This window comes from Neofelis nebulosa, chromosome 5 (genome assembly GCF_028018385.1).
Source record: "Neofelis nebulosa isolate mNeoNeb1 chromosome 5, mNeoNeb1.pri, whole genome shotgun sequence".
Taxonomy (NCBI): domain Eukaryota; kingdom Metazoa; phylum Chordata; class Mammalia; order Carnivora; family Felidae; genus Neofelis; species Neofelis nebulosa.
This window is the reverse complement of record NC_080786.1, coordinates 87,320,325-87,579,705: the sequence shown is the minus strand read 5'-3', so window position 1 is coordinate 87,579,705 and position 259,381 is coordinate 87,320,325. Positions and strand designations below refer to the sequence as shown.

At 41.8% G+C, this 259,381-nt stretch overlaps 6 protein-coding genes, 2 long non-coding RNA genes and 1 pseudogene across 23 annotated transcripts; 4 read left to right on the top strand and 5 right to left on the bottom strand.

Moving 5' to 3' along the window:
• Positions 1–27,595: 27,595 nt before the first annotated feature.
• Positions 27,596–51,458, bottom strand: ZDHHC19 (zinc finger DHHC-type palmitoyltransferase 19). 9 transcript variants are annotated; one of them, XM_058731003.1, is made up of 8 exons: positions 51,221–51,458; positions 50,747–50,868; positions 50,101–50,240; positions 49,126–49,298; positions 48,617–48,722; positions 41,835–41,920; positions 41,287–41,486; positions 27,596–39,490 (listed from the first exon to the last, which is right to left on the bottom strand). In XM_058731003.1, exons 1-8 carry the CDS (start codon positions 51,364–51,366, stop codon positions 39,471–39,473), a joined length of 993 nt encoding a protein of 330 aa, XP_058586986.1. In that variant the 5' UTR covers positions 51,367–51,458; the 3' UTR covers positions 27,596–39,470. The 9 variants fall into 9 exon arrangements, with proteins under 9 accessions (XP_058586986.1, XP_058586980.1, XP_058586983.1 ...); XM_058730997.1 differs by lacking the exon at positions 27,596–39,490 and adding an exon at positions 40,416–40,637; XM_058731000.1 differs by lacking the exon at positions 27,596–39,490 and adding an exon at positions 40,416–40,627.
• On the top strand, positions 51,337–53,658 carry LOC131512404 (uncharacterized). Of its 3 annotated transcripts, XR_009262122.1 has the most exons (4): positions 51,337–51,653; positions 51,856–51,974; positions 52,730–52,889; positions 53,176–53,658. It is a non-coding gene; the product is annotated as an uncharacterized LOC131512404 (long non-coding RNA). The 3 variants fall into 3 exon arrangements; XR_009262120.1 differs by lacking the exon at positions 53,176–53,658 and having other exon boundaries at positions 52,730–52,977; XR_009262121.1 differs by lacking the exon at positions 53,176–53,658 and having other exon boundaries at positions 51,337–51,699; positions 52,730–52,977.
• A 7,705-nt stretch (positions 53,659–61,363) lies between these two features.
• Positions 61,364–82,214, top strand: SLC51A (solute carrier family 51 subunit alpha). The gene is made up of 9 exons (XM_058730989.1): positions 61,364–61,639; positions 62,241–62,335; positions 75,801–75,955; positions 76,888–76,961; positions 77,387–77,545; positions 78,098–78,209; positions 78,502–78,648; positions 81,204–81,309; positions 81,846–82,214. The coding sequence occupies exons 1-9, from the start codon at positions 61,602–61,604 to the stop codon at positions 82,052–82,054; spliced, it is 1,095 nt and encodes a 364-aa protein (XP_058586972.1). The 5' UTR covers positions 61,364–61,601; the 3' UTR covers positions 82,055–82,214.
• A 1,104-nt stretch (positions 82,215–83,318) lies between these two features.
• Positions 83,319–134,646, bottom strand: PCYT1A (phosphate cytidylyltransferase 1A, choline). 5 transcript variants are annotated; one of them, XM_058730985.1, is made up of 10 exons: positions 130,645–130,786; positions 120,815–120,942; positions 113,556–113,682; positions 100,291–100,390; positions 94,615–94,731; positions 93,421–93,572; positions 91,298–91,376; positions 90,197–90,339; positions 88,329–88,517; positions 83,319–87,458 (listed from the first exon to the last, which is right to left on the bottom strand). In XM_058730985.1, exons 3-10 carry the CDS (start codon positions 113,670–113,672, stop codon positions 87,252–87,254), a joined length of 1,104 nt encoding a protein of 367 aa, XP_058586968.1. In that variant the 5' UTR covers positions 113,673–113,682; positions 120,815–120,942; positions 130,645–130,786; the 3' UTR covers positions 83,319–87,251. The 5 variants fall into 5 exon arrangements, with proteins under 5 accessions (XP_058586968.1, XP_058586969.1, XP_058586967.1 ...); XM_058730986.1 differs by lacking the exons at positions 120,815–120,942; positions 130,645–130,786 and adding an exon at positions 134,626–134,646; XM_058730984.1 differs by lacking the exon at positions 120,815–120,942 and having other exon boundaries at positions 130,645–130,801.
• Positions 132,771–152,499, bottom strand: DYNLT2B (dynein light chain Tctex-type 2B). The gene is made up of 5 exons (XM_058730990.1): positions 152,218–152,499; positions 149,219–149,352; positions 144,579–144,648; positions 134,626–134,689; positions 132,771–132,924 (listed from the first exon to the last, which is right to left on the bottom strand). Exons 1-5 carry the CDS (start codon positions 152,334–152,336, stop codon positions 132,877–132,879), a joined length of 435 nt encoding a protein of 144 aa, XP_058586973.1. The 5' UTR covers positions 152,337–152,499; the 3' UTR covers positions 132,771–132,876.
• Positions 140,948–148,141, top strand: LOC131512400 (large ribosomal subunit protein eL21-like; annotated as a pseudogene).
• A 4,005-nt stretch (positions 152,500–156,504) lies between the features above and the next one.
• TM4SF19 (transmembrane 4 L six family member 19) lies at positions 156,505–168,254 on the bottom strand. Its single transcript, XM_058730983.1, has 5 exons — positions 168,027–168,254; positions 160,257–160,458; positions 159,640–159,717; positions 157,451–157,620; positions 156,505–157,195 (listed from the first exon to the last, which is right to left on the bottom strand). Exons 2-5 carry the CDS (start codon positions 160,455–160,457, stop codon positions 157,015–157,017), a joined length of 630 nt encoding a protein of 209 aa, XP_058586966.1. The 5' UTR covers position 160,458; positions 168,027–168,254; the 3' UTR covers positions 156,505–157,014.
• A 7,765-nt stretch (positions 168,255–176,019) lies between these two features.
• Positions 176,020–236,435, bottom strand: UBXN7 (UBX domain protein 7). Of its 2 annotated transcripts, XM_058730981.1 has the most exons (11): positions 236,310–236,435; positions 216,116–216,263; positions 211,847–211,914; positions 203,486–203,551; positions 199,618–199,730; positions 193,370–193,516; positions 192,030–192,120; positions 191,018–191,145; positions 184,217–184,610; positions 183,993–184,072; positions 176,020–182,654 (listed from the first exon to the last, which is right to left on the bottom strand). In XM_058730981.1, the coding sequence occupies exons 1-11, from the start codon at positions 236,380–236,382 to the stop codon at positions 182,493–182,495; spliced, it is 1,470 nt and encodes a 489-aa protein (XP_058586964.1). In that variant the 5' UTR covers positions 236,383–236,435; the 3' UTR covers positions 176,020–182,492. The 2 variants fall into 2 exon arrangements, with proteins under 2 accessions (XP_058586964.1, XP_058586965.1); XM_058730982.1 differs by lacking the exons at positions 211,847–211,914; positions 216,116–216,263; positions 236,310–236,435 and adding an exon at positions 208,654–210,241.
• On the top strand, positions 236,431–237,034 carry LOC131512394 (uncharacterized). Its single transcript, XR_009262119.1, has 2 exons — positions 236,431–236,706; positions 236,792–237,034. It is a non-coding gene; the product is annotated as an uncharacterized LOC131512394 (long non-coding RNA).
• Positions 237,035–259,381: the final 22,347 nt, after the last annotated feature.

Here is a 259,381-nt window from a genome sequence, read left to right as displayed (position 1 = left end):
TAAAGGAAATTTTAAAGGAAAAGTAAACACCTATGATCTCAGCATTCTAAGCCTAAAATTGTTATTTTCTTTCTGCCTAGTTCTTCCTGTTTGGCTAAATGCACACATACCTGATATCGCCTCACTTCTGGTGATCTATGTCATATTTTGCAGGTCACTTAACATTTTTAAAATAAATGCTCCTTCATTATCCTACTGTAGTCTTCAAACACAGAATTTTTAATGGCAGCCCGATCTTCCATCAGGTTGATGAAGCTATATTTAGTTTTTCATTTTCTTTTCTTTCTTTTTGTTTAACTTTATTTTTAAGTAATCTCTACACCCAGAGTGGGGCTCGGACTCACAACCCTGAGATCTCCCCTGAGATCAAGAGTCATAAGTGCCACTGACCGAGCCAGCCAGGTGGCCCTAGTTATTCATTTTCTTAATGCTGGATCTTTAGTTTGCTTCTTCTTTTTTTTTTTTTAATTTAAAAATTTTTTTTTTTTTTTTTTTTTTTAGAGAGAGAGACAGAGTGTGAGTGGGCGAGTGGCAGAGAGAGAGGGAGACACAGAATCTGAAGCAACTCCAGGCTCTCAGCTGTCAGCACAGAGCTTGATGCAGGGCTTGAACCCACAAACTGTGAGATCATGACCTAAGCCGAAGTTGGAAGCTTAACTGACTGAGCCACCCAGGTGCCCTTAGTTTGCTTCTTTTTGCTGTTAAAAATAAATAGATATTTGTTTATAGATTTTTTTTTTTTTTTTTTTTTTTTTTTTTTAGAGAGAGAGCTAGTGGGGGAGAGGGGCAGCAGGACAGGGAGAGAGAGAATCTTAAGCAGGCTTCATGGTCAGCACAGAGCCCGACGTGGGGCTCGATTCCACCACCCTGAGATCATGACCCAAGCTGAATTCAAGAGTCAGAAGCTCAACCAACTGAGCCACTCAGGCGCCCGTGTTTATAGCCTTTTAATGCTTTATGGCTATATTGCTCCCCAGTGAAACAATTTACACTTTGTTAGCAGTATGTAAGCATGTTCTCACCAACTCTGCAGAGAGCTTTTGTGGTTGGGTTAATACGACTGAATCTTGTTAGCTTAATCTGGTATGGCGTGGTATTTATTTACTATTGGAGTTCCCCTTGAATGAAATTTAGTTCATATTTTTTGCTCATAATCAGTCTTGATTAGCTATTTATGAACCTAATCTTTTTCTTATTTGCTGCAAACTTTTTCTCCAGTCTGTAATCTTTTCTCTTTTAAAATTACGTTTTTAATAAAATTATAAAAGCAATACACGCTCATGGTAGAAAATCTGAGAAACAGTATTAAAATAAATGTCATCACTTAGTTCATTTATTTATTTTTGAGAGAGAGAGAGAGAGAGAGAGAGTGCACATGCAGGAGGAGCAGACAGAAAAGGGAAAGAAAGAGGGAAAGAGAGATCGTGTACACAGGAGGACCAGAGAGAAATGGAGAGAGAGAGGGAGAGAGAGAGAATCCCAAACAGGCTCCACACTGTTAGTGCAGAGCCTGACATGGGGCTAGAACCCACGAACCAAAGCCCTCCACATAATTCTAATGAGCAGGTTTAGGGACCACCCCATTGGTGTCTTTCATTCCTCATTACATACCCAGAACGTACCACGTTGCCTGGTAAATTGTACGTGCTTAATAAATACATAACAAAGGCACTGAAGAACAAGTGTTTTAAAGTCTTTGTACACGTGCACAGAAGTCAGCGCCACCTGTTTGGATTTTCACAACCACTTTGTGAGGCAGGCAACACAGTGGATTGTCCCTGTTTCTCAGAGACTGAGAGGTGAAGGGACTTCCCCAAGGTCACAGATGGAGGGACCAGAGACTTAGGGTGAGGGGCACATTTTAGGGAGAGGAGAAAGGAAGTCCGATCCTGGGGAGCAGAGGCAAGGGGGGAAAAGAGGAAAAAAAAAGAAGAGAAGGGACCAGCAAAGAAGCAGCAGGGGAAGGTTAGAGGAGCCCCGAAGATATAGAAATGGAACAAGACATCAAAAACATAACGAAACAAAACAAAAAACAGAAAAGCAAGACTCTGATGCAGGGACAGATGGAGACCAGACAGGATTATGAAGAGGTGGGGCCAGAGCCATTTTCTCATGGGGGGTGAGTGGAGGACAGGGGGGCTGGAGGTTGGGGGGAATCAGAGGGAGACAGAGTAGGTCTAGAGAAAAGAGCTCGGAGGATATGAGGCCACAGAACCTGTTTCTGGGGAACAGGCATGTGCCACTGGTCCCTGAGTGTGATGTTTCCCTTCAGGTCAAAGCGCTTGGTCCCAATGTCACCATGGAAAACACATCCTTCTGATGACTGTGGCCTCTGCCCCCTGGCCTCCTCCTCTAGGACTGTGTGTTTAGGCAGCTGCACTGCATTTTTAGAACAATTTTTAACTTGTAGGCCGTACCTGTGGAACCAGAATGTCTGGTCAAGACCAGTTACATAACACCCTCAGCCCTTCTGGTGCCAAGGGCAGCAGCAGCCAGACCTGGCCCCACACAGGTGTGGGCTAGGCCTAGTCAGAGGGGGCAGGGGGTAAAAGGAAAGGGGTCCCCTTCCCACCTGGAGGACTGAGCCCCCACTTCTGGAGCCAGAAAACTACGTGAGACAGGACCTAGTCTGAGTCTTCTATCCAGGACCCCTAAGAATGTAGTTTTGTACTGGTCTAAGGCTTCCTGAAGGATTCAGACTAAACCTAAGAAAGAATTTTGCCATTGGGATTGGCAAAATATGAACATGTTACACAGAAGTTTCTTCAGTACCTATTTAAAGGATTATCTGTAATGAAGAGTCAAGCCCAGAGCAGAGGGGTAAACTCTGTGACTTCTGGAAGACTGTCCCACCGATAGTTCATGGTGTTCTGGGTAGATCCCAGGCCAGGACACCCCGGTGTCAATACCTAAGTATGCTCAACTGAGAACAAGGCCAAACTTCAAAAAAAGGTTTGAAGAATAAAGATGAGGAGCTAAGTTCACGGCGGCCCTACAGCTCCCCAGGGCAGGCCTGAGCAGAGGGAAGAAGGGGATGCAGTCAGCCATCAGGATGGCTGGAATGCATCTTATCCACAGAACCCAGAGAGGTGGGTGGGAGATAGAATCCCAGAAGCCAGCACAGACTATGCAAAGCAGCTGGCTCAGCCTCCTCATTTTATAGACAGAAGACTGAGAAGTGACTCACTTGCCCACAGTCACGTAGAGAAGGGGAAGATGATGAGGCTGATAGATCAGTGACAGCTAGTTCAAGGCCTGAAGGTCTTTCACGAACTTCAGGAGGACGAAGGTGAGCCTAACTCTGACGGCTGCTGGAGTGGGCTTGAGGGAGGATTTGAGAAGCCCCTGTATGCCAAGCCCTGGGTCTGGAGCCGAGCTTTAGCTACAGCCTACAGATAGGGAGGCCTCTAAGAAGTATGGAGGAAGAATGGCTAACAGGACTCAGACGTGGACCTCCCAGGGTCAAACAAGGGACCCAAAGGAGTGGCGGATGTCTCCACCCCCACCATTCTTCCCAGGCTCGAAAGGTTACTGCCCAACCCTGCCAACCCCCCAGGAGCAAAGCCCAGCCTGCTCACCACTTGCCTAGCCATTAAATAGGCATCCATGGAGCCCACTTTGGGCTGTGTAGCCCCTCCCTCCCTTCCATTCATATGGCTCACAGGCTGGATCCCTTGCCACGGACACCGTAAAAGCCTCCTTGGTCACGTTCACCTCGCTCCAAGTCACCCCCACATTCACCTGGACACCCACCACAGCCCCCTCACTGGTCCTCTGCCTCCTACTTTTGCTCCTGCTGTCCTCCTCCACTTAGCCAGCAGCCAGGGATTGCTAAAACACAATCTAGACATCTCACTCCCCTAAAAGCTAGGCGTGGCTCCCCAGAGCCTTCAAGATAAAGCACCGTCTCCTTAGGAGAGAACACAAGTCCTTCAGGAGCGGGTCTTTCCCATCCCAGCCTTGCATCTTACCCTCTGCCCTAGGCTCTGCTGTGTTGCTTCCAGAACCCACCAAAACTATTCACACATCTGGCTTTTGCACGTACTTGGCCTGGGAGACTCTTATACCTTCTGGTGCACCTCGGATATCTCCCACTCATCTTTCAAGTCTCCATCCAAAGCTACTGCTTCTGGGAAGCCCTCCCTGATCTCCTCAGGCAAAGGCTGGCATTTCTTCTCTTGAGCTCCAGCACAGCCCACACTTGCCTCTCCCAGTATTCACCACATTATGTGCTAATTACCCCTTTGCCTATTGTGGTAGGCAGCCTCTAGTTGGATGGCTCCCATGATCCCTGCCTCTTGGTATCTCTCCTGCGTCACGCCCTCCCCTTGAGTGTGGGCTGGGCTCAGTAACTTCCTTCCAACAACAAGAATAGGGCAGAAGTGAAGGGATATTACTTCTGAGATTGGTTACAAAAAGACTGTGGCTTCTGACCTGGCTGCCGCCCCCCCTCCCCCAACCCAGAGCCCTCACTCTGGAGGAAGCAAATTGTCACTTGGAGTAGTTCCATGGAGGGGCCCGTGTGGCAGGGAACAGAGGTCCCTAGCCAATAGTCAGTAAGGACTTGAGGTGAGTCCACTGCCGTGTGAATGAGCCAGAAGCAGATTCTTCCTCAGTCAGGTCTCTGAGGTGACTGCAGTGCCTGTTGATACTTGGTTGGCTTTGTTGAGTTAGAGGCATCTGGCTAAGCTGTCCCCAGGTTCCTGACCCATAGAAACTGACATAACAAATGGTTGTTGTTTTAAGCTTCTAACTTTTGGGGAAATTTGATAACCAATAAACATCTTCTCCACTGGCCTTAGATCTCCTTGGGGACTGACTTATTCATCTCTGGATCTGCTAGGGCAACTCACTGGGGACAATGAAAAGAACCTACAAGTTTTGAGGATGCCAAAAAAAATTACTTAAAAAATAAATTAAATAAAAGTTACATAAGAACGGTTCCTGAATCAGAATGACATCAGCCTTCTCAACAGCAACTCTGGAAGTTAGAACACAACGGAACCAGATCTTCAAAATTCTAAGGAAAATGATATCCAATCCACAGCAATCAAGTGTGAGTGTGAAACATTTTCAGAAGAGATCTCAAAAATTTACCTTCTGCGCACCCATCCACTGTCTCAGGAAGCTACTCAAGGGTGTGCTCTGCCCAAACAACAGTGTAAACCAAGAAAGAAGAAGGAATGGGATTCAGGAGCTGAGAGCCAATAAAGCGAGGGGGAGGGACTGTCTAGCTGATGGTGAAGGAAGAGCCCCAGACAACAGCAGTGGCAAAGGCCTGGAGGGTGACTAGTCCAGACCACAGCAGATCAGAAGGCAGATGAAGGGATGGGTCTGTTCTGGAAGCAGCAACTGAGAGAACAGCTAACGTAATGAGCATATTGCCTAGAGATTTACACACAAATGGGGGGATGATTGAGGTTGGATTAATAAGGGACATAAGGAACACTAAGCAAATGAAAAACGTAAGGTAATTATTAACTCCAGCAAAAACAAAATGTTGTACAGGAAAAAGTCATTATAGTATACTACATAAGCTGTGACTAGAGTTTACAAGGCCAAAAATATAAACAGTGAATGCTGATCTAAAGAAAATTACATCATAACTCATTTAGGAGGAAGGGGGGGATGGGAAGTGTGTTGTGCGATGGGGGCAGGGAGAGCAAAATGAACTACGTCCTAATCTTCGATAGTGATAAGTAGATAGACAAGGAATTAGCTGAAAAAGTTGAAAGTGGCTCTGAGGAGTTGGAAATGGGGTCTAAGTTGCAAGAGACAGCTGTTTTTTCTTTTTTTGTTTTTTTAAATGTTTATTTTTGAGACAGAGACAGAAAGTATGAGCGGGGGAGGGGCAGAGAGGAGAGAGAGAGAGAGAAAGGATAGAGGATCCAAAACAGGCTCTGTGCTGAAAGCAAAAAGCTCGACACGAGACTCGAACTCAGGAGACGAGATCATGACCTGAGCCGAAGTTGACGCTTAACTGACTGAGCCACCCAGTCGCCCCAAGACAACTGTTTTTCATAACAAGTCTTACGGAACTATTTAACTCGTTAAACTACATGTAAGTATAATGCTTTTAAAAGGTAAACCTAAAAGTCTACCACAATTTCTACATACAGACGATTTTCAATAAGTCTCAATCTTTACTATTCCCTCTATATGATGTCTTCATCAGCCCACTACACTTGCAGGTAGGTATGTATTAGGACACTTGACCACAAATGACAAAGCCTCAACTCAAACTGGTGAACAGCTATTGTGTCCTGTCACAAATGGGCTTTAGTCTTGGCTGGATCCAGTGTTCACACGGCATCAGCAGAGATCTTTCTGTCTCCATTTCTTGGCTCTTATTTCCATGTTGACTTCATTCTCAAGCAGGCTCTTCTCATACCTTGGCAAGCTCGTCTCCAGCACCTCCAGGTTTCTAACCTACCAGCTTTGTGATCCTAACGGATGGAGACGGTCTCTGCCTGGTAGGTGCAAAAAACCACCTGGGATAGACACTCATTGATCTACTTGGGTCACATGCCCATCCCTGGACAGACTGCTACAGCCAAAGAGATAGAGCACTGGGATTGGCTAAGCCTGAGTCACATATCTGTGCCTAGACCCATGGACAAAGTGCGGGTGAAATGGTCTCACAAAGGTTATCTGGATGCTGTTACTAGAAAAAGAGAGGCTAGGAGCGCCTGGGTGGCGCAGTCGGTTAAGCGTCCGACTTCAGCCAGGTCACGATCTCGCGGTCCATGAGTTCGAGCCCCGCGTCGGGCTCTGGGCTGATGGCTCGGAGCCTGGAGCCCGTTTCCGATTCTGTGTCTCCCTCTCTCTCTGCCCCTCCCCCGTTCATGCTCTGTCTCTCTCTGTCCCAAAAATTAAAAAAAAAAAAAAAAAAAAAAACGTTGAAAAAAAAAGAAAAAGAGAGGCTAGATGCTGCAAAACCAACAGTTGTGCTCTCGCCTGAAGACAGACACTGCTGCTTGCCTTCATCAGCAGAGGAGCTGCTGGTTAGGAACCTCCTAGAACACTACATAACTGGCCCATTCCCTCTGCTTCACATAAGCTGTTAAATTTTTAAGATATGTCCCGCATTCTCACATCTTCTTGTGTCTAGGGAAACAACCTAGGTCCTCTGATTTTCCTTGCTTGACAGTTTCTTTTTTTTTGTTTGTCTGTTTATTTTTGAGAGAGAGTGAGAGAGCAAGACAGGGAAGGGCAGAGAGAGAAGGACGCCCAGAATCCCAAGCAGGTTCCAGACTCCAAGCTGTCAGCACAGAGCCCAACATGGGACTTGAACACATGAACCTCGAGATCATGACCTGAGCTGAAGTTGGAGGCTTAACCGATTGATCCACCCAGGTGCCCCTGCGTGACGGTTTCTAGACTCCTCACCTTCCCAGCTCTCTTTCCCCGGATGCTGAGTAGTGTCAAAAAACTAAAATGTGGTACCCAGAGTTGAATGAAGCTCCAGATGTGGCCTGACCAGCCCAAATGCCCATGGGTTGCTTGTCTCATTTCTCCTGGTCAGTGGAGCACCTGAAGGTGCATTGGCTTTTTTTTAGTGACTGCAGTGCATTGTTCGCTCACATTCAGCTTCCACCAACACCTTTCTTTATATAAGCTGTCATTAAGCCAGGAGTTCCTCATTCTGCATTCATGCAGTTGGTTCTTTGAACCTAAATAAAGGAATTTGCCTTTGCTAAATTTCAACTTATAAAATTTGTCCCATTATTGCAGCTGGTTGAGGTGTTTTGAATATGGATCCTGTCTTCAGTATAAGCATCTTTCCAGGTTTTGCATAATCCACCTATTTGATTGGTAGACATACTCTTTATTTTCATCCAAGAGGATAATAAGATAAATTTGGGTCAAGGATAAAGCCCTCTGTCCTACTGCCCAAGTCCACATGCTATCCTGTGATGATGCAATCAGCTATGGAGCAACCAAGTTGTTTTAGCTTCCCAGGGTTTCCAGAACCATTACCACAAACTGGTGGCTTAAAACAACAGACATTCATTCTCTCACAGTTCTGGAGGCTAGAGGTCCTAAGGTGAGGTGTCAGGAGGGCCACGTTCCCTCCAAGGACTCTAGAGAAGAACCCTTCCTCGCCTCTTCTTAGCCTTTCTTGGTGGTCAGCAATCCTTGACATCCCTTGGCTTTAGCCGCATCTCTCCATCTTCACATGGCATTCTTCCCTCTGTGTGTGTTTTCTATGTGTTTCTATGTCCAGATTTCCCTCTTCTTAAACGGATACCAGTCATTGGACTTAGCCGGCACCCTGATCCAGTATGAGTTCATCCTAACTAGATTATATCTGCAAAGATTCTATTTCCAAATGAGGTCACATTCACAGGTACCAGGGGTGAGGACTTCCAACATATCTTTTTAGGGGACACAATTCAACCTAATATACAACTGGCATCAGATTTCATCTCCCTTATCTCTTTCTTGACCTCTAAGCTCTGTAGAGCATCTCTATCAGAAGCTTTGCTGCAATCCAGACAGCCATGGGGTTCCATGTACCCTAACCACATAAATCAGTCAACTTGATCTACTAACACAGTCTAGAGTGCTGGTTGCCACCTGGAGCTGTATGTGGCTGCCCTGTCCCTTTCTACTTTTCAGAGATTCTGATAGACTCTCCCCCTGGGGGAGGCCAGAATCTCCTGAGGGTGGTGGGGACAGGATAGTTAGAGGAGGGAAGCCATAGAGGGGCATGGTTAAGAGTTTGGACTTTGGAATGAGACAGACCTACGACTTTGGGCTAGCTTACTCAATCTCTCTTGCATCCCATTTTCTTCACCTGTAAAATGTGAGTGATAAAACTTACCATAATGACATCCCAGGACAGAAGTGGCTATTGCCATTGTTGCTGCTGCTGCTGCTCCTGTGAGCTGCTTGGGAATCTGGGTGAATGTAGATCTGAATCCAGATCTTCAGTGTCCCCCGAGGCATGTTCCTTAATGCAGCTAAACCCTTTTCAGGCTTCTGCATCTGTAAAATTGAGAAACCTGACTCTCAGGCTGCTGTGAACTCTGTGTATACCCAGCATAGAGCCTGGGGCACAAAGCAGCTTAAATGTTTGCTTCTTCTCCTTCCCTTCTTCTCCTATAAACAAGGAAAGTAATGTTAGTCTGGCATGACCTATTCTCAGGAAACTCAGGGTGGCTCCTTTATAATCGCTCTGTTTTCTCTGTCTTCGGAGAGACACCCTGGATTTACTTTTGAGCCTGATTTTATGAAGACTCTAAATTGTTTTTAAAAACAAATGCTAACTATATATTTCTCCAGCAGGCCACTTAGTTCGTTAGGAAGCCCTCTTGAGTCACTATGTTTATTTTTATGCCCATTTTACCCAGGCAGTAAGTGAAGGTAAGGGTTAATAATGGCCCCATTGCCATGTAGTAACAAGGGATGATAGGAATGGAGAAGGGCTTTGATCCACACTTTCAAACTCCAAGTCTTATGCTTTGCCTTTACACACAAAAAATTAGATTTTTAAAAATAAGCCTGGGGCACCTAGGTGGCTCAACTGGTTAAGCATCTGACTTCAGCTCAGGTCACGATCTCACAATTTGCGAGTTCGAGCCCTGCATCGCGCTCTGTGCTGACAGCTCAGAGCCTGGAGCCTGGAGCCTGCTTTGGATTCTGTGTCTCCCTCTCATTCTGGCCCTCTCCTGCTCATGCTCTCTTTCTCTCTCAAAAATAATAAAATAAAAAATGCATAAATAAAAATAAGCTCAATTACATATGTAAATTAATTTCCTAAAAAAAAAATCAGAACAGGGACTTAGCTGGTTAAGTGTTCAACTCTTGGTTTCAGCTTAGGTCATGATCTCACGTTTCCTGAGTTCGAGGCCCATGTCAGGCTCTGTGCTGGCAGCGTGGAGCCTGCTTGGGATTCTCTTTCTTTCCATCTCTCCCTGCCCCTCCCCTGCTAGCATGCTCTCTCTGTCTCTCTCAAAAATAAATAAATAAACTTAAAAAAAAAATCAGAACATTACTGACATACATTCTTTGTCCATCACTTTCCATTAGAACTTGTTCTTGTCTCCACATCCCCAGGAGTAACTATTATTTATGAGTTTGATATGTATGCCCCAGAGCTTTAAAAAATATAGACATTTCCATTCCTTTATATATAAGTCTACACAAAATACACCGTATTGTGTTTGAGGGAGTATTTTCACAGAGATGGCATCATGTATGGTTTAGCATCTTGCATTTTTTACTCCACATTTTGAGAGATCTTCTGTTGAAACGCATAAATCCGGTCTGTTCCTTCCGTCCGCAGTATTCCATTCAAATGTGCCATGCTTGATCGACCCTTCCGCTGTTGGTAGCCCCATGCCCTTGCCCCATTTCCCAGTGCTTCTGAGGGCTGGAAGCTTTGTGGACTAGGCCCTGAGCCATTTTCAGAAAGCCTCCTGGGCTCACAGACTTACTCAGCTGGGGAGTTCACTTTGAAAGCAGAGGCCACCGGCTGACCTTAACTGTCTGGGTTCAAGATCAAGGGCTTCCCCCAGGCCACCTGCCGCAGAAGCAGGAAGGCCCGGCAGAGCCCCAGGGGCTTGCTGCAACTTCAGTCCCTCCCTGCTGGGCCAGCCCTCCACAATGCTGCTGGCCAACAGGACCTGCTAACAGTGTAAGATAAAAAGAGAAGTACAATAAACACGGTAACTGATAACTCTAACTCGGCTGTTACTGAGTAAATGGCAACAGTAAAACAATAAAAACAAACTAAGTGATTATAGTGCAAATACAAAAACAAAGAGAGATTAGACCCTTTTTGATGAGGCCTTGATCTAAATTAGGACTCACCAAGAACAGGGCCTGAGGTTGGTGCCAGGGAGCACCTCTCCTTGGGAGTACTTCCTCTCTCCTGCAAGAATTCATCCTTCCTCATGGAATCGAGTCTGGGGTCCTCCTGAGCTGTAGTCCTTGTTTAGGGCCCATCGTGGCGAACTCCCAGCCCAAACTTCTTCTGGTTTGGTAGCGACACATTTGGATCACCCGGGAAGATTTAAAACAAACAAACAAATAAGCAAACAATTTCCCAGTAGTTGGGGGTAAATCAATTCGTGGGTGGGGAGCTATGAATTAATACTACATTAATTTGTAGTTTTTGCTTATTTCCATGGTGTAAATACTGCCCCCATGGCCCATTTAAGTTGCTCAACTGCTTTACCAACTGGCTTGCAAATTCATTCATTCATTGTTCAAGATAGTGGCATCAATTTAGAACCCTTTGTAGCTTTTCTGCTTTCCAAGAATTTCCAGTATACACCATGATCACGGAAAGATCAACCAAACAAACTTCAAGAAGTTATTTATGGCCAAATAATCTATAAAGCAACTCTCTGAAATCTCTTTCAGAAAGTTTATAGCAGAAAATATTCAATGTGGGCTGCGGGCATGTTTTACTGTGTTTGACATGATACACAGGGGCTTCCATGAGGAAGTATTTCCAGGGCCTACCAAGAGCACAGGAGAGAAGGCAGTCCTCACTATGGGGAGGCAGACAAAAGAAGCAGCCACTGGCCACAGAAACCCTCCTCTGCACAACCTTAGAGTTCACAGGGAAGGAAGCTTCCAAGATTCTGAGAGGTAAAGCAACTTGCTCAAGGTCAAATGGCCAGGTCCCAATTCAGGACTTCTGAACCCAGAATTAGGCCCCTTTCCAAAACATACTAGGGCACTCTTCATGGAGTCTGAGACCTCGACTCAGGTCTGGAAGCTTTAAAGTTAGGGTATTCCCTCCCTTTGCCCGTTTCTTGACCCTGAACCACGCGCTGCAGGGGCTGACCTGGCAGATCCCAAGTTGATCCCACCTGAGCCATGAGTGCCCAAGGTGGGGAGGGGCCTGTAAGCCCACAGCCACCTGACACCCAGGAGAAAGCCTTAATTACCCATCTCTCAGCCACACCCGTGCAAGGCTTCCCAGGACAGGAGAGGTGCCTATGGGGCAGGAGTAAGGGAAACCAGGAGAGCATTCAGACCTTCTGCAAAGGTGAGGAGGCGAGCTAGTGTGGTTCCTAGGGCAGGCCCACACACAGGGAGCTGTTTCCTGCAGCCCAAGTCATATAACCCAGTAGAGGTGGGCAGGCAGTCATTCCTACAAAGATGAGGGTATTCCCCCACCACTTGCAGTGAGCTATGCCCCCAGGAGCTCCTTGGATCACCCTTTCAGTGGCAAAGCTACCGTTTCCCCACTTCCTGCACTGGGGAGGGTTGAGGACTCTCTTGTGGTCAGGGTCTGCTTAGCTAGAAGTGCGGCATAGTCTCAGTAAGAGTGAACTTAGGCGGAGAACAGTTGATTCCCTCGAGTATCATTTACTCTGGCCAGCTCTGGGCTTGCTGGAGTGGGGGTGGGGCTGGGGAGGTATCCCCAAATAGCCCTCAGGGTGGCTTGGGAGTCCTGGCCTCCAAGGTCAGCATTGCAACTGAGAATCCTGGAGAGGCCCTGCTCTATACCCTCCTTGGCATGTTTCCCTGGTCAGACCAGCTGGGCATAGCTGGGAGGAGGAAAGGGCAGGCTCCCTGTGCGCTGGTGAGGGTATCTGCTCCCTGTGGCAACCTCTCCTGTCTCTAAAATTATATGTGGATTAAAAACACTCCATCTGGCAAGAGCAGATGGAATCGGGCAGAAGCATAGTCAGGACACTGGATTTCAGATCTGTGGCTCTGTGTGTATCAGGAAGAAAAATATAAAAGACAAAAAGGCCAGGAGAGAGGTATATGATAAGGTGTGTGTGTGTATGTGGTGTTAATGTGCCACATGATGTGCGGAGGGGACACTGACTCAGTGTGGGTGCAAGGAAGCTGATTTTGTGAGGAGGAGCGGATTCATCAAAGGAAATGGGAAATTCAAGTCAGAGCAGATGAGGGAACTGGAAAGCAGAGCAAATTGGGAGCGGTCAAAGAAAGACAGCAATGCCCTCCAGTCTCCCAGAGCACAAAACATTCTAACAAAAGTCTGAATAAGGAGAGGAGAGGTCCAGCTACACCAGTTCCTCGAGGGCCTAAGGGCATCCCTCCTGCCCTGAGACACAGCTCGAAAGAGTGAGAGCAGAAGGCAGTGCCAGTCAAGGATATGGCTGCAAGCAGCAGAAAACCTGATGTGCAGGCGCTAGAACAAATAGGGGTTCTTTGTGTCCCATAATAAAATATCTGAAAGTGGGTGGGTATGGTGCTCAATAGTGTCGGGGCTGGCATCTCTGTGGTTCTCTTGGCTTTTCCTGTGGAAATATGGTGACTGTGGTTTCAAATATCAGGATCCTTTTCAAAATAGGAAGAAAGACAAGGGAACGGAGCCAGGCAACTTCCACTTGAGTCTCATTGCCCAGAACTGGTCACATGGTCACCCCCAGTCGCGAGGTAGGCTGGGGAAGCAGAGCGCAGGGTTGTCATGGCTTAGCCCTGCGGGCCACTCTGTTGCCCAGGCAAAATCGGGGTTCTGTTAGCAGGGAAGTAGGGGAAATGGACATTGGGAAGGCAACCAAGCCCAGAAGGGACACCCTGAATGGCAAACATTTTCGGTAGGGACTGAGTTAATATTCCAAAGTTGAGCTGAAGAACGCTTTGAGACCGGCAGTCCAAGACCCTTGGTAACAATCCCTTCAATCATCACTCATTGTCTCATTTAACCTTCACAGCAACCACATGAGTTAAATGCTCTTATTTCTCCCATACTGCAGGAGAGGAAGGAGAGTTTCATACATTGCACATCACACTTGGCAGGAATACACATCTGAGTCAAGATTTCACAGGCTCTAATATTCCTCAGCTTTTTTTTGATCCTAAACTATTTGCTCCTTATAGGAAGCTGTCCCACCCTACTTCACTAAGTTACTGATCTCTGACCCTTCCCCAGGATCCAAACACCAGTAAAGAGGTTTTCGAAGTCAGACAGACCTGCATGCAGATTTTTTTTAAATTTTTTTTTTTAACATTTATTTTTGAGACAGAGAGAGACAGAGCATGAATGGGGGAGGGTCAGAGAGAGGGAGACACAGAATCCGAAACAGGCTCCAGGCTCTGAGCTGTCAGCACAGAGCCCGACGCGGGGCTCGAACTCACGGACCGTGAGATCATGACCTGAGCCAAAGTCAGCCGCTTAACCGACTGAACCACCCAGGCGCCCCTGCATGCAGATTTTGATTCTTCTACTTGTCAGCGTGTGGCCTTGGGCAAGCTACTGCACATTCTGGGCCTCCTAAACCTTGAGAAGTGGCAGGATTAAATAGATGGTGGGTTAGGGCACCCAGCACAATGCCTAGAGACGGCAGGTGTTTGATAGCATCGGTGCTCTGCCAGAGATACAGCAACGTGGAAGTTCAGCCATGGACCACCTCTGGTTTTGCATAAACCAAGGTCACGTTGTTTCCCACACACTTTCCTGACAAAATCTAACTCTTTGTAATCAGGGGTCTTCTATTTTGTTTTCCTTTGCCACTAAAAAGCTGACTCGGCTTCAAGTCCTCAGTCGTTACTTCAGCTAACACTTACCAAGCATCCCCCAAGTGCCAGGCACTCTGCTACTTGGGGGCCGGGTCCTTGCCCACTGGGAGTTTACGGTCTGTGTGCAGAATGCCACATGCAGGCAAGTAACTCCAAAACAAGGCAGGCGTAGGGAGACATGTGCTATGATCATTCAAGATGCCGGGACTTGAGAGGTGGCAGGGGCTATCTGGGCGTGGTGTGGTCTTGTCATTCCTTCCCTAGGGAGCAGTTCTCCAGGGCTGCGGTGGAAGTGGTTCCACCAGCACCAGCTATGTAACTTGCAGGGCACCTTGTAAAAACAATTTCAACAACAGCAGAGCCTTAAACCAAATGTGGGGCCCTTTTGAGCACAGGGCCCTTTGTGACCGTGCAGGCCACATGCCCATGCAGTCGGCCCTCAGTGCCACCATTCCATGACCCCCACGCTGGTCAGTCAGATCCTGCAGAGACAGCAGCTGCTGCCTCTGGGAAAGGTGGGCAAGGGCAGATCTTGTGGGAGACAGGCCACTGGGCCTCCTCCAAGCTACTGACTGTGCGTCACAGCTCCTCACTTCTGCTTGAGACTCATTCCTGTCTGATGAGAGTCAGACTATGGGGGTGACGAGGGGTTTCCACAAGCTGGAATGGACAGCAATTTCCCCAGCGTGAGAAAGAGCTGCCCTGCGATGGTCTCAGGGTGGTTGACAATGTCCCGTCCCTCGCTATGTCTTCTGCCTCCCCCACAAACACCAGCAGAAGTTTCAGGGGCTAGGAAAAGGGATGTGAGCCACTGACACTAATAATCGCAGATTAAGGAAGCTCCAGGAACACTCTATTCCCAGAGACAGATGCCATGGACAGAAACTGAAATAGGACATATAATAAACTAGGCTATATATACAAGTATTTATTTGATGCCAACATAAAAGTGATATATCAAGTGACATCTTGGACTGGTTGGGCCCTCCGGAGGTCGAGAGCCTCCAGCTATTTCAAGGCAAATACAGAAAGTTCTGTGATGTGGAGCATCGCTGGGGCGTCAACCACCTGGGAGGCCATGTCACAGGTCTGAAGACGCACAGAGCTGACACTGCTGCCTCCTTGTACTGCTCTGCTGCCCACTTATGACTTATTTTGACCTTCCTCAGGGTCCAAGAACAGATCCTTGTCAACACCCCAGTTTGGTTGAGGACCTCTATTTCTGTGCCCTGCCTTTGGGACAAGCTCTGACTGAGGGCAACCCAGCTCCACTCCTTCGGCTTCAGCCCCAGACACCAGGCCAGAAAGACATAGGCTAGGCGTGGGATTCTCCTGGCAGCAATGCCAGAAGCAAGGAAACCATAAGTGTGCTGTGGTTAACCCTGGCTTGCAGGTCAGGCCTGAATTTGCCCCTTTAAAGCCCTCGGTTACAGAAAGGGTTAGAAACCCTCCTCTAGGGGCACCAGGGTGGCTCAGTTGGTTAAGTGCCCAACTTCGGCTTGGGTCATGGTCTCATGGTTTATGGGTTCAAGCCCATGAGTTTAGGATATGCAGCCAGGTCCCTCCAGTGGCATCCTCATTGATGGGTCGCAGCCAAGATAGGTCTCCTGGCTGGTTCATAAGCCCCAGGGAAACTGAGGCTTTGTAATGAACCTCTGTGTATCCCATCTGTGCTGAGCCCAGGTATCAGCATCTGGCACTCAGAGGGTGCAGGCAGAATTTCAGCTTGGCTTGCCCTCTTTAAAAATGACAATTTTTCGGGGCACCTGGGTGGCTCAGTTGGTTAAGCGTCCGACTTTGGCTCAGGTCATGATCTTGCAGTTTATGAGTTTGAACCCTGCTTCTGGCTCTGAGCTGTCAGCACTGGAGCCTGCTTTGGATTCTGTGTCTCCCTCTCTCTCTCTGCCCTCCCCTGCTCGTGCGCTCTCTCTCTCTCTCTCTCTCTCTCTAAAAATAAAGGAATGAGTTAAAAAATATTTTAATGTCGATTTTTAGCTACCATCAAAAAACTGGAAAATAACATTGGCCAGGATGGGGAGATAAATTGGAATCCTTGCGCACAGTTGATGGAATGTAAAACGGTGCTGCTGCTATGAAACACAGCATGGTGGTTCCTCAAAACGTTAAAACCTCCATATGATCCAACGAGTCCACTTTTGGGTGTGTATCCCAAAGAACTGAAACTAATGTCTTGAAGAGATATGTGTATATCCATGATCACAGCAGTAATATCCACAACAGCCAAAAGGTGGAAGCAACTCAAGTGTCCATCTACAGACAAATGGATAGTATATGCATCCGAATGTAGCATACACATACAACAGAATATTATTCAGCCTTAAAAAGGAAGGAAATTATGATACGTGCTACAACAAGGATGAACCTGGAAGACGTTATGCTAAGTGAAATAAGCCAGTCACAAAAAGGCAAATACTGTATGAATCCATTTCTGTGAGGTACTTGGAGTAGTCAAATTCATAGAGTAGAATGGTCGTTGTCAGAGGCAGGAATGGAGTGTTCTTGTTCAAAGCGTTTGTTTTGCAAGATGAAAGAGTTCTAGAGCTTGGTTTCACAACAAAGTGACTGTACTTAACGCTACAGAACTGAACAAATGATCATAAAAGTTGGATGGAGCCACAAAAGACTTCGAATAGCCAAAGAAATCTTGAAAAAGAAAATCAAAACTGGAGGCATCACAATTCCAGATTTCAAGTTATATTACAAAGTGGTAGTAATTAAAACAGTATGGGACTAGCGTAAAAATGGACACGTAGATCAATAAAATGGAACAGAAAACTCAAAAATGAACCCACAATTATACGGTCAATTAATCTTCAACAAAAGAGGAATGAATACACAATGGGAAAAAGACAGTCTCGTCAACAAATGGTGTTAGAAAAACTGGACAGTACATGCAAAAGAATGAAACTGGAACATTTTCCTTCAGCATACATAAAAATAAACTCAAAATGGATTAAAGACCTAAATATGTGACCTAAAACCATAAAAATACTTGAAAACAGCACAAGCAGTAATTTTCCCAATTTGAGTTGTAGCAACATTTTTCTAGATATGTCTCCTGAGGCAAGGGAAATAAAAGCAAAAAATAAGCTATTGGAACCACATCAAAATTAAAAGTTTCTGCACAGCAAAGGAAACAATCAACAAAACCAAAAGGCAACCTGCAGAATGGGAGAAGATATTTGCAAATGACATTTCCGATACAGAATTAGTATCCAAAATATATAAAGAACTGATACAACTCAACACCCAAAAAATAAACGACCCAATTTAAAAATGGGCAGAAGACATGAACAAACATTTCTCCAAAGAAGACACATAGAAAACAGACACATGAAAAGATGCTCAACATCACTCATCATCAGGGAAATGCAAATCAAAACTATCTATGAGATATCACCTCACACCTGTCAGAATGGCTAAAATCAAAAACACAAGAAACAACAAGTGTTGGTGAGAATTTGGAGAAAAAGGAACCCTTGTGTACTGTTGGTGGGAGTGCAAATTGGTGCAGCCACTGTGGAAAACCATATGGAGGTTCCTCAAAAAATTAAAATTAGAACTACCTTACAACCCAGGAATAGCACTACTGGGTATTTACCCCCCAAATAGGAAAACACTAATTCAAAGGGATACATGCATCCCTACGAGTACTGCAGCCTTATTGACAAATAACCAAGACATGGAAGCAGCCCAAGTGTCCATCAATTGAAGAATGGATAAAGAAGATGTGGCATATATATACAATGGAGTAGTATCCAGCCATAAAAATGTATGGAACTTGCCATTTGCAGCACCATGGATGGAGCTAATGTGCATTATGCTAAGCAAAATAAATCAGAGAAAGACAAGTACCATATGATTTCCCTCATAATGTGGAATTTAAAAAACAAAACAAATGAGCAAAGGGAATAAAAGAGAAAGAGTGAGACAAACCAAGAAACAGACTCTTAACTATAGAGAACAAACTGATGGTGACCAGAGGGGAGGTGGGTGGGAGGATGGAGGAAATAGGGGGTGGGGATTAAAGAGTGCACTTATCATGATGAAGTAAAAGAAAATAAAAATAACAACAGCAAAAAGCACTATTGAACTGTATGCTTAGAAGTGGTTAAAATGGTAAATTTTATATTGTGTGTAGTTTACTACTATTAAAAGCATTTTGCCACTATTGAAAAATAAAAATCTTAACATTTTGTTGTTTTTCTGCATATAAAAGAAATACTTATTAAAATTCTTGAACTAACAGAAAAGCCTAAAGAAGCAAAGATGTGATATATCTCATATATTACGTGAAAAAAATCTCAGAATGAAATAAAAGTTACCATTAACCTCACTACTCAGAGACAACTGCTGTTATTAACATGATATACTTCCTTCTGTATTTTTTTAAAATTAAAAAAAAATTTTTTTTAACATTTATTTATTTTTGAGACAGAGAGAGACAGAGCATGAACGGGGGAGGGCCAGAGAGAGAGGTAGACACAGAATCCGAAGCAGGCTCCAGGCCCTGAGCTGTCAGCACAGAGCCTGACGCGGGGCCTGAACTCACGGACCGCGAGATCATGACCTGAGCCGAAGTAGGACGCTTTAACAGACTGAGCCACCCAGGCGCCCCTAAAATTTTTTAAATGTTTATTTATTTTTGAGACAGAGAGACAGAGAAAGACAGAGTACAAGCAGGGTAGGGGCAGAGAGAGAGAGAGAGAAAGAGAGAGAGAGAGAGAGACAGAATCTGAAACAGGCTCCAGGCTCTGAGCTGTCAGCAGAGCCCGACATGGGACTCAAACTCATGAATCACGAGATCATGACCTGAGCCGAAGTTGGACACTTAACCAACTGAGCCATCCAGGCACCCCTACTTCCTTCTGTATTTTGAACATATATACATGTGTAAACATCTATCCATCCATCTGTAATTTATATCATTCAATAGGTACAATTATAGGGGCACCATGTGGCTCAGTCGAGCAAGTGTCTGACTTTAGCTCAGGTCATGATTTCATGGTTCATGAGTTTGAGCCCTGCATCGGGCTCTATACTCAGAGCCTAGAGCCTGCTTCGGATTCTGTGTCTCCCTCTCTCTCTGCCCCTCCCCCACTTATCTCTCTCTCTCTCTCTCTCTCTCTCTCTCTCTCTCTCTCTCTCAAAGATAAATAAACATTTAAAAAATTAAATAGGTACAATTATATATGCTATGTTTTCACTTAATGTATTATAAGTATTTCCCCAAATCTCCCATAACATGATTTTTAATGGCTTCCTGATATTTAATCATATGGACATAACAAAATTTGTTCAACTAGTGTTCTACTTCTGAACATTCAGGTTGTTTGAACTTCAGTATTTTAAACAATACTGTGATAAACATCCTTATGTATATACTGTTGTCCACATTCCAAGTCATTTTCTTTAAAGAAAAAATATTTTTAATGTTTATTTATATTTGAGAGAGAGAGACAGTGCGTGAGCAGGGGACAGGCAGAGAGAGCGAGACGGAGACAGAATCCGAAGCAGGCTCCAGGCTCTGACCTGTCAGCACAGAGCCCGATGTGGGACTCAAACTCACGAACCATGTGATCATAACCTGAACTGAAGTCGGATGCTCAACCTACTGAGCCACCCAGGTGCCCCCCTCCCCATCCCCAGTCATTTTCTTAGAATCATTTCCCAGAGGTGAAGTTCTTGAGAAACAGACGGAGTGTGTTGGGGCAGATGGCGCACACTCACCAGGCCTCCTCTGATAACCCTGTTTTGGCTGATGGGGCCAGGACTCACCCAGTGCTCACACTGTCCCTTCCAAGGCTCCTAAGACCCCAGGCTTTCTCTCCTATCACTCCTGCTAGATTTGACTTGTGCGGGTGCTGGAGAACTAGATGCTCTGGGATTTAGGCAAAGTGAAACAGGGCTCCTCTGTCTCAGTGGGTTAACTTTGTAGGTTCAACCACCATCTTACAAAAAGTCCAGAATCTATTGTGGAAAGGGACTTAGAGATGGCCTCATTCAACCCTGTCATTTTATAGAGCAGAAAAATTAGGCACACAAGGAGGATAATATTCCCTTTCCATGATGGATAAACTGAGCTAAAACTGAACTTGGTCTATCACCCCAGGGAGGTTTAGGATCACAGCAGAGAGTAAATTCTCCAGCTCACTACATCAAGTGCCAGGTTCCAGAATAGCTGTGGGGTCAGCTGGGGCCATCTTCTGACAGCCTGAATGACAACTGTCTTATGACTGTTCAGGCGGAGCCGATAAAACTCTCTCCAGGACAGTGGCTCAGACTCTTATACAGTAAACTCAGAAAACCAGGTCTCACATTTATAATGCAGGCGCCCTTCTGTGGCAGGCTTGTGGGTGCGTGGTCTGCACCTGGACAAAGAGAGGCAGACAGGACCCAGACTTGCCCTGTGTGAGAAATGGAACAGGAAAGCACAGGGAAAGGATGCCACTTTGACTGAGCACCTGCTGTGTGCCAGGCCTGTGCTGGGCACCCACTTCATTGCCCCAGTCCTCAATACCACCCTCGGAGGTAGGCATTAGCTCCTTTTTGCAGATGAGTCTCAGAAAAGGTAAGGAACTTGACCAAAGATCAAACTAATAGCAAATGCAGTCAGGATTCCAGCCCAGGTTGACCAATCAACAGCTGTGGTCTTTTGTTTTGTTTTTTTAATGGGCTCATTTATTTATTTGTTTTTAATTTTTTTTCTTAAATTAAAACTTTCTATGGAAGTACAGTTGACACACAATGTTACTTTTGTTTCAGGCACACAACATAGTCTTTTTTTATACAATTAAATTTATTGGTAAAGATCATCTTTATAATTTTTTTAATTTTTTATTTTTTTAAATTTACATCCAAATTAGCATATAGTGCAACAATGATTTCAGGAGTAGATTCCTTAGTGCCCCTTACCCATTTAGCCCATCCCCCTCCCACAAGCCCTCCAGTAACCCTCGGTTTGTTCTCCATATTTATGAGTCTCTTCTGTTTTGTCCCCCTCCCTGTTTTTATATAATTTTTGTTTCCCTTCCCTTATGTTCATCTGTTTTGTCTCTTAAAGTCCTCATATGAGTGAAGTCATATGATTTTTGTCTTTCTCTGACTGACTAATTTCACTTAGCATAATACCCTCCAGTTCCATCCGCATAGTTGCAAATGGCAAGATTTCATTCTTTTTGATTGCTGAGTATATATATACCTCCATCGTATATATATAGCACATCTTCTTTATCCATTCATCCATCGATGGACATTTGGGCTCTTTCCATACTTTGGCTATTGTTGCTAGTGCTGCTCTAAACATGAGGGGGGGCGGGCATGTGTCCCTTCGAAACAGCACTCCTGTATCCCGTGGATAAATGCTTAGTAGTGCAATTGCTGGGTCGCAGGGTAGTTCTATTTTTAGTTTTTTGAGGAACCTCCATACTGTTTTCCAGAGTGGCTGCACCAGCTTGCATTCCCAACAACAGAGTCTTTTGACAGCCCTATAGGTTATGCTATGCTCATCACAAGTATAGCTACCATCTGTCACCATACAACACTATTGCAATACCACTGGGTATACTCCCTATGCTGTATGTTTCATCCTCATGATACCTTCGTTCCATAACATCTGCAGTGTTCTTACCACAACACTCATTACTCATGAGGGCCCTGAACACACTTCAGCACGTAATAATAAAAGAGAGACACATGAGGGCACCTGGGTGGCTCAGTTGGTTAAGTGTCCAACTCTCGATCTTGACTCAGGTCATGATCTCACGGTTCATGGGTTTGAGCGCCACATGGGGATCTGCACTGACAGTGCAGAGCCTGCGTGGGATTCTCTCTCATCCTCTCTCAAAATAAATAAATAAACTTAAGAAGAGAAAGAGAGACACACGCACAGTTATGCGCACGTTGGGAAACTGGTTTCATATCACAGTAAAAGGACAAATGAAAGGGAAGGTCAGTCAAGTGTGTTAAGAGGCAGCAGTGTGGTCTCCACTAGCTCCAAGCTCTGTGAATCACAGAATTCTGGTAGGAGTTGAGGGACCAACACGAAGGCCAGCATCCAAGGAGCCTAATGATAACCACAAGAAAAAGGCAGCCACGGTGGGGAAGGACGAAGCATGGTGCTGGGGGGGGGGGGGGGGGGGGAGGGCGGGGACCTCAGTGCCACTCGTGGCTGAGCCAGGCCCGCTGTGTCAGCCTGGGGGAGCCACTTCACCTCTCTGAACACCTCAGTTCTTCATGTGTAAGCTGGGGAAATTTCCCTCAAGCTCCTCCAGACAACACCCCATTTCAGTCCTTCCTTCTACAGCAAAATTCCTCCAAAGTGTTGTCTACACTTATCTCCAAGTCCTTTTTTTCTGATTCTATTTAAAAAATTGCACTTATTATGAATTACTTCTTAAATAAAAAACCCAACATGTATCATATGTTACAAAGAATATTCAAACAAACCTATGCACCTGCTGGTCAGCTTAAGAAATGGGGAATACCAAGGCATCTGAAGCCCCAACATCTTTCTCTACTCCACCCCAGAGTAAGCACTATTCCAAACTTAGCATATGTTATTCCCTTCCTCTCCATTAAATTTAAAAAAAAAATTTTTTTTTTTTTTTTGAGAGAGAAACACAGCTCAAGCTGAGGAGGGGCAGAGAAAGAGGGAGATACAGAAATTGAAGCAGGCTCAAGGCTCCAAGCTGTCAGCACAGAGCCCAACACAGGGCTCAAACTCATGAACCACGAGATCATGACCTGAGCTGAAGTCAGAAGCTTAACCGACTGAGCCACCCAGGTGCCCCTCCTCTCCATTAAACTTGTAAGTATTTATGTGTCCCTAAACTTTATATTATTATAATGCATTATATCTTAATAAACATTTATATATTATTAAACATTATATGTATCCTGCTGCTTTTTTATTTGTTGTGGATTGAATTGTGTCTCCCCCCTGCCCAAAAAGAACTATTGTGAGCCCTACCCCAGAATGTGACCTTTTTTGGAGACAAGGGCTTCATAGAGGTAATCAAGTTAAAGTGAGGTCATTAGGGTGGGCCTTACTCCAACATGACTGTTGTCCTTATAAACAGGGGACTTTGGGACACAGAGACACATGCACACAGGGAGAATGCCCAGGAAGACTGGAGTTCTGCCACCACAAGCCAAGGAACGACCAGAAACTAGGAGAGCGCCTTGGGTCACCTCCTCCCCTGGTGTCTTCAGAGCCAGTGTGGGCCTGTCAGCACCTTGATCTTGGACTTCTAGCCTCCAGAACTGTGAGAGAATATGTTTCCGTTGTTTAAACCGCCCGGTCTGTGGTACTTTATTATGGCAGCCCCAGGAAATGAATACATCATTCAATACGATATTCTTGAAATGCACTTGTTAATGAATGAGTCTGAGGGCTCTTCCTTTCCTCTCCATGTTCTGTTATATGACATACCACAATGTACCCATTTACTTTGAAAAGCTATATGGCTTGCTTACAGGTTTTGTGACATTGCAAACGGTGGCTGCCGGAACCTCCTGCACGGTGTGCCCTACGGGGAAGTGCCACTTGGGTCTTGACTGAGTAGCAGCAATCAGAGTGGTAACATACACCGCAAGATAATCCTGGCTGCTAAATCCTATCCCAGTCCAGTGGGTGTAAAATGGTATTTCCTAGTGCCTTCAATTTGCATTCTCCCAATTCCTAATCAAGTTAAGCATCTTGTTATGTTTACTGACAATGTTTTCTCTTGCAAAACACCTGGTTGCATTTGTCTTTTTTTCTTATTTATTTCTAGGAGTTCTTCAGGTATTCTGGACTCTAATTCTGCACTAATTATGCATTGCAAGTATCTTGTCTTATTTGGCACCTTTGTGCTTTATTTATGGTGTCTTCTGAGGAACAGAAGACTTTCGTTGTTTTCTTTTTAAAGAGGCTATTTTTAAGGACACTTTCAGGTTCACAACAAAAGTACAGATGAAAAGTACAGGGAGTTTTACACATTTACAGACCCTGCCACTGACCCCCCAACAGCCCCTACTAGAGTGATACATGTGTTACAATCGATTAACCTACATTGACACATCATTATCAGCTTTTCATTTTAGTGAAGTAGAATGTAGTCAACTTTTTCTTAACAGTTAGTGCTTTCAAGAAATTCTTTGTACCCCAAGGTCATAGAGGTATTCTCCTACACTCGCTGCTTAAGGCTCTATCTGCTGCCTGTCACGTCCATCGTGGACCTGGGGTTGATTCCTGAGAGTGCTGTGGGGCAGAGAGATCTGTAATGGGCAGGAGCACCCCGCCCGCTTTCTCACAGTGTTGCTGTGAAGGTCAGAACAGAAAATGTGCGTGAGAGGGCTCTGAGGGCTGCTGCCCTTGATTTGCTAAAGAATTGGTGGCACGTTAGGCTGCTGCCGTCCTCCTTACGAGGCTGGAGGATTCGTGTGGTCTTTGCAAGAGAGCAAGTTCCAGTAAAACAGCTGGGGTTGGTCTCCCCTCCACCCACACTCCACACTGCATCTGCCACCTCACGTTAGCAAATGAGGTTGCAAATATGGCCTGAGTCATAGAGAAAAGATTAAATTACACTCAGGAAATCCTGCTCACCAATGTGCTGGAGTAATGAGATTCAGAAAGATGTCTGTCAATAGCAGCAAAAAGCAAGTGTGGGTGCCTTGCAGGGAGACTGCTGCACCTCCCCGACCAGTGGGCACCTCCAGCCCGGCTCCTGCTCCATCTGGAGAGGCAACGATAGCTATAGATAGGTCTGTGATTAGAGACCCTTGCAGTCCTCCTAGAAGAGGCTGCAGAACCCGAGGAGGGGTGAGGCCAACTCCAGAGATGAAAGATTCAGGAGGAGGCAGATCCATGTGATGGAGGGCTGGTGGAGGTAGAGGGCTGAGAGCTGGAGGGAGGAGAGGAACAGGCCCACCAGGGAGCTGGCCATGCCAGAGAGCAGAGGCCTGGCTGCTGGAGGAAGCTGACAAAATCAAGCACACCCTCTGGCCTGCAGAAGGTGGCATTGTTCGTGCTCCCTGAAGCACACCATGACAGAGCCGGAGCTGAGGCAGGGCCCTGGCCAGGTGCCGGCTACGTGGGCCTGTGACACTGGCCGGAAATCCCTAGTTCCAGGATGTCAGCACTGGGCTAGGGCTGGGAGGAGGGAGGGATATGAAGTAAGTGGTGACACTTACTAGACTGTACACTTTAAATATGTCCAGTTTAGTCGGCTGTGTCTCCAGAAAGCTGTTACAAATGACAAAACAGCACGGTGGTCATTTTTATTACACATGCATATTGACAGGCAGAAGAAAGACTGGAAGGCTGTTCTCCAAAATGTTAACAATGGTTACAGTTCTGGGTTGTGGGAATTAACAGGGAACTTCCATTTTCTTCTCTGTGTTTTCCTACACTTCACAAATTTTCCAACAGAGACATGTTTCAGTTTTGTGGTCAGCAGAAAAAAGTGTTTACTTCAAAATAAGAGCAATCTCTAGGTTGCAGGGATCTGGAGAAGACTGGCAGCAGGGGGGCCACAGGCTGGGTCTGTGGCCGGTGCTCGGTGCCAGGAGCCAGCATAACTGAAGCAACCAGCCTCAGGGTGAAAAGCCAGCACTGGAGTGGGCTCTGGGGTCACACCTCAGCGCTGCCATTTGCTTGCTGAGTGGCCTAGAGCTAGGTGCTGGGCCATCTGGTGCCTGGGTTTCCCCAGCTGTGATATGGAGATGACTACAGAAGTTTCTGAAGGTGGCTGAGGGATTCAAGTGGCCCGTACAGGTGGCCCTAAGCAGGCTTCCCACAGTGCAGCAGAGACTGGGCGATGGCAGCTGCCATTCTCCGCCCCCCCCTCACCCTCCCCCCCCACCCCCATATTAGCCTCAAGGTATCAAAAAGAATAAAAGGGACTTAAAAGCTTTTCTTCCTTCCTTCCTTCCTTCCTTCCTTCCTTCCTTCCTTCCTTTCTCTTCCTTCCTTCCTTTCTTTTCTTTCTCTTTCTCTCTCTTTCTTTATCCCTCCCTTTCTTTTGTTCTTTTCTTTCTTTCTTCCTTTCTTTCTCCCTCCCTCTCTCATCTTTCTTTCTTTCTTTCTCTTCCTTCCTTCCTCCCTTTCTTTCTTTCTTTCTTTCTTTCTTTCTTCTTTCCTTTTCTTTCTTCTTTCTTTCTCTTTCTTTCTTTCTTTCTCTCTCTTTCTCCCTCCCTCTCTCTTTTTCTTTCTTTCTTTCTTTCTTTTTCTTTCTTTCCTTCTTTCTTTCTTTTCTTTCTTTCTCTCTCTTTCTCCCTCCCTCCCTCACTCTCTCTTTCTTTCTTTCAGATAAAAATAAAGAGAGTTGAATAATCTCTGAAACCAAAAGCTAGTTCTGGAATGGAAGGTTTTTGAGGTTTCTCTTAACTGGTACCAGAAATCTTTATCTCTCAACCAACTGTAACCACCACTGTGCCCTCCTCCCACCCACCAACAAATGTGCCGCTCTGGCTCCACTTCTCCCTCCCCTGACCCTCTCTTGTGAATAACCGGTCACTCCTCCTGGAGCTGCACTTCCAGGACACCTTACCCTGCCCTTCTTTTATTTGTTATTTGTTATTTGTTCTCTCCCCCCAAATACCCCTGGAGTAACCTGTGTCCTCCCCGCCCTCCAGGCCCAGGCCAATCTTTGGCTTGACATCCTTTTTAGGGGTCTGGAAGCTATCCTCAACTGCTTTGGCCTGGTACACTGGGCAGTTTACCGTGCTTCCCTGAGCCTCAGTTTCCTCATCTGTCTATTGGGGCTGATTACTCCTGCGCCGCCCCTAGCTCATGGGGGAACGTGCTCTGTAATGTATGCATTAAGCTTTGCACAACACAGGTGTGCCCACAGCCTCCTAGGAAGAGGAAGCCTTCCCTGACACTCTGCCCTCCACCCGAAGGTGGTTCCAGCCCCTGGGAACAGTCATGCATTTCCTTGAGACCACCTTTCTATGGTCAGTCAGCTTCAAGTCTTACTGAAGGCGGCTTACAGCTGACTGGTCAGTTTTCCCAAGCAAGCACCCTCTCCTGCCTCTCAGGGGCTCCAAGGGCCTCGAGGCCAAGGCCATCTCATTCATCTTTCACCCCCTCCCCATTCCTTTTCACCCAACAGATCCGTTCCTCGCACAGCAGTAGGCTGTCATGGGTGCTCATTACCGGTTTGTTTTATTTGAACCTGAGTTTACATCTCTGGCAACTACAGCCACGACACATGGCCATTAAACTTTATGGTGACAACAGAACAAAGGCAGAGGGACAGGTCAGCAACATGTCACTCTGAGGGTGAGAGCACATCCTAGGAGTTTTTTAAGAGGCACCAGGGCAAAAAATCTGTGATGGCTGTCCAGGTAGGAAGGTCCCCGACCTGAGTCACAGTGTGTGTTGGGGGGGGGGTGGGGGCTGTAGTAAGGACAGTGTCCAGTGTCTGGGTGGATGGGAACGGATGCATTTGCAGAGTTTATAGCTGTCCTTTGACTCAAACTCTTCTCACCTACTATCATATCAAGCTTTAGAAGCCTGTTGGAGGCCAACTCTAGGCCAGACCAGTGGTTAAAAGGCCCTCAGGGTGTCTTACTTTGTTCCTCCTCCACATTCTGGGTTCTGGATTCTTGTGGTGCTCAGCCAGGCAGGTATCTGCCTGCCTTTTTGTCTCTGCCTGGTTCTCCTTCTGGTCGTCTCCCCTCCCTAGTCCCCAATCAGCCTCGCTATCTGTGCTGCCACAGGCATGAGGTCAGCCAGTCTGATGCAACCGTTTCTGGTGCGGGGACAAGCCCCTGCCTGGCACAGCTCACCAACACAGGGGCGAGCTCTGAACTGTCAGCCCTGAGCTCCGCCACCCCGGCTCAGTGTCCTGTGCAGGAGCCCTCCCTCCAGGCCACGCAACCCCACTGAAGACTGGTCATGGCCATTGTTTTAACCCCTCCACTCCCTCACTGAGTGAGCTGGGGCAACTCGCCTCACCTCTCTGCACCTGTTTCTGCTTCTGGAAAGGGAGACAATGACACATACTCTCAGGACTGTTGTGAGAATTAAATGGAAAACAGCATTTCCCAAACTTTGGTCACTCAATGTCCCGTCACAGGTTTTTCCATACCTGCACATCACCTGCTTTACTTTTTTACTTGGTGTTTCTCATCAAGTCAGCTTCAAATCGTCTCACTTTGTAAAAAATATGCTTTGCTAAAGAACACAGGGCCCATGCAATAGATTAATATATGCAGCCTCTTCTGTTCCTTTTAAATGATGCATTTTAAAAACTCCTGTCGCGGAGCGCCTGGGTGGCTCAGTCGGTTAAGCGTCTGACTTCAGCTCAGGTCACGATCTCACGGTCTGTGAGTTCCAGCCCCGCGTCAGGCTCTGGGCTGATGGCTTAGAGCCTGGAGCCTGCTTCCAATTCTGTGTCTCCCTCTCTCTCTGTCCCTCCCCCATTCATGCTCTGTCTCTCCCTGTCTCAAAAATAAATAAACGTTAAAAAAAAATTTTTTTTTAATAAATAAATAAAAATAAATAAAAACTGTCTCCAAATTCTTCCCTTCTTGGTAGGCCAGGCCTCTTTTGAGCCAGCTACAGGCTTTTCCAATAGTCATCACAATAAATACTTAACTATCAAATCCAAAGTCCTCTGGGGAAGGGACATGAAAGCTGTTGTAACATGATTTGGAAGACCCTGAGGTAAGAGATGGGCAGCTTGAACCCACCCCTCCCCGGGTAGGTGTGTAGCAGCTGTGGGTGTGGGGACTTCTGCCTTGAGGAGTCACTGGCCCTCTTGGAGGACAAGGACCAAGACCCCCACTGCCCTGCTAGGAGAGAGGGACACAGAGGACAAGGAGCCCTAGGGCCCAACTGTGAACTGAGAGGCCAGCTCATCTGGGCATCCCGGCCACACTGTCAGAGCACATACCTCCTGCCAGTTGGTGCCTGAAAACCCAGGGCTGGGGACCGAAGGCAGACACCCGCAGAAGGGAGAGGACATATATGCCCTTCATTACAGGTCAGGTCTCTACAGCTATGTGGGCAGGCACAGCCCGACTCCGTGACTCCCGAGCTCGGTGTGGCCTAGTCTCACCGGGACTTAAGAGTTTGGGGACTGGAGCTTTAGCTCTTTAAAAACAAGTCAATTAAGCGGTGCCATGGGGCTTGCATGTAACAATCTCTTAATTGTGCTTTGCGCCTTCAGCATAGAAGGTGCTTTCACACTCTCTGCTTGGTACTTCACTGCCAACCTACAAGGTAGTCAGAGCAAGTCCAGGGCTGTGGCCCCAGTTCATAGATGAAAACACTGGGGTTCAGAGAGGCTAAGACACGAGCCCCCAGGGCAGTGTGCAGTGGTAAACAGCGTGGGATATTTATCAAGCACTCATTATGTGCTGGCATGTTCCCATACCTTACCTCATGTAATACTTAAAACAGTCCTATGACGTATGGACTATTAGCCAAATAAGCAAGGTTAGGAATCCCACCCAAGATGCAGCAGATTTGAATTTGTTACGAATTACAGGCAGCCCCCAATTTCCAACTAGATTATATTCCAAGATGTGGTCTAAAGACACTTGGCCACTGAAACAGGGTTATCATGGTATTCAGGTACTCAGGCTAATCCAAGGAGGGCCAATTAACCCAGAATACTCCACATTCCTGGATATGTGCAATGAATATTCAAAAACTATTACTATAATGCCAGCAGTCAACATGAAACAGTGAAAGCATTTGATAAGACAGTACTTTTTACTTATCTCAAAGCCTGCCTAAAATCTGAGGCCCAGATAGAAGAAAGGACATAATTTACCCTGCCCTCCTATTTTAGAATTTAAAGAAGAAAAACCAGTGGTATGGGGGCGGGGGAGCAGGCTGGGGAAAAAAGACAGTTGACCAAATAAGGTCAAATAAGAAAGTTGTGAAAGCAAGAAGCAGGTCCCTGAGGCCAGCTCAACACGAGGGGGACAGCAGGATGGCTGGGGACCTTAACTTCTCTCCCATTCAGGAGCTTGTTTTCATCACAGAAAGATGCCAGAAGGTACTGGATCCGCTGACTGCTGGGGAGTCTGGGAGACTCAGAGCCCGGAGAACAAAGAGAGGAAAAGCAATGCTGTCAATGGGATTTTCTAGGGAAGACAATTGGGTTTCCAGTGGGTCTAATCAGAAATGGATTCACCCCCTGCCACCACATACCGAATTCTGGCAGGGGGTCAGGAGTCAGGGTCTGATGGCAGCTGGAGACTCTCCACTACCCTTGGAAGAGCAGCCTGGGACTCTGGCTGCTTTTTGCTCTGATGCCGGGACAGCAGCTCACAGCTGTGTGACTGGACCCACGGTTTTACCTCTCACCTCCTCCTCCATGAGACAAAGGTGACACTCAAACCTCCCATCCAGGGCCACTGTGGAGAATGAGTGAGTCAGACAGTGTCTTGCACACTGGGGACACATAAATGATACGTTACCCCCTGGTCTGGCTGGTGCCCTCACTTCCTGACTGAGGCTTCAGGGCCATCAAGGCTATGAAGGCAGCAGCTTTGTCACAGTCCCCTCTGTGCCAAGTTCAGATGGCCAGAACTGAAGGGCTGGGAGGTGAGTGGAGGGTGGGAAGGCTTTCATGGTTCAAACTAGGTGTGAACAGATGAGAGACATGATTCTAACTTGAGATCAGAGCCTGACAGCATAGCAGGCTGTGGGCCACTACCTCCCCTTTGTGGAGCCCTCCAGGAGAGGGGCCTGCAGTGGCCACAGAGCAGAGCAGCCCCAGCCAAGCCAGCGAAAGTGCCCATAACCCCCCTGTTCTCAGGTAACATCGGCACTGGAAGGAGTCACAGATCTTTTGGTTCCATATCATCATTCCACAGATAAGGGAACAGGTCCAGAGAGGGGAAGGGCTTTTTGCAGTCACACAAACCCACAGAGGAAGTGCTGGGCCTAGAAATCAGGTGTCCAAACACCCAGGCTGACAGTCAGAATCCCCCCTCCCCCCACCTCCAGCTAGGAAGCACTTGCTCATCCACCATAAGCATCTGATGAGCTTGCTTCCAGTCTTTTAAAAATACATATATAGGGGCACATGGGTGGCTCAGTTGGTTGAGCGTCTGACTCTTGATTTGGGCTCAGGACATGATCTCATGGTTCTTGGGTTCGAGCCCCGCATCGGGCTCTGTGCTGACAGCTCAGAGCCCGGAGCCTACTTGGGATTCTGTGTCTCCCTCTCTCTCTCAAAATTAAACATTAAAAAAAAAAATGTGTTTTAATGTTAAAAAATAAAAAAACAAAAACAGAAATACATACATAAGATTGAAAATTAACGATATGCCATCCATGAACACATTATTTTTTAAATCCAATTTCATTACCTCCTGGATACATTGTAGTTATTGAGTATTTGTTGAATGAATGAACTTTTAGCCCCACTATCCCAGTTCAGGCCCCTCCCTAGATGACATCACTAAGCTCTTGATTGGTTTCTCCTCTGCAAGTTCCTCCACCCAGTGCCCTCCCTCCCTATCCTTACCAGGGCTTACCATGTGGTCCCTACCACAGCAGGGACCCTGGGGACCAAGAGGGCAAATGAGGCTGCCCAGAGGTTTCCTCCCACCCTGCTCCTCGTTGGTCAAGGCCCCTCTTTTGGGACACCCTTGGATTAGGCTTGGGAACAGGCTGGGACACCCAGACACCCTCTCCCACGGATCCAGGCCCTGGCACCCTGCTCAGCTGCTTCCTCATGCTACCCAAGCGCTCCTTTCACTCAATGGCTGGTTTTGTCTTTGCTTTCACTCCTTTCCCCACTGTGCTAGGATACGGAAGGACCCCTGAGCCTCCGGTAGGACTCCAAGGAAATCATTCAATCAGAAAATTAAGGCCAATTCAATGGGGAGAATCCTTCCACAATGTATAGAGATAGCGAATTATCATGTTGTACACTTTACGTACCTTATGATTTTATCTGTCGATTATAACCTGGTAAAGCTGGAAAAAAAGAAAAAACCTAAGGCCAGAGCCTGGGGCACTGGCAGGGCCCAGCACTGCTGAAGGCAAGGGCATGAGTTCTGCAAGAGTTCTGCAACAGGACAGAGCCTGGAAGTTTTCCTGGTAGGTGGTGAGAGGGAGAGTCATAGGGCAGGAGTTAGGAGGAGAAGCAAGTACGTCTGATCCCTGAGGTCAAGGATGAAAAGAGAGTTTTCAGGAAAGAGGGTATAATCAACAGTGCCAAAGCAGCTGAGGATGGAGGAAAGTCACATCCACTTCCTGAGCTGGATGTGCACAGACCCTCCCTGGGACCAAGTTTGGGGTCAGGATGTGCCAGGAGGCCCACTGGCTGGATCGGGTACTGAGGAGACCTCCTGGTGAAGCTGGATAGATGAGCTAGGTGGGTGTGGACCCACCCCCAAACCCCAGGGACACGTCCCGAGACCCTACTGAGCAGAAACAGGGTGGGACGGAAACTAAACAAATTGTGCCTTTAAAGTCACCTGAAATTTATGTCTCAGCAATGTTTGATTTTTGGCTTCTCTTTCCTGCAGCAGGATATTTAAAGAAAACAAATCTTTAAAAGCTTCAACTCCAAAGCAGAGAGCCCTCTGTGTGCCTACTTCTGGTCTCTGCTTTAGGAACAAACCTCCTTTACTCTTTGGTCTGAATTGTGTCCAAGGCAGAGTGAGCCTCTCGGCCAAGATGGGCGCAGCCCAAGTCTCTGCTGCAGGTTCAGAGTGAGCCTGGCCCAGCCAGACCTTGAGACCTTCCAGAGGCTTCCACTCCAGGGCACCCTGAAGCCAGGGATCCAGAGGAACTGACAAGGTGGTAGTACCAGTTGGGAGCAGAGAGGGTCACATCTCTGCCCCAAACCTAAGGCCGGCCAGCTATCCCCCTAGGGACAGATACTTGGTGGGGAAGAGAGGGAGCTGAGAAGTCACCCAAGGAAGGTGACCAGTCTTTGTCTGGGATTTAAAAAGAGGTGGCCTGGGGCGCCTGGGTGGCTCAGCTGGTTAAGCGTCCAACTTCGGCTCAGGTCACGATCTCACGGTTGGTGGGCTCGAGGCCCATGTCGGGCTCTGTGCTGACAGCTCAGAGCCTGGAGCCTGCTTGGGATTCTGTGTCTCCCTCTCTCTCTTTGCCCCTCCCCTTCTCATGCTCTCTCTCTCTCTCTCTCTCTCTCTCTCAAAACTGAATAAACGTTAAAAAAAATTAAAACAAAAAAGAAAAGAGGTGGCCCATTCTTGGCTTTGACCATTTCCAAATGATCCAAATCCAGAGCCGGAAAAGAAGGCCCAAGAAGGGGAAATGGAGACAAAGACTTGAAACCAAGTATGGCCCTCCTACTGCTCCTTTCACAGCAACCCCACACCTACTCAGCTGTGGCCTGTGCAAAGAAGTGAATGTCAGTGTCTTCCCATGGTACACTGCGTGACCCCACAGCGCTGAGGAAGCTCTGCACGACCTTTAGTGTCCCTTTCACAGATGTAGGAACAGTGGCTCTGAGATGATAGGGGCTTTCCCGGGCCACACGACCAGAAGCAGCAAGGGCTCCTTTCCAACACAGCTCTCCTGATGCCCAGTCTGTGCCCTGTCCACACAGTCCCACCGTCCTGGCCAGGAAAAGGGCAGATAGGGCAGTCTTTCCATTTCTGTCAGTGGCTGAGGAACAGACAGATTTCTAGTGAGCACTGGGCAAAGGACTTTTCCAGCACAGATGGCCAAGGGTCCTGCCCAGGGATTAGTACCCTTGCTTGGTGACCTAATGCATCGCCTGCTACCAGGGGACAGATGAGGTTCAGGTAAAGGACCCTAATGGGTCATTCAATAAGCCCTGACAAAGTCCTGTCCACTTCAGGGCTTGTCCCCAGACTAGGGGCCCTCCTTCCTGGTCACTGAGTCATGGACTTCCAGCAGGTCAGGGTAAGAGTAGTCCCAGGGAGCCTCTAGAAAATTCTGTCCTTGCAGACAGGGAGATGGAGGCCAAGGCCTGCCCAGGATCCCATCCACAAAAGTAACAGCAGCACCTTCCCCACAAGTCATTATGAGGATTAAATGAGATAATGCAAAGAACGCAAAGCACTCACCCCACAGTTAGCACTCAGATACTATTTTTGTCGTCATCGTGATTTTGCCTACCAGACCCAAGCTACTAGGCCTCCAGGAGAAGAAAGAGTGCCTCCCGGTTTACAGTCCAGGCCTCTGACCCACCTGGTTGCTCACGGTGGAGTGATGGAAAGACTCAGAAGCAGGAGTTCTGGAACCCAGTCTCGCCTGGCCTCTACTTAGGTGTGTGACCTGGGGGAGGCCCTACTGAACCTCCCCCACTAGTGCCTTGGTTTTCTTCTCACTGAGAAGGAAACTAGATATTCAGGAGGGACCCTTCCAGCTTGGGAATCTCCAATTTCAGCAGCAAAACTGCCCTGACCAGAAAGCTGTGAAAGCGTGTGCCTGGCTGGGAGGAGGAAGCCCCGTTGGAGACAGACAAAGGCGCCCTGTGCAGGCCCTGCCTCTGGCCTGGCCCAGAGCTCTGTGGGTTTCCACACCCAAGCCCAGGGCCTTCCAAGAATCACAGTTAAAAGGTATTACTTGAAAGTTGCCAGACAGTTAACTTTGAGTTCCTGGAAGCTGTAGTCCAGGAACAGCTGGGGGTTGGGAATGGTGAAGCGAGGCTGGGTGGGGGAGGTGAGAAGTGGGGAGCAAAGACTGAGGTGAGGGAAGGACTGGCCACAGGGAGAGGGGAGAGCAGGCAGGAGCTCCAAGCACAGCTCAAACACAGGGTTCAGATGACCACAGCTTTGACCTCCTTCAGCCTAGGACACTATCTGGCCCCAAAATAGAAGCAACAGTGTGTTTTCTTAACAGGAAACTCTGTCACCACGCGGGAGGGCAGAGCCTTTGGGTGGTCATCCTGCTGTTCTCTTGAAGACTCTCAGGCCACCCCTCCATTCTCCTTTGGCCCAGAGACACTGACATTGGTTGCTTTTCTCTAAAACATGACCACAAAATCTCCCCTCTGAAGCAGCACCCTTCACCTTTGCAGCCTGGCCATTAGGGAACCCACAGCAAACCGGGCAGAGGCAGGCTGCTGTTGCCATGGTGACCAGCATCCTGAGGCCACAGGAGATCACCAAGTCCCGACTCTGGGCAACGCCTCTATCACACGGAGGCCATGATCACCACCATCAATCAAGCACCTCCAGGGTGCCAGTGCTGAGCCCAGCTCTTTGCACGCCCTGCATGATGTACCCTCGGAACAGCGCTACGAGGGGCAACAGTGTATCTCCTTTCACAACAGGGGAAGCCGGCAGTCTGGCTGCCGAGCCCAGGTCTCAACCACAACAGCAGTCTGCCCTGATCCACGGTTTCAGTTACTCACACAGGGTCATCTGTGGTCTCGAATCAGACAAGCCTCCTTCTGAGATGTCGTCAAAAGGCCCACACTAGCCTAACACTGTGTCAAGATGCTGATGCCGTTGTCCTCACTACAGCTCGACTGGTAGGCATCTAATCATCTCACATCACCACCACAATGGTGAGTACAGTCCAGCAAGAGCTTTTGAGAGAAAGACCACATTCACATAATTTTTATTATAGTGTTTTGTTATCATCGTTCCAGCTTACTTTCAGTTGTTGTTGTGAATCTTATTGTGCCTATTGTATAAATGAAACTTTATTATCTGATACATAGGGCTCAGTAGTACCCCAGTCTCAGGCATCCATTGGGGGTCTTGGAGCATACCCCCGTGGATAAGGGGGACTACTGTAACAAACTGAAATAAAATATAACTGCTGGAGCACCTGGGTGGTTCAATCGGTCGAGCGTCCGACTTCAGGTCAGGTCATGTTCTCGAAGTCCACGAATTCGAGCCCCGCATCGGGCTCTGTGCTGACAGCTCAGAGCCTGGAGCCTGCTTTGGATTCCGTGTCTCCCTCTCTCTCTGCCCCTCCCCAACTTGCACTCTGTCTCTCTCTCTCTCAAAAATAAGTAAACATTAAAAAAATTAAAAATACATATATAACTGCCTATAGAAGTACAGTGCAATGGTGAAGGCTAAAAGGGATGTGGCTGTGCCTCTTAGAAGTGTGACCCTGGGGAAGAGGCCTATTTGCTTAGTGCTGATTCCCTCATCTCTAAAACGTGACAACTTCAGAGGGTTGTGAGGATTAAAAAAGCGCATACGAACCCCTGTCCCTGGGCAGGCCCCAGCGGTGCTCAGTGAAGCTTTCGTCACCCGTTACAGGGCCTGCCAAACCTTCAGCCCTGCACACTCCACACACAGGAACTAAAGAGTAGGATGTGGGCACTGGGGGAGCATCACCTGGGTACGAGGCACTGGGCCAGGGGCCCAGGAGGGTCATTCGACCAGGGGCCTGGGCTCTGCGACACAGTAGGATTCTGGGCCCTGATCCCTCACTGCGGCAAACCTCCTCTGCCCCATCAGTCCCTACCCCACCCTCAGCCACCAGCAGTGCCCTCCTGGGTGGGGCAGGCAGGGCAGGGCAGGGCTGGGCATGATTATCACTCCCAGCTCAGGGCTGGAGACAGAGTTAAGCCAGGCCTTCTTATCGGCTCCCCAAGCACTATGCTGAAAGGCACTGCCTGGCTCTGAAGCTTGGGGGCTGGAAGGTGGGGCCCTGTAGTGGCTGCCCAAGTCCTTGCTCCTCTAGAATGGTCCCCGGAGCAAGAATGGAAGAGGCAGCCTGGCAAACAGAACTCCACCTGGCTTGGATACCGTGTCATCTTAGGCAATCCCTTCCCTCTCTAATCTCCATCTGTGAAACTGGGGGTGGAGGGGCAGCTGGAGAAGGTGACCCCTGAGTCCCTCGCAGCTTGAAAGAGTTGGGATCCTGTGACCACCTGTGAGGTAGCCATGCTGATTGTCCTATTTACAACAAGGCACCTGAGGCCGAGCAGAGGGAAGAGACTCATTCCCATAGCATACTAATCGGTGGCAGAGCTGAAGGACACCCAAGCCAGTGCTCTTCCCACACCACATGCCCTGACCTTCTAGCAGGCCCATGGAGGAAAAGTCTAGAAATGACAAAAGCACAGCCACTTCTGGGCTCCCCATCCCAGGTCCAAACCCCTCCACGAGGTTCCAGGTATGGGCTGGGGACCTCAGAAGAGCTCCAGGCCCGTGGATACCTGGCAGCCCTACGGAGTGAGAGGTCACTCCTTGGCTTCTGTCCAGGGAAGGCAAGGATGGCAGGGCTTTCTGGGTGTGGGGAGAGCTGGCCCCATAACTGGACTCGGATAATACCCCTGCTCTTATCAGTGGGCCAAGGGCTCCAAGGGGTATATCTGAGAATCAAGGGCAGGTTCAGCAGAAGTGGGGAGGGAGCACAGAGGCAAGGTGAGTGCAGCTCAGCTGAAGCTTTTAGTCTGGAAGGAAAGAATTTCTGAGGGTGGGTCTAAGGCTTAGGGGATGGGTGTGGGCGGAGTCACAGGAAGGGGCAAGCTAGGTCCACTTACCCTTTGAGGAGCAGAGGAACCTGATCCAAAGGGCTTTCTAAAGAAATCCTAAAAACCTCAGTTTGGGATGGACGAGAGAGACCCAAAATCTATGCCCCAGAGCAGAGGAGTCATGGCTGCCTTTGAGAACCTAAGAAAAGTTATGCCCTTGCCTAATGGGGAAACTGAGGCCCAGGCTTTTGGGGAGATGACTCACACCTAGCTTAAGACTTGGAAAGCTCTGGGGCGCCTGGGTGGCTCAGTTGGTTAAGCATCCAACTTCAGCTCAGGTCATGATCTTACAGCCTATGAATTCGGGCCCCGCATCTGGCTCTGGGCTGACAGCTCAGAGCCTGAAGCCTGCTTCAGATTCTGTGTCCCTCTCTCTCTCTGTCCCTCCCCAACTCATGCTCTGTCTCTCTCTGTCTCTCTCTAAAATAAATATTAAAAAAATTCTTATAAAGACTTGGAAAGCCCTGTTGGAGAGGGGGTGAGTCCCCTGTACAGCTGGGGGCAGTGACCCAGGAGGTTCAGTCCTAATGACCAGTCGCCAGGCTCTGAACCAGGCAGAGCAGCAGAGAAACAGGCCATGTGGCAGAGCAGGACTAGGCCTTCCAGACCCTGGGGCCTGGCTTTCTCAGGCCCCGGCAGAGCTGGGGCTCCAGGCAGGCACCACCTGGGTACTCAGCCAGTTCCCTGAACATCCAGGCCTTGGCTCAGGATTCCTGGGCTCTCTTCTTCTCTGGCCCAGGCTCAGAGGACTCCCATCTGGGAGCAGGCCTGCAACTCTCCTCACTGCTGGGCAGCCAGGGCTGAGCTGTGCCCTCTGAAACCACCCAGACAGGTGATGAACACATACACCACATACACCCCTGGGGTTGGGGGCTCAAAAGGTCTCATGCCCTCTTCCCCTCCCCAGGCACCCCTGGACTACAGGCTTCCCAGACAGATACGACTGCTTCACCTTTATTTGTAAATGCTGGCCCTAAGACTTTTAAATGTGGCCACCGAAGCCATTTGCAACAAGGCCAAAACTAGGCTGCCTTTCTGTATGCCAGTGAGTACCCTGCACCCCTCCCAGAACCCAAGGTTAACTCTGAGTTAAGCAGGGGTGAGAGCTGAGAAAAGGCTTGAACACCGAGAGCGCTTGGCATGGAGAGTCCATGAGACCAGGGCAAAGGGGGCAAGAAAGAGCTGTAGTCCTTGGGGTTGAGCAAGACTGTTCAGGGGCCCAGAGAGCCAGAGCCAGAGCCAGAGCCAGGGGTAAAGCTGGGGCTGGACAGGGAAGGGCCCAAAGCCGCCATGGACATTCCAGGGAGGAGGAAGAAGGAAGGGCAGCAGTGAGAGGCACTCAGCATATAGAGAACTAAAGTTACGTCCTGCATTGTGGGTCACCCACCTCTCCAGGCTGGGCTGGCACCCCCAAAGGATGAGCCCCTGCCACCCCCACAATACACATACAGGCACACAAACCTCCATGGGACCCTGAGGTGTTCACCTGGTCCTCTGCTGACATGCCTTCCTCTCACCTTCACCACATCCTGAGCTCGCCTGGCAACGAGGGTGGCAGGAAGCAGCGTGGTTAGTGCCCATCATCACCTCCTAATGTAGCAGTTCTGAACCTTCAGGGTGGCAGGAGCACATGGGGCACTTGACAAAAATTCAGATTCAGATTCCTGCCCTCCCTTCTCCTCAAGATTCTGAATCAGTGGTCTGAGGACCCAGGTAATTCTGAGAGGGTGGTCCTTGGAGAAATGCTGGGTGGTCTGCTAGGTGTTCGGTGGAGAAAACAACCGTAAATATAACTGCTGCATTCATCGTGTGCCTACTGTGCACCTGACGTTTGGCATGAACCACCTTATTCTGTCCTTTGACACCCTTCCGGGAAAGGTGCCATCATTTCTATTCCCAAGGTCACACACTGCCACTAGAGAAACCGCAATTTGAGGTAGTTCCCTCTCTCCCCACCCCCTTCCTGTCCCCCAGGGGCCTGCAGACTCACAGGGTCTGGGACCCACCCCAGGGACAGGACCAGAACCAGCATGTGACTCCCCAACAGGAAGGAGTGACCAAGGTGACACCAGTTAGTAAGAAAGATGTAGAATTGTACTGTAATGGAGAATACCCCCACCCCTCCACTTCCCAGGGATGAGGCCGCAAAAGGGCCCACTCCCAGCCTGAGGGCCGCCAAGTCACCAGGGAGGCTCCAGTGTGGCAAGGCTGGACCTGGCTGGCTTAGCCAATTCCCAGGCGGCGGGCGCCCCCTGCAGCCAGACAGGGGAGTGGCAGGCAGAGGCCTGGACGTTCCCAGGGCTGACCTCCCTGGGACAGCTAGGTTTTCTCTGGCATCGTCTCCGGGCCTCACTGTGGTCCTTATGGTTGCCCCATTTTAAGGATGAGAGAAGTGTTGAGTGTCTTGCCCAAAATCGCAGAGCCAGCCAATATGGGACCCTGGCTCCTCCCTCCCGGAGTCTTTGTCCCAGCCCCCCAGAGCCCCCCTCACCTCCAAGCTCCCTCGCCCGTAGGACAGACAGAACCTTTGTAGGAGGCAGGCAGTGGGTATTTAATAGGCTTTGGTGGAGGATCTCGACACTCCCACCAGGGAAGTGGGCAAGGGTGGGGCACAGACAGGCCTCCACACAGGGCTCAGGAGATGAGGTTCAGATGCAGGGGCTCCTGGCATCGCCGGGTGTGAAGGGGCGAGAGGTGGGCAGAGCCTCGTCTGGGGCACTCCTGCAGCAGGGGAAAAAACACTGGGCCTGTGTGGAGCTAAACACAGAGTGGAGGGATGGGGGTTCTCCCCAAGCCCCTGCCCCACAGCTCATGACCCTCCAGTTGGGGAGCAAGAAACTGTCCAAGCCACCAGCCCCACAGGGAGAGCAAAGGGAGTGGGTTGGTCCCACAGAATGTCACTGCAGGGGCCCTGGGGGAGGAGGAGGCTGTGGATTACACACCCCCACTTCATTCCTAATGGTCCACTTCCAGGCATTTCATATGTTGGGCTTCAGAGTAAAAGTTGCCTTTAAATAAAGGGCTCCAATCTCAGAATTATGAACCACTGGCCTAGTCTCAGTCACTAATAGCTGAGGAAACAGACACCCAGAAAGGGTAAGTGGCCTCAGGCCAACCAGCAAGTGGTCTTTTCTCTTTATGTCTCCAGGGACCCCTGCTGTATTCTGAGGACTGTGACTTTACTTCCAGCACTCCTCAGGTCTATGATCCCCCTCCCTCAAGCTCTGAGTGCTCCAGTCTCAGGGCCAGCCAAACATGGGGTGAGGGGGTTCCCCCCCGACACTTGTAATATCCACAGAATCCCTCTCCCAACACACACAAGTACACTCTCTCTCTCTCTTTCTCTCTCTCTCTCTCTCTCTCTCTCTCTCTCTCTCTCTCTCTCTCTCTCTCTCTCTCTTCTTACCTCCTGGAAAACTAGAGCCTCTCCCTGAGGGACCCTTCCCTGGTTTGTGGAGACTCAGAGGTTGGGGCTGGGGGCCAGAGCCAGGGTCTGAGAGGGCTGGGGGACGGAGCACCGAGGGGCACACTGGGAAGTGCAGGTTCTGCATGGGCACCCAGTCAGACCCCGCCACTCTCTGCAGCCAGACAGCTTCAGCCATGTACCTGGGGAGCAATAAGCCAGATGGAAGGGGTCATGGCCCTCTTGGCCTGCTCCCCCTCAGCTTGGGGAGCACACAGCCCAAGGCTTGGCCCTGCAGAGAGCTGCGGCCAGTCTCATTCAGGCTCTAGTGCCCCTCTACCACATTTCTTAGGGTAAGAATCCACAAAGGCAAGGAAGTGAGGGTTCCAGAGGCTCTCACAATGCCCTGAAGGAAACCCCGAAAGAAGAACAGTGAGTATAAAGGCCTGGGAGCTGGGGCTAAGAGGTCAGGGGTGACGACCCGGCTTTATCCCAACTCCCCCTCCCCCCCACCACACCCCATCACTGGGTCCTCTGATCTGCAAACTCACTTGGGTCCCAGCGGTGCACAAATTGTTAAATACCAGTTGCTGGCACAGCCATGGTCGAAGGGGTTGTATCCCTGCAGGTATTGGCACTGGAGGGAGGTGAGGGCCAAAAGAGGAACTCAGGTTCAGCATGACCGGGCAGCCTACCCTCTGATGGTCCTCCCTGAACCATCAGCTCAACACAGGCCCATGGCAAGACTCCAAGGGCAGAGAAGCAGGGCCAGTGAGCCAAGGCCTCCCCTGACCCACCTCTGAGTAGCTCTCCCCAGGCAACCCCTGACCCTGCCCCCACCTCTCCTGCCTTCTCAGGGATCCTCCCCCATCACCCGCACTCTCTTTTGCAGTATCCTCTCCTTCTCTGTTTCCTTTGGCCACACCACATCCTCCTGCTACCTCCTTCTAGATACACTTTCAGATCTTTTTGTGGCTAAACTGGTCCAAATACAGTTCCATACCTGCCCCCCCCCCAATTTCCCTACCTTCCCAGTTCTCATTTTTTCCAAACTTGTGCTTTCACTGAATTTCACTATCTAGAAGGCCAATTGCATGGGGCCCAACCATATTTCCCTAGCAAAATAACTTGGCCCTGGAAATCTGGACTGAAGTTCCTGAGCACCCATGCAGTGAAGGTCAAGCCCAAAGGTGAAGTCCTCCTGTGAATACTCTTAATCAAGTTCTTCCCCTCCCCTCCCTCCCATCAGCCCCGCCCTCCTCCCCCTCCCCAGCACAAGCAGATTCTCACCCTGACATCAAGAGCCTTAGCTACAAAATGTCTGTAATGATCAAAAGTGGCCCAAGGGCACCTCTGCCCACCACAGGGAGCTCCCCTGTGTCCCATGCCCCTGTCACAAAGATTTTGACCTTCAACACTATTCTCCATCACAAGGTCTCAGGACTCCATGCAGGGCAGCTGACGCCTAGGGGAGAAAAAGTCAAGATGGCTCCACAATGTCCCATTGTTGACAAAAAGTGACATCGACCATCAAGACACTGAGTTCTAACGTTTAAAGCATTAAGGGAAACTGCCATTCTATTTGAAATTGTAATTAAATGGTTAGAAGAGTTTGATTATATTTACAATTAGAATTTTAAATTTAGAGAAATAAATTTTGATTGATTAGATGTATATGAAGTATACAAAAACAACTGTCCAACACTTAAAGGCATGATAATTGTCTGATGAACTCATTAGAACTCACTAGTAAACGACAGCACCTTCCTCTCCCCACATGAGAGCTTCTCGGATGTGAATGGAATCCAACAGCTCCAATTCTGTGTCTCAAATGCTCCCACACTCCACAGGACAAAAATCAAAGCGGGCATCTTCTCTTCCCAACTCCTCCTTCCCAGGCTCTCTGTTGCCTCTGCTCTCTGCCCTTTTTCCCCAGGGATCAGGGCATCAGGCATTTTTCTCTTTCTCTCCCTCCTTCTCTCCCCAGGCATTATCAATTCCTTTGTGTAAAGACTCACTCATTCGCTCGGAAATATCTGGGGGCCTCAACAATGTCCTAGGCACAGCACTGGGGGCTGAGGACACAACCACCACCACCAAAGCCTGCCTTAACTTTCAGGCAGCTGGGGAGTGGGCAGGGCAGTGCACAGAAGAGCAGGCAGCCGGGGCCAAGACTCCAAGGTGCAGCAGCCCTGGAAAGCAGACAGTGGGGCCCTGAGTGGCCACGGCAGGGGCATTCAGCTTCCCTGATACTGTGTGCAGCCTGGAAAGATTAAGTCTTAGGGCTGCCTACTGGCCCCTTGGAGAGCACAGCGCCAATGTGACAGTGAGGAGAGGCCGGGCTGGAAGCTGGCTGAGGAAGGCAAAGAATGATACCGGCGAGCATAGCCAGCTCGTTCAAGAAATATGGCCCTTGGGGCGCCTGGGTGGCGCAGTCGGTTAAGCGTCCGACTTCAGCCAGGTCACGATCTCGCGTTCCGTGAGTTCGAGCCCCGCGTCAGGCTCTGGGCTGATGGCTCGGAGCCTGGAGCCTGTTTCTGATTCTGTGTCTCCCTCTCTCTCTGCCCCTCCCCCGTTCATGCTCTGTCTCTCTCTGTCCCAAAAATAAATAAAAAACGTTGAAAAAAAAAAAATTAAAAAAAAAAAAAAAGAAATATGGCCCTGCTGGAGGGGAGAAGGCAACAGGTGGAGAAGAGGCTTGTGTTGTTAGGAGTGTTCTCTTTGTTCCTAAGATGGGAGAGACGCGAACACGTGTAAATGATGATAGGAAGGAACGGTAATAAGAGCAACAACAGTATATAGGGCTTCTGCTCATACTGGCTGCTGCTCTCCGTGTCTTACACGTATTAAGCCGTGCGGCCCCGTTTCACAGATGGGGAAACCAAAGCACCAGGTAGCTAAGTAACAAATCCAGTATCTCCCTGCTGATATGAAGCTGCGGTTGGAATTTATGTAGACTGGCTCCAGTGCCCTTGGTATCAACCACTGGGGTAAGTGGCCCCAAAAGACGTGGTTCGGGGATGGAGGTAGGAAGGGAATGAAGTTGAAGTGTGTAAAGAATGACTGAAATGGGGGGCGTCTGGGTGGCTCAGTTGGTTAAGTGTCCAACTTCGGCTCAGGTCATGGTCTCATGGTTTGTGGGTTCCAGACCCACATCGGGCTCTGTGCTGACAGCTCGGAGCCTGGAGCCTGCCCTGGATTCTGTGTCTCCCTCTATCTCTGACCCTCCCCCACTCACGCTCTGTCTCCATCCCTAACAAATAAACATTAAAAAAGAAAAAAAAAAGAAGGCCTGAAACAGGTTCTGCTGGTGAGGGGACAGAGCCCTGAAAGAATGAGTCACACTCATCACAGAGTGCAGCAAATCACAGAGTGCAAACCCCATTTAGATTTCTGAAGACTGGAGATCACAGACTGGGAGAGCCCCATTCTGAGCAGTGGAGCAAGGGCAGGCCAAGGGCCTGACGTGGGGCTAGAAGAACCACGGGATGTGGGAAGGGGAATGCTACCCAAGGGAGGCTGAAATGATGGACTGAGGCTGGAGACAGAAGACACGCAGATGACAGAAGGTAATGAGTAAGGGATAATGGGTACTGAGCAAGAGGAGCCACCGGTGGGCTGGAGTGGTTGAGTAGTGACTGTAAGGACAGCAAGTGGTGGGCAAATAGGGTTCCTCTGTCCTGTCAGCTGTCTCAGTATCTCCAGCTCTCCCTCATCAATGTAGGCAACTACAATCTTCCTAAAACAACCTTCAGTTGGGGTGCCTGGCTGGCTCAGTCTGGGTAAAGCATGTGGCTTTTGATTTCAACAGCTCCTAATCTCAGGGTATTGAGTGCAAGCCCCACATTGGTCATAGAGCTGACTTAAAAATAATAATAACAACAATCTTTAGCCAAGTCATCGTCCTGCTAAAGGAATCCCACGGCAAGGATGTTCACTTTAATCACTTCTAGTCAACATTGCACTGGAGATCCAAGACGGTCAGTACAGTAAGAAAAGAAAAAGAAATAAAGCCATACATGTTAGGAAGGAAGAAATGAAACTGTCCTTATTCCCAGATGACATGATTTTCTCTGTAGAATCAACAAAAAAACTATTAGAATAAGTGAGTCTAGCAAAATTGCAAGATTCAAGACCGATAAGCAAAAAATCCATTGTATTTCCTTATAATAATAATCGAACAGAAATGAAATTTAAAAACACATTTATGGGGAGTCTGGGTGGCTGAGTCAGTTGAACATCTGACTCTTGATTTCAGCTCAGGTTATGATCCCAGGGATCATTGTGGGATTGAGCCCTGCATCAGGATCCATGCTGAGCAGGGAGCCTCCTTAAGACTCTGTCTGTCTGTCTGTCTGTCTCTCTCTCTCTCTTTCTCTCCCCCTCTGCCACTCTCTCCCTCTTTAAAAATAAAAAAAATAAAGGAAGCAAAAATAAAATAAAAACAGGGAGGGGGACAAAACACAAGAGACTCTTAAATATAGAGAACAAACAGAGGGCTACTGGAGGGGTTGTGGGAAGGGGATGGGCTAAATGGGTAAGGGGCATTAAGGAATCTGCTCCTGAAATTATTGTTGCACTATATGCCAACTAACTTGGACGTAAATTCAAAAATAAACTATTTAATTAATTTAAAAAATATTTAAAAATTAAAAAATAAAATAAAATAAATAAAAGTAGCACATTTATAATAACACGAAAAGCAAAATACTTAGAAAAGATCAGGGAGCCTGGGTGGCTCAGTCAGTTAAGTGGCTGACTTCAGCTCAGGTCATGATCTCACAGTCATGAGTTCAAGCCCCGCGTCGGGCTCTGTGCTGACAGCTCAGAGCCTGGAGCCTGCTTCGGATTCTATGTCTCCCTCTCTCTCTGTCCCTCCCTGCTTGCCCTCTGTCTCTCTCTCAAAAATAAATAGACATTAAAAAAAAATACTTAGAAAAGATTTAACACAATGTATGCAAGATCTATATACTGAAAACTACAAAACACTAATGAAAGAAATTGAAGAAGTACATGGAAAGAGGTTTGTGGCTTCAAAAGCTTAATGTTGGTAAAACGTCAATTTTCCAAATTGACCTATAGGTTCAATGTAATCCACATAAAAATCTCAGCAAACGTTTTTGTGGAAATTAAGCTGATTCTAAAAGTTATGTGGAAAATCAAAGGAACTAGGATAACCAAAAAAACTCCCCAAAAGAACAAAGTTGGAGAACTTACATTGTGCAATTTCAAGACGTAATGTAAACCTACTAATCCAGACAGTGTGGTATTGGCAAAAGAACAGAGTCCAGAAATACACCCACAACTACATAGTTAACTGATTCTTGACACATGTGCAAAGGTAACTCAATGCAAGAGGACAGTCTTTTCAACAAATGGTGCTGGAACAGCCCATTTGCAAAAATAATACATATTGACCCTACCTTGCATCATATACAAAATTTAATGCAAAATGAGTCATAGTCCTAAATATAAAATCCAAAACTTATAAAACTTCCAGAAGAAAATATAAGAAAATCTTTGTGACCTTGAGTTAGGCAAAATTTTCTTAATTACAACACCAAAAACACGGTCTATAAAAGGGAAAAACCAATAGTGTACCTCAGCAGAATTTAAAACTTCTGATCTTTGGAAGGCACTGTTAAAAAAAATTGAGATGACATACAGACTGGGAGAAAATATTTGCAAAACACATATCTGAATCCAGAGTACATAAAGAAGTCTTAGGACTCAATAATTTCACAAAGAAAAAAATGGGGGGGGGGGGGCGGCGCCTGGGTGGCTCAGTCGGTTAAGCATAGGACTTCCAACTCAGGTCATGATCTCACTGTTCGTGGGTTCAAGTCCTGCATTGGGCTCTGTGCTGACAGCTCAGAGCCTGCAGCCTGTTTCAGATCCTGTGTCTCCTTTGCTCTCTGCCCCTCCCCCACTTGCACTCTGTGTCTCTCTCTCTCTCTCTCTCAAAAATAAATAAACATTGAAAAATATTAAAAACGAAAAAACTGACAATACCAAATGTTAGTGAAGATGTAGAGCAACTGAAATTCTCACACATTGTGGAAATGCACAGTGGGAATGCAGCCATTTGGGGAAACAATTTGACGGCCTCATAAAGTTAAATGTACAGTTACCATATGACCCAGCAATACCACGCCTAAGCATTTACCCAAAAAGAAATGAAAATGTATGTTCACGTGCCTGTACACCAATGTTTATAATCGCCGAAAACCGGAAACAACCCGAATACGCTTCCATCAGCAAATGTATAAACAAGTGGTGGTATATCCACAAGTTGCAATACTGCGTGGCAATAAAAAGGAAGAAACTACTGATATGGGCAGCAACACAGATGCATTTCAAATGCAGTATGCTAAGTGGAAGAAGGAGACTCAAAAGGCTATGATTCCATTTATATGAGCCACTGGAAGAGGGAAAACTATAGGGATAGAAAGCAGAACAGTGGCTGCGAGAGGCTGTGGACAGGGAAACTGGCTACAGAAGGCCGTGAGGGAGTTTTCTGTGGGGTGATGGAGCCGTTGTAACTCTTGATTATGGTGGTGGTTACAGGACAGGACTGCACGTCAAAACTCATATAACTGTGCACCGAAACAAGGTGAAGTCTAACGTTAAAAAAAAAAAAAAAAAATCCTATCGTGGCTGCCAGGTTTCCACTGGAACAAGACCAAATTTTCTACCTGACTTTCTGAGCCCTTTCATTCCGGCCAATCCCGAGCAGTCCACTTGATTTCCCATGCCATCTTCTGCTCCAATTACCACCGTTTCCTCGCCATCCTACCCACATTCCACAGACTGGCAGGCTTCCCTGCCTTTCTGCAGGCTGCGCCCCTCACATTTGCTCTCTCCGTTTTCTGACGGTCCCAAACCACTAAGCGGCACGCCCCACGCCACACAGCGGTCCTCCCAGAACTCAAGTTCCTCTCTGAGTCTGCGCTACTCAAAGTGGGAGAGGCCCTTTCTCGTAGCGTTCACCGGCGTCCGGCGGGTGTTATTCTGATTTCAGTTACCCTATCAACACAAGCGCAGGATGAAGCCTTACTCATCTCTCCGCCCAACGCTCAAAATTAAGCACACATGGCCTAGCACACAGTAGGCCCTCGATGCAGTGCACCCAGGAAGGAGAGTGACCACCGAACTCTAGGAGCAGGTGGATTTGAGATGCGTCTAGGTCCAGAAGGGCTAATGAGGCGCCTTCGAGGCGGGTCAGGCCGTCAGGCACCAGGGCGGTGCACAAAGCGGAAAGGGCAGAGGTCCCGGAGGCGCAAAGTGACCACCCACAGCCCGGTATCCCCGCGTCCCGCTCGGCCTCGCGTACCTTACCCTCGCAGGAGCGCTGGGCCGCGCTCACCGACATGGCCTGGATCAGCAGCAGCAGGAAGAGTGGCACCAGGAAGCCGGCGGCGGGTACGCTCACCAGGATGCTGCGCACCAGCTAAGGAGCAGAGCCTCCGGACCTTCCTCCCTGGCCCCGCCCCTCGTCCGACTCCGCCCCAACAGCCCCGCCCCCAACCGGGACCTTCCATCCGCTCCCCGCGCTCCGCCCGGTACACCTCACCCCACTACCCTCCCCAGGCCCCGTGCCACCTTTAGCATTCCCCATCATGACCCTGGTAGATTCTCAACTCTTACCCGTCCCTTCTAGCCCCGCCCATCTCCCTGGCCCTGCCCACCCCCACCTAGTCCCTGGGGGTTCTCCCCGTACACCATTGGGGGGCGGAAGGAGGACGACCCCGCCTCCCCCCCACCCCACCCCCGCTAATCCTGCCCCTCATCCCCACCCCGCGCTCTCCGCAGTGCTCCCTACGTGGGTCCCACGGCGGATACGCCATGGCCTTGTCCATGGAGAAGGGCAGGTGGGTTGTGCGCACCAGGAAGATCAGGCAGGTCACCAGCAGGGCACCCGAGTAGAGGCACAAGGACAGGACGAGCAGCATGAAGAAGCGGAAGTTACGGTGACCGATGCAGTTATTAACCCATTTGCAGTGGTGGTCAAAGTCCTGGGCAAGAGGGAGGGGGCAGGCTTGGAGCACCCCTAATCAGAGGTTTTACCCCCTTTCCCAAAGGCCGCCTACCCTTGGCCCCTCAAACTGGCTCCCATCCCTAGGGAGAAACCCAGCCACAAAGTCCTTAATGCTGGCATTTCTATGGTTAGAGCACTGTTAAGTCTCCATGGCTCACAAGGTCATATATCAAGAGGCCTTTAGAGACAAGGCCTTCCTGGTCTTCTGTGGGACACATCCTGGTTTAACTTTGGGCAGGACACAGAATATTTCTGGGACTCTGTTTTCTCATCCATTGAATAAGGATAATAATACCCTTGCTCAGGCAGCCTCCCTGGATTGTAAGGACCAGATAAGACAGCACATTTGTAAACCTGTGTAGCCTGTGCACATGAGACAGCTCAGCACTCGGACCCCAGGAGACCCTCTGACCTGGACATGCGAAGAAGACAGGTGAAGCTTCCCTGGCCAGGCCTACAGCCAGCCTGAGGGCCTTGGGCACCTAGTGTCAGCAAGCCTGGGGGAAGACACGAGTGTCTTTCTCCCCCTGGCCTGACCAGGTCCAGCATAGGTGTGGATGCCTCTGCGTGTCAGCACCTGCACAGGCAAGGGCCAACCTCCCAGGACGGATGACAGGTAGTGACCTGCATGAGTGACCAAGAGTGGCTGGGAGTTACTGCCACCCTTGGCCTTTAGCGATCCCAGAAGTGGTTTCACACCTGCCACAGGAGCTGGTGTGGGTGGGCCTCCTGGGCAGGGGCAGCGTGGGGGCAGGTGGGCAGTCAAGAAGGGCACTCACTTCCACACAGACGTTGCACCAGGGACAGTGGTAGGTCCGGGGTGGGCGGTGGAAGCAGCACTTTTGGCACCATTGCAGACGGAAGGCCCTCTGGTTCACCCACACCACATGCACCATCATGGGGCCCTGTTCATTGGAGCCTGTCACAGGAAGAGGATTGGGCAGCAGTAAGAGGGCCTTCCATCAGTCTGCTGCTCAGGGGGTAGGGAGGCCAGCTCCCTATCATTACTGGGCTCCAGGAAGTGTGGGGAAGAGATGGGCAGGGGCATCCCTAGTCCCCACTGAGCAATCTGCCCAAGCACAGAGAGACTGGCATTCAAAGGGAAGGTAAGTTTCCAGGCAGAAGTGTTCTGTGAGGACTCAGCCCTTTGAAACTGTGACTGATGCTTTAAGGAGTTTGTGCAGTGGGAAGGACGAAGGGAGAACTGAGTGGTTTCAAAGGGCTGGCTTCTCCCCCTACCCAAAGCAACTGGAAAACTCCAGAAATCTGGTTTTCCACATCTCCATGGCTTAGATGATGAAGTGCCAGAGGCAGGGCCTAGGAAAATGATGATGTGCATTGAAAGGGTCCTGAGGCCCGAGGAGGGGAGATGGAAGGAGCCCTTCAGGAGAGGTTACATCCTTCTCCCAGGGACCAATGCCTCACCTTGATGCAAGATGCCCGGGTCTGAGAAATTGAGTGAAACGAGACTGAAGAAGGTGAGGACACAGAGGAGGCCTGTGACAAGAGGAAAGGCCCACTCCCCATTCTGGGCCAGCCACCTGCAACTGAGACCAGAGCAGGGCTCAGCCCTGATCTGGGGGTGGGGAGGTGAAGTTCTCCCTGAACCTGGTCCACTTGGTCAGAACCCACATACCTTGAAGCCTGCTCTAAATATCCAGGCTGGTGACAGATCCATAGAGACTCCACCAAATGTCACCCAGTGTTACGGGCCACCTGCAGCTCCCAGAGGCACCAAGCACTATATACCCGTGCTTTTGCACATTCGATTCCTTCTGCCTAGAGTATCCTCCCTTCTCTCGCCCCTCTTCCACACTTCCCCTTCCTCTGCACTGTCATTATCTGTCTTCCTTTCTGTCTCTGTAGGAAACCTGTGGCTTGTGTGGGAGGGAGACTCACGGGAACGCAAAGAAAAGGCCACTGAAAACTACCAGCAGCACCACATTGAAGGCAGCAAACAGGCTTGGGAGGATCCAGGGAAGCGGGGCCTGAGGCAGGGGATGGGGCTCCTTCATGAGGGGCATGGCGTCCTTCAAGACTGGCATGGCTGGACCTCCTGCACCCCCAGGGGAGATCAGAGTCACCAGGCTCCCTCGCCCCAGCTGGCTCCAGGAGCCCCATGGCCACAGCAGCCTCGGAAGCCACAGCCCAGGGTGGAAGGAAAGAAGCTCCAATGTGACATCATAGAGGTTGAGGAGAATGGAGGCTAGGGGCTCTTCAGCAGAACTGTCTGCAGCCAGTGACCAGAACTTCCAACAGCAACCCCATCCCCATCCCCCCCCACACACACACACACACTTGTGCCAGGGACTGAGCGGTCCTGCCCTATGAGGTTGGCTTTGAGACTACATGAGATTAGAGAGACACATGGGGAGAAGGTGGGCGATTCTAGTCATCTTTTCAGGCTCAGTGCTAATCGAAGCAAACAGTCCTTGTTGTTCACTCTATTTTTTTCCCCTCTTTTATTATTACAAAATTCCACTTTGGGGAGTGGAGGGGCAGCTAGATAATTTTCTAACTTCCCTCATTTCCAGGGCTGGCTTCATGACACAAGTCTGGTCAATGAGACAAAGGGGATGTCTGCTGAGGATTCTCAGAAAAGATTTGCCTTGTCCTCTTCTTCTGGTCTTGAACCTAGATGTGCTGGCTGAAGGTACCACCTTGGACCCATTAGGCAGTATGTCAACAGGCTACAAAGAATGACATTGTTGAGTCACTGCCCCAGACTTAAACTGCCTCCCTCTGAGCTGCTTATTATATGAGAAGATAGCTGGATTTTCTGTTACGTGCGGCTGACATTGGTCATTTGTTTTGCCATTAAGCATCTGAACCCCTCTGTTTTTGGAGGATTCCCTGCACTGTACCTTATCATGAAGGGCAAAGACTGGTCCCCACACCAGTTGGAGCTAAAACTGCCAGATAATCGCATTCAAAGCCTCTCCTGCAGCTAGCGCATAGCCCTGTGACCCAGCCACCACCAATTAGCCTCAGAACTGCTACCACCAACCGAGTGTGGGAGTCTTCTGAGATACAGGAGCTGCACATATTTTCAGAGCTCCCGCGTGTAGAAGTGTGATGGCCATTTTGACTGTCACCTTAATTTCAACAGTGATTGCGCTGTTCTTCAACATGGATAAAATATGTAATTCTAAGAGTCCTACTTTGTTTTGTTTTGTTTTTTTCTTAATGTTTATTTTGAGAGAAAGAGCGAGCGCACTGGCGTGCTAGACAGAGAGAGTGGGGGAGGGGCAGAGAGCGAGAGAATCCCAAGCAGGCTGCATGCTCAGCATGGACGCTTAACCATTTAACCGGCTGAGCCACTCAGGTGCCTCTTGATGTTGCTATTTGCTGAAGCTGGGGCCCAAATTCAGAAGAATAAAATTGACTTTGTGTCTTTTTGACTGGTAGGTGACACCAAAGACCTGCTCTGCCCCCGCATGACCTGTGACATGGCACTACCACACGTAGAAGGACGTTAACGCACAGATATAATTAACATGCTCCGTATTTTCTTATGTGTTCAACAATATTGTAAGAGCTGCCCTATTTATTGGGCCCACATTGTGGGGTAAGCTGATAAATAAAAAAGAGGATTAAATCTAATACCCGTATAGGTACAAGGTTATCAATATGAATAAATTTTTCAGTACTTTGGATACTCTTGCAGAGTGGGTAAAAATACATTTGAATTCCAGGGCAAAGCCCAATACAGACTGTCAACAAATTGGCTTCTAAGAATATTTTATTCCTTAGTTTAAAACACGTATGTCAATTGGCAGCAATTTTGGCACACACTTTAGGTAACAGATTCGTCAGTGTTTTTTGCTGTCCATTAATTCATTTTTCCTCCTCAGGTTAATTACCAGTCAAGTCTTTATGGAATAATTATGGGGACCCATCACTTATATACCTCACCCCAGTAGAGATTCCATTCTCCTCCATTCTGATAACGTTAGCTCCTGGAACAAGTTAATGTGCCTTGTCATCAACATATGGTTTCTCTGCTCCTTTCCGTTTTGTGTGAAGCTGCAGACCAGAGATGGGGTCTTCTGGAAGAAACATCGAAGGACATAAAGGGATACAGGGAATAGACACACGATTACAGACTTCCGTAGAATAAGCTGATGTGACCACGGAGCAGACACCTCACTGTCGATCAATCCCTGGATTCCATCCTCCAAAAACCTCCTTCTCCCCCAGTGCTGTTCATCCCAGTCATCAGGACCATCATTCACCCTGTTGTTCAGATCAAACCCATGGAGTCGCCTGACTCCTGTCCTTATCTCATCCAATCCACCAGCTCTGCCATCAAAATAGAATCTCTCAAGTCCAAGCCATCACCCTCTCTTGCCTGGATATTCCGATAACCTTGTAACTGCCTCGTGCCTCTTCTGTCCTTGGCCTTTAATGGACTCTGTTCCAAATAGCAGCCAGTGCTCCTTTTAGAACTTAGCTCATGGCCTCTGGTTGGAACCTTCCAACTGCTTCATAGGTCACTCAGAGGAAAATCCAAAGTCCTTACCGTGGCCTTCAAGGCCCTCCCTGACCTGGCTCCTCTAACTTTCTGTCCTCATTTCCTAACACTCAGCCCCTTGCTCACTCTACATCAGCCAGGCACACTAGCCTCCTTGCTGTTCCTTAAACACACCCGGCATTCTCCAGTCCTGGGTCCTTTGCACTTGCTCTCCCGTTTCCCTGGAATTCTTTGCCACAAACGTGGTAAGTGACGATCTCGCTTCCTCTGTTCTTTTGCTCAAGTGGTGACCCTGCCTGCATCTCCGGCTGTTTCCTCAGTGTACACCCCTCACAGGTGCACTTTGGGTCAACAAATATGAATATTTAAAACACCTTTGGCATAGTTTGCAAGATACTTGCCAGAAGGTTTGTGCATGTTCACACTGCTGTTATGAGCATAAGCATATAATACTAACACTATAATTAAATATCAACATAAAATAATTTCTCAGCTTTTATAGATGACAAATGTTACCTTGATCATTTCATTTATATCTCCTTAAGCTGCTTATGAAGTTAAGTATTCTTATACACCCAGAGGTCATCTTATTGTAGTCGTCTTGTGAATTGCCCTTTTCCATCTTTTGCTTTATCTCAGTGTAGAAATGTTGGGCTATTTTTCTCTTTTTTCATGGGTGATAAATGTACATAACATAAAATTGATCATTTTAACCACTTTCTAGTGTCCAGTTAAGTACATTCACAATGTTGTACAGCCTTCACCATCACCCATTTCAGGCTTCTTCCATCATCCCGAACAGAAACTCTGTACCCACTACGCAGTGACTCCTCAATCGCCCCTGCCCTATCCGGTAACCACTGCTCTGCTTTCTGTCTCTGTATTTGACTATTGTTGGTCCCTCATATAAGTGGAATCACACAATACCTGTCCTCTTATGTCTGGCTTTTTCCACTCAGCATCGTGTCCTCAAGGTTCATCATTGGCCTTTAGCCGTCCTGAAAGTTGGTATGTTGCAGCAGGTGTCAGAATTCCCTTCCTTTTCCAGGCTGAATAATATTTCATTGTATGTATTTGCCACATTTGGTTTGTCTTGTTCACCTGTTGATGGCATTTAGGTTGTTTCAACCTCTGAGCTGTTGTGAATAACGCTGCTATGAACGTGGGTGTGCAAATATCTACTCAAGTCCCTGTTTCCCATCCTTTTGAGTACATATCCAGAAGCAGAATTTCTGGATCATATGTAGTCGTATGTTTCATATTTTGAGGGGCTGCCAGAGGATTTTCCACAGCAGCTGTACCATTTTACATTCTCACCAACAATGCACAAGGTTCCAATTTCTCCACGTCCTTGCTAACATTTTTTTGTTTTTTGTTTTTTTTAATAATATCCATCCTAACAGGTGTTCATTTTGTCTTTGGTGGAAGCATTGGCTTTTTCTTCCTGATTTACAGGAGCTCTTTCACATAAAAAAAAATTTGACTGTATTTATTGCAAATATATTCCCAGTTTGTTGTTTGCCTTTTAATTGTGTGTGTAATTTTTCACATAAAGTTTTTGTGGTTTCTCTCTCTCTCTTTTTTTTTAGGTAGGCTTCATGCCTAGCGTGGAGCCCAATGCAGGGCTTGAACTCACGACCCTGAGATCAAGACCTGAGCTGAGATCAAGAGTCTGACTGAGCCACCCACGTACCCCTTGTGTTGTTTTTATGTAATCAAATTTTTTATTTCCTTAGCATTATTTTACCTTACTTTTCCCCTCTCCTGTCTGATGAATATTTAGCTGTATTTCTTGTGTTCTCTTCCATTTAATTCTTTAATCTGAAACTAATGTAAGGATAAAATAGAAGGTAAAGGCCTGAAGTGTATTTTTCTCGTATCATTATAATCGATTATTCCAGCAGTAGTTTTGAGTAAGCTTTCTTTTCTCTCTTACATCAGATTCTAAATTTTTCATATATACTATGATCTGTGGGCAGCACTGGGAGGTGCCTTCCAGACACCAGCAGCTGGGGAGCTGCTAGAAGACAGACTCAGCTTTGGGGAGTGCCTCCCCTAGAGAAAGTGACCTCACCCAAGGTTCCGCCTCCTTCCATAGCAGTTTGCATCCAAGGAGTGAGCAATATACAGTATAAAGGCCCACACACTTTTCTCAGTGCACAACTACTCTCCGTGTACAACCATTCTGAAGGGCCATCCAGCCCCTGTGTGACCTATACCTTGGCTAAGGATATTGTTGGGCTCTTAGCACAGGCTGACTTCTCCTCTGCTCAGTCCTGTTTCCTTTCCTTTGTTTTTACAGGCATTGATCCTAAAATTATTCCCTAATGAACATCGTGCATGCTAATCTCTAAAGTCCATATGCAAATTTTTTGTTTTATCTATTTATTGAATTTAGCACCATATATTTTGATGTTTGTAGTTTTAGAATCCAGGGTTTGGGGTTTTTTTTTTTTTGCATTTTTTTAAAATTTATTTATTTTGAGAGAGAGAGTTTGAACAGGGGAGGGACAGAGAAGGAGGGAGAGAGAGAATCCCAAGCAGGTGCCCAGCATGGAGCCTGACGCAGGGCTCAAGCTCAGGAACCCTGAGATCATGACCTGAGCTGAAACCAAGAGTCAGTCGCTTAACCAACTGAGTCACCCAGGCGCCCCTGCTTCTTGCATACTTAGTTGTCATTATCTGAATCCCTAAATTTATGATGCTATGTAGTAAACAAAAAATAAATGCAAAAGTATTAAATGATGAATAAGAAATGAGGCCTCCCTCAAACATCACCTTTCGTTAAAACTAGCATCTTCTGGGGTGCCTGCGTGGCTCAGATGGTTAAGCGTCCAGCTCTTGACTTCAGCTCAGGTTGTGATCTCACAGTTCATGGATTCTAACCCCATGTCGGGCTCTATACTGGCAGTGCAGAGCCTGCTTGGGATTCTCTCTCTCCCTTTCTCTCTGCCCCTTCCTTTGCTTTGTCTCTCTCTCAAAATAAACAAATAAACTTAAAAAACTAGCATCTTCCTTTTCCATTTCAACTGTAATGCAAAACAATGCAAGTACAATGACAATTTACTACCAAGTAACACTTAAAATCTTGCAAAAAAAAAAAAGCAGAGTTTTATACTGATATAAGTGATATTGGAACATCATTTAAATCACCCAAAAGGTCATCAATCAATAAGGAGCTAATCTAAAATAGCTAAAAGTTCAGAAAGGGAAAATCAACAAGGTTGACAGCCTAGTAGGCTCTTCAAAAAAAAGAATGGCTGATAGCTTCACTAGTAAATTCTATATGACATTAAAAAATGAACACCAATCCTCCTCAAACTCTTCCAAGAAACAGAAGAGAAAGGAACACCTTCCTACCTCATTCTGTGATGTCAATATTACCATGACACCAAAGCCAACTGAAGACATCACAAAAAATCCCCTACGGACTAATATCCTTTATCAATATGGATGCAAAAATCTTTGGTGAAATACTAGCAAACTGAATCCAGAAGCATATTAAAAGATTATACACCATGACCAACTGGGATTTATTCCAGGAACCCAAGAGCGGTCCAACACACATAAATCAGCGTACTACACCACATTAACAGAACGAAGGAAAAAATATATATGGTCATCTTAATGAAGAAAAGGCATTTGGCAAAATCCAATACCATTCCATGATTAAAACACTCCACAGCCTAGGAATAGAAAGGATGTTTCTCAAATAAAGGGCATTTATGAAAAACCCACAGCTAACATTATACTTAATGATGAAAGACTGAAAGCTTTCCTTATAAGATCAGGAGCAAGACAGGGATGCTTGTTTTTGCCACTTTTATTTAACATTGTACTGGAATTTGTAGTTAGAGCAACTAGGGAAGGAAGGAAGGTGTGGAGGGAGGGAGAGAGGGAGGGAAAGAAGAAAGAAATAGAAAGAAAGAAAGAAAGAAAGAAAGAAAGAAAGAAAGAAAGAAAGAAAGAAAGAAAGAAAGAAAGAAGAAAGAAAGGGCATCTGCACTGCAAATCTCCAAAATCTCTATTTGCAAACACAATTTTGTATATAGGAAACCTTAAAGAACACACACACACACGCACGCACACACATACACAATATCAGAGCTAATAAATGAGTTCAGGAAAGTAGCAGCATTATTCATAGCCAAAAAATGGAAATAACGCAAATGCCCATTCACTGATGAATGGGTAAACTAAATAAGGTATGTCCACCCAATGGAATATTATTCAACCATAAGAAGGAGCAGAGCACTGGTACCTGCTGCAACATGGATGAACCTTGAAAACATGTCCCATGAAAAAAGTCAGGCACAAAACACCAAATTGTATGGTTATATCTTTTATTTTTAGAGAGACAGAGCATGAGTGGGAGAAAGGGGCAGAGAGAAGAGAGAGAGAGAGAGAGAGAGAGAGAGAGAGTCTCAAGCAGGCTCCATGCTCAGTGTCCGACATGGGGTTCGATCCCACGACCCTGGAATTATGACTCAAGCCAAAATCAAGAGTCAGACGCTCAACCAACTGAGCCACCCAGGAGCCCCCATATGATTCTATTTAGTAGAATCATTTGCCAGAATTGCCTATTTGCCAGAATAGGCAAATCCATAGAGAGAGGAAGTAGATTAGTGGTTGCCAGGGGATGGGAAGAAGGAAGAATTGGGAAGTAGGAGGTTTCTTTTTGGGCTGATGGAAATTTTCTGCAATTAGAGTAAAGGTGATAGTTGCACAACATTATAAATACACTAAAAAACCACTGAATTAGGGGCACCTGGGTGGCTCAGTTGGTTAAGCATCTGACTTCGGCTCAGGTCATGATCTCGTGTTCGTGAGTTCAAGCCTCAAGTCAGGCTCTGTGCTGAACACTTGCTCAGAGCCTGGAGCCTGCTTCAGATTCTGTGTTTCCGTCTCTCTGCCCCTCCCCTGCTCACACTCTGTCTCTCTCTTTCTCTCAAAAATAAATAAATGTTGGGGCGCCTGGGTGGCGCAGTCGGTTAAGCGTCCGACTTCAGCCAGGTCACGATCTCGCGGTCCGTGAGTTCGAGCCCCGCGTCAGGCTCTGGGCTGATGGCTCGGAGCCTGGAGCCTGCTTCCGATTCTGTGTCTCCCTCTCTCTCTGCCCCTCCCCCGTTCATGCTCTGTCTCTCTCTGTCCCCAAAATAAATTAAAAAAAAAGTTGAAAAAAAAATTTAAAAAAAAAAAATAAAAAAAAAAAAATAAATAAATGTTAAAAATTCTTTTAAAAAACACTGAATTTTATACTTTATAATGACTAAACTGGTGAATTTTATGTTATGTGAATTTTACCTCAAGAAATTTTTTTTTAAAAAGAGACAATGGCCTTTAAATATCAAATGATTGAGGACCCCTGAGGAAAACTGATTAAATTTATGGGGTTTTTATACTATGATTTTTCAAAAATGATCCTTACACCAAGAGAACCAACATTGAAGTGATAGGTGTGTCCCATCATATAATCATGCAATTTTGTGAGACTATTTAAGCAAAAAAAAAAAAAAAAAAAAAAGAAGAAGAATGAGTCATTCTTCTTTGGGTCTAAAATTCAGGGTGTGACAGCCAGCGGTCCGAAATTAGCAAGGGAAGAACGTGACTGGCAGGTCCAGCTCTCCTCTTGCCATATCTTAGCTAGGGGTGGGCTGGCCTTGAGTCAGGACGTCATTGCCCTGGACTATCTGTGGGTCACACTGCATAGACAGCCACCTAGGGATTCTGGGTGGGGCAGAAGTACCCACTCAGAGTGAAAGCCCTCCCTCTCACCAACACCCTGCCATTCCTCCCTCCCTCGTCATCAGACCTAAGAATTAACCAGTCTCCCCTGAGCCTCCCAGTCCCTGCTGCTTAGCTGCATAAACGCGGTGTCAGTCTTGGCTGCCATCCCTTCCTGACCCCCTCTGGTTCTTCGTCCCCCTCCCCCTGACTCCCCCTCCCACCATTCTGTCCTGAAGGAATTTCAGAGAACATCTTCAACACCCTGCTATCTGCTCTAAGGAAGTCTAAAGTTCAGGGCTTTGGGCAATTAAGCTCAAGGCCTCTCACCAGGCTAGAGAGGAATGACCCAGGGAGCATTCCTGTGGCAACTGCTGAGGAAGCTGAGTCAGCCCTGTCTCTTGGCTTTGTCAGGGTGGAACCAAGGCAAGTGACCCTCTCCAGGTCAATGCCTTTGTTTTCCTTGCTGTGCCCTTGCCTCCACCTCAGAAGGCAACCGAGTCCCTGAGACTACACTGTCCTGTCCCAAGAGTTGTACTTTAGGAGGAGAGCGAAAGAGGGAGAGAACTGCGCTTGACCCTTGGGGGATATTTTTAGGTGTGTGGGGACAGGAGTGGGTGTCCTCTTCACACCACATCACTGACTGCTTCCTCTGATTGTATCTCCTCCCCATCCCAGAATCAACTCTCTTGACCCTCTCATGGGCCCTTTTCTTACCTGAACCTCAACAGAGCTCCTAGTCTAGGTCCCTTCTGCCTCTCTCTACACTCCCATTGCTCTCCATCCAACCTGATGTCATAACTTCTCTGAGCCTCCGTTTCTTCACCTGTAAAATGTGAGTAAAGACAGTACTTACTTTACAAGACTGGTTGCAAAGTTGCAGTGAGATAAGGAACATACTGCATTTTCTACAGCGCCTGGTGCACCCCAAATTCTCAGTAAACGTTTGCTGCTGCTGTTGTTGTGCTTTTATTATTTCGTCAGTCATGTAAGCGGTTCTTTTTTTTTTTTTTAATGTTTATTTATTTTTGAGGGACAGCAAGCAGGGGAGGGGCAGAGAGAGAGACACACACACACAAGCTCCAGGCTCAGAGCTGTCAGCACAGAGCCCGACGCGGGGCTCGAACTCACAAACCATGAGATCATGACCTGAGCTGAAGTCAGACGCTTAACCACTGAGCCACCCAGGCTCCCCAGTCGTGTAAGCAGCTCTAAAGAGCACTTAGGATGTATTAGACCCTATTCCGGGAACCTAAGGGTACTATGCTTGGATTCAAATACTTTTAAATCTACTTGGAGAGGGAAGAGAACATAGTTCTCTAATCAACACAATAGTTCAGAAAACATATCATTTGGCACAGCTTTTCAGAATCTATAAAATTTCTCAGAAATCTAACTCAGCAACTCTGCCTCTGTACCTTTGCTGCATCTTGGGCTGCTGTTTGGCCGAATACACCCATCATCAACATGAGCTGGGCTGAGCTTTGGGAAACCCACATGGGCCTCGCCTGGCTTTTCCAGCTCGTCCTTCCTTCTGCCTGCCGGGCCAACAGTGCCAGCACAGCACAGTCCCGGAATTGGCCTTGACTCTCCCATCTCTAGGGGACCAGAGACTGAGTTCCAGACAGGTCCTGGGAGAAAGGGGGCTGCTGACCAGTAGTATTGTAGGGAGGATACAGAACTTTACTCCTATCATCACCCTAGAAGACTCCTTAGAGGAGGTGTAGGATGAGGGTTGGTAGCAGCAAAGGGTGGCTAAAGGGATCTGTGGGAGGGAGGAAGGACCACACCTAGAGAGAGGGAGGAGTCAGGAAGGGGGGGGGGGGAACTTAGCCAGTCAAAAGGATCAAATTCCTCCAGGGTGAACTCTGAGATAGGTTCTAGGGATTTGTGGCACAGAAAGCCCGAGTAAAGGGAGTCAGAGACGAAGACTCTGTCACTCCACCTACACGTGGCCCAGGTCCTCTGAGAGAGTCCAGCAGGCAGCAGAACCAGCGGGAGCCGCCTCCTTCAGGGCCCCCACCTTCCTGCCCCTTCTTGCTCCTCAGTGCCTGCTGGAAAGCCAGACAGGGGGAGAAGACGATGGAGCCAGACAGGACTCAGATAAAACTTGACCCCAGGTGAGTGAGGGTAGCAGGCCCAGAGCCAGGAGCCAATTGCTAAGCCGTGGAGGCCCCTATCTCATTGGACTGTCCCTCCCTCCCTCTTAGGTCCTTTGGCTCCCAGGACACAGAATGAGGCAGACTAATAATGGTTTGGCTGTCCCCAAGGTCCTGTGGGTTTGGGCCAGTGTGTGATCTTTCAGAGCCTTGGTTTTGTCCCTCAACTGGGAAGAGAAAAGTCTCAGAGGTAGGGGCTGTGAAGGGCATGCACAGAGCCCCATCCAGCTGTGGACTCACCCTTGGTGCTAAGGGTCCACTCTTTCTGTGAGGCTCTGCTCTTTCTCTATTGTCAGCCACTGGACTGCTGCCCCAGTGGAAGTGGAGAGAGTGAACTGTGGGCTCTTTGGGCACCTAGGCCAATCCTGCCCCTGGCCTAGGCGGCACCTGCCTTACACACTAGCCTGGGCCAATTTCCTCTAAGAATCAGGCGCCAAGGAGAAATGTACAAGCAGCCCAAACTCAGGAGTGTTTGCGGGAGTGTCCAATAACTGATGTTCCTTCTGGTCCCTCCCCGCCTCCCCAGTCCTCATATTCTGAATGTAGGTTGGTGTCTCTACAGGTACACGGCAGATCTTCTGGAGGTGCTGAAAACTAATTTCAGCATCCCCTCTGCCTGCTTCTCTCTCGCTCCCACTGCTGCCCAACTTCTGAGAGGTAAGTCAAGGCCCCTCCCCAGAGAGAACCGAAAGGAGGACATGAGCACCCCGGCAGGAAGCTGGGACAGCTGAGGGAAGCTGAAGACAGGTGGTCCTGAGCCGGCCAGCCTGGAGAGTATCTACATATCATGGTTAAGGCCTTGGGGAAGAACAACCCCTTAAGGAGCCAATAGGCCAAAAGAAGGGCATGACCACCTAGCCAGGGAGACACAGCTGCATGTTGGGCCTCCCACAAACCCCAACCTTAAAGCTCATTCAAGTTGGGGACGCTGGCTTGGAGCCTTTTTCAAATCCCGGAGCCATCCAGGGAATCGAGATGGTGCCTAAATGATGCAAGACCCAACAAATCCCCTAGGGGACTGTATAAGAGCCGCTTTGGGAAAGGGTCTGCATCATTCTAGAGGGGTGGTTATTATGAATAATGTTCTTAACACTTAGGGGAACCTGTACAAATACTCTGACAGTGTTGGACAACTAGATCTTATACTGAATCGCTTTTGAACGTGAAAAGCCATTTATTTCCTGGCCACCTAAAATATGACAACCAGATGACCCCAGCACCGTTATAGCAAATGTGGCTCCCGTCCATATTTTATTTTGTCTTCCTACGGCATGATTAACCACCTCTCAGACTTTCATGAATAGGAGTCTGTGTCTCTATGGAATCCTTACTGTTTTTTCCCCAGCCTCCTTCTTGATGTCGTCACCTCAGTGCACAGACTTTCCAAACAACAGGATGTGGTCAGTGTGGATTAGAAGGCAGACACGGGCATGTGCTTGGACAAAGCTCAGCCTTGTTTCAGAGCAAATGACAACTGCCGGGGTGTCCAGAGAGGCTTTGCAGCTGCTGTGGGGTTTGTGCCAGTATGTAGCTGCCGCGTCCGGCTCCAGGAACCTCTTGTTCAGAGTGCGGCTCTTCCCTTAGATGAGCAGTTGTCAAACAGAGGCAATTTTGTCCCCCAGGGAACTTCTGGCAATGTCTAGAGACAGTTCATTTGCCACAGCTAGAGGGTGCTATTGGCACCTGGTGGGGAGAGGCCAAGGATGCTGCCCTGAATACAAAGGAAAGCCCCCCACAACAAGGAGTTGTCTTGGCCAAAGTGTCAATAGCGCTGAGGTTGAGAAACCCTGCCTCACACAGTAAAAATCGATCTCACATGGCTTTGCCGCGGAATGTGCGAATGGGAGCACCAAGGATGTTCAAAGTAGGGAGACCATACTGGGTCCGGTAGTCTTGCGAGTTGCCTGTTTGCCGGGGGAGGGCGTGGAATGTCGGAACGGGTAAGCAAACTGGAGAGTGGAGAGCAGGCAGTGGGCACTGCGGAGGTGGTGGTGGAGGCAGAATGAGCAGGCAGATTCTCCACACACTGAGGAGCTTGATCTGGCAGGATTGCAGGTCGCTGGTGAGGAGGCAGAGGACAACTGAGAGGGCTGGACAGGTGAGGTGGGGCCTGATGAGCGGCAGGCAGAGAAGTTGTACTTTATCCTGTGGAGAGAAGGAGCTGGTGAGGGCTCTAGACTGGGAGGGGCTAGAGAGTGCTTCAAGGTAATTAATCAGTAATCAGGATGGACTTCAGGGAAGAAGAACCTTGAGAAGCAGGGGCGTAAATTGGAGGTTATTGCCCCAGCCCAGCATGAGGAACGAGAGTCTGAGCCAGAACGGTGTCAGGGAAAGGAAGGGGAGTTTGGAAGACAAAGGTTATCTAAAGAAAGAGCAGGCAATCTGGTCAGTACCGATACAAGGTGAGCGAAGGAAAAAGAGACCGTGATGGAAGCGAAGGAAAAAAAGACCTGGGGAGCTGGGCAGGGTGATGACATGACACTAAGAGTCAGGAAGCCAGGAAGAGGCACCCACTGAGGATGTGGCAAGAACCCTTCCTCCTCTGTTAGTAAACCGTTGCTCCTTAAATTCAATGTCATTTAAGAAAAAGCTATTTTGGAAGAACTGTGGAACCTTTCAGTAATCTGTTTTTTTTTAATGTTTATTCATTTATTTTTGAGAGAGAGAGAGAGAACACAAGCAGGGGAGGAGGCGGGGGACACGGAATCTGAAGCAGGCTCCAGGCTCCGAGCTGTCAGCACAGAGCCTGATGGGGGGCACAAACTCATGAGCTGTTAGATCATGACCTGAGACGAAGTTGGACGCTTAACCGAATGAGCCACCCAGGTGCCCCCAATAATCTGTTTTTGAAATGCCTGTGATATGATTGCAATTGTAATCCCTACAGGACTTTTTTTTTTTTTAATGGGCTGATCCAAACATTTATGTGAAAGAGTGAAGGGCCAAGAAAAGCCAAGACAATTTTGAAAAAATGCAAGGAGCGTACCTGCCCTCCCAGGGATTAAGGCTTACAAGAAGACTAAGCCATGAGGCAGTAAGTGCAAGGGTCCAAACAAGTGGAAAATGGAACAGAACAGAATGCCCAGAAAGAGAGCCCACTGGGGAATGTGCTCTATGACAGGACATTACACACCTCAGCGGACAGAATGGACTCTTCAAGAAGTCACCTGGACTATGTATCTGTCCCTATTGCAATATAGCTCCAAAGTATCTTCAATCCACACAGCTTAAATACCTAAATGTAAAATGCAAACTCTTTTACAAAAGAAAATACAGAAAGGTATCTTTATGATTGGAAGTAGAGAATTTCTTAAATAAAACACAAAAAAGCACAAATGATCATGGAGATTGGCTACATAAACAAACAAACAAACTTCTATATAATTATAAACACTATAAACAATGCTAAAAGCCAAACCATAGACTGGGAGAAGATATTTTCAAGCCCTAACCAACAAGGGATAAGTAGTCAGTATAAGAAAAATTACCCAATAAAAGTTGTGTAAAATATGTGAACAGATAGTTCATAGCAGAAGAAACACTAATGACCAATAAATATACAAAAAGATATTCTATTTTGTTAGGATTTAAGGAGCCCTGAATTAAACAATGGCACGTCATTTGACTACAATGAATTTGAGGTAACAGTGAGCACTCGTGGGCCGCTGGTGGGAGTATAATGGGGACAACCACTGTGGAGACTGATTAGCTCTCTACAGCACTGAAGATGCTCATCTCCTCCAGCCCAGAAATTCTGATTTTAGGTGTATGCATAAAGGAACTGTCCTAGGGGCACCTGCATAGCTCAGTCTGTTGAGCATCCCACTCTTGATTTCAGCTCAGGTCATGATCCCAGGGTCTTGGGATCAAGCCCTGCGTTGGGCTCTGCCTTGAGTATGGAGCCTGTTTGGAATTCTATCTCCCTTTGCCCCTCTCCCTGGCTCACTCTCTCTCTCTCTCTCTCAAAATAAATAAATAAATAAATAAATAAATAAATAAATAAATAAAATAAGGGAACTCTCCTATATGTGCTAAGGAGACATGTCCAAGAGTACATATTGAAGCATTTGTTTATCATATGAGAATAATATCATGAAAATAATGTTGTGTGGAAAAAAGCATTTTGCAGGATGATGCCATTTATATAGATTTTTTATTAATTAATTAATTAATTAATTTATTTATTTATTTATTTGTTAAGTGGGTTTCACATCCAGTGTGGAGCCCAACACAGAGCTTGAACTCACAACTCTGAGATCAAGACCTGAGCTGAGATCAAGAGTGGGAAGCTTAACCAACTGAACCACGCAGGCACCGCCATACAGATTTTTTTAAATACAAAGCAATATAGTATGTTGAATATGCACATATGTTGTGAAAAACTAAAAGGTAAATGAAAAAGATATACACTAATTTCAGAACAGTAGTTAGCTCTGAGAGGTGAGGTGCAGAAGGGAAAATGATCCAGGGGGTGTGTACAGGGGCCTTCAGATACATCTGTAATGTTTTTTTTTTTTTCTAAAAATAACTTTTGAGGCAAAATTGGCAATATTGTAACACTCTTTAAAATGCGTTATGGGTATATTCATGTTTGCTCTATTCTCTTTATTTTTGAAATTTTTATAATTTAATAAATTATTTTAATTTATAAAAAATCATTTTTGACAGGCTGTGATGAGATGTTCGTTTTAAAAGTATAAAATTTTATTATACTATAAAATTATACTATTGTAGTAATATAATATGTATGCACTTTAACCAGGGTGTTTTTTAAAGCTACTTTTTATTGAACAAATACTACATGCCAGGTGCTGTGCTAAGAGGTTAATGAGAGAATGAATAACCTGTCCAAGGTCAAGAGCAAGTAGTAAGTGGAATTTTTCTCTGAACTCTGATTCCAGAGACTGTGTTCTTAACTTCCATGAAAACAAAATGCAAAAATGAAAATAACTTTTGGTTAGGAACTAGCTGGAATTATGGATCATACTCTTCCAAAATTTTAATGTCCTTATATTGTTTTCATTATTAAAAAAAAAAAAAGTAATCTTCACTATTTCAGAGACAGTGGGACATTTGCTAGTTGCTAAAGGTATAATTGTATTCAAAATGGCCAGTTAGACAAGCATTTCCCACAGTGTGTCCCTTGGAGTACTAATCTCAAGTAGTGCTTCATGAACACAGAATCTACAAAAATAAGTTTTGTAAAATCTGTATTCTATAACCTCCAGTAGGAAATTAACAGTGTAAATCAGATTAAAAAGTTGAGTGCGGGAAGAAACAGGTTTAATTTTGTTTAAGGCATTTCCACAAATCCTTTGGCCATAGAACACTTTTGTCCCATAATATCTGTTAAGATGCGAAAAAATAAGATCGGGGACGATCTTCAAAGAAGATATATGAGTTTCATGGAGAGCAGGAGCTCTCTTTCTTAGCTTTTGTGCTGCGGCAGTGGATACAAGAGCCTGCAGATGGCACACAAGTATGAGAAAGAATATAAAGTGCCAAAGCCAGCAGTTAGAAGAGATTGCAAAAGCATTTGGGTACTGAACAGTCAGAATATGCCCCCAACAGGGGCGCCTGGGTGGCGCAGTCGGTTAAGCGTCCGACTTCAGCCAGGTCACGATCTCGCGGTCCGTGAGTTCGAAGCCCCGCGTCAGGCTCTGGGCTGATGGCTCGGAGCCTGGAGCCTGTTTCCGATTCTGCGTCTCCCTCTCTCTCCGCCCCTCCCCCGTTCATGCTCTGTCTCTCTCTGTCCCAAAAATTAAAAAAAAAAAAAAAAGAATATGCCCCCAACCCACCTTCATAAACTGAAACAACTTTTTAGGGTTGCATTGGATCATTTATAGCACTCCACATTCCTTTCCATAGTCATGTGAACACACACCAAGAGTCAATGTGGGCCTAGCCAGAAACCCCTGGATTGAAATCCCAGCCCCATAACTTCCAGGTTGTGTGACCATGGCCAAGGTGCTTAACTCTCTAAGCCTGGTTTCCTGGAAAAGGCTATAAAATGGGGATGATCCATAGGAATTCTCATGGGGTTATTTCTTTCATTCAACAAATAGCCACAGTTGCTGTTCCAGGCACTTAGAGATGGAACAGAGAACAAACAAGCTTGACAAAGTCCCTGCCTTCTTGGAGTTTACACAGTTGGGGGAGGGGCGCAGGAGAAGTCAGCAGAAAATAGGCAAGTAAATAAATATGTAAATAACTTCACCGTGAGAGGCAGATGGGGACAATAGCACACTCAGAGAAGGCTGGCTGAGAAGGGGCATTTGAGCGGAGAGCTCATGGAGGAGAAGCCAGCCACTGGCAATACAGGGAGAAAAGCTGAATGGGCAGAAACCAAGTGCTACCAAGTTCTGGAGGTGGGCACAGCTTCTATGGCTATTGGGAGGCTGAAGGAGGGGTAGGGAAATCCCAAACCTCAATAAACAGAGAAGAGTTGAGCTGATGTTTGAGATTGGAAAACACAGGGTGTGGGAGAGGATGAGGGATCAGTGCCCGAGACCTAGGGACAGAGGTCAGGAAGGGGACCGTGGTTCTGGGCGTCAAGGTGGGGCAGATTTTCAAGGAGGAGGGAGCAGTCAAGACAGTTAAGACTGGGAAAATTAAAAAAAAAAAAAAAAAAAGTGATGGGGGGGCGGGCGGTGCATCAGGGTGGCTCAAGTGGTTAAGGGCTGACTTCGGCTCAGGTCATGGTCTCATTTATGACCATGGTTCGTGACCAGATTCCTGAGTTTGAGCTCTGCTTCAGGGTCTGTGCTGACAGTTCAGAGCCTGGAGCCTGCTTTGGAATTTGTGTCTCCCCTTCTCTCTGCACCTCCCTAGTTTATTATCTGTCTCTGTCTCTGTCTGTCTCTCAAAAATAAATAAACAAAAAAAAGAAAAGAAGAAGAAGAAGAAGAAGAAGAAGAAGAAGAAGAAGAAGAAGAAGAAGAAGAAGGAGACAGTGAAGACTGGGAAGGGCTTTGGCCTTGAATGGCTTTTGAAAGGGCTCTCCCCGAGCTGGTGAGGACAAGGTCAAGGAGGGGTGGGGAAGTCAGGCCCTGAGCGACCTCCAGAAGTGACTTACCTTTCCAACAACGGACCTGAGTTTTTAGAAATCTACTGAATTAATTTTGGTATCTGCCTATCTGGACTTTATCTTTTGTGAGTATTTTTTTTTTAACATAAATATTTCTGTTGTAAAAAATAATTCAGATTCAGTAAATCTGAAAATCCAGAAAAGTAGAAGGAGGAAGAGCCATCTATACTCCCGCCACTCAAGAGACAGGCACTGCAAATACCTTGGTGTTAGTTCCCCCCTCTTTTTTTTTAATGTTTTATTTATTTTTGTGAAAGAGATAGAGAGATCACAAGTGGGGGAAGGAAAGAGAGAGAGGGAGACACAGAATTCAAAGCAGTCTCCAGGCTCTGTTGGAGCTGTCAGCACGGAGCCCCACATGGGGCTGGAGGAACAGTGAGGTCATGACCTGAGCCAAGGTTGGCCGCTTAACCAGCTGCACCACCCAGGCCCCCCCAGTGTTAGTTCCTTTTTCCATGCTTTTATTTAGCATTAGTTGAAATCATGCCATACCTCCAATCTTATGTCCTGTTTTTAGAAGCATGACATCATATGAGTTTTTTCACATTATTACATATTTGACAAAATGTGCCCTTCTTTTTTTTTTTTTTTTTTTTTTTAATTTTTTTTTCAACGTTTATTTATTTTTGGGACAGAGAGAGACAGAGCATGAACGGGGGAGGGACAGAGAGAGAGGGAGACACAGAATCGGAAGCAGGCTCCAGGCTCTGAGCCATCAGCCCAGAGCCTGACGCGGGGCTCGAACTCACAGACCATGAGATCGTGACCTGGCTGAAGTCGGACGCTTAACCGACTGCGCCACCCAGGCGCCCCCAAAATGTGCCCTTTTAAAAAAACATAGTTTTGTTATAAAATAGAGATTTGTTATTGAATAATTGAAAACGATAGAGAAGAAGGGAAAATTCACCTATTCTTGTCACCCAAAGACAGCATAGCATATTTAATATTTTCTTTTAATATTTCTAGGCATTTTTCTGTGAAATGATTTTTTAATGTTTTTATTTTATCAATGTAGTATGTGAACATGGTTAAAATTTCTAATAATACACAAGCGCTACTAATGCAAATCAATCAGTCCTCTGCTCTATCCATTCTCATTTCTAGTCTTCCTCCTTTTTTAGCTAATGGTTCTTCTGATAGTTACCTTCCGATCACCCATATGTGCACACCATTGTTTCCCGGAGGATCAATTTTGGGCATCATCTGTGGCTGCCTCTACGATACATAAGGCTTTAGCACACACAGCACGGACCTTCTCCCATTCTCTCCATACAATTATGTTAATATTTTTGGTTGGTTATCTTTATAGATTTACTATCCATTTAGTTTATTTCTTATTCTGCCAACCAGGGCAGTATTTCTTGATTTTCCATTTTGTGAGATAAAGATATTAGTGCCCCACTCTTTCTTCCAACTCTTTTCTACCTTTCTCTCCCCAAACATGGTTATAATTTTACTGGGCTAATTTTGCAATCTTCTTTGCTGACATAAAATTTTTTTAGGTATAAGTTACATATAGTAAAGGATAATGATCTCAAGTATGTAATATGATGCATTTTTACTTATGTGTAAATCTGTGAAACCAGCATCTCGGTCAAGAAAATGGAATCTTCCAGCATCCAGTAGGGTCTTTCGTGCTCCCTCCTTAGTTCATATGCCTTCTAATACCACTATTCTTTTTTTTTTTTAATTTTTTAAAAATGTTTTTATCTTTGAGAGAGAGAGACAGAGCACTAGTTGGGGAGGGGCAGAGAGAGAGGGAGACACAGAATCCAAAGCAGGCTCAGGGTCTGAGCTGTCAGCACAGAGCCCAATGCAGGGTTAGAACTCAGGAACGGCGAGATCATGACCTGAGCTGAAGTTGGACACAACCGACTGAGCCACCCAGGCGCCCGCCTGAGACCACTATTCTAAACTCTACCTCCTCTATGGATCATTTTTCCCTATTCCTCAATTTATATAAACAGACAGTTTACCAAACAGTATGTACTCTTGTGTCTGGCTTCCTTCCCTCACCATTATGTTTTTAAGATTGATCCATTCTGGGGGCGCCTGGGTGGCTCAGTCGTTTGGGCGGCAGACTTCGGCTCAGGTCATGATCTCACGGTCTGTGAGTTCGAGCCCCGCGTCGGGCTCTGTGCTGACAGCTCGGAGCCTGGAGCCTGGAGCCTGTTTCGGATTCTGTGTCTCCCTCTCTCTGACCCTCCCCCATTCATGCTCTGTCTCTCTCTATCTCAAAAATAAATAAACGTTAAAAAAAAAAATAAGATTGATCCATTCTGTTGCCTGTATCAGTAGTTTATTCTTTTTAATTGCTGTGTGATATTCTATTATGGGAATGTATCACAATTTGCAATTGACCTTTGAACAACATGAGTTTGAACTGCATGGGTGCACTTAACACAAGGATTTTTTTTTTCAGTTTATTTATTTTGAGAGAGAGAGAGATAGAAAGCCAGGGAGGGGTAAAGAGGGAGGGAGGGAGAGAAAGAGAGAGAGAGAATCCCAAGCAGGCCCTGCACTGTCAGCACAGAGCCCGATGTGGGGCTCAAACTTAAGAACCATGAGATCATGACCTGAGCCGAAACGAAGAGTAGGATGCTTAACCAACTGAGCCACCCGGGCGCCCTTATGAGGATTTTTTTCAATAAATATATGTATAGTAGTGCATATATATTTTTTCTTCCTTATGATTTTCTTCATAACATTTTCTTTTCTCTAGGTTACTTTATTGTAAGAATACAGAATATAATACACATAACATACAAAATAAGTGTTAATTAACTATGTTATCAGTAAGGCTTCTGGTCAACTGTAGGCTATTAGTAGTTAAGTTTTGGGGAAGACAAAAATTATACGCAGATTTTCAACTGTGCATTGTTCAAGGATCAACTGTATTTATTTGTATTCTTGTTGAATCAATATGAGCTATTTCCAGTTTGGGCCATTATGAATAATGCTGCTCTGAGCATTCTTCTGGTGATTTTAAGCACTCATTTCTATTGAATAGGTGTCCAGAAGTGGAATTTCTGTATCATAGGGTAGGTTTAGCTTAAAGGCATACTACCAACTGCTTTCCAAAGTCATTGTGCCACTCCCAGCTGAAATATATGAGAGTTCCATTTTTTCCTTATCCTCATCAGCACTTGGAATCATGAGTCCTTTTAATTTTAGCCCTGTTGGTGGGTATATAATGGCATCTCGCATTTGTATTACCCTGATGACTGTTGACATTTAGCGCCTTTTATGCTTCTCAAACGTTGAGGTATTTTTTAAAAAAAATTTTTTTTTTCCAACGTTTTTTATTTATTTTTGGGACAGAGAGAGACAGAGCATGAACGGGGGAGGGGCAGAGAGAGAGGGAGACACAGAATCGGAAACAGGCTCCAGGCTCCGAGCCATCAGCCCAGAGCCTGACGCGGGGCTCGAACTCACGGACCGTGAGATCGTGACCTGGCTGAAGTCGGACGCTTAACCGACTGCGCCACCCAGGCGCCCCCGTTGAGGTATTTTTTTTTCGTGAAGTAACTGTTTAGGTCTTTTTTTTTTTCTTCATTTAAAAACATTGTGTTGTCTTGTTCTTACTGATAGGAATTCTTTATATATTACAGATACAAGTCTTTTGTTGGATATCTGTATTGCAAGTACCTTCTCTCAGTCTGAGATTGTCTTTTCATTCTCTTAATGGTTTCTTTCGACAAATGAAAATTTTTAATTTTAAGAAAGTCCAATTTATCGATTTTTAAACTTATGGGTAGTGCTTTTGGGTCCTATTTTAAAAGATCTTTGCCTAGCTCAAAGTCATGAAGATATACGTCTCTGTTTTCCTCTAAAAAATTTATTGTTTTAACTATCACATTTAGGTGTTTTTGTATGATATGAGGGAGCAGCCAATGTTCTTTTTTATCCCCCAAAGGATATCCAGATAACCCAGAACTCTTTCTCAAAAAAAAAACCACTCTTTTCCCCATGAATTGTAGTGGAAATTTTGTCGTAAATCAGATAACCATATATGTGGGGTCTGTTAATGCATTTTTTTTGTTTTTTTGAGTGTTAGTAAGTTATTACTCTTCTCAAGAATTATTACATATTCTTTACAAAGATTTTTTTTATGGCACAAATTTTTCAGATCTCGATAATTAATATTCATTTAGGTACTTTATTTAATAATTCCAATATTGTTGGGCACTTGAGTTGTTTATAACTTGGGGCTATTAGTCAATATATTATAAACATTATCTTTTAATGGAACAAAAATAATATATCACAGTTATTTTGCTCTTATCTGACGACTAAGCAGATTGACTATTTTCCCACATGTCCTGAACTGTGTTAATATCTTTTTCCATTTATTTGCAAGTGTCCTGTTTTTGTTATCAGTTCTCTTTATCTAATAAAGATCTTAAACTTGAGTACACATTTATTAAAAAGCTTTTTCCCTCAGTCCGTTTGCTGTCTATTTCTTTTAAACACTTAGAAAGTAGTTTACACACTTTATATTAAATTTGACCATCATTCTCTTTGTGATTTCTCAGATTACTCCTAAGCTTAAGAAGGTTTTTCCTCTCCAAAATCTTCATGAAAATACAATTCTCTCTCTTTTTTTTCTCTCAATTTTTCCAGTTTGATTTTTTTTCTTTCTTTCTTTTTTTTTTTAACTTACATCCAAATTAGTTAGCATATAGTGCAACAATGATTTCAGGAGTAGATTTCTTAGTGCCCCTTACCCATTTAGCCCATCTCCCCTCCCACTACCCCTCCAGTAACCCTCAGTTTATTCTCCATATTTAAGAGTCTCTTATGTTTTGTCCCCCTCCCTGTTTTTATACTATTTTTGTTTCCCTTCCCTTATGTTCATCTGTTTTGTCTCTTAAAGTCCTTATATGAGTGAAGTTATATGATTTTTGTCTTTCTCTGACTCATTTCGCTTAGCATAATACCCTTCAGTTCCACCCACGTCGTTGCAAATGGCAAGATTTCATTCTTTTTGATTGCCGAGTAATACTCCATTGTATATATATAGCACATCTTCTTCATCCATTCATCCATCGATGGACATTTGGGCTCTTTCCATACTTTGGCTATTGTTGATATTGCTGCTATAAATATGGGGGTGCATGTGTCCCTTCGAAACAGCACACCTGTATCCCATGGATAAATGCCTAGTAGTGCAATTGCTGGGTCGTAGGGTATTTCCATTTTTAGTTTTTTGAGGAACCTCCATACTGTTTTCCAGAGTGGTTGCACCAGCTTGCATTCCCAATCCTGTTTGATTTTTAAAGACATCCCTTTAATCTATCTAGAATTATCATGATATATGACAGACTTAATGGGTATCTCCATGAGTGTTTGAAGTACTCATTTTTGTTGTAAAGGGTAAAATCATATTTAAAAATCCTCTGATGTTTATATTTTAAAAGTTTTGAAGAGGAGAAGGTAAAGTCTTTTTAGTAAAGGACTGCAACGAGTTTTTTAATGTCCAAACCTTGCAGGGCCTTCTGGAACAGTATCCAGAGAGATAACTGAGGAAGAGGCAGCAGAGCTAAACAGTAACAGCAAAGTCAAGCCAGTAGTTGAGTCACTTAGTATCCTGACTAAGCTGAGGTGGGTGGAGGAAGGGCTGGGTAGGAGGACAGAAAAATAGCAAAACCCTGTCTTTTATGGCCTGTGATAGAAAAAGTTTACTACTGACTTTACAAGTCCAGCTTGGGAGCTAGAGTCTAAGGGCCACCTCCCCCATGCAGGTCCTCTGGATTGGCCATTCGACCTAACTGTGGTCAGAGGTGAAGGGCCTCTTCTGGATAAAGCAACAGAGAGAAAAATGTGTGCTCTAAAATAAGAGCAACCAGGATCAGCGTGGTCTTTTTTGACAGATTCATCCTTGTCCTGGTTGCTCCTTGTGGTGGCACCAGGCATGGCTGATCCAGATGACGACTCAAGCTTTTACTGTGGTGTGGCCTCCTTCTTCCCTGCTTTGGTTTCATCTCTCTGAGCTGACCTCAGTCATCAAAACGTAGGGTGGACCAGCCAATGTCTTCCTCCTACTTTACTCCCAATGCACTGGGACAACAGACTGGGCTCTGGCAGTCTTCTTTCCCCCTTCTTCCTCTCAAGACAGGTGGTGGGAAAGAGGGTCAACCAACTAGGGAAGAGACTTAAGATAAATGAGGGTCAAGGCTTAGTCACCAAAACACAGAACCCTTTTTTTAAAACTAATTGTTGCACAGATGAATCACGTAGTCAGAAGCACGTATCGTGCTGATAATGGTTTTTTCTGTTAGCAAAAGTGAAGCCGGAGGAGTTTCACCAGTGTTTGTAAAAATGTTATCCTCTGACCATTACCAGGTGAGCTTGTTGAAAATGCAGATTTCTGGGTCCATCCCAGATCTATTAAAGCAGCATCTCTGAGGGTGGGACCCAGACATCTAATTTTTAACAACGCCTCAAATGACTGCAAGAAACATTAAAGAGAGCTACTGGACCACATTGAAGACTAATTATGAGGCCAACACGAGCCAAATGTCCTTGGAGTCTTTACTTGTATCCGTTTCTCTTTTGTTAAATTCCCATCCTAACGTCCCAGTTTCGTGACATAATTTTGAAATCAAATTTAAACGGCTCTAAAGTATATACCATTCATTACATTCTGCTTTAATTATAATGTTAATTGGTCCATGTTTGCTAACATGACACCGTTTACTGGAAGTAGTAAAGTTGAATAGGCCCTGCCAACCTCCTAATTCAAAATTTTTGCTCGTTATGTAAAAACTTGTTTGGTGTCTATATCCTGGTTGAGGTAAGCCTTACCATACCTAGAATCATCTGGTCTGGTCTCCCATCCATTCAGAAGAATGACTACTTTTTAGCTACATGCTCAGGTCTAAGAAAATGCCATTCTTCTGCATAGGCGGAAGCCTAGACCAGATAATTCCAGATATGGTAAAGCAATTTAGATCCAAGTGAGAAAGCCCACACCTTCTGCCCCTCATCCCTGGTCTTTAGTTAACAAGAGTCTGCCTTCTCTTTCTACTTTAGCCTTGGGCCCTGCAGAAATTGCCCTCACAGTCATTATGACTCTGCTTGCCCTGGGCTCGGTCACCATCTTCGTGGAGGATGCTGTCTACCTGTACAAGAACACCCGTTGCCCCATCAAGAGGAGGACTTTGCTCTGGAGCAGCTCTGCACCCACGGTGAGGGCCTTGTAGCTGCCCTTTGGGAGGGACTAAACAAGAGACAGGAACCGTTCTGGGAATTCCTCTAAACTCAGCATTTCAAGCCAGCAAAGGGTTGCCTGCCTCTACCCACTTAGGATGGGGGTTTGTAATGCGATCTCCATTTGCAGTCAGGACACCCCGCCTGGGGGGTCAACAGGCAGTGGGACACAGCTTGAATTCTTGAGTTCTTTGAATTCTCAGAGACAGCTAGAGAAACTGCTCACCCCACCAGCAGCCCCACTCACTACCTCCCCACCACAGTATCATTGTTAAAAGCAAGCTTCCTTCCTACACAGGCAAGCAGTGGTTCCTCAGACGGGAGGGAGGCAAAGAATTTTCTTTCCCATGGGGACAACTCAACTCTATCCTTGCATTATAGACCTTTATAACCCACTCTGATAGCCATTGTGTAGGTCTCTGACTTGTTCCTAGGCCATAAGATTAGACTTCCGTTTCCTTGTGGTAAGGTCTGTGTGTGTGTCTGGAGCGGAGAATGGAGCCCTTGAGGTCCTTTTCTAGCAGATGACACCTGCCTGGGCCATCTCAAGTCATCAGGGATGCTCTAGTAACATGTGGCATTGAACAGGAAGGGCTGGATCTTGATCCAGTTCCTCCCAAGGATGAACTCGCCTACTCCTACTCCGGGGAGATGGGATGAGATAGTCTTCAAAATGACATTTTGACTTACAGTGACCAGCTGTCTCTAACCCTAGATACAGAAGGAACTGACTACTAAATTAAAAAGAAAAATTAGTTGATTTGATTGTTCTTCCAGATGGCCACTTTTAAGTAATGCTGCCTCATGTGTTCGGGTTTTGCTTCCTTGAGCTTTTGCCACAAAAATTTGAGAGGGTGAGCACAAAGACTCCCTTCTTGCCCCAACCAGCTTCTTGCTTGTCTTCAAGCAGGTTGTGTCTGTGTTCTGCTGTTTTGGTCTCTGGATCCCTCGTTCCCTCATGCTTGTAGAAATGGCCATAACTTCGTGAGTGTCCTGCCCCACCCCCAGCTCTGAGGTGGGTACCCTTCTGCTCCCCACTCACCCAGGACTCCAGAGTCTGCATCTTCTTTTATCCCCTATCCCTTCCATAAATCCCTGCAAATCAATTGATCATGAGTCTAGCCTCTTTCAACTTGTGCTAATCCGGGTCTCTTGAACTTCTGGTTCTCTTCATCTTCAGTCACCATTTTGTTCACATAGGCTCAAATTCCCCTCTTCCTCAGCCCCTGGACCCTGTCCTCTTCCTCTTGCTGGCTCACACATTCCAAATGCCTGGTCCCTACTGGACCCTCTCAGTGAGCCCCACCTCTCCTTCACCCTTTGCAGTGTATATGTCTTTGGCAACAAAGAGGTATCCCTTTACCTGGCCACCTCCCCCTCTGTGAAGCTCACCTCTACTCCCACTCCAGGTTTTACTCAGTATGCTTTTACCTGCTGATGCTGGTCATGGTGGAAGGCTTTGGTGGGAAGGAGGCAGTAATAAGGACACTGAAGGACACTCCGATGATGGTCCACACTGGCCCCTGCTGCTGCTGCTGCCCCTGCTGCCCCCCACTCATGCTCACCAGGTAAGGTGGGAGGGAGAGGGCAGAACTGAGGAACAGGTTAGCCTCTCTCTCCACTCTCACAAGAGTCTCTGTGGCTCCCTCAGCCTGGCTTCAAGCCTCTTGGAATCAGGTTTGTATGGGACAGAGCCAGTGGCAAAATGGCGGGCATCCCGCAGCCAGCACCCACACATTAGGCACCTACCCAGGGGTGAGGGGAGCAGAGGAAGGAGAACTCCAATTTCCATCACTTAGGCTCACTGCTGCCTACACACTTTACCACACTGGACTTTGGGCTACTTGTCTCTTATGCCCATTTTGGTTAAATAGGTTGGGGTCAACTTTCTGATAGTCCTTGCTCAAAGGGCAGCATTCTGGTCAGATGAGTGGGAGGCAAGAAGAAGGTTCCCAATGCTCTCGACATTCTGGCTTCTTCCTACGTCCCCATCCATTTAGCCATTTTGGTGTCTATTATGACAGACAGGCTTCAGCCCAGGATCCCAGTGAGGGAGCTGGAAGGTCTTCTTGAGGTGGACACTTTATGGGTTCATGTTCCCAACCCTCTTCTTCCTTTAGGAAGAAGCTTCAGCTGCTGATGTTGGGCCCATTCCAGTATGCCTTCTTCAAGATAACACTGAGCCTGGCGGGCCTGTTTCTCATCCCTGATGGCATCTATGACCCAGCAGATGTAAGCCAGGAGTAAGGGGCAGCAAACTCTAAGACTCAGTTCCTCTGAGCTCTAAAAGGAATAGTTGGAGCCAACATCCTGATCCAGGGCTCCACAGACAGGGTAGTCCCAGCAACAGTGTAGCCATAGAAAAGGTAGAGGCTTGGACTCTGGTGGGGAGAGGAGAGTGGAATAGGCCAAGGCTTTGGGGCTTTTTATTTATTTTTTATTACCTTTCCCACCATGGAAGAGGAGAAATAGAAGGAGAAAAGGACTTGCCTTCCTCACTGACTACTTTCTGATCTGCCACCAGATTTCTGAGGAGAGCATAGCTCTGTGGATCAACACTCTCCTCGGTGTGTCCACCCTGCTGGCCCTCTGGTCCCTGGCCATCCTTTTCCGTCAAGCCAAGCTGCACTTGGGCGAGCAGAATATAGGAGGCAAATTTGTTCTGTTCCAGGTAACTAGAATTGGGGTTAGGAGGTGAGACTAATAAAGGCAAAGAGCGGGTCCGGGAATCTTGTTAAGCCTAGGTTTCCGGTGAGACCTGGAAAAGGATCCCTGCCCCTTCACAGTTTTTGCTTTTCCTGTGCTGTAATAGTTTCCTAGCGCTGCCCTAACAAAATATCACAAACTGAGTGGCTTAAAACAACAGAAATGTATTGTCTCATAGTTCTGGATGCTAGAAGTCCAAAATCAAGGTGTCAGCCAGGCCACGTTCCCTCTGAAATCTACAAGGGAGAATGCTTCCTTGACGCCTCCTAACTTCTGGTGCTTTGCCAGCAATCCCCGGCTTGCAGCTGCATCACTGATTTTGCCTCCGTTATGACATGGCATGTGTCAGGGTCTTGTGTCTCTTTTCCTCTTCTTCGAAAGACAACAGTATATTGGAATAAGGACCCACCCTACTCCAGCACGTCCTCATCTTAACTGATTGCATCTAACTACACCAGAACAATGATGCTCTTTCCAAATAAGATCATATTCTGAGGCCCTGGGGGTTAGGACTTCAACATATCATTTTAGGGGACCCATTTCAACTTGTAACAGATGTATTACCAACCTTGAATTCTTCTACTTTTTCTTTTCTTTTCTACCCAATACTTCCTAAAACTCTGTATCCCACCACCACCATTAGCTTCAGCATTATCATAGTTATGAACTACCTACACCACATGCTAGGCACTTTTCATACATTACATTTGAATTTGCACAACAATCTTTGGAGTCATTATTATTTCTATTTTACAAAGGAGGAAACTGCGACCCAGAGATATTATTGGGCTTCCTCCAAGGCACATATGTATGGGGCTAAAATTTAAACTTAGATCTGACTCCCAAATCTACCCTCCTTCTCATTACATTGTCTCTTCACCTTCACACCTCTTCTGAAAATTCTCTGCAAAGCACATTTGTTCACTTTTTACACTTTCTATTCTCTTAAGCCCAGATAACTTCCACCAAATACAATGACTTTAAATTTTTTTAATTATTATTTTTTTTTTTTGAGAGAGAGACAGAGTACAAGCGGGGGAGGGGGCAGAGAGAGAGGGAGACACAGAATCTGTAGCAGGCTCAGGCTCTGAGCTGTCAGCACAGAGCCAGATGAGGGGCTCAAACTCACAAACTGTGAGATCATGACCTGAGCCAAAGTCGGACATTTAACTGACTGAGCCACCCAGGCACCCATAAATACAATGACTTTTAATCCAATCTTGTTTTCCTTCTCTCCCCATTCTTTCTGTCTCCTTGCTAGGCCCTTCTTCTACTCCCAAGGCATAGTGACTGCTTTGTAGTCAACAGAGTGATTTCACATAAATTCTCATTTGATCTAAGCGGATGCCTCCAAAATGTGAATTTCCAGGCACATAAGAGGTAGAATTGAAGGAGAGGCCAGCAGAGCCTGAAATGGAGTCAGGGACTGAAAGGGCAGAAAGGATCTGGGCCCCAGAAGCACTTAGGGTCATGCCACAGGGTCAAGGCCCTATGATTGCTGAGCCTGCCTGTGATTATTGTGGGACATGCTGAGTCTGTCTTTAAAAGGATGACGTTTCAGAAAAGTGCAGTCAGGGGGCGCCTGGGTGGCGCAGTCGGTTAAGCGTCCGACTTCAGCCAGGTCACGATCTCGCGGTCCGTGAGTTCGAGCCCCGCGTCAGGCTCTGGGCTGATGGCTCGGAGCCTGGAGCCTGTTTCCGATTCTGTGTCTCCCTCTCTCTCTGCCCCTCCCCCGTTCATGCTCTGTCTCTCTCTGTCCCAAAAATAAATTAAAAACGTTGAAAAAAAAAATTTAAAAAAAAAAAAAAAAAAAAAAAGAAAAGTGCAGTCAGGGAGGGCAAGTACTAAGGCAAATGGTGTTGCTGGAGCCTCTGGACAGAGATTTTCTTTTTCTTTTTCTTTTTTCTCTTATTGTATTAAAATATACATAACATACAATTTGGCATTTTAACCATTTTTAAGTGTACAGTTCAGTGGCATTAATTACGTTCACATTGTGGTGCAATCATTATTAGCACCATCCATTTCCAGAACTTTTTCATCTTCCACAAACTCTGTACCCGCTGAACGTTAATTCCCCATTTCCCGTGCTGCCCAGCCCCAGGCATGGCAGATTTTTCAAAGGGCACCTTCATGGCTAATTGTCCATCATTCTAGGAGCGGGGATCTCAGATACTTGAGCCAGATGGAAATAGTCTCCTCTAACCATCCATCCTTTTCATCCATCCAGTGCTTGTTAGTATCCGTGGCTGAAATGGGGAAATAAACACGAACCCCCAATCAGTTCTTGTTTCTTGTCTCAAACGTTCATAAAATATTGGATAGAAGACAAGATTGTAATTTGCCTAAAGATCAAAACGCCACAAAATTTTACTTGGGTGAGTTTCAACCCTCTGCAACTGCACAGATCTAAAGGTCAGCCGAGCGTGCAGTGGAAGAGCAAGCACAGCGGTGGGCCAGCTGGCAGCAGTGCGACCGCCGCCGGGCCCAGCCTGCCCTTGTCTCTCCTCTGGTCCACAGGTGCTCCTCATCCTGACCGCCCTGCAGCCATCCATCTTCTCAGTCTTGGCCAACAGCGGGCAGATTGCTTGTTCACCTCCCTTTTCCTCTAAAGTCAGGTCTCAAGGTGAGCACACAGGGATTCCTCTCCCATTCCGGGATGGGGGAGAAGGGAGGGCCAGGGAAGAGCGGACCTTAGAACAGAGGTTGGGCCATCCTGGTTTCTATGCAGAATACTCAGAAATGGATCTCCCAGAAATCCTAGTGAGGCTTTCAGGAGAGAGTGACTTCTCTGACCACACAGAGGAGAGCTATAATCCCAAAGCTTGAGGCCAGCCCCGGTGGCCGACCCAGGAAGCCATGCGCTCAATTGTTAGCTCCTGGGAGAGGAATGGCTGTGGTTTGGAAGCAGAAGGTCATACTGATAAAACACACACAAAAAAGGGTTTAATGTTAGCCTCAGACTGCAGTAGGTAGAGAGCCAAGTTCTGGTTCTGGCTCTACCATTCATCTGGTACGTTATTTACGACAACTTAATATCTCTAGGCTGGGTTTGAGGATAAACTGGAGAAAGTGTTGCTGAACTCATATGCCAGGGCTGCTAGTGGCATACCACCTGTACCATTTAGCATAACCTACATTATATTTCACTCTACACTGCAGTGATGAATTGCCACCTTCTCATACTGGAGACTTTTGTAATGACTGTGCTGACACGCATGTACTACCGAAGGAAAGATAACAAGGTTGGATATGAGCCTTTCCCTTCCCCAGACCTGGATTTGACTTCAAAGCCTGAGGTGGACGGTTTGGACAATGAGCCTGTACATATTAAACGGGCACAAGATTTCCTCACTATCCCTCAACCTTGACCAAATGGGGATGGATTCCATCATCAGCACAAGCTGGCAGATTACATTTGACTATAGGAATGAAGGAGAATTATGGACTAGGATGCAATTATTTTGGATCTTGCCTGGAGAAGGTATTTTAGGTTTTATAATAAACAGGATAGAGTTTAAAACTCTGTAACTGGGTACATTGCCTCTGTGGGTGACACTATTAGCTCTTGAAGCTTGTATATTGAAAGGTCACTCCGAGTTTTCCTAAAGCCAGTGAAAAGGAGGAAAGTATATGGTAGTTTGCCTAGTATAAGAACAGGAGTAGAACTGAACCAGGCACCCCTATGTTTATTGCAGCATTATTTACAATAGCCAAGACTTGGAAGCAACGTAAATGTCTATCAATAGATGAACAGATAAGGAAAGTATGGTGTGTGCATGTGTCTGTGTGTGTGTATATATATATATATACACACACACATATACACACACATATATACACACACATATATATACACACACACACACACATATATATATGTGGAATATTACATGGCCATAAAAAAGGATGAGATCATGCCATTTGAGACAACATGGATGGGTCTACAGGGTATTATGCTAAGTGAAATAAATCAGACTGAAAAAGATAAATACCATACAATTCCACTCATAAATGGAATAAAATAAATAAATAAACGAAAAGCAGAATTGGAACTATAAATACAAACAACAAATTGATGGTTGTCAGAGCGGAGGGGGTGGGAGGTTGGACAAAATGGGTAAAGGGGACTGGGAGATACAGGCCTCCAGTTGTGGAATGAGTAAGTCACAGGAATAAAAAGCAGAGCATAAGGAATATATAGTTAATGATATTGTGAACACAGTATAACGTATAAACTTGTCAAATCACTAAGTTGTACGCCTAAAGTTAATGTAACATTGTGTGTCAACTAAAAAGAAAAAAAAGAACTCAACCAGGCAAAATAGTACAAACCCAGTGTCCAATAAACCAGGCTTCTGAAGAAGAGATGGAAGCCTGATGGATTCTGAATGACAGATGTGTCATTAGGGCACTGAGGACATTAGACCTCATAGATCTGGACCAGCCTCCCTTTGTGGGACAATAGCTTCTGTGCAAAGCTGAAAAAGGATTTTCCTAATAATATGGTCATGGGACAACTTTGAGGAGACAAATCAGGATGCAAAGGCAAAGAAATTGAGAGCATAGGCAAAAGCCCCAAATATACAACACGTTACACACATGTATACCAGATCAAAAACACAGGAAATGGAATATTAGGTAAAACCACTTTGCCTTTATTTGGCTAAATGACAAAGGCCAAAATAACTCTGAACAAATTAGTAACACTCACATAGGAAAACAATATACTGAACACCAATTGAGGAAACGTCCTGTGGGTTGCTGGCACTGGGGATGAGGCTAACATTCATGCCAAGGCCAGCATTTCTTCCCAACATGCCTTTTTCTTTTCAGCATCCTCAATACAGGACAACCCAACTGATCGAGTCTCTGTGTTTAAAACAGTCGGTGCCCCCTAAGAAGGGTGGGAAAACCCTCTTTAAACCTAAAGGGACACAACCTGAGTCATCCCAGTGTTAAACCTAGCACTTTTGTTCTCTACCCCAATCTGAGTTTTATTAACATAAAACTTTGGCAGACAGAAAATCTTTCATTCTTTTAAAGAAAAATTAACATTTAATAATATAATCCCAAGGACATGTTCTACTTATTTGGAAAAATAGAAGCTAGGGACCACTCTTTATCTCATGACAATCTATTCTATGAGAGAAAACAAGAACAATCATTGTATGACTTTGCAAAATACAACCTTTAAAAATACTTATATTGGTAAGCTTAAAAAAAATACCATTAGTTAAAAACATTATTAAGGGAGTATTTTTTCCTACCTGTATTAGTTCAACTTCTGGTGAAAGTGTGTGATGACAGAAAAGGTAGAAGCTATGGCTTTTAGGGAATTAAAGAGAAGCAGCAAAATATAATTGATTTGGAAAGATTTTTGACATGACATCTAGAACAGAGTCAAAAAGGCAATCGGCTCCAGAAAAACAGAAGCTACCCACAAACCAAGATACTCTGGCGAAGCAAAAGCACTGTGAAGAACCACTGTAGAGGGACCATCCAGAAGCTGCTTGACCAGCTGTGTGGTCACAAGTAAAAGAAGAATCTAACTCAGGTGCCGGGTTATCGGCAATCACAAAAAGTCAAAAGTTCTCTTGACCTCCTTCATGTTTTTTCTCATTTAGGATCTTCAGCCTCCTCATATCCCTACCCTTCTTACCTAACTGAGCCTCAGCAAAATAATGGTCTTTGGCTCTAGCTATCAGAAACAGCCACAGTAGTACGAACAATCCATTTCTGTTCCTCGAAAGTTTCAATCTCTGTTCCTCAGTGCTCCTGAGTCTAGTGTAGGAAAAGAGCAAACTTTCTGCCCAGCCATCTCAAGATAACTGCTGGAAGCACCTCCTCGGCACCAACTCCTGAGCATCTGTCTCCATTCTTCGGTCTTACGCACTGCGCTCTGAAGCCAACCAACTTTTAAGGCTCTCCCATCTCTGCTACATTTGGCCTATTGCTTTGTGTGTGGGATTCAGGGAAACAGCTAATTAGAAACTAATATTACCAGTTAATATTAAAATTAATATTCAAAGATTTACAGATCACAGGCATGGTCATGGTAGGCAAACTAACTTCATTGAATTAGGCACAATCAAATAATGCATCATCCCAACAGCTTCCTCCCTCCACCCATCCTTGTCCAGCACTTAGGATCACATTTATCCCAAAGAAGCAAATATGCCACACCATAAAAGATTTTGCTTAAAGTCACAATTATTTGAAGATGCACTGGTGTTAGGAGACTGAGACTGTAGTCTTGTCAAAAGGGGCGAGAGGGCTTTCCAAGAACACGTGCATATGCTGGCCCTGGTAGTCTCACAGAGCTTCCCAGCACAGCTGTTATATTCCAAGAGCAGGGAATGTGAAAAAGAGCCCACTGACAGAGCAGAGGAAGAGGTCCCAGGCAGTATGCTTGAGAGGACTGACTGCAGGGAGGAAAACCACATTCTGAGCATCTTCCTTGCCAAATACATTTGGCTAACGTGTACTTTGAGGGAACACATAGGTGAGCCTCAGTAATGACTTCGTCACGTTTCTATACCAGGGAGAATAGTAGGCAAAATTCCCAAAGAAGGAAGACTGAAGCAGAAAAGTTAAAATATGTGATCCTATGAAGCTGGCTAATGCAGGAAAACAGTAACTTGAACTGTTTCAAAAGAAGGATTCTAAGCCAAAGCTCAAGTAAACCAGATTTGATAGCACAAATAGCACTTCATGAGAAGAGTCAGAAATGCAGTTTTCATAGGCCGTCACGACAACAAGAGATTTCCCTCTCTTTGTGTCTCTACTCTGCCTCTCTGCGTGATCAGAATTTTAGGAACCAAGGTAGTCCTGCTGTGCAGGCAGGCAGTGATTCTAGCCTCTGATCCTCAGGCAGAAGAGCAGATTTTATCACAAAGTATTTAGAGAGGAGACTATGAGATGCTCACAGCCCTAGCACAGGGGCAAGGAAAGATAAAATGTGGTTTTCTAACACTGAAAACATCAAAATTCCACCCCCACAAGGGGTATTTATGAGTGACAGGGTGGGGCCTGGACATAAGCAGTTTTCCCCTGAACCCAGCTACAGGACTATTGAAGATGACAGTCTGCTAGGTCATGTAGCTGTAGAATGCTAGAGGTTTCAAATGAGCTCACACTCAACTGCAAGTGTTAAGCTTCAGCATCTCTGATGGGAAATATAAGTGGTGAATCCCCGTGGGCAACCTAACAGGGGAAATGGCACCATAACCAGCAGGCACACGTGGAGAAGAGAGAGAACCTACCATACTCTTGTAATGTGAACCCATGCTTTGTGGCCTGCTGGAGGGGCAGGGAGGGAAGTCCCCACCAGCTGCAACTCTCAGAGGAAAAGGAACACTACCTGGAGCACTAGTTCCAGTCAAGAACTTTAAGAAAAAAACAAACAAACAAACAAACAAACAAAAAAAAAAACCCACAACTTTCTTAAGAGGGGCAGGGTTCAAGATAAGGCTTCAGAAAGGGGGGTGTTTCCTTACGTTTCTGTGTTTAAATTCTGTGCAAAATTTCTCCAAATATTCAGTATGGCTTTGAGCAACATGGATTAACAGATCATGTTCAAACTGCAGACATTTACAAAGTACCCTTTGCAAAAAGCTAGGTAATAAGCATTGAAATAGGAGTATCAGGGCCAGGGACTTACTCCTGTCTGGGAAAATTAACCTGAATCGACCCCGTATAGGATTGAGTAGTGCCCCACTCCCCTCCTCAATCACAATAAACCTGAAAGCGTTCCTTCCTTCAAAGGTAGACTGCAGGAATGAGATTGATAAGAGCTCCCAAATAACTGGGCAACAGAATCTTCTGGGAAGATGAACACAGCAGGAAAACCGCAGACGATGCCATGTGGTCTGGTTCCATCCCCATCAGTGTCTTCCATGGACCCCATTGGGTCCAATACGAAACTCCTCAGGGAGTAAGAAAAGTTAGGCTCAGATCTCCTTCTTCTCAAGCCACATTGACACATGTGCCAGCAGTACATTTAGGTGATTTGTGGCCGAGCTTACTCAGCTTTTAGCTTTTTTTTTAAGGACGCCAAAATTATGCTATTTGCCCCTCCCCATGAAATCACTCATAAGCAGGTCATTGCTTGAAGGACTTGGCAAGCCACTTTGCCTCAGAGCAGAAGGCAACACTATAGTGTATCAGGAAGAAAAGGCCTCTGGGTAATACACCACTTCCTTGTGCCCACTCCTCAGGGCAAAAAATCAGTTTTACTTATAACATTTGAAAGACTGATTTTTAAAAAATTACTAAAAATGACAATTTCCTGTCAAGATCACATGAACATAAACAGTAAAGCAAAGTCTGTAAAGAGGGAATATGGATGCAGAACAGGCTTCTAAGGTGTACTCAGCCTCCTTCTTGGTGTGAATGGGTGACGCCTCTTGGAGGATGGGCTGATCCCATCCTAGGTCCTCCTGCCCCAACTTTCTTTCTTTTGTAGCTGTCCTTAGGTTTAGTGTTGGGATCACAATTTGGAATTCAACCGAGAGCTTCCGAAGGTTATGGGACAGAGGGAAGGGAGAGGAAAGGAGGGATGAAAACTTAGTCTTCTTCGTCCTCACTGATGTCATAGGTTGCAGCCTTGTGCCTGGAGAGGTTTGCTGGGGAGGACGGCGGGGAAGTCTTGCCAGAGAAGGGCCATCGGAAAGACGGGGAGGGGGAGCGTTCCCGAGTGGGGCTGCTGCTGGGACTCTGCTTTGGACTGATGGCCTGCAGCATCCGGCCTTTCCCCTCTTTCAGCATATGTTTCTGGGGAGACCAAAAGGTAAAATTAGAAGAAACCTATGGATCCTACTAAATCACCACCGGAGGATCTGCGACTTCAAATTATCACAAGTGCCCTGTGCAAAATCATAAGTAATTGAATAAGCTAGGGGAGGGACACAGCTATAAGTTTAAGTAATTTCCTCCCTAAAGTAGTCCATGCTATGCAACTTATCTAAGGGTTCCCACATGCTATCACTCAATCCTTGACTTCTATGTCAAAGGAATTCTTAAATGGCTACTTGGTCTGCATTCCAGGCTCCAGGCAAAAACAAAGGAACTAACTCAGACAAAAGCGTACCTATTCTAGTTGTAGAGCTCTCTGAAAAGGAAATTCTATATTCTCCCTGAATAATCTATTCTGGTATCAAACAGTCTCACAGTTAGATCCTTCCTGATATCCGAGGGCTTACTTGCTAAATTGCTACACTTCACCTTCTATTTGGCTTGAAAAGACCTTGCTACTCCTCAAGGGCAGAATTCTCACCTCACCCAGCAATTCTGCAGCAGCTGTTTGTAGGGGAGGCAGCTTTCTTTTTACTATTCTTTGTCCTTTCCTTTCCTTTTATTGAAAACTATAGTGTAGAAGTAAGCTGGGCAAGGTTACTTACTTATCACCAGATTTGGACAAAGAGTTGGCAAAATTATTTAGGAGAATATATAACTTCTTTCTATGAACATTTTAAAGAACTTTTTGGGGATAGTCAAAAGATAGTTCTGCCCAATACAAGGGACAAATTAGGTAACTACTTAATGTTGATATCTCTTTCTATAATTCTGTAATTCTTTCCACAGCATGAGAATTCCCTATATTTTCCTAAAATTCCCTAAACTGTCCATCAGGAAAGAACATACCAGTGCTCCTTCTGGACCAAACATTTCCAGGAAACTTCCAATGAATTCTCGGGATTTCTCCTCCCATTTCTGAATGAGGTCAATGCTTTTTTCTTCAACCTTCTGAACAAATTCTTTTGACTTCTCCTCCACATCTTTCACTTTCTTCTTTACTTTGTCAACCCGCTCCTGTAAGTGGTATTTCTTCTCCTAAGTAAAGAAATAATTGTTTTGAGAAATAATACTCACTCTGACCTCCATTCCAAAGGGAAAGAAGAAAATGGTCTGGCACTCTACTGACACTATTTCCAGCCATGAGAACTTCACTTCGCTCTAATGTATCCCATAGTTCTCTATCATAGTAACATAAAATATACTCTGGATGGTCATCTTATACAAAAATGTGATAACTCAAACATTGTGGAAGCCTAGACTAAACTAAATATATAGAGTGGGCTCAGTAACAGACAGACACATAGCCAAATGCATCCGATTTTTTAGGACAAAACATAAACTTGGAACATAAACATGCCCAACATAACCCAAACCCTATTCTAGATGAAGATGTAAAGGGAGCCACAAGATTCTGCACAATACCACCAAGAATTATTGGTTGCAGTAGTGCATCTTTTACTTAGTTTACTGTGCTAGATGTTTTCCCCTCTATCATTGGCTTATTCTATGATTTTAGAAGAGCTATTTATTTTAGTTTTTGGTATCTGGAGGTCTGTTTACTCAGTTGCAAAAGGAAGAGGATACTCTTTGGTCCTACAAGCTTCCCTAAAGAGAAGGGAAAATGGTATGAACCCTCTAGGGATGGGGGGTATGTTTTGCCAAATGAAAAGTATTTTCATAATTTCCAGATCACGAAGGGGAAAGGGAATATACTTAGGATTTTTAAACAACTGAACATAGAGATTCTGAAGTAGGTGGTTAGCAACAGCTAGGGCTTATCCGCATAGATAAATCATATTTAGATGAAACCATTTCACCTATTGATAATTCACAGAATTAGAAACAGGTAAGAGAGCACAGTAAGCTACTTGTGTCGAAGATAGAGTTAGCAGCTTCCTTCTTTTAAAACCAACTTTATTAAGATACAATTTCCAAATAAAATGTATAGCCATTTGTTTCTTAAAGGCAATATTAAGCTAAGATAAACTTTGCTTTCATAAACCAAATTTTAAAACCTAGGTCCACATGTCCTGAGAAACTGCATGCAAAATGTTGTGTGTCACTATCCACAGAGGGAATAGCTTTCATTAGATTTTCCAAAGACCAACCAAAATAATAATAATAATAATAATAATAATAATAATAATAATAATAAATAAAAGGTTAAGAACTACTGTTTTAAATATAATTGATATAGAGGGTATCAGGGTGGCTCAGTTGGTTAAGCATCCAACTTTTGGTTTCAGCTCAGGACATGATCTCACAGTTCCATGGGGTCAAGCCCTCCATCGGGCTCTTCACCAATGGTGCCGAGCCTGTTTGGGATTCTCCCTCTCTCTCTGCCCCTCCCCCATTTGCACGCTCTCTCTCTCTCTCTCTCTCTCTCTCTCAAAATAAAACTTAAAAAAAATAAAATGTAAATAAACATAATTGATATAAATACTGTACTAGGTAAGTTACATATTTTTATTTATTTATTTAGCTGTACATCTTTATATCAATGTGTTGATAGTAAGCTATAAAGGCAGAAAATGCCTCTGTTTTATTCTCTTTGTAAATAGCTTAGCATAGTGTTATCAGCAAAGAGGCAATCACTGAATTTTGGAGGTGATAATTATAACAGACTGAAAAGAAGCAACTTCAGCTTAGATGAAGTGGGAGGCAAATGTGTGTCCTATCAGGCCATGGAATTCTGGGATGAGGTTGGAACTCACATTGATAAAGCTGACATTGAGCTCCTTTGCCGTGTAGCCCCTCTGTAGGTTCCGTCTGGCATACACATCATAGTCCCGGACAATTCGGGTGATGATGTCTGATGTTGAGATACCTTCTGTCCTCTGTGTTGGAGCAAACATGCCTAATCCAAGAACACATACAAACACTGTGACATTCTGGTTAACTTAGACAGTAGGACTAGATGAAAACTGGGAGCAACACCGTTTTCCTCAAAAAGCAGAATCTGCTATTATTAAGTGAAATCTGGAGATACTGACAGATAGGAGGACTGAATTAAAGGCTAGGGGCAAGGAAAGCAGGAGCTATATGGTCCTAATATTAAGAAAAATATGGGGTGGGCACCTGGGTGGCTCAGTCAGTTAAGCATCTGACTTCAGCTCAGGTCATGATCTCACACAGTTCATGAGTTTGCATGAGCCCCACTTCAAGTGAGCTCGAGTCCCACTTTGGGTGAGTACAAGTCCTGCTTCGGGTGAGCCCCACTTCTCTCTCTTTGCCCCTTGTTCACTTGTGTCCTCTCTCTTTCTCTCTCTCTCTCAACAACAACAACAAATGTATGTGTGTGTGTGTGTGTGTGTGTGTGTGTGTATACACACACACACATATAGCTGAAATTAAAAGAGATATCAAAAGTAGATGTTTAGGGGCGCCTGGGTGGCGCAGTCGGTTAAGCGTCCGACTTCAGCCAGGTCACGATCTCACGGTCTGTGAGTTCGAGCCCCGCGTCAGGCTCTGGGCTGATGGCTCAGAGCCTGGAGCCTGTTTCCGATTCTGTGTCTCCCTCTCTCTCTGTCCCTCCCCCGTTCATGCTCTGTCTCTCTCTGTCCCAAAAAATAAAATAAACGTTGAAAAAAAAAAAAATTTAAAAAAAAAAAAAAACAAAAGTAGATGTTTAGACTGAGAATTGATGGATGTCAGAACTATGCTCACCTTAACCTTTTATCTGAAATGAAGTGTGACCGGAAAGTAGATGTTGAATTTCTAAGTATATACATTTTCCTCTGTAAAGTAGATGTTGTTGAATCTCTGTCACTGCCCCTGAAACTCCATAAAGTGAGGATATACATCAGCTTACTCACCTGCTTCCTTAATGTGCTTATAAACATCATCACTCCCAGCAGAAGAATAAGGAATGTCATCATGGGCTACGAAATCAATCTGAAATAAGGAAACTTCATTTAAAACCCAGGATAACTGCCATCAGAAAGAACCAGTAAATACTCTTTCAATAAATACTCTCCCAGACCCAGATAAAGGACAAGGAGAGGCCAGGCCTCGAATGGACTTTTTTTTCTTTATCTCTCTTTGCTTTGCTTCATACATTCCGTGATTCATTCATAAGCCACCCAAACTAATTATTTATCAATCATAAACATGAAGTTGGCCAGTTTCTGTTTTTAACTATTTCTCCTGGTATACTGGAAGTGCTACCCTCACACTGCATACCAGTCATCATACTATAGTAAATAGGACTGGAGAATTTGCTGGTGTGTTAGCTAGTGAGTGGAGCCAAGGAAAGAAGAAAGGAAATCTCCCCATCCTCCCAGGTCTATAAGGGTTGGTCAAATAAGGGTTTCTAAAAATATGCAAAAGAGGTTACTTCGTTGTTAGCTGGTTTCTCTCTCAGTCCATGAGATGAGTGGGAATATAAAAATAGCAGGCAAGAGCCCTTTTACTAGAACAGATACATCTATACTCCTGAGAAATGTAAAACTCAAAGCCATAAAAGACCTTTCGGTCTTAGGCTCTATCACTTTACTACTGTCAATACCTCTTGCAACAATGAGAAGAGAACAATGCCACTGGGATCAATAATCTTTCAGACAGACATGCTAACCTTACTTAGTCATTCCTGAGCAGGCCAAATGGCATTTACTAATATAACTGCTAACACAACCACACCCAGTTCCAGAAGCCACTGTAGTATGAACCATGCCCAGGACTGTGTCAGAGACTCTCGGCTAACATCTTGGTTACTTACGGACAATTTATCAGGGGTCATTAGGCAGCATAGTGAAAATAAGAATAGTGGGCAAGTAAGACGGCTGGTTGAGGATACACTGCTAACAAGGAGAAAAGAGAAGTTAAAAGTTCCTCTACCCTCTTCTGCCTGGGCCTGCCTGGCTGTGTTGCTGAGAATAATCTTGTTCATCACCTTTGGTACATCAGCTGCCAAGTATAGATATAGAAAAGCTAGAGAATTATAAAAGGTCTGTCACAATCCTAGTTTTAACAAACATCACTCTTGCTGACAACTGACAATATTCCTCAAGCTTGAGGGCCTCCGACCTGATCTGATAGACCCTTCTCATCTTTTATACTCACCTTTTATAGGAAACCTGTTTCTCTAATGTGTGAGAATTAAAAGAAGGTAAGGGGTTTTATAATACTAACTCAATGAGTAAAAGTGAGAAACCCCCCTGGTTTCTGATCTCACACAACATCTAGCCCAAAATCAAAGCCCTGAAACTAGATTAAGTCAATACAAAAGAAGTCTATGTTTATCTGTCTTATTTCCTGGAACTCCTGAGAACATGGCTGAAGCTCTGTATATTCTAAAGGACTGGTATATTAGGAGGACGGACACATCCATAGTGAGGGGGGATAAATATCACTTAACTGAAGAGTTCAGTTTCTAGCCCTGCTACTGTGTATCCTAGACCAGGTTATTTGGTCTTTCTGGCTCTGTTCTCAGATATAAAGTAGAAACCATAGGGGCACCTGGGTGGCTCAGTTGGTTAAGTATCCAACTTTGGCCAGGTCATGATCTCATGGTTCATGAGTTCGAGCCCCACATCAGGCTCTGTGCTGACAGCTCAGAGCCTGGAGCCTGCTTCTGATTCTGTGTCTCCCTCTCTTTCTGCCCCTCCCCCACTCACGTTTTCTCTCTGTCTCTCTGTCTCTCTCTCTCACTCAAAAAATGAATAAACATTAAAAAAATTTAAAGTAGAAACCATAACTACCCAGTAAGACTGTGGGGAACAAATGAAATATAATGGATGTAAAAGTGCTTTTAAGCCACCAAACCCCATATAAATGTTAGGGATGACTAGTAGTAAAATCACTGTCATCTCTTCCATGTGAAATTTACACAGAACGTATAAGTAAAATAAGGCTAGTGGAAAACTAGCCTGAGTCTTGGAAGTCTTGAGAGTCAAGGGAATTCCAGGAGGGGAATGGGGACATGTACTCAGTCTCTTACCCGGTGTTCCGCGAGGAACTCTGGCGTGAGGGTCCAGGGGGCATTCCTCACCACCTCATCCACATAGCGGCAGTGCTGCACGGCATCATAGCGCTCATTTTCATTCATCACTGTGAAGCCTTTGAAGTTGTGTGTGAGCTCATCACTGCAAACTGAGTTCACCACATCATAAAGTTGTAAGTCAAAGTCCCCTTTGCTTAACCATTCCTCAGCCACCCACCTCTCCCATGGACTAGGAGTAACCGATCTAGGTTACTAGGACTGTAACCGATCTCCCCACATGGAGAAGTATTTTCTGGATATAGCTCATTCTGGGTAGCAATGCTTTTCCTAATCCAAGATATACCTTCAGGAGCAATACACACTAAACAGTATGTTCACACTTTGGAGAAGACTTCGAAATTAACCTGCTGTGAATTTCTACAGCAATTAAGTTTTTAAAAATATTTTCTTAGGACACCTGGGTAACTCAGTCAGTTAAGTGTCTGACTTCAGCTCACGTCATGATCGGGTCTGTGGGTTCAAGCCCTATGTCGGGCTCTGTGCTGACAGCTTAGAGCCTGGAGCCTGCTTTGGATTCTGTGTCTCCCTCTCTCTTTGTCCCTTCCCTGCTTGCACTCTGACTCTCTCTCTCAAAAGTGAATATACATTAAAACAAATTTTAAAAATGTTTCCTTATTACATTTCTGTAAGACTGTACTGGATCACATAACATTTGCTTAACAGACTTTCATACTTCAGTTGATTCAAAATGACAAACTGGAATCTAGTAAATACTGTTCTTAAGTAGGCAATAGGGGTCACTGTTGCTCCCCAAACTGTAGAAACTCAAATGAAAACAGTGAGATAAAAACTAGACATCTCTGGGATACCTGGCTGGCCCAATTGGAAGAGCATGTGACTCTTCATCTCAGGGTCGTGAATTTGAGCCCCATGTTGGGTACAGAGATTACTTAATAAAACTTTAAAAAAAAAAACAAAACAAAACTGGACATCTCAGGTCAAAGAGCTTGTAGTTTCTTTCACCAGGTCTGTATACTTCATGTACTTCATATACTTCATGTTTTAGAGAGGCTGCTCTACATCCCTCATTTTAAAACCAAAATAAGAGCCAGGGCTCAGGTTATGAAAGGAGAAAAATGCTACTATAATTTTTTTCTGGAAATCACCTAAAGTTATCAGATATTTTCTTACCTCCTACAATAAGGTATGTATTAGGGAAAAGGTTCTTTGCTTGCATAAGAGCCCGGGCATGACCACAGTGAAATAAGTCAAATATTCCATCTGCATAAACTCTCACAGGCCGGTCACCTAAATCCAAAGGAAAGAATTTATCAAAAACACATCGATTCAATATCTCATATTTGACAAGTGGAAATGGCACTGTGTTTCCACCCTTGCATGCCTTTCTCTTGTTTTCTGAATATTCACCCTAATTTAGGGGTAGACTGGGGTTGTGAGGAATAACATCAGACTTCCTTGGCTACAAAGACGCTTTTGACATCACATCCATTGACTCTGTTACCCTGATTTCACCAAACTGCTCATGTAACTGGATATCATGATTGCTTTTTCTTAAAGTTATTTTAGAAGTAAATGGGAAGAGTTACATAACATATGTGTCCTAAATTTTAAAATCCTCACCTTCAGCTTATGTTTAAATTTCAGTCATGTTTAGAGTATAGCTAAGGTATACTCTGGCTGCTTGCTCTCTCATTTTCAGGCTGCCTTGATTACTAATAACTAAGCTTTGCTATGAAAATAAACTTCCCTCTGATTGCCCAGTGAGTAAAGAGTGATCCAAAGAGGTGAGACTGAGAAAAAGGGAAGGTTAAGTACCAGTTATCGATTTACTGCTTCTCAGTCCCAAATTCACCTTCAGCACCTGCTCTGTGATAACAGATAGGATTCCTTCAAGTATTTCTCCTTGACAGTGAGCATGTTATACTTTCTCAGTAGAGGGTGATATACTAAGTATTTGAAAGTCAAATATAAATATTATAGGACTTTATATTAGAGCTTTTCCTCTTCTTTCCATTGGTGAAAATGATAGAGAACAGATTGCCAATTTATTTTCAGTGGTGGTGGACTATGAAGGAAAAGCCAGGAAATGATCTCTTTGAGTACAAGACTAATTCCAAAGCCTAACAAACACACTGAGAATGGAATTGACATAATGGTTCATCATACTTCAAATAATAAATCTAGTAAGTCCTAGTAATATATTCCTATATGTAAATAAAAGAAGAGTTATTTCACTGCAGCAGCAGCAAATAACAGTAGGAGCAGCTACATCGTCTGGGAAAGAAGGGCCAAAGTCTCATCAGATATACCATACTGAAGGTAGGCGTAAGATACAACACCCTTGTCTTGAGAACAACAAATCAAGGGGGAGAAAATTGGTTCCCAGGAGGTTTATGGACTTTTCTTTCCAGATAGGTTTATCCATAAATAAGTAGCCTTTTTAAAAAGATCATTTATTTATTTTGAGAGAGAGAGAATGCACACAATCAGGGGAGGGTCAGAAGGAGAAGGGAAGAGAGAATCCCACATAGGCTCAACACTCAGTGCAGAGTCTGACACAGGGTTCAACCTCATGACCATGAGATCATGACCTGAGCCAAAATCAAGAGCTGGCTGCTTAACTGACTAAGCCACCCAGGTGGCTTTAAACTTTAAACAAGTAGTTTTTAAACTAAGAAATAATAGAGAGTGCCTGGGTGGCTCAGTCAGTTAAGCATCAGACTTCAGCTCAGGTCATGATCTCACAGTTTGTGTATTTGAGTCCTACTTTGGGCTCTGCGTGGACAGCTTGGAGCCTGGAGCCTGCTTTGGATTCTGTGTTTCCCTCTCTCTCCCTGCCCTTCCCCCCTCCTCAAAAATAAATAAACATTTAAACTGAGAAATCATATACTGGTGTTAGAAATATAAACTGGTACAGCTTTTAAGAAGGGTAATTAGATAATATCTGTCAAAAGACACAGAAATGCTTATACCCTTTACCCCAGCTATTCCAATTCTAGTAATTTATTTCATACATATATTTGTAAATATGCATGGTATTCATTGCAGCATAGTTTGTAATAGTAAAAGTTTGGAAACAACTTAAATTTCAACGGAAGACTGAACATACTACGATACACCTACTAAGGGTGGAAGGGAGAGATACTGGGTGGCTGTGAGATACTAATAGGAAGACTTTTCACTCTATACCCTTAATGTATTTTGTAAATGTTAGGCTATGGAAATGTATTGGTTTTGTAATACAGGAAATAAAATTTTTAAATAAAATAGATACACCAATACAATGAAAAACAACATAATGGATTTAAGAGTCAAAAAGCTTATAGCTCAAACTTAACGACCAGCCTCCTTCCTCTATAATCTTAACCTCTTTAACACTCAGTTTCCTCATCTATAAAACAAAGCAAAACACCACAAAACCTGAGGAGCATAATCTTTCTTCTACATCTTAGAAATCCATCTTTCCTAAACAAGTCCAGAGTGGCTATGATCTCATTTTTTTTGATCCTAAAAGACAAAGGATAGAACACAAAGATTAAGAATACTTTGTTATTGTTTCTTCGACATTAGCATACAGCAAGGGCAAAGTGAGATGAGGGGGATTTAGCGCCATAAACACATTTCCAGGATGGTGGAAGTAGTACCAAATACTGTTGATCAACGGGCTGTTTGTCAGGGTTAATCATCCCATATAAGGCCAAGTCACCACCAAACCCCTTCTCGGACCAACTCCAGATGTGCTCCTTGCTCTCTTCAGTGTTTTCTCAGCCACCCAGCCTCTCAATTCCCTATGACTTACCCCCAAGTCTTTGGCAAACCTGGGCGGGTATAGTAAGCAAACGGCCAGAAAGATCACTGTTAATGAGAAAATCTGAGGACTAAGTACAAGTTACCCATTCTTTTCCCAAGTGGCTACTGGCCAGGATAACCAAACCATCTGATTTACATCTGTTGTTTCAGCATATTAATAAGAGCGACTCCCTTTCACTTTCAAAATGGTCCTGGTTTTTAATATAAATTATAGTCTTTGCACTAAATAAATATATGTTCTCCTTACGTAGAACAAACGTGGCTTTCAATTTATTGTGTCTTTTAATATATTCTCTCAAATACCTATCCCCAAAACATTTTGTTTCTAACAGATTCTGTTGCCCTTCCAACTTTGACTTCTTTTCCTTTCTCCTAGAAAACACATTGCTGATTTTTTTCTTTCATCTTCCTAAAGGAATAACCTTCTCTCAAGCTATATTTGTTTTTTTCTCTGGGTAGTGAGTTTTCTCCTAGATTATTACCAACTCCTTTCTTTTTTTTTTTTTTTTTTTTTTTTTAATTTTTTTTTTTTTTCAACGTTTTTTATTTATTTTGGGGACAGAGAGAGACAGAGCATGAACGGGGGAGGGGCAGAGAGAGAGGGAGACACAGAATCGGAAACAGGCTCCAGGCTCCGAGCCATCGGCCCAGAGCCTGACGCGGGGCTCGAACTCACGGACCGCGAGATCGTGACCTGGCTGAAGTCGGCCGCTTAACCGACTGCGCCACCCAGGCGCCCCTACCAACTCCTTTCTTAAGGGAGTCCTTAACCTCCCTAATGAAAACATGGTGGAGGGAAGGATGCCCCCCCTGGCTTACTCCTTGTCCAATACTAGCATGAATAGTCCCTTGGTTATTTAACATAAAACTGAACAGGCAGAATCAGATATAGGAGAAATACTGGAGATCAATCTAGACCAGCAAACTTTATAAGCAAATGTGTGACTATCTGTTCCACCTAAAATGCAATCAGTTTGCCGATGGCCTTCTATTATTTATAACTAATGTCTACAAAGAGCAGCACCACTCCAGGGTAAAAAGAACATGAAGATGGAAAAACTTGGGTTTTAGTTTCAATTCTATCACTAATTATTGGTTTTACTACAGGGGACCTTTCACTTCTTAGTTTCTATGGACTTTAATTTCTTCATGTATATAATGAGATGATAAAGTAGATGATCTCAAAAATGACTTATAAAATTCTATGAATTAATTCTAAAATTGTTAAAAATTAGTGCATGTGAATTATAAGCTTCAAATACACATACATTTTATTGACCACAAATGATTTGTGGGTAGACTAACAACAAGCTGCGTAATGTGAGGTACTACATTCTGAATGTGTGTTATTAGAGAGCACATGAAAAGTTCTTGCCTTCAACATGCTCTACTATCACATCTGAACATGATCCTTGAACTGTCTGATGGCATTTGGAACTCTGATCTGACACCACTATGCCTTGTTACACATACCCTGTTTTTCCTTGTTGTCATTTTACCCTGCCCCATCAACCTGCTTGTTACTCAAGGGGAACCAAGCCTAAAATGCTACATCATGAGTCAGAAGGGCTGTGATCAACGTGAGACATATACAAACACTTTTGAAAAAAAAAAAAAGCATTATCTGGAATTCTGAGGACTCAAAAACTATGTTTCATATAGCCATGATTTAGCTAAGGAGTACTGGGCTCCCTGGCCTGAAACTGTCCAGCATCTATATCTATTCATATTTTGCTACTCCTCCATTACAACAGAGAACAAATATACTAACACTATTAAGAAGTAACCACAAATATCTTCTACATATTGGAAATGTATACATTTGTGGCTGTAACTGCCTCTTATTCCTTAGTGTTTACCTGGGTTTGAGTCTAGGCCCACATTTACAGAGTAGACAGAACACTTACCATAGTAATGGAAAGAACCAAAAAAGGATTGAAAAAAAGAATTGGAGAATTTACAGATAAGTAAGGACAGCTGCCTATATTTGTATTTCTAACAAATACCCAAGGAAGCTTCTCTTTAAAATAATCCCTAAAACTGGGCCACCTGAGTGGCTCAGCTGGTTAAGCATCTGACTTCAGCTCAGGTCATGATCTCACAGTTCCTGAGTTTGAGTCCCACATTGGGTGAGATCAAGCCCCACCTCAGGTGAGCACGAGCCCCACTTGGGGTAAGCATGAGCCCCGTTTCAAGTGAGCCCCGCTTCTCACTCTCTCTCTCTCGCTCTCTCTGCCCCTTGTGGGATTCTCTCTCTCTCCCTCTATTGCCCCTTGCTCACTTGCACCCTCTCTCTCTCAAAAATAAACAAACAAATAAATGAAATAACTCAAATTAAAAACAAAAATCTCTAAAACCACTTGTCCAAAACAGGAAGAGTATCTAGAACACATATTAATAGCTTATGTAGTCAAAAATTGCTACTTAATGATGTAAACTAAGCATACAAATAAAGAGTATAGGGTTTAAAAATAATACAGTGAGTTTTTAAAAAAACCTAAAAGATTGTATCAGTAAAGATAAAGTTAAGTGATAAGCATCTCCCCACTTAGGATATTTTATCCTCTAACATTCAGCGGTGTCTAGCAAGGGTATTAACTTATAGAAAGGGAGATCTAGGGGACAATTCTGAAGGCTATTAAAAATGTGACAGCCTGACATAGTATTCAGACCTCTGTAAAAACAGACAAGGTTATAATCCAGCTCAGGCTAATATCCTATTGTCTCTGTTCTACTATACCTCATAGTTGTGACAACAGCCCAGGAAGCAAGTATGTACCACTATATCTCACAGCTGTAACAACATCCTAGGAAACAAGCTTAAAATGATAAGAAAAAATGAAATCTTATGGAATGCAGTTATACTCCCAAATAAAACAGCTGGGAGATAGGAGGAAACCCTCCCCCAACTACCCTTTTTATACCCAGTTTATAGGTAAATTGAGGAAAGAATATAGAAAGTAGGTGCATATTTGATAAATACAACTGAATGCTAAAAACAGAGTAAAACAACAAAATAATTAAGCATTTACTTACAAGGAGTTCCTCTGCTGGCTTCTTCCATAGTTACCCTGACATAGGGCTTACTAAAGTCTACTTCAATTTCATCAGAAAAAGGAGCTGGCTGCTGTAAGCCCTTAAGATAAGGAAAGTGAAGGAAAAGAAAGTTAAATTCAATGGTATAGACTGAAATACTCAAAAAATGGCAGCTTTAAAGAACAATCAGTTATTCAATATGCTGGTGATTAAATTCCTCCTAAAACCTCATAACATACAAAAGAAAAAAAGGCATTCCAAAATGACAGGTGAAAGTTACAACCTTTTACCAAAGAGGTAAATTGCTAAATCATGATATGAAAGATAAATATCTTGGGGCGCTTGGGTGGCTCAGTTGGTTAGTGTCCAACTTTGGCTCAGGTCACGATCTCACTGCTCGAGAGTTCAAGCCCCTCATGGGGCATTAGCTTGGAGCCTAGAGCCTGCTTCAGATTCTGTCTCCATCTCTCTGCCCCTCCCCTGCTCTCTCTCTCTCTCTCTTAAATATAAAAAATAAAACATAAAAAAAAATTTAAAAAAAAAGAAAGATAAATATCTTGCTGGTGATTTCAGGATAATATTGAGCGAGGTGGTTGGGAACCTAAGCATAGTCCCAACTAACTGGGTCCAGAATGATGGCTCCTCCATCACATGGCAGAACACCCAACTCTATTCTATGTGATGAAATTGCCAAGCTTCTATTGTGCATTTTTCTATCACTTCAACTAAGGGACTGCGAAGGCAAACAGCTCCTGAATGCTTTATTAAGTATGATTATCTCTGTATAATGCTTTACATTGTAAATATTTTTTTAAATTTTTTTAATGTTAATTTTTGAGAGAGAGAGAGAGAGAGTGCGTGAGCAGGGGAGGGGCAGAGAGAGAGGGAGACACAGAATCTGAAGCAGGCTCCAAGCTCTGAGTTGTCAACACAGAGCCCGATGCGGGGCTCAAACCCACAGACCGCAAGATCATGACCTGAGCTGAAGTTGGATGCTTAATCGACTGAGCCACCCAGGCTCCCCAACTTTAAATATGTTCTAATGCTCATAACAGCCCTGTGAGGCAAGTAGTACAACAGTCAGTATCCTCAATTTACAGATGAGGAAAACAAGGTTCAAATAAGTTATATCAGTTATATGCAATTACTCAGAGGCAAAGCTAAAATAAGAATGCAGGAATTCTCTTTCCTCTACAGAGTTAACTTAACTCTACTACTTAAAAGTTTTTGTTAAATTGTTTCATAAGTATTTTATTCTATTTGATGCTATTATGAAGGGAATTGTTTTTCTTCACTGTATTTTTGGATTGTTCCTTACTGGTATATAAAAATGCAAGTTGATTTATATGTGCAAATGTGTGTCTGTGTGTGTAATTTCAGATGATTTTTGTATATTGATCTAATGTCTTGTGAATTTGCTAAACTCAATTATTAGTTCTAGCACTTTGGTAGATTCCTTAGGATTTTCTACATTTGAGATCATGTAATCTATGACTCAAGACAGTTTTACTTACTCCTTTCCAATTTGGATGCCTTTAATTTCCTTTTATTATCCCTTGTTGCCTTAGTTAGAATCTCTAGCACAATGCTGAATAGAAGTAACAAGGACAAAGATCTTTGCCTTTTTTCCAATCTTAGGGGTGAAGTATCCAATCTTTCACCATTAAATATTATGTTAACCCTAGATGTTTTGTAGATGCCTTTATCAGCTGAGGAACCGCCCTTATTTTTGCAATTTGTTTACAGCTTTTATAATAGGTGTTGGGTTTTGTCATATGCTTTTTCTGTATTACTGAAACATGCATATTCTGTTTTTGTCTTTTGTTACTTATAGTGTATTAGATTAATTGATTTTAGGATGCTAAACCAACCTTGCATTCCTGAGTGAAATCACTCTTGGTCATGTTATATAAATCTTTTTAAATATTCCTGGATTTAATTTGTTAATATATTGTTACAGATTTTTGCATCTAAGCTTGTGAGAAATTTTGAACGATAGTTATCTTTTCTTGTGCTTTTTTTGCCTGGCTTTGATGTTTGGCTTCGCAAAAGAGGATAGAAAGTATTTTCTTTTCCTCTATTTTCTGAAACCATTTATTCAGAATAGAAAGCTATTACTTCCTTAAATGTTTGAAAGAATTCACCAATGAAGCATCTGGGTCTGGACTTATCATTGTGGGAAGATTTTTAAAGACTACTTTTTTTATTTTTATTTTTTAACTTGGGATACGTCATTCAGATTCTCTATTTAATTTTGGGTCAGTTTTGGCAATTTGTCTCTTTCTAGCAATGTCTGTTACATTTAAATTGTCAACTTTTTTTGGCATTTAATTTTTCATTACATTCCCTTATAATTCTTTTAATTTCTGTGGGTTATAGTGATGTTCACTTAGAATTTTAAATTCTAAACAAATCGCATCATGATTGGTCTGAATCCAGGGACTGGGAAAACATCACTTTGATTTGTTTTCAGATAAGGACAGATTTTTAAGATTAGATTTTAAAATTAAAACATACTTCTTTTTAAAAATCCCTTATATGGGGCACCAGGGTGGTTCAGTCAGTTAAGTGTCCAACTTAGGCTCAGGTCATAATCTCACAGTTTGTGAGTTCAAGACCCATGCCGGGCTCTATGCTGACAGCTCAGAGCCTGGAGCCTGCTTCAGATTCTGTGTCTCCCTCTCTCTCTGTCTCTCCCCTGCTCATACTCTGTCTCTGTCTCTCTCTCTCTTTCAAAAATAAACATTAAAAATTTTAATATAAAAAAATAAAATCACTTATATAAGCTTAGTTAAGATATGCTAAAGCTATAATAAAGATAAGTGAAAACACCCATTTTTAGGAGACGTGTGCATATGAATGTTATCCTTTTTAAGAACTTTTTTTTTTTTTTTAGTTTAGTGTTTTATTTTGAGAGAGACAGAGAGAGCAGGGAAGGGTCAGAGAGAGAGAAGGAGAGATTTAGAATCCCAAACAGGCTCATGCTGAGCCACGCAGATGCCCCTTTAAGAACATTTTATAAAAGAGATAAGAATAAAAAAAAAAAAGAGAGATAAGAATAGACCAAAGACACAAATATACAGTTTTCTGTAGTTAAGAGAGATTTCTCTACAGATTAGATAAGACAATTTATCTTCTAAAAGTCAGTATTCAAATGAGTTGCTTAACAGTAGTGTGTTTCTAAAAGCATATGCTATTCACAAAATAATATACTCTATGATTCCATCTATATAAAGGTAAAAAAAAAAAACAGGCAAAGCTAAATCTATGATGAATAGAAGCCAGAGGAAAAAGAGGAAATTGGGGAAAGTGGATACTGATGAGCAGGGACATGAGAGTCTTCTGGGAAGACAGGTATACATATGTAAAAATTTATTGAGCTGTACACTTAAGATTTGTGCACTCTATTGTATGTAAGTTATATCTCTAGAAACAAATGATATTTGGCCATAAAAAGGAATGCAGTACTGATACATGCTACAATATGGATCTTGAAATCTTGAAAACGTAATGCTATATGAAAGAAGGCAGTCACAAAAGACCACTTATTGTATGATTCCATTTATATGTAATATCTAGAATAGGAAAACTTATACACAGAAAGTAAATTAGTGGTTATACTGGGCTTGGAGGGTTAGGGAGAAATGGAGAGTGACTGATAATGGGTACCAGGTTTCTCTCTGGGGTGATGAAAATGTTCTAAAATAGATATGATAATGGATGCACAACTCTGAATAGTCTAAAAACCACTGGATTGCACATTTTAAATGGGCATGTGAATTATAATGGTATGTGAATTACATCTCAATAAAGTTTATGTATATATTTATACATAAAAACAGGTAAAAATACATCAAACAAATAGAAAAAATTATGTTTATTAACAATAGTACATGTAGATAAAAGATGAGCTTTATTGTGTCTCTGAAAGTTATTATCAATGGTGTACAGAAGCTGGTTGTTAAAAATTCAGGAATTATGTGGGCCATTTATTAAATCATTGGTAGTCTGAACTTATTAGCCACAGAAATCAGCAAGTGCTACATATCAGAGGGTTTTTCCCCCCGTAAGCCAGTTTACTAGAACACCACTGGTTATTTGCATACTTAGAAAGAGATCAGTTCTGAGGTTATTACAGGGAGAAGAAAATGGACTTACAGATTTTCCCATAAATGTTGCAGTGGGAGTAGAAAGGGTGGCAGATTTTGTGAAGGAAGAATAGGTAGGACATGGTAAAAAGAAAAAATACTGTCACTTGAGAAAAACAGGCATTTTAGAGTTGTAGAACTGAAGAAAATTAGATTGTACTACTAGTGGCAGGAATGGAGAAGTTTTTAAAAAAGGAGTTGAGATCAAAGAAAATGAGAAGTGAGAGAAGTCTTTGAGCATGGTGATTCAAATGATCATTAGAGACCTTTTAGAATATTAATGAAAGTGAGGACACCATTGCCTTTAAGAAAATTAGAAGAAGGGTGCACCTGGGTGGCTCAGTTGGTTGTCAGACTTCCGCTCAGGTCATGATCTCACAGCTTGTGAGTTGGAGCCCCACATCGGGCTCTGTGTTGACAGCTCAGAGCCTGGAGCCTGTTCCAAGTTCTGTGTCTCCCTCTCTCTCTGCCCCTCCCCTGCTCGTACTCTGTCTCTCTCTCTCTCAAAAATAAATAACAAATATTTTTAAAATTTTTAATAAAATTAACATTAAAAAATGAAAAAAAAAGAAAATTAGAAGAAAAGGAAATAGATTAGTAATAATTTCTCACTAGATATGTGTACCCATAAACGGAAATGAGAAAAACTGCAAGGTATCTAAAGGAGACAGAAAGATAGGTGGCAGGTTTGGGGGGGGGGGGGGTTGTTGTTGTTTTTATTTGTTTGTTTTTTAAAATTTTTTTTTTTTTTTTTTAATGTTTTTTATTTATTTTTGGGACAGACAGAGACAGAGCATGAACGGGGGAGGGGCAGAGAGAGAGGGAGACACAGAATCGGAAACAGGCTCCAGGCTCCGAGCCATCAGCCCAGAGCCCGACGCGGGGCTCGAACTCACGGACCGCGAGATCGTGACCTGGCTGAAGTCGGACGCTTAACCGACTGCGCCACCCAGGCGCCCCTTTATTTGTTTGTTTTTAAGTTAAGGAGATCTGGGCATGTCCAAGACAGAGGAAAAGGATTCAAAGAGATGGAAAATACTGGAGAAGGAATAAAATAGATAATAGGAAGAAAGAGTCTAGAGAAATGGCAGGGAATGGTTTCAAAGGACAGGATGGGGGAAGGTATTAGCCCTAGAAATAAGAATGATCACACTTTTCTAAAAGCAGAAGAAAGGGAAGGTGATAAAAGGCCAATGTTAGATGTAAAGGAGGAAAGATGTACAAATTTATAACCGATGCCCTCAATTTTCTCAGTATAGTAAGAAGGACATGAAATTACCATTAAAAACAGAGAGGTATGGGGGCGCCTGGATGGCTCAGTCGGTTAAGCAGCCGACTTTGGCTCAGGTCATGATCTCGCGGTCCGTGAGTTCGAGCCCCGCGTCGGGCTCTGTGCCGACAGCTCAGAGCCTGGAGCCTGTTTCAGATTCTGTGTCTCCCTCGCTCTCACCCTCCCCCGTTCATGCTCTGTCTCTCTCTGTCTCAAAAATAAATAAACGTTAAAAAAAACCCAAAAAAACAGAGAGGTTGGAATGAGACTGAAAGCTTGAGGAAAGCAGAAAATATGTGGACTAGCTGCTGTGGGAAATATACCAGAGCATCAGCAAATACTGGGCACTACATTAAGTCCAGATCAAGCTAACAACATTAATCTATAGAAGGCCAAGTTAACAGTCCAGGAAGAGAAACAAAGAATTATCAGAAACTGAAAGATCTAGGGTTAGGCCATGATGAATTGCAGGGAGGCAGAAGGGGGCAGTGAAGAGTTAAGGAGGCAAAGGGATCTAGACATTTCTCCAAAGAAGGTATAGTAATTGCCAAAAAAAAAAAAAAAAAAAAAAAAAACACATGGAAAGATGCTCAACAACATTGGTCATCATGGAAATGCAAATCAAAACCACAATGATACTACTTCACACCCACCAGGATGGCTATGAGCAAAAAAGACAGGCGGTAACAGTGATGGCAAGAATGTGGAGAAACGAACCTACATACACTGCTGCCGTGAATGTAAATTGGTGCTCAACTCTGGAAAACCGTTCTTTAAAATGTTAAACATATAATACCATATGATCCAGAAATTATACTCATGGGTATGTAACCAAGAGAATGAAAACACAGATTCTTAAAATTTATTATTATTTTTTAAGTAGGCTTTACACCCAACGTGGGACTTGAACTCACAACCTCAAGATCGAGCATCTCATGCGCTACTGACTAAGCCAGCCAGGTGCCCCTGGAGACACATTTTTTTTTTTTTAAACCTGTACACAAATAATATTAATAACAGCATTATTCACAATAGCCAAAAAGTGTAAACAATCCAAATGTCCATCAATTCATGAATGGATAAACAAAACAGTATGTCCACATGCAATATTATTCACCTATAAAAAGGAATGCAGTATTAATACATGTTACCACCTGGCTGGACCTTGAAAATAGTATGTTAAATATAAGAAGCCAGCTACAAAAGGCTATTGGGAGGATTCCATTTATATGAAACGTCCAAAATATACAAACGCCTGGAGATAGAAAGTAGGGTTGCTAGGGGTAGGTTGGGGGGATGGGGAGTGATTGTAATAGATATGGGGTTTCTTTTTGTGGTGATGAAAACGTTCTGGAATTAGATAGTGGTGATGGTTGCATAACACTGTGAATATACTAAAAACCCCCGAATTGTACACTTTAAAATGGTTTAAATGCTGGGGTGCCTGGGTGGTTCAGTTGGTTAAGCATCCAACTTTGGCTCAGGTCATGATCTCCGGTTCATGAGTTTGAGCCCCGCGTGGGGCCCTGTGCTGACAGCTCAGAGCCTGGAGCCCGGATTCTGTGTCTCCCTCTCTCTCTCTGTCCCTACCCTGCTCGTGCTGTCTCTCTCTGTCTCAAAAATAAATAAACATTAAAAAAAAATTTAAATGCTTTAAATGATAAATTTTATGTTATATGAATTTTATCTTAATTTAAAAAGATACATTAAAGTATCCTATCTTTTACAACTATTTCTTCAATCTTTTCTGATTACTGTGTACATTCCAAGGCAAAAGGCAAATACAGCTATCCCTCCTGGCTAGGGTTTCAATTCCTCCTAAGTATAGAAAGTGAAACCAAAGGTTCTTTGACTACAAGAGATCAGCAAAATCTTTATCTCTCTAGATGTCTCCAGCTAGAATGAATAGTATTTTTAAAAACATCTTTCTAAAAAAGCATCTAGAAGATGCTTTATAAAAGTAGGACTAAGTATTTCCACCTATATTCTCCTAAAACATACCTCCTTCATTTTAACCTCAAGGGAATGCTACAGAATAGTATTATTTTCAAGTCGTTTGACTATCTGGTTGTGAAGCATAAATGAAAAAGCATGGATTTAGAACTTAAAAAAACTTAGATCTAAATCCCAGCTCTATCACTTAATAGCTGTGATATCACAGCTTTCATCTTCCATAAAATAGAAGATAATACTGGCCCCACAAGGTTACTTGAGAGTTAAATAAAATAGCATACGCAAAGTCACTAGCACAACTTTTTACATATAGTGGCACTCAACAAATTAGGTCATCATCAACAACATGAGTTCATTTTCTTTTTTTAATTTTTTTTTTTTAACGTTTATTTATTTTTGAGACAGAGAGAGACAGAGCATGAACAGGGGAGGGTCAGAGAGAGAGAGACACAGAATCTGAAACAGGCTCCAGGCTCTGAGCTGTCGGCACAGAGCCCGACGCGGGGCTCAAACTCACGGACCACGAGATCATGACCTGAGCCGAAGTCAGCCGCTTAATCGACTGAGCCACCCAGGCGCCCCCATGAGTTCATTTTCAATTCCATTTTATGGAACACAGGATTTCATTACATCAACAAAATTAACTAAATTGTATTAATCTAAGAGGTTAGCTTCTAGATGCTATATGAAGTTTCTAATTCTATACAAATTATAACTAATACTATTATAACTAAAAATTCTGACTATTAATGATCATCTCCCAAATTATGAATGGTCTTCTAAATGCAATATTGCTTTCATAAAAACTTTTCCTGATTATGTTCACATATATCGACGCACTATTCCTCAAAATTCCAGTCAAAGAGATGACATTCTGGTGTCCTTAAAATAGGGAAATGGAGGGGAGCCTGGGTGGCTCTGCTGGTTGGGCGTCCAACTCCTGATTTTGGCTCAGGTCACGATCTCACAATTCGTGGGTTCGAGCCCTGCATCGGGCTCTGCACTGACAATGTGGAGCCTGCTTGGGATTCTCTCTCTCCCTCTCTCTGTCCCTCCCACACTCATGCTTGCCCTCTCTTTCTCTCTCTCTCAAAACAAACAAATGAACTTAAAAATTAAAAAAAAAAATAGGGAAATGGAGATAACTCAGATTAAGACCATAATTTGATACTGGCTTCCCAGGATTCTACTTCTAAGGACTCTTAAATATTTTTCAGCAAAAGCTTTCAGAATGACACAGAGAAACATTTCCCTTTTACTCAAACATGCGGCACAAATGATAACAAGTGTTCCTGAGATCCAAATTATTTCCATAATACTAGACGAAAGGCTATGGAGTCAAGAGGAATACCATATGGTGTGATAAAGAAGGGATAAAGAACAGAGCTGAGAGATTCCACTCCCTGGGGATAGGAAAGGAAGGAAGGAAGGAAGGAAGGAAGGAAGGAGGAAGGAAAGAAGGAAAGGAAAAGGAGGAAAAGAAGAAAGGAAGGGAGAAGGAGAAAAGGGGAGAGGGAGAGGGAGAGAGGGAGGGAGAGAAGAAGGAAAGGAGGAAGTGAAAAAGAAAAGTAACAATTTTCTCAGACTCTTATTGCCATTTCAATGAATGGAAACAATGAGCTCATCTATCTAACTACTATTTGGATGTTTCCTAGACCTTTTAAATTGAACTTGTATTAAATTAAACTTATCATCTTTCTGCTAAACCAGATCTTCTTTCTGTATTTATTTAAGAAGCATCCCATATACACAATCTACCTAAGACTCAAATCTAGAAGTCATCTTTAACACCCTCATCCTTTACATCCTGATTTCCAAGAATTATCTATTTTACCTCTTAAAAACTTAAAATTTTAGTTTAAGTCCTCATTATCTTCAACCTGGATCATTACAACAATCTCGCAACTAGTTCTCTGGTTTCTATCACTGTTTCAGCTCATCTTTTCCAAAGCAATCAGGATGATCTAAATTACAAATCTGATCACATTGCCCACAGGGTAAAGTTCAACTCTTTAGCACAGCACACAAGATCCTTCATTAATCAGGTTGTCGCTTGCCTTATCTATTGCAGATTATTTTCTGAACTTTAAACTCTAATATTACTCATGGTTTGCTAAACATACTATTATATCACACTTGAACTTGTATTCTATCTCTTGTCCATTTCTTGAATTCCTATTTATTCTTCAAAGTTCAGCTCAGAAATAATCTCCTCAGTGAAGCTTTTCCAAAACCACTGTTCCCACCTCTAGGTCAAAGTTAATCTGTTGTTCATCTAGGCAGCCATTGTATTTCTAACTTCCTTCTATTTGGCCCTTTTCATTCTATATCTTAATAACGTATCTATTTCCCCTATTTGTCTGTGAGCTTCTTAAGAGCAAGGTCATCTTTTCATCTTTGCATCTCCAGTGTATAGTAACTGGCACACAGGTGTTCTCAATATATGAGGTTGTGATATCTATCTCCATTAGCAGAACTGTTGCCAATCTGTGACTTAACCATACATGTGCTAAATACAGATAAAGGCTAAATGTCTTATTCTTCATAAATATTTTTGTGATTCTTTTTGATTGTATCTTTAGAAACATCTGTATCAGTAAATTCTTTTTTTTTTTTTAATTTAAATTCAAGTTAGTTAACATACAGTGTAGTATTGGTATCAGGAGTAGAACCCAGTGATTCATCACTTACATATAACATCCAGTGCGCATCCTAACAAGTGCCCTCCTTAATGCCCATCACTCATTTAACTGCCCCCCCAACCCACCTCCCTTCCAGCAACCCTCAGTTTGTTCTCTGTATTTACGAGTCAGTAAATTCTTTATACTTACAAACAAACTAGCCATAAAGTTATCGCTTCATTTTTCCCCAATTCTTTTCTCTCTTCTTTCTAATTCATCCTGACCCACCAATGTAGCTACCTAATACTAAATGATCCTTTCAATTTCTCTCCACCCTTGCAAGGAAAAAAATTCTTCTGAGCTCTGAGCTATAGAGTTCCCCATTAGGCTCACATCTCTCAAAGGGAAGGTCCTATTTACTTTTATACTCTTAGCACCTAGTGGCTATGCTGGACATTGTGTGTGATAAAATCTTGTTTGCTCAACCCAAATGTCAACTAATGTGTGGACACATAAAATGTGGTATCCACATTTTAGATACACAAAATATTCTAAAATTAGTTGTGGTGATGGTTGCACAATTCTAAATATACCCAAAATCATTGAATTGTGCAGTTTAAATGGGTGAGTTATATGATCTCAATAGAGACTCCTGTTATAAAAACAGGAAAAAAATATTGCTTGCTTTCACTACAAAGTTGAAAAGGGATCAGAGATAGAAAGTACAAGTGTACAATGACAGACAAGTTTATTTAGCGGACACTCCTCACTAGGGCTGGTACAGCCTGTTGAGTGAATGAATCTTTGACCATTAGCCCATGCTAAAGAGCCAGTGTGTTAACTAGAGAGGAATGTGGAGTAAGTAGCAAGTCACTCAATTGATCTGTGACATGAATATACGAAGCAAAGCAATTTAAAGCACTGAAATTCCTCAATTCTAAGGACCGAGAAATTTAAGTCTTCTCAGAGCCCATTCCACCATTCCACTTGCCTTCTTTGCTCTATTCTTAGCTCTTGTGACTGGCGAAGAGTATCAACTACATGGTTATACCTTGTCCCTCCTCCAAGACTGATTGCTGAATTGGTGCTTACCATCATCCTCTTAACCTGAATTCTCTAAGAAACATTCAGAAATTAACAATGTTCTCCTGTTTTGTTGACTGCTGAGTCATTTTCTGAGTATACCTGGTATGGTGTACAGAATAATGGCTTCCTAAAGCCATGTCTACATGTTATTCTCTGGAACCTGTGACTATGTTACCTTACATGGCAAAAAGGGCTTTGCAGATATGATTAAATTAAAGGATTTTGAGAAAGGGTGATTATCCTGGATTATCCAAATATGTTCAATGTAATTACAAGGGCCTTTTAAAAATTTTTTTTATGTTTATTTAATTTGGAGAGACAGAAGGAGGGGCAAAGGGAGAGGAAAACAGAAAATCTGAGACATTCTCTACACTGACAGATGAGAGCCCAATGTGGGGCTCAAACTCACAAACCACGAGATCATGACCTGAGCCACAGTCAGACACTCAACCGACTGAGCCACCCAGGTACCCTATCATAAGTGTCTTTATAAGTGAAAAAGCAGGTAGGATAGTCAGAATCAAAAGACATGTGATGAGGGGCACTGGCTGGCTCAGTTAAGTGTCTGACTCTTGATTTCAGATCAGGTCATGATCTCATGGTTCGTGAGATCAAGCCCCATCAAGGCCTTGTTGGGCTCAGCACTGATAGCACAGAGCCTGTTTGGCATTCTCTTTTTCCCTCTCTCTCTCTGCCCCTCCCTGGCTTGTGCTCAGGCTCGCTAGGTTTCTCTCTCTCTCTCAAAATAAATAAATAAAACTTAAAAAAAAAGAAGAAGAAGAAATGTGATGACAGAAGCAGCAGAGTGATGTGACTGCTGGCTGGCACCATGAGCAAAGCAATGGGGGCAGCCCCTCAAAGCTGGAAAAGACAAGAAAACAGATTCTCCCCTACAACCTCCAGTCCTATCAACACTTTGATATTAGTCCTCCAAAATCCATTTAAGACTTCTAACCTCCGGAACTATAAGACAATATATCTGTATTGTTTTAGGCCGCTAAATATGTGGCAATTCGTTAAGCAGCAATAGGAAAGGAATACACTTGCCCCTACCAATATCATCAATATCAGGCCTAAAGCATAAGCCTCCTATTGGTGGAGTCCAGCTGGTTTTATTGATCAAGATAGAGTACTGGTTTAGAACAAATGTTATTTGTGTCAGAGTAAAAATGCTTTTCCCTTTGCACTACATGAAGTTCCAGAACTAACCAGTGGAAATTGCAGTTTGATCAATGGCTAACAGTCAATATAGGTAAAGAAAACACAGAAATATATAATCCTTTCACTGGAATTTTAAAACATGGATTTCATAATAATATTACATACCAATAATAACTTCAATTGTACATGTGTTCATTGACATGTTTTTTAGGGGAAGCTTTAAGAAGGGTACCAAACTGGGGCGCCTGGGTGGCGCAGTTGGTTAAGCGTCCGACTTCAGCCAGGTCACGATCTCGCGGTCTGTGAGTTCGAGCCCCGCGTCAGGCTCTGGGCTGATGGCTCGGAGCCTGGAGCCTGTTTCCGATTCTGTGTCTCCCTCTCTCTCTGCCCCTCCCCTGTTCATGCTCTGTCTCTCTCTGTCCCAAAAATAAATTAAAAAACGTTGAAAAAAAAAATTTAAAAAAAAAAAAAAAAAAGAAGGGTACCAAACTGAGACAGGATGAGCAGTTTGGAATGGGGTGTTTCATTGACAGCTTGGCAGTGGTTAGGAAATACAAGATAATGTCCCAGGGATAAAGGAATATAAGGTAGGCAGTAACAGAAAAAGGCTCTCATCTAAGATATAACCAGTAATAGAGTGAAGGCATGATATGGCAGAAAAAAAGTAAGACACAGAAAACTAAACACTAAGAGATGATACTAAGATCAGATGACTGCCTAGAGCTCAAATTTCTCTATTTCATTCACTTTAATTTAATCTTTAGGTTAATAAACTAACTTAACAACTTCCAAATTTTCCTAACATTCTTTTTCCAGTTCCAATGTAAAGCTTTTGCAAGTTAGCTGTGAACTTCAATTTGATAAGAAAGTAGAACATTTCCAACAACTGTGAAAATACTATTCACACTTACTATTCATTCTTTCCATTATTTAAGAAGATTTGTCATACTGATATCACTAATTTTATATCAGTGTTTACCATCCCCTTGCCAGGTTAAGTGTTCAAAAAAGATATCTCTTCCTTACAATTGCACAGCGTGGCATTTTTGAAGAAATTCCATCTTCTTCTGTTGCCCCATTGGGTCCAGGTACCTCTTTCCTCCTCTTTCTTGTGTTGACTTTGGCTGAACTCTGAGCATCCATCTTCTTTTAACTGGTCATAGAAAGTGAAAAAGAATTTTTTTCTCATTGAAGTGGAGAAAAAGTCTGTCACAAGTATTTCAGAGATGTTAACACAGATAACTGAACAAAAGATCAATTCCATAGCACAGATCTCACAAGATGAGTCAATTGCATCTGGCAAAAAACAACAAAGCTTCACAAAACACATGCTCTAGTAGAAACACTGAAATGCCTCTCTGTGAAACAATGGCCACAATTAATCACCTGACCTTGGAAATTATTACCCTGACCAATGCAGCCTGTATACCAACTGCTAATTTCATATCCTGTCTAAATGTAAAAGATTGAAATAACTTTGTTGAGAAAGTCAGTTACATAGAATTTACCACCCTCCCCTAATAACATCCCTGATACACCTGGAGATATGACAGACACAAGGAAAAGTGAAAGGTATGTCTTTGGGGCAGATGGAAAAAAAAAGAGCCTTTTTTAAAAAGAGACAGCCATCACCAATTCCTGGTTTAACAAAACATGTATTTCTTAACTCCTAATGCTCTGTAGATTTCAGAGACCACTCCATCAGGGTTATCTATGAAAATTGTAAAGTAAATATATTGTATCTTTTAAATGTCCTTCCTTTTCCTGGTCTAATACCCATTTCCCCTTCCTCTTTCAGAGTTAGCACCTTAAGCTATTCAAAGCGCCAACTATTAAAACCTCACCCTGGCTTCTCCCCTCCCCCAGTGAAAACTTATAAATTACTCTCTCACTTAGCAGAAAGCTTCTAGCAACTAGCTACCACAGAACAGCTCTGAATATTTGATGTTTATGTTTAGATGTTGGCTTGTGCTACCTCTCCAACACCCTGCAAGGATATCTGCATTTTTCTTGGGTAACATAATTTGCACAAATTAATTGATAATGATAATGATAATTGATAATGATAATTTCTGGCATCAGCCAGAAATTGGGGATAGAGGAACTTTAATGGTTAACTGTCATTTCTGCCCAAGATATGTACATTGAAAGGTGGAAAAAATATCCTCAGAGCAGAGATAAAAAACAAAACAAAAAAAAATGCCAGGGGCACTGGGTGGCTCAGTTTGAGCATCCAACTTGGGCTCAGGTCATGATCTCGCAGTTCATGAGTTCGAGCCCCGTATTAGGCTCGCTGTTGTCAGCCTGTCAGTGCAGAGCCCGCTTTGGATCCTCTGTCCTCCTCTCTCTACCCCTCTCCCACTTGCACTCTCCCCAAAATAAAATACTATTTTAAAAAAATGCCAGACAGAATGAGGACATTCTACTCCACCTTTCTGTCTCTAATTAGCCCTCCTGAATAAGATGTTCATCTAAACAACTGCAGTTGAGCCTTATTTTCTTTCCTCCAGCTAAATTCCAAGTGGCAATATGACAAGATCTAAGAGAAATCTGACCTAATTCTTAAAGAGTGAAGGTGACACCCATGAGTCATGGCTAAGTATTAGGCTGACATGAAAAATGTCAGAGTCCAAAGTGAAAGATGAACACCACCCAGAAACTTCCTTTCATCACGAATGCAAATTAAAATGGAATGAAGGTGCTATACATTTAACAAGTTTTCCGGTGATGATCAGAGCTTTTCTTCATTATTGTTATCATATGTTTGAAACTATCCAGAGATTGTATTACTACTCCTATCTCACTGGTCTGAGGCCTACTAAAAACACCTAATCAGTGCAATTAGTGACCATTTCTAATTTACACACAACAGGACTTTTGCTTAAGTATCTGTTAACTTCTTCTCAGGGTAAGTAGACAAAATCCATCATGAAAAATGTAATGAGCAATCTGGTGTCAGGCAGCTGAAGGTCAGGCAGTCACTAATAGTGGGAACTTACTGTGTACAAGATACATACTTTTTGAAGTAAACTATTTTCTCAAGAAGACTTTAATTCAGCTGAAGAAACCACATGTTCATGATATAAAAGTGCTCTTTAGGATTCTAAAACCACTGGGGGAAATTTGCTAAAGAACAGGATATTTAGACAGTTTCAAAGTATCTCCATGTATTTTGAAGCAATTCTCATAAATTACTTATTAATTACAAAGGGAAAAGAGTTAACTTTATAACGAAAAAATTTCTTAGCCAAGTGATCCAAGTTAACTAACATCACCAATAATGTCTCCATCACCTGCCCCAAATGCGTAGCCTGTATGGATTTATAAGGAACAAGCAAACAAACCTCAATTAAAAGACATTGTAGGGGTGCCTGGGTGGCTCAATTGGGTTAAGTGCCAGACTTTGGCTCAGACCAGATCTCACAGTTTGAGCCCGCATCGGGCTCCCGGCAGTCAGCACACAGCCTGCTTCAGATCCTCTGTCCCCTTTCTCTCTGCCCCTCCCCAGCACGTGCTTTCGCACACATTCTCTCTTTCTCAAAAAAAAAAAAAAATAAGATTCTACAGGGTGCCTGGGTGGCTTAATTGGTTGAACATAGACTCTTGATTTTGGCTCAGGCCATGAGCCTCCCATTGGGCTCCACGCTGAGCATGGATATAAATAAATAAATAAATAAATAAATAAATAAATAAATAAATAAAGCCTGTTACTCTTCAAAAAATGTAAACCATGAAAAACAATGAAGGGCGCCTGGGTGGCTCAGTCGTTGATTTTCGCTCAGGTCATGATCTCATGGTTCATGACTTCAAGTGCTACGTTGGTCCACACTGATGATGTGGAGCCTGCTTGTGATTCTTTCTCTCTATGCCCCTCCCCAGTTCAAGCACGCTCTCTCTCTTTCAAAATAAATAATAAATTCACACACACACACACACACACACACACACACACACACACACTGAAAGGCTGAGGGATTGTTCCAAAGAAATGACAACGAAATTTCATTTCTAGACTGCAGGAGAAATTGTTATAAAGGGTAGTCATTAGGACAATCAGTAAAATCTGAATATGGACTGTGTACCAAATCATAATACACATCAACGTTAAAATAAACTTCCTGGGGCGCCTGGGTAGCTCAGTCGGCTAAGTGTCCAACTTCAGCTCAGGTCATGATCTCAGAGTTCGTGAGTTTAGGCCCCATATTGGGCTCTCTGCTGTCAGCATAGAACTCACTTCATCTCCTGTCTCTCTCTCTGTCCCTCTCCGGCTCACACACTCTCTCTCTCTGTCTCAAAAATAAATAAACATTGAAAAAAATAAACTTCCTGATAACTACACTATGTTATGTAAAAGACTATCCTTGTTTTAAGGAGATAAATGCTGAAGTACCTTGAGGTAAAAGGGTCATGATCTCTGCAACTTACCCTCAGCAGCAGCAATAGCAGTATAGAAAGGAGGTGAAAGAAGGGAGGGAGGGAGGAGGGAACAAAGGAAGGGGATGGAGGAGAAGAAAGGGAAGGAGTGGGGGAGGAGAAAGAAGAAGAAAATTGTGTACACTATGTTATATATAAAAAAAGGTAAAGCAAATATGGCAAAATGTTATCAATGTATGCAACTAGATGGGGTATAAAGGAGTTAATTTTAATATTCTTGCAACTTTTCTATAGGCTTTACACTTTTCAAATAAAAAGTTTAATTTTTAAAATGTTCTGTAACAATTTTCCACATAGATAGGCTCTCATATAAGATTGTCTTTCAGATTCTCTAGAAACATATTCCTTCTCCTTCCTAATTCTTTGATTTAGTATACATGATACAAATATTCCAAGAAGTATATGTTCTCGTAATCTAAACATCTTGCAAGGAAGTAAGATCATAACAGCAACAATCATAATAATGACTATCTTTTTTTGAATATTTACTATGTGCCAAGCACTGTGCTAGGCACTTAATACACATTATTCTCATTTAACCCATACAACCTGAGATGCAGGTATTATTAGCCCCAACTTACAAATGAGAAAACTAAAGATCAAGGAAGTTAAGCAACATAACCAACAGATCACACAGCCGGCCAATGGGAGAGCCAGGATTTAAATCCAGGCTTGCCTAATTCCCAAGTCTTCACCACTATATTGGGCTATCTCCTAGAATCCAAGGTTTTTACTTCCTTCCTTCCTTCCTTCCTTCCTTCCTTCCTTCCTTCCTTCCTTCCTTCCTTCCTTCCTTCCTTCCTCATTTATTTATTATGTTTGTTTTTGGGAGAGAGAGAGTGAGCAGGGGAGGGGCAGAGAGAGAGGAAGACAGAGAATCCAAAGCAGGCTCCGCACTGAGAGCACACATCGGATGCCGGACTCAAACTCATGTCAGATCATGATCTGAGCTGAAGTCCAATGCTTAACCAACTGAGCCACCCGGTGCCCCAGAAATCCAAGACTTTTAAAAAGAAGCTGTCTCATCATCAATACTGTTGCTTCCTTCTATCAAGAACATTCTCCTTACGGCATGGGTCCCTTAAGTTCTTACTGATGTAAATCAGCCTTAACTGCACAGAATAAAAGGTCACAGTTACTTAAAAGGTAAACAAGGCCCCAGGACCAATCAAACATAACTGACATGGCTATTGGCCTGATTCAGAGGCAGTCCAATTTGTCAGCTGTACAGATATGTAGATCTTCCCTATTAGATAGTTTTGCTATGATTTTTCTAAGCTTTCAACTTAAGCAATAAAGAATTCTTGGGGCACCTGGGTGGCTCAGTTGGTTAAGCTCCCTCCCCACTTTTGATTTCGGCTGGGGTCAATGTTCCAGAGTCATGAGATCGAGCTCCATGTCCAACACCAAGCTGAGCATAGAGCCTGCTTAAGATTCTCATTCCCTCTCTCTCTCTCCCCCACACTCACTTGAGTTCAGTCTCTCAAAAATAAAAAAATAAAAAAATTCTTTAATCTCTGTTCTTCCCTCTTCTGACATTACAAATAGGTGGCACTTTCCATTCATGATATAAAAGAATTTTAAGGGTGCCATAATAAATCAAGGGAATAAATGTCATGTCATATTTTCACAATTATTTTCCATAACTTACAGTTAAAATTCTTTAGTGTTTAACAGAAAAATACTTAACAGGTCCAAAAACATGTTTATAGGAATTTCTCAGAAGTCTGCTCTGTGTGTGGGGGTGGGGTGGGGAGTAAAAGGAGGGGAGGGGGGTAATATGTGCTACAATATTTTTACAGCTTTATTGAAGTATAATTGACACACAACAAACTGTATTTAAAGTATATAATTTAATGAGTTTTAACATATCTATACATCTGTGAATCATCAAAATTAAGATAAGCAACATAACTATCACTCTCAGGTTTCTTCATGCCACTCACTTTATAATCTATCCCTCCCTCCCTGACTTCAACTTTGCTTTGCTTTTTTGTTTGTTTTATATTGTGGCAAAATACACATAACATAAAATTTGCTTTGCTTTTGAACTGCTTACTTCTTAAAATACTGAATCATCTTGTCATATGATTCAACTTAACTAGAAAAATCATGGTGGAATTATACTAGAAAGAAGCAAAGGCTCTCCTTCCAAGAGTTAAAATATTGTCAGTGTGGTTTTAAAGACATTCTAAAGCCAAATTAGTATCTGGGGTGGTTGGACCTTGTGACACTGGATCTATTTCACTAGATTAAAAAACCACAGGGGTGCCTAGGTGGCTCAGTCAGTTAAGCACTGATTCTTGATTTTGGCTCAGGTTATAATCTCATGGTTCGTGGATTCAAGCCCCATATGGGGCTCTGAACTGACAGCATGGAGCCTGCTTGGGATTCTCTCTCTCTCTCTCTCTCTCTCTCTCTCAAAATAAATAAATAAACTTTTTAAAAAAAATCAAACAAAAAATATAAAATATCATAATGAGGACTCAAGGCAAGAGAAAGGATTTGTATGATTAGCTAATTAAAAAGCCAAAGTAAACTTCACAAACATAAAAAGAATCAAGGCAACCATTGTTATTAATGTTACAAAGCCCTTTGGTAAATAATAGTAATACTAATATATTTTACCTGTATTTCATTTGAATACATACAACAAAATCTCTCCATCTGCCTTATATAAACACCTTTAATCAAATGTGTAAGGCAGTGTTTCTCAATATTATTTATCCATGCTCCATTTTAAGAAATACAGAAATCTTAACCTTGCTTCGTCAGCATAGTGTAGTGATTAAGAGAGTTCAGGCCCTAAAGTCAGATTACCTAAATATGAATCCTATCTCTACCACTTATTAGCCATGAGAACTTGGAACAAATTCCTTAATCGTCAGAGTTGCATCACCTAACAAATGAGGTTCAAATGGAGTAATCCATGTAAAGCTTTAATCAGTGCTTGGCACACAGTAGTGCTTGTACATATTTTACATTTTAATGTAAAAATATGGTAAAATATTAAATATGCTATATCTCCTGCTATATATCTCCCACTCCTACCCCATTTAATAACTACTGTTGTAGCAAGAACTCTTCCAGAGTCTGATCTTTTTTTTTCTCTAAGGTTATTTATTTGAGAGAGAGAGAGAGTGTGTGTGTGCATGTGAGCAAGGGGCAGAGAGAGAGAGGGGGACAGAGAGACTCCCAAGCAGGCTTCGTGCTGCCAGCACAGAGCCCAACTTGGGGCTCTATCCCACAAACTGCGAGATCATGACCTGAGCCACAAACAAGAGTCAGACATTTAACTGACTAAGCCACCCAAGCGCTCCTTCTAGAGAGTCTGATCTTAAGCTGTGATGAAGAAAGAAATATTACCACCACTACTACTAACAGTGAGCACTTATATAACACCTGTATACCTAAATACTTAAAAATATTTAAAACTCCCTTAATTTCACAATCCTTCGACATAGTTATATTGTTTTTTAACACTATTTTTACAGATGAGAAAACTGAGGCACAGTTAAGGTCACATAGCTAGTAAGCTGAGAAGCTAGGAATCAGATTCAGTCAGCCTGGCTGCAGACTACACAGCCCTAACTACTATAGTAGTACATACTATACTATATAGTACAATACTATATACTATATAGTACAATACTATACTATATAAGAAGGTACCTGATAACTATCTCTAAATATCTGAATGCTTGTCATGTTGGATAGAGCAAACAGTTGTTCTGTGAGAGTCGACCAAAAAATGCATCATTGGTTGGAAGATGCAGAGTTATAAATTTTAACTAAACATAATAATAACCTTTTTAGGAACAAAAGAGTTATCTGAAATGGGACTGGGTTACCTCAGGAGGCATTTCCTTTTGGCACACCAGGACATTCAAGCTGAGGTTGTGTAGAAACACATTTATTCCTTTTGTTGGTCATTATCCTGTTAAAGTCCATTTTGGTTGATCTTTTTGCTTATTCCAGTCTGTTAAAATAATTTCAAATTTTGACTGCCATCTATAATATTAGCTATTTATCATAATTTTATGTAGTCTGTAAACTTGAAAATGTTTTTATGTCTCCATCGAAGTCACTGATGAAAATATTGATCAGGATTGATATATGTCATCATATGCCAACGTGACATACCACTAGATCCTTTCCCCCTTGTGATGACCCACTCTTTTTTAATGTTTACTTATTTATTTTGAGAGGGAACACAAATGTGCAAAGGGAGGAGGGGCAGAGAGACAGAGGTGGGGAGAGAATCCCAAGCAGGCTCCCAGCCAGTAGCACAGAGCCTGACACACAGCCCAATGTGAGACCTAATTCCATGAACTGCGTGATCATGACCTGAGCCAAAATAAGATCCACTCCTAATACTCTAGTTTAATACAATATAAAACATGGCAGAGTTTATCTTTAGAAAACAGAATATAGAATATATTTAAAATTCTTAATGATTAGGGTATTCAATCAGATGTAAATCTGTTTCACTGCATTATCACACAATCCATATTTCTCTATCATAATACCAAAGATTATGATGATAATAGTGATGATAATAATTATAGCTAACACTTACAGAATACTTTCTATGGCCAAGAACTTTCAACTTCTGCATATATTAAGTAATTTAACCCTCACAACAATCCTATAAGGTAGGTAATACTATTATCTCTAATTTGCAGATGAGGAAATTAAGGCACAGCTACGTTAAATGATGGACATCACACACCTAGGACAGGGCAAAAACAGGATTTGAACCTAAGCATTCTGACTCTAGGGTCTGTGCACTTAACAACACTATGCTACCTAGTATATAAAATGGTCATATATGAATTTAATCAAAACCACTTACTATATTCTGTCAGACAGGAATTTACTTTCATCTTTCATAAACAGTGGGCTCCCTTCTCACTGGGCATATTGATGGCAGACTACTCAAGAACTCTAGGGACTTGTTTTGGTTTGGGCCAAAACAGAAGAGTAGCGAGGGCGCTAGACTAGGAATCATATCATATAAACTGGGATTTAATTCTAGCTCCTTCTAGTACCTTAACTCGAGGTTAAGGTAAGTCCCTTGATTCTAAGAGTTTCTTCATGTGATTAAGGAAGGCTCTATTAAAATGTACTTAATTTCTAAGTCATGCTAAGGGTTAAATGAGAAATTAGACTATAAACTCCCTGATGTAGTGGAGATCTGTTGTTTGTCTTCCCACTGTTCAACCCTCCTGCTCCAAAAAGAGCCCATTTTCATTTGGAAACTCGCTTTCATTTGGTCTGTGTAAGCTTCAATCTCAAACCCTAGCATCAGATAACATGTGCCCTAAACCAATCAGCACATCACTCTCCCCTGGCCAGAGATTGGGGGAGGAAGGGAGAAGGGATAGGCAGTAATAGGTGACCTAAGCCAGTCCAATCAGAGTAAATTTAGAACTCACCAGATGGGAATGCTTGGACAAAGATGATCACTTCTTTCTCTGTGGATGTGAACCTAAAGACACGGCTTTGGTAACCATCCTGTGACAATCCAGTGCCCCATCCTATCACCAGGAGGAGAGCCTCTTTTGAAATTGTCAACACAGACACAGAGAAAGCAAGCTAGTGATGGAGAGAATTCAGATCCTCAACTGTCTAATTGTGCCAACCAATACACTCTCCTTTTTGCTTAAGTTAGTTAAACTGGGTTTCTTATCACTTGAAACCACAAAAATCACAATTGATGCATCCAATACCTATCAATGAGCTCTGGCACAGAGTAGGCACTCAATAACTATTTAAATAAATATACTAAGTATAGAAAACCACTCTGAAATTTTGAAAAGCACTTTCTTTATACATTACTGTTCTGTTTTGATGGAAAGGGGTCAAGTTCTTGTCAGTTTATAAGTGTATCAAAGATGACACAACGCAAGTCCCATCCTGTTAAAAATATTTTTCCTTACCTGCCCACATTATTCCTTTTTGCATACAGTTCTTCTGTTTTCTAAAGATGATTTTTGTGTCTTACATTGTATTTTACATTATACTTTAAACTGAACATTACACATTAGACTTAAACTCAGGTCTTAAGATCCTATGGATTTGGAACAAACACACCTAATACTTTTGGTGTTTCACATAAAACACTTCTGTATCTTACCTCCTTAGGAGATGGAGAACACGAAGGTCACAGACATTCCATAACAATAACTCTAAACGAATTTAGAAATCATAGAGATTAACCCTCATGCTTTTCCTCTAGAACTACTACTACTTTTTAAATTCTGACTTTATAGATTTCTGAAGAAACCATTTTTCACTGGCTCTCTCAGACCATCCCCATCCTCCCTCACATCCACTAACTTATACACCACAGAAGCATATAGAATAATTTTATAATTAGTGCCTTATTAGGGAAAAAAAAGAGTTCTTTTAGTTATCAATGCCTTACTGGAAAAAATTACCAGTTCCCCAAAAGTTACAACAGATGCCTGCCAGGACACATCAAGTTTGCTATTGAGAAAAGGCATGTGGGAGGATGAGGACATACTGAGGATAGTAAATACATGATGGCTTTTAGTTATTAAACTGAAACTTTGCTGCATCTAAAGCCACATCACCTATACCACATTCACAATCGCCCAGTAATTGAATACCTACAACAGTGAGGAACAATACTTCCCAAACTCTTCATTTATGATAACTGCACCTCTGTAATCAACCAACACCATTAAGTAAAGGTGCACATTCTTTCTGGAAAAGGTGGCTTTAAAACATCTACATTCCAGAAGGAGAAAAAAATACATACACAGGCTGCCTTAACATAACAGGTTGTCCAGAAGGCAATAAGGCAGGGAAAAGAACCAATATGGTATAAGATCAAAATGGGGATGGGGAGTGGGAAATTACCTAATATTTTGCAGGTGGATTCTGGCTTCCAACCATAGCATCCACATTAAGCTGGGATGAGTGAGAATGAAAGTAGCTGAAGATAGAATACATAGCCTCCCTTACGAATTCATTGGTGTGTGCCAACACTTCCTGTTTCTTTAGCGGTTTATCCTACAAAAAATTTCTTTGTCAAAGGAAGCTGACAGTGAGAGTGCAGCATTTGTAAGGCCTCATTTTTCCAATATTGCTACCTTTTCAGTCCCTAGATTAGTCACCTTATCTTAGTCAAATTCTCCATTCATGCACAAATTCTAAATATAGACAACTGCCACCACCACCAGACCACCACCAAGCCTATTAAATGAATTAGTGTCTCAAATTGCTTTCAAGATACAGAACGTAGTATTTTGCCTGCAATTTTTACTCAGATTCACAAAATCTGGCTCCATTTCTGCTGACTCACCTCCCAGTACACACTGCTTGTCTTGTTCTTCAATGTTCCAATAAATGCCTGCTTGGATGCATCAAATTTGCTACTAAGAAAGTACAGAGAAGTGGAAATGTGTGTGAGGTGGGAAGGGTAGCAAGGAGAAGATTCTGAAGATAACTCTAGTAAAGCATTTTTTCCAATATGTACCCTAAGGCAGACAAAATCTGGGTACTGGCATGCATATGCTTGTGTTTTAAAGATGAAAGGCTCCTAAAGTGCAGCTTTAAGGACTCCCACTCAATCCCTTCTATTCTACTTCCTTATTGTTAACAGATCTAGTAAGCACTCCAACGTGAAAGAGGAGGTAGACTCTGTTTCCTAACCTATGCAACAACCTAAGTAATAGCAAGTTGCGATCACATACATTCTTCAAGTTTCAAAAACTGAATTCAAATTTGCCAGAGTACTGCAGAGAACTATCTGCAAAAAGAGGAAACATGAATTTTTCCTTTGTATTCTATTCCTGCTTCTCCCATCTCTGGGAGATTTCCCAGAGATTTCCTCAGTAAAACCATATGCCCAGTAATGGTTTACTTTTTACATTATGTTCAGTTACAAAGCTGAGTAAGCAAGCATACTTTATATTTGGGATCTTTACCTGCTTCTACCATTGTGGAGCTTAATAAAGTGGTGCTCTTTTATTTTTTTTAATGTTTATTTATTTTTGAGAGAGAGAGACAGAGCACGAGCGGGGGAGGGGCAGAGAGAGAGGGAGACACAGAAACCGAACCCGGCTCCAGGCTCTGAGCTATTAGCACAGAGCCCAACATGGGGCTCAAACCCATGAACCATGAGATCATGACCTGAGCTGAAGTTGGACGCTTAACCGACTGAGCCACCAAGGAGCCCTGATAAAGTGGTGCTCTTAAGAGGCAAACTCTGAACTCCTAGGTCAAAGTGCATCTAATACTCTTGGCATTAATCACTTCATCTGCTGTACATTCAGGCCTTTCTGAAGAATGCAGTCATGTCATCGCTTATATAAAGGCCTTTGAAGTTAGAGAGAGGGTATGTCTAACCCATAGTGGGGAGGAGGAATTGGATTCAAGAACCAGCAGACCTCCTAGATCAGGAATTAACAAAAAACAGCCCACAGGCCAGAAATGGCCCACTGCCTGCTTTTGTAACTAAAGTTTTATTGGAACACAACCACACCCATTCACTGATGTACTGTCTATGCTGCTTTTGTGCTACAACTGCAGAGATGAGTAGTTGCAACAGACACTGTATGACCTATAAAGCCTAATATTTACTATCTGGCTCTTTACCCCCCCCCCCAAAAAAAAAAAATCCAACTCTTATCCTAAATGAAGACGGAGCCAGTTTTATCAATAATTTGGAAGAAAATCCTACCTAGATTATGCAAACAGCTGTAAAGTAGAAGTTAGTGCTAGGAATATGATTATTTCAAGAAATTGTACTATAACTTTCTGATACAGGATTACTGCAGTTTATATCACTGACCTGTATGTACTACTACACTATATAGAATAAGTCTTAAGTATGCCTGATGTAGGAAATGCCAAATGAAAAAGTAAATGTCACAACATAACCTACACTGACAGATTAGTTTTAAACCAGAGCTCAATGCTATGCCTCAATATCTGAAGCTTGTAAATTGCCACATCTAATATCTTATCTTTGAACTTGATCTCTTGTCTTTAATTTCTTCAGAGAAACCTTTTTTTCAACAGATATTGAGTGGGTACTTACTCTGTGCCAGACCCTGGGTTCTCCATGGAACAAAATAAAGCTTATATTTGCACGTGGCCGTATAATAGAACTTTTTTGGAAAGAGATTATACTAAAAACCACAAGGAACGCTTGTAATAATTCTTACGGTTGAACGATTTTGCTCCACCACTTTTCCACTACAAGATTCAGTAAGTAAACACTGTATTTAGATTCTGCTCTTCCTAGAGTGAGTTACAGAATTTATATCTCTAAGGCAGGGTCTACAATAGATTCAGGGAGTCTGGGTTGGACCAAAAAAAAAAAAAAAAAAATCATATCTTCACTTTTACTAACCTCTGGCAAATTCACCACTTCCTTCAGTTATGAACATAAGCCACAACAGTAACAGTAGACTTTGTTACCAATTGAAATCTTAGATATATTTAGACATTATACTTATTACAAATATCTTCAAATATTGTTTAAACATATGATCATTTTAAAGTAATTATGGTTAGGGCCACCTGGGTGGTTCAATTCGTTAAGCGTCTTAGGCTCAGGTCATGATCTTATGGGTTTGTGAGTTTGAGTCCCGCATCTGGCTCGGTGCTGACCACGCAGAGTCTACTTGGGATTCTCTGTCTCTCCTTCTCTCTGTCCTTCCCCCACTCATGTTTTCTCTCTCTCAAAATATATAAACTTAAAAAAAATAAAGTTATTATGGTTATAAGATCCATTGATAGTAAACATTTACTATGTTAATAAAAAGCATATATAGCATTGTATCACACATATTAAAAACATTTTGATAACTATATTTCAACAGTTTCCTTTATAATTATATTTTGTTTTTTGCACATAAAAATATTATTCCAAAAGGGAATACACAAGGCTTCACCATACTGCCAAAGGCGTCCATGGCACAAAATGATTTAAGATTTCTACTCTAAAAAAAAAAAAAAAAAAAAAAGACTTCTACTTTAGGGCCAGAAAATAAACAAGGATAATCACATCTAAGGTAATTCCCTTTAGATAAGAAAAACCACCTAAAAAAAAAACCAAAAACTACCTGCTTTCTGTTAAGTGCTACACATACCATTTGTTCTCTAGCATACAGCAAAGACCATATGTCACTATTTTTTTTTTTTTTTTACCAGCCTTCACTTCACAGCTGGTTTGCAAATAGTTGTGAATGTGATCTAACAGCCAGGGGTTCCCCTAGCTCATTGGCAATCACTCTAGTACAAATATAGAAAGCTTCAAACCAATCTAACTTTTAACAAGAGAGTTATCCAAAAAAGGGATAAAAAGACAAAACAAAAACCAAAAAAAGCCAGCTATATAGCTATCTACTAATCTTGTTTGCAAATAGTAAAATACAAGCAATGCAATTATTTATGTTAATGAGATAATGCATGTAAACAAACCTAACCCAATGCCAAATATTTGTTAGAGACTCACAGTTCTTTTTTTTTCCCCCCTGCTGGAGTGGAGCTTTGGCACATACTGCAAAATAGAGTTGTAAAAATGTATAGTCCCTGAATTTACTGACTCAATTGTAGAAGAGGGAGTTCTCTATTAGTAGAAGCGCCAAAAAATCTGACTTCAGATCAGAGTTATGCAAATACGTGAAAAGCATAAAATTACAATTATTACTAGATATTTTTGTCATTACTCGTCATTAACAATAGCAAATTATTATTCTTGCTTTCTCTATATTTTATAAATTAATTCTTATCAGCATTTATAACACAGAAAAATTATTCAGCTCCCTAGGGTAATGATGTCTAACCTAGAGATTAGACAGTTCTATAGGGGAATCATGAATGGGGTCAGGTGGTTTACAAATGCCATGAGATTGTATACAAGATTTGTAAGTGTGCGTATGTTTCAGATTATTAAAGGATTGTTTAAGCAGACGAATAGCAACCTCTGCCATAGTTAGAAAAGCTGAAACAAGAAAAAGCAAACAATTCTTCCCATACTCACAGAGTGAGTCAGTGTTAACATCAGATAAAGTAACCTGGGATTTCTGAATCCAAGGCTCTGACTAGATTATTTTCCCTAAGGGATCACATATCCAACGAGAAGGTCCCCGAGAAAAATAAAACCTCAACTGTTTATTGGAAGAGAAACCATAGGCTAAGAAAAGAATAAAGTTCATTCCTTATCAATCAGGACATAATACTGGTTTTTGAAGGGAATTTGCAAAACAGGCCGGTCAAAAAGAATCCTTTCATTCAACAAACACAAAGGACCCCAGAGGCAGTAGTGCAGTCCCCAGGCCTAAATGTCTTCTCTTCTAAGTCAGTTATCTTGAAGCATATAAAACTGACCCTTGAACAACACAGAGATGAGGGGCACCGCCCCCCAACACACACATGTTGAGAATCTATATATAACTTCTGACTTCTCCAAAACTTGACTACTAATAGCCTACTGTTGACTGGAAGCCTTACCAATAACATAAACAGTTGATTAACACGTTTTGTATGTTATATGTATTATATACTGTATTCTTACAATAAAGCTAGAGGAAACAAAATTTTATTAAGAAAATCATAAGGAAGGAAAAATACATTGACAGCATTGCATAAATCGAAAAAATATCCACGTGTACATGGACCCACGCAGCTCAAACCTGTGCTGCTCAGCCAACCATATTTGGTTACAGAAAGAAATTCTTGAGTAGTTCCTTTTAGTTATGTAGAATGTAAGCCAAGTAAACATCTAATGTTTTAGAAAAAGGTGTAACTAGCCATTTTTTAGCTAAACAAAGGCATTATTCACAACTCACTACCACTCAAGAATCTTTCTGAACTCCCTTCCTGTATCACAAAGTGTACATGTATAGGAAGTGGGGGTGACTATTAGGTTATCAGATAAATGCAGTGTCAGATAAAGTAAAATTACCTCAAGTTTCTTCTATTAGATTTTTTAAAAAACCACCAGGTGGTACAATCAGTAGCACCTTCTACAAAGGTTTGTAGAGAGAGGGTAGTGAAATTCACTTTAGTTCATTTCATCTGCATCACCAGCCACCCTCACAAATGGGATCAGCAGGAATAAAAACAGCAGCTAAAACGTTACCCACAGCATGGTATCATTTCCAGTATGCCAGTCTTGGCCTCCAGTGCACAAATCACTGAGCTGGACAGCTAAATATATCAAAGCCTCTCTGGTATGGTATTCCAGTCACCACTGTTGACTTTCTAAGCATCATCCTTTCTTCCCCATCATGGTCACCATCTGTTTACCATTGATTACTGGACCAACACCATTCCCAAATAATATCTTTTTACCAGCAATTCTTGGTACTTACAGAATCACTAAATGTCAAGATTGAAAAGGGCCCTGAAGGCCATATCTCCCTACTCCCATTTTATTCTTGGCAGAATGTTTTCTGTCTCTGTCTTCAATTCCCTTCCTAAGCCTTGTTCCTACCCTCCTCAAAGCTTCCTCTTTCTCAATGTCTATTTCTAGCAGTTTTTCCTATCACAAACCCCTGTATCCTCACTGCCTCTGTAAATACCACTGTCTCTATTGCAAAATGTGAGTTCTAGTTCCCCCAACTGAGATTGTGAGTTTCAGTCCTCCATCATAACCGGTCATCTCACTTATATTTGGGAAGCCTTTGCCCGTTAAGTCAATCTGATGGAGGCTATGCCCCAGCCAGAGCCAGTCTTTGCACATCCAAACAGTCTCCTAAACATAGAATCACGGCATTTTAGGCCTGAAAGAAAAGTCAGAAATAACCTAGTCCAACATTTTAAAAACATTTTTACTACATTTCATACATTTTAAGATATATGAAATCCATTTGACATCATAATCTCATACACGGATAACTGAAACAAGTTTCATGAAACAATACTTACCCTCACTATGTGAACACACTGAAAATTTCTACTGTATTCCATTTTGTTTTAAATTCAGGTGCTATCCACTAAATGGACTTCACAACCCAATAATAGGATGGAATCCACAGTCCGGGAAATATTAATCTAGTCCAAACTTCCCATTCACTGATGAAGAAACTGTAGCTCAGTCCTGAGGTTACGTTTCCCAGCCACAAGATGGTTGTCCATAAAATTAAACTCGGGCCTGATAAGTCCCAGACCAGTGTTCTTTACACTAAACACCTTCTCTGCCCAGTCATGACCACCCAACCACACCAAGTGCCCAGACATAACCCTACAGTACCATGTCCAGTCACTGAGCCCACAGTGCTGTCCAAGCCAGCCCCTCAAAGTAACTGCTGGTCGATCCCCCTGCAGCCATTCCTTCAGTTCCCTTAGATCAGAGTCCCCTCACAGTCACTATCCATCGACCAGAGTCTCCTCCAAGTCATTGCCTCATACTTTCTCATTCGTAGTCCCTTCGCAGCTTCTGCCTCGCGCTCTCCGAGGTCAGAGTCCCTTCGCATTCACTGCCTCTGGGTCGCACGCTCCTCGCAAGCAGCTACATCTCGGTCAGTCCCCTCGCTGTCACTGCCCCTCTGGGTCACAGTAGCCTCCACAGCCCCTCCTTACACTCCCTTCGCTGTCACTGACCCACTCCTCTTTCAGTCAGTCTCCTCGCGGTCCTAGCCGCACAGTCTGTTCTCTCAAAGACAGCCGCAAGGATATGCACACACCGGGTCCTCACCTGCAGTGGTGAGGTCACGCTCCCCCCGGCCCCCGTCCCGTCGGATTTCTCCCAGGCGCCGCGTCACGGACAAGGGAAGTTGAGGAGGTTGCGGGGAGACGCCCGGGAAAGGCAGCTGACGGAACAGCGGGCCGGAAGTCCCGCCTACTGCCCGCCCTCTTGTCAATCCGACCGCGACACTTCCCTGAAAACCACGACCCCTGACACAGTAGTTCCGCCTCCACGGAGGCCCTTGGGGTGGAGTGGCTGAGCAGGAAACTCCAGACGCTAGAGACGAAGTGACTAAGGGTCAGGTTCCATGCGGAACTGCAGTTTGCGGTAAAGACGCCTCCTCGCGAGGAGATACGACTGTGAACTGTCGCGCCTGCTCCCTGGCAGTCAGTCAAGATGCGTTAAGCCGGCGGCTTCCCTTTCGCCCCGCTCCGGGCCAGGTTCCTCCGGGGAGGACCTGTCTGCTCTGTCTCCAGCGTCTGGTGCAGGGCAGATGGCCGTGACGCCTTCCACCGGCGACCCCTGGGCGACTGCTACAATACGGCACCACCTTTGCCCTACTCGGTCTTGTAGGGAGAATTCGTGTCCGGCAATCAAGTCCTGTAGTAACCTGTAGCTGGTCCCAAAGCTGGTTTTCCTCCTGTTATTTCTGACCCAGGTCGGCTCACGGAAAAATGATCAGTAGGAATCAACCGAGGGCTAGTTGAGCAGGAGCGGATTCAAGGGAGGCCAAGTGGTAGGAAATCACATGTAGGAGGGTATCTGGTGAAGAAAAACGTTTTCCTTTGCTAGAATGAACCTTTGGAGGGGTCCCTTTTGATTCCACAGATGTAAGGCAAGCATATACCCAATGTCATGAGAGAAGAATGTAAAAGAACTTTTTGATGTATTTATTATTTTTTGTCTACATGCTTGACTTGAAAGTGGCTGAGAAGTGGGTAGATACTTATGCCTCTGCTGAGGAGCCTCCAGGGAGAAAGAGGATTAACTGTAACCCTTTCCCTTTTGAATTTCAATTAGTTATTTGAACATGGCCTACAGACTAAGGTGCTCCAAATAAGGACTGACTGCTAGCTGGAAAAGACATCAGGAACTACAAGGAAGGGGGCGCCTGGGTGGTTTAGTCCGTTGAGCGTCCAACCATCAGGTCTTGATCCCCCAGCTCCTGAGTTGAGTCTGGGATGGGGTTGTAAACTGTCAGCACGGAGCCGCTTTGGATTCTCTGTCTCACTGCACTCACACTCTCTCTCAAAAATAACATTAAAAAGAAAAAAAAAAGTAGGGGCGCCTGGGTGGCTCAGTCGGTTAAGCGTCCAACTTCAGCTCAGGTCATGATCTCACAGTTCGTGGGTTTGAGCCCCATGTGAGGCTCTGTGCTGACAGCTCAGAGCCTGGAGCCTGCTTCAGATTCTGTGTCTCCCTCTCTCTCCCTCTACCCCTCCCCCACTCACACTCTGTCTCTCAAAAATAAATAAACTTTAAAAAAAAATTTTTTTAAGTAATTACAAGCGGAACATCACCACAAAGACAGTGGGAGTGTGGGTAGTAACAATAATCTCAGAGTCTTAAAGAAGGGCTAATTTCATACAGAACTTGGACAATGTCGCTGACACTGTGGGCAAACGCTGGAAAAAAATCAATGTGTGTTTAACCTAATAAGCTGTGTAAGGTGTAGAGTCGCAATAGCTAAGCAAAAATACTGGATGAGAGATAAAGACAATTCAAAATGTATGAAAAAAACTTGATGCACAAATAAATTCATTTCAATGTTATTTATAATAGTAAAAAATTATAATCAGTCCCTTACAAAGGAAATGGCAAAAATAACCAATGTATAACCTAACAGACTAAGTGCAGCTATTAAATTATGCTTATCAAAATCACAACAATGCAAATAAAATGACATGAACCCTGCACATGACACTAGAAGTGAAAAATCAGGGTACAAAATTGAATATATGATTTTTTTTAATCCTGCAAATATAAAAAACACTGGTAGAAAATATACCCAAATATTTACAATTTGGTACAATGTTTGAACAACTGAAATATGGATTCTCCCCACTTTGCAAATACAGTGAGAACATATTACAACAAAAATCAAAACATGAAAATATAAAGCCTAAAACTCAGACTCAGTTGCCAAACTGCCAAATTATCTTTATTTTGTTGAGATATTTAACAGTATAAAAAAGTTCATATTTCTTCACGGTCATTATCTTTATCCAACTTTTCAAAGATTCAATAGTAGAAACAGCCGAATGCCGCTACAACACAGAATAAACTGTCCTAAAAAGCAAGCAAAACAGAAAACACACAAATCCAGAACATTAGTACTAATGAAGGGCTAAGGTAGCATAGGCAACTGAAATTAACATCATCTCAGATCTTTGCCAATTTTCAATCATGAAGGTTTTTTCTTCTTCAATAGACAAAGGGTTTCCAGATTAGAGCCATAAACTTGCTTGCCTCAGGGTAACTACAAAATTGCTTGCTCAAAGGGTAGGATGGGTAAAGAATTAGATTTTTTGAAGGTAGAAGTAAAATGCAAACTAATAAACTTTATGTAATTCGTATTTATAAGTATTCCCATTTTCCCTGATTTATCACAGAAATAAACAATGTATGAAATACCTTGAGTTTCTTGGAGTAAATGCATAACTATATTATAACATTACAGATAAAAATAACAGCACCTTGTCATAAATTCTGGATAAGGGCAAATGGTTTCTGGGTGTCTATTCTTAACTGATAAAATTCATTTATCCATCTTTAACTTGGAATCACAAAATGTTTTCCAAATCCCAGTTAAACTTGTTAAAACAGCTTTTAGGTAATGATTACAGGAGATCCACCTGCCTCAGCAACTCCTGACCAACAAATCTCTCCTCCAGCCTAGTACTACTGGCAGAAAAACAATCTAAACTCAAGTATCTGATTACTAACCAAAGCAAAATTCTTTGGTTAGCTCAGTTCTCTGCCTCCTTGGGTAGAATAACTATGAACTGTGTTCTACAACAGTGCTATCTGTGGTGAGAAATTTGTTTTTGCTTTAATTTTTCGGGCCCTTATGGACTGATGCTTCTGTAAAATACAATAAAAATTAATAAGCACGAAAATGAAATGAAAAAAGAAACATACAAAATGCAGCCTAAACATTTTATTATTAGATTTAATCAATACAAATTGCTTTGTCAAATTTCTGTAAGACTTTCTAAACTCTTACACTCTATTTATGTACTTGTTTCATGAAGGACCTGGAAACAGGACAAGGACTAGCACTGGTATGCGGATCCCACTTTGGCCACTGTTCTACAGTGCCGCCCAGAGTTCTCCTGAGACCCAGTCCAGTTATCCACAGCAATTATAGACGCAATAACATGTACTTTTCTCTCTCCTGTCTCATGTCCTCATCCTCTATCAGTGCTTCCTGGGATCTCCCCCCAAATAAACAAAATAAGCTCTGAAAATGAGACCTAAATATACACTTGACTCAACAAACCGGACTAAAGATATAGCAGACTAAGTCAGCACCGTAAACCAGGCTCCGAAAAATTATTTTTATTTATTTTTAAAAATGATTCGTAGACATCTATCCCACCAATCTTGCACTCTAAAAGCAGATCCTGGTCATCTTTATTAAGTATTTTATCCCTAGCACCTCTTTTATCATTTTATCCCTAGCACCTCTTCTTTGTAGTTAGCCAAGTGCTATATGTCTGTTAGCACTGAATAAACAATCTGATATTCTCAAAATCACACTTATGAAGAGTTATGTCATCAGCACAGCTACAAATCTCCTGGCCTATTAGCAGCACATTAGGTTTCTCCTGCTTTAGTAACATAGTAAAGGAACAGTAAAATCATCTCATCCAGGAGTTTAAGACAAACATCTAAAACTGACGTGTCCTCATATCTTAATAATATTAATTGGATTTGGAATATCCACATGTCCTTGGAAAGGACAGAAAGGCTTCCAAATGGACTTACATTCATGAAAACATCATGAATATAGTTGTCAGTGTCAGCATCCCAGAAACAGCGAGCAGCCATGCTGAAAAGTCAGAGAATGAAGAATTATAAACAATATAACAAGGATCTGACTTGCATATATTTGCCATGAGCAAAAGTTTTCCTTGATACATTCTTGTAGATCAGTGTTTCCAAACCCTTTCACAGGTTGGCACGCAGAAAATCCTATTTGTATACAGCAGAACATACTGGATAAACCAAGAGGGACAGGAATCATAGATGTCACTGGAGGTGACAGCCCATGGGCTCTCACAGCCTCAGACTCTGGCTGCCTGAAAGCTTAAGGGGTCAATACTTTTAAGTCCTTGGTGTTCTGGGTGGGAAGCTCTGTTATAGATTACTTCAGCCAAGATATTTTTGTGGAACTTTAAGAGGAAATTAATACCTAAGAATTATGACTGAAATGAGCTCAATCCTGCAAAATAATATTAAAAAGTAGGTCTAGAAAGGACCAATAGATTATTTAATCCAACCTGATCATTTTGTAGAGTTCCAGAAAAGGACAAACTCTGAACTAGAACTCAATCTTCTAACTACTTCTACACCCAGTATTGTCTGTATTGTCTCTACAGAATTGCTATGCTACCTCTGAATTCTCAAATTGGCCATTCTCCTCTACCCAAATCTTGAGTAAGAAAGAATGTTAGGCAAAATAAAAGCCAATTAAAAAAATGGAAACAGGGGTGCCTGCGTAGCTCAGTAGTTAAGCATCCAACTCTTGATTTCAGCTCAGGTCATGATCTCACAGTTCATGAAATCAAGCCCCACGTCAGGCTCTGTGCTGAGCATGGAGTCTGATTGGGATTCTCTCTCCTTCTGCTCCTCTCCCGTGCTCATGCACTCTCTCTCTCTCTCAAAATAAACATTTTTTAAAAAATGGAAACAACTATGGGCTGCCTGGCTGACTCAGTCAGTAGAACATATGACTATTGCTGTTGGGGTTGGGGGTTCGAGCCCCATGTTACATGTAGAGATTAGTTAAAAAATAAATAAAATTTTGAAAAATAAATAAATAATGCAAACAACTTAAATGCACAGTAGTAAGTGGTCGATGAAATTATGGTACTTCATGGTAATGAAATTCTATGCTACCAGCTGCCATTAAAGAGACATTTTACAAAGATCTTTTACAAAGATGTTTACAAACTTTACAAAAATTAAAATACATTCACAATATAAAGTGAAAAAACTAATTATAAATGTTTTACATTTTTATTAACTGTATATATATGAGTCATCATTACCATTTATTGAGCACTTACTTTGTGCCTGCCACTAGTCCAAGTGCTTCACATGTATTAACTCATTTAATCCTGTGAAGTAGGTACTGTTATTACACTAATTTAGTAAATATGGAAACTGAATATTAGAGAAATTAAGTAAACTTGCCCAAGGTCAAACAAATAGTAAATGACAAAGTCTGGCTTTGAACCTAGGCAGTTCAGCTTCAAGTTATAGAGAGAAAGATAACACAGGTACCATATTAATATTGGTTCATTTTTGAAAGTGCTTTTTTAAAGTTTTGCATAGAAGAGTCTCCCATCCTAGTGTTCCACACATTCTTTTTTTTTAAATGTTTATTTATTTATTTTGAGAGAGAAAGAGCACCCGCACAAGCAGTGGGTGGGGCAGAGAGAGAAGACAGAGAATCCCAAGCAGGCTCCACGCTGTCAGTGTGGAGCCCAATGCAGGGCTCAGTTCCACCAACCTTGAGATCACGGCCTGAGCCGAAATCAAGAGTCAGACACCTAACTGAATGAGCCACCCAAATGCCCCTCACACATTAAGTGAAAAAAAGTTCCATCTCTTTCCAAACTGCAACAGTAACAATGTGAAATATAATTAACCTACTTAATTCATCACCAACAAGTATCTATTTAGCAGCTACCATATGTCCAAAAGGAGAAAAATTTGTGTCAATCCTCAAATAACTCCCAATTTAATTAGGTGAAAAAAATTAACACACATAAAAAGAATAAGATAATGTATGGTTGATGCTAATTTATCAGTTATTAGGATTCGAAAGTATTGTAAAGTCTGTTTATTCCAAGCCTAATTGTCACATTTGTACTAAATTTGTAGAAGTGCCACAGACATTTAGAGAATTTAGATAGGAGAAAAAGCCAAAAAAGAGTTAATGAAGGATGTGGTACTTAAGCTAAGTAGCCCCAAAGAAGGCAGGAATATAAACATTTACTTAACAAACATTTATTGAGGGTCTATTACATATGAAGCAAAGTGCTAGGTACAAATGATAAAAAGATGCAAAAAACACAATCCTTGCTTTCAAAATTTGGTCTATATATCATTTGCCAATAAAAGGAACTAGGGACTTCTCAGAGAAATGGCCAATTCTAGGGCCTGGGCTAGAAATGTATAAGACAAACCTGGGACTTCAGGGTCACACCCAAACCCTGGGCTATACATACATACATACATACATACATACATACATACATACATACATAGCTATATTTAAGTGTAAGTATTTGTGTCAATAGGACTGAGAAGTATGATGGAACAGTTTGTAGAGGCCTATGTTCCCCCCAAGATCAGTTAGTGAGGCTGGATTAAGTGAACCAGAATGGAGCTGAAGCAAGTTAAGACCAGGGGAGCCAAAATTCCAGAGAGAGGTGAACTGCTAGGAGGTAAGCGGATATCCTGCATCAGAATTCTCCCTGGGGCATTTGCCAAGTCCAGGCACAGGACTAAAAGCTAAGAAACCAGGCTTTTCCCAGCTAGAGAGCCAATTACTGAGGGAAAAAGAAACCAGCAGGACTGCTGGCAGCTAAGAAGATAAAACTGGAGACTTGAGGAACCAAGATCACTGTGAAAAAGGAGAGAGTAGAACTGAGCCTGTCACACGGTAGGTTTTCCCCTCAAGACAGGTGCTGAATTTTGAAACTGAAAGCCATGTGTGGTAGGCAAAATAACACCCTCTCACCAAATGTATCTATGTCCTAATGCCCCAAACCTGTGAATAGCTACACTATACGAGGAAAAAACTCTTATAGATATATTATTAAGGATCCTGAGATGGGGAGATTATCCTGGATTATACAGGTGGGTTCAACGTAATCACACGAGTCCTTAGAAAGGAGGAGGTGGGAGGGTCAGAGTCAGAGAAATATTTGAAGATGCTATGCTGCTGGATTTGAAGATGGAGGAAGGGTTTACAAGCTAAAGAATGCAGGCAATCTCTAGAAGTGGGAACAGGCAAAAGAAGGGACTCTCCCCTAGAGCTTCCAGAAGGAATGCAGTCTTTCCAAAGACTGAATTTTCACTGAATGAAACCTGTTTTGGATTTATGATCCCCAGAACTATAAAATAATATTTTTAAGCCACTGGGTTTGTGGTAATTTTTTTCAGTTTGTTTGTTTGTTTATTTTAGTAATTTCTACACCCAACATGGGGCTCGAACTCACAACCCCGAGATCAAGAGTCGCACACTCTTCCAACTCAGTCAACCAGGCACCTGTGATAATATTTTACAGCAGCAATAGGAAGCTAGTACACTAAGGCAAAAACTTTTGAAGTAAAGAATAGTTTTATGCTGAGGAGACAAGTAAAGAAGTCAGTACCTGATGGGGGTGGGGTCCCATCTGGACGGCTTCTTCAAGAAAGAAGGGTGAACTAAAGGCAGAGGGAGCCTCATCAAAAATGTAACCCAACCTCAACTCTGGTTAGTACCTGGCTGGATTAAGGTAAGCAGTCCATAGTCTATCTGAATGAAAAAGGAAAAGAGTAAACCCTCTCTGGAAGAAAATAATATTATCTGGAGGTTCTATAATTTTTTGACACAATGTCCAGGATTTAAACTAGGCATGCTAACACAGCCACATGAAGGATTACCAAGAAAAAAAAAATCAACGGAAACAGAATCACACATGATCCAGATACTGGAGTAAGCAGACAGTGACTTTAAAATAACTGCTATGACCAAAATGTAAAAAGGGAGGAGAGAGGAAGGATGAAGAACTGGATAAAAAAAAAATAATTTCATTGGCCTCACTGACCACTACCAGAGAGGTGCTGGAATGCATGGTGCTACTGGCTGGCAGTCAGAGCTGTGACCAGGGCCTTTGTGAAATGCACTGAACTGCAAAGAGGAACATGAGTACACTCGAGATGAATCAAATTGCAGCTGCCTCCCAGGAATGCAGCTTAAAGTACCAGCATTCATTGTCAATTTAATTCAGTGCCAGGTGTAGTTCACCAGGAAAGCACTTGCAGAGCTAGTTACCTATGAACAAAAGACTTTTTTTTTAATGTTTATTTATTTAGTTTTGAAGGTGGGGGGAGGCAGAGAGAAAGGGAGACACTGACTCTTTAAGCAGGCTCCACACCCAGCACGGAGCCCAATGCAGAGCTTGATCTCATGACGGGGAGATCATGACCTGAGCCAAAAGCAAGAGTTGGACAGTTGAGGCGCTCAGTTGGTTAAGTATCTGACTCTTGATTTTGACTCAGGTCAGGATCTCACAGTTCATGGGGTCAAGCCCCATGTCAAGCCCTGTGTCAGGCTCTGCGCTGACAGTGTGGTGACAGGAAGGATTTGCTGCTGCCTTGAGTGACGGGAAGGAGCCTGAAGGCATATTTTCCAGAGTGGTGCAGTATCACGGAGGGGGGTTCCAACACTGCCTGCCCTTCGCAGCTGAGTGTCTTAGGAAAAGGTTTCTTCCCCGCTGATGATCACAATAACTAAAATAGGGGCTAGAAATTATTTGCCAATAGTGTGTAAGTTTGATCAGCAATTATATTAATTTACATTTTAGTAATAGGAGTGAGAGCAAGGCCCCTTCTGCCCTTGTGACAGATTCAGAAATCTCTTTCACAGAATGTGCAAATAATGCTCGTGTAGTATTAAAAAATAATAATAATTTCACTAGAGAATTGGAATCTATAAAAAAGAATTAAAATGGATATTCTAGACCTAAAAAATATAATAACTGACATTAAGAATTCAGTCAGGGGCAAGGTACCTGGATGGCTCAGTCGGTTAAGCGTCCAACCTCGGCTCAGGTCATGATCTTGCTGTTTGTGAGTTCGAGCCCCGCTTTGGGCTCTGTGCTGATAGCTCAGAGCCTGGAGCTTGCTTTGGATTCTGTGTCTCCCTCTCTCTCTGCCCCTCCCCCAATCATGCCCTGTCTCTCTCTGTCTCAAAAATAAACATTAAAAAAAAAAAAAAAAAAAAAGAATTCAGTCAGGGGCACTTGGGTGGCTCAGTCAGTTAACTGTTCAAGGTCAGCTCAAGTCATGACATCACGGTTCATGGGTTCAAGCCCCACATCAGGCTCTGTGCTGACAGCTCAGAGCCTGGAGCCTACTTCAGATTCTGTGTCTCCCTCCCTCTCTCTGCCCCTCCCCTGCTTGCACTCTGTCTCTCTCTCAAAAATAATTAAACACTGAGAAAAAAAAAAAAAAAGGAATTCAGTCAGTGAGTTGAATATCAGATTAGATACAACAGAAAAGAGAACACATTAACTGAAAGACAGGTCAACAGAAAAATATCCAAAAGCAGGGCACCTGGGTGCCTCAGTCAGTTAAACATCTGACTCTTGATTTCGGTTCAGGTCATGATCTTACAGTTGTGAGATCTAGCCCCTCATCTGACAGTGGAGAGCCTGCTTGGGATTCTCTCTCTCTGCCCTTCCCCCACATACTCATGCATGCACCTACACACACACGTTTTCTCTCTCTCCCTCTCTCTCTCTCTCTCCCTCCCAAAAAAGAAAAAAGAAAAAAATATCCAAAAAGTAAGTACAGAGAGAAAACACAAAAACTCAGAGAAGAGCATAAAAGACATGTGAAATACAGTAAAAAGAGGATCTCCCTCTATACACAGGTAATTGGAGTCCAAAAGGGACAACAGAAAGCAAACAGAGCAGAAGCAATACTTAAAAAGTTAATGGCCACACTTAGCACCCAGATGTTAGTTTCTAATGCTATTCTCCATAAAATGAACCAGAGCTCCTTGGAGAAATGGCTAATTCTAGGGCTGGTGCAGGGAATGAATAAGATGAAGCCGCTTACAGTGCCAGTAAGTAAAGAAGTGCTCAAGAAACCTCATAATAATAGTAGGGTGTATCAAAGGGACACAGGAGTCAACTGAAAGAGCTGCCAATGGCCCGAGCTAGAACACTGAGTAATAAATAAGGTACAATTAGTAAATGCCAGAAAGTAAGTAACTCTCCAGGAAAAAACAAACCAATTTCTTTAACAATTAAGTGGCAATATAAAAAAAATGAGAAAATGAGATAAAAGAGGGAGTAACCTCCTAGTAATTCGCCAAAATGACCAACACAAAAGGAAGGAGGAGGGGTACTCGCTATATGTTCTCTAGGCCTTTTAGAAAACATGGAGTTGTTCCTTTGGCAACATACATGCCAATCTACAAGAAAGGTGATATTGTGGACATCAAGGGAATGGGAACTTTTCAAAAAGGAATGTGGCACAAATGTTACTGTGGCAAAACTGGAAGAGTCTACAATGTTACCCACCATGCTATTGGCATTGTTGTAAACAAACAAGGGCAAGATTCTTGCTAAGAGAATTCATGTACATATTGAGCGCATTAAGCACTCAAAGAGTCAAGACAGCTTCCTGAACCGTGTGAAGGAAAATGATCAGGAAAAGAAAGAAGCCAAGGAGAAAAGCACTTGGGTTCAACTGAAGTGCCAGCCTGCCCCACCCAGGGATGCACATTTTGTGAGAACCAATGGATCGGAGCCTGAGCTCCTGGAGCCCATTCGCTATGAATTCATGGCATGATAAATATATTAAAAAAAAAAAAAAAAAAAAGACCTCAAGACTAAAAATGTTACTCTTAATTGAGTAGAAGTGTGGTGTCCTCTCCCCCAAAGAAATATTCAAAGCAAACTTTGTGTCCAAATTCATTGGATGATGTCTTTATTCAAATTTGGTGGGTTTTGGGGCACCTGAGTGGCTCAGTTGGTTAAGCTTCTGACTTTGGCTTAGGTCATGATCTTGCAGTCCATGAGTTCAAAACCTGAGTCAGGCTTTGTGCTGACAGCTCAGAGCCCAGAGCCTGCTTTGGATTCTGTGTCTCCCCCCACCCCCCGCCCCTGCCCTCCCCTGCTCATGCTCACTCTCTCTCTCTCTCTCAAAAATAAACATTAAAAAAAAAAGAGAGATGTATCAACTAAATGCAATGTGTGAACTTTATCTGAATCCTGATCTGAACAAATTGTAAAAAAAAATATACATACATAAATACATACACTTAAATACATATTCATATATGTATACAGTGACCCTTGAACAACCTGGGCTGAAATGCACAGGTCCACTTATGTGCAGATGTTTTTTTTCAATAAATACAGTACAGTACAGTACTGTAAATGTATTTTCTCTCTCTTATAATTTTGTTAGTAACATTTTATTTTCTCTAGCTTACTTTATTATAAGAATACAGTATATAATACCTATATAAAACATGTGTTAATCGACTGTTTACGTTATCATTAAGACTTCCAATCAATAATAGGCTATTAGTAGTTAAGTATTGGGGGAGTCAAAGTTATATGCATATACAAAAAGTTATTTTTGATTGTGCAGGGGTTGGCACTACTTAACCTCCACATGGTGCACAAGAGTCAACTATATATGAGACAACTGGGGATATTTGAACACTAACTGAATATTTTGTAATATTCAGGACTGGCAATATTTTAGATGTGATATTTTATTATGTTAAAAATGGTCTTTAGGGCATCTGGGTGGCTCAGTGGGTTTAGCATCCTACTCTTGATTTTGGCTCAAGTCATAATCTCATGCTTCGTGGGTTCGAGCCCCGCATTGGGCTCTGTGCTGACAGTGCAGAGACTGCTTGAGATTCTCTCTCTCCCCCTCTCTCTGCCCCTCACGCTCTCTCTCTCTCTCTCAAAATAAATAAACATTTTTAAAAAATAAATAAAATAAAAAGGGTCTTTAAATTTTAGAGATATCATATATTGTTGTATTTACAAATAAAAGGTATGATGACTGGAATTTGCTTCAAAATAATCTGATGGGACAGGGAGAGTAGGCAGAGGGATAAATAAAACCGTATCTGTATGGGCTTATAAACGTTGAAGCTAAATGACAGAAAAATGGGAGTTCCTTAGTCCCTGTACTTCTGCATATGTTTGAAATTTTAGATGATAAAGGTTTTAAAAAAGGAGGGAGGGAGGCCTTGAATGCTACGCTTTAGAATTTGGCCTTATCACGTTTAACAAAGTCAATCACAACCAGTTCAAGGAGTTTATACCTGACAGGGTTTAAAATAAACTCTAAAGAGTTCATGGAAAGAAAATGAGGTGTACTCCTGAAAGACTGCTCTAGCTGCAAAATGAAATGCAGAGGAGAGAGATCAGAGTCTGGAAATGCTGATAAGGGGTTGCCAAGTAACCCTGGCATCCAGATTACAGTGCATACAGTAGGAGAGACTAACGGCTAAACAAGACAAAAGAGGACTCCGAGGTTTTAAGCCGGAGTCAACAGAACCTTGGTAATACTGTGAAAGAGAAATTAAAATGTCAGGTTGACTAAAGGAGAAGAAGGGAGAAGAAATTTACACCTGTACAACAAGTTGAAACTGGAGAGATAAACTAGTAAAGTATTTCTTTATGTCTTGGAGGTGAGAAATTCTCCTGAAGCCTTTTGACCAAATGGTAGAGGGCACCACAGTGAAGAGTACTGCACCACGAGCCAGAAAGCTAGGCTCTGTTAGTTAATCTGACACCAGCCAGATAAATAATTTTGGGCAAAATATAGTGATCCTCATAAGTGTCATCTATAAATTCAGGAGAGTGGACAGTAGAAAATATCCATAGTCCCTTCCAAATCCAACATTCCATAGTAAAAATTCTCACTCATAATATATACAAGGGTTTTTTTTTAATTCCTTTAACAAATATTTTAATTTTTTTTTATAAAATACTATACTAAGCACTGTTTGCCAAGGGAAATGTGAGATTAACACTTGGGCACAGGAAAAGAGAGGAAATACAGATTTTGAACTCACTAATACATGAACGACAGTTTGAGGTCATGACAATGAACGAGTTCATTGAAAAAGCATTGAGAAGAGCCCAAGAACAAGAAGTGAGCCTTGAAGAAAGCTCACAGCTGGCGATGTAGGGGAGAAAGGAACCAGGGAAGGAAAGACAATAATCAGTTAGAAAAATAGAAGAGAAACAAGTTAGCTAAGTGACATCAGGGCCAAAAAAAAAAAAAAAAAAAAAGGAAAAAGAGTGAATTTTAAGAAATAAAAGCTCAGGGACACCTGGGTGGCTCAGTAGGTTGAGCATCCAACTTCGGCTCAGGTCATGATCTCACGGTCTGTGAGTTCGAGCCCCGCATCGGGCTCTGTGCTGACAGCTCAGAGACTGGAGCCTGCTTTGGATTCTGTGTCTCCCTCTCTCTCTGCCCCTCCCCTGCTCATGCTCGCTCTCTCTCTCTCTCTCTTTCAAAAATAAATAAACATTAAAAAAAAAAAGAAAGAAAGAAATAGAAGCCCAGGCCAAGAATAAGAGGTAAGAAAGGGTTACCAGATATGCTAATAAAGAGGTCTCAGACAATGTTAAAGAAATTAATTTAGGAGAATGATACGAAAAAAAAAAGGCAAAAAGAAATTTAGGAAGAAACATATATACATGTTCCCATACTCTCTTTAGGAGCATATAAACATAAACCCTATAGATACGACACAAAGTGTCACCTCACGGAGCTCACCCAGACTTGTCAACCCCACTGTTCAATACCCGGATCTTTTTGGTTCACAGCTGCATTTTGTAATGCCGCCTTTTCCTCTCACTCTCACAAAGACACAATCTTTCTGAATTGTTAGGAGGAGGAATACCTAATAAACATTTAAGAATAAAAACAAGAAGGAAAAACCAACTACTCACAATACTCCTTCACCTCTTTGTTCTCCAATCACTACTTGCACCACCATTTTATATCGGTCAAATCCCATTTCTAGAAAGAAAAATAAGAAGGTTATCTATAAGTAAAAGTGATAAAGTAAAAGTGATAAGGGCATAAATAAAAGTGATAAATATGATGGTATATTTGCCTAGAAATGGATGTAGGCATTCAGTCTATAAGCACTGACTGAGTGGGTTGATAAGTTGGGAGTCAGAGAGACTAGAGGGCAAATTTTACTTGGTGAGTAAGTCAGCTTACCAAGTGTGTAACCTTAGACAAGTTATTTACCTTCTTGGCTTAAGTCTTCCTCATCTGTTAAATGAAAAATATTATTACCTACCCTGGGGGTACACTGTAAGGTGAGTGAGATAAGATATAGTACACTGACCTTAAAAACAAAACTGTCAGTTATTTTACCAGCAAAAAAATGAGTTTATTCGTGAAGGGCACAGAATTACAATTCAGGACATGAAAGTTACAGCAAAACCATTTGCAAGTCCAGAGAACAAAAAAGTCAGTTCTTTTGTAGAGGAAAGGAGGTCATTGGGAGAGCTGTTATAAACAAAAAGTTCATTGGAGTAAATGGGAGTTGAAAGTGTAGTGGCTTTTCATTGCCTGAATTTTAATGGTCTCTCATTGGCTGGTCTGTTGCTAGGCAAGCAGAAAATCTTTCTTTCTCCTGCTAGGGTAGTAAAGTATAGGCTGATAAGGAACGGTATGGTATTAGAGCTCCCCCTTCTGGCCTCCCAACTCCAACATTTTAGTGAGGTTTTGCTTTAGTAATTTTCACAATACGTAAAGCATCTACAACAGTATTGATACATACTAGTTTCTCAATAGATCACAGCTTCCTTTGTTTCTCTCCTACTCTAAGACAGGTGCTGGTAGGTCCTCAAAACACTGAAGTAAATAAGACACTCTTCTTGCCTTAAAGAACTCACAGTAGCTGGGAAGGCAAACATGAAGAATAAAATAAAAATGCAATGTATTAATAATTCCAGGAATGGCATGTCTTTTAGGAACACAGGGCTGGCAGCTCCTTCCTCTGTTTGGACAGTGGGGAAGGGATGACCAGAAAAGGCTTCTTGGAGGATGAGATACACCAGCTGAGTGTTGAAAGACGAGTGGGAATTTACCAGGCAGTCAATGTCTCTCCATTTTATGGAGAGGGAATATCATGTGCAAAGGCATAAGCTATGGGATATTTATTTTATTTTAATGTTTATTTCTTTTTGAGAGAGAGAGAGACAAAGTGTGAGCGGTGGAGAGGCAGAGAAAGAGGGAGACACAGAATCCAAAGCAGACTCCAGGCTCTGAGCTGTCAGCACAGAGCCCGACTCAGTGCTTGAACTCACAAACTGAGAGATCATGACCTGAGCCAAAGTTGGACGCTTAACTGACTGAGCCACGCAGGTGCCCCTAGAGTATGGGATATTTAGAAAACTGTAAGCTGTTCAGTAAGGGAGAAAAGAAAATAACAGTATAAGATTCTGAAGTATAATGGTGTGGCCTAGCACAACTCTGCTGCTTCCCCAAAAACTATACTGCTAAAGCAGCAAAATCCTGAAAATTCTCCCTAACACCAATGGAAAGAAGAAAACTGAATGGGCATCTTTATCTCCCTGCTCTTTTCTAACCAAAGACTAGTGGAAACAGTTGGGGGGAAAAAAAGGAAAGGAAATGGGCAAAGTTGAAACAGAGCCAACTCTGATGAAAGTCTCCAGGATTATATAGTAAATTAGGCAAACAATCTGAAGACCACAGGTCTCCTCCCATGTGAAACATGAACCCTAATTCAGGATACTTAACAAAATCTAGGAGACAGAGCCCAAAACACTGCAGACAGTTCCATGGAACTTCTCTTTTCTCTACTCATTTCTCTTCCTCCTTTTCTGATACCCACGCAGCTAGAATATTATATATACAGCCCTTAAATCATAGTTCTGAGGGAAAAATAAAATAATCTCAGATATAGTGGGAGAGTACAAAAAAAAAATCACCTATATTATGTCGAAGCAATTATGAAAAGAGCAAATGAAAAGATCTGAAAACCACACCACATCAGAGTAAAATGGAAAGAAGCCAACTGGCAATATGCAATGATGCAGCAGCAAAAACAAACAAAAGAATAACAAGAAAGAAACACACTGTTTAAAAGACAAAAAAGGGGGCACCTGGGTGGCTCACTCAGTCGGTTAGATGTCCAACTTCAGCTCAGGTCATGACCTTGCAGTCCGTGGGTTCAAGCCCTGCATCGGGCTCTCTGCTGACAGCACAGAGCCTGGAGCCTGCTCCCAATTCTGTGTCTCTCTCTGCCCCTCCCCTGCTTGTGTTCTTCACAAATGATTCACAGTATAGAACAAAATTAGCTCATAAATTCAACAAAATAAGAACTTAATCAGATTATAAACAGCAGAAAAATGGAAAGGAAGATCACAGCCTGAAGAAACAAACTGAATCCTCACACAGTATCAGTGCAGGCCTAATAAATTAAAAGTGGCAAAGGACAGAACAGACACAAATGAAAACTGAATAACTGGCTTAAGATAATCACAAGTAAATATCAAAGGAAAGGCAAGAAAGTATGGCACAGAAAAGCTAATAGATATGGAAGATAAAGAAGATTCAACATATCAGTATTTATTTTCCTAAAGAAGAGAATCTAATAAACGCAACAGGAAATGTTTTCAGAGATAGAAGAAAATTTTCCTGACATGGAAAAAATAAAATCTGCAGATTTAAAGCTATAAAATTTTCACTACCAAGCCATATTCTAAAAAAGCTATTGAGCATCAAGGTTAAGGATGGGATTCTTTAAGCAGAGGACATCAGGTGGCCTTAGATTTCTCTTCGGTAATATCCAATGCCAGAAGATAATGAAAAACAAGTCTACAAGATTCTCAGAAATAAGTTATTACCTCAAAATATTATATTCATCCAAAACTAGTCTGGTTTAAAGGCAAAAGGCAGACATCCTCGGACATGAAAAAACCCAGAGAATGTAGCATTTCTGAGCCCTTCCCGAAAAAATTTACAACAAAATCTCATCAGGTAAGAACTGAACCAAAATAAAGAACTCAGCAATGGAAATGGCATGATAAAAGGACTAAATAGTGAGCAATCATTTCATTTAAATATAGAACAAATGCAAAAAGAGAGAGAGCGAAAATGAATACTATACCACTATGTGAAATAAGTCTAAGGTATCCTACTGTTGTTAAAGTATTTATTTATCTGTATATATACATAGAAAAGAGTGTGATATGTTCACCTGATATTAATGATTATCATTAAATATTGATATTTAATGTGGTGGTGGCATTTGGGATGATTTTCTAATTTTATGTATTTTTCTATACATTTAACTTTATTTATAATGGACATGTATCTTTTTTTATAATAATTTTAACAGTCAATTTTTATTAAAAAGTGAAAATAAAGGGGCACCTGGCTGGCTTAGTTGGTACAGCATGCAACTCTTGATTTTGAGGTCATGAGTTCAAGCTCCATGTTGGGAACAGAGTTAACTTAAATGAATAAATAAATAACTTTTTTAAAAAGTGAAGGGGTGTCTGGGTGGTTCAGTCAGTTAAGAATCTGACTCTTGATTTTGGCTCAGGTCATGATCTTATGGTCGTGTGTTTAAGCCCTGAATCGAGCTCTGTGCTGTTAGCGCAGAGCCTGCTTGGGATTCTCTGTTTCCCTCTCTCTCTCTGCCCCTCTCCCACCCATGCACACATGCTCACTCTCCCTCTCTCTCTCAAAAATAAATAAATAAAACTTTTTTTAAAAAGTGAAATAAAAATGCTAATATACAAACAGTAGTGATAGAAAGCCACAGAATTTCTATTTTCTTCTTTGTACTTTTATATATTTTTTAATTTCTAAAAACTGAAAAAAATTAAGAAAAAGAAGAAAATACACCAAATTACTAAATAGTAGCTACCTTTGGGTAATGGAATTTTATATAATTAAAAAAAAATTCATATGCGTATTTTTCTAGACTGTCTAGGTTAGTACAATGAAATATAACTGTTACATAGACATTTCTTTCCCTCCACAAAATGTTATATTTTTAAAAAGGTAGACAGAAAGGACTTTTCAGATGGTATAACATTATTAACAAAAAAAGACAGAGACAGAGACCAAGGGAACAGGGAGAAAAAGCACAAGGTGTGCTCTGTATACGTAGAGCTTAGCAGGAATGGAGAGTTGAGTAGGGCAACTAGTTAATGATTCAGCTGGAGAGATGGGCTGAGGTCAGACAGTGAGGGTATGAACGCCTGCCTAAGAGGCCTGCCTAAGGAACTGATATGTTGGTGAGAAAAACAATCAAGAATGATGGAAGAAAGGAGCCCTTGTAACTTCTGGTCTTTCCCATACTGGAATTTCTCAGACAGTGCTTGCCTACAATGTTTACATCTTTACGCTCTCCCATTATCTGCAAAAACCCACATGCATAAAAGTTACCAAATAACTGAGAAGACTAGACACTGAAGAGAAATTTGTGTTTAAAAGAATGCACAGCGTATGACCCTTGTTTAAAGATGGGGAAGGAAACAAATAGGTAAAATTGAATGTTTGAAGGGAACATATCATTTCCAATTACCATCACAATTACCTTTTAATTTATCTTTAATGGTTTCTGATAAACGTTTTGTGAGTTGAGGCATTTCTTCCGGAGAGTATTCAGCATTTGCCAGTTCCTCCTTAAGCACGGCATGGATACAGTCTTTAACCACAGAGGGTCTGAACCTAAATGAAACAGTTTGAACAACTAATTGGTAACTCCAAAACTCCAATTTACCTTCACAGTCCAACTGCCCCCAGCTCTTTGCCACTAAAACAATGTAATCTTCCATTTTCATATTTTTTATTAAAAAAGTGATATAAGCAAATTAAGAAAACAAGTCATATTCCTGATTTATACTTCCAGCCTGGACCTTTCCCCTGAACTTCAGACCACACATTCCGACACATATTCTATCTGGATGTCTAACAGACAACTCAAATTTAATATATCCAACATTAAGCGTTTTTTTTTTTATTATTTGTTTAATGTTTATTTCTGAGAGAGAGAGAGAGAGCATGAGCGGGGAAGGAGCAGAGAGAGAGAGAGAAGGGGAAACAGAATCGGAACCAGGTTACAGGCTCTGAGCTGTCAGCACAGAGCCCAATGTGGGGCTTGAACTCATAAACTGTGAAATCATGACCTGAGCGGAAGGAGGACACTCAACTGACTGAGCCACCCAGATGCCCCCAACATTAAGCTTCTGACCATCTCCCCTCCCCAGAATTGTATCAGTCAATGGTAACTCCATTCTTCCATTTGTTCAGGCCAAAAACCTTGATGTCAGTCTTGCCATCTTTCTCTCTCACAAAACACATCCTGGTTCATAAGCAAATCTTGCTTAAATCATAAGCAAATCTGAAGCAGTTCTACATTCAAAATAATCTGAAATTCAATCACTCTCACCATCCACTGCCACCAGCTTGGTCCAAGCCACCTTTACCTCCTGCCTGGATTACAATGGCTCCTAACAAGTCTCTCTGTCTCTGCGTTTGCTCCCAGATCCTGTTCTCAACATAGCAACTAGATCGGTCCTGTTAAAATATATGTCAGATCATGGCACTTCTCTATTCAAAGATACCCCAGATATTTCCCACCTCACTCAGAGTAAAAGCAGCATCCTAACTATGACTTGTACAGTCCCATATGTCTACCCTACCAAACTCTGACCTTGTTTTTTACTACCTTTCCCACTAGTTCTCTCCACTCTGGCTACACTGGCCTTCCCTATGTTCTTTGATCACACCAGGCATGCCAACCTCAGTGCTTCTGCACTTGCTGTGAACCTCTGCCTGAAGTGCAAGTCTCATTCTATATGCATAGCTACCTCCTCACTTCTTTCAAGTCTTTTTTTCAAAAGTCACCTCTAAAACTTCAAATTGCCCTCCTATCACATCACTTCATAGCTCACTTCCCAGTACTGATTAGTATCTCATACACTGTACAGTTCACTTCTGTGTTTATTTTGTTTGTTGTCCTTCTACCCAGCTAGAACGTAAACTCCATGCGAGCAGAAATTTCTATCTGCTTTGTTCACTGTTATATCCCCATTTCTCAGAACGGCACCCAGCACATAGAAAATAAATACTTCTTGGAGTAATGGATTACTGAATAAATGAAGACAGGGAAAAAAAATCTCCCCTAATTTCACCACCGTAACAATACCATTAACATTTTTATTGTATTTATCATAGATTACAGCAGTAGGTTCATTTTCTGGGCTACATATTCTATCAGTTGATTTATCTATTACGTCCAAGTGACCAGAATGTTTTAGATTTTGAGCTTATAATGTGGTATAATATTTGGTAGTATTGGTGGCCCCTTATTACTTTTTAACATTATTTTCTTTGCTCTCTTGCTGGTGATTCTCACAGATGAACTTTAAAATCACTGACAAACTTTCCAGGACTTAATCCGTTCAAAAAGGGGTCTCCCTGTTATTAATAAACATACCATATCTGGTTCTTTTCCTGAAGCCTTTTTCATTCTCAGTGAAATGTTAAAAGTTTTGTTGAAACAAGTCACAAATAATCTCATAGGATTATTCCCACACAATATATATTTGTTAATCTTGTTCTGCTTTTGTTCCGTTTTACAACAGAAATGCAGGCAAATGGCAATCGATGCATTTAGATACTTTTACCAAGATAACTTAACATACAGTTTTATATGTCCATTCGACCCACCATAAAAATGCTGCATGAAATTTTTTATCACATTATAACCAAAGTTCCTGTCTTTCAGTATTTGCCAAGCATTTGATCAGCAACCTGGTAGCAAGCAACAGGGGCTTTTTTTTTTTAACGTATATATATTTTCTCATCTTGTGAAAATGAAGCGAGTGATAGAGTCTACAGCCCTAGCAGACTCTCCCCTGCACTAGACTGTGTACTTCAACTCTGGGAAAGTATCGCGGTGGTGGGCCTAGAACATCCGGATGCTATCTGGGTAAGGCTTTATATACATACAGGTCCCGTACCCTGCAAAGGAGTAAGCGTATTCTGGCATACGTTTGCACACAGGAAGCGTGTGGCTGAATGGCATTCTATGCAAGGCTCTTCTTTACTGCTCTTCTCTCTATTCCATCCATCTCCTTTCCTCTGCTCACGTCCCAGGTCTCCTAGAGCCAACCATTCCCACTGCGCTAGCCTCAGGCGCTTCCGACGCCCTAACACTGCAACCGGAGACCGGGTCTTCAGCTGCCATTAGCAGCTGAAAGCTCAAGAAAAATAGCTTCCCGCCCTCCCTCCCCGCCCACTCCCCGGCTTGCCCAAGCGGCTCCAGACCCAGCCCCTCCCCCCTCTGTCGGCTCATCTCTGTACTCCAACCTAACACCTTCTAAGTCCCAGCTCCGCCTCGCCCTCTCCAGCCCCGCCTCTCCTTCTCCAGCCCCGCCCCACCCTCTCCAGCCCCGCCTCTCTGCCCCAGCCCCGCCCACTTCGCCGCTCCCCGCGCCCTTTACCGACGCTGAGGCTTCCAGGCGGGCTGTGCCTGCCTGACCTAGCAGTCTCGCAGGTCGCCCCCACCACAACCCGTCCGTTACCCGCCTTTGCTGGAAAACGGGCCGCAAAATATAGGTATTCTCGGACTCCCCTGCGTTCTTCTCGGTCTCAAACAACCCATCGGCCGTGCCTATAGACAAGGACGCCGCGGTCGTCGAGGTCATGGCTAGGGCTTCTTGGCCCAGTGTGTCGAGATGAAGGCCTGGCTGGTGGCGGCGCGGGGCTGCGAAACCGTCGCCAGGGCGACAGCACCGCCCTTGGCCCTGACGTAACGCTGCTGCGTGCTCCCAGCGGAGAGGCCCTCCCTTCTCTGCGGGTCCGGCGGCCCTCCCCAGCGCCTGCGCACCAGCTGCTGGGCGGAAACTGGCTGAGCTAAGGCGACCCTAGCTTTGGCGCAGGGCTGTTGGACCCTGTGGGGATCGCAAAGCGCTTCGAAGTTTGTCAGCGTTTATTCACCGCGCTACAATTTTAGGGAATTGACGCGGAACCTGAGGTTCATAGAGATCCAAGGATATAAGGCTATTGGGCGGCAGGGCTCTAAAAAAAGTGCATTCTCACTGTGGCCTGTGGGCAAGGCCAACCTTCATTTCATTATGCAAGACTTGTGAACGGGTTTTATATTTTTAAATGATCGAAAAAAAAATCAAAAAAATGTTTCGTGACGCGTGAAAACTACACGTGAATTTAACATTTCATTATCTGTAAAGTTCTGTTGTAACGTAGCTATGCTCGCTTGCACATGTGTGGCCGCTTTTGCACTGTATTGATCGAATTGAGCAGTTGCAACAGAAACCATATGGCCCTTTACAGAAAAAGTTTGCAGTGCCCTGCTCTACTCCATAACTGCCAACTCACAGTTCCCCTAGCCTCACCCACACCATACTCTCCGTGCAAAATTCAGAAAGGAGTAGACATTAAGGTGTATTCCCCACTTATGAGCACCAGTTTCTGGTCCTGTTGTAGAAGACTGTAGTATCTTGGCCTCTACCAGCTTCAAAAACTAAGAAAAGAATTTACCCCAGTATCCATTCAGGCTTCCTATTGGTTGAATTAACAAATTCCAGAACTTCCTTCTATAAGATGCAAAGGGAGTATTTCTATAAAAGTATACCTTTGCAAGCTCCAGTAGAGACTAATTTTACTATTCCAAGTTTTGGTTTACAATGTGATAGTTTTCTTGATAGTATAGCCTAGATTGGTCTCCCCGAGTCCGGTAAACTCCCCTGAACTTCACCTTCCCAGTCCACCCTTCACAGTGCCCCCAGAATGGCTTTCCTTTGTCACTGCTCTGCTTGAAATCTTTCAGTGGTTCCTTAGGACCATCTCCCCAGCATTTGCTGCAAATAAGACCTTTCATGATTTGGCAGGGTGGCTGAACCTTCCTCCTGGCACTGACCAGCAGACTGGGGTCTGTGCAAGGGCCACAAGGCAGCTCAGTGCTGCCTCAACCATGCCCTCTTTAACTGCCCCTTGATTCAGCAGCACTAGCCCCATCTTTGGCTGGGGTCATGCATTCACAGACTAGCCTTGCACAGAAATTCAATGTCTCCTAAGGGGCAGAGAGTGTTTTTCTCCTTACTATTTCACCAGCCTTAAGAAATCATACCCCTAGGAGCACCTGAGTGGCTTAGTAAGTTAAGCGCCTGACTTTGGCTTGGGTCATGATCTCACGGTTAGTGGGTTTGAGCCCTGCATGGGGCTCTGTGCTGACACTCAGAGCCTGAAGCCTGCTTCAGATCCTGTGTCTCCCTCTCTCTGCCCCTCCCCGGCTTGGGCTCCATCTCAATCTCTCTCTCCCAAAATAATAAATAAACATTAATTTTTTTTTCAACGTTTTTTATTTATTTTTGGGACAGAGAGAGACAGAGCATGAACGGGGGAGGGGCAGACAGAGAGGGAGACACAGAATCGGAAACAGGCTCCAGGCTCCGAGCCATCGGCCCAGAGCCTGACGCGGGGCTCGAACTCACGGACCGCGAGATCGTGACCTGGCTGAAGTCGGACGCTTAACCGACTGCGCCACCCAGGCGCCCCTAAACATTAATTTTTAAAGACATTTTTTAATGTTTTATTTATTTTTGAGACAGAGACAGAGCATGAGCCGGGGAGGGGCAGAGAGAGAGGGAGACACAGAATCCAAAGCAGGCTCCAGGCTCTGAGCTGTCAGCACAGAGCCTGACGCGGGGCTCGAACTCACGGACCGTGAGATCATGTCCTGAGCTGGAGTCGGACGCTTAACCGACTGAGCCAGCCAGGCACCCCAACATTATTTTTTTTTAAAAAGAAAGAAATCATACTCCTAGTACACCGACTTTTCCTCCCTTTTTATGATTTCTTCAGCTATATTTCTCTCACCCTACCTACTCCAGTCCAACTAAAAACACAGAAGACTAGGTGTGTAATTTAATTCAATAAACATTTTATTATTCCATCTGCGCTAGGGGCTGGAGATACAAAGGTGAATAAAACCCAGGCCTTGCCCTAAAGGGTGAACAGGAAAGCAATGGGCTAAACTTGTTACTTGTTACTACCTAGAGTGCCAGTTGCTACAACAGAAAGCTGAAGGCCAGCCAACTTATTCCCAAGATGGGCCCACTTTTCTCTGAGCAGGATCGTAAACAAGGCAACATCCTCTTCTTTCCAGGATGATATTCAAGAAGGCATTCACAAAGCAAGGGACCGACAACTTTTCTTCTTAACCAAATGTTAGCACTGTCCTGATGAACAGATTAACATAGGCCCTCCTGCCTAAAACCTGGTTGGAAGCCAAGCCAAGAGCCAGATGTAGCTTTCATTTGAGGAGAAAAACCCAGGGTGAAAGTCCATTCTGAGGGTGAGGTAGTCCTGGGATGGAGGGAGAAGGAAGGGGATGCAGGTGTCCTGTGGAATCCCACAGAGGGCAGCCAACAACCAGGTGTGGAGGGCTATGGAGCCCATGGTAGAATGAATGCAGAACTCCCTCTTCTCCCTTTCCCCTCCACTCCCCTGTTTCCCTCTCCTTTCCTCTTCCCTCTCCTCCCTGGTGACAGAAGAATTCCTGTATCCTGGAGGCATCTGGTGCTTCAGTGGCTCCTCCCTGACGGGACAGAGCTGGGGCCCAGGGGACTGTGGAGGGGATACAGCAGCCCCTGGACCCACATACTCCCTTCCTGGCTTTGTCCACTCTGTGGCTCCAGAGCCTGGGGTTCTCAAACTCATTCGCTGGACCTGTCCACTTACCTCTTCTCTTGCCAGTACCCATCTTCTTCCCAGAATGCTTCTGCCCGCTTCATCTTGTTCCCTGCCCATCAGGCTTTCCCATCCAGATCTCCTTTATCCCACTCCTGACTCTGCTTACCATCTGACACCACCTCCTGACCAAGATCCTGAGGTGGGAGGGAGGGGAGTCCTCTGCTTTCCTCGTTCCGCATGAGAAACAGCCATGGCTCCGCAGTTCTCCACATGCTCTATCCTGTGTCTCCCCCCCATGCCTTGGAGTGTGCTGTTTCCTCTGCTAGGGAATCCCTTTCTCCTCTCTTTGCCGGGCTGTTTCAAGAATCAGCTCAGACACAATGGAAGCCTTCCTTGATCTCTCACAGACCCTCTCCTTGGCGGTTTGCTGTTCCTCTGAGCTCTTTTCGTGTCCTGTTGACCTCTAACATGGCCCTTACCATATGACATTTAAATTGCTGGGAGATGTGTTTGTTCCCTTAACCTGACCATGAGCTCTTCAAGGACAAGGCAGGGTCCAAGGTCAAGGGCCGTGTCTCAGTCATCTTTGGATCCACTGCGTGCACAGCAGAGCCAGCCACACAGTGGACACTCAGTGTATACCACTTATTGAACTGCACTGAACACGGATGAAAAGAACACTGGTGGATTAATCAGCTCAGGCTGCCATAACAAAACACTACAGATTGAGTGGCTCGAACAACAGACATTTATTTTCTGGAGGCTGGAAGTCCAATATTAAGGTACCAACAAGGTTGGTTTCTATTGAGGCCTCTCTCGTTGGCTTGCAGATGGCCACCTTCTGGCTGTGTCCTCACATGGCCTTTTCTTCTGTGCTTGTGTGGAGAGAGAGATTTGGAATCTCATCCTCCTCTTATAAAAAGATGCCAGTCCTGGGCGCCTCGGTGGCTCAGTCGGTTGAGCATATGACTTCGACTCAGGTCATGATCTCACGGTTCATCGGTTTGAGCCCCACATCAGGCTCTGTGCTGACCGCTCAGAGCCTGGACCCTGTTTCGGATTCTGTGTCTTCCTCTCTCTGTCCCTCCCCCGCTTGCGCTCTGTCTCTCTCCCTCTTTCAAAAATAAATAAGCATTTAGAAAAAAAAAGATGCTAGTCCTACCTTTATGGCCTCATTTAACCTTAATTAGCTTCTTAAAGGTTCTATCTACAAATATAGTCACATGGGGGGGAGGTGAGGGCTTCAACCTATGAATTTTGAGGACACACAGTTCAGTGCATAACAACTGGTGAACTTGAATTTAGAAGAGCTCAAGTACTAACTTTACCTGAACCCAGGTGAGAGCTTTTAGGCATCAAGTCCGTTATGTTCTAGGAACTTCAACTGCTATATCTGTGACCTGTGACCAATTTTACAGGGTTGTTGAGAGGCTGAAATGAGGCCATGGCTGGAAGACATTTGATGAACCATAAGTTCTTACACAATAATAATGACTTGCAGTTTACAATGTGATTCAAAATTCACCAATATCATTCAGCCTATGCTCAAGGAATCATTGTTACAGGCACACCTAAAAAGGAAGTTTGTTTACAATCCATACCCACTTCTTACAGAAGGGATTCAAGACAGTTTCTGAGGAAAACTCTCTCGCATGAAAGGGCATTTACCTATCACTTCTCACAGAGGCTGCAGAAAAGTCCCAAGAAGCTGTTGATGAAATGAATGACCACCAGGAGAATCTGGAGGAGGCTGACGCACAGAAGGGTGGAGAAGAAGGACACGTGCCAGATGACGGCTTTAGAAGGCTCCAGGCAGACAGAGTTCCAGAGTGAACGGTCATACAAATAATTCCTATCCCCAAAAATAAGGAGACCAGGGTTTGAGGAAAAAGAAATAAAAGCCAAATAAGCAACCTCGATAGAAACCTGGTGCCTCCCCCAGCCAAGGTCATAGGACTAGACTTTTGAGGGTAACTATTGTTGCTGCACCTGCAAAATTCTGAGCATCTTCCCAGAGAAAGGAAATGCTAGAATGTGTGACCAAAAGGAGTTTGTGTGTCTTTCTGTCATCTTTCTCTGCCTCTGTGAAAAGACTCCATCCATTTACCTGTTATGCAAGTCTTTGAATGGGTAACCATATTTCCAAGCTTGCATCTGATTGAAGGATGAGGCATCGAACATGCATAAAGGGCCATCTTTCAGGGCTACACCAGAAGTGATAAAGCAAATCAAGGCTCCTAGAAAAGCCAGGCTACTGGACAGCAGAGCAGTGAGCATCTGTAGAGGGAGAGAAGAAGCCATAAGGTGAGATGGGGTCGTGACCAAGTGGTGGGGTGATGGGGACAAGTCTAACTTCTCTGGTGCTCAGGCTTCCCCCCATCATATCACATGGGGATAATTCTGCCCCTGGCACCTCCTTTAAAGGATAACCAAGGCAAAGGTGACTGATGTGGGGTCAGTGGTAGAGCCAGGAAGTGTGGGGGGTAGGGAGGGAGAGAAAGCACTGAGAAGGAGGAAGCAGTAGCACATGGACCTGGGTCTCCCTGACCCAGCAGAGCTTCTCAGCAGGTTGGCATTAAAAGCTTTTATACTCAGACTGCAGCCATTCAGCCTCTGGGTTGAAGGGTTTGATTGTCATTTTGCATATGCCCACTTCTGACTCTTCTAAGGGAAAGCTGTGTTCTCAAAGGTTCCATACTCCTATCCCTGATTCCTCACTTTCTCAAATCAAGCAAGAAAGGAAGCAGGGGAGGAAAGAGGGAAGGAGGGGAGGAAAGAAAGGAAGGAGGGAGACAGAGAGAAATGACAGTCAACTATGAAGTGACTCCAGTGCTGTCACTGCACTTTTCTAGACTTTGTACCACTCACTTCCCTCCCAAAAGGTAACAATGAGTTGGCAGGATTCTAGCTTACTTTTAAATTGGCTTCTTTCTCAGGATACTAGGTCATTTTCTCCCTTGCAAAGAATACATATTTTAAAATTTTAAATAAAAAAAAATATATATGTGTATATATATACACACGTATATACATATATATAGCTTTTATACAGAATCACGGAGTCATTTTATGTCAAGCCAGTTTGGAGCTTGGGAGGGGCCAGGGAAAGGCGCATGGTCAGTTTTGACTCTAAGTTAAGGATTCGAGGTGAACTAGTCTGATGGAAGCCTAGGACAGTGGTTCTCAAAATGTGATCCCTGTCCTGGCAGCATCACATCACCTGAAAACTTGTTAGAAATGCACAATTTCCCGCTTCACCCCACCTCTGAATCAGAAAATCTGGGGGTGAGGCCCAACAATCTTTTTTTTTTAATTTTTTTAATGTTTATTTATTTTTGAGACAGAGAGAGACAGAGCATGAACGGGGGAGAGCAAGAGAGAGGGAGACACAGAATCTGAAACAGGCTCCAGGCTCCGAGCGGTCAGCACAGAGTCTGACGCGGGGCTCGAACTCACGGACCGCGAGATCATGACCTGAGCCGAAGTCGGATGCTTAACCGAGGCACCCAGGCGCCCCCCTGGTTTTGGTTTTAACAAACCCTTCAGGGATTCTGATGCAGGCTTAAGTCTGAGAACTACCCACTCGCCTAGGGGAAAACCAGGAGAGACTGAGAACAGATTGTGAATGAAATGCGTGGGTGTTGATATTTAATTCTTTAGCATATAATTCTGAATCAGAGGAATTCCCAGTACATGGGCTGCAGATAGCAAAGCAGGCTGTAGAGTTACAGCAAGGAGGCCACAAGTTCATGTGTCTGAGACTGAATAAGCAATATATCTTATACTATGCATGTACTGAGATTTTTCAGAAATGCCACTGTAATTAATAAGTGCAGATTTATTCTGGGCCTCAGTTTCATTATCTGTAAAATGGAGGGGTTAGACTAGAATCTAGTCATTAGATGATTTCTGGAAATTTTTCCAACTCTAAGAAAAGTTACACAAAATAGCCAGGAAATTTTCTATCAAAGACACATGACTGCAGTGCACTTAAATCGTGTCCATATTGTTCAATAGGCTAAAAATAATAGTAACAGTTCCTACATGTTTATAGACATTTCTGGCTCATTAAACACCTACTCTGTTGACTTGATCCTGTTCACTCCCATTTTACAGAGGAGGACCTGAGGCTCAGAAAGGTTAAGGAAGTTGCCCGATAGCTTAGGATTATTAAGGGATACAGTAAGCACCTGACTTCAAGCCCCAAGACTGACATTGTCTCTTTACCATTCTGCCTGTAGAGTGACAGAATGTAGGGATATTCTAGGTGTTAGAAGAGTAGAATCTGGTGCTTACACTTTGACAGGGCCCACTTTCACTGAAGCAGCCATATCTCCAGCCCGTCAAGGAGATGAGGGTAGCCGCAATGAGTACCTGGGAGAGGAGAGAAGAAAGGTAAAAAGAGATTGGGTAATTGACATTTCTAGCTGCCACCTGTGGCTGTTGAAATAGATTGGCTGGGCACCTCACATGGACTTGATTATCCTATCTTTCCCAGAGGGTTTGGCTTTGACTATCAGGACCCAGTTGGGTGACTAGCCTGATCTGCCTCTCTGGCCGGCAACGTTTACCCCTGGCCTGCTAGTCCCGAGCCAAAGTTCAGCTACAAGACTTGACAAGTCTTCCTAGAGTCTCCTATTCCTCAGAACTGATATACAACTGAGACCAGCTTGCTAGGTCAAGCATTCTTTTTTTTTTTTTCTTTAAGATTTTATTTTTGAGTAAATCACCCAACATGGGTCTCGAACTCACCCTGAGATCAAGATGGCACATGCTCTACCTGTTGAGACAGCCAGGCGCCCCCAAGATCAAGCATTCTTACAAGGAACCAAAACATGACTCCCCTACCACCTCCCTGTTCCACCCCGAGGGGTGTCTGGCAAAGTCACACCTGGGGAACTCAGAGCACTTACCATGAGGCCTCCTCCCCAGAGCCCAGAGCCCAGCATGGCTTGCCTGCCAATGAGGCCTCTCAGCAGGTAGCTCACATCCCAGTTGGGAAAGAGGAGCACTGTATTGGCTCCAGCAGCAAACAGGGCAGTGGTCCCAAGGCTCAGCCCCAGGATGCGGGAGCAGGTCCGTGAGCATGCCATCACACCAGGAGAGGACAGCATCCTGGAACCAATGGACGGAGGGTCATGGTGGCTCTGCTGCTGGGAGCATCAGGAAGGAGAACACTCATAGCAAGGGTGGGGTGGGGGAGACAGACTACAGATACTATGACCTCCCGGGGCACAGATCAAGAAGAGCCAAGGAACCTGCTTTGAAACGCTGCCTTTTATAAATATGCCCCAATGGGTAGGATTTAATTGCTCCATTTTCTGCCAACCCCCACTCACATGCACACACTCCTCATCCCCTCATGTTTTCCTGTACCTCTGTTACAGCTAGTGATTATTTCTATTTGGTACAGAAAAAAATGTTTAAAGGTGTCACCCTCTCTCTTTAAAAAATGCCATTTTAAAGATGTCTACTCTTACCACTTCCATTCATTATTGTGCAGGAAGTGCTATCCGGTGCAATAAGAAAATAAAAAGAAGCAAAAGCCATACGGATAGGAAAGAAAAAAGTAAGGTAACATGATTATCTATGTAGAAAATCCAAAAGAATCGGGGAGCCTGGGTGGCTCAGTCAGTTGGGCATCCGACTTCGGCTCGGGTCATGTTCTCATCGTCTGTGGGTTCGAGCCCTGCATCTCCGCATCAGGCTCTGTGCTGACAGCTCGGAGCCTGGAGCCTGCTTCGGATTCTGTGTCTCCTCTCTCTCTCTCTGCCCCTCCCCGTTCAAGCTCTGTCTCTGTCTCTCTCAAAAATAAATAAATATTTAAAAAAATTAAAAAAAAAAAAAAGAAAATCAAAAAGAATCTATCAAAAAGTTACTAGAACTAGTAAGTGAGTTTAGCAAGTCACAGGATAAGAACTTAATACACAGGGGGGCCTGGGTGGCTCAGTCTGTTAACCATCTGACTTTGGCTCAGGTCATGATCTCATGGTTTGTGAGTTCGAGCCCCCATCAGGCTCTCTGCTGTCACCAAAGAGCCTGCTATGGAACCTCTGTCCCACTCTCTTCTGCCCCTCTCCCACTTGCATGGGCTGTCTCAAAAATAAACATTAAAAAATTTTTTTTAATTGAAAAAATGAATATACAAAGATTTTGTTGTATTTCTATACACAAGCATTGACAAATTGAAAAAATTAAACAATATCATTTAAATAGCATAAAATAGGGGCGCCTGGGTGGCTCAGTCGGTTAAGCATCCGACTTCAGCTCAGGTCATGATCTCACGGTCCGTGAGTTCGAGCCCCGCGTCGGGTTCTGGGCTGATGGCTCAGAGCCTGGAGCCTGCTTCCCATTCTGTGTCTCCCTCTCTCTCTGCCCCTCCCCCGTTCATGCTCTGTCTCTCTCTGTCTCAAAAATAAATAAACGTTAAAAAAAAATTTTTTTTAATAAATAAATAAATAGCATAAAATAGGGGCACCTGGGGGCTCAGTCAGTTAAGCATCCAACTTGTGATTTTGGCTCAAGTCATGATCTCACGGTTTGTGAGTTCAAGCTCCACATCAGGCTCCATGCTGATAGTGCAGAGCCTGCTTGGGATTCTCTCTCTCCCTCTCTCTCTCTGCCCCTCCCTCCCTCACTCTCTCTGTCTCCTGTCTCTCTCTCAAAAATAAATAAATAACTTTAAAAGATTAAAAATAATGGCATAACATAGAAAATACTTATGGATAAATTCAACAAAATATGTGCAAGACCTGTGCACTAAAAAGAACAAAAGATTCCTGAGAAAAATTAAAGACCTAAATAAATGGAGAGATATACAACATCCATGGGTCAAAAGACTTACTCTCATTAACATGTCAATTATCTCTAAATTGATGTTTAGTAGAGGCATTTGGGTGGCTCAATCTGTTAAGCATTTGACTTCAGCTCATAATCTCGCAGTTCTTGGGGCTCTGTGCTGACAGCTCAGAGCCCGGAGCCTGCCTTGGATTCTGTGTCTCCCTCTCTCTCTGCTCCTCCCCTGCTCTCTCTCTCTCTCTCTTTCTCTCTCTCTGTCTTTCAAAAATAATGGGTTTTTTAAATAAACATTAAAAAATTAAAAAAAATTGATGTGTATATTCAATGCAATCTCAGCTAAAATTCTAGCAACATTTTGTTGTAGAAATTAACGAACTGAATCTAAATGTAGATGGAAATGCCAAGGTCCTAGATTAGCCAAAATAATTTTGAAAAAGAACAAAGTTGGAGGACTTACACCAAGTGATTTCAAGACATTATAAAGTTACAGTAAAGGTACAGAAAGTAAAGTGCTGGTGCATAAAGACATACAGACCACGAGAACAGACTAGAGAATTCAGAAATAGACATACACAGATATGAGCAAATGATTTTTGAAAAAGATATTATTTCAGTGGGAAAACGATAGTCTCGAACAGTGCTGTGACAATCTATGTGCAAAACAATATACATATTATATTATATCATATATATATGATATACATATATATATATACCATGACTATTACTGCAAACCATATTTAATAATTAGTTAGAAATGAACCATAGGCTTAAACTTACAAAAATTTTAGAAGAAAACAAAGGAGAAAACATTGGGACTTGAGTTAGAAAAAGATTTATTAGATAAAACACAAAAAGTACAACCCATAAAAATGAGAAGTTAAACTACTGCAAAATTAATTTGTTCTACAAAAGACACCATGAAGAAAATAAAGAAGCAAACCACGGACTGGCAGAAAATATTCACAACATAAATTTTGTAAATGTGTATGTGAATACGAGTGCATACACATCTGATAACACACTGTAACTAGATTATATGAAGAACTCTTACATCTCTATAATAATAAGACAGGTTGATTTAGAAAATGGCGAAAGGATTTAAACAGATATTTCATTCCATCTCACAGAAGAAGATATATGGATGATAGCTAAGAACAAGAAAAGATGCTGAACATCATTAACATAAGGAAACACAAATTAAAACTAAAATAAGATCCTACTGCAGACCCAGAAGAATTGTTTCATTAAGTTAAAAGGTTGGACTACACCAAGTATTGGGGGGGGATGTGAAGCAACCAGAACATTCATATGTAGCTGGTGAGAATGCAAATGGTACAAACCACTTTGTATTTTATTTTGTTTGTTTTTAAGCCTACTTATTTATATGAGAGAGAGAGAGAGAAAGAGAGAGAGAGAAAACACACAAGTGGGGGAGGGGCAGAGATAGAGGGAGACAGAATACCACACAGGTTCCGCACTGTCAGCATAGAGCCCGATGCAGGGCTCAAACTCAGAACCAAGAGATCATGACCTGAGCCAAAATCAAGAGTCAGTCACTTAACTGACTTAGCCACCCAGCGCCTTCCACCCCCCCCGCCCCCCCCCGCCCCCCCGCCCGCCCCCCCCGCCCCCCCGCCCCCCCCCCGCGCCAGACCACTTTGTAAATTAGCTTGGCAGTTTCTTTTTTTCTTTTTTTTTTTTTTTAATTTTTTTCAACGTTTTTTATTTATTTTTGGGACAGAGAGAGACAGAGCATGAACGGGGGAGGGGCAGAGAGAGAGGGAGACACAGAATCGGAAACAGGCTCCAGGCTCCGAGCCATCAGCCCAGAGCCTGACGCGGGGCTCAAACTCACGGACCGTGAGATCGTGACCTGGCTGAAGTCGGACGCTTAACCGACTGCGCCACCCAGGCGCCCCTTAGCTTGGCAGTTTCTTATAAAGTTAAACATTTAACTTACCAAATGATCAAGTAATTCCACTTCTACATGTTTATCCAAGAGAAATGAAAGTACACATCCACACAAAGATTAGGACTTGAATGTCCATAGCAGCTTTATTCGTAACAACTACAAGTTAGAAAAATGGGAACAACTTAAGTGTCCACCAACAGATGAATGGATAAACAAAATGTGGCATGTGCATACAATGGAATATTATACAGCCATGAAAAGGAAAAGAAGTTCTGAAGCATGCTACAACATGGATGAAACTTGAAAACATTATGCTAAATGAAATAAGCCAGACACTGAAGGATAAATATTGTATTATTTCACTTACATGAAATATCCAGAGTAGGCAAATTCAGAGAGACAGAAGTAGATTAGCGGCTACCAGAGACTGAGGGTGGAGGAATGCGGAGTTATTGTTTAATGGTTACAGAGTTTCTGTTTGGGGTGATGAAAGAATTTTAGAAATAGATAGAGGTAATGGTTACACAATATTTTGAATGCAATAGATGCCACTGCATTGTGCACTTTAAAAATGTTTAAAGTAATAAATGTTATGATATACACATGTTACCATAATAAAAAAAATTAACTGAAAATGAGAAATAACTCAAATGTTCATCAATAGGTGAATAAATAAATTGTGGTATATCCATGCAACTGAGTACCTCTACCAGGCAATAAAATACAAGGTTATTGTTTTTTAATTATGTAACAATGAACTTGAATATTACATGTCTCAACTAGATCAGGTGAAAAATGCCACCTCAGCACCTTTACTTATAGCCATTTCTCCTTTTTACATTTTCACTGATACATGCGCTTCTTGTTGTTTTTCTAAATGTGAATTAGAATAAGGCTGGTGAGATTTGGTAGACTCCTGTCAATACGGATCTGAAAAATATCAGTGCTTTGAGATTCCGAAGAAGTTGCCTGTTGCTGCTTTGCAATTTAGCTGAGTCCATCTCACCGTGAGACTCTTGACACTCCCCTCCTAACACATTACTTTGCACATAATCAGAAAATATGTGTGAATCAGAGACCCGCTTCTCTCTTTTACACACATACATACACATACATACATAATAAAATATCTCAGAGTTAAAAACATTAAACACAATGTATATACTTATAAGTTCTATGGAAAAACTAAGCAACATCCGTATAAATACAACCAGCTTACAAAACAGGTCGCTACCACTAATATTATTGAAACCCTATGTGTGCCTATCGATCCTACCCTTTTTCTAGATTCCTTCCTAGGAAAGACTATCCTACATTTTTTATCATACCTTTTTTTAAAAAAAATTTTTTTAAGTTTATTTTGAAAGAGAGAGAGCACGCACGCAGGGTAGGGGCAGAGAGAGAGGGGAGAGAGAATCCCAAGCAGGCTCTGCACTGTCAGCACAGAGCCCAGTGTAGGGCTTGAACTCACAAACCATGAGATCGTGACCTGAGCCAAAACCAAGAGTCAGGCACTTAACCGACTGAGCGACCCAGGCACCCCTATCGTACCTTTTCAAAAACAGCTTTGTGAAGTGCCTGGGTCACTCAGTCGGTTAAGCATTTGGACTTTGGCTCAGGTCATGATCTCACGGTTCATGGGTTCAAGCCCAGCTCTGCACTGACAGCCTGGAGCCTGCTTTGGATTCTGTGTCTCCCTCTCTCTCCGCCCCTCTCCCACTTGTACTCTGTCTCTCTCTCAAAAATAAACATTAAAAGAAAAAAGCAGTTTTACAACTTACAAAGTCAGTTCTTAAAAACAAAAACTTGATTGGCCCAGCATTTTGTATTTGTCCGGCTGCAGCTCATGGTAAAGAGTTTGGTGCCAGACACAACGCTGAGCAGGACTTTGTGTTGGGGGTTATGTTCCTGTGCCCTTCCCATCATTCCCCAACCCCTGCAGCCCCTAGGGACCTTTGCTTCCCCTAATCTCGGAGCCCAAGCTTGCCTCCTGCAACTCTTCCCAAGGGAGAACTTCCAGCTGCAGGGGCTAGTGTTTAGGGTGGAGAGTTGTCTCATTGTGTGCCCTTGCCCCAGGGTATTTGCTCCTGAAGCCATTTTTCTCACAGTGGATAAAAGAACTTGCCCCTGGATGAAAGTAAGTTCAGGCCTCCAGGGAGAGGGAGTTGGAGGCAGGATATGGGGGAACAGTGACCCTTAGCCCAGGGATGGGAGGAGGGAAGGGTGGGGACCAAGGATCAGGAGGGATGCTGTGGTTTCTTCCCACTGCCCTCTCCCAGCGGGCTCACTGCAGGAGGCCTTTAGGGTGATGAGCTGGCCCTGCTGTCGGGAGACAGGGCACCTGTAGGAAAACAGTTCTCCCCACAGTCTGCCCACCAACCTTCAGGATGTAAGTGCGTGTCTGGGCAGCCTCCCTCCCAGACTGTTCTGTCATTGAGTGCAGGGCTCTCAGTGCATCTCCGTGTCGTCTCGAATTAACTCCTCAGGGGTGTTAGCAAGTAACTTTAACCCGCACGCCCTCCCAGAGGACTGACATCTTGTCAAGGGCCCAAGTAAGGACCAGTGTGTGGTTGGACTTTCAAGCATGCGCTGTAGACCACGGGCTGGGAGGAGCTTTTGTTCAGGAATTCGTTGGGCCACCTTTGAATCCACCTGTGACTAAGGCCTGTCTAGACTTAGATAACCACCCCCCTCCCGCCCGGACGATCCCTTCTGTGGAAATATTTCTATCAGGAAAGAGGTTTATAAAGGAAACTAAAAAAATATAAACACGCAGAGAGAAAACTAAGAAGTTGAGCACAGCCTTTGGGATGAGTGGAATTCAGAGAATCCTGGCCGTCCACTAATCTAAAAAAGCATTTGCTGGGCTGCCTCAACTAATTCAGATTAGTTTGAATTTCACTCCTTCTCCGACTGACTCTGTTCCCCAAGAAATCACAACATTCTGAGAAACATTTCCACAACTCTGAGCCAGAAATTAGCAAAGAGTTTGGCCAATTTGATCTCTGAAGAGAGAAGCAGGTTCATAAGGTGAAACCTTAAAACCAGGCTTTCAGGCAGGCCCTGTTTTATTTTTATTTATTTATTTATTTATTTATTTTTTAACGTTTATTTATTTTTGAGACAGAGAGAGACAGAGCATGAACGGGGGAGGGTCAGAGAGAGGGAGACACAGAATCTGAAACAGGCTCCAGGCTCTGAGCCATCAGCCCAGAGCCCGACGCGGGGCTCGAACTCACGGACCACGAGATCATGACCTGAGCTGAAGTCGGACGCTTAACCGACTGAGCCACCCAGGCACTCCAGGCAGGCCCTGTTTTAACCTGTGATCCTGACTGGGTAAACAAATCACTGGCCAGATGTCTAGGCAACAACAGAAGTGATCCGCTAAGTCATATGAAGGAAAAGACTGCATATTCTCTGTGTGTCTATCTACCTCACTCATCACCCCGACAGCCTTTTCTTTCATTCCTTCAGCAGTCAATATTTATTAAGTGTAAGTGACTGCTTTCTGGCAGTCACGATGCTAGGAGCTGGAGATACCATGGCGAATCAGAGACGGTCTCTTCTCTTGAGGAGCTTAAAGCCGAATGGGGACAATGACAGGGCAATAAACAGGTGCTGAGCAGAGGCGTCCAACCAAAGGTGTAATGGAAGCACACCAGGGACCGCCTAATCTTGTCCTGCAGAAGTGAGGTAACACCTACTGGAGGAAGTGCTGACCAAGCTAAGACTTCACAGACAACGAGGCATTAGGCAGGCAAAGTTGGCAAGGAAAAGTATTCTAAGCATGTGGAGAAGCCCAAAGTTGACAAACCGAGGCAAAGAGAAGTGACGTGAATTGCCTGAAGCCACACAGCTGCTCTGTGGCACAGCCAGGTCTCATTCGAGTTGGAAGTTTGTGCCCTTAACTGTTAGGCCATACTGTTCCCTGGCTATCTCCTCACTGAGCCCTTTCATCTCTGCTTACCTGCATCCAGTGGCAAGAATCAGGATGGGAGACAAAGAAGCTGGAGAAGGGCTCTGTCTTCAACGTAGGCCTGTGCTCCCACAGCCCCGGCTGGGACTGCGACTCCTGCAGGGCAGGCCAGAAGCTCCCGTTTCAGAACCCTCCAAGAGGGCAGGGTGGCTCTGTATATATGGAGAGGTCACCCAGGCAAGCGAGCCTGTGAGTGTGCATGCGCCCCCACACCACTGCCCACAGGCCTCCATTGAAGGAGTTTTCTCTTCTTGGTGAGCCCTCTCCTGATGACCCACCCTCTGCTCATTCTCATGTGACCTTAAGGAAGGAACCAGGAGCCATGGCCTCGTGAGCTAAAGTGTCTCAATGAGTCAGACAAGAACCCGTGAGAAATACCTTATCCTCCCGTCTTGCTCAAGCAGCAATACTTTTTCACATACTAGCAGCCCGTATCTTTCACTCATTGCAGAATTGGGGCTCTTTGGAAAACCAGCACTGGACAGAGCAGCCACCATGTTTTCCTTATCACCCTCCTTACTTTGCTGACTGGATACGTTGCATGGTTTCTTTACTAGCCTCCTAACTTTCTTGTTCAAGCCCCAGGCCACCATCATCTTGTAGCAGTCACAAGAGAGTGCTGAGCATTTTGTGGTGCTCTCTGCATGGGAGATCTCTCACCCCCTTCTGACAATCTCCTAGTCAAGATTCAGTTCAGTCATCCCCCGGAATTCTTCCCCGATTTCTTCGCTCAGAGTTAGGCACTTCTTTCTCTATGTTCTCACTGTACTTTATTATTTTTTAAACTGAGGTATTCTATACACACAATAAAATATGCCACACTTTTATTTTTTAAAAGATCTTTTTAAAATAATCTCTACACCCAATCTGGGGGCTCAGACTTACACCCCCAAGATCAAGAGTCACATGTTCCACCAACTGAGCCGGCCAGGCACTCCCACAAATCTCAATTATAAAACTTAATGAATTTGTATATGTGTACCCAGGGTAACTGGGTCATTACAAATCAAGATATGGGACATCGCCAAAATCTCCAGAAGATTCTAGTATGTCCCCTCTCTTCATTATCCCTATCCCCAGTGTATTTATTTTGGCTTTTATCACCAATTAGCTTTTGGCTATCTTTGAATTTCATATAAATGGAATCATATAGTGTGCACTTTTTTGTGTCTGGTTTTCTTCACACAATATTGTATATATAAGATTCATCTTTCATATAATTCATTCTTTTTTATTATTCCATTATATGGAATTATATTACAATTTATTCTACTTGTTGATGGACATTTAAATTATTTCCAACTTTTACCTATTATAGATAATGCCACTACAAATATTCTTATACATGTCTTTTGGAAAACCTATGCACTAATTTTTCTAGGGAATATACCTAGGAGTGGGATTGCTGGATCATAGGGTAGGTGGATATTTAATTCTAGTAAATGATATTGTTAGTAGCCCAAAGTGGTCCTGCCAGTTTACACCTCCCAGCAACAGTGTGTGAGTTCCAGTTACTTCCCATTCTCACCAACATTTTTAATTTTAGGCATTCCAGTGGTTTAGTAGTTTCGCATTGTGGTTTTAATTTGAATTTTCTTGATGAGTAAGCACTTTTTATACACTTACCCGGCCATTTGGAATTCCTTTGTTGAGAAGTGCCTGCTCAAGTCATTTGCTCAGTTTTTATTGGTTCTTTCTTACTGATTTGTGGGAGTTCTTTATAACTCCAGACATGACACCTTTGTCAGACGTATGTATTATGAATGTTTCCTCTCGTCTGTGCTTTGCTTTTCTGCTAATGATGATACCTTTTGATGAAGAGAAGTTCTTGATTTTAATTAAGTCCCATTTATCAATCTTTTCCTTTACGGTCACTGCTTTTTGTTGCCCACTTCCAACAGCATTTGATTTACCTGTGCTGTTTTTATGCCTCTTCTCCCACAACTGTGGGATCGCTGAGGGCAGAGGCTGTATCTTACTCTGTTCTGTATACCCAGAACCTACCATAGAGCCTAGAACTTGGTAGGAGTTCAGGAATCACTTGATTAATGAATTAATTCATCCACCAGACCAAGTAACACGCATAGTCTCTGTGCACAGATTTTACTTCTAATGATGAAAACAAATAATCCTGAGAAAACCGCTGATGCATGTATATGAGAAGGGATAATTATAACAGACTATTACATTTTTTTAAAACTACATACGAGCTGCTTTCTATGTATGTAGATGTACATGTGCCTGAAGACAAGCTGGTAAATAACTATTGAAACGTTCATTAAATAGAACCAGTTTTCATTTTCACTGCAAAAGGGAACCATTTAGAACCTAAATGAATTCTTGTGTCTTTCCAGAGAACTGAATTTTGATAAAAGATACTAGGCTGAGTATTCACAAAGCTTTATAGTAAGAAGAAACATTTATTCACCTTATACAACACATGTACAAACTATCTCATTAGATCTTTACAACAGACTTACAGCAAGTAAAATACATGTTAGGTTAGCTTTATTATGCAGATGAAGAGATTCTAGAGCAGAGGAATTTGACTTGCTCATAGTTAACAGTAATGAGATTGGGGAAATGATCCTGTTATCTGAGTGTACGCTCTACACAATTCCACACATTCATGCTTGAGCTTTTTTTTTTTTTTTTTTTTTTTGCCCCCAACCCAGATTCCAACCATCTTAAAGCATTTCTTCTTAGAGGCGGTACTGTGGTGCTTGGGCACCTAAGGGACCTGGGTCTCAATTCCTGTCACAAATACCTATTAGCTATGTGAACTTGAGTGGTTTACAGAGCCCCAGTAATAATCTGGGCCTCAGTTTTTCATTTATGAAACGATGCCTACCTTTTAAGTTTATTTTGAACATTAAATAAAATGTGAGATGCCTAGAATGAGTTAGTCCCCTCCCGCTGTTCTTGGATCTCAGCTTAGCAAAAGGATTTTGTATGCATTAGCTGTTAGAAATCTGTTACTTGGGCCATTAGAGTGATCTGATGGCTAACTGCCAGATCTCGCTCAGATTTTTAGAAGGGGTCTCTGTTCCCATCTCAATGGCTTATCTAACAGCTGACACTCTCATATGGGTATCATTAAAATGGTGCTTGTGGAGCAAAGGGAAGTGACGGAATTTGGCTTTAACCCCTGAAAGAAAGTACCAGACTTCTTTGGGGCTTATGATAGAAGCTGTAGGTTTTTGTTCCTTAGGGTAAATGTGTCACACTTCAATGATCAGTCTTACCGATAAGATAGTTCTTTTAGAAACGGCATACTTGCAACAGTTTTACTTAGTAAGGCCAACTTTAGTTCAAATTCTTCACGTCCCTGTAGGAAGCCTCTATGGTAACGGAGGCCTGGACACGGCCACAAAAGAACTACAGCGTTACCTTTTTACCAATGTGTTAATAATCTTAGAATTTGGCTCCACTGGAGACACATCTACTAGTTACCACTTTGGTGGTGACATTTCTAGGGAGAAGCAGATGGGAGTCTAGGAAAGGCACACATTAAGAACGGGGCTTGGGTGGGAAAACAATTTGCCTAATGCCATAAACCAAGACTGAAAGGCTTAGGAGAACAGGAGAGACAGATGTTCCATTCTGAGGGATACTGGGGGGTCTGGAGGTGGGGTCTGAGCAAGGAATAGAGGAAGCTGAGAGCATGGAATTCACTGGCAGAGGGAAGGGGAAAAGATGATGACCATCAGGCCAGTCTTCCCCAAATAAAAGTGACAGACTGTCAGCTTCCTTGTGGGTGGGCTCCGACCTCAACTGACAGCTGACTAAACAGGAGAGCACATTCCCTTAATTGGAGGGAGAAAAAAAGGAAGATAGATGTTGAAAGAATTGCCATTCATACCAGTCCACTGAAGAGGAAGTATTGTTTTTCTTTTTATTTCATTAGTATACAAATATTACAAACGTCAACCCACTCCAATTAGGCTTCTGTTTCCAACACCACACTGAGGTTGTTCTTGGTCTCCTCAGTGACTTTTTGCATCTAATAAACACTTCCCTGTCCTTTTTACTTGAGCCTGAGACAGAATTAGACCTAGGTGGCCTCTAGAGCCTTTTTGAAATTCTTGCTCTTCACTCCCTTGACACCTCACTCTGGTGTTTCTCTTCTCTCACTGGCTGCATCCCCTCGACTGGGTCTCTTTCTGTTGGGTGATCTCCAGACCTGGATTCTGGACCCTCTGCTTCAACTTTGTCCCTAGGTGACCTCACTCTTTCTCATGGGACTAATAAACTCTGTAATGCTGATGGTTTTTCAGATCTCTAATTCCAGTCCACCTCTCCTCCAAGCTTCGCGTTCACGTGTCCAACTTCCTGTACTACACCTACCCTTGGAAGTATCACAGTGAACACGTCCAAAATGATCTCTCCCCCGACCAAACCTGCCTGATCACATCTTCCTGCCTCAGTACCGACACCACTACCTACTCCCTGCCGGAAACTCATGATTGATTTCGCTTTCCTTCGTTCCTCCACATCTAATCCGACAGTAAGTCTTTCCATTTCTACTGTGATGATGCATCTCTAATCTATACACTACTTCCCAGTTCCACTCTCACTCTTTGGTCCAGGAGACCTCTGTTTTGCTGTTTGGTCACTGCGACAGTCTCTGTTCTTGCTCTCTTCCAACTCACTGTCCACATGATAATGTCTTCTCATTACACCTGGAACATGATCTGGACTCCTTACCAGGGCCTACTAAGGCCTTATATGACCTGGCTCCTGCGCGTTTTAGGCCACTCCCTTTGCTCACTACACACCAGACCCATTTGCCTTCTCTCGATACCTCAAGTACATCCTGTTCCCCAGCTCTTGCAGTTGTTGTTCTGCTTGGAGGTTCCCCTCCTACTCTTGGCATGGCCACCTTCGCCGCATCCTTCGGGTCCCAGCCTAAATGTTAACTCCCCAACATCTTATTTAAAGCAGAATTCTCTATCTGCTTTTCTATTTTTTTCACAATATTTGAATCAAACCTTTGTCTTTAAATTTGTGTATTGTCTGTATTCATTGAAAATACGTTCCTTGAGGACAGGGCTGTGCTTGTTGTGCTCATCCCCATATTTCTATTATTTGGCACATAGTGAGGTCAGTTAAGAATAAGTATCCTGTGGCTGGAGGAATGGGAGACATCCCCTCTCAGTCCAATTTAATATTTAGGTCCAACCCTTGGCTGACCCATGTGGCCAGGGAGACCTAGTCTTGGAAGAAGATGGCAAGTCCCATCAGGATAGGTTGCTGAAGTGTGGGGATGAGGAATAGTTCCTTAAGAGCAAGAGGCAGGGGCACCTGGGTGGCTCAGCTGGTTAAGCGACTAACTTCAGCTCAGGTCATGATCTTGCAGTTGGTGAGTTCGAGCCCCGCGTCAGGCTCTGTGCTGCCAGCTCAGAGCCTGGAGCCTACTTCAGATTCTGTGTCTCCCTCTCTCTCTGCCCCTCCCCTGCTCACGCTCTATGTCTGTCTGTCAATAATAAATGTTAAAGAAAAAAAAAAAAAAGAGCAAGAGGCATAGCACAAACTGGTTTCTGGGGTTACCATGAGCTAGGCAGTGACCTCAATTTCTACGATATAATACAATCATATCTCCTGGCTTTTCTCCCATTAATTTAGTAATTCTGTTTTTCCTTTACTTGTTTAAACTGAGTCCTTAATCACTATTCCTGGTCTGAAAGATTACATGCTTGAATTGCCCAAATATCGAGTTATAGGATCCTACTTTCCTAAAAGGCTAGCTCACCCAAAGATTTCATGATAATTTCACTAACATTTATACAGCACTTACCATAAAGTTTCGACATACTATTAAAAGAGAAGCTAGCAAACATTATCCTTGACAATGCGACTATGAACTAACTTCTGTCAATAAATACTTCAGGATCCTAAACATGAGAATATGAGGGCAAGCTTTTGAATCCTGAATTATATTAATTAAAAGTAATATCTAGGGGCGCCTGGGTGGCGCAGTCGGTTAAGCGTCCGACTTCAGCCAGGTCACGATCTCGCGGTCCGTGAGTTCGAGCCCAGCGTCAGGCTCTGGGCTGATAGCTCGGAGCCTGGAGCCTGTTTCCGATTCTGTGTCTCCCTCTCTCTCTGCCCCTCCCCCGTTCATGCTCTGTCTCTCTCTGTCCCAAAAATAAATAAAAAACGTTGAAAAAAAAATTAAAAAAAAAAGTAATATGTAGAGAGAGTCTTCTCTCACAAAAACAGTAACAAAAAACTAATACTGAAAAGTTTTTGATTTTATTTCCAAGATCAAATATTACAACAGGACATTTACATGTATTTATAAAAAAATGCAGCAGTTGAATTTATAGATCAGAGGTTTCCTTGAGTTTGGTCCCTCTCTCAGCACAGTGAGCTGATGTCTTCAAAAGACTGATCGTCCCACTCCCCTCCCGCCCCCACCCCAAATGTCCCACCCCACCCGCCCCGTTCAAGTTGCAGTACCAATATAAAGCAACTGGGTACAACACAGCAATATTCACAATTTGGTACAGCCAAAACCAGAGGATCACCAACTGAAAGACCCCCATTTTGGAAATTATTTACCTATAGACTATGTGTATCTATAGATACATCACACCCAGTTATCTAAGATTTCCCTGGTTTTAGAGCAAGTGGAAGTTCCATGGAGTCTTAGCCAGCAGTCACAGCTCTGCTTTATCTAATGGTATGTTTTTTTCCTCCTCCAAGTTTAGATTTGCTATCGCCTCCATGTGTCTTCAAATTTAAGGCTTTCCCTAGCACCTTAATTATCACTTGCTAGATGTACAGGAGGGTCTCTAGTGTGTCATGAACAAAACAATTTAGTGGATGATCCAGTTGCCCCCTTGCTCACTGGTCCCGAACCCTTCTTCCCACTTTTGAGAAGAGCTGCAGAAACAAATATCTCCTAGCACCATGGGATTAAAAACCCAGAACACAGAGAACTCTATGTGCCTTTGAAGGAGCACTTGCCAGAAACGCTACAATAGGAGCACTGTCTCTGTCCATTATCTTCTTGGATTCAATAACAAAGTTACACTACAGATTAAATTTAGAGCCTGTCCTGCATTAAAAATGCAAATCTCACTAAGACCACCACTTTGTCCAGAATAAGGATTCCCAGGGAATCTCTAAATACTCTTAGGAACTGCTTGAGAAACACTTTAAAGCAAACACCCCAAGCTGACCTCACTCAAGTCCCTAACCCACCCCCATCCCTATTCCCCAAACAAATTTCATTCCTTGATTAACCTCTCTGAATAAGATGGGAAGTGAGGTTTGGGAAATGATGTGAAAAATGTTTAAAAAACACAATTAGTGAAGACATGCCAGAATTGGGACATCCCAGATGATTCAAAACGCATTATTCAAACTGAACTCATACAAAGCATGCACAGAGCCTACAAACACTCCTGAGAGTATTCATGGAACAATCAATACCTACTCGAAAAAGGACTTTTCTTAAAGGGTTAAAAAAAAAAAAAAAAAAAAGAAAGAAAGAAAGAAAAGAAAGACACCAGATGCTTAGAAGTTGTTAACAATCAAAAGGAAAACCATTCTAGCAAAGATTTTTAAAGGAGTGAAAAAACTGTATATAAAAGATTCATGCCAAAGCTTGGATGAAAGCCCCTCAAAGTCTAAGTATCATGTTAGCATCAACTGGTACTCATTTCTCTATATCTAAGACTAGAGGATTATATCATAGCTTTACCGTCTGTTTCCCAGCAAGAGTTTTAAACAGGCTTTCCAAAATTGAAGGGATAAACGGAAAAAGTAACAAGGCCCAAGGCCCAAGTCCCAAAATGGGTAAGATAAACAGCCCCTACTACAAGCTTGCTACACTCCTTAACTAAAAAGTGGAGGTCACATACTACTTTCATTCTAATTAGCAGGTAAAAGGGGATTTTCTGGTGGCAATGGTAACTTCATGTGAGGTTTAATTTACAGGGCAATAAATCATCAAAAAGTTATTAAGAACATATGATTAGGGTAAAAAACCTATTTATATTTTGAATCACATAATTTATTGATATTTTCCATTATTAAGAACACAGAAGCTCCAAGAAAAGCATACTATAAAACCATTTTGTTGAAAACATTCAGATACCCAGTTGAGCATCAGCATTCCAAAGTCATTAACTTGAAATAGAACCTGGTAACATGTACTCTTCTAAAGCTAGCAAGCTTGACAAAAGGGAAAAAAAAGCAGAATGGCAGGGAACAGTTCCAGATCAAGAATCTATCCCTTATTAGTTAAGATGCTCATACTGAGTCTATGAAAAAAGCAAATAAAAGATTTTAAGAAGGGGAGAATTCAATTCCAGGTCAGAATTTATCCAATGATTTGAAATGTCTCCCATTTTATTTATTTACATCTAATAAATGAATGATTCGTGGTAGCCCAGTTAGATTAATAACTTTTTTTGATGCAGATAAAATTTTTCACGTTCAGTCCAGCGTAGTTTGACTATTCTTCCTATTTGAAGACTCAAGTGACCCTGTAAAAGAGAAAATCTCAGGGCATTTTGGTCTGTATATAGGAAATACCAGACAACAAAAACTTGCTATTTGTTGCCACAGAATTAAGTATAAGAAGGCAACTTCTCGTATTAAGACATTAATGTGGGATTGTTTAGGCAAAACACTACCATTGGTATTTGTATCTCTAATCCAAGTAAATCTGGTCATCTCTTGAAAATACTTTTCAGAAATGCTAAATTGTTTTACTGAAGCAGTTCATATTGGATTGCCCACCTCTGCTTTGAGATCATATGGCAAATAAAGGCTTGAACCAAAAATTACCATGTTTATGAGAATGACTGAGATTCTAAGCAGTACAGAACATTCTGTAGGACAAAGAAGGGAGGAAGGGTATCATGGAGCTAGCCGTTCTATATATAGAATAAGAGAATTCTTAGGTGCAGAGAGAAAATGAGCTATAAAACCACTTGCTTCAAATTCTTCCCTTATATATTAATTTATGAAAAATTAAAAATGTTATACATTCAAACTTAGAAATGGAACTTCTTAAACATAGCTAATTTCATTAAAAGTCATGACTAATTTTCAGAAAATGGATATCCAAAAAATAGAGAATAGAGAATGGAAAAGTAAAAGAGAAGGTAGGATAAAAAGCCTTTCTAATTCACGGCCTCATAGTCACATCCAATAATTTAGTCACAAGTTCACTTCATGGGAAAACGATCAAAGTCATCATAATCTCTATAAAAAAATATTCTTGATTCCAAACTGTCTCTCTAGCAGAACTGACACACGGTTGAGTCAAAGACCAAAATAACCAGCACCGAAATACCAAATTTCTACATAACAAGAGAAATCAAGATAGTGCCTTGGTATTCTCTGTTGGTTATTTTCTGTACTAAACATTCTTGCCACTAATCTAAACTGTGCACAATGCAATACTAAGTGTCAAGGCAAGACAATGATTGATATGCTATGCAAGGCAAATCAATGAAGTTGAATATTCATAGGACACAGCTGTCTTCAAGTAGCCTTTTCATCAAGGCTTGTATTACTGGGAAACTGCCATGTTCATCAGTAGGGTTGGTTCTTCCTATCTCATTTAATTTTACACAAGCCATCACTTACTCAAGCAACCTGCATCCCATGATTTACTATTGAGTAGTTAAGTGAAAGAGGGCCAGACTGACAGAGAGAGAGAGAGAGAGAGAAAATATGAACAACATAACAGAGATGCACTCTTGTGGGATAAGAAATATTTTTAAAAGTTGGTCTAATTAGATCTTGAAAAAGTTGTTTCTGCTAAAACCAAGTGTAAATTTTACAACTTAGTCAAATCAATTTCCTAACAATTGCTCATCCAGTAAAGTGCTTTAAGCACACAGGTAAAATAAAATTTAATTCTGGTGTCAGTGAAATATTTGGTTCTCATTAATTACATTTTAGTCCTACTTAACACTGATTCAAAACACAGCATGAAGTTTTTAAAATTGATGAATTGTGTTTAAAAGATCATTACTAGGTCTAGAACTACGATAGTCTCCTTTTTGGAGATTTTGGTCACACAGTGAGGTTAGATGAAGTTACTGGGAAATCTGGACACAGAAAAAAAGCGAAAGAACTGATTAACAAGTAAACTTTTAATTAGCCTAGGGATAATATGCAATAAAGAGGAGAAACTAGAAGCATAAAAGTTTAGAGTGGAAAGGACTTCAGAGGTAATCTCATTCAGTGGTCTACAATCTGTGGGTTCCTAGAGTTTTTGCAAAGGGTCTGCAATTTCATATGCACATTTTCTCCAGCTATGGTCTTAATGTTATTAATATGTAACCCCACAATTCCCCACCCCTGCCAAACTTGAATAAGTCCTTTAACGTGAAAAAACAGAACTACTGATCCAGTCCAATTCTCTATTAGTATAGCAGAGCTGTTACCCGAGTGCACTCATGCCTACATACAGTGCCCCTCTATATATTTCATTCGTACTTGGGTAGAGAAATTAAATCTTTCCTTCACTTTCCAGCTGCTAGTGGCTCCCTCTGGTATTTTCCTAAGTGTCCAAGTGAGATCCTTGCTAGCTAAAATCTTTAGTCCTAGGATCAATAATCCTTTCCTACTTGGGTGCTGGATATACACTACCGATAAACGTTGTGCCCTAAGTCTAGCAGTTACAAAAGGTGGAGCTAAAGAATACAGGTGAGTCAAAAACTCTGAGCTACAGAGTTTGCCACTTTTCAGTTTTAGTTTTCTGTGGCCTTTCCTAATGAAAGCCTACACAAGTCTTTCCCTTTTCTGAAGTTTTATTGTAATTATAGTTCAGCCCCAGAAAGGTAAACATTTACATGTTCTTCAATTATCTCATGTGTAGTGTGTCTTTCCAACTGGATAAAACAGGAAGAAACCAGGTATTAGACTTCAAGACATTTCCAACTTTGATTAAGGACTCAATAAATATTTGTTGACTTCTAGAGTCAAGGAAGTAGAATTTTATAGAAGATTTAAAAATATACACATAGCTCAATTTAGGTATGGATGGGACAAAGAAAACTGTATCTTTTCCAAAAAATGGTTTAAAAAAGATAAAATTATTTTTTAGCCTTTCCATCTATTCTTGGCAAATAATGCCACATATTTTCCTTTCACATTTTTATCAGTGCACCGTTTTAAAAAAGGAATAATCAGTCCCTCAAAACAGTGGTGTAAATAAGAATTTACAGGCATAGTGCAAATCCCACAAGCTTTAAAAGGAAACAAACCAAATGATAATTTACAGAGCCAAACACAGGAAGAGAACCTTTTGGGTAAATTGATTCCCCTGTTGTGGGCGACTACAGCAAGGGAGTAAAAAAAGCATGGATTCTGGATGCCTATTTTGATTTTGTCAATTACTAGCTGTGACAGCCTGAGCGGGTTCTATGAACTTCACTTTCTTCCTGCCTACAAAATGGGGAAAGTGTGTATTTTGTAGAGTTCTTAAGAAGATTAAAGGAGAAAATGCACATAAAGTACCTAGCACATGCTAGTTACTCAGAATTAGTTCCGCATTCTTCCCTCTGTTCTTTCTTTGGCTGTTCTTTCTCTTCTCTGGTTCCTTTCTAAATCAAATTCAAAAGATGTTTCCTGTCACTTTTTTCCCCCACTAATTTTCATTCCATCTCCCCATCTTTGTTTCTTGTCCTTCTCAAAGTCTATCTTGTCCTTTTCCTCCCCATCTTTTCTTTTGAGCTGTTTCCAATACCTGTAAGGAATGACTATTTTTAACTAATCTTACTAGCCTCATTTAATCTATTCAGTAAAATCTTTCCTCCAAAGAGCAAAGGAATTTGCAGAGCAAAGAAGAAGACAAACTGGAGGAAGCATACTCCTTTAGTGAATTGAGTTCATGAGCGAAGCAGTACTCCTTTTTATACTTACTCTTTCCATGTATAATCCATAATCCCTCCCCCATGGGCTTCTATATCAAGCCCAGGATAATTACACTTCTGCCTCAAAATAAAATAAAATCCTCTACATCTTGTACTCTAAAAACACCAACTGTATCTAAGTTGGATCAGTATCTCATGCCCTAAGTCTTTGATATGCTTACTTAAATCACTTTATATTTACTCGGTCATCTCACAGTTATCCAAGTTGAAAAAGTCACTTTGGTTTCTCATAAATGGATATGCCATGGCTGACCTCATCAAAAAGAACTACATCCTATCATTAATGAGCATGTCTCGGATTCTTGAGATACGTTTTATAGAGAAGTTAGTAGGTAAAAGAATGAAACAGAGTCCCACAGGGAAAATTCTTGACTTCACATTTTTGACAGATTTGGACTTTAGCTGTGACTTTGCTGAGAGTGGAGATGGGTGCCAACACAGCACCAAAGCTGGGCATACCCTCAGTTCTTACCCTGTGCCTCCCTGAATTTTTAATTTCTGACTTTGTCTACTACCAACAATTTTTAAACCTTCTACTGCACCTTTGCTAGTATATAGCTCTATTCCTCAGATAGCAAGTATATTATCCAAGTTCAGAGATACAATTGAGGAATTAACATGAAAACCATGTTTCCTCAATAAATGAGAAGCTGCTAGTTAGCCTCAAGAGCCTATGAGAAAAACACCGAAATGGTATTACTCAGTCACCAATCTAAAGAGAGAACTTTGACTCAAGGTATAAATGAAATTGTAATTATATAAATATATTTATAAATATTTATACAATTATATACTTATACATAAGCACTTACACAGACTTAGAAAAAAATGTAAGAACATTAATTCAAAAGGACTCACTGAAGAATAAACAGAATTTTCCATGATTTCCTTGAGGAGATACATACTCATTCTTTAGGAAGGGTCCCTCAAAATCCAACCATTAGAAACCATATTCTCTAATTGTGTACTAGCAACACAATAAGCATCTTTTTTTTTAATCCCCACGTTGCCGAAAGAGTGATCTTAAAGTAGATGGAAACCTAAAGGTCTCTGAGCAATAGCAATTTATGTTCCTCAAGTAGAAGAATCAATCAATCCAAATCCCCAACTGACAAAATAGGTCCATTCTATAGAACAAGTTAAAGTTCTGATTTTGCCACCAGAATCACTACTACCCCTTCAGAGGACTCTATTTAAAGCTCAAAGTAAGAATTGAGCATATGGTGAAGGTGATAAGTCAGACAGTATTACATAGATTCAAGATGGCCTCTTCTAAATAATACTGAAAAAAGCTTTCACCAGCTAAGTCTGAATGTGGCTTTTGTCGGCAGAAGAACCCCACATCTGAAGATTACCGGTAACCTTCTCCACCTCCCTTACTAAATGTTGTCTTATAAACTGAATTTAAAGGTCTTTGCCTTAGAGAGGCTTTCAGTTTTGATACCTTTTGCAAGAAAACGGTAGAGGAATTAAGCTCATTCAGTCACCAGAACCTTTTAGGAATTGTTCCAACCAGGGGTAAAAAAATGAATCATTCTTTCTAACCGTAGGAACATGGTTAGCAACTCTCAGCTGCATCTTTTACTCCCCCCCACCCCCCCGGGACATACATCAGTATGCCTTAAAGCACATAGGACAATCAATTACCATAGTGGTTACAACCACAAGCCACTGTACTGCATGATTAATTGAACAGTTGCTCTCCTACAGATCACTTGTGGACCCAAACAATGGAAGGGCCAAAGGAACTAATATGCTGTACTGGCAGAAACAGCAAGCACCTTCCTATCCCAGTCACCAAAATCGCCTCACTAAACGTCCGTTCCAGGACTAGCAGGATCAATACAATTTATAAAGTAATAATGAAGAAAGCTGTTTCAGGCTAGGATATTGAAAGCCACTCCATGCTACTCACCCTATATTTAACACTCAATCTGCCAATAACACATATCATGGAAAATGATTTTAGGTGGGAACATGGGAATCCTTTGAAAAAAATTTTTAAATATAATGAACAATAATTATAAGGGATGCTTTTTCCATGTAAACAAAAGCCTGAATATTTTGTTACGTGATATTTCTTACATGAACAACAAAGCGTTATAGAATTTCTTTTCTCTACCAAAAATGGGGCTTACAAAAAAAAGGAGGTTGTTCTTATTCTGAATCTAGCCATTCTTTTACCAAAGGAGCCTGAGGAGTAACATTATCACTTGATCCCAAAAAAGTGCTGTGCAAGAGACCACTTATTGGAACATGCATTTCCTGCAGCCAGTACTAGGAGGTCTAATTCTTTCACTTCCATTTGGTCACCAGATTAGGTAAGAAAGAAAGAATAGTAGGAAAAAGAAGAAAACAGAAGAGGAGTGAAAAAGGGGGTTGGGGGAAGAGACTGAATATAGGAGAGAGCAAGAAATAAAACAGAAGGCAGGTGACTTGCTTGCCCGACTTTGGCTCTATGGTCCTATGAGCCAAAATGCACACTTAGTGACATGGTATCTCACAGGAAAAGGGATAAAAGGGGTAAGCTGAGAGAGGTCAGGCCATGATGTTAATTTCTTTCCTGTACAAAGACAGTCTCTTGAGGACAAAGGCCTGCCTCTTGTAATGTAATGTCATAGTCCAGATGAGAGAGTTTCCTTCGAGGGAAGTTGGTGAGAAGTTCAAAACGTTCATTTGGATATCCTTTAGACTGGACATGCTTCACCAAAGCCTATGAAAAACAAGAGAAAAGACAAAGCTGTTAGATGGAAATAAAAAGAAAGAATATATTAAGGTATTAAATAGCCTATGTTCATTTTTATCATGTCAGATGAGATATCTGAAGTTTAAGTTATTCTTTCACATAGCCAAAGCTTACCCTTGTGGAAGGGCCAATATAACTCTTTTGATGGGGAGATAATAAACCTGTATCCAATAATTTAGGACCATTAAGTGATACTGAAATATACAGGATTATGTTTGTTTCTCCAATAAACCCAATTTCTATTTGTAAAATTATTGTCCTCTTTTTAAACATTTTATCAATTTCTTTTCTTTTCATCAGAGAAGATATGTCCTTCAGTCTACCTACAATCTTGCCTCCAGTGCACTGAATCCCTTCTTGCCTTCTTAGAAACTGTGCCACTACAGAATATTCCTTTGTAAGTATCTTCAACATCTCCCTCTCTACAGATGCTTCCCATCAGACTTACACATGTTCAGTCTTTCCTTCAATCATTTTTTTCCCTCTGGTTATTGCCCATTCTCCCACTAGCTTCAAAACCAAACCTCTCAAAACAGTGATCTATACTTGCTCTGTTCATTGTCTCGTCTCCCATTCCCTTCCAAATGCTAGACCAGGGAGACAGCTCTGGGTATCAGCACCAGTGGCCACAGCCTACTTGTACTCATAGTCTTGAAGAATCAGATTAACTATCTCCTGCCACAGCAAGCAGCTAGGTATGGACACTTGATCTAAGGGGGATTCACTCATACACTAGGCTAAGCCAGTCAGACCCATTCTCTTTTCCAGGGGTTAGAAAACACAGAGGAAAGGCCCATTAGCTGTGGACTTCAGAGGAAAAGGCCCTCAAGCATCACTATGATGAACCATGTACAAGCTGAGAGGTAAATAAAAACCACCAGTATAGAGAGAAGAATGGTGTGAAGCAGAAAATCACAAGAGGGAAACAAAACAAGCCCCATGAGAGAGACATAGGAAAACAATCTTGGTTCTTAACCCCTTTGCAGTTTCAGCTACTAGGAAACCCAAGAGCCCCACTATAATGTTCGAAATAACCACCCCACTCCCCTTTGCTAGGTAATAACTTCAGCTGGGGTTCTATCCCATGCAGCCACGAACAGAAAATCCTTGACTGGACAGACCCTATGTAGCTTGCCTAAGATAATTCAAGAAGGTAATAAAATACTTAGAATTAAGATTCACCACAGTAAGTTTTCAGTTAGGGGCCAGACTAAATACCATCTATTTCAAAGACTCATAAAGCCAATTATGCCAATTAATTAGTTTCTCTGCTTCAAGTAAACACTTCCAATTAGATATACTTACCAGCAGTTTAGCTTGCTCTGGAAGAGTGATCTGTTCCCTTTTTCCATCTGGATACCGCAACATCAACTGTGCTTTTGGTCCTAAAGAAAGGGTTTAAAAAAAAAAAAAAAAAAAAAAAAAAAAAAGATACAACAGCTTAAGACAGAAGACTAATGTAAACAAATATATAAACCCCTCCAGTAACATTCAAGTTTTAAGTAAAGCAGGTCTAGAATGTAACTCACCATTTACATCTATGCCCTCCACTATTCCATCTGATTTTTCAGGTGACATCTCTAGTATTTCTGAATCCACGGCTGGCAATCCTTGGTGGTTTGTGGCTGTTCCAGGCTCAGTTCTGGCTGGGGGCTCAGTCAGTGGCCTTCTATTCTCCTCTTTTCTATGCCCCAAATCTTTATGGGGAGATTTTCTGGACTTGGCAAGATTCTCTATCTCCTCTTCTTCATCAGAGCCACAAACGGATATGAACTCCTCACTGCCAGAAAAAAGTTCAGATTCAGATTCTTCATCTGAGCGGCTATCCTGTTTTGTCTGTGTTGAATCAAAGTGTGTCTCTTGCAAGGAGGCTCTGATGGCAGCTTCTAGCTGGCTGTCTTCACTTGCATCTATAAGGCTCTCCTGCAAGTTGCAGTCATAAAACATGGGTGGAAAGAAAAAGAAAACAGTTAAACCCAAAAATAGATAAAGTCAAACAGGACATGAGAAATATAACAGCTTGCCAATATTATTTTCTGCTGAATGTTTCTCTTTACTAAATTTTAAGCTATTTAAGTGCAACAACTTTGTCTTACACAGCCAAGATGGAATGTATATTTTAAAAACAAAAATAAAACTGTGCTACGACCTGCCACAACGGTGCTGCAAGCACAAGTTTTCTTTACATCAAAATTAATAAAATCAAGAAAACGGTTTATTCCTGGCCCAGAAAAATACAAGAATTAAGGTTTTAAATATAAAGCCAAACACTAGTTTTTAAAATACTCAATACAGAAAAGGATGTCTACCTTGCTCCTTATTATATTCTTCAACTAGCACTGCTCTGACACAGAGAGGATAACAACAACTCGGTAATCATCATTTTGCAAAAAATCTAACAGATCTGTAACATTCAAACCAAAATAAAACAGCATATAATAAATAGGGAAAAACAACAATTATATTTTCCCAAGCTTAATTACAATGAAGGTTTTCATTGTGATCATGAGAAAAGCAAATTCCAACAGTTTTCCACTAGGTAAAGTTCTGTCACAAGTATCGCTAAACTGATTAAGTTACAAAATATGGGTTTTTTTGAATGGAACTTATTTAGATCCTAACTCAAATCATTAAAAAAAATTTTAGGGGCGCCTGGGTGGCTTGGTCGGTTAAGCGTCCGACTTCGGCTCAGGTCATGATCTCACGGTCCGTGAGTTCGAGCCCCGCGTCGGGCTCTGTGCTGACCGCTCAGAGCCTGGAGCCTGTTTCAGATTCTGTGTCTTCCTCTCTCTCTGCCCCTCCCCTGTTCATGCTCTGTCTCTCTCTGTCTCAAAAATAAATTTAAAAAAACGTTAAAAAAAAAATTTTTATTAAGTTAACAAAATTTTGTAAATTTTGTAAGCTGAACAGTAGACATCTCCTGATATTAAAGAATTGCTGTTAATTAAGGACGTGTTACTGGCATTGTGATTGTGTTTCAAAAAAATAAATAGCCTTTATTTTTTTTGTTTTTTTTTTTTCTTTTTTTATTTCTTTTTTTTTAAGAGTCTTTATCTTTTAAAGATACATGCCAAAGCATTAATGAATAAAAAGTGAATTCTTAAGATTTATTTCAAAATAATGTGAATAGGATGGAATATAAATGAAACAAGACTTGGGGTGCCTGGGTGGCACAGTCGGTTAAGCGTCCGACTTCAGCCAGGTCATGATCTCGCGGTCCGTGAGTTCGAGCCCCGCGTCAGGCTCTGGGCTGATGGCTCGGAGCCTGGAGCCTGTTTCCAATTCTGTGTCTCCCTCTCTCTCCGCCCCTCCCCCGTTCATGCTCTGTCTCTCTCTGTCCCAAAAATAAATAAAAAACGTTGAAAAAAAAAAAAATTAAAAAAAAAAAAAAAAAATGAAACAAGACTGGCCACATGCAATAATTACTGAAATTAGTTAATGGATACATACAGGCTCAATAAACTCCTACTTATGAATATGCTTAAAATTTTCCACAATAAAAAGGCAAAAAATATATGGGTCAATAACAAAAAACTAAAGGAACCTCATTTTGGCTTTGTATCATATAACAAAAAAAATTAAATCATATAGCAAAAAAAAATTAAGGAAAAAATGTTGAATAAACTTAAGGCTAAGCTACCACCAAAAAAAGGGTAAGTACGTGACCTGCAATGGCTTTTAAGTGGATTGCAGGTTCATAATAATGACGGTGCACAGCATGCAGTTTGATTTTAAAGACTGTCTAACATGGTAGACACTACAGACTTCCTATCCAATATCCATTCTCCTTTCTTTCTTTACTTACAGAATCCTAATCATGTCTATAAAAGAAAGCACACCCAGCTAAAAAATTCCATTTATCAATTTCCCTTTCATCTAGAAAAAAATTGTGATATGGAGCTAGAGAAGCACTTACAGAGAAATTACAGAACTCAACACACATAATAGAAAAGTCTGAAATTAATGACTAAGTTTCCATCTTAAATAAAAAAAGTACCCACACAGAAAAAGAAAATGAAATTAAATCCAAACGGCAGAGAAGGAAAGAGAAAGAACAAAAATCAACAACCTAGAAAACAAAAGAAAAATTATTAAAACCAAAAGCTGGTTGTTTAAAATCAGTAAAACTGATAAACCTCTAATCAGATTGTCAGGAAAAAGAAACCACAAATTACCAGTAACAGGGGATTAATAACAATCACTATAGATGCTACAGGCATTAAAGAGAATAACAAGGAAATATAATGGACAGCTTTATGTCAATACATTCAACACCTCAGATAAAACGGACAAAGCCTTGGAAAGACAAAACCTACTAAAAAGCTCATTAAAGAAGTAGTAGATACTTGAGTAGTCCTATATCTATTAATAAGTTGAATCTGTAGTTTAAAACTTCCCACAAAGACTCCAGACCCAGGTGGCTTTATTGGTGAATGTCATCAAACAATAAGGAAGAAATAAAATCAATTTTACACAAATTCTTCCTGAAAACAGAAGCAGGAAAAAACACTTCCCAATTCATCAAAAGGCCAGCATTAACCTAATACCAAAACCAAAAGAAGGCATTACAAGGAAGACAAAACAAATGACAAACAAACTATAAACCAATATTCCTTGTGAACATATAGACCCAAGAATTCTTGACAGAATTTTAGCAAATCAACTGTATCCATAAGGAACATATAGCTAACATCAAAGTTAATGGTAAAAGAGTGAATACTTTCACCCCTACACCAGAAGCAAGTTAAGGATGTCTAATCTCACTACTTCTATTTATCTTTGTATTGGAGGTCCTAGTTAAGAAAAAGAAAAGGCATAGAGATTGGAAAGGAGGAAGTAAAATAAGTCTTTATTTGTTGACGACATGACCATCTATATATATATAAAAAATTCTAGGGACGCCTGGGTGGCTCAGTCAGTTGAGTGTCCAACTTCGGCTCAGGTCACCATCTCGCAGTTCACGTCGGGCTCTGTGCTGACAGCTCAGAGCCTGGAGCCTGCTTCAGATTCTGTGTCCTCCTCTCTCTCCGCCCCACCCCTGCTTGTGCTCTGTCTGTCTCTGTCTTTCAAAAACGAATAAACATTAAAAAAAAAATTCTAAGGGATCTACAAAAAAGCTACTAGAACTAGTAAGTAAATTTAGGAAGGCTGCAGCCTACAAGGTCAATATACAAAAACTGTAAAATATCGTACAGAGAAATTTAAGACTTAAATAAATGGAGAGATACATGTTCATGGATCTGAATACTCAATATTGTCAAGATGTCAATTCTCTCCAATATGATCCATAAAGCAATGCAAATCCAATCAAAATCCCAGCAGCTTCCCTTGCTAAAAGGCAACCAATAGAATGGGAGAAGATATTGCAAATGACATACTGGATAAAGGGTATTCAAAGTCTATAAAGAACTTAACAAACTCAACACCCAAAAAACCAAATAATCTAGTGAAGAAATGGGCAGAGGACATGAAATAGACACTCTTCCAAAGACGATTTCTGGATGGCTAACAGACACATGAAAGATGCTCAATATCACTCATCATCAGGGAAATATAAATCAAAATCACAATGAGATACAACCTAATACCTGTCAGAGTGGCTAAAATTAACAACTCAGGGAACAACAGAAATTGGTGAGGATGCGGAGAAAGGGGAACACTTTTACACTGTTGGTGGGAATGCAAACTGGTGCAGCCCACTCTGGAATAGTATGGAGGTTCCTCAAAAAATTTAAAAAAAGAAAGTGACAAACTGATTCTAAAACTTATGTGGGAACACGAAGGATCTGAAATAACGAAACAACTATAAAGAAGAATAAAGTTGGAGAACTTACACCATGCAATTTCGAGATTTACAAAGCTACTATCACTAAGACAGAGAAAAGTGCTGTAGAGAAAGACATAACATAATCACTGGAAGGAAGAGTCCATAAACCCACATATATATATGATCATTTTTTGACAAAGGTGCAAAGGGCAATTCAATGGAGAAAGGATAATATTTTCAACAAATGGTGCTGGAACAAGTGTACAGCCATATGCAGACAGACAAAAAGCCCCAACTCAACCCTATCCCGACACCATATACAAAAATTCATTCAAAATGGATCACTGACTTAAGAGCTAAAAATAAAAAAAAACATGGGATAAAATCTTGGGTTAGGCTAAGATTTCTTAGATAAGAGACAAAAAGCACAAAGTCTAAACGCTGATAAACTGGATTTCATGAAAAATTTAAAATTTGCTCTTCAAGGGGCGCCTGGGTGGCTCAGTCGGTTAAGCATCTGACTTCGGCTCAGGTTATGATGTCGCGGTTCATGGATTTGAGACCCACATTGGGCTCTGTGCTGACAGCTCAGAGCCTAGAGTCTGCTTCAGGTTCTGGGTCTCCCTCTCTCTCTGCCCCTCCCCCCACTCATGCTCTGTCTCTCTCCCTCAAAAATAAATTAAAACATTAAAAAATTTTTTTAAAAAGCTGTAACTTTTTTTATACCTGGCTGGCTCAGTTGGTAGAGCATGTGACTCTTGATCTCAGGGCTGAGAGTTTGACTCCCACATTTGGTATAGAGATTAAAAATAAAATCTTTTTTTTTTTTAAATAGCTATAACTTTTCAAAAATAAAATAAAGGCTAACTTATTACAAACATAAAAGCAAACAGATATGCCCACATGACATGCAATGGCTTTGACTGCAGATAATGACACTCTGTACCATGTATGTTGATTTTAAAGAATGGCACTATATCAGACACTACTAGTTTCCTATCTCATATCCAGTCTTCTTTGCTTTCTTAACAGGACCTTAATTGTATTTGTGCAAGAAAATATGTCCAGCTAAAATAAGCAGAACTCTTATCTGTATCTGTTTACTTTTGTACAGAGGCACTACCCCCATCTTCCTTGTCCACGCTTGGATATAATGCCTGGGAGCAGAGCATCTATATTGTGATTGTGCGAACAAGCCAACAGTAAGGATGGGGGGATGGGAGGGAGGAAGAGGAGAAATCTGGTTTCTTGACATCCACAGAAGTCACATTCTAGACTGCCTGCCTCGACTTCTTGTTGAACAAAGTAGATGTCTTCTTTGTTTAAGTTGAACAAAGTAGATGTCTTCTTTGTTTAAGTCATTATCTGTTGGTGTTTCTCTTGCACACAGTTGATCAATTATTTGTAACATTCATAGAATTGTATCAGAAGTGGGGTCTGAGGTACTGGTCACCCAAATCATCCCTATGTATTTGTCCAATGTTATGGTCCCATTCTTTCCCACTAAACGTCTTACTTTTCATAAGAGACCTGGTGAAGTTGTTAACTTAATTTATGTTGTTGTAATTCAGCAACTCACAAGCTCAAGCTCTGGTTTTTGAAAATATCAGCCTTAGGTATGACTGCAAAAGATAAGAAACTCTCTTAGGGCAATTATAAAGACTCTTTGGGGTTTTTTTGCCTTAAAAAAGAATTCTACCTAAGCCAAACTTCTCAGAATGAAAAAAACAAACAAAAAAAGTTGAAACAATGTTTTAGTTTTGTACTACTGTAACTACCTCAATAAAAATTCTCTACGGGGAAAAAAAGAATTCTATACCACTCCTTGGCAAGCATGCATACCATTCTGTGCCTGTGTACTTTATTCTAGGTGATAAACTTAAGGAACAGTTTCATAACTGCATTATATGGACTGCTAAAGTCATATCCTCTAAAACTAATTTTATTCTCACTGCCATCAAACCCAAATAGCTCCTACCACCAAATGAGAGTCCCATTATCTCTGAAGGTCTCTTACTCACCACCAATCTTGACTTTAATTATCAAACAGGTCTGCCCCATAATAGCATATTATAGAAATTAAGTACAGAAATAATCTCTGGGTGGGCCAGGGAGCCAGACCCCAAAGCTATATAACCAGTACTAATGTCCAGCTACACTATGAAAGCTGTCTAGGAAAAATACCATTTCTACTGCTGCTTAGACTTGGATACCAAATGCCTGACATGCTACCCCTGAAGAAGTGGATTCCTCTGTCACCGGGCTTGCCGTTATCAGTTCTCCTACCTACCGGTACACATTCACACTGTTTATTTCTAAATCCAGGTCTCCGGTCACATGCCCTTACCCTAACTGCAAAGGAGACTAGGAATATGAATCTTATAATCTCACTGAGAAGATAGAACACCTATGTGGGAAATTATCAAAATATAAGGAGGGTGTCTAAGATGTGCAGCCACAAACTTTAAACTTTTACATTATTACCTTTACTCAAACATTTTACACGAGATATTTATATGCAATTACACTTAATTGCCCATCACCACTTCTCAGTCATACTTACTGAACGGGCACATTTTTTGGGGGGACTGCTAGAAAGTCCATCCAGTTGCCCATGTTCACCCAGAAATCCTGTCACTTGGTCCAAGAAAGAAGATACATCTAACTGGTGCCACTCTACTAGCTTCTGACCTAAAAATTAAAAACCAGGGTATATAATAAAATCAATACTCTTTCCAAATATTCTCTCATTAAATATTTCTTTTGGTATATGCATAATTAAATTACTGGGAACACACTCCACCCCTCACCAGCCTAAGTTACATAGTATGTTCATAAACTAGAGGATACATTAATTATAATCAACCTAAGAGATTCCTGGCCATCATGACAGGGCAGCTACTTTACCTGCTGATATCATTAACTGCCATTTAGGAAGAGGTTCAGACAAAGCAGTATCTGTATGAAACTCAAATTAATAATAAAACTAACTCTACCCTCTGCTTCTCTGATGGGATTACAACAGCCACTGAACAATCTTAATATTTTAATGATAGAAAACCAAAGGAGATTCCTTATAAAATAACAAGAAAGAAAAAGTTATTCTTTCAAAGGACAAAACTATACAAAAATATAAAAATACTACCATCTCCCAAAGTTACCAGAAACAGACTCCTAAATATATACTTCATAGATATTTAAATATTTCTCAAGGACATGAACAAAAACCCTTCATCTAAAGTATTACAAATAATTTTCGGGATGCATGGGCGGCTCAGTCGGTTAAGCATAGACTCCTGATTTCGGCTCAGGCCATGATCTCACAGTCCAGGGATAGAGCCCTGTGTAGGGCTCTGCACTGTAGTGTAGTGTAGAGAATCCCAGAGAGAGGGATTCTCTCTCTCTCTGCCCCTCCCCTGCTCATGCTCTCTCTCTCTCTCTCTCTCTCAAAATAAATAAACATAAAAAAAACCCAAATAATTCTGAAACTGGATCCAAGTCAAATATTAAAGGTCAATTATTTAGATAAGTGAAAGAGAAATAAGTTAAAGGCTGTAAGCTGACATAAATCTTACCTGTCCGTGGATCCAAGATAGAAACATAGGGGAAATCCCCTAGCTTATAAAACTGTATGTATCTCTGACCTTCTTCACTGTCGTGATAAACCTGTTAAGTCATTGATATTAAAAAAAAGTGTCAACTATATCTTTGTTAAATATACCAACAGCAATTAATTATCCAAATACGCCTTTGGTATATGTTAGATTTTCACTCCTGTCTTAGATAATTAAAGTCATCCGATGTGAACTCCCTCAACTTCCTGCCTTCAATGCCTCTGGAAACTTGTATAAACATATCACTCTGTTCTTTCTCTCTTCCCAGTTCAGAAGAGGTATTGCCCTTCCTGTTGTTACCTGTCCATCCATGTCATTCCTGACTTTCAACCATATACATCTTAATAAATCACAATGTACTATATATTACATGGTTCAAGTGCCTGGCATAATGCTAGGCAAAGAGATAATCAACAAGTGCTGAATAAAAGGTTACCATTCAGAAAAATCATGTTGAATTTAGGGGCCTATAACACATGAGAACAGGCAAATCAATAGCATATCTTGCATTGGGAAAAGAATTAAGTTCATTCAGAAGTTTTTATTTTCAATTTATTTTTCATAAAATAAAAAACCAGAGCAAGATCATCTAACCTTACCTTGGACCATTTATATAAAAAGAAACTAGAACCAGTAAGACCCTAAGTGATAAGGACACACAGATGGGAGTATCAAACTCAAGCTAAAATCTAGGCCTTGGTCAAATGTTTTTCCATTACTTCAAGAACTTCTATATCAGTACTGTCAATTATAGTAGCCACTAGAACATGTGGTATTGAAGCACTTGAAATGTGGCTAGTCAGATACTGGTTAAATATAAAATACACACCAGATCTTAAAGACTTAACACCAAAAAACAAACAAACAACACCACTTCATATTTTAATATTAGTTTTATATGAGAGAATGTGACTTTATAAAAATATATTAAAATTAATTCCACTTATTTCTTTTGACCTTTTTAAATGTGGCTACTGGAAAAATTACTTATGTAGCTCACATTATATTTCTGTTGAATAGTATAGTTGTACATTCTATTGAAATATATCAACTCTTCTGAGATATAAATACTACATGGCTTACATGGGTTGGTTCTTTTTCCTCCTTCCCTTAGGAGTTCTTCATTGCTGACCTTATTTTCACTTGTCCTTACTACTTCAGCCATTATGGGTAGTTTTACTTTTTCATATATCACAATTTAACTGTTAATTTTTTTCCCATTTTATAACCTACTGCCTCCTCCCCAACATCTCATACTACAATAGTAAAATACTACAAAAATTTTGATTAATTCTCCTCACCTGCCAGAAAATGAAATGTTCCCGGATAATATTCTTCACAGCTTCATTGCTCCACACATCACGGTTGAGGCACTGGCATGCAAAGTCTTGTACATTTTGAATGTTTATCATTAGCCACTTATTTTGCATCTGGCCGCACTCTTTGGCCTGTAGAGTAAAGTTATATAACATTTGTCAGAAACACTTTCCATTTGGTAACTGATATGTTTCAGAATTCAGAAGCTGTCCTCATATAAATACAAAATTTTTTCTCAAATATGACATCTAGAGTTTTCAGTATCTATACATTAATTTGAGTATATGTATGTAATTATAAGGTTCATTTTCAAGCATTTTTCAAACTTAAATGAACTGCTTTTCATTTATACACTGTTATTATTCTAATGGCTAGATTTTTTTGTACATTAAACATCTTTACCTAAAAAAGATTCCACAAACTAGGTCAAAAAATCATGTAATTCTATCATACCATCTCTTCCAATCCCTATCCACAAATATCTCTCCTTTTAAACAAATGTAAGCAGTATATGTCTATTGGTATTTTATAGAACTACCCTAGACATTTCAGTAAAAGCTGTTGAGGGTTTCTTCTCTTGGGGTTATTATTCCTAAGAATGGGTTTCAAAAATGAGATCACAGGATCACAGACTATTTCAGAATGATCTCCAAGACTCCCCAATGTATAATATAAATATCAATCTTGAGTATGTACTTTTTGCCTCACAGTTCCTCATTATCACAAAGACCTAAGAAATGTTGATGAACAGGAAAAGAATGGCACAAAAGCAAATGAGCAAATGCTACCTCAAACCTCTGCACAGGAAGTGAAATGAAAGCCATAGTTTTGAATAATTTTGTCCTGGAACAATATTCTTTTCCTAATCAATTTGACATGGGAAAATCTTAAGAATCAATTAACTCAGATTAATAACAATTGAAAAACATAACATTTTGAAAGTATCATAAAATGCAAAACTAAGAATATCTTCTGTTTTAAGGTTTATGCAATCTTGAAAATACTATTATCCTATTGTTTTGTATGACTCCCCCAGAGAAAATCATTTTCTAATATTCACTACTGATTCCACAAGTGAAAACCCAAGTTCTAAAAAGAATTATCCATGTATTTGAGTCAGGGAGCTGTATTCAAAGGCTTAAAGTATATAAATATAATAACTCCTTGCTCCTAGGACGTAGTAGTGCCCCACTTACTTCCTTACCTATAGCATGCATACAGATTTCATAAATGAGTAGTAAGTAATTATACTGTTTTAATGGAAGAAAAACTATTTGAGAATAAAGAAAAAATTAACACACAAGGTAAATTTACATCTGCCTCGACTACAGCACTTGACAAGGAAAAAAATGTGTAACGTCAAAAATAATAAAAGTCCAGGGGAGCTTGGGTGGCTCAGTCGGTTAAGCATCTGATCTCAGGTCAGGTCATCACAGCATGGTTCATGGGTTTGAGCCCACGTCAGGCTCTCTGCTGTCAGTGCAGAGCCCGCTTTGGATCCTCTGCCTCCCTCTCTCTCTCTCTGTCCCTCCCCAGCTCGTGCGCTCTGTCTCAAAAATAAATTTTAAAAAGCTCAGAGTTTAAAAATGATGCATTCATTTGATTTCTATTTTTCAAAAATTCATTCATTCACATTCATGCTTTCATTAGTTCAGATTCATTCATTCACCAAGTATTTGAGTATCTACTATGTTTCAGGTACAGTTATGGATGGTGGGTATAGTAGTTACCAAAACACAAAAACCCCTGCCTTCTTGAAGCTTACATGGGGCAAAACCTTATATCAGCCAAAACATCTGAAGATCTATTAAGAAACTACTGCTAGAAGGAAGGAACCACAGAAGATACAAATTTCATGCAAAGCAACATCTGGACTAACTATAAGAGAGTCTTAACACAATCTCACTTAGTATACAAATTATATGAGTCAAGGGCTAGAGGTGTAAGTGGACCATGGGACAATGATGAATCTTCCCTCTTGGAATCTATTAGGCTCTTCTGAGTCAATATTTAAAAGCCATTACAGGGAGACGCAAGGGTAAATATGGCTACACCAAATAGGTATGTGATGGGATTTATCATGACAAGGCAGAAACAGTAAAGACTAACCTCTCTCTCAGTCCCAGACAGATCAGGAAAGTATGAAAAACAAGGATATAGAGGAAATATATATATATATTTATATATATATATAAAACACTAAGAAGGAATATACACAGTACTTTTTTATGGAAATGTTAATTATTTTTATTCACATTTATAGCAAGTACTTTTGAAATTACTCTTAGTAATTAGGACTAGGTGCATGTGTAACTGAATGGCAACTTTAACAAATATGCATTAAGGAATATCAGGGAAATTGTTCTGACTCTTTCTGTACGATGTACTCCAGATTATGCCATTCAATCATTTAACACAGATTTAATGAGGGCCAACCACGTACCAGAAACTCTCCCAGGCACTGTGGAACAGTAAATAAAACAAAGTCCCTGTGTTCATGGAACTTATGGGCTAGTAGAGAAATAAGAAAACCTAAGAAATGTTCTGTTGCCCAGGTCAGATCATTCATCCTAAGTGCTATGCTCACTCAGTTCCAGCTACACGGGTTTTCTTGGCTGTATCAGAAATAGGCCTAGATATTTCCAATATCAGTACCTTTACACTTAACTATTTTGTCTGCTCTTCCCTTGGACATTCCTATGATTCATAGTCCTTCACTCTATTCAGATTTCTATCAAATCTCATCCTTTCATAATCTTCCCTGATCTTACTATCTAAAATAGTTCTATCACAATTATAGACATATGTGAAATTTATGAAATCAACCTTGCTTTTAATTTCCATTAAGCACACTTGTACCTTTAAAAAAAAAAAAGTTTACTTATTTATTTGGGGAGAGAGAGAGAGAGAGAGAGAGAGAGAGAGAGAGAGAGAGAGAGAGAATCCCAAGCAGGCTCCGCATGCATGGTCAGAGCAGAGCCCAATGCAGGGCTTGATCCTGTGAATTGTCAGATCAGGGCCTGAGCCAAAATCAGGAGTTAAGACACTTAATCAATTGAGCCACCCAGGCACTGACAGTGCAGAGCCTGCTCTGGATTCTCTCTCCCTGCCCCTCTCTTGTGTGCACGCATGCACACGTACTCCCTCAAAAATAAACATTAAAAAAAAAAATAGCCCTCTCTCCTTCCCTTATTCTATTTTTCTTTCTCCCAGCAACTATTATAACCTGAAATTTTTCTTCCTCTCTCCCTCTCCTTCTGCCTCTCTCTCTATATATATATACATACCAAACATACATATAAAAAAAATATATATATACACTAAATATATGTTATATATTATGTTTTTTATTTGTTTATAGTCTGTTTCTCCCCCTAGATTATAAACTCTTTGATGGCAAGAACTCTGTAGAGCTTGTTTATCACTATCTCCCTATGGCAGAAACTGCGTATAGGTACCAAATACCCATTTTCCCTTCTCCCTCTTAGTAACAGAGCCTCCAATTTTTGCTAAGCATCTGGATTTCCTAGTGTCTCTTACAGCTATGTGTGGCTATGTTGTTGAGTTCTGTTTAATGGGATGTGAACAGAAGTGAAATGTACAACTTTTAGGTTGTACCTTTCAAGGGAAAAAGTGTGCCCCGTCCCCCCCTTCATGCTGGCTGGAAAGCAAACAAGGTGGTGAGCTATCTTGAATCATATGAACAGAAGCAAGCAAGACCTAGGAAACAACAGTGAAATGCAGAAAAAAACTCCACTCCTAATAACTTTATATAGCAGAACCACTAACAATCTGGACTTCTATCTTGTTTTAAGCTGTTTTTTTTCTTCCTGGTCTCTCTCATATGCCGTCAAATCTTTATCCCAACAAATATAATCCCCATTACCTAGAACAAGACCTTGTAATAGAAGGCTTTGATAAATAGTTACTGAGTGAAAAAGTGAATTAATCCGTTTCTCATTTGGTTAGCATGAACCAGAACACTTGAACATACTCTACCTCTAGTTACACTAAGAAAGTCCAGTTTCTAAACCTGTAAAACTGTAGCTCAAATCTACATCTAAAATGGTGCCCAAACCTATGGCTTTTGCCTGAGCAGCCAGTGTCCCTCTAATTTTTAACATTCATCTCCTTAATCTTCAGTGACTTAATTTTGTATATTACCTCCCTAATTTTTATAAAACTAATGGATTTACCACTAGCCATAATTAAATGCCTACCTTTTGTGGGAGTGTTTATATCATTTAAAGACTTGTAAACAATAAAGCTTAATATTATCAATAAATAAAAGATAAGATTGCTGCGAATAATATAGGTCATGAAATACAAAGAAAAACAGGTCATATAATAACTTAAAAGTGAATCAAACTTCAGAGGACAAGATCAAACAAGATTCACATTTTCCCTCAACGAACAAGCATCAAAGTAACTGCTATTATGAGCCCAAAGTGATCAAACGAAATCAAACTCAGAGTTATTTCATTCAGCCCTGAGCAACTCAGAAGCTACTAAAAATGGGAAACATGGCAAAACAAACTCAAGTCCTTTTTGCCTTTTATATTGCTGCTATTCTCTCAATGGCTGAATTATCACCAGAACAGTAGAGAGGATACACAGCTACCATATTAAGATCACAAGGCAAAGAAAGAAAACATCTTTGAGCTGACTAATGAACACCAAAAACTCCCTCAATCAACTCTAGTCTTCTTTACACGACAAAAAGAAATGCTTGTTTGGTCAAATCACCATCATTTGGATTTTCTGTTACTTGCAGCCAAACACTCTGAGATTTTACAATTCAGAAAATTAAAACTGAAGAATGGGCTTACAGTTAAATTTTTAATCCTGAGTATTTCATTTAGGCCACTATACGAATATGTCAAAGTACAAAATCTTTTTAAAAAATCAAGCATAACTCACTTCCAAATATGTAGCTACAAACTTCATTTTTGTGATTGTTTGACCCACTTTATCCTAACAGATAAGACTTACCTAAAATTTAAGTGATTTACATCTATGGAAATGCTATTCTGATTCAAAAGAGCATTAACATGCTAGTCAACACACAAAAGCAGCTGTTTGAACACTTCAAGAGAAGGATATTTAAAATCCTAACTAAACTCATTTGTTTAACAAATACTATGTTTCTATAAAATACCATAAACTGGGTCTCAATGATTACCAAAATAAAAAGAAACATGTTACCCCTGCCCTCATTAAGCTTATAATTTAGCAGACAATCAAATAAACCTGCTCTGGAAAGTTTTTCTTTGGCGTTAGCCAAATTAAAACCAAGAACTGAGGGAGAATATATTCTGCAACTACATAGATATTCTTTTAAAATATAATAAGATTCCCATAGAAATATGGGCAAAAGATACCTAAAATTCACAAATGGCCAATAAACACAGGCACACTAGTCTCAGTACTAATCAAAGATACACACAAACTAGGGGCGCCTGGGTGGCGCAGTCGGTTAAGCGTCCGACTTCAGCCAGGTCACGATCTCACGATCTCGCGGTCCGTGAGTTCGAGCCCCGCGTCAGGCTCTGGGCTGATGGCTCGGAGCCTGGAGCCTGTTTCCGATTCTGTGTCTCCCTCTCTCTCTGCCCCTCCCCCGTTCATGCTCTGTCTCTCTCTGTCCCAAAAATAAATAAAAAATGTTGAAAAAAAAAAAAATTTAAAAAAAAAAAAAAAGATACACACAAACTAAAACACATTAAGATTTTTTTCAAAAGCTACCAAAATGGCAAAGATTCTAAAGTGATACCACACAAGGGTAATAAAAGGATTTTTTTTTTTTTAATTAAATTTTTTTTTTTTCAACGTTTTTTATTTATTTTTGGGACAGAGAGAGACAGAGCATGAACGGGGGAGGGGCAGAGAGAGAGGGAGACACAGAATCGGAAGCAGGCTCCAGGCTCCGAGCCATCAGCCCAGAGCCTGACGCGGGGCTCGAACTCACGGACCGTGAGATCGTGACCTGGCTGAAGTCGGACGCTTAACCGACTGCGCCACCCAGGCGCCCCAAAAGGATTTTTATCAAATCATCTCATTTACTGCTGGCATAAATATAAATCATGTAAACTTTTAGGTATCTCACACTTGTGTCATACTTATTAAGATGCCGATTCTCTATATGCTGGAAACTTTTTTGTTCTTAGAAAGAAAAAAAAGGCATTGAAAATGCAAAAGGATTCATACCTAAGGCTTAAAATTTCCAACAACTTACTGTTTCAAAGCTGCCTTTATGCATCAAATCAATGGGTGGCCGGAAAAGATCTGCAAGGGTAGTCAGTTTCTTATCTATTGCTCCTCCATTTCTTAATTCCTGTTCTTGCCGAACTGCAGCACAGGAGGATAAGGAAATTTCAGTTAGCCAGAAAATAAAAGCCGTGCATCTAGAAATATAAAAAACATGCATCAACTGCAAGAATTACTGAACAACATGTCTGACCCCAAATGCAAGTGCAAATATCTAATGCTGATTCTAAAAACAAACAAACCCCAAAACAAAGCAAGGTGGGGAGGGAGTCTTAAGACTTAGCTGGTGCTCTCAATCCAAATGTAAGGAAGGATAAAAGCTGAAAATTATAGTAGAGTCACACAATGAAAATATTTCCTTTTCATATTCCAAACCAAGTTTAGCAGAGGAGAAAACTCCATCTCCATTTATCCAGTTCAATGATCCTAATGTATCTGCCGTTTCTAGCTACATTCCCAATCTTCAAAGATTCTGACAGTAAGAGAACACCACCACCTGTTGTCACCTTCTCCTGGAAGTGCACGGGCTTCCCTGATGACCAGAGTTAGTCTGGGTTCCCCTTCAACTCTCTCCAAAGTTACAAGGCCTATCTGTGCTTCAGTGAGCTCATTATAAATCAACTACAAAATCAAGCATGGTCTAATAGTTTTTCACATATTCTCTAAACAACTTTCCTTTTAAGATTCCATTGCTAAATCAGTACTAAATCCTCTAAAAGAATAAGGCCAAGAATCTCATTCTGACTTAACTCCACAGAAAGATATAAACCTATTCCAAAAAATTATAGCCAAAATGTTAATAGTGGCTGCTTTGGGTGGCGTGGCTTTTTCCTGTTCTGTTTTTCAATACACTACTATAATCCATTTTCATTATGGTCATTCCTTTAAACTGACAGCTATCGGGATTTTTTTTTTTTTTTTGGCCAATTATTCAATTATTGTTTTAAGTTGAAATATAGTTGACACATAATATTCTTTTACTTTAAGGTGTGTAACACTGATTCAACAATTATATACATTACAAAATGCTTATCACTGTAAGTGTAGTTACCTTTGTCACCATACAAATTATTACAGTATTAACTGACTATATTCTCAATGTTGTAGTTTTCATCACCGTGACTTTTCTGAGAGAGAGCGAACAAGTGAGAGAGCACACCCACATGCATGGATGCAAGCAGTGGGTTGGGGAGGAAGGGAGAAGAGGGAGATGGAGAATCTTAAGTAGGTTCCACGCCCAGCACAGCCTGACATGAGGCTTGATCTCACGACCCTGGGATCATGGCCTGAGCCGAAATCAAGAGTCAGACACTTAATGGACTAAGCCACCCAGGTGCCCCTGTATCTCTTAATCCTCTTCATTTATTTCACCTATCCTCCCATTCCCCTTTGGCAACTACCAATTTATTCTCTGCATGCAGGAGTCTCTTTTTGCTTATTTGTTCATGTTTTTTTTTTAGATTCCACACGTAAGTGAAATCATATGGTAGTTGTCTTTCTTTGACTTATTTCACTTAGCATAATATCCTCAAGGTCCATACATGTTGCTATGAATGGCAAGCTTTTTTTGTTTTTTTTTTAACGTTCATTTATTTTTGAAGGAGACAGAGCATGAGTGGGGGAGGGGCAGAGAGAGAGGGAGACACAGAATCTGAAGCAGGCTCCAGGCTCTGAGCTGTCAGCACAGAGCCCACCACAGGGCTGGAACTCACAAACCGTGAGATCATGACCTGAGTTGAAGCTGGATGCCCAACTGAGCCACCCAGGTGCCCCAGTTTCATTCTTTTTTGTGCCTGAGTAATATTCCATTGGTAATACCATATCTTCTCTACCCATTCATCTATTGATGGGCACTTACGTTGCTTCCATATCTTGGCTACTGAAAATAACGTTGCAATAAACGCAGGGGTGCATATTTCTTGTTTTCTTAGAATAAATACCAAGAATTAGAATTACTGAGTCAAATGGTATTGCTATTTTTAATTTTTTGAGAACCTCCATATTTTTTTCCATATGCTGCACCAATCTACAATCTCATCAACAGTGCACAAGGGTTCCCTATTCTCCACATCTTTGCCAACACTTCTTATTTCTTGCCTATTTGGTACTATCCATTATGACTGATGTGAGGTGAGATATCAAGACCTTGGGGGAAACCACCTTTTTCTTTTATTATAGTCAACATTTAAGTGCTCGTTCAAAAGCTGATTAACTTTGTAAATTACCAGATTTCTTACATTTCTCCATCACTCTTATTATTCTATCATCAGTTAGGTTAGCATTTGTAACAGTTCAGCTCAAGGGGAAGTTAGTAACAATCACAGACTGAATTCACAATTTCCTTTTAAAATAAGGTATTTCAGGGGCGCCTGGGTGGCTGAATCAGTTGGGCGTCCAACTCCTGATTTTGTCTCAGGTCATGTTCTCAGTTTGTGAGTTCAAGCCCCATGTTGGGCTCGCTTGGAATTCTATCTCTTGCTTTCTCTGCCCCTCCCCTACTTGCTATCTCTCTCTCAAAATAAATAAAAAATAAACATAATAAATAAATATATAATAAATAAAACTGAAATGAAATAATAAAATAAAATAAAATAAGGTGATTCCTGGGATATCTGGGTGGCTTAGTCAGTTGAGCATCCAACTCTTGATTTCAGCTCAGGTCATGATCTCACAGTCATGAAATTGAGCCCCAAGTCAGGCTCTGTGCTCAATGCAAAACACGCTTGGGATGCTCTCGTTCTCTGCCCCTCCCATGCTCTCTCTCTAGAGATTATTCTATTATCTCTATTATATCTCTCTATTATCTCTATTATATTATATCTCTATATATTATCTATAGATAATATCTATATTATATATATAATATATAGATACTATATAGATATATCTTTATGTCTATAGAGATACCTATATTATCTCACTCTATATATATCTATTATCTCTATTATATTATATCTCTATATGTTATCTCTATTATATCTCTCTATTATCTCTATTATAATATTACTATTTTAGAAAATAGTAATAATAAAAAAATAAATAAAAATAAATAAAATAAAATAGTAATAATAATAATAATAAGATAAAATAAAAATATTTTTTAAAAATTTAAGGTGATTCGTGGGGGTGCCTGGGTGGCTCAGTCAGTTAAGTGTCCAGCTCTTGATTTTATTTTATTTTTTATTTTTATTTTTATTTTTAAAAAAAATTTTTTTTCAACGTTTTTTATTTATTTTTGGGACAGAGAGAGACAGAGCATGAACGGGGGAGGGGCAGACAGAGAGGGAGACACAGAATCGGAAGCAGGCTCCAGGCTCCGAGCCATCAGCCCAGAGCCGGACGCAGGGCTCGAACCCACGGACCGCGAGATCGTGACCTGGCTGAAGTCGGATGCTTAACTGACTGCGCCACCCAGGCGCCCCCAGCTCTTGATTTTAGGTCATGATCCAGGATCGTGAGATCAAGGCCCATGTTAGGCTCTGTGCTAAGCATGGAGGCTGCTTAAGATATTCTCTCTCCCCCACTCTCTCTCCCTCCCTCCCTCCCTTCTCTCTCTCTCTCTCTCTCTGCACCCCCCCGCCCCCTCCCCAATTCACACACACTCTCTCTAAAATAATTTAAAAAATAAATAATAAAATAAGGTGACTCCTTAGATTAATCATCTTTTTCCTTTAAAAAAAAAAAAAAAACCTATATAAAACAAACCAGGATCTTGACTTGTAGCAGAGTGTATGGGTGCTTTTCCAACTTGTGGTTTTCTATGTGGGAGAGTGAGGGGAGAGGACAGAAGAGAGAAGGAGGAAGAGAGAGATAATAAACTGGCCCAAGATACCTACTAGTTTCAGTTTGAAAATCTCGGAAACCATCAAATATTGAACGTGCAGGCCGTCGTCTTTTAGGAGCTTTAGGGGAAAAAAATAGAGTTGATACAGAAATTTAAACCTTTATTTTGAAACAACTCTAAAAACTTCCTTATCTGTACATCTTGCTTTAAAACACTCATAGATTTATAAAGGTGTCCTCTTCAAAAAATAAAATATCTTAAAACCTTTAAGTCATTCATACACAAAAACTCAACCATCTTCAGCCCAACCATTTTGTTTTACAAATAAGAAAATTAAGGCCCAGTTAAGAGACTTAACCAAACTTATGTAAAAGACAGGAAGAAAGAAGATTTTGAGGAGGACTCCCCCTGGTGATGAAGCTATATACGTGCTGCAAATATCTAATTTAGGTTAGCCTAAGGAATCGGACTACCCTTTAGTTGACATTTAAGTACCTAACTTCTAATCCCTAATATTATATATTCTTAGTGAGTGGATTCACAGAATTATAAACACCAAAAACATTTTTAATTTTGGAAAAAATTTTTTTTCCAGTTACACAGTGGTTTAATGAGAGGAAAGTGAACAGAACCAAGGTCTTCTGATACTCAGTCTAGTGTCTATTACCCAATCCTTAAGTATTTTATAGATGAAGTTTAGAAAGCAATAATAAAAATGTTATCTTCCTATATGCATATGTTCAAATAATTTGCCAGATCATGTATGTGCATTACAATAAACCAGATCATTTATATATAGTAAACAAGGACACTTAACAATTCTTAAAATATGGGTAACAATTATTAAATTGACTTATGGCATGCTTGGCCAGCATGTAAACAGAACAATGCTTTGCGTTAATAAATGATAAATTGAGCAGTGAGGTTAGATACAAAGTATAAAAGTCCTCCACCCATGTCAAAGCATCTTTCCCAAAAGTCTGTGTATGTCATTATATAATTCTTTCTAAGAGCAATGGAATAAAAAAGCAAAATGCAGAACCATATATTTTAAAAACTCGTTTTTGTTTAAAGTATTATTTGTCTGTATATAATTTATGTACTTTTGTGTATTTATGTTAAAAAATCACAATATTATTTCTAGGAAAAGAGATGTGATTAAGAAAAGGAGAAAGAAACTTCCATGTTTTAGTTCTGTATTGGATTTTATTTATATTGAATTTGTTTTAACCAAAAATTTTAAAATTTAAATACTGCAGTATTTTCTCCTCCCTTCAAGCAGCAAGGAATGTTATTCTTTTCAATCTTGGAACTATTTTTAATCAAGAGTTCCTATTTCAAATGTATGTTTCTGGCAAGAATAATATGGCCTGTCAAATAATGCCTTCTTAAAACTCATTATCAGATACTTTTTAACCATAACAATTAAGAAAGTAAGGGTATCAAAGGATAAGGCATAGAATGGCTGCCTAAAAAGAGCATATTCTGTTTGGGGAGGTAGCATATAAAAGATAGTTTTCTTCTACTTTTAAAACTGCCAAAGGCAGGCCACTCAATATTCTACACTATTTCACACACACATACCCACTCTCTTCCCATTTTAGCCCGTTTCTATTAGGCACCTGATGTCTCCTACTTCCTCTTTTGCTAGCCTTGAACCCAACCCCTTTGATTTCTTGCGCTCGTTATCTGCTCCTATTTGTTTCCTCCTCATTTATGCTAAGTCTAACCTAGAATCTGTCCCCAGAAAAAAAAATAAAAGGCGCCTGGGTGGCTCAGTCAGTTAAGTGTCAAATTCTTGGTTTCGGCTCAGGTCATGATCTCAATGTTACGAGATTGAGCCCTGCATTGGGCTCTGCACTGAACGTGGTGTCTAGTTACGATTCTCTCTCTCCTCCCCCTCCTGCCCTCTCCTCTGGTCACCCTCTCTCTGAAAAACAAAAACAAAACCCAAAAACCGAAGAACCTCTCCTCAGTCCACACACAACACACCTCTAGTACTAGGATCATTATTATAGACATACCTCAGAGATAATGTAAGTTTGGTTTCAGACCACCACAATAAAGCAAATATCACATTAAAACGAGTCAAATGAATTTTTGAGTTTCCCAGTGCATACAAAATTTATGTTTACACTAAAGTGGACCATAGAATAATACAGAATTGAACTACAAGGCTCTTATATGCGGATATTTTTCAACAAATACAGAAAAATTTTTCTTATGATTTTTTAATAACATTTTTTCTCCAGCTTACTTTTTTGTTAAGAATACAGTATATGATATATGTAACATACCAAATATGTGTTAATCAACTGTTTATGTTATTGGTAAGGCTTCTGGTCAACCGCAGGCTATTAGTGAAGTTTTGGGGAGAGTCAACAGTTATATGCATATTTTCAACTGCTTGGGAGTCTGCTCCCTTAACCCTTGAGCTGTTCAAGGAACAACTGTATATTGTAGTCCATTACGTGTGCAATAGCACTGTCTTTAAAAATGTACACATTAATTTAAAACATTTTTCTTGTTGGGGCACCTGGGTGACTCAGTCAGTTAGGTGTTCAACTCTTGATTTCAGCTCAGGTCACAGTCCCAGGGCCATGGGATCTAGCCCTACATTGGGCTCTGTGCTAGGCATGGAGCCTGCTTAGGATTCTCTTTCCCTCTGCCCCTCTACCCCAATGGCACCCTCTCTAAAATAAAATTTAAAAAAATGTATTGCTAAAAACTGTTAACCATTGTTGGAGCTTTCAGCAAGCTGTAATTTTTTTTTGCTGGTGAAGGGTCTTGAATCTATGTTGATGGCTGTGAGTGATTACAGTGGTTGCTGAAGTTGGGGTGGCTGTGACAACTTCTTAAGATAATAGTCTGCTGCATAAATTGACTCTTATTTTCACAAATGATTTCTCTGCAGCAACCAATTTTGTTTGACAAGATTTGAGATGAACTTCTTTCAAAATTGGGACTCAATCAAGGGACGCCTGGCTGGCTCAGTCAGTGGAGTATGCAACTCTTGATCCTGATTGAGGTTGTGCGTTTGAACCCCATATTGGGTGCAGAGATTCTTTAAATAAATAATAAATAAATAAATTTTTAAGAACTGGAGTCAATCCTCTCAAACCCTGCTACTGCTTTATCAACTAAGTTTATGTAATATCCTAAATCCTTTGTTATCATCTCAACAATCTTCACAGCATCTTCACCAGGAGTAGCTTCCATCTCAAGAAACCATTTCCTTTGCTCATCCCTAAGAAGCAACTCCTCATCCATTCAAGTTTTATCAAGAGATTGCAGCAATTCATTTACATCTTCAGGCTCTACTTCTAATTCTAGTTCTCTTGCTATTTCTACCGCATCCGCAGTTACTTCCTCCACTCAAGTCTTGAAGTCCCAAAGTCGTCCATGAGGGGTTGGAATTAACTGCTTCCAAATTCTTGTTAATGTTATTGTGACCACTTTCTATGAATCATGAATGTTCTTAATGGCATCTAGAAAGGTAAGTCCTTCCTACGAGGTTTTTTCAATTTACATTGCCCAGATCTATCAGAAGAATGACTGTCTATGGCCTTATGGGATTCATTTTTTTAACAGTAAGACTTGAAAGTAAAAATCACTCCTTAATCCATGGGCTGCAGAATGGATGTGTGTTAGCAAGCAAGAAGACAACATTAATCTTATTGGACATTACCATCAGAGCTCTTAGATGACCAGGTGTGTTGTCACTGAGCAGTCATATTTTGAAAAGAATCTTTTTTTCTGAGGTCTCAACAGTGCGGTTAAATATTTGGTAAACCACGTTGCAAACAGATGTGCTGTTATCTAGGCTTTGTTGTTCCATTTACAGAGCTCAGGCAGAGCAGATTTAGCATAATGCTTAAGGGCCTTAGGATTTTCAGAATGGTAAAGGAGCATTGGTTTCAACAAGTCACCAGCTACAATAGCCCCAAACAACAGAGCTAGACTCTCCTTTGAAGATCTGAAGCACTGACTTCTCCTCTCTAGCTATGGAAGCCCTAGATAGCATCTTCTTCCAACAGAAGGCTGTTTTGTCAACACTGAAAACCTGTTGCTTAGTGTAGCCACCTTCACTAATTATCCAAACTAGATCTTCTGGATAACTTGCTATAGCTTCAACATCAGCACTTGCTGTTTCCCTTTGCATTTTTATGTTATGGAGATGGCTTTTTCCCTTAAACGTCATGAACCAACCTCCGCTAGCTTCATATTTTTCTTCTGTAGCTTCTTCACCTCTCGGCCTTCATAGAACTGTAGAGTTAGGGCTTGCTCTGGATTACACTTTGGCTTAAGGGAATGTTGTAGCTCGTTTGATCTTTGATCCTGACACTAAAACTTTCTCCATATCAGCAATAAGTTATTTCCCTTTTGTATAATTTGTGTGTTCAATGGAGTAGCACTTCTCATTTCTTTCAAAATTTTTTCCATTGCAGGGTGCCTGGGTGGCTCACTTGGTTAAGGTTCTGACTTGATTTCAGCTCAGGTCATGATCTGTTTGTAAGTTTGAGCCCTGCATCTGGCTCTGAATCGACAGCGTGGAGCCTCTTGGGATTCTCTCTCCCTCTCTCTCTGCCCCCTGCCCCACCACCCCCCACACACGCTCTCTCTCAAAAGAAATAAACAAACTTAAAAAAATTTTTTTTTTCCTTTCCATTCGCAACTAGGCTAACTGGAACAGGAGGCCTAGCTTTTGGCCTATCTCAGCTTTCAATATGCCTTCCTCACACAGCTTAATCATTACTGACTTCTGATTTAAAGTAAGAGATATATGACTTTTCCTTTCACTTGAACACTTAAAGGACACTGGAGGGTTATTAATTGGCCTAATTCCAATATTGCTGTGTTTCAGGGAATAGAAAGGCCCAAGAAGAGGGAGAGACAAGGGAATGGCTGGTTGGTGAATCACTGTATCAACCAAGTCCACCAATTCATAAGGGTATGGTTTGTGGTGCCCCAAAACAATTACAATAGTACAAAGATCACCATGACAAATATAACAATGAAAATGTTTGAAATATTGCAAGAATTACCAATATATAACACAGAGACACGAAGTGAGCAAATGCTATTGGTAAAATGGCACTGATAGACTTGTTCAACACAGGGTTACCACAAACCATTCATTTATTTAAAAAAAAAAAAAAAAAAAAAAAAGACAGTATCTGCAAAGCACAATAAAAAAGGCATGCCCATACTCCCACTTGCCTCTTCCATATGTGGTTTCCTGACTCTTCCAAACCATCTGCTATACAGCAAACATCAGTCCTTTGTATTCTCACTCTACTGCCCACATACCAGGAGTGCTGGTCACTGAGGTCAAAGAGGCTAAGCTATAAAAAGCTAATAAAAGATTCAAGAGGAGCTTCATAGAATAGGGGAGTGGGACAGGTAGAGAATAAATATTTAGTAAGAAGAGTGGCACTGCACACATTTCACAAATCCTTATTAACAACTGACTTAAGAGAAGATATCTGGATTTTCAGATCCACTTCTGCATTCTATCTGTTGTTATTCTCAAAGTTCAAATAAATGAAAAAAATTAAATTCAACCTAACACAGATACATAGTTGTAAGGGGAGGAGTATTTTAATAGTGTTTTAAGATCATTGTGAATATTCTCCTTTGATACTCAACTAGTGGTAGCTTCTTAAAGGTTAGTTGCAGCATGGAATCTAAAATCTTATCAATGAACTTTTCATTATCTGTTGCAATAAAATCCACTGGTCTATGTGGTAAGCAGTCTCTAGGATGGCCTCCAATTATCCCAATCTTTGATATTCATAACCTGTGTGTGAATATCTTGAATATGGGCAGGATGAAATAGAATGTGGCAGAGGTGATGTGATGGGAGGTCACTTCTAAGATTAGATTACAAAAAGATGGTGGCTTCTATAATGGGCTGCCTTTTATTGCTCTCTCATTTGCTCTGTGGTAAGGAACTGATGTCTCCAGCCAACCAACAGCCACATGAGTAAGCTTAGGAGATCCTCCTCTATTCAAGCTCTGAGATGATTATAACTCTGGCTGACACCTTGATTACACCCTGTGAGAAAGTCTAACCAAAGACACCCAGCTAAGTCACTTTTGGATTCCTGGACCATAGAAACTGTGAGATAACAAATGTTTGTTGTTTCAGGAAGCTAAATTTTGGAGCAATTTGTGATACATCAATAGATAACTTTTATGCAATCCATCTTACTGTCTGAATAGATCTTTTACCCATGCACAATTTTGTAATATGGTATACTGGTCATTTGAATATATTCGTCACAGCTCTTTCTGCCCATGGGTCCTGTCCCTGTGCTTTATTAAAACCATCCTTTTTGCACCAGAAAAAGAAAAAGAAAAAGAAAACATTTGTTTACTGAGTTATGCAAACATTCCAAACACCAAGCATTTCATTATACAATAATAATTTAAAAATCACCATCTGTTAAGGCCACCACTACTCTTATCAGAAAGCTTTTAAGTATTGGGAAGCTATCAAGCTCATAATTATGGATATCAACTTGCTAAAATCCTAATTTCTGCCTGAAACCTCTTTTTTTTTTTTTTTAAATAACTGGTAACAAATAATGTCAGTTGTTTGTCTTAAAGCAGTAATAGGCTTTTATTCACATTCAAGAAAATGTCTGCCAAATGCTGAAGTCTAAATCACCATAGTTTGTCAGGAATTTTTCAAGTAAAAATAATGTTCCATGACAGAAGCAACTAGTTTAGCTCACAACTCAAACAACTATACAAGTGCTTTTCCTTAAAGTAATCACAGTACTTTTCAGTATGCAGAAGTGCTTTATGCATACCCTATTTCATAAAACAGAGTGGTTTAAAAAATGTATACTCAGGGGTCAAGATTTAATGAAATTAATTTATACTGCTTCATCAAGCAGTACTGCTTTATTATTAAATAAAATAGGAGTTCTTTTTCATTTTTATTGTGAGTGTATAGCAGTGAAGACTTTACAGTTTGGTGCCACTGTCCTGTTTCAATTAAGATGCAGCAGTTTGATTCATCATTGCTTTTGAACCATCAGTCCAAATGTCAATAATGTAAAAAAGGCAAATAACTTATGAAAATAATTTTGACCTCACACACACCCAGACCACACTTGAAATCAATACTGTCATAAGAAGAAAACACTACTCCAAAGACCTTTATCAAGTTAATAAGGTCTAATATGAAAGTTAGGACTAACTTCTTAACTATATAGTCATTCTCATCCCCCTGTTTGCTGTGTATCAAACCTGAGGGAAAAGAAGGAAATGGTTCCAAATGGAACTCTTTGGCCTCTCTACAATGGTAAAACAGCACAGAAATTTATTTCCTGTAGTCTACCCCACTCAGAAATCCTGCCTTATTCCTTGCAATAAAGAAACGATAAAGCTTCCAAGGGCATCACCCCCTCAATTCCAAAATCCATTCATAACATTTATACGAAAAAAATCATGAACAATATTTTATTACTTCTGGTATATTAACAGCACAATGACTGGCTGAATCAAAGTCCAGAAAGCCCATATTATACTTCAATATTCAGTTCTTACAGTTTTCTTCCTCCCATCTTTATTTCTGAATCTAGACAGTACATTCTGTTATTTCTTACTACAGTAAACTCCAAAGCTGCCAAGTCAAAGATTGCTTTAAAAAAAACTCCAACTAAGGTGTTTTTTCAAATCAAAACATATGGTTTATATCATTTTGTTCATCCTTTTCTTATTTATTTCTTCTCCTTTATTCTAGTTTACCTACAAAACTTTATATAGGTCTATTTCTCTGCATCACTGTTCTCAATATGTACAATATACATTTCTATGACTTTGCCTGCCCAGATTATAACTTTGTTTTCTATTTTTTAATATACCTATTAATACCTAAAATATTTGGCATGCAAAAGGTAAGTGTTTATTAATCTAAAACTATAAATTTTCTTTAATTCTAATTAAATGTACCATTTTCTATAGTCTCTATATGCACCCAGATTGATATCACAATTTTTTGCATGGATAAGGTATTACTTTCTCCTTTCAAAACAGGAAAAGTGCTTCTGGAAATTAAGAAAGAGTAAAGATGGATATGGCAGTCAAGTAAGTGCCCCCCAAAACAAAAAATACTCGGAGTCTTTAAATGATAGATTTGTTCCATTACAAGGTAGTAGTTCTTTTTGCTAATTTTCCTCTTTTTGGCCTTCCACAACAAATATCAACTTTTTAATCTGGTTCTCTCCTTGGAGACAACTATGCAATTTTGCTGGAGGGAGTACAGAATTATAAGATAAGAATTGACTCTACACTTGAAGTAATAATCTCTGAGTAAGCCTTCATATCTTTTGATAGCTTTATTAAAACTCTAAAGATAACAACAGAGTCCAACAAACTAAGGAAAAAAAGGTGAACTTACCACCAAACAAAGGTTCTGGTTCCACCAATATTTCCTGTTTTTGAGGAATTGGGGCACGAACTTCTTCTCTATCAAAAGAAGTAGGAAAATATCAAAAGGAAAACTGTTTTCTGCTACATGTTCTCTCTATAACTATTGTGAATGCATTCAAATTAACAAGTAACATGAACATCAAACTTAGTGACTTTTAGGAACCATGGTGTTAAATGACTGCTAGATGGTTTCCACACAGAGGTCAACTAGAATAAAGTACCTGGCATAGATGGCTCAAATGATTTCTAAAAAAAGAGAACAAGGGTGTCCGGGTGGCTCAGTCAGTTAAGTGTCTTGACTCTTGATTTTGGCTCAAGTCACGATCTCACGATTTGTGAGTTCGAGCTCCGCATCGGGCTCTGTGCTGGCAGCGCAGGGCCTACTCGGGATTCTCTCTCTCCCTCTCTCTCTGCCCCCTCTCTCGGTCATGCGCCCTCTCTCTCTCCCTCCCCCCCCTCAAAAATAAATAATAAACTTAAAAAATAAATGTAAAAATAAAAAAGAAAACAAACAGAAAAAAAAAATTTTTCCCCTTTCCTCCCAAGGTCTTTACCCTAGATTCTTTTCAGAAAAAAAAAAGGGAGTTTACCAAAAACAAAACAGAAAATCAGACAAAAAAATTAATGGAGGGGCACCTGGGTGGCTGAGGTGATTAAGCATACAACTCTTGATTTTAGCTCAGGTAATGATCTCATGGTTCATGACACCAAGCCCACACTGGGCTCTGCACTGACAGTACAGAGCCTGCTTGGGATTCTTTCTCCCCTCCTCTCTCTGCCCTTCCCCTGCCCAATTGAACACACATGCTCTCAAAATAAATAAACATTTTTTTTAAACTAATGGAAAAATATAGGCGTAATAAAAGCAGTATTACATTACTACTGCATCAAACAATACATCACACAGACATATTAAAATAAGCTATATAAACAAGCAGTGAATTTTATGCTAGCTATAAAGATGGTTAACATAGGTATTACCTTGGATTATTATTTTTTTTTTTTCAACGTTTTTTATTTATTTTTGGGACAGAGAGAGACAGAGCATGAACGGGGGAGGGGCAGAGAGAGAGGGAGACACAGAATCGGAAACAGGCTCCAGGCTCCGAGCCATCAGCCCAGAGCCTGACGCGGGGCTCGAACTCACGGACCGCGAGATCGTGACCTGGCTGAAGTCGGACGCTTAACCGACTGCGCCACCCAGGCGCCCCACCTTGGATTATTTATTAAGTAGACTCTAATACATAGAGCACAGAAAAATTATTAATCTTTTAAAGGCCTATAAACTCTTCAACGTTTATCTCCAAAGAGTTTACTAATAACCTATCTCTTCCAGTAAAAACTACTCATTTAGAAATACTGTAAAAATGGTGTATACTCCTTTAAATATATTTAACTATTTTATAGTTTAAACTCAAGTTTTTTAAATTTTTTTTTGATGTTTATTTATTCTTGACAGAGAGAGAGAGACAGAGAGAGAGACAGAGAGCCAGCGTGAATGGGTGAAGGGCAGAGAGAGAGGGAGACACAGAATCTGAAACAGGCTCCAGGCTCTGAGCTGTCAGCACAGAGCCCAACACGGGGCTCGAACTCACAGTGAGATCGTGACCTGAGCTGAAGTCGGATGCTCAACTGACTGAGCCACCCAGGCGCCCCTAAACTCAAATATTAATCTCTACTTATTATTTTCACAGCAAGGAAAAGTGAATTCCCAATTTATTATTGTTCTATTTACGATGTTAATTTAAGTTAGGCCTATGTTTTTCATTCAGGTGTTTCTAATAGAAGTAACTGAGCTTAAGGCCCTGCTTTTGATATCAAAGAACTGGAACTCTAAAACATACTTTATGAAATAAACTATGAATACTCATTTGTCAACAAAAACATCCAACAACAACAAAAAGAACAACTGTCTGGACAAATACAATAAGCCAAATGATGGATAAAGGGCAATTCAAAATTATGTTATGTGTATCAGTCACTGCTCACACAAAAAATTTAAATCATCTGAAGTAATAGACAATGCATCTATAAGAGGAAGAGGAAGCTCTATTAACCCTCTTTCATCAAAGAGAATTAATCTATTATCTTAAGAAAATTAAGAATTTAGAAGACCTCTTTTACCTAAATAAATCTTTCCATGATTGCTATCATTTTACAGCATAAATAAAATTATCTCAATCTAAGAGAGAAAACAATTACTCAGAAAACAAACCTTAAATCTGATGAAATCCATCAATTAGGGGATGGATTAAGTAGTAGTCCCTATACAAGAAAACTTGGTTACTACATGTTTGAGGGTATCTGTTCCAAGATTGCTAGCTACCTAACAAAATGAAAGAATGGAACAGAAAAAGGTAAACTGTAAAGAGTGAAAATTATAGTTTAGGAATTAGAAGCCATTATCAAGTGTTAATCAATTAGCAATACAAATAATCTAAGTCAAATTATAATGTAATTCAGTAGGAAAAGACATTCATCTATCAAAACTAGTTTTATTTTTATTTTTAATTAATAAATTAATTTTTTTTAGGTAGGCTCCATGCCCACTGTGGGGCTTGAACTCATGGCCTTGAGATCAAGAGCTGCATGCTCTATTGACTGAGCCAGCCAAGGGCCCCATATCAAAACTATTTTTAAACACATTTAAGAAAACATGTTTTGTATAATGAGAAGTTATATTCCCCCAAATGAGCTGTGAATACCTGTTACTCAAGTTTCTGTAAACTAATCATGTTTTCATATTGATTTCCATGAAAAATCTGAGCTATGTTGGGGGAGAATGGGATATCAACATCTGAAATACATGGCCAACACTGCTAGGAAAAAACTTATTAAGTATTAATAATGATCCCTAAAGTTCACTCTTCATGTGGAAACAATTATTAGTCTAGAATCTGGAGCTAGAGGCAACTCTGTCTTGAATGTTATTTAGATTTTTAAATCTATCTCTAATTTAAAAATAATATCCATCCATATCTTTAGTCTGTTCCCTTGGGAATTCCCTCTAGGAATCCCTAGAGGATTCCTCTTGTCTAGTATCTCATGTTGTAAACACCAAGAGTTATAAAGAAATCTAAGTATTAAAGTCTTATTTAAGGATCTGCATAATTTTGTTTCAAAAATCAATGGTTTTCCTCGAGTAGCATTCATCCCTAGTATCTTCCAAAGACTTGGAATTTTGCCTATAAGGTATTCATTTCAAATGCTCATTGGTATCAAATGTAAAGGGCAAAAAACATCCAAATCTGTTCACCATTAATTCTCAGTCTCTACAGACTACAGTTCCATATGTTAAAGATGCTTCTAATTTGGGGCGCCTGGGTGGCTCAGTCGGTTAAGCGTCCGACTTCGACACAGGTCACGATTTCACGGTCCATGAGTTCAAGCCCCGCGTCGCGCTCTGGGCTGATGGCTCAAAGCCTGCTTCCGATTCTGTGTCTCCCTCTCTCTCTGCCCCTCCCCCGTTCATGCTCTGTCTCTGTTTCAAAAATAAATAAACGTTAAAAAAAAAAAAAAAGGTGCTTCTAATGATTAACTACATGTAACTATCTTTAAGGTATAAAGGATTGTAATTATTTTTCAAAAAATTTTCATGGCAATGCAAAACTCCCCTGGAACAATGTAAGTAAATCTAGAATTGGGAAATCTGAGCTGTAGTGGGCTTTAGTTCCATCCATATCTGCGAAGTAATTACTGTGTAGCTTAGGAAATTGGCTATGCCTCTGCTTTCTCATCTGTAAAATGTGGATAATAATGTTATCCTATAGGGTTCTTTTGAAGATTACGGGGGTGCCTGGGTGGCTCAGCTGGTTGAGCATCCAACTTCGGCTCAGGTCATCATCCCGCGGTCTGTGGGTTTGGGCCCTGCATCGGGCTCTGTACTGAGAGCTCAGATCCTGGAGCCTGCTTCAGATTCTGTGTCTGCCTCTCTCTCTCTGCCCCTCCCCTACTCACGCTCTGTCTCTGTCTCTCAAAGATGAATAAATGTTAAAAAAATAATAATAAAATAAATAAATAATGACATCCTATAGGGTTATTTTGAAGATTAAATAATAGACATGACTGTGCTCTAGAGAATTTAAGGTATATAAGTATAAAAATTTCCACATGACACTTTTTCAGATGCTTTCAACTTTTAATTTTTTCAAAACCACAGAATTAACCTAACTGATAAAAATGCAACTGCGCAATTTAGGCAAGGGGTAGCTCCTAACAATAAATAATAAATTCATACTCTGTGTGAGGTCTGACTGTGGAGACACTTGCTGAACTGGTACTGGGCTCTTCAGCAATTCCTCCACCATCCAAAAACATAGTAACTGCCATCTCCAGATTATTGTTGCAGGCTTCGAGCATATGTTTCCCTACACTTTCACTTGCACCTGAAATAGCAAAAAGAGAGGGAAAAAGTTAAAAAAAGAAAGACACCTTCTTATTATATTCAGTTCATGTTAGAATACAGAATTCCCAAGCAAACTAACAGTACTTTTTCCCTTTTAGAATGAATGACTTAAAAAAAACACAAATAAACAAACAAAAAAACCCACCTTATTTACTTTTACAATGTTGGCTGATTAGTAAATATACAAAGCTAGAAAAGAAACTAACAGCATTAAAATAGTGGTCTTCCTTTACAATAAAACCACACTAAATAAAGCATGTCTTTAAATGGACCAACTACATATTTATTAATAAACTGAAAAAAAAAGAAAGAAAAATGAAAGACTACATTCTAGAAAATGAGAAATATTTTGTTAGAATGGATTTCAGTCAGTTAGCATTTCTGTTTCCATTAAAAAGAAAGCCTTTTTTTAGTAACAACGGAGAGAAGTGAGATGGGATATTTTTGTCAATAATATAACCAAGTCAAAATCTGGTAAGCAATGTCAATCTTCATCATTTAAAACTGGCCCTATCACACATTTATTTATTGGTAAAAGTAAAGCCAGCATAGTCTCTTAGATGCGATATAAACTGGTAAAGCCCTTTACAAAAATGTTTACACAATTTTACATGTATCAAAAAGTACTCCTTCCTTTTTGACCCAGTAATTTGGGCTTTCTAGTAAAAAAAATACCTATTCTTTTATTTATTCCACATCAAATACTACATGTATAAACACGTCCATATACATGTCTAGTATTGTTTCAGTATTGAAAACTTGGAAACATAAATATACAATAGTACTAGAGTCTAAATTGTAGAATTTATTTGCTGGAACATTTCGTGACCATTAAAAAGCATCTCGGGGTAACTAGGTTTCTCAGTTGGTTAAGCGTCTGACTCTTGATTTTGGCTCAGGTTCCTTATCTCACAGTTCATGAGATCAAGCCCTGCATTGTGCCGTGGGCTGACAGCATGTTGCCTGCTTAGGATTCTCCCTCTCTGTCTCTCTCTGCACCTCCCCTGTTCTCTCTCTCTCTCAAATTAAATAAACATTAAAAAAAAAAAAAAAGGCATCTCACGTTTTCCATCTGGGATGACTTTCCTTCTACCAGAATCATGTCCCTTATAATTTCCTTCTGGGGGGTGTGTATGTGTGTGTTGGGTCTGAAAACATCTTTATTTTGCTGTCATTCCTAAAAGACGGTTCTATTTGGATATTCTATTTTCAGGCTGATAGCTATTTTCTCTCAGTAAAGACAGCATTCCAATGTCCTCCGGCTTCTGTTGTTGCTGCTGGGAAATCAGTTGCTAGACCAGAGAAAATCATTTTTATGGCAATCTGTTGTTCCTCTCTAGTTGCTTTTAAGATTTTTTTCTGTCTTTGGTCTTCTGCAGTTTCATTCTGGTCTGTCATGGCTGATTTTGTTTTTCTCCTTGGGATTCACTGCACTTCTACCATGTTAAGGAATGTTATCTTTGATCAAGTCTGAAAAATTCTCAGCTATTTCTATTTAACAATTACCATACTCCTTCATTCACACTTATTTCTTTCTGAAACTCCAATAAGATATATGTTAGAACTCTTCACTCTATGGTGTGCGAGTCTGGTTTTTGTTTTTTTTTTTTAATTTCAGTTACTTTTTTATAATTCGAGTTCTGTTTTTGTTTTTTTCCTAATATGCCTTACCATGTTTCAGAGACCCTTCATATTCACATTTCAATCTTTTTATTTCTTCAAACATATTGATCAAACTTACTGGAATTACTAAGAAAAAACAAACTTTCTGCAGTCTATAGAGGTCATCATCTCATTTCGGCTGGTTCTTGTCTGTTTCTGGTGGTTCTTGTCTTGTGCCATGGTTTTTGTGCATTCTGTGGTTTTTTTCCCTGTGATCTCTTGTGCCTTGGATTTTTAAAGTAGTAGTTGAAGATAAATTCCTCCTAAGAGGATGTGATTTGATAGTGAGTTTTTTTGTTTTGTTTTGTTTTTTTATTGTCAAGTTAGCTAACATACAGTGTAGTCTTGGCTTCAGAAGTAGAGTCCCATGATTCATCACTTACATACACACCCAATGCTCATCCCAACAAGTGCGCTCCTCAATGCCCATCACCCATTTTCCCCACCCCCATCAACCCTCAGTTTGTTCTCTATATTTAAGAGCCTCTTAAGGTTTGCTTCCCTCTCTGTATCTTATTTTTCCTTCCCTTCCTCTATAGTCATCTGTTAAGTTTCTCAAATTCCACATGTGAGTGAAATCATGTAACTTTCTCCGACTGACTTATTTCACTTAGTGTAATACTCTCCAGTTTCATCCACGTTGCTACAAATGGCAAGATTTCATTCTTTTTCATTGCTGAGTAATATTCCATGGTGTGTGTGTGTGTGTGTGTGTGTGTGTGTGTGTGTGTGTGTGTATCACATCTTCTTTATCCATTCATCAGTTGATGGACATTTGGGCTCTTTCCATACTTTGGCTATTGTTGATAGTGCTGCTATAAACATTGGGGTGCATTGCCCCTTTAACTACATTCTTTTTATTTTTTGTTAATGCTTATTATTTTTGAGAGCGAGACAGCATGAGCGGGGAGGGGCAGAGAGAGAGGGAGACACAGAAACAGAAGCAGGCTTCAGGTTCTGAGCTGTCAGCACAGAGCCCGACATGGGGCTTGAACCCACGAATGGTGAGATCATGACCTGAGGTGAAATCAGATGTTTGACTGAGCCACCCGGGTGCCCCTAAATATATTCTTAAGTTGGGTAAGACCACATGGAAAATGTGACCCCATAAAAGACCCTTATTATAAATTCTCAGTGACAATATCTCCTGCCACTCTCCAACTGCCAAGGTTGAAACAAAGTCTCAGCTTCATTAAGGGGAAGGGTCTCCTTTCAGACTCCTTTCCTTAGGAAAGTCACAGGCTTTGTTTCCCATTTCCTGTGGCCTATGAGGCTATCAAAAGAGAAGTTTAAAGCCATTCAATTTGGGCAGTTTCCACTAGGGTGAAGGCTTGCTTTAAATCTAGCTAACATCTGCATTCCCAATTTCATTTCATTTGTAGCCTCAGAGTATTCCTTATTTTCTCACCAACCCAATGACGTATTTTGAAAAAAAATTTTAAATACTCATTTCATTTAGGATTTTTCTCAGCAAGAGGGTTATTCATGTTATCTCTCTAGTTTACCCCTACTGCCCGGCAATGGAAGTACTGACTCTACTTCTTAATATCTTTCATTTGTTTTCTCTTCTCCACTCTTCTTTCTAAGGCTTTAAATCAAGCCCATAACATTTCTTACCTGGATTACTACAATAGACTCCTAATTGATCATCATCTTACCTTCCACCTTGCTGCTGAGGTTATGCTCCAAAATACAAGTCTGATTCTTATTCTTCCTCTCCCTCTCCCTCATCCCCCACCTCCCCTCTTTCTCTCACACACACACCCATTTAAAACTCTTTAATGGCTCTCTGACACCACAGTATACAGTATAAATCCCAAAGCCCTCATGATCTGGGAAGTCCATTCTGATCAAACCTCAGCTCATCTCTCTGGTTTTGCCTCTCCTCTTCCCTATCCTACACAATTCAGTACAGTCATACTGAATTACATGCTTGGAATGTCCTTATACTCCTCATCTCACCTTCATCTAGTTCATCCATGTTCAAGAATTACCCTAAATGTTACTTTGCCAATTTGTGTGCTACGCATTCTTTACACTACCTCCCCACTCCCATCTCTATGACACTCTTCTATTATGTATGTACATGAATATACTACTAAGCCTCAGAGTATTCCTATACTGGTTTACTTTCTGGCTCCTCAGAAAGAGTAGAAGCTTCTTCCACACAGGGACTGGCTTCTCTCTTGGTATCCCCAGCACCTAGCATTGTGTTTGCTTCCATAAGATCAATGTCTAATATTAAACTGACTTTGAACTATCTCACAGTACTTCAGCTCACCAGTTAATACACCAGAGATAGAAAGGTCAGGCTTCAGCCAAAACAATGCTTCCATATCCTCTGAATTTTATACTGTGTGCATATGTTTATGCTTTAACTTTCATTTATAAAGCAATATGGTTACACTGTGCAAATCACAAAGAGCAAACGGGTACTTAAGATATGTGTTAAGATTAAATTTCCAGTGAGAGAATTACATACAAATTTTAAAAGTGCTCAACCCCAAACAATGTAAGGTGAAAATCACACGTTCCAAAAATCTGTCAGATGATACAGCAGATATAACTTTGTCAGATAGCTGACAAAGACATATACCTAGGATGCCAGTGAAAAATTATTTCATGAAGGGTTCATGGGTGGCTCAATAGGTAGAGCATGTGACTCTTGAACTCAGGGTCATGAGTTCAAGCCCCAGGATGGGGGTTGAGTTTACTTAAAAAAAAAAAAAAGTAATAGTAAGACATGAAAAAAAAAATTTCATGAAATACAAGTGAAAAAAACATGAATACATAATATTAGGATTTAATGTTAAATCAGTAAAAAAAAAATTACAAAAAACATCTGATCATTTCACTTAGATCTCCAGAAATTTACATATTTATGTCAGCAACAAATCTCTCTTGAAATTAGACAAATAGAGGATAGCCTTTCATTTGGGGTTTGCCATATATCTGGGTATATATATATATATGGTCATTTTAGTTACACAGAGGCAGGGACGCTTTTTCCTTTAAAAAGGCTTCATAGGGGCGCCTGGGTGCCTCAGTTGGTTGAGCGTCCGACTTCGGCTCAGGTCATGATCTCGCAGTTCGTGAGTTTGAGCTCCGCATCGGGCCCTGTGCTGACAGCTCAGAGCCTGGAGCCTGCTTCCGATTCTGTGTCTCCCTCTCTCTCTGCCTCTCCCCCGTTCATGCTCTCTCTCTGTCCCAAAAATAAATAAACATAAAAAAAAAAAAAAAAAAAAAAAAACTTTAAAAAGGCTTCATATATTATTCAAACTTAAGAAACTTCCAACCCTTCTCTCTCCTTCAACTGCAAACATCCCATCAGTCAACCGAAAACCCCTACAGGTTCCATATAATTGACACCACTCCTAACCATCCTGTTCACTCTGTGTCCATTGCTATAATCTTAGTTCAAGCCTTCACCTCTTACGTGAACTAGTACATCTCTCTGCTCTTTGTCATGCTCCCTTTGATACACCTTCTACACTGCAAAATAATGTAAATTTGATTGTCTTCCTCTGTATCAACAGTTCTGCACTGCTGACTGGAAGTTTTCATCTCTCTCAAGCTGCCATTAAGATCTGGTCCTCGTTGGGATGCCTGGGTGGCTCAGTCGGTTAAGTGTCCGACTCCTGGTTTTGGCTCAGGTCATGATCTCATGGTTCATGATTTTCAGCCCTGCATCAGGCTCTGCACTGACAACGTGGAGCCTGCTTGGGATTCTCTGTCTCCCTCTCTCTCTGCCTCTCCTCTGCTCATGCTCTCTCAAAATAAATAAACTGAAAAAAAAAAAAAAAAGATTTGGCACTTATTTATTACTGCTTTCAAATGATACCCCTCCACTCTCTCTCACCCTATACTATTCCCTCCAGCCACACAGGTGGTATATCCTATCTAGCAGAGCCCTTGGTGGTACTTTTCTTTGCATAATATGGATAGTGATATCATCAAATGAGTCCCTTCATTTTTCTTAGAAACACACCAAATAATGACCTTTCTGATAAGTTTTGGACCCTCCCACCCCTCCTCACCCTGAAGTAGATACAAATAGACACTTTTCCATTCAGTCTCAATCTCTATCCTTGTCTCTGTTAGCTTTCCTACCTTGCAAACTTTAAAAACTCACTGAACTTGCCCAGTTCTCACTTTCTCATACCCGTTATCTCTCCCTAAGTTCCCAATCAAGCTGAACTAAAAATTCTCCAGTTCTAGTATGTACAAATTTACCTTCTCACCAATTAATAAGGACACTTTTAAAAAATGAAATTTCAAAACACAAACAAATGCAACTTTTTGAGGGGAAGGAGGAGTTCAAATATCCCAATAGCCAACCTTACATTAGCTAATCTCAGGGCAAACCCAGCACAAATCTGATGAACAATTTCAAGACTCATGTGCTTCCATATTTCTCATAAAACCTAAGGCTTTGTTTTAGTGCCTTCCTTATATTTTTCCATTATGTCCAGTTATAGTGTGTTGTATTAGTTATACTTCTTAAATGCTAGCCTAGAAGTTCAGTATCTATTGTACTCCATTTTAATTTACTTACCTACGCAGGAACTTCTAAAAGTTAAAAGGTTCCTACAAGTAGACTCCTCTGGCTGCTTATTCTAGCAAAGAGATGCATGAACTGTTACATTATCTACTAATCTTTTCCTTTTCAGAGAACGAAATGGCTGAGTTCATATCATTTTTGGCTCTTGTCTTTCTAGGTGCTCACAACAAACTAAAGCACCATAAAAAGCACAAAGAACTTGTTGGTGGGGGAGTGAAACTCCCTCTACCATAACCCAACCAATGCTCGCTGCTTTCACCCCTTCTGAAATGTGTTCATAAGGAAATTCAACTTAAAAATGACCACTGCATACAAATAGTTGCCATCCTCTCCACCACCCTCCAGCTATCACAACTCCAACGCCAATGACATGGGAATCCTTTGGAGAATTTGTGGGCTGTGAAGTAAAATAAAAGATGCTGTTAAAATTGGGAACTTGTAAAGCCAATCCTCAAGTAAGCTAGCCTGTCAACAATATGGTCTGCCTATCCTAAAAGTCTTTTCATAGGTGCCTAAATTTTTCTTTTACTTTATTATGCTGCCTAAAATGCAACCACCTAAGTAAGAGATTACAAACATGCTTTTTAAAATGATAAACACCTACTCAACAATTAAGGATGTATCAATTATTTTACAATGTGAATTAATTCAATCATATTGCTTCTCCCTAAAACTCACTAAGAGATGAAGGTTAAGACACCTTCAGGAAGCTGGGTCAGGAAAAAAGAGATACAAGTAGCTTTAGCATCCCAAGTACCTTTTGGAGGAGAGCTAAGAAAGGTCTACATGAAGTGCCATATAGGGATGGGAATAAGATACTCGGTACCTGGAGACAGAGACACCAAACAGCTGTAATAAAGTTACCAAAATTTTTCCTCTGGCCAGTCCTAGAGAATAACATTTTTTTTTTAAGTTTATTTGCTTATCTTGAGAGAGAGAGAGAGAGAGAGAGAGAGAGAAAACACGCACATACACATACCCAAACAGGGGAAGGGCAGAGAGAGAGAGAATCCTAAGCAGGCTCTGTGCTGCCAGCATGGAGCCTGATAAAGGGCTTGATCCCACAAACCATGAGATCGTGACCTGAGCCAAAATCAAGAGTTGGCCACCCAACCAACCGAGCCACCCAGGCACCCTGAGAATAACATTTTTCATATTCCCTTTAGTTCTCAGGCTAGGGAGTATAATATAGATATTAAGAGCCTAGATACTACTCAGATAAACCTGAATTTGACTTCTAGTTCTTTCATTCACTAGTTATAGGACTTTGATCTAGTTACTAATTTCTCTAGCTCTCAGTTTCCTCAGTTATAAAATGAAGATATTATCAACTTCATGAAATACTTGTGTAGATTAAGAAAATTCACAGAAGGGCACCTGAGTGGTTCAGTCAGTTGAGTATGTGATTTTACCTCAGGTCACGATCTCACGGTTCATGAGTTCGAACCCCAGGTGGGCTTGCTGCTGTCAGCCTGTCAGTGCAAAGCCTGGTTCACATCCTCTGTCCCCCTCTCTCTTTGCCCCTCCTCTGCTTCTGCTCTCTTTCTCTCTCAAAAAATAAATAAAAACAGGGGCGCCTGGGTGGCGCAGTCGGTTAAGCGTCCGACTTCAGCCAGGTCACGATCTCGCAGTCCGTGAGTTCGAGCCCCGCGTCAGGCTCTGGGCTGATGGCTCGGAGCCTGGAGCCTGTTTCCGATTCTGTGTCTCCCTCTCTCTCTGCCCCTCACCCGTTCATGCTCTGTCTCTCTCTGTCCCAAAAATAAATAAAAAACGTTGAAAAAAAAAAATTAAAAAAAAAAAAATAAATAAATAAAAACATTAGAAAAAAAGAAAATTCACATTAAAGAACTTGGCACAGTTCTTTATTGGCAAATAGGCAGGCAGAGTAAGAAATCTCACAGTTTTCTTTCCCTCATTCATCTGATGTATGAACATGTACTTCACTCATGTTAAACACTCATTTTTTTTAAAGCAGGAGTAAAATAAGAACTATCACTCTAGAAAAAGTGAATGTTATAAAGAATGAAACAATACCAAAAGAGATCTGCTTTAAAGAAATTTATAACATGGGCTCAGTTGGTTAAGCGCCTGACTTTGGCTCAGGTCATGATCTCACGGCCCGTGGGTTCGAGCCTCACATTGGGCTCTATGCTGACAGCTTGGAGCCTGGAGTCTGCAGCCTGTTCGGAGTCTGTGTCTCCCTCTCTCTCTATGCCCCTCCCTGCGCCCCCCCCCCCATCCCACGCTCTCTTAAAAGTGAATAAAAACATTTAAAAAAAAAAGAAATTTATAACTATGCAGCATTCTAGTATGACTGAGAAGCATCAGGAGCTGATATAGAAACAACAGAAAACTTAATAAAAGTATAGGTAAGTATTCCAAAATCTCCTAGGTCCATAGGTTTATTGAACTTTATTAAAAGGGCTTCTAAAGGGAATTCTTTAAAGTCATTCTTAAAGGGAGTGACTTTAAGACACAAAAATAAAGCCCTAATAAAGGAAATATAACTGTGATATTTTAGGGGCAGATGGTATCAACACTTGAGGCCTAGAATTGCCATCCTATTTATAATCCTTACTTAACCATTTGATGTTAGAATCTAAGCTGTAGGCAGCATATCCCAGAGATGGCCCTATCATATCTCTGCTGACAATCTGACAGGACAACCTGCATCACTGGAGCTTGTCAGGATAGTGACCTGTAAGAGTGTTTCAAAAAAAAAAAAAAAAAAAAGAGGGGCCTCTACCCATGAATATTTATTTTTTAAAGGAAGTACATGCTAAATCCTGGCAAGACTGAAGAAGGTAGTATTAGAGAGGGACCAAAGAAACAAAGTACACCATTCACTTTCTGAAATAAAGCCAAATTATCTGAGTCATCTTGCTCCTATAATCATTCTTGGTGTATCACTTGTATCATTTAGTGTATCATTTTAGAAACAGAAGACAACAGAGAGATAATTAAAGGTTCCAGTGGTTCTTTATGTTGGGAAGTAGTAGAGGTATTTAGTAATGTGAGAGACCATTTTTGGTGTTTCATGACTGGAGGCTGGGGGAGCACTACTGGCATTTAGTGGAGAGAAGCCAGGGATGTTATAGCATATTGAAAAATGCCTCCCCTTCCCCAAAGACTGCTCACACCTTCATTTCAGACTTACCACCTCCAGAACTGTAAGAGAATAAATGTGTGTTAAACCATGCAGTTTGTGTTAATTTGTTATAGCAGCCACTGGAAACGAATACAAATGCCAAATCTTCTGCAACAGATGGAACAATCCTATACAATAAAAAATTGTCCCAGCCAAAATGCCAGTAACACTCCCACTGAATTAAACAGAAGAATACGAAGAAGTGAAGGTTAACTGAGAAGGCAGAGGAAAAGTATGGAGGACTAAATGATACATAGGGGAAAGAAACAGTAGTCAACAAGTTTAATAAAGTTGCAAGTTTTACCCATATATTCAGAGATAATAACTATTTTTGATGGGTCAGCTATAAAAAATGTGAAGCTTATTACATTCAGAATAAAAACATACCTTTTTTAAAGGGAAGGGGAACTAATAACGCAAGTTTGCAGATTTGTTTTTTTTTTTTTTTTTAAGTTTATTGAGAGAGAGAGAGAGAGAGAATGAATCCCAAGCAGGCTCTGTGCTGTCAGCGCAGAGCCCAACACAGGGTTCAACTTCACAAACCATGAGATCATGACCTGAGCCAAAATCAAGAGTCAGACATTTAACTGACTGCGCCACCCAGGCACCCCACAAGTTTGCAGATTTATATTATCTGTATAATTGTTTAAATAGGCTTATTTTGAAGTCTCAGTATTAACCTTGCATCTTAGTGTGTTTGGGTTGCTATAACAAAAATACCATTGACTGGGTGGCTTAAACAACATTTATGTCTCACAGTTCTGGAGGCTGGGAAGTCCAAGATGAAGGCCCCAGAAGATTTGGTGTGGGGTACAGGCCCGCTTCCTGGTTCAAAGACAGCTACCTTGGGGCGCCTGGGTGGCTCAGTCGGTTAAGCGGCCGACTTCGGCTCAGGTCACGATCTCGCGGTCCGTGAGTTCGAGCCCCGCGTCGGGCTCTGTGCTGACAGCTCAGAGCCTGGAGCCTGTTTTGGATTCTGTGTCTCCCTCTCTCTGACCCTCCCCCATTCATGCTCTGTCTCAAAAATAAATAAACTTAAAAAAAAAAAAAGAAAAAAAAAGACAGCTACCTTGGGGTACCCAGCTGAGTTGGTAGAGCATGCAACTCTTGATCTGAGGGTTGTGAGTTTGAGCCCCATGCTGGGTGTAAAGATAACTTTAAAAAATAAAAGAAATTGGGGGCACTCGAGTGGCTTAGTTGGTTAAGCATCTGACTCCTGATTTCAGCTTGGGTCATGATCTCAGTTTGTGGAATTGAGCCCTGTGTCGGGCTCCGTGCTGATGGCACAGAGCTTGCTTGGGATCTCTCTCTCCCCCTCTCTTTGCCCCTCCCTGACTCACACACTCGCTTGCTCTCTCTCTCTCTCAAAATAAACAAACTCTAAAATACATAAATTTTTAGAAAACATATATAAAAAAACAAAAACAAAAACTGTTGTCTCCTTACTATGTCCTCACAGTAGGGGCAAGAAGGCTTCCTGAGGTCTCTTTTTTTTAAATGTTTATTTATTTTGAGAGAGAGAGACAGATCATAAGCGGGGGAGGGACAGAGAGAGAGGGAGACAGAGACTCTGAAGCAGGCTCCAGACTCTGAGCTGTCAGCACAGAGCCCGATGCAGAGGTTCAAACCCACGAACCGTGAGATCATGACCTGAGCCGAAGTCAGACACTTAACCAACTGAGCCACCCAGGCACCCCTGCTGGGGTATCTTTTTTAAGGATACTAGTCCTCCTCATGAGAGCTCCATCCTCATGACCTAATCACTTTCCAAAGGCCCCCACCTCCTGATACCATCACACTGGGGGTTTAGGATATCAACATATGAAATGTTGGGGGGCAGAGGGAACACAAAAATTCAATTTGTAATCAATGGCAGGAGCCCCACTCTATTGTTTCTCACTACATACACTCTTTTTATTATACCCCTATCTTTTCTTCCTTCTATCTATTTTAAGCTTACTAATGGCACCAAAGTACATTGTTTAACCCATCCTATGGTACACAATTTACCAGTCCCCATTTCTTTGCTGTGGCCTCTTAGTTCACACTCTCTCCATTACTGTTATGATATGGGAAATAGCCCTAACGCAGTCCACATCTCCACTACAGCTGGAAGAGTCAAGAGATTCTTCAAACTATAGTAGTCCCTTATGCCTTTTTTCTACATTACTTTCCAGTGCCAAAAAAATGACAGTCTCTCCACTACTATCAAGGAGCCAAAGTATAGCAGTCACAGAGATAGAGACAGATAAAAAGAAAGAAAAGAAAGAATCCCTCTATAGAGCCCTTCTTATCCCAGAAGGATAGAGAAGAGAAATGACAGAGACACAAAGAGACTCCTTTTTGGTTCTACAGTCCCCCAGAAATAATAACAAAATAAGCTAGACTGTCCACCTAGGAAACGGGAGTGGGTGATAGTTGCAAGAAATACGGTGTCTCATCAGTATCCCATCCTGAAGTTCTTAAGCATTCAGGAATAGAAAGCATTACAAAAACCTTTATACCCAGAAAACTAAATTTACTGAGTATAAGAGGAATGAAATGATTAGGTTCGGGGACAGATAAACAAAGATAATTTTTGTTGGATCAACAAAAAGGAAAGTAGAGTGAGGTAGTAGTAGTGATATGGTGAAAAATGCATGGGCCTAGGAGTAAAGACACCAGAATTCTAGTCCTTGTTCTGCCATTATCTAAGACCAGTGCTACTCAAAGTGTGGGCTTCACACCAGCTATCTCTAGTCCATGACAAGATTAAAACAGAAATTCCAGTGCAAGCATTTAGAAATTTTTATGACAATTTGATAGAGTAATTTTATGTCTGTGGAATTAAAAGTTCAGGCTTGAAAAATTTATGGATGGCAAATTATCATATGAAAAAATGCCCAGTATCATTAGTCACTAGGGAAATTCAAATTAAAACCACAATACTATACTATTATACACCTATTAAAATGACTACAAAAAATTAAAACTACTAAATGGGTAACTGAACTTTCATATATTACTGATGGGAATGCAGAATTGTAATCATGACCTTGGAAAACTGGCAATTTCTTAAAGTTATACACCTATCACATAATCCAATAATCCCACTCTAGGTATTTATCCAAGAGAAACAAAAACTTACATTCACACATTGTACACTAATGTTTTTAGCAGCTTTATTTATAATCTCCCAAACTGGAAACAACACAATTACCCATTTACTTAATGAATGGATAAACAAATTGTAGTACATTCATTCAATGGTACACTATTCACCAAAAAAAAGGGGCAGGAACTACGCATACCACAATGATATGAATGAATTTCAAATGCTAAGTGAAAAGAAGCCAGACTCAAAAGGCTACATACTGTGATTCCATTTATATTACACTCTAGAAAAGAAAAACAACAGACAAAAAGATTAGGCTACAGGTGGGGGGAAGGGTTGACTACAAAGGGGCAGGAGAAATTTTCTGAGGATGACAGAATTGTTTTGCATCTTCACTGTGGTTACAGAATTGTACACACTTATCAAAACTTATAACCACACACTAAAAAGGGCAGATTTACTGCATGCAAATTGTACCTTAATTTTGAAAAGAATTTGGGCTTATATTTTGTATGTGTTTTTATTTTTATTTCATTTTCGAAGCCATTAATTTTTACTGTATTTTATAAAAGTGCTGGTACACAAAGATTGGAAATTTTTAAAAAAAGGTCCTTTCCTCCAAGTAAGTTTGAGGAGCACTGACCTAGACATATAACCCCAAGTCACTTTACTTTCATTTGATAAACTCAGAAATGGGTCAAGATGGTTTTTAATATATCTTCCAGCCCTGACCCCCCCCAAAAAAACAACAAAAACAAAAACTATGAATGTTAAATGATTTTTGGTTTCCTCAAATGCCTACATAATACGAGTTACTTCCATACTCCTAATGTTGGAAGCACCATCACATTCTCCTGGTTTTCCTCCTATACCTTTGGTTTCTTTGGAGTCTTCTCTGTACTTTTTCCTTTGCAGTGCGTCAGAGTAAGTGTTCCTTCAACTTTGGGTCCTGGAGCCTACTGTTTCCTCACAGTACACTCTCCCCTGCAAGAAGCTATCTACTTTTAATAGCTTCAACCGCCATCACTATGACTCCTCAGATGTCTCTTCTCTTTCCAGACCAATATTCATTTGCTTATTGAACAGCTCTACTTGGAAGTCTATCTAAAACCGAACTAATCATCTTCTCCCCAAACCTTTCCTACTATCCCGTAACATTCACAAATAGCACCTTTATATACCTAGATGTCTGAAACAGAATCCTAAACTTCATTCTGACTCCTGTGACTTTTTCCCATCTTTCTTCCCTTATCTTCCACTTCTCTGCCACAACCTTATTTCAAGACACCAGTATCTTCCTTGGATTAATGCAACAGTCTTCTACTCATCTCTATGCCTACCCCTTCTCCACTATAGGCAAGTAGCTCTTTTTCCAAAAAAAAAAACACCAAAATCTGGTTATGTCACTCCTCCAATTAAATTTTTCATGGACTCCCCCTACACTTGGAATACAGCCAAGATTTCTTAACATGGGTTACAGGCCTTTCCTAATCTGGCACCTGCCCTCTTATCTCTTCAGCTCAATTTACTGCATCTCCCACTAGCTATGCCCTATTCATTTGGAATTATCAATTCCCTAAACCTACTGTCTCTCCTTTCTTGTCTCTGTTTATGTATATATCTGTCCCTCTCTCTTTCTGCCCTTCCTCCTTCAGGCCTTTGTACATGTTCCTCCTGCCAGAAACATCTCTCCTCTAGGTTTAGCTAAAAACTTATTTCTTCTAGGAAGCCTTTCTTTTTTTTTTTTTTTTCCAACGTTTTTTATTTATTTTGGGGACAGAGAGAGACAGACAGAGCATGAACGGGGGAGGGGCAGAGAGAGAGGGAGACACAGAATCGGAAACAGGCTCCAGGCTCTGAGCCATCAGCCCAGAGCCCGACGCGGGGCTCGAACTCACGGACGGCGAGATCGTGACCTGGCTGAAGTCGGACGCTTAACCGACTGCGCCACCCAGGCGCCCCTAGGAAGCCTTTCTTTACCTCCATGTTTTGTGCTCCCATAATAGCTCCCTACCATGCTCCAACTGTATTGTAACACCTATTTGTGTCTGTATTCTCATTAACTTTTATGCTTTTTGAGCATAGACACCTTGTCTTGCTCACAGTAGTATCCCCCAGATCTGAACCATGCCTGGCACACAGCAGTCTATCATATTAAGTTTATTAGTAAGATTCCATTCACAACTCAAAATTTATTATTTTTTTTATTTTCATCTAATGTTTTATTTATTTTTGAGAGACAGAGAAACAGAGTGTGAGCAGTGGAGGGGCAGGGGGAGAGGGACACAGAATCCAAAGCAAGCTCCAGGCACTGAGCTGTCAGCATGGAGCCTGACACGGGGCTCAAACTCCCGAACTGTGAGACCATGACCTGAGCCAAAGTCTGACGCTCAACCAACTGAGCCACCCAGGTGCCCAAAGACACTACTACTTCTTTTTTTTTTTTTTTTTTAATGTTTATTCATTTTTGAGAGAGAGAGAATGTGAGTGGGGAAGCAAAGAGAGAGAGGGAGATGCATAATCCAAAGCAGGCTCCAGGCTCTGAGCTGTCAGCACAGAGCCTTACATGGGACTTGAACTCACGAACCGCAAGATCATAACCTGAGCCAAAGTCAGACACTTAACCAACTGAGCCACCCAGGTGCCCCTACAACTCAAAATTTATTGCCTCTCTAACTTCTGCTCAAACATAATCACCTTCTGAAATAGTTTTTTTTTTTTCCTTTTTTTTTTTTTTTTAAATTACAACTTTTTCAACGTTTTATTTATTTTTGGGACAGAGAGAGACAGAGCATGAACGGGGGAAGGGCAGAGAGAGAGGGAGACACAGAATCGGAAACAGGCTCCAGGCTCCGAGCCATCAGCCCAGAGCCCGACGCGGGGCTCGAACTCACGGACCGCGAGATCGTGACCTGGCTGAAGTCGGACGCTTAACCGACTGCGCCACCCAGGCGCCCCCTGAAATAGTTTTTAAAATTCCAAGAGCTGTCTCTTGATATCTAGAACACTTATAACCACCGTTCCTGACAGAGAAACACATTTTAATATTAACCAAAGAGAAATAAATTGTAGAAAAGAGTATGTATAGAAATTAGCCAAAAGCCAAATACTACACACATCAGTTTTCTAATTTCTGTAACTAATATGCGTTCATTCAACAATTTTAGAGAGAGATTAAACTAAGGTCTCTTCTATAACTGAGATTCTATAGTTTCATTAAGTGGAGCACAAGGGTGGCTCAGCCGGTTGAGCATCCAACTCTTGATTTCAGCTCAGGTCATGATCTCAGAGTCGTGAGATAGAGCCCCCCTCACCTCCCCCCCATTCCCCCTGTCAGTCTCTGTGCTGAGCATGGAGCCTGCTTAAGATTCTCTCCCTCTCTCTCTCTCTCTGCTCTTCTCCCCCACTTGTGCACTCTCTCTAAAATAAAAAAGTATATAAATTTAATTAAGTATGTGAATGCCTACTATGCACAAAACTTTACAGAATTCTATCCTAACAACCTTTTGTACTCTCTCAGCCTCCACTTTCTACTCCCTCACAGTTTGTCCTTACCTTCTATTGCCTGTTTATTTCTTCACCAATTCTATAGCATCTACGTATCCTTCATCTAATGAAATTATTCTGATTACATCTGTGCATTTTGTCTATGTGTGCCTGAATGTTAGCCTAAGCTGGTGTTAATGGGATACTGCCATGGTTCAAAACATCTTTTTAATAATTATTTATTTATTTATTTAAATTTTAGTCCTTTTTAAAAAAAGTTTTTATTTATTCATTTAAGTAATTTCTATACCCAACATGGGGCTCGAACTCATGACCCTGAGATCAAGAGTCACACACACTTATGACTAAGCCAGCCAGGCGCCCCAGTTCAAAACATTTTTAAAAGTTGTTCTTTTGGAGGGCATGGGGGGGGGGGGGCGGGCCATGTTGGGTATAGAAATTACTTAAATAATTTTTTTATTGTTCTTTCAGATTTACCTTCAGATCTAGCAGCACATTCCTTCCTCATGTTTTGAGGACTAATGTGACTTTTGAAAGCAGTCAGCTGTCATTCAAACCCAACTATGATGAATATCAAGAGAGATCAAACTGAATAATACTGCAAAATGTAGTAGACTATAAAGTAACAGGACTGGTTTTCTATGCAGCTTCAAATGATTCCAACATCATCAATGGTAAAGGTATATATAGTTTCTCAATGTTGATTATTTTCAAAGACTATCACTTCCCTTGGCTACTTGGTTATCAGAGTTTGATCACAGAAAAAATGTTTATGATGTAATATTAATTGAAAATCTTACAATTCTAAATTATGTATACTATGATCTACAATATAAAAATAAGAAAAAGTAAAAATAAAAGTATGCAAACAAGATTTGGAAGTTAATATGTAAATAAATAATAATGCTGCTGTGAGAGATTAGCTTTAACCTCTTTCAAAATCATTTTATGTTGTGATTTTTTGTGTGTGTGTGATTTTGAATTTTTTTTAGTGTTTATTTTTGAGAGACAGAGCATGAGTGGGGGAGGGGCAGAGAGAGAGAGAGACTGGAAGACACAGAATCTGAAGCAGGTTCCAGACTCCACGCTGTCAGCACAGAGCCCAATGTGGGGCTCGACCTGAGCTGAAGTCGGACACTTAACCAACTAAGCCACCCAGGCACCCTGTGTGTGTGATTTTTTTTAATATATTTTTTTTAAAAAGTCAGAGTCAGGGTGCCTGGCAGGCTCAGTTGGTAAAGCATGTGACCCTTAATCTCAGGGTCACAAGTTCAAGCCCCGAGTTGGGTATGGAGCCTATTTAAAAATAAATACAAATTTTAAAAATAAAACAAAATACTAAAAACAGAACAAACTGAGGGTTGATGGGGGGTGGGAGGGAGGGGAGGGTGGGTGATGGGTATTGAAGAGGGCTTCTTTTGGGATGAGCACTGGGTGTTGTATGGAAACCAATTTGACAATAAATTTCATATATTTAAAGAATAAAATAAAATAAAATAAAATAAAAACCAGTCATTACACCCGACGCTAATATAACATATGTCAACTAAACTCAGAGAAAAAAAAATTCAGAGTCATTATTTCATACCCATATATCATATACATTTGTTCTTCTTAGTAAGAAATAAGACTTAAAATTCTTTCAGTTTTCTATTTCTAAATGCCACAGGAAAGGTAAGGCTCACATTTTTGAAAATATATTGCTTTAACCAGAATGTTGAGCATCCAGGTAAGTAAAATCTTTCTGAAATCAGAGCATAAGCTCTTAAGGTCAGTTTAATTCATTCAGCAATGAAAAAATATCAAATACCCTTTTGTCATAAATACTACAATTTAAAATATATGTGAACAGAACCCCAAACTATCTTTTTAAAATATATCGAAAAGGCGGCGCCTGGCTGGCTCAGTCAATAGAGCTTGATCTGAGGGTCATGAGTTTGAGCCCCACATTAAGGGCAGAGCCCACTAAAATAAAATAAAATAAAATAAAATAAAGTAAAATAGAAATGTGAAAAAGACTAAAGGGGTCAATCATGTGTTTCTAACAGTTAATTACTCTCTTGTAAAAAAAAAAAAAAAACACCAAAATTATTAATAGAGATTCATAATACATCAAGGACAATCTAAGATATTTTCCCTTCTGCAGACTTCCAGATACTCTGTTTACTAAGGATCTCCAACATAATTCAGGAATAGAAAGGCCTGTGACCAAGAAATAAGCCATGTGGGCTAGCAAACAGAAACAGATTTAAAGCAAATAAGTGAGCCATTTTATCTCACCACACTTTGGGTTTTGTCCCAAAAAGTTCCATTAGAAGTAATAACATGAGGTTCTGAGTTCCTGAAGGGGTGGTTGTTACTATAAAAACAGTCTGAGTTCCCGAAGTGGTGGTAATTAGCATAAAAAACTGAAATTAAATAGGTGGCATCTTAAATCAACTCCATAAAAATCTAAACATTAATAATAATTACTTCCATATCTGACTCACTACGAAGATTTTTCTATGAAAACATAATGCTGCAACATTAACTTATATACACAATAATTTTCTAATTTTCCCAATAACTGTGATCAGCTTAGACATTGGGAAGTGTATTACATCTTTAACAGTCCAATCACAAAAGTTTTAAAACATTAAGAAAAGATGATCATTCCATTCCTCATCCCAATTTTATTACAAATCTTACTTTACCAATTTTGATGTAACGTTTCATGCCCACCAGCTAGATAATGTATGAAACATCTAGTTGTCACTGCAGAGCAAAAGATAAAACTAGCTTTAAACTGTAAAACGGCAACCTGCATACAATCTGTCTGGTTAGAACCATATAAAATTTTACTTAACCAGATCTTATACGTCAAACTCTAGGTGCATTAACAGTAGAAACATTGTCTGCACCTAACAAATAACCAGATAAAGTATAGATCTGCTCAGGGAGGGAACTAACATTCTAACCTCCTTCCAAAATGACAAACTAGAACGGCAAAATTACACTCAGGCACATGGAGTACTCTTCTCTCAAATCACTCCACAGAGAACTTCATCATTTGCTCCGCCCTCTAATAACTCATGCAAAAAAAGTTCAGCACCATCAGAGGGAAACAAGGCATAGAGAATTCATAGAATGGCTTAGGGCCTTTCCTCCAGGCGGTAAGAGGATCTGCGTGTGCCCTTCGCAGGGGTCCAAAGAAAAAGAATAACTGGGGGCTTGGGGAATACTGACACCCAGAAACTGACTTTCTCTCCAAGAAGTTTCTGCCGCCATCCCTATTTTATCAGCAGGAGGATCCGGCGCCATCGTCCCAGTCTTTATGATTTTATTATGGGGAGGTGGGAAACGCCACCCAGGATTCCTCCAGGCCTTCCCTCTTAAGGTTGGAGGGGGGTGGGGGCTCCCCCTCATTCTTTTTCTTTAAACCTCTGTCTTGAAGGTACTCCTCAGCACCCCTCTTTACAGCGGCCTATCCCCCAGGATCGGTAAAGGCGCTGTCGAAGCCACCATCCTCTCCGTTAAGGCGGGAGGGCCCGAGCACGCCAGGGCCACGGCGATGGCTCTGAGGGGCCCAGAAAGGGGAAGGGCAGGCCAGGGACTAAGGGAGAATGACCTGACCAAGGAAGAATGGAAAAAGGAGGTGAAAAGATGCACTGCACCCCAGGGCTGCACAGAGAAGAGAAGATGATGAAGGAGGAGGAGGGCGGTGGCCCGGGTGCGGCCCCCCACCTCTCCCGCCCCCAGGTCCCCGGACCGGCGGGGGCGGATGGGATCGGCCCATTCCCCGGGTCTTAGCTGACAAGGGGGGGGTGGTAGGGGGGTGGGGGTGTCTCCCTCCACACTGCGAAGAGACCGAGAACAAGGCATGGGGTACGCGGGGGGGCTGTCTCCCGCCTGAACCCGGAGACCCGACGCCGTCGTCGCCTCTTCCTCAGAAGGGAGGACGGGAGCTATGGGTAAAGCCCGAGGGAGAAATGCATGAAGGTAAGGGGAAGCCCAGGGCGGAACGGCGGTCCGCTCCAGACCCCACTCTCCACCTTCCGGTAACCGCGTCTCTTACCGGTGATGGCGGTGAACTGCTGAATTAACCCCTTCAGCGCCGAGGACGCCGCGGAGCCCCCGTGGGCAGCCATCTTACCGCCGCCGCCGCTGCCGCCGAACAACAACACAGACACACACGGACCGCCCTCCCCCACCTCGCCGCGCGGTTTGCGCAGGCTCATTGACCGCCCCCAAACTCCGCCCCTCCCGCCCCGCCCCCCCCGCGGCGGTCAGCGCAGGCGCACTTCCAGGCCCGTCCGGGAGCGCTCTCTGCTCTCCGGGTTGGCTGCCCGGTTGCTGCCTGCTGGCTGCATCCTTCCTTGCAACCTCTGGTGCCTTCCTCTCCAAGCTCTAAGGCCGGTGTCACAGATGCGATATCTGTTCCTGGTTTCCGAAATAAGCTGAGGGCTCGGCAGGTAGTAGGCTCTTCGCGTTTCAGTTTCACAAGGTTTATTGACAGACCCAACTGCCGTTGACAGTTTTTCCTTCTTTTTTTTGCAGCTCTACAGCCCTCTGCTAGGTTTCCTGCAGCTCCTGTCAAAATACAAATCCTACCTCATCGCATTGAAGCGACTTTCGCACCTGCTCGCCAACCTTTAAACTAATTGTTTGGCTAACCTGGTGCGACGATCCATCCAACAGAAGTAAAATCCCAGAACCCTTCTGTGCCAATAAAGCACTGGACGCAACAGTCTGACATATAGTAGATTTAAATAAATGATTGTCCAGTCCACTTTCCTTCAATACATTCGTCAGTCCATGCCTCCCCTCAAGATTTCACTTAGTTTCCTGGCCTATAAAACGAAGAGGTGTCATTTATGTAAAAAGAAAACGTGTATATGTATACACACTATATGTGTATATGTATAGAAAGGGCACTGGAAAGTTGTACACAAAACGTTACTGGTTACCCCTAGAGAAGGGAGCAATGGGGGGGGGGGATGGCAAAAAGAGACTTTGAGGGCTTTTTATCCTTTGTTTTCAAACAAAGATAATATTAGTATATTATATTTTTAAAACAATTGTAGGGATGCACGCAAATCTGATTATCCTTCCCTTTATTTATGAGAATAAAATTAAGGAAACTTATTTTTAGGGTCTAACCTCCCACCCACATACTTTGCAGCTACATAGGAAAGTGGCCCTATAAAAGATGAGTCGTCTGGAGAATTGACCCACCCTGAGTCTAAATGTGCTATTGGGGTGAATTAAGAAATAACCACATCTAGGGCGCCTGGGTTGGCTCGGTCGCTAAGTGTCTAACTCTTGATTTTGGCTCAGGTCACGCTCTCACCCTCATGAGAGTGAGCCCCATGTTGGGCTCGGCGCTGAGTATGGGGCCTACTTGGGATTCTCTCTCTACCCCTCTCCCACTCGTTCTCTCTCTCTCACAAATAAACATTTAGAAAAGGTTTTTTTAAAAAAAAGTTTTTTTTTAATGTTTATTTGTGAGAGAGAGACAGAAAACATGGGCGAGGGACAGAAAGAGAGAGGGAGACACAGAATCTGAAGCAGGCTCCAGGCTCTGAGCTGTCAGCACAGAGCCTGATGCAAGGCTCGAACCTACCATTGGTGAGATCATGACCTGAGCTTAAGTAAGATGCTTAACCAACTGAGCCACCCAGGTGCCCCAAGATAAATAAACATTAAAAAAAGAAATAAGCAAGTCAAATCAAGATAACTATAGAGTTAGGGGCGCCTGGGTGGCGCAGTCGGTTAAGCGTCCGACTTCAGCCAGGTCACGATCTCGCGGTCCGTGAGTTCGAGCCCCGCGTCAGGCTCTGGGCTGATGGCCCAGAGCCTGGAGCCTGTTTCCGATTCTGTGTGTCTCCCTCTCTCTCTGCCCCTCCCCCGTTCATGCTCTGTCTCTCTCTGTCCCAAAAATAAATAAAAAACATTGAAAAAAAAATTAAAAAAAAAAAAAAAAGATAACTATAGAGTTATAGCTGCAGGAAATATGACTGATATGATTGAAGCTATGACTGCTATGATATCAGGAAACAGGCTCCTGAAGTGCCTGGGTGGCTCAGTCAGTTAAACATCTGACTCTTGATTTTGTCTTAGGTCATTATCATCCGGTTCATGAGATCAAGCCCAGAATCAGGCTCTGTGTTGACAGTGGAGAGGCTACCAAGATCTGTAGATTTATTTCCAAGGTCTTAGAATTCAGTGATGTGATTTTTAGGTTAATCTTGAGAAAGTGGTAAAGATTATGCTATCCACAATTCTAGAAAATATTTTGTAGAGATTAAAAAAATAAAAGATAATGAGGCAGGAAGTTAATAATACAACTTTGAAAAGCCTTTTTCAGGGCACCTGGGTGGCTCAGTCAGTTAAGTGATTAAGCATCTGAATCTTGGTTTTGGCTCAGGTCACCATCTCACAGTCGTCGTGTAATTGAGCCCCAAGTTGGGCTCTGACTGAGCATGAAGTCTGGTTGGGATACTGTCTCTCCCTCTCACACTGACCCTCCTGCACTTGCACTCTCTTTCTCAAAACAAATACACTATATTTAAAAAGCCATTTTGAACTAACATATGAAAGATCTTTAGAATCATAAGAAAATACCTTTAAATACATCCCTCAAATCATGAAAATACGTTTTAAAAAAATGGGCTATCCTCAGAAAATAAACTGCAAAAATATTATATATTGAATAATGAAAAACTAAAATTTTAGATAACAAAGTAAATATCCCAAAGCTAAACATCAGTTACTATTTGAATTATTTCACCAAATTACACTAGGATTTGTTTTTAATTTTAGGCCTAGGTTTAAGACTTCCTGTCCCAAAACAATTTGTAACATGTTACTGTAATTTAATGAAACTGGACAGAGTAAATGAGCTAGAAGGTACAGTCAAAATAATCTGATTCAACACTTGGCTTTTATCATGACCCTCCTGAGATTCAGAGTTTGAGTTGTTCAAGGTTATAAAATGGTAGGGTGGATCCTAGAATCCAAATCTCTTGAATCCTAGACAAATGTACTATACTTTGACTTTAAATGGCAATATTTCTTTTGTTTAAAAAACATAGAATTATAGGGGCATCTGGGTGGCTTAGTCAGTTCAGCATCCAACTTCAGCTCAGGTCATGAGGTCATGATCTCACAGTTCATGGGTTCGAGCCCTGCATTGGGCTCTGTGCTGACAGCTCAGAGCCTGGATCCTACTTTGGATTCTGTCTCCCTCTCTCTCTGCCCCCTAACCGCCCCCCCCCCCCCCCGCTGTGTGCTCTCTCTCTCTCTCTCTCTCACTAAACATTACAAAAAGTATATATTTTTAAACCAGATAATTATATTAGATAGCTTTTAAAAATTCAACTGTTGACACAAGGCATAGCTAAAACATAAGGATAAATGTTGAAGGGAAATGTAAAAAAGACATTCAGAAGTAGTATTAAGGAAATGAAAGCCAGAGTAGATTTTAAAGCAAAATGTATCATTAGAGATAAAGAGGATCACTACATAATGACAAAAAGAACAACCAGAAAGATAAAATAATTCTAAACCTGTATGTACCCAATGACATGATCTCAAGGGCGTACAAATAAAGTTAATGTTTAAAGAAGAAATTTGACAAACATGCAATTATACAACCCCTTTCTCTCAGGTAAAAGTAGTAAAGATACAGAAAATACTTTTTCTAGTCAAGCATATGTGGCACAAAATAAAAATTGACCACAAGAAAGTCTCAACAAATGTCAAAGAGCCATTATAATATAGAACATGCTCTTTAAATACATATCAATTAAAAAATAATAAATAAATGAATATCAGTTAAATTAGAAATTAGTTTTAAAAAGGGCATCTGGCCAGCTCAGTCAGTAGAGCATGTGGCTCCTGATCTCAGGGTTGTGAGTTCGAGCCCCACATTGGGTGTAGAGATTATTTAAATAAATAAACTTAAAAAATTAGTTTTGAAAGAATAACTTAAGCTCATATACTTGGAAAGTTAAAAACAAACTTCTAAATAATTTGTGAACCAAAGACAAAATAAAAATGGTGTATCATCCAGAGTACCAACAGATAACAGATTAAAGGAACAAATTATGAAGGTGTGGGTGGGATATGCTGGAATCAAGGCACAGTGGAGGATCTGCAACTTGCAACAGCAGGATAGTCACAATCTCTGGGTCCAAAGGGATGAGAGAGGACTTCCTGGAATCCCAAAGGACAGAGAATCATATTTGTAAAGTAGGTCACCTTTTTTTTTTTTTTTTTAAACATTTTTTTTATTTTTATTTTTTTTTTCAACGTTTATTTATTTATTTTTGGGACAGAGAGAGACAGAGCATGAACGGGGGAGGGACAGAGAGAGAGGGAGACACAGAATCGGAAACAGGCTCCAGGCTCCAAGCCATCGGCCCAGAGCCTGATGCGGGGCTCGAACTCACGGACCGCGAGATCGTGACCTGGCTGAAGTCGGACGCTTAACCGACTGCGCCACCCAGGCGCCCCAAGTAGGTCACCTTTTATGAAGCAGTGACCTGTCAAGGGTTGTAACCAGCTTGAGGCAATCTCATGGAAGAGACCAAGGGAATAAATACCCTGACCTTGCTCTCCTCCTTTCTCATCTCCTGCCAGGAATACCGACTGGCAGAACCCAACAAGAAAGCAAGAGGGCACAGCAGCCCACTGACGTCTCTACAGACAGTCTGTGTGCCAGAGAGCAGGGTAGAGAAAGGAGGAAGTGGGTCTGAAGGGGCAAAAGGAAGTCGATAGGCACAAATAGAAAGTGGAAAATATTTAAAATGGAATGATCTTGGAAATATGTATCAAAATTTGTGGGATGCATTTTTCACAGTACCTTAAGGAAAAAAATGTAACCTTAAATGTTTACATTAGAAAAGATTAGAAAATAAGTAACTCAACATCCCTAAACCTAGGGAAATTTGAAGGGGGAAATGTAGGGGAGCTCAGTGGGTTAAGCGTCCGACTTCAGCTCAAGTTACGGTTTGTGAGTTCCAGCTCTGCATTGGGCCCTGTGCTGACAGCTTAGAGCCTGGAGCCTGCCTCGGATTCTGTGTCTCCCTCTCTCTCTCTGTCCCTCCCCCACTCACGCTCTGTCTCTCAAAAATGAGTGAACATTAAAAAAAATTTTGGAGCCTGGGTGGCTCAGTTGGTTAAGCATCCGAATTTGGCTCAAGTCATGATCTCATGGTTCATGGGTTTGAGCCCTGCATCGGGCTCTGTGCTGACAGCTCAGAGCCTGGAGTCTGCTTCCAATTCTGTCTCCCTCTCACTCTGCCTGTCCCCCACTTGCACTGTCTCTCTCTCTCTCTCTCTTGAAAATAAATAAAACATAAAAAAAACAAATATAAAAAAATAAAATTAAAATTAAAAAATTTAAATAAAAGAATATTATGAGCAATTTTATGCCAATGAATTAGGAATAGATAAATGGCAGTTTCCTGGAAAGATATGATTTACCAAAACTGATTCAACTATGAGTAGACTTATGACAATTAATGAAATTGAATCCACCATACCAATAAACAATCAGGCCCAGATGATTTTACAGGTGACTTCTATCAAAAGAATTAAGAAACAGATAATCCCATATGTAATTATTATGCATATATAATATGCAAATTATTCCAGAAAGAGAAACAAATGGGACAAACAGCTCCTTCTCTGAAGCTAAGATAACCTTAATATCAAAACCAAACAAAACAGCAAATGAAAGCTCAGCCTCACTTAAGGTTACAAAAATAAAAATATTAAAACCAAAATTTAGGAAGCCAGTTATACATGCACATGTACATGCATATATGTATACATTTTTAAAAATATAATTTATTGTCAAATTGGCTAACCTACAGTGTGTAAAGTGTGCTCTTGGCTTTGGGGGTAGATTCCCATGGTTCATCGCTTACATGCAACACCCAGTGCTCATCCCAACAAGTGCCCTCCTCAATCCTCATCACCCATTTTCCCCTCTCCCCCATCCCCCCTATTTTTTAATTGGATTTATCTCAGGAATGCAAGCATAATTTTACCGTAAAAAGGTCTTTCAATGTAATTCATGATGGTAGAACAAATAAGGGAAACTATTTGATCCATTTGATCAGATACAGAAAAATCAATGATATAAAACAATATCGCTTTGCAAAACAATAGCAAAAAATACATAATAATTTAGGTAGAGAAAGAAGCTTCTTCAACCTAATGAAGTGTATTTACCAAAAGCACAGAGTAAACAGCACTATACTTAATAATAAAATATTTATTTGAAGTATGCACTCTATCACTATTTTTATTCAACCAGTATGCTGGAAATTCTAGCCTTAGCAGTAAGATAAGAAAGAATATGTAAAAGAATTTTAAAAGAAATTAAAGAGTATTATTATAGACTATATGATTGCATAGAAAATCTAAGAGAACCAACAGACAATCTTTAGGACCAACAAAAGAGTTCAGGTATATTTCTGGATATGAAACCAATATACGCATTTTAAAACTATATTCCTAAACATGAGCAGCAAACAGTTTGAAGCTGCAATTTTAAAAAACCCACTCATGGGGTGCCTGGGTAGCTCAGTCAGTTAGGTGTCTGACTTCAGCTTAGGTCATGATCTCATGGTTCGTGAATTCGAGCCCCACATTAGGCTCTCTGCTGTCAGCACAGAGCCCCCTTCGGATCCTGGTCTCCCTCTCTCTCTGCCCCTTCTCTGCTAGCTCTCTCTCTCTCTCTCTGAAAAATAAATAAACATCAAAAATAAATAAAAATAAAATAAAAAACCCATTCATAATAGCAACAAAAAATGTTTACATGAGGTATATACCTAAGCATAGATTTAACAAAAATGCAAACTTTTATGAAGAAAATGATAAAAGTTTATTGATAGGCATTAAATAAATTCTATATTCATGTCTGAGAAGACTCAGCATTATAAAGTTGTCAATTTTGTATATATTAATCAATAAATTCAATGTAATTCCAATTAAAATCCCACAGAGTTTCTCAAGTATTTTAATAAGGTTATTTTAAAATTCAAGAACAGGGGTACCTGGGTAAACATCCAACTTTGGCTCAGATCATGATCTTGCGGTTCATGAGTTCGAGCCCTGTGTTCGGCCCTGTGCTGACAGCTCAGAGCCTGGAGCCTGCTTCAGATTCTGTGTCTTTCTCTCTCTATCCTTCCCATGCTCCTGCTCTGTCTGTCTCTCTCTCTCTCTCTCAAAGATAAACAAAAACATTAAAAAATATTTTTTTATTTCAAGAATAAAGGATTAACAATAGTCAGGACACTTTTGAAGTAGAACAAGAAGGAAGTTTTACTCTACTAGATACCAAGAATTATTATAAATGTATAGTAACTAAGTCTGCGAGGGATTGGTGGAAAAGACAAATAGAGTACAAACAGAGAGTTCAGAGGTAGACACAAACATATATGAACACTACAGAAGTGACTACAAATCAGTGAAGCAAAATATGGACTAAAGGATGGCCATCAGTGGCCATGGGACGAAATAAAATAGGTTCCCAGCTCCATGTAAGATACAAAACTAAACTATAGATTGATTAAATATTTAATTAAGAAGAGCAAAACTTGACAATTTCAGAAGAGAATACAGGGGCCTATCCTAATGATTTTAAGTAGGACTGCTTTGCACCAGTTAAGGAAGGGATGCCACGCACTTTGTACACCAGGGGGCGCCATTCACGTGAAACACAAGGTGATTGGAGGAAAGCCTTCAAGTGGATCATAAAAGTCCTGATCCAGGAAGGGAAAGATTTCTTAAAGAAGATATAAAAATCGCAAACCATAGAGGGAAAAAGTCATACATTTGACGACATTAAAATTATAAATGTCCGTAACACCAGGGGTAAGACTGGAATTTAGACCCAAACGAAAATGAACTGACAGAAATGCTAAGGAGTGGTGTGCACAGCAATTATAAAAAATCCAAAGAATGAAAATATTTCAGTTTTTTTTTCAGCGTCTTTCAGGTGAGCCCAGTATTACTGCCATGAACAAGGTATATTATTGTGACCCAGGCATTAAGTCATTTAGGATAGTATGTATTATATCAGGAAATCCTAACTCAGCCTACTAAATAATAAGGAAAGTTAGGGCAGGGTCTATATCCCAGGACCATAGGGCTTCAGCTCTGCTTCTGTTTTGACTTCCCTTCATCTGTCTGAGCTTTGCCCTATGCTGGTAGTAAGATAGAAACAGCAGTTCCAAGCATCACATTCAGATACAATGACATCCAGGGGAAGAACTACTTGCCTTATGTCTCTTAACAGGTCTTTTTTTTTTTTTTTTTTTTTTTTTGAGAATTGTTTTCTAGAAGTCCCTTGGGAGACTTCCCTTCAAAATTTATCAGTCTGAATTGAGTCAGAATTTTGTTCCGAAAGCCATCCCTGCCAAGGGATGTGAGATAAACATAACTGGTTTAGTAAAGCATATGGTGTTGTGGAGGAAGGTGGATGCCTCCTTAAAGTCTGATGCTTTTATGGAGAGAGAAGGAGGGGAATAGAATCTGCTCCATTCATAAAGCTTCACCCTGAGCACGATGAAATATTCCTCCACTTCCCTTTTTTCTGATTCTACCTTTACCTAGAACCTTTCTTTTTTTTTTTCTTAAATTGATTTATTTATTTTGAGAGAGAAAGAGAGAGCAGGGGAAGGGGCAGAGAGAGAGCCAGAAGGAGAGACAATCCCACGCAGGCTTTGCACTGTCAGCACAGAACCTGACGTGGGGCTCAAACCCACAAACTGTGAGATCATGACCTGAGCTGAAACCGACTCGGATGTTCAACTGACTGAGCCACCCAGGCGCCCCTCACAGCTATTTTTAAAGCCATGTCTGATAATTCCAGTATGTATTCATTCTGTCTATTGTTTACACTGTTTTTTATACGTAGTGCCTAGGTTTCTGTGGGTGTGCTTAGTTTTTTATTGTTTTTACATGACGTGATTAGTTTTTGCAAAAGTATTTATGGCAATTCTTCGAGGTCTTAGGTGGAGGCACATTTCTCTAGAGGGGATTTACCTTTGTTCCTGCCAACCATTTAGGGGCACTACCATACTGGGACCAATCTAAACTAGATATAATTTTGATGCTTTCTGAACCATACAAGTGATATGAATTTGGACTACAAATTGACATGTGGGAGCTGGTCTGGGGCTACATGTTCTCACAGACAACCCCCACTCTCCATGACCCATCTCCAAGGCAAGTTTCCATACAGCCCCACGGTGACAGGAGGTAGAAGGGTTATTTACTTCTGGTTCTCTCTCTTAGCAGAGGGATCTTAGTGTTACAGGGAATGTTTCATATTGTACTCTTTTTATGGGCTGAATTGTGTCCACCTTCCTGCTAAATTCCTATGTTGAAGTTCTGACCCTTAGTACCTCAGAAAGTGACTGCATTTGGAGATAGGGCCTTTAAAGGGGTGATTAAATTAATTGAGGCTGTTAGCATGGGTCATAATCCAATCTGACTGCTTTTCTATATGAAGAGGAAACGTGGAAACAAAAGGAGAGACCAGGGATGACTATGCACAGAGGAAGGGCCATGTGAAGGCACAGGGAAAAGGCAACCATTTGCAAGCCAAGGAGAGAGGGCTCACAATTAAACCAAACCTGCCAACAGCTTGACCTTTGATTTCCAGGTTCCAGGGACTGTGAGGCAATAAATAAATGGTTTAAGCCACCAAGTCCAGGGTATTTTGTCATGGTAGTCCTGGCAAACTAATGGAACTCCCCACTTTGCATGGCCCTGGCCTTTGACTTCTTTATTCTACACCCCAAGTCACTGTGAAAATCATGGTTCAAATGTGCCAGATTTGGTATATGCCCTCAAAGAAAGGAGACTTCAGTGTTCCTTTTCCTTTCTGAGATTCTACACTCTCTTTGACTTTGGCCCAACAATTCCTTATAATCTTTTGTCAGTTCTTCAGTGGTTTTAAGAAGTTGTGTTTTAAAATAGAATCCAGGATTTTTAGTTGTTTTCTCTAACACAGCGTATCCAAATACCTCTCTACTCGGATCAGCTCTGCTGGAGCTACAGCTCCATCATGGTGAGGAGTTAATGTAGTTAATGTAAAGACACCCACAGTCCCAATACTGGAAGACTTCAAGAAGGGAAGAGGAAGGGAGGTGGAGGGGAAAGGGAGGAAGGGATAGAGGGAGGCAGGTGTAGAAAGAAGAAGGGTAGAGAGTAGGAAAAAGGGAGAAGGAGAGGGAGAGAAAGAGCGCGAGGAAAGAAAGAAAAAAGAAGAGTCAAGAAATAGCACATCAGACATAAGATATAAATAAAAGAGAAAAGTGAAGGACAACCTCAAATCTTCAAGCAGAGGAGAAGAAAATGATGGTTTCCATCAAGAAAGTTAGAAGAAAAATGACTTTTCAGAGAAAATGACCACGAGTACTGTTTAGAGTGATAGTAAGACATCAAAGGATAAAGCAGGAATAACATCTTCAGTCAAATGAGAGCTACCATATAGTAAGTATAAATCTTAGTGCACTAACTCATGTAACAAAAGATGTAATTTTATTTTTCCATAACCCCATTTACTTTTTATTACTTCCAGACCAGGGGGTCTTCAGGTATTCCAGAGGTAGAGTAATCTGGTTACTAATCGTCAGTTAATCTCCTAGATCTATACTCCATGCTGTGCGGGTTTTCTTCTTTTTGTTTTTGTTTGCCACCCTGAGGCCTAGGTTTTAAGATTCAGAAGCCAAGGACGGACTCAGTTTCCTTTTCCTGCTTTCTACCATGTCACTGGCATTAATTAGGAATGGTTTTGGCTGTCCGTAACAGAAAACTTGAATACCATTGGCTTGAGTAATAGAGTGCTGTTTTCCTTACATAACAAGATATCCAGAAACAGTCAGGCTGGTACTGATTCAGTAGAGACAGGGCTGATAACATTTGGCCTTTTTCTCATACTTGGGAGATAGCTTTTGTAGCTCCAGACATCACACCTATGTGTGGGCAGGAGGAAAAGGAAAGGCAAAGCAAAAACTTGCCCAGGAACCTCCAGCAGATTCTTGTATTTTTCTCATTGGCCATGATTGTGTTATAAGGCATAATCACTAAAAAAAAAAAAAAAAAAAAAAAGACTTCTTATCCAAAAGTCCCTGACCTTCATGATGAGGGGACTTGGATGTTTATCCCAAATTAAATTCCACAACATAGAAACTCCCTCGTACAAAGCAGCTCAGGGCTGTGTTCGTGATACTACCTGTGGTGATTGTTAAAAATATCTAAAAACTCTTTGACATACCTCCCTTCAGAAAATGGCAACTAATTACTCTCCTCTTTAGTGTGGGCTAGATTAATTAATTAATTAATTTGTTTATTTATGTAGTGTGGGCCAGATTTAATGACTTGTTTCTAATGACGGCAGTGGCACTACAAGATTTCCAAACCAAAGTCATAAAAGGTACTGCAGCCTCTACCTGGCTCCCTCTTGGATCACTTGCTTGGGGAAAACCAGCCGCCACATCATGAGAACACTCAAAACAGCTCTGTGGAGAGACTCATGTGGCAAAGAACTGAGGCCTCCTGCCAGCAGCCAGCACCTATGTGCCAGCCTCAGTCAAGTCTTCAGATGATCGCAGCCTCAGATCTTGACTATAACTATAGCATTGAGCCCTAGACAGAACCACCCAGCTAAGTCACTCCAGAATTTCTGACCCACAGAAACTAGGTGGGATGATAAATGGTTATTGTCATTTTAAGTCACTAAGTTTCAGAGTAATTTGTTATTGGTTGCTAGTGTTTCAGCTATGCCATCTGCCATCTTCCTTCTCACACTATGTAGGCCAACATCAGGGCCTAGGCTATCTACCTAAGAGCAAAAATGGGCACTAACCAAATTAAGTATCGTGGAGACTCTCGGATTATTTTCTAGCTTCTGAGACAGTGTCTTCCCCAAGGCATGATTTAGCTTCTGCATTCATAGCTGAGTTCTGCTTGTGAATTGTCCATTTTAACAATTCCTAAAATGTTAGTAGTAGAAGTAGAGGGAAAGAGAGAGAGGTGTTTGCACTTCCATAAACTCTTAACAGCAATCTTTTTTAAAAAATATTTTTTAATGTTTATTTATTCTTGAGAGAGAGAGTGACAGAGCATGAACAGGGGAGGGGCAGAGAGAGAGGGAGACACAGAATCCAACACAGGCTCCAGGCTCTGAGCTGTCAGCACAGAGCCTGATGCGGAGCCCAAACCCACGAATGGTGAGATCATGACCTGAGCTGAAGTCGGACGCCCAACCGACTGAGCCACCCAGGTGCCCCTTAGGAGCAATCTTGGGGCGCCTGGGTGGCTCAGTCGGTTGGGCGTCCGACTTCAGCTCAGGTCACGATCTCGCGGTCCGCGAGTTCGAGCCCCGCGTCGGGCTCTGGGCTGATGGCTCGGAGCCTGGAGCCTGCTTCCGATTCTGTGTCTCCCTCTCTCTCTGCCCCTCCCCCATTCATGCTCTGTCTCTCTCTGTCTCAAAAATAAATAAACATTAAAAAAAAATTAAAAAAAAAAAAAGAAGCAATCTTAAGGTTCTAAATAATTCCTCATAATTCCACTCCTGGGTGCTGGGAGCTAGACAGTGCTGTAGAGACTAGCCTCATCCTCCAAAACTCAGGCCACCATTTTTACAGCAGATTAAGAGGTGTGCCAGTTTTGAAAGGTTTCTTTTGGGGTGGGGTCTTCTCTACTTTGGCAGCTGGGGTAGATGCCATTGAAATTACTCTTACTTTCTTAACAAAAGGTTCTGTATTTTAGAAATTTATCCTGAGACTAGGGTTGCATAGTGACTGTATTAGATTCCTAGAGCTGCTGCAACAAAATACCACAAGGTGGGTAGCTTTAAACACAGAAGTTTATTCTCTCACAGTTCTGGAGAATGAGTAGTCCAAAATTAAAGCGTCAGCAGGATTATACTTTCTTAAAGTTTCCAGGGAAGAATGTATGCTATGTCTTGCTCTTAGCTTCTAGTGTTTACTGCCAGTCGTTGGCATTTCTTGGCTTACAGCTATGTAACTCCAATCTCTACCTCTGTCATTACATGGCATTCCTGATGGGTGTCTCTGTGTATTCACATGGCCATCTTCTTATAAAGACATCAATCATATTAGATTAGGGGCCCATCATAATCCAATCTGACCTCATATTAACTAATTACATCTGCGACGACCCAATTTCCACATATGGTCACATTCTCAGGTACTGGGGGGTTAAAACTTGAACATATCCTTTTGTAAGGGAGATTCAGTTCAATCGATAATAATGACCTTACTCATTTATGATTTAGGAAATTTAATCATGAGCCCAAACTCTAACATGGGTGCCTTCACCCTCCTTTATCAATCATCTTATGTACATCTAGGGAATCTAATCATCCTGTAGGATTCTTCATGCTTGCTCTTTATTTATTTTATTTTACTTTGTTTTATTTTATTTTATTTCATTTCATTTTATTTCATTTTATTGATTTATTTTGAGAGAGAGCGAACAGGGGAGGGGCAGAGAGGAGAGAGAGAATCCCAAGAGGACCATGCTGTCAGTGCAGAGCCCAGTGCAGGGCTTGAACCTACAAATCTCATAACTTGTGAAATCAAGAGTCGGACACTTAATCTACCGAAACACCCAGGCGCCACATTTCATGTTTGTTCTTATCACTCTCCACTGGTATTTCTGAATCAGCAAAGATTGCTGAAGGGTCACATTAGCTCTACACAACACATTTCCAACCAGATCACAGACTTTGTCTCAAAATGACTTGGCTCTAATCCTGATCTAGGGTTAGTATTCAGTCTTCAAGCAGATATAGGCTACCCCAGAATTCTGACACCCTGGATGAGCCCCACAAATAGCCAATACTTATCATGAACCAGAGGTAGTTGTGCTATAGTTTTGCTCTTCTATAATTCAATTTAATTCCTATTGTGAGCCCCTGTCATTTGGGGCGGCAAAATTTATTTTCACTTAAGTTGTTAAGTTGGTTTCCTCACGCTCTACCTAAATTGTGCCTAAGTCTTGCATTAAGCCCCCTGGGGGATGTATATGGTCCTTGCTTGTCATCTCTCTACACCAGCATCTCTGAGATATTGGCACAGCCTTGCTTAGTGTTCCCTCAGGCACCATGGGGTTCTCCCTTGTTCCCACTTGCAGGATTTCTTTGGGTCCAAAGACCATCTGGGCTACATGTCTGCATCACTTTTGAAAATACAGGAAATGTTTTACTGCTCCCATCCCACAAAGGGGGCAAAGGAAGCTCTAAGGTTGTCTTTTATGTTTCCATGTTGTTTTGAAACATGTTTCTAAGGGGCGCCTGGGTGGCTCAGTCGGTTAAGCGGCCGACTTCAGCTCAGGTCACAATCTCGTGGTCCGTGAGTTCGGGCCCGCGTCGGGCTCTGGGCTGATGGCTCAGAGCCTGGAGCCTGTTTCCCATTCTGTGTCTCCCTCTCTCTCTGCCCCTCCCCCGTTCATGCTCTGTCTCTGTCTCAAAAATAAATAAAACGTTAAAAAAAAAAATTAAAAAAAAAAAAAAGAAACATGTTTCTAAGACATGTAGAGGTCTGGGGTATCTCTCTTCCTAGGGACACATATTATACCTGCACTTGTAATACTTCTTCTCCCTCTCTACCAGCCCAGAGATTCTTTAATCTGAGAACAGTGAATCCTGTCTTACACATGTAGGGGAAGAAAGAAATTTTTTCCCTCTATCCTCTTAGTTCATATACTTGGGCCATGTAAAGTAAACTAAGATGGCTGCCTGGGTGGCTCAGTCAGTTGAGTGTCCAACTCTTGATTTCAGCGCAGGTCATGATCTCATGGTTCCTGAGTTTGAGACCTGTAAGATTCTCTTTCTGTCTCTCTCTCTGCCCCTCCCCCCTGAAAATAAATAAACATTTAGACAAAAATAAAATAAACTGACAAAAGACAGATTAATGAGACAAAAAAAGACCTTATTTACACGGGTAACACACATACATGCTAGAGAATTCAGTGATGAGTAACAACTCATAGGAGGGGTTAGAATTTAGGGCTTCTATACCATCTTTTTTTTTTTTAATTTTTAATGTTTATTTGTTATTTATGAGAGACAGAGACAGAGTGTGAACAGGGGAGGGACAGAGAGAGACACACACAGAATCCAAAGCAGGCTCCAGGCTCTGAGCTGTCAGCCCGGAGCCCGACACAGGGCTCAAACCCACAAACTGTGAGAACATGACCTGAGCCGAAGTCAGACGCTTAACCGACTGAGCCACCCAGACGCCCCTATACCATCTTAATAGGTAAAGAAGACTGGGAAGAGAAGCACTTACAGGAAGATAAATGACTTTTTAGAAACATAAAAAATGTTTGGGTTTTCAGGAGATGAGAAAGTTGTAATAATGCTTGTCTATACACTTACGAGTGGTCTTTCTGTCTTTTTCAGAGCCATAAAATTTCCCTGGAGAAGGAATTTGGGATAAATTTTATTCTTGTTCCCTCTTCTGGGAGTAGATCTTCCCTGAAGAGGTATTTATGGCAGCCTTATTTCCTAGATGTTGTTGCTTTTAGTCACATAAGGGCTTTCTTATGTGAAGACTATTTTTCTGCATCTGTTGAATCTCAAATGTCTTCAGCTTAAAATAATCTTTATACTAAGTGGTATATTTTAGGGTGGCATATTCTGATCTCTCTCACTCAGCATTAGGTATTCTTACAAACCTATTGTTCTTGTGTTGAGTTCTCTGTGGCAGCTAGGTTTTAAGACTCAAAAGCATACAACTTTTTTTTTTCCTGTTTTTCTTCCTACGCAAACATTCCCAGAAGAAATAAATGTCAAATAGCCTCAATGACTAAATGTGACCAAAAAAATGCAAGGACAGAGTAAAATATTCGTTAATATTTTAAAACCCGATCCTGCCATATAAAATCAATGCACAGAAATTGTTTGCGTTTCTATACACCAACAACGAAGCAGCAGAAAGAAAAATCAAGAATCGATCCTATTTACAATTGCACCAAAAACAATAAAATACCTAGGAATAAGCCTACCAAAGAGGTGAAAAATCTATACACTGTAAACTAGGAAGCTTGTGAAAGAAGTTGAAGACATAAAAAAATGGAAAAATATTCCATGCTCCTGGATTGGAAGAACAAATATTGTTAAAATGTCGATACTACCCAAAGCAATCTGCATATTCAGTGAAATCCCCATCAGAATAACACCGGCATTCTTCACAGAGCTAGAACAAACAATTCTAAAATTTGTATGGAACCAGAAAAGACCCCGAATAGTCAAAGCAATCCTGAAAAAGAAAACCAAAGCTGGAGGCATCACAATTCCAGACTTCAAGCTGTATTACAAAGCTGTAATCACCAAGACAAAATGGTATTGGCACAAAAATAGGCACATAGATTAATGGAACAGAAAAGAGAATCCAGAAATGGACCCACAAACGTATGGCCAACCAATCTTCGAAAGAGCAGCAAAGAGTATTCGATGGAAAAAAGACAGTGTCTTCAGCAAATGGGGTTGGGAAACTGGACAGCAACCTGCAGGAAAATGAACCTGGACCACTTTCTTACACCATACACGAAAATAAATTCACAGTGGATGAAAGACCTAAATGTAAGACAGAAAGCCATGAAATCCTAGAGGAGAAAACAGGCAACAACCTTTTTGACCTCTGCCACAGCAACTTCTTACTTGACATGTTTCTAGAGGCAAGGGAAACAAAAGCAAAAATGAACTACTGGGACCTCATCAAGATAAAAAGCTTCTGCACAGTGAAGGAAACAATCAGCAAAACTAAAAGGCAACTGACAGAATGGGAGAAGATATTTGCAAGTGACATATCAGATAAAGGGTTAGTATCCAAAATCTATAAAGAACTTATCAAACTCAACACCCAAACAACAAATAATCCAGTGAAGAAATGGGCATGAATAGATACTTCTTTTCCAAAGAAGACATCCAGATGGCCAAAAGACACATGGAAAGATGTTCAACATCACTCATCATCAGGGAAATATAAATCAAAACCACAATAAGATACCACCTCACACCAGTAGGAATGGCTAAAATGAACAACTCAGGCAACGACAGATGTTGGTGAGGATGTGGAGAAAGAGGAACCTGTTTGCACTACTGGCGGGAGTGCAAACTGGTGCAGCCACTCAGGAAAACAATATGGAGGTTCCTCAAAAAATTGAAAATAGAACTACCCTATGACCCAGCAATTACACTACTAGGTATTTATTCAAAGGATACAAAAATGCTGACTCGAAGAGGTATGTGCATCCCAATGTTTATAGCAGCACTATTGACAATAGCCAAAGTATGGAAAGAGCCCAAATGTCCACTGATGGATGAATGGATGAAGAAGATGTGGTGTATATACACAATGGAATATTACTCAGCCATCAAAAAGAATGAAATCTTACCATTTGCAACAATGTGGATGGGACTAGAGTGTATTGTGCTAAGTGAAATAAGTCAGTCAGAGGAACACATATATGGGGAATTTAAGAAACAAAAGAGAGGAACATAGGAGAAGGGAAACAAAAATAAGATAAAAACAGAGAGGGAGACAAATCATAAGAGGCTCTTAAATACAGAGAACACACTGAGGGTTGCTGGTGGGGTGTTGGGTGGGAGATGGGCTAAAGGGGCGATGGGCATTAGGACACTTGTTGGGATGCGCAGTGGGTGTTGTAAGTGACGAATCACTAAATTCTATTCCTGAAACCATTCTTACACTCTACGTTAACTAACTTGGCTCAAAAAAAAAAAAAAAAACTTATCCTGCCTACGTATGGCATATCATTGCACCTTTTCAGCAATTCTGTGAGGAAGAGTTTGTTGTCTGTTTTTTTACAGTTGTGGAAACACTCAGGGAGATTAGGACTTCACAGCCAGAAGGCAAATTTGAATCCACATCTATCTGATTCTAGAACCCTAACCTTGTCATCTCACCATACACTACGGATAGGCATTCGGAAGTGTAACCTAGAGGCTCCAGGCCTTATCAAACTGTGGGTTCAAACGAGGTCACCTTAGCACTTACTCAAAATTTTGCTGCCAGGTCACCCTTCACACAGGATCTCAGCCTGCTCAAAGTGTGTCCCAGGAAGATTCTTCTCAAAGATGTTCAAGAATATGTTTACTTTGCTAAGTACTGCTGCTATCTTGTCTCTTCTCCTTGGCAAGGAGAACTGAGAAACTTGATGCTCATACTGCCTGCTGTGCCGTGAATAATGAGGTCCTTTTTCTCTGACCCAGCAATCTCAGGGCTTCTGCCAGCATCAGTGAAGCAGTAATGGGCTAACTTCTTAGCTTGTAAGTAGGGTAAAATCAAATCACAGACCAGACACGTGGCACGGGCCATGTGACCAGGACTATGTGGCAGCAGTCACACAGCAGCTCAGAGCCAAGGCAGAAATGGTTGCTGTAACAGTGGCTGGAATAAGAGGCAGGTAAAACCCAGGGAATCCGAAGAGATGATGACGTGTCCCCTACTATGGCTCTCTCTCCCCAGATCTTGTAGGCCACCCTCCCTGCTCACTCTCTGCTGAGAACGTGAAAACTGGAGCCATCGGGCAAGAACTCCATTGACCTGTAGCCACTACACCCACACATGTACATGCAACTTCACTCACCCTGTCCTCTCTCATGACAGAAAAGCCGTCTCTCCTCTTGCCCAAGACTTATCCCTTCTTTTGCCTACCTGTGTAGAGGAAAATGTTCCCTCTCGACTGGACCTTCTCTACTGGCACTAAAATGTGTCCAGGTGTGTTCCCCCCCCCCCCATACCTACACCCTAATCACTCCTACCTCCTTTCAAAGCAGACTTCCCTACATCACTGTCTACGTGACCATCTCCATTTTTTCCCCTCCTACTCAATCAGAAACTGCTCTGTTCAGATTTCTTCTCACACTCCACACAATCCGCTTTTACTAGGGCCCCTAAGACCTCAAAGTTGCTCATTCTTATAGATGTTTATCAGTCTTTAGGTTCACCGAATTTTTGGTAGAATTTGGCATTTGCTTACTCCTCCTTCTCAGAAGTCTCACTCTTGGCCTCCAAAACACCATCGCTGTGGTTTCCCTGCTGTCTTTCTGGTCCTCCTCTCCTCTGCAGTGTGTTCTTCTCTGGCAGCCTTTTATTGTCCTCGGGACTGCTCAGGGCTATCCCCGTTTTCCTTTGCAGGACAGGAAGTCTTCCTCAGCTTTAACACCAGAAATAAATGTGACTTACATACCTCAGGTGTTATAGAATACATTAAGTCCTTATATTTATTTTATATAATTTATAATTTAACAAGGCAGCACATTTTGCTTAAGAGAAATGGGCTTTAGAATCTGATCTGGATACAAATTTTGCCTTTTTCCACTTACTGTCAGAATCCCTTTGGGAAGAGTTAACTGCCCGGGTCTCAGGTTCTTCCTGGGGCACACCATCCCCTTATTAGGTGTCTGGAACAGCACACAATCCCTTCCTTTTTTCCTTCTAAATTAGATCCTCACTTATTTCCTCTCTGAGTAGAATAGAATCAGAGAGTCCAGGCTCTGAAGTCAAGTAGTCCTACATTCAAATCCTTGCTCTGCCTCATTCTTTCTATCTGATCTTGGGCAAATTACTTAATCTCTTTAAGTTTCAGTTTCCTTCATCTGTACAATAGGCATAATGATAGTATCTACCTCATAGAATTGTTGAAATTATTAAATGAAATGTTAAGCACATAGCACCACACCCTAGCCCATAGTTAATTTTCAATAAATGTTAACTCTTAGAAATATTATAATCTCATACACTTAGGCAGTCATATTTCAGTTTTGATTACTTGAAACTCTAGAATCATCCCCAAACAAGATGTAGTTTAGAGGTGATTAATGAAACTGGATATCTTGAAAAAGTTGGCACACCTTTTACCAAGGGTAACACCAGAATAAGTTAGGCTCCTGAGTGTGACCCAGCAGTATCTTAATCCAAAACTCAGACAATTGATGCCTGTAACTGGGACTTTTTTTACATATAATGATAAATTAATCTTTAAAATTAATTAATTAATCAATTTTTTTTTTTTTTGAGAGAGAGAGAGAGAAAGAGAGGCAGAGAAAGAGAGTCTCAAGCCCGACGTGGGGCTTGATTCAATGACCCTGAGCTGAAATCAAGAGTCGGATGCTTAACCGACTGAGCCATCCAGGCACCGTTGTTTTATTTATTTAAGTAAGCTCTATGCCCATTGCAGGGCTCGAACCCATAACCCCAGGATCAAGAGTCAAATGCTCTACCAACTAAGCCAGCCAGCCACTCCAGTAAGTTAACTTTTTTAGAGTGAGGGTGGAGGAAGCGAATAGCTTCTGAATGTAACATCTTTGTACCCCAAAGCGTGTGCTATTAGCAGTGGTGTCCTTGGCTAATGTCCTTGACTAATGTCCAAGTTATAATAAAGACCGACACATACAAAGATCACATGATGTCTTTCTTCCTTGATGCCGCTCCTGTGCCCCTCCTAGAGCCCCATTACCACAGGAAAACTTTCTAGACGTTTACAAGAACCTGGGGAGGCACAAATGGGAAGCTGTTTTGAAAAGCAGAGAAAATTCTGGAAAAAGTGACTTGAGAGTGAGAATGGATGGTGGTATCATCCCAGGCAATGTCTCTCTTCAACAGCATTTTCAGAAATGCTCTTTTAATTTGTCTTCAAATTCCTTGTCATTGAAATGAATGAAAAATATTTTGGACACAATAGGTAGTCACATAATAGTACCTGTGAATATGTTTCCTTTCCTCTTCACTACTGTTTTAAAATAGCTAAAATGAGGGAAGGTGGAGAGAGAGTAGAGAATAGTCTCCAAATTTAAAGTAAGACTGTCATTTACTAAGATCTGTATACAGGAAGGAGAAATAGAGAAGCACACATACAGGTAAGGTTCAACTGTCTTATCACCTTAACACTATAAGCTTTAAACAAATGTGCCTTTATTCAGAACAAATATGTGGAACTACTATAATAACTTGAGGAAGCCATGAAGATTTTTTTCTTCCCTGTTAACTATTTTCCTATGTGGTTCAGGGATCTCTTGAGATACAGGGGAGCATGTAGGCAGGGGTCCCTTGTGATATGGGAACTATCCAAAGGATCATTGTGCGACCCACAGAAACCAACATGCTTGGGTTAACAGATTTCACGGACTAATTAAAACAAATTTTTTTAAATGTTTATTTTTGAGAGCGAGAGAGACAGAGCATGAGCAGGGGAGGGGCAGAGAGAGGGTGACACAGAATCCAAAGCAAGCTCCATGCTGTGAGCTGTTAGCACAGAGCCTGACCCAGGGCTCCAACTCACGAACTGTGAGATCATGACCTGAGCCGAAGTCAGATGTTTAACTGACTGAGCCACCAAGGTGCCCTCATGGACTAATTTTTTTTTTTTAATTGAGATATAACTTACATGGGATAAAATGCATACATTTTTAAGTGTCTTGTTCGATGAGTTTTTAAGAGATGGAACATCTCCATGATTTTCAGTAACTGGTATGCTTCCTAGTCTAGCTAACAGTACCACTTAGGGGCCTGGCAAGAGATAGATGGCTCAGTTAAAACAAGATAATTTGAGAAGAGGGATTATTTATAAAGGCGTGGGCATGGTGTGGGGAAAGCACAAGATGGTTCCCTGTAGCAATGCCAGAGAGCTGTTACCACTCCTAGATCAGAAGGGTGGAGAGGAGGAAGCAGTTACCAGACCTACGAAAGACAGCCTGTGTGGTTGGTACTTCCTTCCAGGAGCTATGACTCAGTTGAGAGGCACTGCCGGCCAGACTGGGGTGATCCTGCAGAGGGGTGAGGATGAGAAGTGCTCCAATCATATTCTCCCCTCTCTCTGGTTTCCTGCTAAATATAATTCAACTAGAAGTCAGAGGGTAAGCAAGGCTCCTTACTGGTTATCTTCTTGGGGCATTCCTAGGACAAGAGTGAAAAGTGGCATCTGGAGGGGCGATCAGACACTATGTGTTATACTGATAAATGAGTTTAAGGAAGAAGTAGCAAGACCTCTTATGGGAAGGTTTGGGGGGGGAGGGGTGGTGAATGGGGAGGAAAGTCCATTTCAAACTCAGCAGTTTCTCAGGCCCTACGACCTATATCGGTTAACTATTGATGCATAACAATGTAACCATGGTGTCTTGAAACAACAGCACGTATATTACATAGTGGGAACTCTGGGCACCGCTTAGCTACATTTTCTGCTTAAGGTCTTAGAAGGCTGCTGTTGGAAGTGTTGGCCAGGGCTGGGTTCTCATTTGGAGGCTCCACTGGAGGCAGGATCTACTTCCCTGATGGTGTGGTTGTGGACAGCTATAGCACAGAGAACTTTGATTTTTGCTGACTGTCATTTGGAGGCTATCCTCAGCTCCTAGAGGCCACTCACACTTCCTTGCTACATGAGTTTCCCCAGTAGGGTTCCAAACACTCTTCGCGAGAACAACCAACCAGGAAACCCAAAAATGTGCGGCGGATCTCGAGAGTGCAGTTGGGCAAGAAGGGGGAGGTGCCAAGGGGTCCGAGAGGTGGCACATCTCAGAAAAACATCAGCAAACATTCATCTTGAGAAGGCAAGCTTCCCTGTGTGCAGAAGAACTTCTGTGTGCAGATCTGGGAATACACAGGGCCAGGCACAGGCATTGCATGGGGAGGCCGGGGAGGCAGGTGGAGAAGCAAGATGCAAAAATGTGAACTAGTGATGGCGAATTTGAGTGGGAATCTTTAGAAAGCAGAGGCAGTCTCCCTCAGTAGCAGCCACTGTGATTGAAAGAAAGGGAGTGGTTAGAGGTGAGAGACCACCAGAAACAGAATGGGATCCTAAGTTGATATGGGAAAAGAAGAAGAATAGGCAGGATACTTTCTCTATCATAAAATTTCAGTTAACTAAAACAGTGTGCTATCAACACATCAATGGATAGCATGGCAATGAAACACAATAGGAAATCCGGACATAGACCCTAAAGCGTTCAGCATATGATAAGTAGGCATCTCAGATTAATGGCAATAATGGGCTTTTTACAAAAACGGTGATGGTCAGGGGGGCGGGAGAGAGGCAGCTGGCTGGCTCAGTTGGAAGAGCATGCGACTCTTG

Coding starts and splice junctions, on each gene's coding strand:
- DYNLT2B (XM_058730990.1), bottom strand. CDS start 152,336: ATGACCTCGACGACCGCGGCGTCCTTGTCTATAGGCACGGCCGATGGG. Junction 144,649..149,218: donor CATTAAAGATAAATTAAAAG/GTAATTGTGATG, acceptor TTTTCTTTCTAG/AAATGGGATTTGACCGATAT. Junction 132,925..134,625: donor TTCATGATGTTTTCATGAAT/GTAAGTCCATTT, acceptor CTTGCTTTTTAG/GACAGTTTATTCTGTGTTGT.
- TM4SF19 (XM_058730983.1), bottom strand. CDS start 160,457: ATGCTGTCCTCTCCTGGTGTGATGGCATGCTCACGGACCTGCTCCCGC. Junction 157,621..159,639: donor AAAGTGGGCCCTGTCAAAGT/GTAAGCACCAGA, acceptor CTCCCTCTACAG/ATGCTCACTGCTCTGCTGTC. Junction 157,196..157,450: donor TTCAAAGACTTGCATAACAG/GTAAATGGATGG, acceptor TTTTGGGGATAG/GAATTATTTGTATGACCGTT.
- SLC51A (XM_058730989.1), top strand. CDS start 61,602: ATGGAGCCAGACAGGACTCAGATAAAACTTGACCCCAG. Junction 75,956..76,887: donor GGAGCAGCTCTGCACCCACG/GTGAGGGCCTTG, acceptor GTCTTCAAGCAG/GTTGTGTCTGTGTTCTGCTG. Junction 78,210..78,501: donor GCATCTATGACCCAGCAGAT/GTAAGCCAGGAG, acceptor ATCTGCCACCAG/ATTTCTGAGGAGAGCATAGC.
- ZDHHC19 (XM_058730997.1), bottom strand. CDS start 51,366: ATGCCAGTCTTGAAGGACGCCATGCCCCTCATGAAGGAGCCCCATCCC. Junction 41,921..48,616: donor AGCGCTCCTGCGAGGGTAAG/GTACGCGAGGCC, acceptor ACCTCCCTCCAG/TGCCAATACCTGCAGGGATA. Junction 40,638..41,286: donor AGGCTCTAGTTTTCCAGGAG/GTAAGAAGAGAG, acceptor CTCTGTGTTTAG/CTCCACACAGGCCCAGTGTT.
- UBXN7 (XM_058730981.1), bottom strand. CDS start 236,382: ATGGCTGCCCACGGGGGCTCCGCGGCGTCCTCGGCGCTGAAGGGGTTA. Junction 193,517..199,617: donor ATAAAGGCAGCTTTGAAACA/GTAAGTTGTTGG, acceptor TTTACTCTACAG/GCCAAAGAGTGCGGCCAGAT. Junction 192,121..193,369: donor AACATTTCATTTTCTGGCAG/GTGAGGAGAATT, acceptor ATGACTTAACAG/GTTTATCACGACAGTGAAGA.
- PCYT1A (XM_058730986.1), bottom strand. CDS start 113,672: ATGGATGCTCAGAGTTCAGCCAAAGTCAACACAAGAAAGAGGAGGAAA. Junction 94,732..100,290: donor AGCCAGCAGAGGAACTCCTT/GTAAGTAAATGC, acceptor CTTTGGATTTAG/GTGACCGGCCTGTGAGAGTT. Junction 88,518..90,196: donor TCAATGTCAGCTTTATCAAT/GTGAGTTCCAAC, acceptor TTCTTTACTTAG/GAGAAGAAATACCACTTACA.